Raw genomic sequence first — 267,320 nt, forward strand, 5'->3', positions numbered from 1 at the left:
ATGGTGTACCTTGATCTAAATTGGGTGTGATGAGAGAGAAATCATATCCTTAAAGAAGAGAGAAGTCTAAGAGGTAACAAGATCAGACAATAAGATATCTGTTTTTTTCTAAATTAAAGGGAATAGTCCTTGAAGTTTGTTCAAACTCCACAGCTCCTTATCTGGATACAGATGGCACTCTCCTTTGCAGACAGCCCAAAATTGTTCCCGATTACTTGCAAACATTTTTATCAAAATATGTATGTGCCTTGCTAACCTGTTTGCCCCTGGGGGTGGGGGGTGGGAAGGGAGACTGGAGGGAAACTCTGTAACTTAAAAATATACATGTGCACATGGATGAAAATAAATTTTAAAAAAGAGAAAAGGCAGGCTGTCTACAGTAACTAAAAGACAGGTATACTTAGTATATAAACTGTTTTCAATGTGATCCCAAGCTGTAAACATTTATTATGATTTTATTTTTTGGTCACCAAATCATGGGCAGTAAAATAGAGATTGAGGTGTCACCTGGAGCACTTCATCTGCTAGCTAGCCAGAATAAGGGATTCTTAGTCTTACACTTTCCCCTTTCATCTCAGGAGGATGGCAAAGATGTGCCAGGATCTGTTTCATGTAAGGGAAGAAAAGGTTCCTTCTATGACTATGCCACTCTTCAAAGCAAACTGCTAAGAGATATTTAATTTCTATAAGCTCAAGTTTTATTCAGACTGAGAGAAATCCCCTTTCCATTAAAACAAAAATCAACAATAGAGCCTAACTGGGTTTGTGTGTGTCTGATATTGTACCTGTTTAGAAATTGGAGTTCATATACCATCTTTGGCATGAGGTGGACAACCCAAGACAATTCACTTAACCCTTCAGCCTCAGTTTCCTCATCTGTAAGATACAAATATTAACACATACCACATCATCATCATATTAATATAAGACATTATCAAATAGCATTTCTAACATTTAAGTGTTGCAAATTTTGCTAATAATAAATAATACTTGACATCGTTTCATTTCAATTTTGTAATAAGCAGGGGAGTTGAGTCCCATTGTTATCTTTATTTTATAGGTGAAGAAACTCAGACAAAAGATTCCCGAATTGGCCAGGGTCACATAAACAGACTTAGTTGGATTCAGAACTCAATCCTTCCCTACACCAGGTCTAGTATTTTAGCCCTTGTATTACTTGACTGATTTGAAACACATGGATTTTATTTTATTCACTTAAACACGATTCGGAGATGAGGTGGATGAGTATCCCCAAACTGCTAAAGAATCAGTGACACATTAATGAAGGCCTCCTAGACCCATGACTTCAGGAGCAATATATCATAACCGATTCTCTATCTTGAACATTTCCAATTATCCCTTGGAAATTTCCAACAGCAAACCCATGTCCAAAAATGGAATTCACATGTTCCTTCCTCCCTAACCCTTCTCAGCTTCATCCCTTTTGTATTGAAAGAACCAGTAAGCTTCCTGTCATTCCAGTTCTTATACTCCAAGTTATTGTTAACCCCACTCTCATCATCTTCCCCAATCAACTCAGTTTTCAGGAATTAGGAGTTTTAACAGTATCTCTTCCCTGCTTCTTGGTTTCTATACTCCCAGAACCTCCACCATAATGTATTCAGTCTTTGTTTTTTTAAGTTTTTTTTTTTTGCAAGGCAAATGGAGTTGAGTGGCTTGCCCCAGGCCACACAGCTAGGTAATTATCAAGTGTCTGAGACCGGATTTGAACCCAGATACTCCTGACTCCAGGGCTGGTGCTTTATCCACTGCGCCACCTAGCCTCCCCCATAATGTGTGCATTCTTATGTCTCAACTGCACAATTTCAATAGTTATTTCAATAATCTCTTGATTGGACAAGAAACTTTAGTTCAGAAAACTAGTCTATCCTCCACATAGCAGTCAAATCATATTTCTAAACACCACTTTGATTATTTTCTTGGCCAAGAATGCCTCCTTAAGCCCTCTAAGGTTAAAAAAAAAAAGACTCTCCTATTTGATATTTAAAATTGTATATAATCTGAATCAAAGCTCTTTAGAGCATAGACTCATGCAGAAGTGGCAGATTGGGTCTCCAGAAGTCATAGGCTCTTTCTCCTCTCAGGTTCCTCAGGGAGGAGAGGGAAGCCAAGTATTTTCTAGAGCTAGGGTTTATTTACCTTTATCCTAGTGCCTCTCCTATGATTATCAGCCAATAGAAGCTATTCAACTAGAAGTAATTGTGGTCCAAAACACACATGCAAGTCTGAGATACTTTCTCCACAAGTATACACACATGTAGTCCAAAGGAAAGTAACCTCAAGTTTAGAGTGCATATGTAGAAGAGGGGATAACTACAGATCCTCCCAAATTCACTTTTCTGGAGTCCTCAAGGTGTTTCTCCTTGGTAAAGTGGGGCTTTCTTCTGACCTTCCCAGGGAGTCCTGAAGTTGTCTTTCTCTTACATATCGACATTACCTCGGCTTACGATGCTGTCACTAGTCTGATCCTGAGGATTCTGCTGGGTTGTCAGAGAGGTTTCAGTCATTGGAGCCTCTGGAGGTCATAAAGTATTCTCTATTGAGGAGCAGGAGATAGAGACTCCCTCCAGTCTACATCAACAGAGTTCTCTCTCAGGGGATTCTCTAGAACCAGTCTTGCTTCAATGCTGCCAATGGAATGAGGTTTCCAAACTGCCTTGCTCTTTTATATAAACCCATAGGTCAAGAACACTTTTTTTCCATCAGCCAATTACATCATTCTTCCTATTACACCCAGTTGATATTCCTTTTCCTGGGTAATTAAGTAAGGCCACCTGGGACTCATCCATCTTTAGGTCCCATTTGTGATCGGATTGAGTGACTAAATGGAGAAGTTCAGGTGACTAACTCTTATAGGTCATTTAAGGTTGATTTCACAATTCTTTTGTAAGCTCAATATGTGATCAAAATTTCAGATGAGACTTGAAGGAACTGAGGGATTTCAAATGTTGGAGGTGAAAAGGGGACAGTATTCAAGGCAAAGAGAGTTCAAATCCAGCCTCAGACACTTGACACTTATTAGCTGGGTGAGTCATTTAACTCTGATTGCCTCGCATCCAGGGCCATCTCCAATCATCCTGATTCATTTCTGGCCCCTGGACCCAGGTGATTCTAGAGGAGAAAGTGGGACTGGGGACTTAGTAGAGCAGCCCCTCACTCAATTCATGTACTTATTCACCTCCCTGATTTCATGGTGGTCTTCAAAACCAAAGGACAAATATCACAGATAGGTAAACTGAGGCAAATAGTTGTAACTGGCCCAGGGTAACACAGTAAGTGTCTGAGGTCACATTTGAACTCAGGGAAGTGAGTCTTCCTAAAACTAGGACCAGTACTCTGTCTACCCACTGTTGACACCTATCTGCCCTAACATACTATACAAAGGTTAGTTACCAATCCTCAAAGTTTAAATTTATCACAGACCTCAAAAAAAAAAAAAGATGAAAATGCTCAAGGAAAGTACCTTTGTTCTTTAGGTTTTCAGGGGCTATGGAATATTCCTTCAAATACAGAAGGACTTTCACATAAAAGCAGAACATTAAATCAAGGGTAGACACCAGAAGACAGAAAATTCAGCACCATCATCCAAGGACAGTGACAGGCTTAGCGTGTTCAGAATGTGGCAACAAAAGCTGGCCACAACAGAGTTGTTTATTTTGGTGTTTGATGTGCTTGTTTTATGACACTAATAACTGTGGGGAAAGGATACTCAAAGAAGAGAGAGTTAGCTGTCGTTTGGGATGAATGGGTCAATGTTTTGCTCTCAGCTCTCATTGACCCAGAAGTTAGGGGGTGCAGATGATAGAATGTTGGGACCTCAGACAGTTGCTAGCTGTGTGACTCTGAACAAGTCACTTTAACTCTGTCTCAGTTTCCTCAATTGTAAGATAAAGATAATAACAGTACCAACTTCCCAGGGATTTGTAAAGGTTAAAATGTAATATACTTAGCACTGTATCTGGAGAAGAGTAAGTTCTATACAAATTCTAACTATTATGAGAAATAAAACCAAACTTTTGAAACTCAATTTTCTCTTTTTCTCTTCCAAGTAGAGGGAAATTAGGACTTGAAGGAACTGAACAGAAAATACTATTAGAAAAGTCAATGAAAATGGTTGCCATTGGAAATTCAAGTCATCTGTATTAGATGAACTAATTCCTTGGGTCCTGAAAGTGCCAGCAAATGAGATTCCTGAGTCACAGTCAAGGTTATTTGAAACATGGACAATGGGAAAAGCACTATAATATAGGAGTTCTATAACTGAAGAAAATGATGTCTAAATCTTTTAAGCTGCAAATTTTTACTTGAGGGAAGGAAACTTTCCTAAAAATCAGTTTCCTAGGAGCCTTGGAGTCAAGAGTACCTGAGTTCAAATCCGGGCTCAGACACAATAATTACCTAGCTGTGTGGCTTTGGGCAAGCCACTTAACCCCATTTGCCTTGCAAAAACCTAAAAAAAAAAAAATCAGTTTCCTAAAGAGGAATGGTCTATCCTAGAAGCCAGTAGACTTTCCCCTCATTGAAGATCTTTGAATAGAATTTGGATGAGCACCTATCAGTTATATTGTAATGGAGGATATTTTTCATGTGTGCATTTGATAATATGGCCACTGGGTATTTTCTTCAGTCAAGAAGGATAGTAATTTATGTTACTAGAATGACAGACAAATTTTTTTTAAAGATTTCAAAAGACCTGAAGAAAAACATGATCTCTCATGGGATGTTGAAGGAGTGGGGGTGGGGATGTATCAAAAAGAATAGAAAAAGGGGTAGCTAGGTAGCACAGTGCATAGAGCACCAGCCCTGGAGTCAGGAGGACCTGAGTTCAAATCCAGACTCAGACACTTAATAATTACCTAGCTGTGTGGCCTTGGGCAAGGCACTTAACCCCATTTGCCTTGCAAAAAAAAAAATAGAAATAGGATAAGAAAACATGGACAAATTTTTAGAGTTATAAAACTTATCAGAGGCTCTTCTTGATTAACAGTAAGATAATATCCTTGAGCAGGAATTCAATTTAATAACATTTAAAAGTTTGCTATGTGTAAAATATTGAATGAAATGTTAGAGATAAACTTAAAATGAAACAAGGTTTCCCTCAAGAAGCTTATATTCAAATGACATATGAGGTAAGTAAATTTAAAATAAGTTTTAAATAGAAAGAAATGTGAAATAAATTTGAAAGGGAAAGAGTGTTAAGAACCGGGTGAGCTAGATATAGGTTACAGACAGATGTAGATCAATAGAGTTACAGATAGATCTATGTGGACAAATATAGCCATTTTAACAAATGTAAAAATTCAGCATATTTGAGGCTCATCATAATCCTAATTAAGTAAAAATATGGTGTAAACAAAAATTTAAAATCATTCCTTTACGACAATTGGGGAATGCTTGAATTTACTTCTAAAAAAAAGAGACAAAGGGAGCTCAAGATGAATGCTCCCGAATCTACATGTCTTTTAAAGAACTGAAGTATGTGCTAGCTTGTAAAAGTGATTTCCATGTGCTCTCAATTGATTTAAATTGATTATATTTCCTTAAGAAAAGGAAACAGCTGTTGGGATTTTATTATTTATTCCTAAATTTATAAATCCCTACATTTATGCTCCATTTTTTCCTTAGGTGTCAGTTGAGACTTCTCACTTGAACATGAACTTTGAAATAGAATGAGACCTATTTATAATTTTCTAGAACCTTGTTTCTCTCTCATTAAAAAAATAATCTTAAAATAAACAGGAACATTTCATTAAACAAATAATTTTTAAATAAGCCTGTATATAAGTTTAAATTCTGTTAAACAATTTTTTTCAGCAGCAGCAAAATAGAGATGATTTGGGGCACAAAGGTGGCATAATGGACAGAGTGCTAGATCTGATGTCCTTCTTGAGTTTAAATCTGACCCAAGAAGCTTCTAGCCATGTGATCCTGGGCAAGTCACTTAACCCTATTTGTATTAGTTTTCTCATCTATAAAGTAAGCTGAAGAGGGAAAGGCAAACCACTCCAGGACCTCTGTCACGATTCTGACATCATGGAGAATCAGACAAGACCGAAGAAAATGACTGACAAACAGCATTAGATGATCTATTATAGAAATGATGCTTTTAGTCAAACCAAAAAATCCATTCTAAATGACAGAAAGTTCCACACTACTACCCAGCAAATTGAACTGATTTTAGACAGGTGGACCTTGCATGAAAGCATTGAACATCACTTATCAGGAAGCATCCAAAAGGTGGTAAGTGTCATTTATCAGACAGTAGAGGTAAGAGGGTGGGAGACCTGGTAACCTACTGCATAAGTTCAGAGCCTACTGGATTCAGTTGATACTGGCATATGAAAAATGACTATTCCATATAAGAATATTTAAATCAGCAATCAGCCAACACTTCAGTTCATATTGATTTATTATCTTGTGAACTGTTTAGCCTTTAAAAAGTGATAGAGAAAATGTAAATAATAATAAAGTTAAACTTAAAGTGGGTCATGTATGTTTTTTTTATATTCTGGAGACTTAGTTGTTTAACATTTACCAGAATACACTTCTAAAGGATGCTATCTTTTACAGGTTTTATCTAGTTAGGAACAAAGACTTGCCATTTCATCGCTACTCATGGAGCTTCTGTCCTTAGGACAGTCAACAGTCTTGGACCTCTGCACCATCCTTCTCTTCTTGCGTTTCAGGTTAAAAATTCCTTTCTCGTTCCTCTGAGCTCTGATAGTGGAGGAGAAACTGACAAAATGACCAAAGAACTGGAATATAATTTTGACAATGGGTATTAAACTTAGCAATAATAGAGGAAAAGTATCATTTTGCATCCTTTGCTAATTTTTTATGTATTTTAATAGTTTTTGTATGTCCTTTCTTTTTCTTCCTTCTTTCCTCCCTCCCTTGCTTCAAAAAGACATCATTTACCATCAAACCTCGATGTAAGAATGATTAGGTTCTGACACTATATGACCCGAAGTGAGTCATCACATCTCAATACTAAATCCCCAGACTATCCCAGATAAGTAAATATCCAAGACCATCAACTTCCAAAGAGTTGTTCTCTGAGAGTCAATATGACAGAAAAGGAAAATGATAAGTGTTGGAGGGGATATGAGAAAGCTGGGACACCAAGGGACTGTTGGTAGAATTGTGAATTCCAACTATTAAGAAGGACAATTTGTAACTGAGCCCAAAGGGTCATCAAACTGTACCTATCTTTTAGTATGGTAATTTCACTACCAGGTCTGTATCCCAAAGAGATCATAAAAAAAAGGACAAGGATCCACATCTCCAAACCTATTTATGGCCAATTTTTTGTGGTGGAAAAGAAACTGAGGGAATGCCCCTCAATTGGGGCACATCTGTAATACTATTTTTCTTTGAGAAAGGATGAAAAGGCAAGTTTCAGAAAAATCTGAAGTAAATAGAACTAGGAGACTTCCTGTCAAGATGGCGGAGAGAAGACAGGCAGAGTTCTAAAGTCTCCTGATCTTTTCCCATCTATGATATGAAACAAACCTCTTAACAGAAATCCAATCCACAAAATCCAGAAAGAAAAGCCAGGAGAAAGAACATCTACCTCAGGATTTGTTTTCCGAGGTCCTAGGCTAAGGGAGAGGGCCTCAAATAAGGTCACAGACACTCCAGAGAAAGCACCCAGCATCCCTACTGGCCAGCTGGAGATGTTGCACTGTGAGTAAAACCTCTAGGGATCCCACACCAAACCTCTATGAACCAGCCCCTCCCCAACACAAGGTCCTAGCAAAATGAAGAAAGGTCAGCGGAAAGGTGGATCCATAGAAAAATTCTTGGAAGGAAAAGACCCTAACTCAGAGAAACCTAGAACCTCTGAGGAGAATATGATCTGGTCTCCAGCACAGAAAGACTTCCTTGAAGAAATAAGAAAGGAGTTTAAAAATCAACTGGAAAATTTGGGAGAGTCAATTAACACCTTGCAACAAGAAAAAAATCATTGGAAAATAGAATTGGACAACTACAAAATGAGAATAATTCTCACAGATCCTTGATTGGACAAATACAGATTCTCTGTCCAAATGGGTCTTTGCTAGATCCATCTGTAAATTAAAATATAATGAATACAGAAGCAGTATCAATAGTGAAATAAGTCATGAGAAACACAGTTCATGTTCCGTGGCCTAAGTGCCTGAGGTTTACCTAAATCTGGTATTTCTAAACCTTATTATTTTTTCATTCCTAAAATTCAAATATCAGCACTGAAGGATTTCAAGAGAGTGAAAATTATAATTAGGAAGGCATTTCAAATTATTCCAAAGTATCCTATGACTTACGAAATATCATTCTCAAGAGCATTTCTCTGAAATGGCACCACTTCCTATTCCAGTAGACTTAGTGGATTAAATCACCCTCAGGTTGCTGGGTTTTGTGTGTCGGTTTTTTGGAGCAGTAATCAAAAGATTGTTATTCAGTGAACAAAATAAAGGACCGCTCGGGTTTTTTTACCCTATAGCCAATTCTCATAAAAGTGCTGGGTTTTGGTGCTTGATTAAAAAAAAAACTCTACTTAGGATAAATTTGAAGCCTTCCAAATGAGATCTGCAGTGAATCAAGGTTGTCCATTATCTCCACGAGCATTCAGTGTTGTACCAGAAATGCTATCTGTAGTGATAAGACAGGGAAGATTCCAGGAACAAAAGTCAACAATGAGGATAGAGAACTATCACCCTTGCAGATGTTACAGGGCAGTGCAGTGGAGTTTGAATCCAGCCTCCAACACTTGACACTTCCTAGCCATGTGACCTTGGACAAGTCACTTAACCTTGATTGCCTCCCACCCAAGGCCATCTCCAGTCATGGAAGCCTAGCAATAGCAGACTTTAAACTATGATGATGATGTTTGTCCTTCATTCTTGAAGAAGACCATGACATCAGGGAGGTGATGTCATGATGAGCACAAGAATTGGATTTGAGTGAGGGAGCTGTGCTAAATCACCAGTCTCACTTTTTTGTTGTTTTTAGATAAATTATTGTGGGGGGGGTTGTCTTATTGGTATTTTTTTCCAATTAGATATTATAAAAGTTTTTCAACATTCATCCCCATGCATATTTTACATAATGTTTTCCCCCCTTCCTTCCCATCTCCCTCCCCCTAGCAGTGAACAGTCTGGTGAACACTGTACACGTCCATTTGTGTTTAACATGTTTTCATATGTCACTTTCTATATGAGAAATCAAGATTAAGGGGAAAGAAAGAAAACCATGGAATAAGAAGGAAAAGCATGAGAAGTTTTTTTTTTAAGTGAACACAGTTCATTCAGATTCAGTTGTTTTTATTTTGCTTTCTTCATCTGGATGTGGATAGCATAACAGGTCTCCCAGGGCTGTCTGAACTCTTGGTGCTTCTGAGAGGAGCAGCATTCTTCAAAGATGATCAGCTGAGTGTGGTTGTTAAAGAATAAAGCATCCTTCTCCCTTTGTTCAGCAGCAAGTCTGTAATTCTTTCCTTGCTTCTCTAGACCCTTCATGGTTTCTCATAGAACAATATAAAATTCATAGCTATAACTTGTTCAACTATTTCCCTAATTGATGAGTTCCATTTCCAATTCTTTATCACTAAAAAAAAACTATAAATATTGTGGAACATGTGGAACTTTCCCCATTTTTTATGATGTCTTCTGAATATTGGCCTGGTATTGATATTGCTGGATCAAAGGGTATGATCAGTTTTATTGCTCTTTGACAAAGTTCCATATTGCTCTCCAGAACAGATGAACTAGTTCACAACTCCACCAACAGTGCATTAATATCCCAAATCTCCCACAACCTAACATTGGTCATTTCCCCTGTTTGTCCTCTTAGCTCATCTGAGAGGTGTGAGATGGTACCTCATAGCTGTTTTCATTTGCACTTCTCTAATCAGCAATGGTTTGGAGCATTTTTTCATTTGATTATATATAGCTTTAATTTCTTCATCTGAAAACTGCCTGCTCATGTCTTTTGATCATTTATCAATTGGGGAATGTCTTATTGCCTCATAAAATTGATGCAATTCTCTGTATATTTTAGAAATGAGACCTTTATCAGAACCCCAGCTGCAAAAATTGTTTCCCAGCTTTCTGTTCTCCTTCTAATCTTAGGAGCATTGATTTTATAAGTCCAAATTCTTTTATATTTAATGTAGTCAAAATCATCCATTTTGCAATTTATAATGAACTCTATTTCTTGTTTGGTCATAAATTTACCCCTTCGAATAGACCTTACAGTGTATTTCTTGATCTGTTCATTGCTCTGGTGTCACCCTTTATGTCTAAATCCTGGACCCATTTTGAACTTATTTTGGTATAGGATGTGAGATGTGAGTCTATACCTAGTTTTGGTCACACCATTTTCTAGTTTTCCTGTCAATTTTTTGTTGAATAGAGAATTCTTAATCTAGAAGTCTTTGGGTTTGTCACACAATAGATTATTCTAAACATTTCCTGTTTCTTCTGGACGGATCCTAATCCACTGATCCTTTGCTCTATTTCTTAAACATTGCCAGGCAGTTTGGATGCCTGCAGCTTTATAGTATAGGTTTAGATCTGGCAGAGCTAGGCCACCTTCCTATACATTTTTTCCTTCAGTTCCCTGGATATCCTTGAACCTCTGTGGCTCCAAATGAATTTTGTTACTATTTTTTCTAACTTTGTAAAGTGATTATTTGGTAGTCTGAGTGGTGTGGCACATGATAAGTAATTCAGTTTGGGTAGAATTGTCATTTTTATTATAATAGCTTCACTTTAGCATGAGCAATTGATCTTTTTTTTTCTAGTTGTTGGATCTGACTTTATTTGTATGGAAAGTGTTTTGTGGGGGCAGCTAGGTGGTAAAATGGATAGAGCACCAGGAGTCAGGAGGACCTGAGTTCCAATGTGACCTCAGTCACTTAATTACCCAGCTGTGTGACCTTGGCCAAGTCACTTCACTCCATTGTCTTAATTTTTTAAAAAAAGTGTTTTGCAATTGTGTTCAGTTTCTGGGTTTGTCCTGGGATGTAGGTTCCCAAGAATTTCATGGTGTCTACAGTGACATGAAGTGGAATTTCTCTTTCTCTTGCCCTTGGACTTTGTTGTTCATATAGAAGTGCGATGATTTATGTGGATTTATTTTACATCCTGCTACTTTGCTGAATCTGTTATGTGTTTCAAGTAGTTTTTTAGATGATTTTCTGGTTTTCTAAACATGTCATCGGCGAAGAGTGCCAGCTCTGTCTCCTCGCCTCCGTCCCAGTCTACTTCCATCAACTCCTTGCTCTCCTCTGATTGCTACAGCTAGCGTTCCTAGGACCATACAGAACAGCCGTGGTGATCACGGGGGTCCCCGCTTCGCCCCTGGTCCAGCCTCTCCCCATTACATATAACATTTGTGGATGGTTTTACGCACATCCTCTTTGCTATTTTTTCCCGTTTTTGCAAGGCAAATGGGGTAAGTGGCTTGCCCAAGGGCACACGGCTAGGTAACTACGCAGCGTCCGAGCGGATTTGAACTCGGATCCTCCTGCCCGCAGGGCCGGGGCTCAGTGCCGGGGCGGCCTCACGGTCACGGTCGCCTCGGCCTCAGTCCCCCCCCCCCGCGGCCCTCGGGCCCTTGGCGCCGCCCCTCGGCGCAGGCGCAGACGGCCTCTTCTCCGTCCTCCCGCCCTCCCCTCCGCCGCGACGCCCCCGTTGACTTCGAGGTTCGTTGCCCGGTTCCGGGAGAGGCCGCCGGGGCCCCCGGCCCCTCCCAGGGCGCCCCCCCCCGCACCGCACATCAGGTGATCCATGGGCCGCCGCCCTCGGGCGCTGAGGCCTCTGGGAGATGGAGTCCGCGGTGACCCGTTCCAGGGACGCGAGCGCGCATGCTCGTAAGGAGCGGGGCGGGGCAGGTGGGCCGCGCCCCGCCCCCTCCAGCCAGGCCCCCCAGGGTGCAGGTTAGGGCTCTGGGGGGCTCTGCCCCGCCCCGGCCCCCCACTTCTGCGGGCCCCGGGAGGGCCCTGCTTGTGCCCCGGTCCCGGCCTCAGCCCAAGCCCCCCACTCGGGGACCCCTCCAGGGTCGGGGTGTCCGCAGAGCCCCAGGGGGCAGACACGAGGGCGAGGAGCCGGCTCGCCGAGGGCCTCCTCCGGGGTTAGGGGTGCGAGTCCTCCGGCCCGGGGGTGCAGGTGGCAGGGAGCGATGGAGCAGCTTTGGGGGGCACATGGGGCGATGGCCCTGGGGGTGGAGGGCGTCAGCTCCTTCACCCCCCTCTGCTCCCCCCACTGTGCTTGTAGGCTTCCCTGTAGGGGGATCTCAGCCTCCGCCATGCCCCCGCGGCTGCCCCCGTGGCTGCCCCTGCGGATGCCCCCCATGGCTGCCCCCCGCGGATGCCCCCGCGGATGCCCCCCATGGCTGCCCCCCCGCGGATGCCCCCGTGGCTGCCCCCCGCGGATGCCCCCGTGGCTGCCCCCGAGGATGCCCCCCCCCGTGGCTGCCCCCCGCGGCTGCCCCCATGACTGCCCCCATGACTGCCCCCGTGGCTGCCCCCGTGGCTGCCCCCGCGGATGCCCCTGCGGATGCCCCCCATGGCTGCCCCCCGCGGATGCCCCCGTGGCTGCCCCCGAGGATGCCCCCCCGTGGCTGCCCCCCGCGGCTGCCCCCATGACTGCCCCCATGGCTGCCCCCCGCGGCTATCCCCCGCGGCTGCCCCCGTGGCTGCCCCCATGACTGCCCCCATGACTGCCCCCGTGGCTGCCCCCGTGGCTGCCCCCGAGGATGCCCCCCCGTGGCTGCCCCCCGTGGCTGCCCCCCGCGGATGCCCCCGTGGCTGCCCCCGAGGATGCCCCCCCGTGGCTGCCCCCCGCGGCTGCCCCCGCGGCTGCCCCCATGACTGCCCCCCCGCGGATGCCCCCCATGGCTGCCCCCGCGGATGTCCCCCACGGCTGCCCCCCTCTTCCTCCCGGTTCTTCTGTGGGAAGATTGCCGTGCCCTCCCCCACGACGCAGGCTTCTCTTTTCTGTTTGATGCCCTGCGGCCCCTCCCTCCATGGGTTCGTCCTCAGTCCACGCTCTCTCGTGGAACACTCGGGGCTCCAGATGGGGTGATCTGACCAGGGCATGCCTAGCCAAGTGGCTCCCTCCCCTACCTGGGCACCACATGAATGCACCAGGGGCAGTATGGCCCAGCGGGGAACCTCCTTCCCCGGGGAAACAGGATCAGGCCTCTGGCTCCCTTCTGGAGCATCTCCTGGCTATATCCTTGGGCAGGCTTCTAGAACTTTCATTGAGATCTCAAGTCCAGAGAAAGGCCACATTTGTGAAACCCGCTTTTCCTTGAAAGGAAGCCAGGTCATATGCCTTTCTTCACTCTGTGACCCAGCCTCCCTCCCCCAGCTGAGGTCTTATTGTAGCTGCCACTGCCCTGACACTGCAATAGTAGTTTAAGGCTTGACATACCAGCAGCCAGGGCCACCGTTGCATAGAGCACTGGGTCTGCAATTAGTCGGACCTGAGTTCAAATTCAGTCATTTACTAGCTGGGTGCCTTCAGACACTTTGGCTCAGTCCATTCATTTACCTGCCCTGCTCTGTGTCTGTTATTTTATTGGTTCTTGGAGCCGTTCCCTGGATGTTCCAGTCCACTCAGTCTTTCTCCACTTGAGGATTGTGGGACCTGATGAGCGGACCCTGCTAGGAAGATGCTTTGGGGTTTCCTTGGGTCTTTGTGTGTCAGAGATGGACTGGTACCTGTGTCTACTAGACAAGTCTTCAAGCTTTGTGTGACACTGAGGAAAGTTACTATTATCCTCTCGAGTCTTCCCAGACGTGCTTCCTGCTGTTCCAGGCTGCCTCCCCAAAAGACGGTTTTAAGGGTGCAGAATGAAGCTTAGTGGGGATACGGAGCAGTCAAGGGAGAATAGCTTCTGATATGCCTCAGCTCTAACATCGAGGGCTTACCAGGACATCTGGGAGGAAGGAAGTTTCATGAACAGCTGAGGCCCTTTGTTTGAGTTTCCCTGCTGATGTGTGCCCAGATTTTTACAAATTTTAAATTATCACTGCCTTTTTTTAAAAGTTTAATTTTTTCACTAGATTGTTTGCCACTGAGGCAAGGGGTGGGGGGTGGGAAGAGAGGGTGGAAGAAAATCACGTATCTTATAAATATGCAAGTGGATGAATTTGAAAAACTTTCACAAAACATAACTGGGAAAATAAAATATCAATTAAAAAACTTAATTTTTAAACCTAGCAGCCCCTCCCTCCTTCCTTGCCCACCAGGCCCTGTCTCATAATACATTTTTAAAAGGGAAGAAATTAAGCCATTCTGTGGCTTAAGGGTGTCGGTAAATGTGTACAGGAGCCCACTTCTGCAGATGCTGAAGGCCCAAACTCTTAGCTCTCTCTTTCCCACTTGCACAAACCGCTATGGGGCTCAGCTTTCTCAGGGCTCATTTAATGGTCGACTTAGTTTCCATTGTAGGCACTCTGTCAATAGGGTTGCCTGCTTTGGCTCAATCCATTCATTTGTCTGCCTCGCTCTGTCTCTATTATTTTCTTGACTCTTGTAGCACAGTCCAGGCTATTCCCTGGATGTCCCAGACTTCCCCCACTTGAGGATTACCCGAATTGTTATGAGGATGAATGGACCCCGCTAGGAAGATCCTTTGGGGTTTCTTTGGGTCTTTGTGTGTTAGAGATTAACTGGTGTGTGTGTGTGTGTGTGTGTGTGTGTGTGTGTGTCTGTGTGTGTCTGTGTCTGTGTCTGTGTCTGTGTCTGTGTCTGTGTCTGTGTCTGTGTCTACTGGGGATCTAAGGAGGATGCGTTGTCAACATTGTTCACTTAGCCCAGCTAATTGGTCACCAAATAAAATGGAGCTGGACTGGACCCCAGAGAGCCCGACTCCATTACTAGGTCTTGGGTGGAGGAGGGAAAGGATGTTTCCAACTTCCCAATCACCTGTTTTGGGGGCCTTTCCTTCTTGGGGCTCCCTCTGCAGGCAGAGAGGCCTGCAGGGATATTGCTTTGTTTGCCCAAACTTAAGGAAGTCGCCAGACCCCTGTGGAAGCGGATGCGGGCAGCACCACGGAGAGCGCCCTTAGTGACAACGGGCAGCACCACGGAGAGCGCCCTTGGCTACAAGGAGCATTAAGCGCTTCTGGAGTGGGGGGCAGGGGGAACAGCCCACCCTAAGTAGACAGATGGGCAATGTATGTGTGTATGAATAGAGACCGGGCACTGACAGTCCAGGCCAGACACAGCCCCTTGGAACATAGCAGGCATGTGAATACTTGGTGGCTGTGATCCTAGAGGCTTGTAGGAGGGGTTTTCTGTCTCCCACCCTTATGGGTGCTTCCCAGGCTGCCTGCCTCACTCCTCTCTGCATGGGATGGGGGTATGATCCGATCCCTCCTAGCAATAGCCCTGGGGCAGGTCTATATAGAGCAGGGTTATGAGAATAGATGGTTCCGGGGTCTACTAGGTCGTGCCAAAGAATGGCGAGTGGTATTTACTTGACTCCAGGAGCTGTTATCTCCATTTTACAAAAAAGGAGACTGAGGCAACTCTGTGAAGAGCAGGATCTTGTCACCCAATGGGTGACCTAGCATTATTGCTTGTCCACAGAGTCCACTTTCCCAGTGTCCCACTGTCAGGTTTACTAATTCTACTCTTTTTTTATTTTTTGCAAGGTAAACAGGGTTAAGTGGCTTGCCCAAGGCCACACAGCTAGGTAATTATTAAGTGTCTGAGGCCGGATTTGAACTCAGGTCCTCCTGACTCCAGGGCTGGTGCTTTATCCACTGTGCCACCTAGCCACCCCTCCTAATTCTATTCTTGCCCAAATTAGAGGTCTCTTAAGATGGAAGAAGGATAATCCTGGACCAGGACTAGGCACCACCTCAGTCAGGAGGGTCTTCTCTGGAGTCATCTATACTTCTGTTTCACCGAAGCATTTGTGAAGCCCCTGCTGTGTGGCCAAGAGTTAGAAATACAAAGGCAAAAATGTGAGTCCCTGTTGTCAAAGGGCTATTTGTCTAACCTCCTTAAAAATTAGTCATATGGTATCATTTCTAAGGGCAGAGTACTAGTGGCTGAGAGATCCAGAAAGGCTTCCTGGAGTTAGAGGTTGATGCTTGAGCTGAGACCTGAAAGGAGGGGTGCTGGTAGTGGGAAACACTGCAGTTGGGGGTGGGGGAGAGATGGAGTAGTGAGTTGGAAGAGCAGCAAAAAGGCCCAAACTCTACCTTGCTGACATCAAAACAGTTGGCAAGAAGTCTCTTCAGAGTTCTTTGGGACCTTCTAGTGATAACAAGCAAATTTTTCCTCTTAAAAAGGAAGAAAGGAAGGCAGGCAGGCAGGAAGGAAGGAAGGAAGGAAGGAAGGAAGGAAGGAAGGAAGGAAGGAAGGAAGGAAGGAAGGAAGGAAGGAAGGAAGGGAGAGAGGCAGAAAAGGGTGAGGGAGAGAAATCCATGTCGTTTAAGGCAGATGCCTCTTTTCACCAGGCCTCCTATTCATGGGAAGGCAAAAAAGGGGGAGGAGGGAGATTTCCTCTTAGAAACCACTTTTTCAAATAATTTAATTTCTTGCTTCACATGATCTACTTTTTTATTCAACCTCTACCATGATATTCAGAGCCTTAAAAATCTCTCTTCGTGCAGTTGACATACTGATGTTTTCGATGGGGTGACAAGCTGTTGAAATCATGACCCCCAGGTCTTTGTAATCTCCATATAATTATTTTTGTCTGAAAGTTCTAGATGGTAACCCAGGTCAACCTCTGGCCCCAACACAATCCACCTTCCACCAGTTACTGAAAAAAATGAGCATTTCTCACTCTTTTGACCAGCACATGTCTCAGGTACTGCTCTTTGCTAAAGTCTCATAGCATGAGTCTTGTCCAGAAACACAACCAAAATGTATTTATTGCTTGGGGTGGGGATGGATTTCACAAAAGATGGCCATTATCAATTAATTTGACTTGATGCTGCAACCCAGATTTAGCAAAGAGCATCATAACTAGCACCATCAAGGATTCAAGGATTAAAGTGAACAGCTGAAGGCTCAAGGCATCTTTCTGTTTTCACATCTCAAATCTGTTTTGCAGTTTTTGCTGTTCAGTTTTCAGTCATGTCCACCTCTTCATGACTATTTCTTTTTCTTAGCAAAGATAATTGGGGTGTATTTCCATTTCCTTCTCAAGCTCATATTACAGATGAGGAAACCAAGACAAGCAGGTTTAAGTGACTTTCCCAGGGTCCCACAGGTAGGAATAATTAGTCCAAGGCTTAATTTGAATATGGATCTTTCTGACTCTAGACCTCCTGTGCCTCCTGGTATACTTTCATCAAAGAGTTTGAAATGGGGGCAGCTGGTGGTGCAGTGGATAGAGCACTGACACTGGAGTCAGGAGTACCTGTGTTCAAATCCGGTCTCAGACACTTAATAATGACCTAGCTGTGTGGCCTTGGGCAAGCCACTTAACCCCATTTGCCTTGCAAAAACTTAAAAAAAATCACAAAGACTGAGAAATTCCTTCTATGCTTGAATGGAGAGGTTGAGCTTCCAAGCCTCATATTCTGCAGCTCTGCCTTCTGAGTTCTCAGCTCTCCTCCAACCTCCTCCCCAGGTCTGTCTGTTCAGTCAATTGCTTGGTCTCCTCATTATCCCATACTAGTTCTTCTCCTGTACTAGTTCTACTTAAATCCTCATTTCTTTTTTACAGGAAATAGCTTTCCACTCCAAACTCATTGGTGCTGTTTTGTCTTTGTTGTACACATATTTTTCTCTCTGGATTAACTCACCCTGACTGGAAATATAGTGCCGGCTCTTGGACCTGGTCCTGTTACTGAATGGTACAGAACCTTTGACCTGCTCTGGTTCCATCCTGACTCAGTTTGGTCTTCTATCTTACTCCACTCCATGAATCCAACCCTACATTCCAGCCACCCTGGCCTCACCTAACCTTTCCAAGATCAAGACACTATCTCTGTTCTGAGAATATTCTGTGGCTGTTCCCCCAGGCCTGGAGTGCTCTCCCTCCTTATTCTGATCTTCTGGCTTCCTTCTAACCCCAGCTAAAATCTCTCCTTCTACAGGAGGCCTTTCTCAATCTCTGTTCATTCTAATTACTTTTATTTTCTGAAGATTATCCTTCAGGAATTTATTTTGTGCAGCTGCTTGTTATCTCCCAAATTAGACTATACATTCTTTATGGACAAGACTATTTTTTTGCTACTTTTTGCATCCCCAGAACTCGACAGATAAGTGATTAATAAAGATTTACTGAAAGACAGAAATCCCTAATAACAGAGGTTACAAGAGGGCACCATCATAACTGGTCAATTCTCTATTTAAAAAAACTATGTAGAGCTGTATATTTATCTCATAAGATTTCACCCAACAATCAAGACTGTCAGCCCTGGGGGAATCCTATTTCTAAGTTTTGTGTTACTGGAAATTTGACATACATTTTATCTACACCTTCATCCAAATCAATAACAAAAATATTGCCTCTAAGGGCAAAAGAGATAACCCTGAGGCACTACCATGAAGAGCTCCTTCTCTGCTGAAATGGAACCATTTATGGCTGCTCTTTGATTATTTCAATGAAATCCAGGTCCTCCCACCCACTACTGACAAGCAAGAAAAGAAGGTTCATTTGGCAGTGTACAACTTCTATCTGTCCTAGAAGTTTATATGTTACCACATAGAAGGGAGACACTCCCTGGGGGAGTGAGACTTCTAGAAACTGGATCAAGGCTACCAGGTCATGAATAAAAAATTCACACAGTGGAACTTTTACACTTTTAGTTATGTGACCATGATTTCCCAGTCTATTTTTAGGAAATCCTATTTTTTTAATTTTATTTAAGGCAATGGGGTTAAATGACTCACCCAAGGTCACACAGTTAGATAGTTATTAAGTGTCTCAGTTTAGATTTGAATTCAGGTCCTCCTGACTCCAGGACCAGTGGTAGATAAAAGATAGGTACAAAAGTAGATGATATAGGTAGATAGATGGAGGGAGTGTAGATAGAAAGATTATTTAAATGGGGCAGTTATGTGGTACAGTGGATAGAGCATGGGTCCTGGAGCCAGAAGGACTTGAGTCCAAATTTGGCCTCAGAGACTTAATACTCACTTAGTACCTTGGGCAAGTCACTTGACCCTATTGCCTTGCAAAAACTTTTTTAAAAGATTATTATATATAGAGGGGTGGCTAGGTGGCACAGTGGATAGAGCACTGACCCTGGAGTCAGGAGTCCCTGAGTTCAAATCCGGATTCAGACACTGAATAATTACCTGGCTATGTGGCCTTGGGCAAGCCACTTAACCCCACTGCCTTACAAAAAAACCTAAAAAAAAAAGATTATATATAGAGAGAAATAATGGAAAAGTATGCGGACAATTATAAATAGGTAGGTAGATGCTAATATTTATGGAACACCTACCATGTGCTAAGCACTTTAGCAATATTTTTTCAATTGATCTTCACAATTACCCTGGAAAATCAGCACTATTATTATCCCCATTTTACAGCCGAAGACCCTGAAGCCCAAAAAGGTTAGTTGGATGTTCATACAGCTCTTGAGTGTCTGAGATCAAATTTGAACTCAGTCTCCTGACTCTGATACCAGTACTCTACTGCTTCACCAAGCAGTTTGTAGTGTGTGTGTATCTGTCTACATGTGAAAGAGAGAGAGAGACAGAGAGACAGAGACAGAGACAGAGAGACAGAGAAATAAGAAAGGTTGATTATTTATTAAAACTGCTGTAAGTCAAAGTAAGATATTCCCTGCCTTCAAAGGCATCTTTTCCAGTGGAGATGGAGGATGGGAAAGATATTTGTCTATGACATCAGGGAGGTGATACCATGACTTTCAAATGAATAGGATGTGGTCCTGAGTTATGTCCCCAGCTTCACTTTCTTCTCTAGAGCCATCTGGTCCAATGGCCAGATATGGGTCAGGACAACTGGAGATGGACCTGGATGCAAGGCAATCAGGGTTAAATGAATTTCCCAAATCTGAATGTAGAGCAAAGCATACCGCATTCACTTTTTAAGACTTCTTTTATATTTTCCTTATTTTTTTTTAGTTCTGATTCTTCTTTCACAACATGACTCAAAAGCTTACAAAAAGATGAATGTTGAAAACTAGCTTTGCATGTAATTGAAAAAATAAAATAATCTAAAAAAAGAAAGTACTGGATTAATTCAGTTCCAGATGCAACAAAGTCCAAGGTTCTGGTGGGAGAGAGAGTGAATTCTGGGTCTGTCTTGCAAGAGATATTGTTAGCCAACCCAGAAGGAGGATGTGCAACAAGAAGACTTGACTGGATCAACCCCTCATGGACTGCCAGCCAAATATCAGAAAAAGGATCAGGAAATGATATCAATAGCCCCTATACCAATCAAATCTGGAAGATGGTTTCAGTACCATTTAAAGAACCAGCAGCAGAGATGGGGGGGGAGGTAAATTGCTCCCACCACCCCCACAAGACCTCCTTAGTGATAAATCTCTTTCTCCCCTAGTCTGTACAACTGTAAAACTGAGAAGTGGTTTGGCCCCTCTTTTCTCCTGTGATGTCCTGACTGGAATGTGGCCAGGAGAGGGTAGAATTTTCCTCTTCTTCTCCCCCTACCTGGAGTGGCTGCACCTTCTACCCTTCTACAGATAGGGATTCCACAGAAGAACTGGATTCAAATATGGTCTCGGACACTTCCTAACTGGGACCTCTGCAGAAGACAAATTATGAAATATCATATCACCTTTCTCTCGGGATTGTTGTGAGGATTAAATGAATTAATAAGTATTTGTAAAGTGCTTCAAAAAGTGTCAGACATATAGTAGGTGCTTCACACATGTTTCCTTTTCTCCCCTCTCTTTCCCCTTCACTCCTTCTCCCTCTCTCTCTCCTTTCTGAACAGAGGTTAGATTCTAGGGTTCCACACTAATTTGAAAGACCCTGAATTTAATCCAGTTGATAACTACCTAGAGCTAGCAGTTCTCTGACAAACAGTATGCTCTTAAGTGAAGGAAGAGGATTCCATGATGGAGCAAAAAGATCATGGGTTGAATCCTGCCTGCTTCCTGAATAGTAAAAATCAGAATGAGGAGGGTTAGACTCGATGGTCTCTTGAAGTCCCTTGATTGATCTGTCCAAGAGATTTTATAGAGATAATAAGATTGGCCTGTATTGAGCAACTACTGGTATATCTATTACTTGATTCTATTATTTTGGTAAAAAGTATCACCTATGATAAGCTTACTATGGTCCTGCAAGTCTGGGTAACCAAAGGTCCCATGGAATTATGTTTCCTGTTGCCAATGAATGAGATGACTCCACTAACTTATTCTTTTACCTCCCTGAGGAAAATGTGGGTGTCCTACTGCAATTTCTTTAGGCTACCAACATTATCTTGCTAGTGTGGTTTTGTTTCTCACCTGTATGATCAACGGACAGAGCTTCCACAAAGTATCAACCCTTAAATGTACATTTATGGAAATTAATTTAGATACCCTAAAAACCATTTGATTCTTAGCCTTTTACCATGCCTTTGCCACTATTCTGGAAAAGGGGGAAAGGAAGGGGTACATAAGACCAAAGGACCCTTAATATATTTTTATCTGGTTCACAGATCATCATGACCAAAAACTTCATCACTCAGGAGTCAACCTTCTGATGATGAAACTTGCCATTCTTGGGCAGGCAAGTTCTTAGATCACAACACAATCTAAATCCAGAACTAGACCTATAATCTCTCTTCCTCAGAAGAATCTGCCAAAATCATAATAAACCTCAAGATCCTAAGACCATTGCCATGACCCATAGTAGATATAGAAGGGAAATAAACATTAATTAAGCAATTATTCTGTGCCAGACACTGTGTTGGGGGTTTTACAAATTATATCTCATTTGATCCTCACAGCAACCTTGGGAAGGATGGAGGGCTATTATCCTCATTTTAGAGCTGAGGAAATTGAGGCAAATTTAAAAGGCTTGCTCAGGGTCACAGAGCTAGTAAATGTCTAAAGCAGAATTTGAACCCAGGATCTAGTACTCTATCCACTGAACCTTCTAGCTACTTCTTTTTTTCTTTTCTTTTTTTTTAAATTTGTCTTTTATTCTCATTTTGTACAAATGTTTTTCTTTACATTAATAAAATATACTTGTTTACAAGTAAACAAAATACCCCTCCCCCCATGAATATAGATAGACTTGCTTGGGCAAAAAAGTAAAGGGGGGAGAAAAAAATTATAATAAAAAAAATAATAGTAATAATTGTAGCTATGGCCAGGTGGTGCAATGGACGAAGCACCAGCCCAAGCACCTGAGTCCATATCCAGCCTCGTAAACCCAATAATCACCCAGCCATGTGACATGCAAGCCACCAGATCCCCACTACCCTGCAAAAACCAAAAAGAAGAAAAAAAAAGACCCAAAATAAAATAAAATAGTAATAATAGTAGGGGTGGCTGGGTGGCAGACAGAGCATTGGCCCTTGAGCCAGGAGCACCTGGGTCCAAATCCGGCCCTAGACACCCAATGATCACCCTGCTATGTGGCCCTAGGCAGGCCACCCAGCCCCACTTGCCCTGCACCCTCCCCAAAATAATAATAATAAAAAATGTGTTTCAGTCTTTGTTCCAACATCATCAACTCTGTCATGGGTGGATCACATTCTTTATGATAAGTCCATCACAAAAGTTACTTCCATATTTTTCCAACGTTGCCATTGCTGATCGCAACTCCCTCCTTTCTTATTTATCCACTACCATGTACTATATTTTCTCTCTCCTTTCACTGTGAGTCTGCTGTAGGGTCACTGAGTGGCACAGCAGACAGATCCCTGGTCCTGGGGCCAAGATGCCCTGAGCCCCCATACCACCCCTTAGGCCCAGAATCCACCTGGCCCTATGGTCCTGGGCAGGCTATCCAATCTCAGCCCCTTGCAAGAAGTAAAAAAAAAAAAAATGTGTTATATCTGACCACTGTCCCCCCATGGTCCAGCCTCTCCTCCTTTATTTACATCCCCACCCCTTCCCCCTGCTCCCCCCTCCTTCTTACTCCAGTTGTCAATACCCCATTGAGTATATTTGCTGTTTCCTCTCCTAGCCATCTCTGATGAGAGCAAATGTTCCCTCATTCCCCCTTGCCTCCTCCCTTCCATATCATTGCAATAGCTCATTGTAATAAAAAAAAATCTTATCATGTGAAATAGCTTGGACTATTCCCCCTCTCCTTTTTCTTTCTCCCATTCCATTTCCCTTTTTTTCTTATTGACTCCATTTTTACACCATATTTTATCTTCGAATTCAGCTTTCTCCTGTGCTTCAACTATAAAAGCTCCCTCTACCTGCTCTATTAACTGAGATGGTTCATATAAATATTATCAGTATCATTTTTCTATACATGCTGTTCATCCTCATTAAGTCCCTCATATTTCCCCCCTCTCTTCCAAACTCCATGCTTCACCTGAGTCCTGTATCTGAAGATCAAACCTTCTGTTCAGCTCTGGCCATTCCAAAAGGAAACTTTGAAATTCCCCTGGTTCATTGAAAGTCCATCTTTTTCCCTGGAAGAGGACATTCAGTCTTGCTGGGTAGTTCATTCTTGGCTGCATTCTAAGCTCTTTTGCCTTCCAGTATATTATATTCCAAGCCCTACGAGCTTCCAATGTAGTTGCTGCTAAGTCCTGTGTGATCCTGACTGCAGCTCCACGATATTTGAACTGTGTCCTTCTGGCTGCTTGTAATAGTTTCTCTTTGACTTGGGAGTTCTGGAACTTGGCTATAATATTCCTGGGGGTTGGTTTTTTGGGATCTCTTTCTCGGGGGGATCGGTGGACTCTCTCCATTTCTATTTTGCCCTCTGCTTCTAAAATATCAGGGCAATTTTCTTGTAGTAATTCTTTGAAAATGATGTCAAGGCTCTTTTCCTGATCATGACTTTCAGGTATTCCAATAATTTTCAAATTATCTTTCCTAAGTCTGTTTTCCATATCAGTTGTTTTTTCAATGAGATATTTCACATTTTCTTCTAATTTTTCATTTTTTTGGTTTTGAAATATTGATTCCTGATTTCTGGTAAATTCATCAATCTCCCTGAATTCTATTCTTTGTCTGAAGGATTTATTCTCCTCAGAGAGTTTTCTTATCTCTTTTTCCATCTGTCCAATTTTGCTTTTTAAAGCATTCTTCTCCTCAATCACTTTTTGAACTGTTTTATCCATTTGACCTAAGCTGGTTTTTAGCATGCTATTTTCTTCAGCATTTTTTGGATTTCCTTGACTAAGCTGCTGACTTCATTTTCATGTTTTTCCTGCATCTCTCTCCTTTCTTTTCCCAGTTTTTCTTGTAACTCCCTCATTTGATTTTCAAAGTCTTTTTTGAGCTCTATCATAGCCTGAGCCCAATTTCTGTTTTTCTTGGAGTCTTTAGATGCAGGAGCTTGTGCTTCCTCATCTTCAGACTGAGTATTTTGATCCTTCTTGGGCTCATTTGCAAAATATTTCTCAATGGTCTTCCTCTTGTTTCTTTGTTCATTTTCCCAGCCTAAGCCTGTTTTTGGGGGGTGCTTCCTGAGCTTTTGGGACACTCCCACAAGGGTCTCAGTGTGTGAGGCTCTGTCCTCCCTCCTGGTCTGTGAATGACCATAAGCGCCCCCCTCTGCCACGGGACTGAGGTGGGGGGGGGGCCCTGCTGTTCTATGGGGGGGCCTAGACTGCAATCAGGATCTGAATGTGGTCAGAGCCCCAGAGTCCTGTTCCAGGGGCAGAGGACAGAGCTCTGCAGTCTCTCTTCACTCCCCTCCCTCAGCTCAATGGGCTCATGCCCTGGGGGCTCCTGCTTACAGGCTCCACCTGCTTCTGTTTCCGGGTCTAGGCTGCCCAAAGACCAGGCTGCTGGCTGTGTGCCCTGAGGGCTGGGCTCCACGTGCTCACTCTGGCAGAGGTCCCCCGCTGTTCCCCCACTTTGTGCCTGGTGCCCCCCGGGGTGCAGCTCAGGAGATTCCACCGCTGCTGTGAGCTGTGGCTCCCAGAGCCCTGGGGCTGCCTCTGGGAGGCTGAAGTTCTTTGGCTCTGCTGGGCCACCCCTCTGGCGGGCCTCCCCTCTGACCCCCGGGAGCAGAGCCTTTTTGCTCTTTTCCAGGTTACCTTGAGTAGGAGAACTGCCTCACTGGGTCCCTTTGTGGGTTCTGTCTCTCGAAAGTTTAGTTAGAGTCCTTAGTTTATGAGTTTTTATCAGAGAGTGCCTAAGATTCGATCCCTTCATGTCGCCATCTTGGCTCCACCCCCGAGTGTCCCCTCTAGCTACTTCTAAGGAAGGATTTTCCTGGAGGATTATAGAGGAAGAATTGACAAAAAGTTGGCAACAACAATGGAATTCATCTTCCGCCCCCCCACCCAACACAGGGCCAAGGCTTGTGGGTGTCACTTGTCAATTTCTGCAGCACCCCCCAACATCTGCTGACTTCTCTCTCCGGTCCGTGGCCTCTCTGGGCCTTGGCCTCTCTCTCTCTCTCTCTCTCTGGTCCACGGCCTCTCTGGGCCTCAGCCTCTCTCTCTGGTCCATGGCCTCTCTGGGCCTTGGCCTCTCTCTCCGGTCAGAAGCCTCTCTGGTCCAGTTCTCCTCTGCAGCATTTCCAAAATACTCTCCCTTCTCTCCTCTGCCCCAAGGCCAGTGCAGACCATCACCACACCCGTTGATCATTGCAATAGGGTGGGTCTTCCTGCCTTAAATCTCTATTGCAATCCAAACTGCATTCAACCACCAAGGTAATTTTCTTAAAATGCTGGTCTCCATGCTTTCACCAACCCGTTGTTAATCAAGACAAAGTATTATAGGAGATGTCAAAATAAATCAGAGAAATAGTCCCCAAGGGCATTCTAGAGAAAGTAAGACTTGGAGAGCCAGGCCTGGGCTAATCTAATGATAAGCCTTTAAAGGTTGCCTAGGAATTGGAAGCCAAACATAATATGGCAACTTCTCTATGCTCCCTCCCTTCAGAACCTCAGGAATTCTTCTATGCCCAGAAAGGAGTTGAAACACAGACAGCACCTAGAGAGGGCTCAAGTCTTACACCTAAGACCTTACCTTTAGCTAGTTTGACTTTCCCAAATTACAGGTGGAACCCACTGATTGACCTAGAGAGAGAGTGCCCCAATTGGAAGGGGAAGGATAAGGGGCTAGAGAATCTGAATTCAGACTCCAGCTCTGCTTCTGACTGGCAATGTGAGCTTATTGCCCAGTGTAGAAACACTTCCCAACCATCGGAGCAAGTATTTTATGTGAAGGTGGGATGGGCTGCCCTTCCTGAGAGATCTCCAAAAAGAGACCTGTTCTTGTGGAATTTTCTTTATAGACTTGAACTGGACTAGGTTGCTGCTGAGGTCCTTTCCAATTCAAATTCTGTGTTTCTCTCTGCAGTTCAGTTTTTTCCTCCACCAAATAATAGAGTTTCACATTATGATGGCAAATGGTGCTTTTTTTCTGTTCACCTTGACCTCTGCCTGTCCCAGAGAGTGGGCAGGGAAGATAAGGGCCCACAAATGGGTTGTGAAGAGATTGGGAGATAGGGAAGAGCAGCAGGAGTGTGAGGATTCCTCCCCTGGGGTCAAAAGAAGGACTGACCGATAAATATCCAAGCATGACAGGGATCTGTGTCTGCCCTGAAAGAATTGGAGAGCAGAACCTATGAGGAACCGTAGTTAGCTTAGAAGAGAAACAGATTCCCTCAGTATCTTGCACCTCCTCATAAAACAAAATCCATATTGACTAGGCTTGTGTACTTGTTCCTCCACTTCCAAAGCCATGGTCATGATGGTGTTTGGGCCCTTACTCCAGCCTGCCAGAGGTTCCCTGTCATCTGCTGGAGGGTTAGCCACCCAGAACAATAGAGTGTACATGGAAGAAGTCAGTCATGGCACAGCTGCAAAAAGTCAGAGTAGCTGGGCAGAATTGTTGTCTCCATCCAGGTTCCTGTTCCATTATTCCTCAGTTGCTGGACTCTGGATCCACTTAGGGCATCTCTAACTTCACCTCCTTTCAAACTACCTAGGCAATAGTTGTGCCAGGACTAGACTTGTGGTCAAATCCAGCCTCAGACACTTCCTGGCCATGTGACCCCAGGCAATCACTCCCTCACTGCCTGCCTCAGTTTCCTCAGCTGTAAAATGGGGATCATAATATCTACCTTCTGCTTGTTGAGAGGACCACATGAAACAACAGAAGCAAATTGCTTAGTAAATCTCAAAACACTCTGTAAATTATTCTTAGCCTACCCTAGAGCTCCTTCACCCCATGCTGGCATCACCCACCCTGAATAAATCAGTTCAAATGAACAAAAGTAGTATTTTATTTGGAGGTCACTTGTTACAGCAGAATACATGAGGTGGCACTTGGAATTACAAAGGGTTCTAAAGCCCACCAGGGGCTTTTGGGCACACTGGCTGGCTCCTGGGCCCCTGGACAGAGATTTAGTCTCAGTTGCTTCAATGAGAGACTCCTTAGAGGGGGATATTCATCAGTGGACACTGATGGCCAGACCCTGAAGTGACTTCTGATGAACCTCCAGGAAGGGTTTCATTCTGAATGGAACTGAAAGAATCACACAGAGGACATGCTTAAGATAAGTCCCCCTCCACTATGGAGACCTGGGAAGAGTTTTACTGGAGTCCTGAAGTTGGGAATCCTCCTTGGACAGAAGCTTTCCCCAACACAGTCTGCACCTCATCCTCTTCAACCAGTCCTGCCCAGCTCACACACCCAATTTCTTGATGGCCCATTTACAGAGGCCTCCACACTGGGACACCCTCACGAATAGCTCTTCCAGGCTTTCCTCTTTCCAGCTGGCATCATTGGGTAGGAAGGAGGGGAGATGTCCCTGGCACTTCCCAGAATGAGGCTAGTTTGCTTTTCAGCTCTTTCTCTCAAAACCAGCCTGAAGGATGGAATGGGCCCAAAGACCCAGAAGATGCCCCACCCCACTGCCTTTGAGTGCCTGGTGGCCAGTGGTCTCAGCAACTGCCCACCCATAGGGTCCAAACAGCCTGTTAAAAGGATGAACTCCTAGGTCCCATCCTGAGCTTACAGCTCATGCTTCCTGTTGCCACAGCCCATGCAGAAGATGGACAGGGCATTTCCTCTTCCCCCAATGTGGGTGGCACCAAGGGAGGGCTTGGCCACTGCCCCAAGAACAGTTGCCTGTACTGGCTCCATTTATGTTTATCTGTCCCTGGTGAAGCAGTCATAAACTACTGCTTGGCATCTGAAGGGGCATCGTCTTTGCTGGCCACTGCTGAGAGGACCCGGATGGCAGGGGCAGTGAGTTGATGGGGACCCAGGATAGAGAATTCATCAGGTTCTCTGGCTGGGGGCAAGCATGGCTGGGCCACACATACACAAAGACACACACACACACACGGGCTTGGGAGAGTACTGAGGAGTGTGGACAACACTCAAGTTCCATGGGTCACAAAGACTGCTCAGCCCCCCAGTTCACTGTCCCCAAAATGTCTGAGGTCCTGGAACTGAACTATGAGGGTGGGTTGTAGGTACCATCCACCATGTCCCAAAGAAGGAAGGATGACAGGAAGTGACATGGGGACCTGGAGAGGAGGGCACCACCTTGGTTCAGAAAGACAGGGAAACCCAGGGAGGGATGACAGAGGCATGGAGGTCCTGGGAACTGCCTTCAATCAGGGGTGAAGAAGGCCTCAGAGCTGTGCATGGATGCAGCCATCAAGTTGCATGTGCCTCCCCTGGGTCCAGGGAAAGGGAGACTGGAGCTGAGGCCCACCTGTGTGGGAGGGGACCCGAGATGCTGTGCAGTAAGGCTGAGGCCTTACCCAGAGGGCTCAGGTCCTAGGCTCTCCCATGGGACGTCCTGAAAATAGTCATCTGGATGCCCCTATCCTCCAGGGAGAAGTCCATGGCCAGGTCTCCAAATGCCACAATGGCCTGAAATTCCAACAGATTGATGGAGATGGCAGGCGCAAGGCAGGCACAAAGCAGACAGAGTGGGTGGAAAGAAGGGAAAGAGAGAAGAGGAGGGAAGGAAGGGGGGGGGGTAAGGCTAAGCATCCAACGTGAAGGTGGCCATAGGCAGGGCTGGAAACAGAGGGGAGGAGCACATGCATGAGCATATGTACACATGAATACACACATGCAGATATAGGCACTGGTCCTGAGGTGGGTTTTCTCCTCTTCCTTTCCTTCTACTGGTCTGAGAGAGATTCAGAATTGACCAATTCCATTCTCCCCTTTCCTATCAAGGCAGGAAGAAAGACTGGAGGACTCTATGGGGAGGGGGGCCTCCCCCTCCTCCCTCCCCATAGAGCTTCAGGTAAACCTCTCAAGCAGACAGTCTGTCCTAAGGGGCCTCCCTCATGAAGCTGGAAGAGGAGAGGGTCCAGCAAAGTCTGTTCTCCAATTCAACTGGAAGGCCCCCCACCTGCCCAGGGCTGCTTGGGTCCAACTGTGCTACCATCCCCAGGAGCGCCTGGGGACAATGGATTTACGCAACAAAATCACATCTGAGAATGCAGCAAACTTTCAAAAAGCATGTATTTTTAAAAACCAACTGGTTGCTTGGATTAAAAAGTCTCCTCAGGAGAAGCTGCAGGATAAAACAACTGTGGTCAGTGTAGAAGGGACAGAAGCTCTGGGAGGGCAGGCCCCTAACTTGGAGCCTTGCTTCTTCTCCAGCTACATATCCCAGGAGCAGTTGATACAGCCATGGGCACCTCAGGACACCTTCAGACTGGGATCATTATCAATGAAGATCCAAAAGTCTTCCATCAAAATGGGAGAGCATTTGGCCAGATATTGGATCGTCAGCTGGCAAGGGATGGGATGCTCCTGCTGTATCAGCTCCTCATTGGGCAGTCAGCCCAATGGCTCTGGAGAGGCTGGGCCACATCAGTTTCTGTGATGTCTCTAAAGTCCAGTTGAGGTTCATCATGTCCTATGTCCAGGTTGACTCAATCCTCCCAGTGGCCTCAATGGCAGAGCCCCCTGGTCTCTGGAGACACCCTCAGGCCACAATTCCTTTCACCCAGAGCTCCTTCCAGGAAAGCATTTTGTATACTGTATTGAGGCTACTGTAGTTCTGCCAAAATTCCCAGATAGGGCTTTTGTCATCCTTGTTGGCTCTCTGCCGGAGCAGGTGGAAGATAGTCCATAGGTAGCGAGCCTTGAAGGTGCCGATCAGTCCTTGATTCATGGGCTGGATTGGATCACGGTGTTCTTGGGGAGATTCTCCACCCACACGTTGTCAGATAGGTCATCCAAATTTCCTGGGTGGCCTGGAGCCCTGTGCAGGATCATCAGAGCCTTGTCAGTAGGTGTTTTGGGTGCAGTATTTCTTGATGACCAGACAAAAAAAGTGAACAAATCATTCCTGGAAGAGGCTCATGGTCACCCAGCATTTCTTATGGGAGTACCAAATCCAGGTAGGTTGGATTTGGAGAAGCCCCTGAGGGCATGTGGATTCTCTGCATGGTAGGTCAGCAGCGGCATTGCCCCCCGGGAGGAGGGTCAGAAGGCCTCTGGATGTCAATTTCTCCTCCCCAGAAATTAAGGTTCTGACTGGCAGGTGCTTCCAGAAGAGCCCTGTCTCATCCACATTGAACACTCGCAGGAGCATGTAGCCACCCTCCTGAATGACCCACTTCAGTACCCCAGGATACGTGGCTGCAGCCTCCAGGTCTATGCTGACCATTTCACTGCTCATCCCCAGTTTGGGCAGGCTATGGTGGGCTTTGAACCCAGTAAACCATCCCCGGCTGGTCCCAAAGGCTGCAGCCTGGCACTCTGCCCTTGCTTCCTCTTTAGGTCCTCCAACAGGCTCTTCGCTTTCTCCTGGATTGTGAAGACATTAGTGGGTACACCACGCTGGTCCTGCTCATGTTCTCCATCACAAGCTTCCTACTCTGGATCAGCTTAGTGGCAACCTGGGGCCTAGCTGCCTGAGAGTTCACTCTGATCTTCTCCTTGTCTTGGACAGTGGCTACTGTTGAGGTGTAGAGCGCCAAGGCCTTGGCAATGTGGCTGAGCTTCTCACCAGCCACAAACCTGTGTAGCACTTCCAGTTTGATATGCAAGTTAATGGCTTGATGGTCCCTCCCGATGCTCCCACTCAGGGACCTCTTGGCTGAGATCTTTGGACCCAACACGGAAGACAAGGTGGCCTGTTCTAATGCCAACATTTCGGGGGGGCTCTACTGACGGAAGACAAGGTGGCCTGTTCTAATGCCAACATTTCGGGGGGCCTCTACTGAAAAGTTCTTTTCCCATCCTTTTCCCACAGCTGCCCCATCTCTGCTCCATTGTAAAATGAGGAGACAACCATTTACTGACCTCAAATTTTGAGGGGCTTATTAGAAAAGCCTTTAAATAGGTCTATTTCTCCAAATGACCTTAGATAAAAGTCCTATTTCAAAATAGAACAAACCTTTGGGAAAGTCATGCAACAAATGGGGGGTGGGGGACTGAGACTTTGCCTTCAAATCTGTGACACTCTGCCAATTCTCCTTCCTGGGTCCTAAGTCTAAAGTGGGAGAGCAGAAGACTGGACTCCCTAGGAGACCCTTTATGGGGCTAGGAGAAAACAAGGCAAACTGGATGAGTCCAAGTATGGTAAGGAATACAAAGTGGCTCAAAAAAGGATTGTTTAATCACCAAAAACAAATTAGATGATTTTGATTACATTAAATGAAAATGCTTTTGCAAAGATAAAACAACTGTAACCAAGATCAAAAGAAATGTAGTAAACTGGGAAACAATCTTTGTAACTAATGTTTCTGACAAAGGACTCACTTCTAAAATATACAGAGAACTGAGTCAAATTTAAAAAAAAAAAGCCATTCCCCAATTGACAAGTGGTCAGAGGCTATGCAAAGGCAATTTACAGATGAGGAGATCAAAGCAATCCATAGTCATATGAAAAATTGCTCTAAATCATTGCTTATTAGAGAAATGCAAATTAAAGCTTCTCTGAGGTACCACCTCACACCACTCAGACTGGTCAATATGACCAGAAAGGACAATGATCATTGTTGGAAGGGTTGTGGGAAATCTGGGACACTAATACATTGTTGGTGGAGCTGTGAACTCATCCAACCTTTCTGGAGAGAAAATTGGAACTGCACCCAAAGGGCAACAAAAATGTGCATACCCTTTGATCTAGCAATACCACTACTGGGTCTATACCCTGAAGAGATGATGAAAAAGGGTAAAAACATTGCTTGTACAAAAATATTCATAGCAGCCTTGTTTGTGATAGTGAAGAATTGGAAATCAAGTAAATGTCCTTCCATTGGGGAATGGCCTGGCAAACTGTGGTCTATATATGTCATGGAACACTATTGTTCTATTAGAAACCAGGAAGGATGGGATTTCAGGGAAGCCTGGAGCAATTTGCATGAACTGATGCTGAGAGAGATGAGCAGAACCAAGTCTTTAACCAAAATAGGGCAGATTTAGAGTCAGATCTGGGTGACCTTGGCCTGTTTTCTTACCTAGAAGATGAGGGGGAAATCAGGACCCCTTAGGTCCCTTCTGGTTCATTTCTACAGTCTTGTGATTGATGAATCAACGTTTCCTGAATGAATGAATGACTTTTGGGAGGCCCAGACCAAAAGGAACACCATTAGTTGGGCCTGGTTCCTAAGTGACTACAATTTCTAATCTCATGACTTTTAAACAATCCTTTTTTTTTTTTTTGCTAAGAATTTTATTTATTTGGAGTTTTACAACTTTTCCCCAATCTTACCTCCCTCCTCATCCCCCCACAGAAGGCAATTTGTTAGTCTTTCCATTGTTTCCATGGTATACATTGATCCAAATTGAGTGTGATGAGAGAGAAATCATATCCTTAAGGAAGAAACATAAAGCATAAGAGATAACAAGATCAGACAGTAAGATATCAGGGTTTTTTTCCTAAATTAAAGGTAATAAATGAATCCTTTGTAACAGCCCTGTTTGTGGTGGCAAAAAATTGGAAATCAAGTAAATGTCCTTCAATTGGGGAATGGCCTAGCAACCTGTGGTATATGTATTTCATGGGACACTATTGTTCTATTAGAAACCAGGAGGGATGGGAATTCAGGGAAGCCTGGAGGGATTGGCATGAACTGATGCTGAGATGAGCAGAACCAGAAGAACACTGTCCACCCTAACAGCAACATGGGGGTGATAATCAACCTTGATGGACTTGCTCATTCCATCAGTGCAACAATCAGGGACAATTTGGGGCTGTCTGTGATGGAGAATCCCATCTGTATCCAGAGAAATAACTGTGGAGTTTGACCAAAGACCAAGGACTATTACCTTTAATTTAGAAAAAAAACTGATCTTATTGTCTGATCTTGTTATCTCTTATACTTTATGTTTCTTCCTTAAGGATATGATTTCTCTCTCACCACACTCAATTTGGATCAATGTATACCATGGAAACAATGGAAAGACTAACAAATTGCCTTCTGTGGGGGGATGAGGAGGGAGGTAAGATTGGGGAAAAGTTGTAAAACTCCAAATAAATAAAATTCTTAGCAAAAAAAAAAAAAGGATTGTTTAAAAGTCATGAGATTAGAAATTGTAGTCACTTAGGAACCAGGACCAACTAATGGTGTTCCTTTTGGTCTGGGCCTCCCAAAAGTCATTCATTCATTCAGGAAATGTTGATTCATCAATCACAAGACCGTAGAAATGAGCCAGAAGGGACCTAAGGGGTCCTGATTTCCCCCTCATCTTCTAGGTAAGAAAACAGGCCAAGATCACCCAGATCTGACTCTAAATCTGCCCTGTTCTGGTTAAAGACTTGCTACACCTTAGGCCATGGGCATCACCAAATCTCAAAGCTGGGTGTACATGAGCATCTGTCTGGTCCAACCCATCTTAAGCCTCCCCGAAGTGACCAGTGAAGACATTTCCTATGGTCTCTTGACAGCCTTCCTCTTCCAACTCCTTGGGCACAGCTCTCATGTTCCTCAGCAGGTCCCTGCCCTGGAACGCTGGACCCACACACCTCCAGGGGAAGGTGAGCCTCCACAAGACACAACTGGTTACTGGTGGAGTATGAACAAGACGAGAGCAAACCTGCTCCACTTCTGTGGCCCAAGGTCCAGTTCCCTTTGGAGTAGCACAATTGAGATGGCTGATGGGGTCTCTTAGGGTACTGTCCTCTCTGAGAGGGAGGTGCCAATAGCAAGATTGTCTCTGAATCTGGGGGGGGGGGGGGCAAGGTCAAGCTCAAAGTCAAAGCAACAATGAGGAACAGAGTGTAGGTTCTAGTGACAACCCAAACTTCCAAGACCAGGGTTCTTTCCAGATTTCATAATGATCTCAGCTCTCTGGCATCCGGGAGAACGGGTGACAGGGCAGCAACAAGAGCAGGTACGTTTGGGTCTGATAAGGACTGGTGAGGACCCAGCCTGTGTCTGGCATAGACAGGCCCAGCTCCTGGCCTCCCTCAACCCAAGGCAGGATGGAGGCAGTTAGGACTCTCTGCAACAAGGGAAGGGATGTCTACAATCCACAGGCTGAAGAGCACCTACAGAGGGGGAGGCCTGGGAGAATGGCTCCATCCTTCTGGGGAGGTCAGGTAAGAGACCCAGATGTGGAGATGTGTGGGGCTACTGATCTTTGGCACTGCTCCCCAACAGGATCATCTGCCTTTTGAAAACTTCCAGCCTTGAGCAGAGCTTCCAGACCCAAACAAGCAACGCCATGATGCAGAAGGAACTCTCCGCAGGATCCCCTCAAGTGGCTACTGAGCTTCCTTAAAAGTTTCAGGAGACGGGGGAACTAGATTGTTATCAGTGACTTGAATGACCATTAGAGAGGGAGAGCTGACACACAGTGTGGCTGAGTCCCCAGAAATCTGTGCAGGTCAAGATGGGGCGAAGTCCAATGGGACTGACATCTGGCCATGTGAAGAGAGACTGGCCACCGAGGCCTCATATAAAACACCGGAAATTTGCACCTGACCATAATCAAGCAATCCAATTAAAAATCATGCTAAATGACTTCTTCCACTCCAAAACTGCACAAAAAAAAAAAAAAAAAACCAGCCAGAATCTCCCTCAAAGGCAGATCAAACAGTAGCCTTCCAAGGTAATCAGCCCCAGAGTGTTCTGAGGTCCCTCTGTCCTCAGATCCTCAGAAACCAGAGAGAGTCAACCTCAAAGATGGGGGGCTGGGAGGAAGTCCATCCTGGGAGAGGAGGAGGTTGGCATAGGAACACAGGAGAGACCCAGGTCATGACCAACCCTGAACTCCATAATCAAAAATGAAGTGAGGGAAGGAGCCTGAGCCTTGCACTCAGCCTAAAGAAGACATCATCAATTATAATCACTGTTAATGCCCCCAAAATACAGCAGAGGGGAAAAAAAAATAATTCCTGATAACTCTAAGGAGAGACTCAAAAAGATTTTTTTTTGCATAAGACCTTGATGAATATCTAGAAAGGAGCAAAAGATAAAGAAATGAAATAAAGCCTCTGGAGGAAAGAATGGGAAAGAAAAAAGCATTGTCCAAATATCATCCAAAAGCCAGATCAGAAAACAGGAGACAGCTTGGGAGTCTGCTCTCCAGAACAAAGAAAGGCGATTTAAGGGTCACATGATTTTTTTTAGCTATTTGAACCAGAAGAGGGCAAAGTAAAAAGAAAATTGCTGATCCCCTCCTAAAAGGACCCCCCCACACACACAGGAAGTCCTACAAAAAAGATCGTAGTCAGGTATGACTAGAAGCTTCTGTCACTGAGGACAAGAAATCTTGGAGAATGATCCTCCTTGCAGCCAAAAGTAGCTGGCTCTGCAGAGGAGACCAGGGTCCTATGGACAAAAAAGGGAGCCCTTATTGGAAGAGGGGGATTTTGAGCAGAGGACTCTAAAGTACCAGACAAACCCAAAAAGGTCCATTTAATCAGGGGTCTGAAAAGGTTTGCATGGTGAGGGAGTGATGACATCCTTACCCAAAGAAAAATCCGGTGTCCTAGAGAACATTTCTGGTCTTCAAATGAGTCACATAAGAAAAGAAGACTGGGGTAGACCTGGGAAAAAGAAGAGGAGATGGTGGGACTGACCAGTTGAGGGACTGACCCTCTCTGGGAAGGTCAGCACTCAGGAGGCTGGGGACTGGGAAGAAGCCATTGGCTTAGGCCCCAAGCTCTGGTCTCTGAGGGAGCAGCCTGGGTGGAGTGAGGTCAGAAGCTCCATGAGAAGGGGTTTAAGAGAGTGAGGGCACTGTCGGCCTTGGGCCACAAGGGGCAAGGACTGAGGGGCCAAGGTACTTTGAGAATGGGGAGACGTGGGCTATTGGAGGAATCAGTGGCTAGTGCATGATTAAAGAGGGGAGCAGATAGAGGGATGGCCCAGAAATTGAAGGGGTGGAGGAGACAGGCTCCCATCATCTATGGGGGAGCACAAACCAGGGTAGGGCTGGGGGTGGCTCAAGCCCAAGGGGGCCTCTGTCCAGCCTGAGGCCGATGGTCTCTCCTGCTTGGTTGTGGGGATACCCAGAACGCATGGGGAGAAAGGGGGGCGAAAGAGGCCCTGTGAAGTTCCTTATCCGAGGGGCGCTGCCAGAGAGCCCCCCCCAAGCCTTCCGAGGGAAGTCCCTCTGCTGGTCTAGAGCTGAGAAGGGGTCTAGGGCCGCATACAGTAGGCATCTACTAAGGATTCCTCCTCTTGCCAGGGACCCTATGTTGGGAAGCCCGGGCCCCTACCCACCGGCCTCCTGGTCTGGGGAGGGGGCAGAAGACTCCAGGCCTAGGAGCTCCACCAGCTGCAGCAGGATCCGAGATGGGGGACTGGAGGAGGGGACTCCCAGGCACCGGCCATCAGCAGGGTCTGGCACACCGTAGGTGGCTCATAAATGCTTCCTGGGAGCCCCCTGGGCACTGGGGACCCAATTGCCCAAACCAAGGCTCTTGGAGGGAGGGGCTTCTACCCACGAACAAGGGGGCATTTATTAAACGCCTCTGTTGTCCTTCTGGAAGAGTTGGACCGCAGGAATGACGTCACAAGGTGAGCAACTTTGGGGCACACGGGGTGGGCTCAGTGGGCACCAGGACGGAGGCTCACCCAGCTCGGCGCATCCTGGCGCCACCTGGCGGCCACGCGCGGGACGGGAGGCTGGGGGCGGGCCCTGCCGCCGGAGGGGGGCGGCCCTCGACCTCGCTCCTCCCCACCCCGCCCCTCGCCCTGGGCCCGCCCCTCGCCCTGGGCCCGAGTCATCACTTCCGGCCTTGACGTCACTTTCCGAGAGCTTGGACCTCCGCGCCCGGCTCCACGCACCGTCGCTAGGGCAACGTATCTCTAAAGTGAGGCGACGCTCGAGGGCCCGAGGCCTGACGGGAAATGTAGTTCGGGTGGCGAACGGCCTTCTCATTAGTGAAATGAAAGGTTCGGCCCAGGTGTCACACCCTCCACGAGGGCTCCCTGGCCTCACCTCGCCTAGTGCCCTTCCCTCGTGGATGCACCCTGATTTTCCTCCCATCAGACTGGGGGGGGGGGGCTCCCTCTACCTCCCCTGCTCCTTTAGGCAGGTGGTCATCCAACTATCCCAATTCCTTAAGAGCCAAAGATCTGAGCGCTTCTAGGGCTATTTCTCTGCTCTGGAGCCTACCAGGCAGATGGCCCGGGGGCCCAGCAAACACATGGGCCGAGTCTCAGAAGCCAGACTGGTCAACCAAACATGAGTTTATTGACTTAACAGCAAAGTCTGGAGTGGTTTATGGAACCGTCATCATGGCCCCTAGAGACACACCTTCAGACACCCTCCCCCCACCTTCCACTGGTCACCGTGGTTCCTTCCGCCCTTCCCACCTCTTCCATATGGGCCCTCCCCCTGATTTACCTGCTTTGTACACTGGCTTTCTCCTTTCATGCCCATGCCCCTACCATAAAAGAGACTCTAAGCTCTCTGAAGCTGTGCCCAGGAAACACAAGCCAGGCGGGTCCTCTCATACTGGGAGACCTCAGAGGATGGATAGAGGATATGTCTGAAGATCAAGCTCATCACCAAGATTGACTACAGAACTCCAAGGCCATCTACTAACTCATCAAGGGGTGAAGAAAGCATCTGCATAGCGATGGAGCCAAGGAAGGTGGAAGAACTAAGGAAGTGAGGGGGCTTGGAAAGTCCTCCTTTCTCTGTGATCCTTCTCTATTTTGCACTCCTTTTCTTCTCTTTATACAGCTCCCGATAGCAGCTGATCACACTGTTCACCACTCGACACACCTTTAGGCTCCTCTCCCGATTGGGATCGTTATCAATGAGGATTTGCAGCCCCCTGTCGAAATGTGAGAGTGCTTCTGCCAAGTGCTTTGTGGTCAGCCCCGGTGAGGTGGCCAGGGCTTTGTCCCGCCCTGCTGCCGGGGAGGGCATTTCCAAAAGTGTGTCTTCTTCCCTGTCCTGCTCCATCAGTCCCTCCCTCGATAGGTCTTCCCCATGAGACTGAAGCAAGTGGACAACATCATCTCCCACGACCTCTTCAAAGCCACTATGGTTGGCGAGCGTCACTATGTTCTGATGGATCTGTGGCAGGGCTTCGGCCTCAGAGGAAGCGTGCACACACTCCGGCCAGATCTTTTTCCAGACAGCATTCATTGTGGATGGCTTAAGCTCCTTCCAGGACTCAGCAATGTTGTCCACAGCAGTCATGATGTTGTAGCTTCGCCAGAATTCACGAATGGTGGGTTTCTCTTCCCCATCGGTCTCTTGAATGAGCTGACAGAGTGTCCTCTTCAGGTAAAAGGCCTTGAAGGTGGCAATCACTCCTTGGTTCATGGGCTGAATTAGGGCCGATGTGTTTTTGGGCAGAAACTCTACCCTCACGTTGGCAGAGAGGTCATCCAGGTACACTGGATGGCATGGGGCACTGTCCAGAATCAACAGGGCCTTATTGGGGAGATTGTTTTCAGCACAGTGCCTCTCCACAGCAGGGCAGAAAAAATTGGTAAACCACTCCTGGAAGATGCTCATGGTCACCCAGTCATTCCGATTAGATCTCCAGATCACTGGCAGGTTGGGCTTAGAGCAGCCCTTCAGAGCTCGGGGATTTTCAGAAGGGTAGACAAGCAAGGGCTTCAACTTACAATCCCCAGCAGCATTGCCTCCGAGGAGCAGGGTCAGATGGTCTTTGGATGCCTTGAACCCTGGCCCGGCTTTGTCCTCCAGAGACATAAACGTCCTCTCGGGTAAACGCTTCCAAAACAGCCCCGTCTCATCAATGTTGAAAACCTGCTGGGCCGTATAGCCACCATCCTCGATGATCTTTCTCAGCACAGCAGGGTATTTGCGGGCTGCCTCTGTGTCGGCCACAGCTGGTTCGTCAGTCAGGAGGACGTTGTGCCGTGCCTTGAATCGGGCAAACCAACCGTTGCTGGCTCCGAAGGTTTCTGTCTGGGCGCTCTCCCCATGCTCACGCTTCAAGGCCTCAAACAAGCTCTTGGCTTTCTCCTGGATGAGCATGGTGTTGATGGGCAGGTGCTGCTGCTTCTGGTCTTCGATCCACAGGCTCAACAGTCTCTCCATGTTGCCCATCACCACACCTCGGCACCGAGTCAGCTGGGTGGCACTGATGGGAGTGGCTGCCTGAGAATTAGCTTTGATCTTCTCTCTGTTGACTCGGATGGAGGCCACTGTGGAGGTAGCCAGCCCCAGGGTCTTAGCGATCTGTGTGAGCTTCTCACCTTCCTCAAAGCGCCTCAGGACTTCCAGCTTGACGTGAAGGGTGATCGACTTGCGGTCTCTTTTGGGGCCCCTGAGCGGTCTCTTCCCTGGCACCTTAGGGCCAGACCCTTTCTCCATTCCGCTGGCCCTGAGAGCCTCCAAGCTTTCCTTCCCCCGCTCCTTCCTGGTGCCTTGTTGGGTATCCTTCTCTGTGAAAAAGACATAGGGTCCTTGGCATGAGAGGAACCAGACCTCCCCTGGGTTCTCCCCACCCTCCAAACCAGCACAGCTGGCCAGTATGAACTCTCCTCTTGAGAAGTTCCTCCATGGGACATCTGTGCACCTCTCCCAACTCTGTCTGGGAAGTTTCTCAGACTGTTCCCTCATTGTTGGGATACTCTCCTTTCTCCTCTCTGCCTCCTGCAGGAAGCCTTTCCTGATACCCCTTAAAATGAGTGCCTTCCCTCTGGCAAGGATCTCCTAGTTACCCTGTAAATTGCTGCTCTCTCTCTACATAGTTGTTTGTAAGGGGTTTCCACCATTATAGATCTCCAGCTCTTAGCACTGGGCCTGGCAAACAGTAGGTGTTTAAACAATGCTTACTGATCCTGCTGCATGTTGGGACCTAGAATAGATACACAGACTAAGACTGTAACGATCTGTAACTCAACTTCAGGGTGATGGGGGCACCCTGGAATCAAGAGTTTTCCCATTCCCTGACTGCTGAGCCCTTCAAAAAAGGGTTACTGCAAGTATATTTTTTCTGACTTTTTGCAAGGTAGTGGAATGAAGTGACTTGCCCAAGGTCACAAAGCTAGGTAATTGTCTGAGGCTAGATTTGAATTCAGGTCCTTCTGACTACAGGGCCAGTGCTCTATGCCCTGCACCACCTAGCTGCCCCTGCAAGCACATTTTTTTAAATAATTATTTGAATAATCATGGTGTTTCCACATTCTTTTTGACCACTCTCCTCCTGGATATCCTCCTTTCTTAGGATTCTCCTCCTCCATGTCTGACCTCTGGGGTCTTGAGCGCCTTTTGGGTCTTGCCTCTTTATGGGGGACCCTCTCCCATTTTACACATTTACAACTGTAAAACACCTTAAAGACCCCTAAGCTGACAGAAGAGGAAACTGAAGCCAGCGATTATTTGGCCAAGGTGAGGCAGAGGCAGAATTGAGGACTGGGCAGGGCTCTTCCCACTGAGCCTGGTTTCCTTCTCTTGGGGTTCCCTCCTGCGTGCCCAGGATTCCGTTGTACCTTCTGTCCGGAGCTTCGGCCCCGGACTGCACCCTGGCTCCTGGACACTGCCCTCCAGTCGGACTGCCTCCCCGGCCGCTGCCCAGGACGGCCTCTGCCCCCGCTCCAAATGACCCAACTCGATACGATGGTGGGGCGCAAGAGCCTGCTGTGTGCCCCGGCAGGAGGGGGGCACCCGGCTGGTCTGCGCTGGGTTTGAACTCACGTCTCCCGTCAGCAGGCCCGATGCTCTGAGTTGGAAGACGTGGGTTCAAATCCCACTTTTGGGGCTGAGCCCCCTGGTTCCTCCATTATCAGACGAAGGAAGGGGCGGCGAATGAACACAAGTCCGGCATCCGCCCCGGCCCCGCCTCGGACACAGGAGAAGCTGCGGGGCGCGCTCCTGGGGGGTCCGCGGCGGAGGCGGCGCGGCAGGGCAGAGGCGTGGGGGGCCGGGGGGAGCCTTCGGCCGCACGTCGCGGGGCCCCGAGCTCCAGGGAGGGCAGTGGGGGGGCGCCCCGTGCTCAGGGCCCCGCCCCGCCCCGCAGGGTGCGCGCGCAGCGGCCGCCGCCTCCGCCCCGCCCCCCGTCCCTCGGGTCGGGCCCCTGGACCGGCTCCTCCGCCCCCGCCCCCCTCACCTGCCGGCTCCGGAGCGGGCCGCGGGGCCCGGGAGCGCACGCGCACGCGCACGCGCACGCGCAGCCGGAGCCCTCACGCCTCCATGGCGCAGCCCCCACCTGCGGCCGAGGGCGGCGCGTTGCCGTGGCGACGCCGGCGCGGGGCGGGGCTGCCGTTCCGGAACGCTCACGTCACTCTCCGTCGGAAAACGACGTCTCCCGGCGGAGCCGGGGGCCCCGAGAGGAGAGGGGCGAAGCGGAGGGGCCGGCCGAGGCGGGGAGCCGGCAGAGGAGCGCCATCGCGGCCGGCGAGGCGCGCAGCCGGGCCTTCCTCCGCCGCTCGCGGGCTGCTGGGAAATATAGGCTGAGCGCAGGCCCTCCGATCCCTCCGCGCGCCGTCTCCCAGAAAGCCTAGCGTCCGAGGGCCGGCCGCCTCCCGGCGCGCATGCGCTCAGCGCCGCTGGTGACGTCACGCTCGCCCCCCCCCCCGCCATTCCGCGGGTTTTGCGCCCCGGCGGCCTCCAGGCTCGGCGGCCAGGGCCGGCTGCGGGGAGCCACGTTGCGGAATGCCCCGTCCTCTGGCGAGCCAAGGCCGGGGACGCATAAAGCACAGCGCCCACCTTCCCGGGGGGGCCCCCAGCCTCAGGAAGGCGGCCCAGGGCCAGCGAGGGAACCAGATTGGGGGTGGCTGCCCCCCAGAGCCCCCAGGGCCGGGGCCAGAGGAGTCAGGACTGCGGGGCCGCACCGCCAGCAGCAGGCAAGGGGCCGAGGCAGGGCTCGGACTTGTCCGCCGCCCCAGGGCAGGAGCCCCGGCCCCCAGGTGGGGACTGAGCCTGGGCGGGGGCTCCGCGGCCCACCGAGGGGTCTCCTCAGCCCTCGGGGCCGCGGCCCAGGCCACGGTCAGGACCAGGGGCCCAGGCCGGGGCTGCGGATTCCGTCGGCTGCTGAGGCTCGTTCTCTAACCCAAAGCCAGGCAGGGAGCCTGAGGACGGGGGGAGGGGGCTGAGGGGGTGCAGGAGGGGAAGACTGGGGAGCCACCCAGGGTCCCCTAGCCAGCTAGGTGCGGAGGGCCTGCCTTTATGCTTTGGTCCTGGGCTGAAGGTGGCTCTGGGGATGGATGAGCAGACAAAGTAGAGCTGGGCCAGGCACAGGGGGCATCCTCCTGGGCTCAGAGTCGGGGGCCGCCTCTAGATACGAAAAGAATCTCTGAATCCCTATATCGTGTGATAGACACACGGGCCCGGGTCTCAGGACAGATGACGGTCATAGCACCTGCCTCTCAAGGGGATCAGAGGATGAGATACCCATGAAGCACATTGCAGATTCAAAGCATCCTATAAAATTCAAATGCCTGTAGGTGCCAGAACCCTGCTAAGCATTGGACATGCAAATAAGAAAAAATTTCAGCCCAAGGAGTTGCCCATCTAATGGGAAAAGAAGGCGGGACAGCTATTGGGGGGGGGGGGGAGTGCCAGAGCTGCAGCTGGAAAAGGGAAGAGTGTGGAGGCTGGCATCTCTCTGAGAGGAGGCAGGCAGCTGAGGGTGCCAGGGGAGGCAGCTGGGGAGAGAGCGTCTGGGAAGAATGGTTCAAAAAGGCACGGGAACGGTTGAGGAAGTGAGTGTGGCATCCTGAGAGCTGCAGGCCCTGCCACTCTGGGTTGCAGAGGTATGAGGACGGCAAGCTCGCTGCAGGAATGGGGAACTGGAGAAATGAAGCAAAGCTTCATGGCAGGGGTGGCCACCGTGGTCTGAAGGAAGCCCAGAGCTTCACCAGGCTGTGCTCACTGTACACTGAGCCAGGTTGTTGCCCTACTCTGGACTCATCTTCCCTTTTGCCCTGCCCTGGACCCACAAATCCCTTGCCCTGGACCTCTTGCCTCTCATCCTTTTCTAAAGCTCAAACCTACATTATTTCCCCATTTCCTTCTCGAGTTCCTATCCTTATGCTGAGAAATGGAGCTGAAGGAAATCATGAAGCTTTTCCATGGCACCCCTTGGCAATTTATGGTCTTTCCTGACTCCCACCCATCTTGTCAAAGTCTCCTCATTGTCTCTTCTCTGTTGTGCATGAAACTCCCATTCCTTCTTTCCACTAATATTTAGGACGCTCCAAGATTCAGGAGTTCCCTGGAGTGATGTAAACCACCTGCCTTTCCTGGCGGGGCCCTTGCCCTCTCTTGCCTTCCTCATCTGGATCTCACTATGTTCAGGAAGCCCTCGGGCTGGTCCACCCCCTCATACCTCAGACTCTGGTCTTCCTCCTGGCAAATATTTCCTTGATGAGGAGCTCTTCCTTCATCCTTGTCTGGATGAAGAGCTAGCAAGTCTTCTTGCCACAGCCGGGTGGTGCAGTGGAGAGAGCCTTGGGTCTGGAGTCAAGACCTGATTTCAAATCCAACCTTGGGTGCTTCCTAGCTATGTCACTTCCCCTCTTCCTCCACTTTAAAAGGGGGTTGATACTGTTCTCACTTCCCTCTGAGGGGTGTTGTGAGGCCAAGTGAAGATACTGGTTAAGTACTTAACCTAGTGACTGGCACGTGAATCTGCCAGTCCTTTCCTTTCTCCTCTGATGTGCATACATGATCTCATTTCCTACCGTCTCCTCCCTCTGATGACCACCTGGGTCCCTCCCAGTCTTTCACTGCTCTTCAGTCTCTCCCTCCCTACTGCCTAGAAACATGCTCAAGTCTCCTCCATCTTCAACAACCCCCTCACTTGATCCTGTGTCTCTTCTGCCCTTTGTGCCTAAAATCCTTGAAAAGGTCACCTGCACTGGTAGCTCCATTGACCCTGGTCAAGCTAACATTCCAACCACACAGCTCCCTTCAAAGTGACCCATGATCTTAGTGGCCAAACTCAATGGCCTCCTGTCAGTCCTCTCTGGAGCCTTGGTTCCCACAGATTCTCTTCGATCCTCTCTTAGGTTTTCAGGACAACCTTCTCCCCTATTCTCTTCCTATCTCTCTGCCTCTTCTGTGTCTCCTTGGCCCGATCTTGGGAGTCTAGGTTACTCTTTAAGACCAGGCTGCCTCGGAGGAAAGGTGCTAGCCTCTGCTGAGAGCTAGAGATCTTCATCAGAAGCTCTCTACATTGTAGTTTGGGTGGAAAATAAAGTATGCCCTATTTTTTCATTGGTGTGCCTATGAACTCCAAGTCTGGGGTCTGCCCAGATGCCCATGCATCACCAGCTTCTTTTTTTCACCTTCACCTCCTTTGTACCAACCTCAGGAAGCATCGGCCTTTCCTCCACTTGTGCCCTGGCCCCATTTCATCTGGGCTCTCTCCAGATGATGGGATCTTTGCCAATCCACTGCTATCAACCATACAGGCTTTGTCCATCTTTAAGCTTTGCTGTATATCTCCCCCACCTCTCTCCAAAAGATCACCATCCTTCTGGGCTCCTACATTGGCAAGCCTGAGGCCATCTCAGCTGCCACCCCTTTCTCACCCATGACATCCAACCGGGTGCCAGAGGCTGTCAACTCCACATCTTCAGCTTCTCTCAGATCAGCCCCCTCCCCCCCTCTCCTATAGCCCCCTCCTCTTTGATGATGAGTGCCTTTCATGCCAACAGCCTTGTTTGGGAATGGATCTGACCAGACAAATTTTATTGTTCTATTATACAGTACCAACTAGCAGTTTTAAGGTCTTTATAAATATTAAACAGAGGTTTAGTAACTTGCCTGAAGTCACCCAACTAGTAAGGATCAGAGAACAGATTTGAACTCAGTTCTTCATGACTCCAGGGCCCATGCTCTCTCCACTGTGTCACCAATTGCCTCCTTGCACTGTGGAAAACTGAGGCCAGAGGAGTTAAGGTCTTATGTCTTATGGTAATAAAGAGACTTTGAAAGCCATGAGGTGCTTGCAGGGTGGTGGAGGCAGGTAAAGAGAGCAGATGCCATTGGGGACAGGGAAGAACATGGGAGGAGGGGAAGCAGCAAGGTAAATGGTGAGGAAGATCCTGTCCACCCCAAGGTAAGCAGGGGACCAGGTGACACTTCCATATTCTTATTAGTCTTTCAGAATTGGAAGGTAGGGAGAATAAAACAAGAAATTTCTGAAAACAAATCCCATAATTTCCTGGATAGGTGCACCCAGAGTCCCAGAGTATCCTTAGGCTATGGATGCATCCAGGCAATACTTAGGAGGCATAGCCTCCTGGTCAGAAAAGGCCATGAACTGGGAAAAGGTTTGGGCCTCAACTTGCCTAAAAGTCTTCAGTCCCACAGGCTGCTGGGCCAGGTTTCAATCAGTCATACCTGACATGAAAAATCTGTGGGAGAAAAATGATGGAAGGAGTTGCTGTTAGCCACATCAGCAGCTCAGGAGGTTCTGCACCCACCCCAGAGTGTGTGGAAGAAGCTTCTACCAGGGAAGAGCCCCTAGTTGACACCAGGGACCCACACCCACACTGATCCAGTGCCTAGAATCTAGCAGGGGGGCACCCTCCTGTGTAAGGTGCACGGCCAGCAATTCCTAGAGGAGCCCCCAAGTCTGTGAGCACTGGGACACTTGGGCCTTGGCAGTGGAGCAAATGGCAGAACGCTTCCAGCTCTGCTCCAAGGGTGGCACACGCGTGCGCGCGCGTGCACGCACACACACACACACACACACACACACACACACACACACACACACCTGCAGTGTCGAGAGGACGAGGCCTGAGTCCCCCGTTCAAACTTGGAGGGTCCTATTCAGGAAGTAAGAGACCTAGGTAAAGGTTAGAAAACTAGGCTGAGGATTGGTCGAGGCCACAGATGTGGCCTTGGTGGGGATGGGGCTAGATGTGGGCAGTGGAATTGACAGTCAGGAACTCAGAGCCAGAATCATCCTGGGGAGAGCCATGCCTCTGAGCCACAGCCTGCCTCCCGAAGAATTGATTCAAGTAGTTTTCCATGATTGCACATGTATGACATGTCAGATTGCTTACCGTTCCAAAGAGTGGGAGAGAAAGGAGGAAAATAAAGTATTTTTAAAAGGATTCAAAGCCATTCTCCGATAAGTGATCAAATCGAAAGGTTCCCCACAAATAACAAAATACAAGCTACCAAAAGTCATAATGAAAAATGCCTCTATTGGCTAATAATTAAATGCCCATTAAAACCACCTCACACCCATCAGATTGGCAAAGATAAAAGAGGAAAGCAGAAAATCATTAAAAGTGGGGGCAGGATTGTGAAATGAAGGACACATATTAATGCATTGTTTATTGATAAGAGAATTCTGGAAAGCCATCTGGAACTGCCCACCATTATATATAGATAGCAGCATTTGTATCAAAGAACTGAGAAAGCACGTGCCCGTCAGTTGGGGAATGGCTGCATAAAGTGTAGGCAGCTGATGTTGGAGCTGTGAACTGACCTGACCATTTTGGAAAGCAATTTGAAACTATGGCCAGGGGACAGGAAAACTGCATTGTGGTGTGATCCAACAGTACCACGACTAGGTCTCTATCCCAGTGAGACCATAAAAAAGAATAAAAAGAGCCAGATGTACAAAAATAGGAAGAGCAGCTCTTTGTAGCGGCAAGGAACTGGAAATTAGGGGAACCCCATCCATTGGGGTATATGAAAGTGATGAGGTCCTATTGGTCTGTGGAGAAACTTGCATGAATGATGCTGAGTGAAGGGAGCAGAACCAGGAGAACATCGGACACAGACACAGCAATGCTGTGAGATGATCCGATCCCTGAGGATGGACACTGCTCCTCCCAGCTGTTCAGTGTTGAGGACAATCCTGAGAGACTTGTTAGGGACAAGCCACATCCAGAGGAAAAACTGATGTCTGAATGCAGAGCAGAGCATACTGGGTTCACTTTGTAAAACTTTTATGTTTATTTCTCATTGCTTTTTCCCCTTTAGTTCTAATTCTTTCTTCACAACATAACTAATAGGGAATGATTAGTATGCCTCCTATCCAGGGCCATCTCTAGTCATTCTGATCCATATCTGGCCACTGGACCCAGATGGCTCTGGAAGAGAAAGTGAGGGTGGGGACTTGGCACAGCTCCCCCCACCCCCTCCCTCCAATCCAATTCTCCTGCTTGTCATGGCATCACCTCCCTGAAGTCATGGTCTTCAAGAAGGGCGGGCACACAACAATATGGAAATATAGATTACCTGCTGGCATGGGGAGGGAAGAGGGAAGGGAAGATGTTAGAAAAATGTGGAACTCAAAAGCTTGCAAAAGGATGAATGTCGAAAGCTAATTGAAAAAAGAAAGGAAAGAAAAGAGGTAGAAATTGTAAGGAATGCAGGGCATTTGGTTTCCACAGAATAAGGGATTGTTTAAAAAAAAATACACATCATAAAGATTGGGGCCTGCCTGTGGCTATTGTGCTTACCTGCCACTTTGTGAGTGTAAGACAAAAGAAATGGCCCTGACCAATCATTGAGCTGAGTGCAGTCCCCATCAAGTTACCTCACTGGGGGGAGGGAGTGGGGAGGTGGTCAAAAACTAGGTCCAACTAGTCAAGAGTGGGCCTGACCTCTGCAAGAGCGCTTCTTTAAGGAATTCCATACATATTACTATTATTATATATTATATATATTACTATAAGAATATAATTTAAATTACTCTAATGATATACATGTATTACTATACACTCCTCTGGGCTCACCAGTACACTGACCAGGTGGGGAAAACATATTAGAGAGGTATGTGGTGGGCATATTGATTAGCTTGTCCCCTGATGATTCAAACCTGTGACTGGCTCCAAGGGGAGGAGAGAGCCTTTCAAACTGTGTAAGACTAAACAATGTCACAATTCAGGGCCCTTCACACTAGGGAAGATGGTTTTCTGCAGAAAAGCTAAGAAAAAGATATTTTAATCACTGGACTAAGTTTTTATAATTATGAGCCATTTATAAGAGGAAGGAAGGACAGAAGAAAGGGAAAGAAAGGAAAGAAAGAAAAAGAGGAAAAGTGTGCAGGAAAAAAGGGGAATATAAGTATAACAAGGGAGTATAATAAGTGAATAGACGATTCCAAGAAACATGACAAGGTGTTCTGGATTCAGAGGGAATGAAACAATCTGAAGAACCATGGATGAGATGACAACAGAAATACTCCTTGAAATTATCTGACTGGGAATGGGGCTCCTCCTTCCCCCAAAAAGGAGCTGGAAAAAGTGGTGGAAAAACTGATATGTGGGTCTCTCAGGAGGTCCTCAAAAGAGAATGAGAGGTACACCTTTAAGAATAAAACCTCCAATTAGGAAATCAAAGAGTAAGGAATGGGGGGATGCTGCCTGAAGGAGACAGGGAGGAATCACTTTTCATGAAAATAGATGTTACAAAGTTATCATGGACATTAAGAGGAAAGTTGGGGGCCAAAGACAGGATTTGAAATGACATTCTTACTTGAATTAGGATAAGGAAAGATCAATTAGGAAAATGGTAAAAAGGAAATTCAAAGAATTTGAGATTAGGCAAAGTGGGGGACTATGGGTAGGAAGAGACCAAGATTAGATTGGTTTTAGCAGAAGCAAACAGCAGCAACTACAACTTGATAGCTACAACCTAACCTTAAATGGGAATGGATTAAATCAACACATTTTTTTAAAATAGAATGGATTTTAAAAACAATTCCTAGAATAAAAGAGGCACAGTTAAACTATATGGATACTGATACCCCAAAGACATACAAAAAAAGGGAAATGACCCTATTTGTACCTATATTTATAGCAACTCTTTTACTGGTGGCCAAGAATCAGATCAAAGGGATGCCCATCACATGGGAAAGCGCTGAACAAATTATGGTATATGAATGTGTTGGAGTTCTCTTGAGCTGGATGATTTCAGAAAAACCTAGACTTCTATGAATTGATACATAGTAAAATGAGCAGAACCAAAAGAATATTGTACACAGTAACAATTTGATGAATTATGAATGACTTGTTATTCCAAAACAATCCCAAAGGACTGAAGACAAGGCATACTATCTGCTATATTTCATTTTATTTTTCTTTTATTCCTGTCTTCTTGAACAAAATAACTAATAAGGAAATGTTTTACTAATTGCACATGTTGATATTTTGTCCCTTTTCAAAAAAGACCATGATATCAGGGAAGTGTGTCAAAGTCTCAAAACTACATTCCAGGTTAAAAGATTGATTTTTTTAAGAGTACTCAGTCTTACCCTAACAGCAACATAGGGGTGATGTTCAACCTTGAAGGACTCACTCATTCCATCTGCAACAACTTGGGGCTGTCTGCAAAGGAGAGTGCCATCTGTATACAGATAAAGAGCCGTGGAGTTTGAACAAACTTCAAGGACTATTCCCTTTAATTTAGGAAAAAAAAGATAACTTATTGTGTGATCTTGTTTTGTCTCTTCCTTAAAGATATGATTTCTCTCTTATCACACTCAATTTGGATCAATGTACAGCATGGAAACAAAGACTGACAGATTGCTTTCCGTGGTGGGGGAGGGGGTGAAGGGAAGTAAGATTGGGGGGAGAATTGTAAAACTCAAATAAATCTTTAATAACAAAAAAAAAAGAGTACTCAGTCTTGACATATCAGTAAGAAATGAAGACTTCTGGGCATCTCCCCCAGGTTCATTCTAAACTCAGGAGGACAAGGCCTAGGATGGAGGGAGCTGAGTCCTGCTCCGGAGAAGACAAGAGACCAGAGAGCATCATCCAAGGGTGATGATGGTCTCTGACGAGCAGGGTGGGGAGCTCCCTACTGGGTAGCCTTCATGGTTGGCCACAGAAGAAAGTATTTTTCCTCATCTCTGTTTTTGCCCCCACTTTCTCAGTCTGAGCCTGGTCATTACCTTAATGTTTTCCACCTTAAGGGTTGATGGTACATCTCAGAGAATAAAACTTCATGTGTAATCGATACTTTCTGTCCATTTTTGTTTTAGTCCTATATTTTTAAGGGTTTCTTACAGTTTTAGGGTTCACACATGATATGCAAATGAATTGGATTGGAGTGCAGGGGGCTGGGTCCAGTGGCCCCAACACACACACACACACACACACTATATTCACAAACATGTCACAAAAGCACACAGACACATCCACACGCATATATCATACAAACACAGCCACACACAACACACATACATCATACACCTCCCCCAAAGACTCTGGATCTGCTCAGTCTCCATGAGGCACCGCTTTGTCATGCCCTTGACTTTGCCACTTCCCTCGCTTGTTGGTGAACTCTGAAATGGAGCAGAGCCCAGTCTTGGCCATTCCAGCCCCCCTCTTCCCTCTGAGCTCTGGTCCCGTGGTGGCCACAGGCCTCCCCCTCCCCTTGCCCCCCCACTCCAGTCTTGTCCCAGAGCCCAGGTTGCCAGGCCCAAGCCCAGGAGGGCTCCAGGCCTCCTCTCCTCAAACTTGACTCCTGGTCTTTAGCTAATCCTCAGCCTTCCCTTTCGAGTCCCCATCCATGGCCATCTCCCCCTATATTCATTACAAACTCAGAAGATGACTGATTAGAAAGCTGGGATACCTAGCCTGCCCTCAGGAAGCTCCAAGTCCAGGAAGAGCTAGTATTTCAGCAGAGGGTCTTGTAGAAGAGTGACTGGCCAACCCAATATTGTGCAGGTCACCAAGGAAGGGAATGATTTCCCCCCATTTTTGGTTTTTGGATAAAGGTTCCCCTCTCTTGGTTGGAGGACAGCCATCTTGGATAGATGGCCTCCACCTACATAGGTTTCATAGTAAATCAGAGATTCATGTTTGACTTATATTTGTTATTTTTTAACCCTAATATTTTAAGGTTTCCAGTTTTGGTGACATAACAATGGATTAGACAATTTCAGAAAGGTGGTGAACTCCCTTTTAACCATACTGCAAAGGAAGGGTGGGGAAAGTGCAAAATTCAAAACCTTACCCAAAAAAAGATAGGTAGAAACTACTATTGTATATAATTGGAAAACGAAATTTAAAATTTTTTTTTAAAACACTGCCTATGGGACCCCCCCCAAAAAAAAGCTAGAGTAGATTTTAAGCTAAGCCAAAGCTAGTAATGAAGTGTGTCTACCACTTTAATTCAGTGGCTCTATTTTCAAACTTTTCTTTTGTCCAAGTTAAATATTCTCTGGAATTTACCTCTGAGTTTAATGGGAATTCCAGCCTCTTTTGGGGGTAGGAATTTTGTTTGACCTCTGAGGACCAATGGCCTCTGGTGCCCTTCTGATACTTTTGGGTGTGCTCTGTGTATGTTTGTTGTTTTGGAATTTGTGCCTCTGACCCCCAATATGTGAGACTTGTGTGAGACTTTGTTGGGGTACCCTTTCTTTGTTCGCATGTGCTGGTATTTGAGTCTCTCTGTTGCTTTTCTTAATCCTGGCCTCCTCTCCTTCCCATCTCCCCGCCCAGAGGGGCAGTGAGCTCCTAGGAAGGCTCCTGGATCCTACCTTTTTTCTCTTGGAGCTATGGGGGGGGCTGGTGAATGGTGAGACAGTTAAAAGAAAAATTCTCTTTGCTCTCTGAAACATGTTTCTGCCTGGTTTGGGGGTTTTTTGTGTCTTGATTGGTAGTGTTAGGTCAGTTATCTGTTGTACTGATCTGTCCTGAGTAGCCAAATCCATTCCATATTTTTCCCTTTCCCTGCAAGAGAAGTAGCTTCCAGCTACCTGTCATTTCCTCTCCTGTGATTTTCCAGCTGGGCAAATGGGGGGAAAATTAGAATTCTTCTGTCAAAATTTGCAATTTAGGCACCATGGATCAGATTAATCCAGGAACTGCAATTTGGAAAGAGGAAAGCCTATTTTTCCTATTCCTAGCTCTAAGTTTGGGTCAAATCCTCATGGTCCATTCATTTCTTAAATTCTGCTATAACCTTGTTCACTTTGGAGCCTTTTCTCCTGGATCCCTTCCCTCTATTTCTCTATAAATCAAAAATAGAGCATGGGACAGTGCTATTTTGAAACTTCAAGTTTAAGAAAATGGGATGGGATATTATATCTTTTTTTTTAGGTTTTTTTTTTGCAAGGCAAACGGGGTTAAGTGGCTTGCCCAAGGCCACACAGCTAGGTAATTATTAAGTGTCTGAGACCTGATTTGAACCCAGGTACTCCTGACTCCAGGGCCGGTGCTTTATCCACTACGCTACCTAGCTACCCTGGGATATTATATCTTTAAATGCTAACATGAATAAAATAGAAAAAGAAGAAATCAATGAACTAAATATGTGACTAAAATATTAGAAAAAGAACAAATTAAAACCCCTCAAGTAAATATCAAATTAGAAATTCTAAAAATTAAAGGAGAAATTAATAAAATCAAAAGCAAGAAAACTATGGAACTAATAAATAAAACCAAGAGCTGGTTTGATGAAAAAAACAATAAAATAGATAAACCTCTGGTCAATTTGATTAAAAAAAAGAAGAAAAACCAAATTGCTAGTATCATAAATAAAAAAAGTGAACTCACCACCAAGGAAGAGGAAATTAAAGTAATAATTTGGAATTATTTTGCCCAACTCTATGCCAATAAATTTGACAATCTAAGTGAAATGGATGAATATTTACAAAAATATATGTTGCCCAGGTTAAATGAAGAGGAGATTAAAAACCTAAACAACCCTATCTCAGAAAAAGAAATTCAACAAGCCATTACTGAACTCCCTAAGAAAAAATTTCCAGGGCCAGATGGATTCACAAGTGAATTTCCTATCAAACATTTAAGGAACAATTGGTTCCAATTCTATATAAACTCTTTGGAAAAATAGGTGAAGATGGAATTCTGCCTAACTCTTTCTATGACACCAATATGGTGCTGATACCTAAATCAGGAAGAGTGAAAACAGAGAAAGAAACTTAATAGACCTATCTCCCTGATGAATATAGATGCAAAAAATTTTAAATCAAATATTAGCAAAACTATTACAAGAAGTTATCACTAGGATAATACATTATGATCAAGTAGGATTAATCCCAGGGATGCAGAGTTGGTTCAATAGTAGGAAAACTGTCAGTATAATTAATTATATCAATAACAAACCTATCAGAAATCATATGATCGGGGCAGCTGGGTGGAGTGATAGAGCACCGGCCCTGGAGTCAGAAGTACCTGGGTTTAAATCCGGCCTCAGACACTTAATAATTACCTAGCTGTGTGGCCTTGGGCAAGCCACTTAACCCCATTTCCCTTGCAAAATAAACAAAAACAAAAAACAAAAAAAACCCAAAAAATCATATGATCATATCAATAGATGCTGAAAAAGCTTTTGACAAAATACAGCACCCATTCCTAATAAAAACACTAGAGAGCATAAGAATAGATTGTTCCTTAGAATAATAAGCAGTATCTATCTGAAACCATGAACAAGCTTTATATGCAACAGGGATAGGCTTGAGGCATTTCCAATAAAATCAGGAGTGAAACAAGGATGCCCATTATCACCACTACTATTCAATATCGAAATAGAAATGTTAGCCTCAGCAATAAGAGAAGAAAAAGAAATGAAGGAATTAGAATTGGAAAGGAAGAGACAAAACTCTCACTCTGCAGAAGACATGATGGTCTACCTAGAGAATCCCAAACAATCATCTAAAAAACTACTAGAAATAATAAGTAACTTTAGCAAATTAGCAGGATACAAAATAAACCCTCATAAATCCTCAACATTTCTATATATAACTAGCAAGATACAGTAGAAAGAGCTAAAAAGAGAAATTCCATTCAAAGTAACCTCAGACAAAATAAAATACCTGGGAGTCTACCTGCCAAGGCAGACTCAAAACCTTTTTGAAAACAATTATAAAACTCTTCTCACACAAATAAAATCAGATTTAAATACCTGGGCCAACATCAACTGTTCATGGATAGGTTGAGCTAATATAATAAAAATGATAATTCTACCAAAACCAAATTACCTGTTTAGTGCCCTATCAACCAGAATTCCAAAAAATTACTTTAATGGGTTAGAAAAAGTTGTAAGTAAATTTATATGGAGAAATAAAAAGTCAAGAATTTCCAGGGATTCAATAAAAAAAGTGCAAAAGAAGGCAGCTTAGCCTTACCAGATCTAAAATTATATTATAAAGCATCAGTCATCAAAACTGTCTGGTATTGGCTAAGAAACAGGGTGGTGGATTAGTGGAACAGATTAGGTACAATAGTAGGAAATGATTATAATAATCTGCTATTTGATAAACCCAAAGGATCCAGCTATTGGGATAAAAACTGTTGGGAAAACTGGAAGTTAGTATGGAAACTTAGATTAGACCAACACCTCACACCCTATACCAAGGTAAGATCCAAAAGGATACAGAATTTAGACATAAAAAACATTATTATAAGTAAACTAGAAGATCAAGGAGTAGTTTACCAGTCAGATCTATGGAAAGGGGAGCAGTTTATGACCAAGGAAGAGATAGAGAACATCATTCAAAACAAACTAGATGATTTTGATTACATTAAATTAAAAAAGCTCTTGCACAGATAAAACCACTGTAACCAAGATCAAAAGAAATGTAGTAAATTGGGAAATAATTTTTGCAACTAGTATTTCTGACAAAGGACTCATTTCTAAAATATACAGAGAACCGAGTCAAATTTTCAAAAAAACAAGCTATTCCCCAATTGACAAATGGTCAAAGGATATGCAAAAGCAATTTTCAGTTGAGGAAATCAAAGCAATCCAGTCAAATGAAAAATTGTTCCAAATTATTGCTTATTAGTGAAATGCAAAATAAAGCATCTTTGAGACACCACCTCACACCTCTCAGACTAGCCAATATGACCAGAAAGGACAATGATCAATGTTGGAAGGGATGTGGGAAATCTGGAACACCAATACATTGTTGGTGGAGCTGTGAACTCATCCAACCTTTCTGGAGAGCAATTTGGGATTGTGCCCAAAGGGCAACAAAAATGTGCATACCCTTTGACCCAGCAATACCACTATTGGGTCTATACCCTGAAGAGATTATGAAAAAGGGTAAAAACATCACTTGTACAAAAATATTTATAACAGCCCCATTTGTGGTGGCAAAAAATTGGAAATTAAGTGAATTTCTTCAATTGGGGAATGGATTAACACACTGTGGTATATGTATGTCATGGAACACTATTGTTCTATTAGAAACCAGGAGGGATGGGAATTCAGGGAAATCTGTAAGGATTTGCATGAACTGATGCTGTATGAGATGAGCAGAACCAGAAAAACATCATATACCCTAACAGCAACATGATGATCAACCTTGATGGACTTAGGTCATCCCTTCAGTGCAACAACCAGGGCCAATTTTGGGTTATATGCAATGAAGAATACCATCTGTATCCAGAGAAAGAATTATGGACTTTGAACAAAGACCAAAGACTATTACCATCAAATTAGGAAAAAAAAGTTACATTATGTAATTTTACTATCTCATACTTGATTTTTCTTCTTTAAGGATATGATTTTTCTGCCATCACATTCAACTTAGATCAATGTATAACATGGGACCAATGTAAAGACTAACAGAATGTCTTCTGTGGGGGGGGGTAGGGTGAAGGAAGCAAGAATGGGGGGAAATTTGTAAAATTCAAAATAAATAAAATCTTTTTTTTAAAAAAGGGCAGCTAGGTGGAACAGTGGATAGAGTACTGGCCCTGGAGTCAGGAGTACCTGAGTTCAAATTTGGCCTCAGACACTTAATAATTGCCTAACTGTGTGATCTTGGGTAAGTCACTTAATCCCATTTGCCTTAAATAAATAAAATTAATAAGAAAATAAAGGGACCCAAAAACCCAGAAAAGTATTTTGGGTTTTCATTGGGTATTTTATAGGTTTTACAAGTTAAATTAATGCAAAATATACTGTTGAAGGACATTTTTCCAAAATTTTGAATTTTGTTGCAAATTATATATGAGACTTCTATCCATTTTAAAATTGTATCTTGGAAAATGTTTTGGTCCTCATCATACAAGACAAGAAGCAACTTGAAAATGTGTGGCTACTTCTGTGAATAATCTATCAGAAGCTGACTGCAATTTGAACAGATACTGGAAGTTTTTGCAATTTGATTCTTAAGGTATAAATAGAAAATATAGGTCTATATGGGTATGTATGCATGTTTATACACATAAATAAGCAAATACATCTAGATATCAAAATTAGAATGATAAATCAAAAGTTATGAAATCTTTCTATTTTTGAAATTTAGGAGAGTAGACTGAACCCTGGCATCATGAAGTTAAGCAAAGTACGGGTCTGAAAAGCTCCTGGGAATAATGGAGACTTTGGTTTCAGAATAAAGGAAGGAAGCTGAAAGTCCCATTCTGAGCCCTTGGTTGAATCTGGTTTCTCTATATGACATTTGGGAAAATAAGATCCATGGGCAACTGAGTTCAATTTTTAACCCCAGTTTACATAAATGAAAGTTCTAAAATATGGATTATTTCTTTTATTTGTTTGAGATTCTTTAAAACGACTAAATTTTATAAGCAATAATGATACTGTCCTTCCTTCTAGAAGAAGACCATGACATCAGAGAGGTGATGCCATGACAAGCACGTGAATTGGACCTGAGTAAAGAGGTGCTAGGCTAACTCCCCAGCCTCACTGCCTCCTCTGGAGCCATCTGGTTCCAGTGGCTAGATAGGAATCCGGACAACTGGAGATGGCCCTGGATGGGGAGGTTATCAAGGTGAGATGACTCGCCCAAAGTCACACAGCCAGTGAGTATCAAGTGTCTGCAGCTGGATTTGAACTCCTATCCTCCTGACTCCAAGGCCAGGGCTCTCTCCTGTGACTACCCGGCTGCCCTATTCAATAATAGAGCATCACTTAATTTAGGATGTCAGAGCCTAGCTCTAGGCTAGAGCATTTTAAAGGAAGATGCAATGATTTCATTTCTGTGAGAAATTGCAGAGATAATCTTTCCCTTTAGAAATCAGTTAGTAAATCAGGTTTGAAATAGGAAAAAGGTTAAAAAAATAAAAACTCTGCAGGAAGATTTTTGAAGCTAACCACACCTTGGCTTAGTAGAAAAACAATTTTCATTGGACCAAAAAGGGAGCTTGGGAACTATGGTTCACCATGTACACATAATGAAGAGAGGAAAATATTTATGAAAATTACGTTGTTTATAAGTCCAGGTTTATAAGACCAATTTTAGTGAAGAGAAAAGGAACAGGATCACCTAAATTAAGAAATTTATTAAAGCTTTATGATATTTTAATTAGATTAATTTTTAAATATGTATACGTACAATAGGTTGACTTTGTCATTTTAAAAATTATTAAATTAAGAAAGTTTTAAATTTTAAAATGCATAATTGTGATCATGGTATTTTTAATATCCTAAATGTTCTACTATTAAGAACTATTGGCAGGCGGCTAGGTGGCGTAGTGGATAAAGCACCACCCCTGGAGTCAGGAGTACCCGGGTTCAAATCCAGTCTCAGACACTTAATAATTACCTAGCTATGTGGCCTTGGGCAAGCCACTTAACCCCACTGCTTTGCAAAAAAACCTAAAAAAAAAGAACTATTGGTAAATAATTGTAACAGCTAGGATTATTAGTAAAGATGGCTTCTCTAATAAAATCTTTGGGAATTGAAAATTGTGCTGCTGACAACAAAAAGAAGGAATAAAGAAAATCTAAGTGAAATAAATCTCTGATGCAATTCCATCGATACTAACTGAATAAACTGAAAATTCTATGTGGTCCTAAGTTGTAATTAGTGACAAAACTGAATTATGTGTAATAATCATGTCCCAGTTTTCTTCTCAATCAGAGACACACGTCCATTTTCCCTACTAAAAGGAACAATCATTACCTGGTTTGAAAAAAAAGCTAATATTCTATCAATATTTCTTTACAAAAGGAAACTTATTTAAGGTTATTTTAACTGTAGTTTATAACAGTCTTAAGATCATTAACTGAAGTACAAAGAAAATCTTGTAATCCTAAAAAAGGGAGTTTTCAAAACCTGTAATTGTCTCATCAAAAATATTCTGTTGGAGTGGCTAGGTTGCAGAGTGGATAGAGCACCAACCCTGGAGTCAGGAATTACCTGAGTTCAAATCCAACCTCAGACACTGAATAATTACCTAACTGTGTGGCCTTGGGCAAGCCACTTAACCCCGTTTGCCTTGCAAAAAACCAAAAACTTAAAAAAAAAAGCATTCTGTGGAGGGGCAGCTAGGTGGTGCAGTGGATAGAGCACCGGCCCTGGAGTCAGGAGTACCTGGGTTCAAATCCGGTCTCAGACACTGAATAATTACCTAGCCGTGTGGTCTTGGGCAAGTCACTTAACCCCATTACCTTGAAAAATCTTAAAAAAAAAATTCTGTGTTAAACCTTCATACAAAATTAGGGTGTGCTGTATGCATGCACGCACACACACACACATACACACAACTGAAAAGCTTTCATATGTGGGTAAATTTGGGGAAAAGTGATTTAGAAAAAAAATAGATGGAGTCTTGTGATAAGGGTAATTTTTTTTTAAGGTTTTTATAAGGCAAACGGGGTTAAGTGGCTTGCCCAAGACCACACGGCTAGGTAATTATTCCGTGTCTGAGACCGGATTTGAACCCAGGTACTCCTGACTCCAGGGCTGGTGCTTTATCCACGCCACCTAGCCACCCTTAATTTAATTAATCTTAAGAAAACTTTACCCCTTTTAAAACTACCCTTTTTTAGAAACTTGTTGTTTCAAAGGACTTTTGAGGGTTTATGTATGGTACTTTATGAACGAGAAATTTTTCCAATGTAATTTAAGATAAATTCTGTATGCGACTTTAATTTCCAACCTGTAAGTTCAATAATCTGATATTGGCAACTACTTGTCCAACTTATTTAATGAATGAGTTCTTGAAGACCCTGATTTTTTGAAATTTCTTTGCTAGATTTTGCTATTTTGGTATAGATTTTTGTTCTGGAGATATATGTTTGGAGACCAAAGGATGAGACCTACCTCCATGTGAGTAGAGATCTTTTAGCATAACTGATGATAATGTTCTTCTCTTCTCAATGAATGTGACTCAAAAAATAGGGATCCCCTCTTACTCCAAACTACCAGAATGAAAAGTTTCTGTTGGAATTTTCCTAAGTTTTGTCCACCTGATCAGCTATGTCCCTGATAATAGCTCTCAGAAAATTTTCCTGTTTTCCAAGGTAGTAAAAATATGACAATTTACTATTTGTGAAACATTTTGTCATTAGGATAAAAACATCTAAACTACTGTCAGCAGAAAGGACTTTGCTGATTTTGATCAGAATTTGTTGCCATTTGCATGGCATAGGTAAGAATAAAGTTAATATGTTGAAGTCATCACAAGTATATCATTCAAATTCTTGAAGAATCACATTTCCTTTTTTTTAGGAAGATATGAATATATTTGGGTAGAAGTAAATAAACCTATCAAACAAAATATGTAAAGTCACTAATTATGTTTATAAGGTTAAAGTTCAGAAAAGCTCTATGTTGCCTTGCTGTTGTTCTAAAAAATTAGATTTTAGTAAGAAAATAATAAGCTTAGCGAAAAATAATATGCGTCACTCTATCTGGAAATCTGATTGTTCTTATGACAGTTTTGTTTCAGTTGGAATTAGAAATTCCTGTTGAAATTACTTTAAGGTCACCTGAGATGTTCTTATTGTTTAAAAGGATGTGGGCCTGTTTCCAATGGCAATATCAATAATCCTTGCCTAAATCCTTCCATGGATTAGCTCTCTCACAGCTGACTTCTATATATAATGATACTTCTAGAGATCCAAAGAATGGTACCCTAACCCAATGGGGGAGGATACCAGAATACAAAAAGACCCCAAGTCCTATTTCATTTTCCCTCATATTTTTAATTCCCTTTCCTCAGGCACAGGGAGTGTGATAAGATCTCTCCCTTATCCATTACCAGGATAGGAGTTATCACTGCTGTTATCCTACCTGGAGTCCAGGTAGGGTCAACATTTCCCCCAAAATGTTTCACCATCCTGGTGAATGAAATGGTATTTGGGGTCTTTTCCCCTTAAAGAGCAGAGGCAGAGACTCCTTGATCAAATTAAACAGGTTTGAAGGAACTTCTCTTCTTGCCCTTTGAGGAAGAATGAGGATTGTTACTTCCCTTTTTAGTTTTTTTCTCTCTTTGTAACATGCACCCCTCCAATCCATAAGGAAGATGATTAACGTAATTTGTAACACTGGTTTCTGAAAACATTTTTATATTAGTTTTTTTCTTTTTAAGCATAATCCAGTGTCTGGGATTTATGTAGTTTTTGATGAAATAATTTGTTTTTGTTTTGTTGCCACTGTAAAATTACAGACATCATGACATATCCTGATCCCCAAAGTTTAGAGCTGAATTCATTCTTGATCATAGGAATTTGCCATTAAAGACCTCATGAGACTATCTGAATCTGAGTCCAGGTATAAAAGAAATTTATGTTAGATTAAAGGTCCTATGAGGCTGGCAGTCCAAGGGAGTTAGACACAATGGAGGTGACAGGCTCACTGAGAAAGGCTGGGAAAAGGAGGTCTTTGGCTAGCTCTAAGGCTAGAATTTCCCAACTTGATTTCCCAAACATGAAATTTGGAAATGATTCACCAGGCCAATTTAAAATCTATTTCAAGGCATTTGGTCATCCTTACCCGTACCTGGTAAATATCATCTAAATAAAAAGAAAAGTTGTTCTTTCTTTTGTCCTTGGTCCCTGTGGTAAAAACCTGTAATCATGTCAGGTGATCAGTACAAAAAAAATAACAATAATAATATGAATTTATACCATTTTTGCTTATGGCTATCTAATTCTACCAGCCAGCTAGGCTAGTATGTAGCCTTGGCATCTACAGTCAGCTACATGCTACCATGAGAATTAAGATCCTTTAACTTTTTGAAATGCTAAGGGGATATTTAAGCAAGTATGATAAAGCTTTTGTGATACCAGGATATGATTCTCTTTCACCTAGCTGCCCCATCACTGTGCTCTTGATAGGAGTAGGAAAGTTTGAAAGGGGAAAGATAAAGACTTCTGTTCTGACCATGATTGAGATGATGTCCAATGGGTCAGCTGGGAGAGTAGGGAGGATCACTGAATCCAACTGAGTGAAGGTGGGCTCAGTGATGGGCCGAATTGGGAAGGGACTCAAGAGAAGGAGATACCTCTTCAAGGAAGGCAGGCACTGCCAGGGTAGGAAAAGATCCCACTACAGAGAGATCACTATTTTTTGCATGGGTTTTTGAGTCTGTAGTTTCTTTTACAATGTGACTGATTGCACAAGTGAATCTATAGCAAACTGCCGGCTATCTCAGGGACAGGGGATGAGGAAGGAGAGAAACCACATTTTTCAAAATTAATGTTAAAAATTGTTTTTACGGGGCAGCTAGGTGGTGCAGTGGGTAAAGCACCGGCCCTGGAGTCAGGAGCCCCTGAGTTCAAATCCCATCTCAGACACTTAATAATTACCTAGCTGTATGGCCTTGGGCAAGCCACTTAACCCCATTGCCTTGCAAAAACCTAAAAAAAAAAAAATTGTTACTTGTAATTGGGAAAAATAGAAAAATAAGAGTTGACTAAAGAAATAAATGCACAAAAAGTCTGAGAGATGAGGATCCATGGATAAAAAGCCACCTGGCCCCCAAGCATGGGGGCCAGGAATGGAGGGCCCACGAGCAACAAGTAGCTCACTCACCTGGAGGGCCCTGAATGTCAGAGCACAGGGTCAAGACTCTGAAGAAGCACTCTCTTTGAGGGGAAGGTCAACCTTGTCAGGACACAGACCTGGGAAGAAAAAGCCAGGTTACTTCCCTCTCGAACAGTCATTAGCCACACCACCCCTCTCTCTCTCCCCCTTTCTATGTCTGTCTGTCTCTGTCTCGCTCTCTCTGGGCAGCAGCATGCACACACATGCAGACCTGGCTCCCCATTCATTCCAGAACTCACTCTAAGGAGGAACAATCTCTGCCCTCCAGGGACCCCTCCCCTCCCCTCCACCTCTGGGTCTGGGAGACTCTAGGTGGAGATAGCTCAGGACCTCCAAGTCAGGAAGCCAAGCCCTTTGGGACAAGGGATGTCCCTTAGACCACAGGCATGGGCAGGCAGAGAAGCCTGAGAGTCCTGGGGTGGTAGCACCCCACCCCCAGACCCCTGTGGAAATGGGAAGAGCTGTCCAACGGCCAGGATCAGGAATCAGCAGCTGATGGCTGCCTTTGCCTCTGCCCCCAAGGACAGAGGGACCTTCCTTTTCAAGTGCCGTCTGTTCTCTTAGATGGCAAGCTCTGGACCCTTACTGAAGGAGGTTTAGGCCTGGCCCCACCTCCCTTTCCCCAAGCCTCAAATGTCAGCCCCAGGGGCCCAGAATCCTGTCTCAATCCATTGTCTACTCTGGGTGGCACTCCCCTGGCCCGGTGCCAAGAGTCCTCCTCATCCTGGTACCCTGCCAGGGCATTTGCTGCCAGGGAAGCTCCTGTGGTCAGGAGCCAGAACTGGCCCTTCCTAGCTGGTCCTGCTCCAACCTTCCGGAGTCCTGAAATCTGACCTTGGGGCACCCTGGCATCCATCCTGGCAGGAAGTGGGAGCTGGCCCACAGGCTGGCTCTGCTCCAATTCCCTCACCTCTCTAAAGTCCTCTACAAAAGCCAGAAACAACTACTCTGGATTAAGGAGGGTGGCACCTCTCAGGACTGTACCCCCAGCAAACCTCATGTGGACGTTTATGGAGGAGTGCCAGCCCTAGGGATGAGAACCCTGCCCTCACAGAAGGGACTTCCCATAGAGGTCAGGCCCTCAGACGGCAGCAAGGGGGCCCAAGGCACATCTCCTAGTGGGATTGCAGGGGGTCCAACGGTTGAAGGGGTGGGCTTGGGGGGCTTTCAATCATAGAAAAGGTAGATGTGCTAGACCTTGGGAGAAACCTGAATAGGGAGAGGGGGCTACACCATTTTCTCTAGAGCACTTGCTAACTGACCCAAATTGACCATGTACTATGGCATAAAACCCTTACAATCAGATGCAGAAATAATAAATGTATGCTTTTCAGATCCTAATGCTATAAAAATTACATGCTATAAAGGAAAGATAAAACAAAAATTGGAAACTAAATAACCTAATTTAAAGAACGAAGGGGGGCGGCTAGATGGCACAGTGGATAAAGCACCGACCCTGGAGTCAGGAGTACCTGGGTTCAAATCTGGTCTCAGACACTTAATCATTACCTAGCTGTGTGGCCTTGGGCAAGCCACTTAACCCCGTTTGCCTTGCAAAAACCTTAAAAAAAAAAAAAAGGAAGGGCAGCAAGGAGGTGCAGTGGATAGAGCACCAGCCCTGGAGTCAGGAGGACCTGAATTCAAATCCAGCCTCAGACAATAATTACCTAGCTGTGTGGCCTTGGGCACACTTAACCTCATTGCCTTGCAAAAAAACCACTTTTTTTTAATGGATCAAACAACAAATCATAGAAATAATCAACAATTTCAACCAAGAAAATGAAATACATCAAAATTTATGTGATGTCAAAAGCAGTTTTTAGGGGAAATTTTCTATCTCTAAATTCTGATGTGAATAAAGAGATCAGTAAACTGGACGTGCAGCTAAAAAAGTTAGAAAAGGAACAAATTAAAAAGCCCCAATGAAATTATCAGAAATTCTGCAAATCAAAGGAGAAATAAAATTGAAAGCAATAAAATGAAGAGTTGGTTTTATGAAAGAATCAAATAGATAAACCTTTGGTTGATCTGATTTAAAAAAAAAAAAGGTTTTCCAAGCCCAAGAGACATTTTGCCCTTGTTCCTGGAGGTACTGGGTACCATGGGGCAGTCTACACCCAGTCTCCTCACTTCCCTGGCCTGGCCCTCAGGTGCCCAGCCTTAGATTGTGCCCACCCTACTCCTCCTCCTGCGCCATCAAAGGAATTGGGACAAAACCAAAAAAACCACACTGCCCGCATCCACTCCAGATGGGCCACCCCTTCCCACCACTCTCGCCAGGGGCTCCCCCTGAGCTCGGCCACCCTCTCAGATTGGACAGCAGAAGCCATGTCCAGGGAGTCTCATCTCCCATCCCTCCTGTACCTCCTGCCCCGTCTCCTTTCCCACTGCTGGCTTCGGTGGCCCCTGTGGTCTTTCCTGCCCTCAGGCTCCCTCTCCTGGGTCTCCTCCTACCTGAATCCTTGGCTGGACCCCTCAAGGTTCCCTCCCTTCTCCATGTTACACTAAATGAAAGTTTGGTGACCTCATCCCCTTCCATGGCTTTAATCATCAACTCTAAGCAGATGACTCTGAGCCACCTTCTCAGCTGACCGCCAATCTCACATCTCTGTTGGATATCTCATACCAGATATCCAGTAGACATCTTAAACCCCCAAAATGAACTCATTCTCTTTCTCCCCAAACATCCCTACTGATCCCTCAAGCCTGAGCTCAGAAACATCTTGGAGAGCTTCCCCAAAGGGGAACAGGCTGCCAAGGAGGTCTTCAAGAAAAGCCCAGATTAGGGGCGGCTAGGTGGCACAGTGGACAGAGCACCAGCCCTGAAGTCAGGAGTACCTGAGTTCAAATCCAGCCTCAGACACTTAATAATTGCCTAGCTGTGTGGCCTTGGGCAAGTCACTTAACCCCACTGCCTTGCAAAAACCTGAAGAAAAAAAAAAGACCAGATGAACATACATTTATTTTGGGCTTTCTCCTGGCGAACTCATGCCCTTCCTGAGAGTGTCCCCTCGCCCCTTTCCCTGAAAAGCCTTGGGCCAGCTAAGCACTGGCCCTGCCTCCCATCGTCCAGGGTGCATCATCAGCTCTTGATGGAGAGTTGTGTCCAGACTAGGCCACCTGATCTCTCCCAGGATACTTGCTCCTCCTCATTATTCCTTTTTTGCAGTCTAGCAGCCACCTGCCAAACATCACTACCACCCCCCAGCTCTCTAGCTTGAGGGTCAATGGTAGAGAGGAAAAGACTCCAACCAAATTTTCCCATGGTTGGGAACATGCTTTCTTAGTGTCATTAAAAACAACCAAAAGGGAGCCGTTTCCTCTCATGTTCTTGGTGCGTTCTTTTTACTGGCCAATAACTAGGCGCCCCCTAAACAGCCAACAATGGCGAGCCTGCTGGATCCACTGGGGTCTGTTCACCAGTCAAGGACAGACACAGATTCCATGCTAAGAGCATGAGCAAGTGGAGAGGACCCCGACCACTCAGCTGGAAGCCTAGAGCAAGGGCTGGAAAATAAGTTTCTCCCAAGGTCCCTTCTTGAAACAAATTTTGGGAGCTGAAAGAACACCGATAGTGCCAATGACCAGCCCTGATCCCAAGGCTATGTGAGAAGCAGAGTCCTGATGGCCACTAGTTTGGCTTGACTGGTATTTTTCACAAGTTGGGTTGTTTTCTTCCTCCAGTAGGAGGAGGGAATTAGTGGGAAAGAAAAGTTTTGTTTACTTACAAAAACAAATTTTAAGAATTTTTTTAGAAGCTCCTTCTCCATGGGGCAGCCTCACCCCCTGGCACATGCTAGCAGCAGACCTGCCACCTTCTCCCATTGGGGAGCTCCTCTGGAGGTGGCTGCCTCCCAGCTGTCCCAATGCCAGCTCACCTTCATCCTTTGCCCTCCCTCTGGGGTCTTGCCTTCCAGCTTGGCATAGGAAGCATTTGCCTACCAGTTCCCAAGTGTCATAAATCTTACTAACATTCCATGTTCTGTTTCTTCATTTTTTTAAAAAGTCACATCCAGATGTTCCCCAGGGCTGTGTGTGGGAAGGACCGAAGATGGAGTCAGCTGCCCCTCTCCAGGGGAAGCAGCTGCTCCACCCCAACCTGCCGGGCACCCCTGGCACTGAGCCATGGCATCCCTCATAACACGACCGGGGGAGGGGGGAGCAGAGGGCTCTGTCTTCTGAAGAGCTGGGGTTCTCCTGCAGCCAGCACCATGTGCCCACCCATGAAGAGCCAGTGTCCCTCCAGGATCTGGCTGGGCAGAAGGGCAGCAGCTATTAGCCCACATGCTGGCTGGAGTCAGGAGGCATATTTCCCGCTCAGGCGGATGGGCACAGGGAGACTGAACAGGGATATTCTATCAGCTCTGCTCTTTAGGCTGTCTAGAACTTGACTTCTAAAGGGTCTCAACTGTCTCAGGCCCTGGTTTCCTTCTGTGTAGAATAAGGAGTTGTCCCTGGTTGCCCAATTACACTTACATGGAGTGTCCCTCACTGGAGCCCCATGAGAGACAAGGGCCATCGACCCTGAGGTAGAGAGGATAAACTGAGGTGCCCAGTCACCCAGCTCTACCTATCTGTGGTAGAATTTGAACTGTCCTCCAGATTCTAAGCTCAGCATCCCATCCAACGGTCCAGTGGGTCTTCTACTGTTGGGAGGGGCCAGAACCCTTTGCCCTTGCCAGGGCCCCTCCTGCACCTGCCCTGGCAGGAGCTCTCTGAGTCACTGGAAGAAGCCTATACCTACTGGAACTCAGGCCTGAGACCTGAGGACAGTGGCCCCCAGGGCTCCGTCAGCCCCTGCAGACCCCTCTCTGTTGACCTCCACAAAGGGCAGGCACATGTGAGGGAGCCTGGAAACTTGTGCCCACCATGGAATCTCCCATGAGACAGCTCACTGACTTAGGGACCCTGGGAGCCTCCCTTCCCCCCCCCCTTCTATAGAGGCTCCTCCGAGGATGGGGGAAGGCTGACCCCTGTTCTTCTCTACCACCTACAAGCCTAACCCAGCCTGGGGGGCCTTTTCTGAACCCTCCTCCTTCCAGACTTCTCCTGGCCCCCCGAGGTGGTCATCCTAACTGTACGATGCTCTGAGGCTCTAGGGATCCTTCTTGGGCCAACCCAGGCAGAAGCCTTTGGGGTCTCTGCTGATGCTCCTACCCAGGGCATCACCCTGGCACCCCACACAGAGAACCTGCTACCAGAGCTCATAATCTCACCCTCAGGGGCAGGTTCTGGCTGACCTCCTGCCCAGGCCCCTGGTTCCCTCAAAGAGGAACCCCAACCCTTGACCCCTTCCTTCCCCTCCCACCAACCAGCCAGAATGCCCTGGGATCCAAAACCTTTCGGATCCTAGCTCTGCCAGGACCCTGCAATGAACCAGAAGCGAGTCCTAGTTTCCCACACCCCCCACTTTACTGAGGCTTGAATAGTGTGTGGAGGGGGGAACGGCCAAAGCTCTGCTTGGGGAGGAGAACCCACCCGGGGCACCCAGGTGGACAAGGTGACTGGAGCAGAGGCTGAGGATGGCCTTGGCATGAAGAAGGCAGGCCTGAGCAGAGAAGAGCAGGGATTGGTGGGCTTCTCATCCCACGCAGCCCAGGCCCTGAGTGCCAAGGAGGTGGGGGGCACCAGGACCTCACCCAGAGACACCATCCTTCAGAACGTGGCTGCAGAGCGACCATTTCTGAGTCTCAACTGTAACCGCATTCCCCTGCAAAGCGACTTGGGGCTCTCCAGGTTCCCCGCTTAGCCCAGGCAAGTCCAGGACCCAGAGTGGGCAGCCTAGGGGAGTCCGGGCCAGGCTGGAGGGAGCAGGGAATGGGAGGGTGGGGCAAGGTCCCCTGCCCGGAGAGTCCAGACAAGGCAAAGAGGGCGATGCCCAGCAGAGAAGAGAGGTGGGCCCCCCGGGAAGGGCAGCTCCCTGGCAGGGCAGACTAGGGACAGAAGACAGGGCAGGTTGCGGGGGGGGGGGGGGGGGGGGGGAGTGTTTCTTCCAAGCCGATTTGGGGCTGGAAGCTAGGCCCGGGGGAAGTCAGCAGAGTGCCCAGGGCCCCTTGCAGGGGGCAGGATCTGGGTGGCAGGGCGCTGGCCCTGGAGGGGAGGGGGTGCAACCTCCTCCAGCGGCGGGGTGCAGGGGGGCCCTTGCGGCTGAAGGGAAGTGGGCGCAATGCAGAGGGAGCAGGGCTTGGTCTGGGGGTGCTCAGGGCACAGGGAAGGGGCGCCTGCTTCTGGGGGTGGCTCCGGGGCCGGGGGCGGCCCAGCACCCTGGCCCGGAACGGCGGGGAGACGAGAACTGCGGCTGGGGGGACCCCAGGACTCCCGGGGGCCGGGCCCGGATCCTTCTGGGGGGGCAAGAGCTGGCGGGGTCCCCTCCCGGAAGGGGGGGCCGGGGGCCAGAGCTCACCTCTGGGGTACAGAGGAGGGCGGGGGCCTCCGTCCCGGGGTGCAGGCGGGCACAAGGCAGCCCCCCCCTGTGATGCAGCTCCTCGGGGGCGGGGCCAGAGCCGGCCAATGACGCTCCGGCCCCTCCCCCAAAGGGCAAAGAGGGCGAGCACGGGGCGGGGCCCCGGAGCGCCCCAGGGCCCGGCCCCGCCCCCTGCCGCGCCCCTCCGGGCTCGCGGCCCGCTCACCTTCAGTCGCGGGCCCGGGCCTAACCGCTGCCGGGCGGCCCGGGGCGGGCGCGTTGCCATGGTGAGGCGGGGAGGCCGCGGCGCCGCCGCTGTCCGCACCGCCCCTCGGGCCGCGGTCGTCATGGGGACGGGCAGGCCGGAAGCTGCCGCCAGGATTCCGGCACGCCCGCCTACTCCGCATTTCCGAGCGCTCAGTGGGAGGCTGGCGTCCGGGCCCCGCCCCCGGAGCCGAATGCCGGGCCGCTATTGGCCGGCCGGGCCGCTTCTCTGGGCCTTTTCCAATGAGCAGGCGCGGCCTTTCGCGAGCGGCTCCCACGTTGGCGGGGCCGGCCTAAACTGACAGCCGAGAGCCCGGTCCCTCTCAGCGCTTCTCCTCTGCCCCCCCCCCCCCGCCCCGCGGCGTGTGCCCTCGGGGTTCCTGGGAGAATCGTAACTGCCTTTTCCCTCTTCCCGAGGGGGCGGGCGGTCCCCGAGCCACTCTCCCTCCCCCCCCCCACCAAGTCCGACACCAGCTTCCCTTCGTACCCCTCCCCCCCCCCGCCGCCGCCGGCCGATCTGCTCCGGAAGCGCCCGAAACCCCCGCCCGGAAATGGCCGAGTGCGGCCCCGGGCTGCGCGCCGCGTCTGCGCATGCGCGCCGCGGGCCGACAGCGGCCAGAGCCGAATCGGGGGAGGCGGCGGCGGAAATCACCGAAGCGGCGGGGCGCCCCGAGACCGTCGTCAAGGCCTCCGCGACCGTCCGGGCTGCGGCCCCGGTCCAGCCCGAGGCCGGCAGGTAGCCTGTGAGCGAGAGAGAAAGCCGGGGAGGCGGAGAGCGAGAAGAGAGAGCGAGAGGGGGCGGTCAGGAGCGCGATCTGGGGCAGGCCAGGCGGGGGAGGGGGCGGGGCCGGCAGCGGCCGCCGGGCGGGGGCGGGGCGCAGCCGCACTCACCTTCCGAAAGCTCCCGAGCCCAGCCGAAGCCTTCCGGAGGGAGCCGAGCGCTGCCGAGGCGAGCCGAGCCAGCTACGGGAGCCGAGACGGGCCGCGCGGCGCGGCGCTGAGCGGAGCAGCCGGGGCCGGAGCGCGGAGCAGCCGGGCCGGAGCCGGAGCCGGGCCGGGGCCGGAGCCGGGGCTGGGGCGGGCAGGCGGCGGACAGCGGGCGGGGGCGGCCGGCCGGCCAGGGCCCCGAGGAGGCGGCGGCGGCGGCAGGATGATCAAGCTGTTCTCGCTGAAGCAGCAGAAGAAGGAGGAGGAGTCGGCGGGCGGCACCAAGGGCAGCAGCAAGAAGGCCTCCGCCGCGCAGCTCCGCATCCAGAAAGGTGGGGGGCCCCCCGCGCCGGGGCCCGGCGGCGCCGCCCCTCCCCCCCGGCCCGCGGCGCCGCCCCTCCCCCCGGGCCCCCGCCCCCCCGCAGCCCCTCCATTCCCCCGGGGGCCGTGGTCTCGGGGTGTCGCGATGGCGCCCCGCGAACTCCCCGCGCTCTCCTGCAGACATTAACGAGCTCAACCTGCCCAAGACGTGCGAGATCGACTTCTCGGACCAGGACGACCTCCTCAACTTCAAGCTGGTCATCTGCCCCGATGAGGTGAGCACCCCGCCGGGGGCGGCCGCCGGGCGCGGGGCCGCTGGGCCACTGAGCAATCCGCCCCCCTTCTTTTCCAGGGCTTCTACAAGGCCGGCAAGTTCGTGTTTAGTTTTAAGGTAAGTCGGAGGGGGAGGGCCGGAAGGGAGGCCCTGCGAGGGCAGGGGCCTGCCCTGGAGGGGGCTGACTGTGCCTCCCCGCCCCAGGTTGGCCAGGGCTACCCCCACGACCCCCCCAAGGTGAAGTGTGAGACCATGGTTTATCACCCCAACATCGACCTCGAGGGCAATGTCTGCCTTAACATCCTCAGGTGAGGTGCCGGGCTGGGCTGGCCCCAGGAGCCCGGCGGGGAGCGGGCGCGGGGTGGGGTGGGGTGGGGGGTCATCGCCGGGGGAGGCTGAGAGGCCCCTCGGGTCGGGGCCAGCCCTCAGCCCCCCCCCCCCCGGCCTCGTGCCCCCGCAGAGAGGACTGGAAGCCAGTGCTCACGATCAACTCCATCATCTACGGGCTGCAGTATCTCTTCTTGGTGAGAGGCCGAGGAAGGGCGGGCGGGGGGCGGGGGGCGCGGCGGGGGCGCGGCCTGACCGGCCCCGCCCCCGCAGGAGCCCAACCCCGAGGACCCCCTGAACAAGGAGGCGGCCGAGGTCCTGCAGAACAACCGGCGCCTCTTCGAGCAGAACGTGCAGCGCTCCATGCGCGGCGGCTACATCGGCTCCACGTACTTCGAGCGCTGCCTCAAGTAGAAGGGGGCGGCGGACCCCCGGCGGCCCCCGGGCCGCGTATTTATTGGGGGCCGGGCCCGGCGGGGAGGGGGGGCTCCCGGCCCGCCCCCCGGTCTCTGGGCTGGGGTTGGGGGGCCCCGCGTGCCCCCGGGCGCCGCCCGCCCCCGCCCCCGCCGTCCGGATCAGAGAAGGGAAATGAATTGGCTCGCCCCCGGCCCCCGCCCCCCCTCCCACTCGAGTTTGTGTCAGGTTATTAAAGGGGAATGTTGATGCAGTGCTCCCGCCTCCTGCCTTGTGTGCGTGCGTGCGTGCGGGACCGGGGCGGCGGGGCGCGGGGCGCGGGGCTGGGCCGAGCCGGTCGCCCCGGCGCGGGGGAGCGGGGCCCGGCTGGCTCGGCGCAGGCGCAGTGTGTCCGAGCCCCGGGCGCTTGCGCACGACGTCGCTCGGCGTCCGGCCGGGCGCGCGGCAGTGACGTCAGGGCGCCCGAATCCGGAAGCAGCGGCGAGTTCTGGGAGAAAGCAGGCGGCGAGGAGACCCCGGGCGGCGGCGGCGCGGGCTGCGGGGTGTGGGGGCCGGCGGCGGGCGGGGCCAGCGCGACCCGGGGTGGGGGGCCTTCCCGGACACGGCGGTTGTGTGGCCTCCCTCGGGGCCGGGTGAGTCAAGGCGCCGCCCCCGCCCCCTTCCCAGGGGAGGACCCGGACCCCACCCCCGGCCACCCCCCTCCCCGCCTTGGAACGCGACTCCCCCAGGAGCCCGGGCCCAGCCCGCAGCGGCGGCGGACGGGGGCCGCGCTAGTCGAACCCACATCTTGCTGCTTGGGGGGGGGGGGGGGCCGGGCCGCGAAGGAAGGGGCAGCCTCTAGATTCTGCCCTCTGACCCCGCGTCCCCCCTTTCCTCCTCCCTCTGACCCCCGGGTGCCCATCCTTCCAGGCCCTTCCTCAGCTGCCCCGGGAAGGCTCTCTACGCCCGCCCTGCAGGGCCAGGCCCACGCTGGCCTGGGGCCCCGCCGTGGGCAGAGACCCCAGCCTCCACCTCCCACGGGCTCAGGCCGGGCTCCGGGGCTCAGGTTGGTCCCCTGGGCTCAGGCCGGGCTCCGGGGCTCAGGTTGGTCCCCTGGGCTCAGGCCGGGCTCCGGGGCTCAGGTTGGTCCCCTGGGCTCAGGCCGGGCTCCGGGGCTCAGGCTGGTCCCCTGGGCTCAGGCCGGGCCCTGGGGCTCAGGCCGGGCTCCGGGGCTCAGGCCGGGCTCCGGGGCTCAGGCTAGGCTCGGCTCCCTGCAGCTCCACCATGGACCTGCTGTTCGGGCGCAGGAAGACCCCGGAGGAGCTGCTGCGGCAGAACCAGCGGGCCCTGACCCGGGCCATGCGCGAGCTGGACAGGGAGCGCCAGAAACTGGAGACCCAGGAGAAGAAGATCATCGCCGACATCAAGAAGATGGCCAAGCAGGGCCAGATGGTGACCCGCCTGGCGTGGGGCTCCCCAAGGGTGGGCTCCCCGGGGCTGGGCCAGCCTCCCACCCGCCCTAACCCTATGCCCTCTTCCCCCCTCCCCAGGACGCTGTGAAAATCATGGCCAAAGACCTGGTGCGCACACGCCGCTACGTCAGTAAATTCGTGATGATGCGAGCCAACATCCAGGCCGTGTCCCTCAAGATCCAGACGCTCAAGTCCAACAACTCCATGGCACAGGCCATGAAGGGCGTCACCAAGGCCATGGGCACCATGAACAGGCAGGTGAGCACTTGGCCGGGCTCGACCTGGGAGGGAGGCCTCTGGGGGCCTGAAAGGAGAGGCCAGGCCTGGGGCAGGTGGCCTCCCACACCGAAGCCCAGCTGGGTGGGTCCCCCTTCTCCTCCCCCAGCTGAAGCTACCCCAGATTCAGAAGATCATGATGGAATTTGAGCGCCAGGCCGAGATCATGGACATGAAGGAAGAGATGATGAACGATGCCATCGACGACGCCATGGGGGACGAGGAGGATGAGGAGGAGAGGTGCTAGGGCTGCTGGGAGGGGCCCTGTGGGGGGGTCCGGTCTCCATCCCTCCCTCATCTCTTGTCCTCTGGCCTTTCAGTGATGCAGTCGTGTCCCAGGTGCTGGACGAGCTGGGCCTGAGCCTGACCGATGAACTCTCCAGTAAGTACCCTGACCTTACCTCTCCCAATTGGGGTGCAGCCCCTTGCCCTCCCCAGTGCACCCAACAATCTTTCTCTCCAACAGATCTCCCCTCCACCGGCGGCTCCCTCTCTGTGGCTGCGGGGGGCAAGAAGGCCGAGCCCTCCACCGCCCTGGCAGATGCCGATGCAGACTTGGAAGAGCGCCTCAAGAACCTGAGGAGGGACTGAGCCAGCAGGGAGGTGCAGGGGACTCCCCCCCCCATCCCAAAATAAAAGTTTTTAAGACACCCACCAGGCTTGGTTGTGATGGGGGAAGGGAGGGTGGCGGGGAGGATGGGAGCACCCTGGACCCCCACCCCCATCAATAACAAAACTTGAGAATAGAGGCAGGGAGAGGCATGGCTGGCAAGTTTATTGGATGGGTGTTTCAGTGATCTCCAAGCTCAGGACAAGAAGCAGATGACAAAGACAAAATCAAGGCAGCCTAGGGCTCCTCTGGAGGGGGGATGTCTCCCCCCCAAAGGCCCTTCCAACCCCCAACTTCTCCAGGGAGCGATTGTCAGGAAAAACTAACCCTACTTCCCAGAAGGAAGTGGGTGCTTGGACCCTAAGAGGGAAGACTGTCTAGTCTAAAGGGGAGGGGGTCCCAGCAGCCTCTGGGGCTTGGGGGGGCACTTTTCCCCTCCCAGGGCTGCAAGCCATGGAGGGCCCTGCCTACATCCAAGGGAAGCCTCACTAAAGGGGGAAGGGGTCTGAGGGTGGCCCAGCAAGCAGCCATGCCCAGCAACCAGCCCCATGCCAGGGGCTCCCAGGATGCCCTGCTGGCTTGGGGGGTCTACCATGACTTGGGAGGGCCCTCAGCTCCTGGGGTATGTTTTTATTAAATCAAGAAGTAAAAACCGCATCTGGGGGGAGGGGAAATACAGAAGGACCAGGGGGTGAAGGAGAGATGAGTGAGGGGGGAATGGAGCCATGGGGGGGAACAAGGCCAGGGCTCAGTTAGCGTCGCTGGGACCCCCCACCAGCTCAGGAGGGGCCAGGCCCGGGCCTGGGAGTGGGGCAGGGAGGGGCTCCACCAAAATTGCAGAGAACTTGGTATCTCCAAAAGCCTCGTTCATGCGAGTCTCAAAGAAGCGTTGAAGGCCGATGATGGACTGGACGTCAGCTTTGTCCTGGGGGGAGTGGAGGTGGGGGGGGGGGTTGAACAAGATGTCCGGTACCCCCAGGCCCCCCCAAACTCCCCAGTCCCCCCTCCACCTCCTCACCTCCGTGAGTTTGTTGAACTGCTTGAACATGCGGCCCACATCCTGGGCAAACTCCTGGGGAGAGCTGTAAGGAGGCGACAGCTTCTCCTGGAGGCGGGCCCGGATCAGGGTGAGATCCAGGGTGCCAGGCTGCTCGGCTGAAGGCGTGGGGTCCGTGGCCAGTCGGTGCAGAGGGCGGCACGGCTCATGGCAGAGCAGGGCCAGCAGGACACGCTCGCATTTCTAAGGGGGGGGAGCCAGAGTTGGGCTGCTGCCTCAGCCAATGCCTGGGGTACCTCACCCTGACCAGGCAGCTGACCTCCCCACCCCACCAGGCTCCCCGGGGCTGCCCAATACCTGCTGGTTAATGGGTGACAGCTTGGCAGGGCAGGCATCTCCATCGGGGTTCAAGGCCCCACTCTCAGGGCCAGGCAGAGGGACCTCGTCTTTGCAGTCCACCAGCTCCTGACACAGGGAGCAGCTCCACTCCTCCCTGGAAGGGGGAAGAAAGGGAGCTGTGCTCAAGAGAGGCCCTTGGGGTACACCCCAACAGACAGATGGCCCACCCAAGGGAGGGAGCCCCTTCTTTCTCTGCCCACATACCCAGGCACCTCCTGCAGGGTTGGCAGATGACATTCCAGATGGAAACAGAATTCGCACTGGCTGCACATCACCAGGTCCCCGGGCTTCTGACAGACACGGCAGATGGTGGCGCTGTCATCCACAGGTCCGGTGGCGGCAGTGGCTGCCCCGGCCCCGTCCGGGCCTCCCAGGACCTCCAGGCCAGAGCCGGTGCTGCCACTGGGGGAGGCCAGGTGGGGGCCCTCAGCCCCCGAGGCCTCCAGGGGAGGCAGGAGCAGTGGTTTTGTCTCCAGCCCCTCCACTCCTGGGGGTGCTCCGATAGCCGCCTCTGTCTCTTCCTCCTGTGGGTGGGGGGGGGGATTGATGAGACTTGGGTCCTGCCTTGCCACAGCTCCTGCTGGCCCAGGCCAGGCTTCCCTCCCCCTGCCTCACCTTGACCATGGCCATGGGGGGCATGGGAGGACCCCCAGGGGCCCCGGGCTGGCCACCCCTCTCAATGACGATGAGGTTGTAGTCCTCATTGGTGGTCCCCGGGAAGACCTTGAAGACGGGGGGCTGGCTGTCTGCCGTCAGGTCCAAATCAAGACGTTCCAGGCTCACCCTAGGCACCTTCCGCATGAGACCGCTCACCTCCCCCTCGCCGGATCTGGACCTGAGGAAGGAGAGCGGCCAGGGATGATCGGGCCTTGCCAGGCCACCCCCACCCCCCCACCCCTGACAAAGGATACTCTTCAGTCTCAGCCACTTACCTTTTCATCCCGGATACATTGGGCTCAGCACTGTAGGGGTCATCTGGGAAGCAGAAAGATATGGTCAAGATGGTGTCACCATGGGTGTCCCCCCCCCCCCCTTTCCTTCTCACTAAACCACTCACCTGGACCATAACTCCCATAGCCTTCCTGCAGGTCCATGGCCTGGAAAACAGAACATCATTGATCAGTAACCTGAACACTGTCCCACCAAGAACACCTCCCCCTACCACCCAGGAGAGGGCCTTACCTGATTCCCTCCAGGCTTGCCAGGAGGGCGGGGAGGGGCCATGGAGCCAGGCCCACTCCTTTCTGAAACAATCTTGCCTGTGGAAGAAGAAAAGTGGCTCAGCCCCTGGCTATACCCCCATCTCCCCTTTCGCCAAGACAGGCTACTCAGGCCCAGCCGGGCAAGCACCCACCAAAGGCCTCGGCGCTTTTGGTCCAAGCGTTTAGGTCCCACTGGAACTTCATGTCCCCCTGGGGCTCCACGGGGTCCACGATCATCTTGAGAGCACGGTGCAGCTGGAAGTAAATCTGGGGAAACGGAGCTGGGTGAGGCCGTGGGGCCCAGCCGCCCCACACCTGGCCAGCCCTCCCTCTGCCCCCCTTGCCTGGCGTCTCACCAGCTTCTTGGACAGCAGCAGGGCCGTGTTGTTGTCGCTCTCCAGGGCCCAGGAGGCAAAGCGAAGAATGTGCTCCTGGTGCCGCTGGATCTTGGTCATAGTCCAGTGCTGGCGTTCCAAGCGTTCCTGCTGCCCCTCCGTCACCTTCTGGGCATCGTTGACTAGTACGCGGCCCCGCTTGTTCAGTTCCTTCATGATCTGTAGGATGGCCATCTTCACGTCCACCTGCACCCTCTTCTGCACGTCGGTCACCTGGCGTATCCTGGGGGGGGGAGGATGTTTTAGAAGCAGCCACGGACCAGCCCGCCTCCTGCCCTCCCCACTGCCTCAGACTCACGAGGTGCGCACTTCCTTGGTGTTCTTCTGCAGGGTGGCGTGCTTGTCACCCAAACGCTTGACCAAGGAGGCCAAGAGTTTCCTCTGGTTTCTCACGGCATCCTCCAGGAACTGGTACCTGCCCCAAGGTAGCCCCGTCAGCCTCCTCAAAGGCCTCGCCCCCCCCCCCCAGGCTGGCAGCCCGAGCCCCGGATCCCCTGGGGCCTACTCACTGATGGTCCTTGTGGGCATTGAGCTGGCAGTCCCTGCAGGTGAGGGTGTCGCAGCTCTCGCAGAACAGCACCAGCGGCTCGTGCTTGTGGACCGAGCAGTACACCGTGCGCTCCCCGTCGCGGGACTTGGCGGGGCCTGCAGGCGTGCCAGCCACAGGCGGACAGGGAGACGCTGAGGGGACCTCCCGCGGGGGCGCCCGCCCCGCTCCCCACCCGGGCGCCCGCCCCCCCTGCCCGCCCCGCCCCGGAGCTGGGTCCCACCGGTGGAGCGGACGGTGTGGTCCTTGGTGTACTTGACCCGCTGGTGCGCCTCCACGCACGTCTCGCACAGCGGCTCCGAGCACTCCACGCAGTAGCTGGTGGCCGGGGCGTTGTCCTCGCAGCTGGTGCAGCACTGGGCAGGGGCAGAGGGCCGCGGGGCTGGAGGCTGCCCGCCAGGCCCGAGGCCCCGCCCCCCGCCCGCACGCGGGCCGCGCCTCACCTGGTTGGCGTCCTTGGGGTCCGGGGCCGCCTTGGCGCCGCTGTCCCGCATGAAGTAGTTCTCCACGATGTCCTTGGCGAAGCACTGCTGCTTGCACACCGGGCAGTCCACCACTGCGGGGGGCGGGCAGAGGGCGAGGCTGGGGGGCGCCGGCCCGCGCCTCCCCGCCCCCTCCCGCCGCCCGAACAAAGGGCCCGCGCCGCCCCTCCCCCGCCCGGGCCCCTCACCGGCCGAGTCGCCCCCGTTGTTGGCGGGGCCGGCGCCGGGCGCCGCGGCCGGCCCGAGCAGCAGGCACTGGCCGCACACCGAGTGCAGGCAGGGCAGCAGGCGCGGCTCGCGCTCGGGCCGCAGGCGCTCGCGGCACACGCCGCAGTGCTCCAGCAGCTCGGCCGCCTCGCTGGGCCCGCCGCCCGCCGCCGCGCCGCCCGGGGCCGGGCCCGAGGAGGCCGCGGCGGCCGGCCCCGGGGCGGCCCCGGCCGAGGACGAGGCCGCCGCCGCCGCCGCCGCCGAGGCCGAGCCGGCCGCGGCCGGGGCCGAGGAGGCCGCGGCGGCGGGGCCGGGCGCCGAGGGCCCGCCGGCGGCGGCCGAGGCCGAGGCGGCGGCCGGGCCGCCGGGGCCGCCGGGGCCGCGCTTGTCGGCGCCCGCGGGCCCGTCCCCGGAGCCGGGGCTGCCAGCGCCCGCGCCCGCCGCCACCGACGCCGCCATGTCGCGCCGCTCCCGGGCCTCACGCGGCCGCTCCGCTCGCGCTCCCGCCGAAGGCCGGGCCCAAGGGGACGCGGGCTGGGGCGCGGGCGCGGGCGCGCTCACGGGGCCCTGCGCGTGCGCGGCGGGCCGCGCGCGCCGCCGGGGGGGAGGGGAGGGGCCGCCGCCGCCTCGCGCAGGCGCAGCACGGAGCGCGCCGCCGCAGCCGCCGCCGCCGCCGCCGCTCGGCTCCGCTCGGCTCCGCTCGGCTCTCGCCAACGGCCCAGGCCCCGCGCCACGAGCCGCCTCGAGGGCCCGCGGACGCCCGGGCCGGGAGATGAGGGTGGCCGGGCCGGGGGGAGGGGGAGGGGGCGGTGCCGCGGCGGCTCCCGACGCAGGCGAGGGGACCGCGGTCGGGCCGCGCGGCGAGGCGAGCGGGAGCAGGAGCACGAGTGGGAGCGGGAGGAGCGAGAGGAGCCGACGCTAGAGCAGGAGCAGGAGGCGGAGGAGGGGCAGAAAGGAACGCACGCCGAGGGGGCGGGGCTAAATAACGCGCGTCACCGCGCTGCCCTCCAACCGCCTCGCTGCGGGCCCCCCCGCGCGCTGCGACGCCCTGACGTCACCGCGTTCCGCACGGGGGCGGGCCCCGGGGGGGGGTCTGGCCGCCAGAAGAAAGGCGCCCGAGGGGGCGGGGAGGGCGGGGGCGCGTGCGCACTGGCCTGGGCGGCCTGGGACGCGGCAGGCCCGTGGGGGCGGGGGGCTCCGGGGCGGGAACGGAGACGGAGAGGGAGGGAGAGCGAGCGACGCCAGAAGCGACGCAGCGGCGCCCCTCCCCCGCTCTCCGCGCTTGCGCACGAGCCAGGCCACGTGGGCGGGGCGAGGGGGGGCGGGGCCGAAAGCCTTCTGGACTCCTGGGCCCCGGGGAGGGGGCGGGGCGGCGCGCGTGCGGCCGCTGCGCGTGTACGTGGGTGGGTGTGTCCCGGCTCTGTGTCTGCGTGGGTGGGTGTGTCTGGGCCGGGGGTGCGTGCGCGCGCGCCCGCGGCCTGTCTGTGCGCCCTGCGGGGCTCCTGTGCCCCCTCCGCGCCCCGCTCCGCTCCCCTCTTTGTCCCCAGCGGGCGGTGGTCCCTCTGGCTCTTGCCCCCCACGGGCAGCCCGGAGCCCGCCCTGGGGAAGCCAGCCTGAAGGAACGCCTCGCCCCGAGGGCAGGGCACGGCACTGGGCACAGCCCCCCCTTGTCGGGCCTGGGCCCTCCGCTGCCCCGGGCCTCTGCCAAAGGAAGGAATGATGATTACCCTTCCCTCAAGTCATCACACGCCGAGGAAGCCGAGGCACGTTCCTGCGGCCGGCTGCCAGCGCTGTGCCACGCAGGCTGGGCAGAGCAGAATGAGTGCAGAAAGAGGGGGGCGAGGGAGAAGCCAAGACCCGCCCCCCGCCGTGGCCGAATGGCACTGCCAGCCCTAAGCTTAGGCACACAGACACCTGGGTGGGCCACCCGCTGCCCGCCCTCGCGCCGGAGGCCCGGCTACAATTTGACAAAACCAGTAAAGACAGAGCCTGCACTTTGCAGGCCAGGCTCACCACCCTGTCCCCCAGAGCCTCCAAAGCAAGGGGGGCTGCAAGGTCAGGGGCCCACACTTGCCCAGCGTCTTGACCCTCTCTCTGCCGCTGTGCTTTGGGTCAAAGGCTTCCTGTTTCTTCTGTCTCCCATAAGGATGTCTGCGGTGCCTCTGACCAAGGGACCCCAAGCAGTGGGATCACCCACTGACACTTGTAAAATCTTCTCAACCCATGGGTGAGAGTGAGGGGTCTTGGGGAAAGGCTCTGGGGTCCATGCAGGAGCAAGGCAGAATCTATCCAGAGGAGTCCCCTAAATCCAGAGAATAACTAGGTCATCAGAGGGATCGTACTGAAACGCTTTTGGGGTGGGGACCTCCTCCTTTGGGTTTGATGTTTCTATCAGGTTCCATAAAGCCCAGACTCTTTAGCTTGAGACTTTGCTAGAATTGCCCTTTTTTTTTTTTGTTTTGTTAAATGTGATCAAATCTTTGTTTCCAGGATGAAGACAAATCTGGGAGTGTGATCTGAGAGCTTTCCACATGAGACTGGAGCTGTGGGGTCAGGGATGAAATGTGTGATAAATGTCTTCAATAAAGAGAAGCCATGGCACAGGCTTGTGAGCAGGATCAATTACTGATCGATGGGGTCACCGAGCAGCTTATAGACTATTGGTCTCTAGCAGAGAAGGAGAATGGCAGTTTTTTATTTTGCAAAACTAGGGACTTACAGAATCCACAGCTTGGAGCTTCCAGTAAGCAAGGTTCCATTAGTCTCTCTGCTCCCCACCTCCCTGGGGTCTCACGCAGCCCCCTCCCACACCACCTTCTTCTTCTCCCCTCTTTTTTTGCCCCCTTGTGCCGAGGTAGCCCCTGGCTCTTTGTGAGCACCAGTGCCTCCCCCCCCCCCCCCCCCCCCCCCCCGGCAACTCCTGGGATTCTCTCTAGCCTCGTGGAGCCCTAAGGCCCATAGAATAAAAAGGCACCAGTGCAGAACACTGCTCAACAAACCCAAAACATCTTGAAGCCCCTCCTGGGATCCACAGTCACCCCTAGGAGCATCCACTGGGATTCTGGCCCCCCAAAAGGACTGGAGCCTGGCTTTAGGGAGACATGTTGGGATGTGGCCCTGGAGCCTGTCTTTGTTAAGGCAGTTGGGGTGAAGTGACTTAGCCAGGGTCACACAGTGAGGAAATAGCTGAAGCCACAATTAAACTTAGAGGTCCATCCACTGAGTCACCTAGAAGTCCCTAGTCTCTTCTTGGTGTTTTCCTTTGGATCTTTTAGCACCAAGCACATGGATGGGGGGGGGAAGACTCCAGGTCTCCCTACACAAGACATCATTGCCCCCTTTGATCCGCCTCCTGTCAGTAGTTCTGCCTCTCAAACTCACACTGTCCAGCACCATCCCAAAATCTGGGTTCAAGTGCTACCTGGCTCCATGTGGCCAGGTGACTTCCGATAACATTCCAAGAACTGGACTTTGTCTAGTCTCACCCCTCCCTGGTTTGCTCCAGAGAGCTGTCTGCTCCAGTCCATAAGACCACATGATTTTGAGGATGGTCACTTATGCACAGTACCATCATCACCTGGGGTCTGGATGTGGCTGCACAGTCTCTGCCTCCTCCATCCTTCTTTCCAAATGAATTTTTAAAAATTATTTTAGCATGCTCTATAGTGCGTTCCCGTGCTAATTTGATCAGTCTTGCATTAAAAGTGCAAATTAATAATACTGTTGTTTTTCTTCTATTGGTGTGACCCAGTCCTGAGCACTGACTTTTCCACCAACTATTTAAGGGTTCTTTGTAGATTTGCTTTCAGAGCATTTTGTAATTGAACCTAGAGAAGTCTTTTGTGCCTTTAGGAGGTTGTTCCCTAGATATTTCAATTTGTCATTGTTGGAATGGAATTTTTTTTTTCTTTCATTATTGTTTCTTACGTTTTCTTATCATTTTATAGGAATATTATTGATTTTAAGGGATTTGTTTTGTCACTTACAACTTTGCTCATGCTTGTAATTGTTTTAATCAGTACCTACTGATCTCTTAGGACTTTCCAAGTAAACCATCATAGCCTCAACATGGAGGGATAGTTTTATTTCCTCTTTAGCTATGTGTACTCCAGTCATTTCTTCCTCTTGTCTCATTCCTGCTGTTACCATTTACAAAATCAGATCAAAGAATTAACTGGAAGAATGGGCATCCTTGCTGCACTCCTGTATTTCTCTTAGTTTATTTTAGTCTGTTTTTTTTTTTTTTGTAAAGCAAATGGGGTTAAGTGGCTTGCCCAAGGCCACACAGCTAGGTAATTATTAAGTGTCTGAGACTGGATTTGAACCCAGGTGCTCCTGACTCCAGGGCCGGTGCTTTATCCACTATGCCACCTAGATGCCCCAAGAGGCCATATTTCTTTTAAAAGGTTTTTGAGAATCCCCATTGTGTTTTTTTGCTTACTTTTAATTTAAATCGATGCTTTTTATGAAATTAAAGAATGTCCTTCCATACCCAGACTTTAGGGTTTTGGGCATAAGTGGAACATCATCAAAGGCCTTTATTTTACATCTATTGAGAAACTCATGTGGTTTAGGATAGTGATTCTTATTAATATGATTGATAATGTTGATTATTTTCTTCATTTTGAACCATCCATGTTTCCATGGTATAAAGCCTATTTGGTCATAATGAATAATTTCTTGTTTCTTGATGAATTGCTGTAGTATGTTAAAATTTTGAGCCAATATTCCCTGATGATGTGGGCTTATAGTTTTCTTTTTTGTGTTTATCCTCTCCTGGTTTAAGTATTAAGACTATATTTGTCTCAAAAGAATCTGGTTGGATTCTTTGTTTCCCAATTGTGGAGAATTTTCATCAGGACCAGGTGGTTTTCTCCCCGCTTTGATATTTCCTTTACACCTCCATTTGTTTCCTTTTTTTGAAATTGAGCTATTTAAGTTCTTTATCTGGTCTTTTGTTGGTTTTGAAAATGGTGAAGCTCCATGCCATATTTTTAATTTTCCTATTTCTCAGTTTTGTTAGCATAGAACTGTGCATAATGTTTTGATTATTTTTATTCTCATTTTGCTGTGATTGATTTGATTTTCTGTGGTCTTCTTTCCCATCAGATTAGCTAAGAACTTAGCAGAGAAATCTTTTTTTTGTTTTATTCATCATTTCTATGTTTTTTTATTTCCAAATTATTTATTTCCCGTCAATTTTTAATATCTCCTCTTTTGTGATTATTTTACACTAAATCCTTTGTTGGCTTTCTAATTTTAAAATTTGCATATTCAGGTCATTTATCTTCTCTTTTTCTTATTTGGCAATATATGTTGGAAGGGCTATGATTTTTCCTGAAATTTTGCTATTTTTCATCATTATTATTTTTCTTATATATACTTATTAATAACTTCTATGCTTTGTTTATTTACCCATTCATTATTTAGGATGCCATTGTTAAGTCTCCATTTAAGTTTCCATATTCTCTTTGTAGTCCTTAAATGAATTATTCTTTTTATTCCATTGTGGTCCTTAATGATTTCTGCTGTTCCCCCTGTTGCTGTGATTGTCCTTGGTTCCTGCATTTTAGGGTTGTCTGGAGTGTTCATGGAGCAATTGATTCCTTTAGGGATGTTCTATTTTGTTTTTTCCATAAAAGCTTTCAAACTCTTCTTTGTAATTAAAGATTTATCTTTTGTCATTTCTGGTTAAGCACAGATTTGCAGGGGAGGTCATCCTGGGCTGCATCCTGATCTCCCTTGCTCTTCAGAACATATTATTCCATTTCTTCCTGTGTGTTCTGTAGATACAGAATTGCATTGTATTATTCAAATCTCTTTTCGTTTGTATTTGAAGGTCTTTTGCTGTCTTATTTCTGAATTGAATGGTTAAATTTATCCACTGGTCTCTTGGCATTTGCAGCCTTGGCTTTTTTTTTTCTTTTTATGGAGAGAATCTGTTTGTTTTTTCAATTAGTATTTTATTTTCTGTGTTCAGAGTGTGGGGTGGTTATCTTGTATTATTTTCTTCCATGATATTTTCCAGGCTTTTTTGTCTTAGCATGGTCTTCTGGGTGACCTTTGATCCTTAGGTTCCTTAGGTTGTCTATGCATCCTGACTTGGAAATCAATCATTTTGCTAACTATTGAGCATATTTTCTTTTAATTATTGATTTTTCCTTCTCTTGTTCTGAATTGTCTTTCACTTCTGTGTATTTGTATACCCAATCTATTTTTTTTTCTCTTTTATTTCTTTGGTGAAATTTACCTTCATAGATTCAAGTTTTTCTATTCTGTTCATTAATTTTATTGTGCAGGCTATAAATTCTGCTGTCCTCATTCTCATTTCTTTTTTTGTTTGTTTGTTTGTTTTTTAGTTTTTGCAAGGCAAATGGGGTTAAGTGGCTTGCCCAAGGCCACACAGCTAGGTAATTATTAAGTGTCTGAGACCAGATTTGAACCCAAGTACTCCTGACTCCAGGGCCCGTGCTTTATTCACTGCGCCACCTAGCTGCCCCTTCTCATTTCTTTTTAATTCCTTTTATGAACAGCCTACAAAATGTGGATCTGTGTTCTCTCTAAATTCCATAGAGTCCTCTGTCTCATCTCGTGTCAGATGCTCTCCTTCAGTGCATCATCTGTTCATTATTGCCATATTTCCTTCTGCTGATAATGTTTTGTTTTCACTGTTAATTTATCTGGTTATGTTCAAGGTCTTTAAATTTTCTTCTTCCTGAAATCCTTAGTCATTCCCCTTTATTTCCCTCCTATTGCTCACTTTCTGACTCCTTCCTTTCTTGGAGTTTCCTTTGGGATTGAATCTCAAAGTTCTCAACCTCCTCCTACTCTGGGCAATTAAAGACACCCCAGACTAGATCTCCGGCCCATGCGGGGGTCAGATCTGGCCCCGACCTGCCCTAGCGCTCTTCCTTGGTTTGTTGGAGTACCAATACTGCCCCTTCCCACCCCTCCCCTGACCCCAGGATCCTGTCCTGGGGGGCTATCCCATTCTCTCTGCTCCCCGCCTCTCTGGCTAGAGAACTGCTAGGCTGTGCCAGGGGCTGCTTGCTTCATGTTGGTTGTCTATCCTAGCCCCCAGTTGGCCTAAAGAGAGGCCACAGCTTTCCACTACAGGCTGAACAAACTTAGTCCTCTTGAATCTAGGATCTCCATGGCATTGGGCAGAGGGAGGGGAACCATTTCTGGTTCTCACAAGCCTTGGGCTAATAGGGTCAATCTTGCTGCCCATGCCATGGGTGGGATGGGGGATCAATTTATCAGGTTTTTAATTTAACCAACTGAAGTTCCTTTTCCTTTGGTGTACAATATCCATTCTAGAGAGATTTTAGTGGTCATGAGAAATCTGCTGCTCTTCAACTTGATCATTTTTTAATTATCTCCTTTCAGCTTGTTTTCAGGGTCCATTTTTTGTGATTGATTTTAAGTGATTTGCCCAAGGTCACACAGCTAGGCAAGTGTCGGTCTGAGACAGGATTTGAACCCAGGTCCTCCTGACTCCAGGGCCGGTGCTCTATCTACTGTACCACCTAGCCACCCCAGGGTTCCATTTTTTAAAAAGATACTTTATATTTTCTTCTATTTTTCAATCTTTTGACTTTTTTCCCCTAATATTTCTTATTTCTTGTTAGAATGATTAAATTCTGTTTGTTTCATTCTATTTTGGGGGACCCCAAAATTTGAACTAGGTTTCCCATCTTCCTTAGAAGTTACTTATTCTCGGGGCAGCTAGGTGGCGCAGTGGATAGAGCACCTGCTCTGGAGTCAGGGGTACCTGGGTTCAAATCTGGTCTCAGACACTTAATAATTACCTAGCTGTGTGGCCTTGGGCAAGCCACTTAACCCCATTTGCCTTGCAAAAAACTAAAAAAAAAATTTACTTATTCTCTTTGATCTCTTTGATCTACTGGGTCTATACCCTGGAGAGATGATGAAAAAGAGTAAAAACATCCCTTATACAAAAATACTCCTAGCAGCCCTGTTTGTGGTGGCAAAGAATTGGAAATTAAGTGAATGTCCTTCAACTGGGGAATGGCTTAGCAAACTGTGGTATATGTATGTCACGGAACACTATTGTTCTATTAGAAACCAGGAGGGATGGGATTTCAGGGAAGCCTGGAGGGATTTGCATGACCTGATGCTGAGTGAGATGAGCAGAACCAGAAGAACATTGTACACCCTAACAGCAACATGACATGGGGGTGATGATCAACCTTGATGGACTCACTCATTCCATCAGTGCAACAACCAGGGAAAATTCTGGGCTGTCTGCGATAGAGAATGCCATCTGTATCCAGAGAAAGGTATTACCTTTAATTTAGGGAAAAAAAATGTTATCTTATTCTGTAATTTTGCTATCTCTTGTACTTTATTTTTCTTCCTTAAGGATATGATTTCTCTCTCATCATATTCAACTTAGATCAATGTATACCATAGAAACAATGGAAAGACTAACAGACTGACTTCTGTGGGGGGGGTTGGGGGGAAGGAAGCAAGAATGGAGGGAAAATTGTAAAACTCAAAATCTTTCTAAGAAAAAAATAATAAAAAATGGGGAAAAAAAAGTTACTTATTCTCCTTGCTCTGCTTCCAGCTCAAGCTCAGTCATTATTCAAGGGAGTAACCTATGTGGAAGAAGCTTGCCAGTCCTCTTCTCCAAACAAGAGCAGCCCTTTAAAGCAGACCCCCAGCCTGGCTTTTATGTCCCCTGCAGCATATTTCAGGGAAGCATCTTGGGGAGAAGTGGGCTAGTTCCAGCAGCATCTTCTCTTCCCCCACAAGGTCCCAGCCCTATCCAAGGGTCCAATTCAGCAACAAGTCTATGTTTGTGAACAGGACTAATACCAAAGAAGAGCTGTCTTCATCTGTCTGACTAGTGTGAGACTGAGCCCCTGGAGTGAGACCACCTAGCACAAAGTGGGCACTTTCATTGGGTTGTGGACCAGCTGTCTGACTGTGCCATGGGAAGCACTGGGAACAGGCCTGGCTTTTGCCTCTCTTGGTCTCCCCCGGCTCAACCCAGGGTTGAACATTTTTATTCATTCCTCATTTCATTTCTGTCTCTCACTACATTTCTTGCATCCACTCTCATGGTCCTGGTAGCCATGCCATTTCCCCCTGAAGTTGTGGCACCTGTCTCATGTAGTAGATTTCCACTGAGGGCTTCTCTTAACCATTGTGTCTTTTTTTTTTGACATGGAAACGATTTTATTAATAAAGTTGTTGAAATGTGTGCATACTAATTTAAGAACAAAGCACTTTTAACCTTAGTAATCATTACACTAAAACAGCAGATTTGACATTTTATTCACAACTACAACAATAGTTTACAAAGCTTTTAATTAATATTTCCTCCGTTTAGTCCTCCTCTGCCTCCCATTGCATGGGATATACCTTTGTCTATTAAACTGACGACCCCGACTCCCGTTCTCAAAGTCTGATGCTGCAGCCTAACTTGTCTAACTTGTCTAAAAGGCTTAGGTTAACAACTGCTAGTGTCTGCAGAGGAGCTTGACGGAGGATCTTAGCTGGTAGAAGGAAGATCGGACTCATCAGATGCCTGAATAGGTTCTTCCTCCTGCTGGCTATCGATTTCTAATCCAGCTTCTGAACTAATTCCTTCAGGTTCTGTCTCCACAAATACTTCATCTCCATCATCACCTGTCACTTGTTTCTGCGGTTGTGGATAAGTTGCCAGTGGGGGTTGTCACCATTGGAACAGACTGAGATGTATGCTCAGAAGCATCGGTGTTAACTTAATTGTGCCAGGAGGCATCTTTTGCTCTATATTCACCCTCAGCTTTTGGTTTGGTCTGTGCCCCTCCCCAATCTTGGATGAGCTGGGTAGACCTGGTTAGGGACTGTCTTTCCTGCACAGGGTGGGGAGCAGCTGGGTGGCACAGTGGAGAGACCACCAGTCCTGGAGTCAGAAAGACTTGAGTTCAAATCTAGATGACATTTGCTGTATGCATTTGGACATGTTAATGAACACCAAAGGCTTCCAAAAAAAAGGAAGAGGAGAAGAGGAGGAGGAAAAAGATTAGGAGGAAGAGAATGAGAAAGAAGAAGAAGAGCAGCAGGAGGAGGAAGGAGAGGAGGAAGAGGAAGAGGCATAATCAAACAGTTTACATAGGAATGAAGGATTATGCTGGGCTCTTTTTAGGATTGAGGGTCCTATCTCCTGTCACCAGGGGATTGGGTCTCCTGCCTTCGTGTCCAAGTGTAGCTCTTCGAGAAAAACCCAATGGAGCCTTTCCTTTTGGGGTCAGGTTCCCAGTTTTTGGAGCTGGGGATATTTGTCAGGGTTAGCACTGGCTTTTCTGATACTTCCACCCATGTTCAGGTGGTGCAGTGGATAGAGAGAGCACTGGAATCAGCAGGGCAGGAGTTCGACCAGCCTTAGGCACTTGACTCTTACTAGCTGGGTGACCTTGGGCAAGTCACTTCATCTCCAATCTCCTGATCCATATCTGGCCACTGGACCCAGATGCCCTGGAGGAGAAAGTGAGGCTGGTGACCTAGCATAGTTCCCCTCACTCAAATTCTGTTCATGTGCTTGTCATGGTGTCACCTCCCTGACTTCAGGATCTTCTTCATTGATGAAGGAAAAACATTAGTCCTTTTCCTCATCTCTCTGTCCTTCTATCTGTGCAGCATTCTCACCGCTCTACCTGAGGCTGCTTTCAGAGGTTTCCATCTCTAGCCTTTCCAGAATCCTCCCGGATTCATTTTGAGGAAGGCCAGGCTGCTCTCTTCCTCCAGGAAAAACTGGAGAAAGTGAGGGATCTATCGCAATGGAGGCCAGGCCTTCTGACGAACTGAAGAGTTTAAAATGAATGTTTATCCATAGCAGGTGATAGAGAGATGCATGGCAGACATGGATGGGACATGTCAGAGAGGGGTGACAGAGAGCTTCTGGGGGTCAGGAGAGAGGTGTCCTCTCAAGCCAGGAAGGTTCTGGTGGTTCTGCTTGGGAGGAGGGCTAACTTCCAATTTGATAAGATCACAGAGCCAGGGGCTCATCTAAATATCTAAATAAAGTGACTAAAAGGTCCTTCCTAGGGAGGGTCACAAAGTACAAACTAGGAACTTGCATGATAATGTTATCCTTTGTTCTCAAAGAGGTGATGCCCAGACAAGCACTGGAATTGGATTGGAGTGAGAGGCTTTTTTCCTATGGCCAGATATGAATCAGAATGACCAGAGATGACCCTGGATGCCAAGCAACCAGGGAGAAGTGACTGGCCCAAGGTTACACAGCTAGACAATGTCTGAGGCTGGATTTGAACTCTCTCCTCCTGACTCCAAGGCCAGTGTCATCTCTCAGAAATTAAGAACAAAGACAACTATTTTCTCCACCACAAAAGAAATACTTAAAGTCCACAAGCATTTATTATGCATCTACTGAGTACCCCAACCTGGAAGAGTAAGGTAAAAAACAATCCTTGCCCTCAGGGAGTCAATGAGTTAGTCAAAGACTCATTCCAGTAAAGTTTTTTTTTAATTTTTTTATTATTTTTATTTTATTTTTTTAAAGAAAGATTTGAGTTTTACAATTTTCCGCCATTCTTGTTTCCCACCCCACCCCACACAGAAGGTATTCTGTTAGTGTTTACATTGGTTCCATCCAGTAAAGTTTTGAAAAGGAGATGAGAAGCTTTAGATTGGAATTTCTAAAAGCTGTTTAAAAAAAGTGAGGTGCTTACTTTGCCTTTGTCTTTGTAAGCTGACAAAACTTGGAATTCTAAGGGCCCTTCATTTTCATTTTTTATTTTCAAATTTTAAATCTTAAATTTTATTTAATTTTTTTTGTCCTGTTTTGTTCAGAGGGCTTGATAGCATCGTGCTGCATTTATTGATATGGTGAATTTCTTTAAAAGTCTGAATGCCACTGAAAGGGTAATTACTTGCCAAATGGGGATCCGTGAAAAAAACAATTGATACTGGTTTTCTGATTTTCTAATGATGACTATTCATTTTCCTTTTATTTAATTTGAATTGTGCTGTTTCTCCTGAAGATCTGGCTGCCTCCTGAAATCTGTTTCCTGTTAATATTAACCTCCACTGGCACCACAACCAACAACAAAGCTGAGTTATGGAATGTGGCTCTAAAGGGAAGACTAGACATTCCTGAGATAAGTAACCCAAGGAGAGGGAGACTTTGTGGACTCATTTCCTTGCCTTGACAACTCTGGCTCCTCTCCATGATATGGAAGACCCTTCCTCTCAATTAACCCATTGTGACTTCTTTAAAAAGTGTGGGATTTAATCTGAAAACTAACTGGGTTGGTTTCCTTGGGGGGTGTAGGAGATAATGATTTCATTCCAACTTAACTTTGTTCTTCCTTAATTGAAGGAAGGAAGGAAGGAAGCAGGAGATGATGAATCCATTTGACTAAGCCTTTATGGATATCATTATATATTTTAAAAAAACAAAATAAAACTATTTTTCTGTCACTGATAAGATTTTTCTCTAGAAAGACCTTGTACAAACTCCTGTTAAACCCTAATTTTCTGGGGCTAAAAATGAGATACAAAAAGTTAGCTTTATCCATGAAGCTTTATTCTCTGGGATCTTACCAAACCCATGGGTCCTTGGAGGGTCTCATTAAAAATGCCAATCCTGATGGAAAATGTTGGGAGGGTTTTATACAGAAAGGACAAAGAATCATAAAACTGAGTTAGGCAGCCAATCAGATTTCATGTAGATGACATAGTTCTACATTATGATCCTCTCGTAAGTTATCTTATTTGCTTCAAATTCCTATTGATATGGGGCAGCTAGGTGGCATGGTGGATAGATCACTGGCCCTGGAGTCAAGAAGGACCTGAGTTCAAATAGGACCTCAGACACTTAATTAACCTTAGCTGTGTAACCTTGGGCAAACCACTTAACCCCATTGCCTTGCAAAAAAAAAAACCCTAAAAAAATTCCTACTGATATGTTTACAAACATGGATTTCTCTCCTCCTCTGAGATGTGGGCTCAGGTGAAGGACTTTATTGGTACTATTACAAAGATGCCCTAGAAAGGATCAACACAGGCCAAGTCAACATTCAGATGGAGGAGACAGACCTTGACAGGGCAGATTGACATTTTTACTCAGATTTATAATTTTTAGTTGGAGGCCGAGAAACCAATTTTTGATTAGAAATATAGAATAAGAGAGGTTCCCTAGCTTGGCTAAGGATTGTTTTGTTTTGTTTTGAATTCTGATTCCGAGTTTAAGCATAAGAAAATCTGGGTTTTTATTTCCATAATTTCCACAATGAGGTGGATTAATTTTGGCAGCAATAACCTCACAAAAACCAAAGAGGAGGCATTCCCCCCTTTCCACAGATGCACAATCTCTAGAAAAGAGGAGAGCTGAGATACCTGAGGGGACTAGGTCCCCTCGGGAGGAGATCCCAGCTCCAGGAACAGGACACTTGTGGAAAAAAGGGAAAGGATTGGAAATGTGTACAATCAACCCCACTGAGATTGTCTGATTCTGGAGATAATACCTGAGCAATGAGAAGTCATTCAGACTCCCAAAGACCCCTAAGCCTCAGGCACTCTTGGAGGAAGCAGGGGCCTTACCCCTGTGCTGTTTGCTTACTCAGTAGTGGACAGGGGTCCTGTCCTCCAGAGGAACAGCCCTGGGAGACTTGGTTTGGAAAATGAGTGTGCCTGGGACACTGGGAGACCACACCAAGCAGACAAAGGGAGCCCAAGGTCTCCGGCTGCCAAGGATGTGATTGCCTTCTTAGAGGTAAGGCCAGTAGATACCAGGCAGGAGGCTTGCACTCAGATGTTTGGGGGGGGGTGGTGGATCAGAAGACCCCTACACTAATTTTTTCTCTAACACTGTACAGAATGAAGGTGAGAAGCCTCCCGAGTTCCTCCTCAAGATCACTGCTACAGACAAGGGCTGAGGACCCCAAGGATGCTGAAACACTGCACTGCAGAGCCTGTTCTTAGGGGAGGGGCATGACCCTCAGGTGGCCAATGACATCCAAGGGATGCAGACACAATGCCAACCCAAAGGGAGGAGGTAGCATAACTCCAGGCAACCTCACCACCAGGGCTGAGATGAGCCCCAGGGAGGATGTGGAACCATCCTGAACACCCCCATTCTCTTGGCCAGGGAATGGACACCAGAGGAACAGCCTCCTCTTGTACACTGTGGATTAGATGAACCTCCTGATGTCCATGTACTGGCAAAGAGAGGGCAGCCTTGGTCATGAAGGTCAATCTTCATCCAGCTTTGGGTCACCAGAACATGGCCAAGGGAGGTGGTCACCCTGGGACCACAGGAGGACCCCATGACTTCATGGTAAGAGAGCCTGGGCAGTAGTGCAAACTCATTACCATTACTTTCCAGTCTTTTGTTTTATTTAAGGCAGTGGGGTTGAGTGACTTGCCCAAGGTCACACAGCTAGACAATTATTGTCTGAGGTTGAATTTGAATTCAGGCCCTCCTGCCCCCAGGGCCCATGCTCTATACACTGGTGCTCCAGTCTTTTTTATGACAAGTATTTGGGTAAAATACCTTTAAAGTCAATGAAAGGGCTTGCACTTGGTGATTTGAGTGACAAAGACAATGCACACCTGGGCTACCTTAGGAATCTTGTCAGTGGTAAGTGGACACTGGCTCTAGTATATCCTGTAAACCTTAAAATAAAATGACAGGGTGTGTGGGGGGGGACCAAGATTAGGGGAACAATTGTAAAATTCAAAATAAATAACATTTTTTTTTTTAGGTTTTTGCAAGGCAAATGGGGTTAAGTGGCTTGCCCAAGGCCACACAGCTAGGTAATTATTAAGTGTCTGAGACCTAATTTGAACCCAGGTCCTCTTGACTCCAGGGCTGGTGCTTTATCCACTATGACACCTAGCTGCCCCTTAAATAACATCTTTTAAAAAATAAAATAAAATGACAGAAAAGAGGTAAGATATGAAGTTTTATTCTCTAGGATTCACCAGGAGACTTAGGAGTGGGAGCCATCCATTTATCCATAAATAAATCTCTAACCTCCTTGGCCTAATGATGATGATGATGATTGATGATGATGATGATGTCTGTCCAGCCTTCTGGAAGATGATCAGAGAGGTGATGCCACAAGGAGCTGAGCCCTGGATTGGATCTGTATGAGGGACTGTGCGATGGCACCTGCCTCAGAGTCTCCTCCAGAGCTACCTGGGTCCAGGGGCCAGATAGGAATGGAGACCAGATGGGCCTGGCGGTGAGGCAGACAGGTGAAATGACGTGCCCAGCTAGATAGTGGCTGCATTTAAACTCAGGTGGTCCTGACTCTGGGCCCTGCTCTCTCACCACCATACCAGCCTACTGCCTTAGGCACCCTGGAGAAGGGGGCACCATGTGGGATGCTCCTTCTCCAACACCATCTGATAAGTTATCTCTTCCTGGACAAGTTTTCTTGCTCTTCTTATCTTTGGCTTCCAGTAGTGAACTCAGGAAATAACATTCTATTTCTTACAACAGAAAGAAATCAGTCTTTAACCAGGAATCTAGTTTGAATCTAGTTCTTAAACTTTCTCAGTCCAGACCCTTCAATGCTGGCAAGTATTGGTACTGTGGGAACAAGTTCTGGTCTTTCCCTGATTCTGGCAGGGCATTTGCCACAGTGACAGGTTGGGCCCTGCTTCTGTCCCCTGGGACCCTCCAAGAAGTCTGTGCAGAGGCCCACAAGAGCTTCAGGGGCCTCTGGGTGGACCCTGAGGGGTTGGACTGGGAGGAGGGCAGCCCCCCCAGAGGGGAATGAAAGGCCAGTGGTCTTCTCCTGCCATGGTCACCTTCTCCAGCTATGCCTGTGGCATGCACTTGAGGCCCAGGATTCAGAGAAAGAGCTGGGAGATGGAGAATCTCTGGCATCTGTCACCACTGGCCAGTAAATTCAACACTTCCCTCAGTGAAGAACAAAGGAGAGTGAGCTGATGGCCAGACTCTGACCGCAAGGACTCATGTGGGCGGGTTCATGGTGCCAGGGTGTGAAGCCCCTACTACCATAGGCCCATGACCTCCCATTGAGCTAACTGATTTATCCAAGGGCTCCAGGGGACACAGTGGGACCTGGACTCGGAAAGACCTGGGTTCAGATCCAACCATTAGGTCACTTCATCTAACTCATTTTTTTTTTGTTTAATCTGTAAAATGGGATAATTGTGGCTCTGAGCTGGCAGGGATGTTGTAAGGATCCAATGACACTGCTGATGACTATTTGTTTTGTTTACCTGGGATGTCAAGATCATTTTTGTTGTTTCAAAGGGATAAACCCCCTATCTTTGCAAGGGACAGCAGAGTTTCAGCTCAGGAGAGGAACATGCCTGCTGTTGGATGCCCATTGGCACTGCCTGCCCTCACAGGGCTGGCAGGAGTCAGTTCCCTGGTACAGTTCCAAACCTTCCTAGAGCTCAGGTACATCTGACTTCTGGCACCAGAGGGATGATGGGGGAGGCCAGCCTCCCTCCCGGCCCTGCCCCATCCAGCTGCTCTGGGGTCTTTGGGGAGTCTCCCCTTGGGGAAACCCAGCCCCTCTGCAGGTAGCCAAGTTATCCCCTCCCAGTGGGAGAGCTCCTTCATTCCACCCTGTCTGGTAGAGATCCTGCCAGGAAACTTCTCCAATCCCTTGGGTCTTCTCTCAATGGGTCCAGTGTGGTCTTTGGTGGGGAAAGGGTCAGACTTGGAGAGAAAGCCAGGGTCTCCTTTCCCCACCCCTGAAATGACAAGGCGATGGTAAGTTAAAAGGAGCATCCCCCATTTTAAGGGAGTGGCCTGGAATCCCCCCCTCTAGGAGGAGAGTACAGCAGCCTCCTGCTCCCCTCATGGCAGGAGGGCAGATCTCCCTGGGAGGGGCAAGGAGGTGTTGGAGAGGTCACCCCAGCATACCTGGACCTCTATCTGGGTGGGGTACACTTCCTCCCCCCCAAAGGAGGAGGCTGGGAAGCTTCTAGGCTGTTTCCATGGCTTAATGAAGCATGAAGTTGCAGAATGAAGGGCAGATGGAGTGTACCAAGGGCAGGTGTGGGGCACTTGGCAGGTGGCAGGTTTGACCATTTCCCAAAAGGCATCCTGGCCACAGGGTGACAGAGTCTATAGAGTGCCAGGCCTGGAGTTTGGAAGACTCCAGCCTCAGATCCTGAGTGGCTGGAAGACCCTGGGCAAGTCGTTTTACCTTGTTTGCCTCAGTTTCCTCATCTGTCAGAAGAGCTGGAGAAGGAACCAGCAACCCACTCCAATATCCTTACGAAGAAAACCCCAACATAAGAAGGGGCAAGAGCCAGAAGAAGACTTGGCTGCCTTGGGAGTTGGGATGACGCAGTCTTCGGGCAGTGCCTCCTGAGCAGTAAAGAGAGACAGACAGCAGTGTCTGCCTGGGAGGCTGAAGACTTCCCCAGAACTCTGGAGGCGCACTCCACACTTTTGGGGGTGGCATGCATAAGAAAGCTTCCTTCCTAGAGTACTGAGAAGTAGCCAACTGCCCTCTGGCATGAGTCTGGGGGCAGCGCTCCCTCCCTTCCAGCCTTCCCTTCTTCCGGCTACCTGGAGCAACCTTGGGGTGCTTGACCATTTTGGGGGCGTTTGGGGATATTCTGCAGCTCCCTCGTGTTCTTTTCCTAGTGGGCCAAGGAGGAACGGATCTGCCTCCCTCCTCCATGCCCTTATCTTCTTTCTCTCCCGCCGGTTACTTTTATCTCCGTCCTCCCTTCTCAGGGCCCAGACCTGGGGGAGGACACGGACCCCCCTCTACAGGCCCTGCTGATCCTGGGAACGTTTTAGAGCCGATGGGTAAAGGTCCAAATGGTGGACATTGATCCAGCCAGGGAACCGGAGCCTCGGTCACCCTGAGGAGGGGGCCTCCTGGGAGGCTGTGGGGGATCGGGCCCAGCTGGACAGTTGGGCCGGACGGGTCCTGGGTTCGGGAAGTGGGGTGCCCTGGACCCCAAGCTGTCAGCCTCTACCGCTCGTTCCACTGGCCTTTCAAACTGGGGGGCCGCCAGACCCTTGTCCCCCACGTGGCCCAAGCCCCGTCCCCTCCTCCAAGGGCCGGAGTCACCCCACAACGTCTCTTCCTCCCCCCATCCCAGAGGGTCCCCGGCCCTGGGGCTGCCAACACAGCCCCCTCCCCTCGGGCGGACCCTCCTCCCAGGGCCTCCAGCATCCGACCCGGGCCCCCAGCCCCTTGTGGGGGGCCCTCTGGCTGGCTTCTGTACTCGGGTGGGCCGGGGTCTCCCCGGGGCGGGGGCCCGGTGACAGGAGGTGGGGGAGCGAAGGGCGGGGCCCCCTGTAGGGTCGGCACTTGGGGGGAACCCCGAGGGCTTCCCGCCATTTCGGGGCGCCTCGCCCCGCCCCGCCGCCCCGCCGCCCCGCCCCGCCCCGCCGCCCCGCCCCGCCCCGCCCCGCCGCCCCGCCCCGCCGCCCCGCCCCGCCCCGCCCCGCCGCCCGCGCTCCTCCGGGAGGAGAGAAAGGCCGCGTCTCTATGGTCCTTCCGGCTTCAGGGCCCTCGTAGCCCCTCATCTCTATGGTCAGGGCGGGGCGGTGCCGCCGGCTCGGGGCCCTGCCGGTGACGTCACTTCCGGCAGACCGCCCTCTCAGGCCGGAAGTGAGGGCCAGAGCGGAGAAGGCCGCGCTCGGCGAGCTTGCGGGACCGGGGCGGCGGCCACCCGGCCACAGGGGGCGCTGCGGGGCCGGGGGACCTGACGGGTGAGTCGCAAGGGCCCCTGGGAGAGGGCAGGGCCAGAGGGGGCGCCGCGGGCCCGGGGGACCTGCAGGGCGGGATGCGGGGGCCCCTGGGAGAGGGCAGGGCCAGAGGGGGCGCCGCGGGCCCGGGCCATAGAACCCCTACCCAGGGAATGTTGTGTGCACACAGGGTTGCCTGTGGGGTGACGTGGGGGTCGCCATGGGGCAGTTGTGGTCATGGGGTGACATGGGGGTCGCCATGGGGCAGTTGTGCTCATGGGGTGACATGGAAGTCGCCATGGGGCAGTTGTGGTCATGGGGTGACGTGAGGGTCGCCAAGGGGCAGTTGTGGTCATGGGGTGACATGGGGGTCTCCATGGGGCAGTTGTGGTCATGGGGTGACATGGGGGTCTCCATGGGGCAGTTGTGCTCATGGGGTGACATGGGGGTCGCCATGGGGCAGTTGTGCTCATGGGGTGACATGGAAGTCGCCATGGGGCAGTTGTGGTCATGGGGTGATGTGAGGGTCGCCAAGGGGCAGTTGTGGTCATGGGGTGACATGGGGGTCTCCATGGGGCAGTTGTGGTCATGGGGTGACATGGGGGTCGCCATGGGGCAGTTGTGGTCATGGGGTGACGTGAGGGTCGCCATGGGGCAGTTGTGGTCGTGAGGGTCGCCATGGGGTGGTTGTGGTCATGGGGTGACGTGGGGCAGCTGATGGTATGGGTAACATGGGGATCACCATGGGCAGTTGTGGATGACATGTGGATCCCCATGGGGCAGTCAAGCATGTGGCAGTTACGTGGGGCAGTCAAGGATGTAGGGATGACATGGGGATGCCCGTGGGGCAGTCAGGGTGGCATGGGGATGCCCCCGGGGCCGTCGGGGCGGCACGGGATGCCCGCGGGGCCGTCGGGGCGGCACGGGATGCCCGCGGGGCCGTCGGGGCTATGGGGGCCGCACGGGATGCCCGCGGGGCCGTCGGGGCTATGGGGGCCGCACGGGATGCCCGCGGGCCGTCGGGGCGGCACGGGATGCCTGCGGGCCGTCGGGGCTATGGGGGCAGCACGGGATGCCCGCGGGCCGTCGGGGCGGCACGGGATGCCGTCGGGGCGGCACGGGATGCCCGCGGGCCGTCGGGGCGGCACGGGATGCCTGCGGGCCGTCGGGGCTATGGGGGCAGCACGGGATGCCCGCGGGGCCGTCGGGCTGCATGGGATGCCCCCGGGGCCGTCGGGGCGGCACGGGATGCCCGCGGGCCGTCGGGGCACGGGATGCACAGGCCCTTCCCGCCCCCTGACGCTCTCCCCGGCCGGCAGGCCATGGCGGGCTCCACGGCGGCGGCGGCGGCGGCCTCGGCCTCCTCGGCGGCGGCGGCAGAGGCGGTCCACTACATCCACCTGCAGAACTTCTCCCGCTCGCTGCTGGAGACCCTCAACGGGCAGCGGCTGGGCGGCCACTTCTGCGACGTGACGGTGCGCATCCGCGAGGCCTCGCTGCGTGCCCACCGCTGCGTGCTGGCGGCCGGCTCGCCCTTCTTCCAGGACAAGCTGCTGCTGGGCCACTCGGAGATCCTGGTGCCGCCCGTGGTGCCCGCGCAGACGGTGCGCCAGCTGGTGGAGTTCCTCTACAGCGGCTCGCTGGTGGTGGCGCAGAGCGAGGCGCTGCAGGTGCTCACGGCCGCCTCCATCCTGCAGATCAAGACGGTCATCGACGAGTGCACGCAGATCATCTCGCAGGCGCGGGGCGCCGGGCCCAGGGGCGCCGACGAGGGGGGCCCCGGGCCGGCCGCCGCGGCCGAGCTGTGCGCGCCGGGCGCGGGCCCCGGGCCGGCCTCCGAGGTCCGCTACAAGCTCCGGGACCTGCTTTCCGCCCAGCAGCAGCAGCAGCAGCAGCAGCAGCGGCCGGGCGCGGCGGGGGCCCCGGGGGCCACCCCCGACGGGGGTCCCCACGGCTGCCACAGCCGCAAGCAGAGGCAGCCGGTGCGCCTGCAGCTGCTGGAGCCGCTGCCCGTGGTGGTCAAGGACGAGGAGGGCGAGGCGTCGCCCGCCGCCGCCGGGCCCGCCGGGCCGGGCTCAGCCGCCGCGGCCGAAGGGGCCCCGGGGGACGGGGCGGCCGAGGAGGACGAGGACGAGGACGAGGACGAGGAGGAGGAGGCGGCGGAGGAGGAGGAGGCGGCCGGCGGCTTCGCGCCGTGTGTGGGGGGCTTCTACGAGGGCCTGAAGGAGGGTCGGAAGGAGCCCCCCGCCGCCCTGCCCGACCTGGCCCCCGCCGAAGCCGCCGCCGGGAGAGACTATTTCGGCGGGGCCTCGGAAGAGGTGTTCCCCGACGGCTTCATCTCCGTGTGGCCCGGCGAGGAGGTGGCGGAGGGGGGACCCCGGGAGGCGGCCCCCTCGGCTCTGGACGGCCCCCCGCCGGCCCCCGCTCGGCCGGACTGCAGCCTGGGGCCGCCCGCCAGCACCGGGTTCGGACCTCGGCCCCCGGAGCCCCGGGCCCTGGGCTTCGCGGGCCCCCCGAGCGCGGGGGTGAAGGGCGCGGGGGCCGCCGGCCTCTTCCCTTTCCACCTGGGGGCCCCTCCCCCGGGGCCCCCCCAGCCCCCGCCCTTCTTCAGCCCCCTCCAGGCCGAGGGCTCCGCGGGGGGAGGGGCCGGGGGCCCCGCGGCCTCGGCCTCTGCCGCCGCGGGCCTGGGGGGGTTGGGCCCCATCCAGATGCAGCACGGGGAGGGCCCGGGGCCGCCGGCGCCCCCCGGCCCGGGCCCCCGGCCCCCCGAGCTGCCCTCCTACGAGTGCAGCCACTGCCAGAAGACCTTCAGCTCTCGCAAGAACTACACGAAGCACATGTTCATCCACTCGGGTGAGGGTCCCGGGCCCGGCGGGGAGGGGGGGATCGCCGGGGTGGGGGTGGAGAGGGGGGCCCCGGGCCTGGGGGCCCCCTCCGACCCCCTCCCTGTGTGCCGCCCCCAGGGGAGAAGCCCCACCAGTGCTCCGTGTGCTGGCGCTCCTTCTCGCTCCGCGACTACCTCCTGAAGCACATGGTCACGCACACGGGTGTCCGCGCCTTCCAGTGCTCCGTGTGCTGCAAGCGCTTCACGCAGAAGAGCTCGCTGAACGTGCACATGCGCACCCACCGGCCCGAGCGCGTGCCCTGCCCGCTCTGTGCCAAGGTCTTCTCTCACCGCACGCTGCTGGAGCGCCACCTCAGCGCCCACCCGGCCCCCTGACCCCCTCGGGCCTTCTGGAGCCTTGCTGCGCGGGGCTGGGACCCTTCCTAAGATGGACACGGACTGACGGGGAGGGGGCCCCGCCGGGCGAAGCTCTGGAGAAGTGGGGGAGCACGGGGCCTCAGCTGCCAAGTGTGACTGGGCGGAGAAAGGGCGCCCCCCCAAGTGACCTCATCCCGCCCCGGGCCTTGAGCCCCCATGATGCGGTCTGGTCCCGGGTCAGGCCTGAGCTTGCTCCGTTTGCATCTGTATCCTCAGTACCCAGGAGGAAACTAATAAATGCTTGTTGACCCTCCCACCCCGACCTGCTGCTGCTCCAGACCCCCGCCAGGGGAGGGGGACACCCCCGTCACTGGTGCCACTTCAGGTTGAGGGGTGCCACCACCACCCTGGGGATCATCCTTGGCCTTCGGAGGTCGCCTCCTCCTAGCCCCTCGAAGAGGGGGGAGGTGCCCACCATAGATTCCTCAAAAAAGGGCAGAGGGTGGGAGGGGACAGGTGGGGGTGCCCGAGCCTTGGGGTGTGTAGGTGGCTCAGTTCATCAACAGAACTGGCAGGAAGCCTGGAATTGGGGCTGGGGGGGCAAGGTGGGCACAGTGCTTAGAAATCACTGAAAGCGGGCAGAGATCCTCCCTGCACCCCAATGCTCTCCCTGAAACAGGTGACCAACAGAGCAAGGGGCTGGGATGGACAGACAGCAAGGAGGGGAGCAGTGGGCCTCAGTTCCCTCATCTGTAAAATGGCCTCCTTAAAGGCTCTCCTCTAAGCAGACAGCCATGGGAGAGCCCCTAGTCCAGGGAGGGCAGGGGAGCCCCTTCCTCTACCCCCCAATTCCCAGCCTTGGGCCCATTTTACTGAGGAGACCAGGGAGTCCGCGTCACCATGGGTGGGTGGGTGGGAGTCACTTCCTGAGGGAGTCACTGAGGCTCCAACCTCTGACCCCTGGGCATGCCCCCCGGCTCCCTTCTCCCCAGCTCCCTCTCCTGTGTCCATCTGCGCCCCCATTGGCCCCCAGGTGGCTGTACCTGCCCTTCCAGCCCCGCCTCAGCCTCCCCTCCTCCCCTCTTCCTCCTCTCTCCTCCTACTCTCATCTGCCCTTTTTTCCCTCCTCCCCTAGCTCTTTTCTCATTGCTCTTCTTTCCTCTCCTCCCTTCCCTCTTCCTCCTCTCTTTGTTCCTCTTCCTCCTCTCTCCTCCTACTCTTCTCATCTGCCCTTTTTCCCTCCTCCCCTCCCTTCCTCCCCTCCCTCCTCTCTCATTGCTCCTCCTCTCTCATTCCTCCTGTCTCCTCTCTCCCTCTCTCTTCTCTCCTCCCCTTTGCCCTTTCCTCTTCCTGGTGGACCCCTCCCCAGTTGCCCTAGCCCCTTGGCCTCTGATCCCTAGAGCCCTTCAGGGAAGGGGGATTTTCCTGGGGCCTGAATGACCCCTGCCTCCCACCCTGGGCCTTTTCCCTTCTTGCTTCCTCATAGTCCTCCAGGCCCTCTTGCCCACCCCTGTGCTGCCAGCTGCTGTTTGTGGCCAGAGGATTTTAGGCAAAGATGATCCTTGACTGCTGTGGACCATGGGGGATGGCCTTGGAGACCCATGGGATCTGGGCTTCCTTCCCCCAGGAAGGGGACACCCTCCCTACCTTGCTGGCTTGAGAAGGAGCTGGGGTGCAGGCTCAGAGGAGGGAGGTCTGGGGGGAAGGACTTCTTCCCAGACCCCACGGAGCTGCCCTGTTCATTTCAGTTTCAAATATTTGGATTTGTAGCTTGTGAACCCAAGGGCCCGCATAAAATCTCCCCGCGGGTCCCAGTTTGGACCACCCTGTTTTAGACCAAACGGGGGCATTGCCTGGACTGGTCATCTGGATAAAGCATTTGATGTCTCAAGGATCAGTGACCTTCAGGAACATGGTGGTGACTTTTGGCCATTGGGAGTGGGGGTCACCTCGACCCTTCCACCCTTGGAGGGAGTGGAGGGGTTTGACTGTGGGCTCGACTGAGGACTCAACCTGGCAGCCCCTTCCTGAAGGTGGGTCCCATCTCTCCCTTATGGGGCCTGGGCAGCTCCTAGAAGACGGGACAGGAGTCAGGGTGCTGCCCTTGGGCCCACCTGCCGTGCCCCAGTGCTCAGGGTCAGGGTTGGACAAACTATAGCTTGCCGTCCCCACTACTTAACCTTTTTCCATCACCAGGACTTGCCCTGTCCCAGTCCAATGTGGCGGACCAGTTGGAGCCAGGGGAAGCCCCCTTGGACTCCAGGGAATGGGGCAAGTCTGCAGGTGAGTATGAGAGAGAGAGCTTGTGGGCAGGTGGGGGCACCTGATCATCCTGGGGTGGACAAGGAGCTGTCCTGGCCCTCCAAGCAGGATCTCCTCTCCCTGATCCAGGGCTGGCATCAGGTCCCTCAGCAGGTGTGAGTGAGTAAACCACAGGTACAGTTTTTACTGGTAGGGGTGGGGTGGGGGGTTGGTAGGGGGTCTTTGGCTGGCTCAGCCCAAAGGAGGGTAGGTCCTGCTGCCCTGCTTTCCCCAAGGAGCCCCTCAGAACTTGTGTCTGTTCTCTTTCCCTTGGGGATGGAGTTGAGGCACCTTCCCGTCAGTGGGGAAGGCTTTCGGTAGGAATTTCATTGCCTTATTTTTTCTTTTATTTTTTATTCCTTCAAATGAATTCACATCTGGTTTCAGAAACTCAGTCTGCTGGGGGACCCTAGGCAAGTCACATCCTCCTGTCTATCTCAGTTCCCCCCACATAAAATGGGGGTTGGGGGTTGTAATGGCCCCTCCCTCCAGGATGTTTGTGAGAATCCAGGGTGATAGAGTTGCCTTTTTTTTTTTACTTTTTGCAAGGCAATGGGGTTAAGTGACTTGCCCAGGGTCACACAGCTAGGGGATTATTAAGTGTCTGAGGTCACATTTGAACTCAGGTCCTCCTGACTCCAGTGCCACCTAGCTGCCCCCAGGAGATATAGATGTACAGCACTTTACAAATAGGGCAGCTTCAGCCAGGAGCTGATGGAAAGAGCCCTCCAGGGCTAGACCCCAAGATCTGTACAGGCCCTGGACCAGATGAAGCCAGAGGTGGAGGTGGGAGGTCACTGAGATGGGCAGAAACAAAGGGATTCAGCGGGGTCAAGCTCAGGGGAGAGCCGAGCAAGGGCAGAATCCCGCTGAGCTCTGCCCTCCTCAGGGCTCCTCTGAGGAATGGTCAGTTCTGGAGGCCGCAGGTCAGCTGCAGTGTGTCCTGGGAAGCAATGTGTCAGGAAACAATCTTCCTGTTTTCCCTGCTTCGTTCTGGTTTCTGGTCACATCTATTGATTTCTAACTTAAACAGTTATCTCTTATTTGGCACCTGCCACATGGAGGGAAGCGGGTCAGTGATGTAGACATGGAGATGAGCATGGGCTGAGTGGGGAGAAGAGAAGACTGGGGGGTGAGAGGTGGGGAGGGGCTTTGTTCAGATGAGTCAGGAAGACCTGAGTTCAAATCTTACTTCAGACACTTAGGATCTCTGTGATCCAGAGCAAGTCATTTCGCCTCTGCTTGCCTTAATTTCTTTCCTTATAAAAAGGGCAGCCTCTCCCTCCTGGGGTGGTTGTCAAGGCCTCTGGCAATGCAACTCCCGAGGGGCCTTTGGAAGTCCCATGGCAGGAAAATAGGGGCTGCCTCTGGTGGTACTAGAGACAAGTAGAGGCAGAATCAGAGATAGTGACTGAGGCAGCTGCTTCCCCCAGCTTAGTGTTGTGGGCAGGAAGCATGCCTTTGTTCAGGTCATCGATAATAAGGTCCAAGGATGCAGGGCCAACCACATGTCCCTGGGGCCTTTCACTTTGGACCTCCTTCCACCTTGGCCTTGAAGGACTCACATTAACCTTAAGGGGCCATCTGCCACAGAAGGGGGCCCTCTCTGTTCTCCCGTCCTGAAGCACCTCTTCCTCTTTTCTGTGTCCTCCTTAGATTTCCCTGAAGGTGGGGAAACGCACCCTCCTCCTTTGCTCTCTTCCTAGGTAGATGTTCCAGCAGAGAAAATAAAGCAAAGGATCCCAATGTGAGGTGCCCCTCCCCCCAATTGTGAGTTATTATGGTTAGGGTCCTCACCTGGGGAGGAAGTGAGCCTGGAGGATTGAATCAAGGATAGAGAGCTTGGCTCTTGAGGGCTTGTGGTCAGCTGGCTGGGTTACGGGACCTTTCTCTGAGACTTCAGCCAGGTGACGGGGTGGAGGTCCCCCAACTTGGAGGATGGCAAAATGAGAGTAGTGATAGACTGTCCTGGAGGTAAAGAAGGCAGCAGGTAGGTGGCACAGTGAATAGAGCACTGGCCTTGGAGTCAGGAAGATGGGAGTTCTAATCCCACCTCAGCACTTGACATTTAGTAGCTGTGTGACTCTGGGCAAGTCACTTCACTCTGACTGCCTTCCATCCAGGACCATCCCCTGGTTGATGTCTGGCCACTGAACCCAGATGGCTCTGGAGGAGAAAGTGAGACTGGGGACTTAGTACAGCATCCCCCACTCAAATTCAATTCACGCACTTGTCACAGCATCACCTCTCTGATGTCACAGTCTTCTTTAAGAATGAGGGACAAACATCCAAACATCTATTATTATTAGTGTTATTGTTATTATCAACTTCCTCCCCTCCCCTTTGGCTCTCTAGAGGAGACCCTTGTCTTTGCCAACTTCAAACCTACACATGTACTCAGTCCACTCTCATATTCTTCAGCAGATTGTGTCCTTAATCATCCCACCCCTGCCCCATTCTGTAGGCTCTCCCTTTCAAATGGGTCCCTCCCAGAGGGGACTGAGGCCTGGAGTCAGGAAGACCTGAGTTCCAATGTGGCCTCACTTAGCAGCTGTGTGACCCTGGGCAAGTCACTTCACCTCTGAGTCTCTTCAGTTATGAAGTAGAGATCAAAACAGCACATTCCTCCTATGGTCGTTACTTAGACCCAACAAGATGGTTTTGATAATAGTCCCTAGTGGATCCCACTGTCTTCCACTGCTACCCCCATGTCCTCTGAGCTTCAAGAAACAAGACCAATCTTGTAGATACCCCTGGATCTTTCCTTCCTTCCTTCCTCCCCTCCTCCCCTCTGCGTCTCCTTCCACCATGGCTAGACAGAGCCTGGCAGTCCTTTCCTTTGGGACTCAGTATCCCTGGCCACCACTTCCTGCGAACAGTAGATAGCAGATAGCAGAGAATCATGGCTTGTTCTGTCGAAGATACCAGTAATCTCCCAATTCTCCAATCCACACCTTTTCTCAATCCTTAGCCTTCTGGCCCTCTCTGAAGCCTTGGACACAGCTCCTCACCCTCTCTGACTGACTTATTAATTTCATTTATTTATCTATTAGTTTTATAATACATATTGTTTATAATGATGCAAATAAGCTCCATGAGCTTATTATTTTATCTCCTAAAGCTCCTCCTTTAGCTCCCCCTGGCTGCACCTCTACATTTTGGGTACCACCTTTCTTCCAGGCCCTCAAGCTCACAGTGTAAGAGCATCCTCAACTCCTCTTTCTTATTCTACAGTACCTTTAGATTTCACCTTTGCATCATCTCAAAGCTTTCACTTCCCCAACATCTCACATCTCTTTCACCTTTGCATCAGCTTTCAAATTTCAACTTCTCTCCTTACAATGTATATGTATTTTGAGTTCCAAATTCTACCTCTCTCTCCTTCCCTCCCCTCTTTCCTCTCTGAGATAATAAACAATCACATACACCAACCACATTTCCCCATGTATAAGATGCTTCTTAATTTTTGTACCTGAAATTTGGAAAAAAATGTATTCCATAAAGTTATTGAGCTCAAGTTTTATTCATCATAAAATTCCTACAACAAAACTCCCACCTATCAGCCCGCCCTCTTCTGTGTTTGATGATAAATCATTGTCCTAGGAGAGACTCTGACTGCTTTCCTGTCTGTGCTATGATCTGTGGTTGACCACAAGCTCTCCCTTGGCAAGTCTGGTTCTGTGGATGCATGCTTAGTCCACTCCATTTCATGAACTTGAAGCACCATTTGTGTCCTCCTTTGAAATCAGTCACTTCTTTTTCATCAGCAATTCTTTGGCCTCCTGCTGAATCATCTTGGTGGAGAATTGGGAGATCACAGGCCCTTCGCTCTTCTGTCCATCTCTTCAATTCCCTCTAGAACTCGGCCATTTGGCTGCCTTGCCTCTCATGGCCTTCTTCTGCCGTGGCATTTTCAGGAAGGTTTCTTCTTCCGGTAGCCAGTTGGATTGTTTTCTCAGCTGGAGGAGGACCAAACAGACTTTCAGCAGCAGGATTTCCATTGACTTTTGCAACTTTGAACTTGAATTTGAATCACTTTGAACTTGAATTCAGCACTGGATGAAAATCTTTTCTGATCCATTTCTGGGCAGGGTGTGATAAAACATCACTTAATATACCAGTAACAAATATACCAGCACAAAGATCACAAACACGAAAAAGTGGGAAATGCAAGACAAAAAATCTACAACCACTATATAAGATGCTCCCAGTTTTTAGATCCCAAATTTAAAAAAAAAAGGTGTGTCTTATACATGGGGAAATATGACAAGTTTTCCATGTATAATCATGTAAAACATTTCCATATCAGTTATTTTGTACAAAAAGCCTCAAAAGAAAAAAGGGAAATATACCATGCTTCAGTCTATAGTCAAGCTAGCTGTTCTTTCTCTGGAAGGAGGTGGTCTACTTCATCATGAGTTCTTTTGGATTGTCTTAGATTCTTGTATTCCTGAGAAGAGCTAAATTATTCACCATTCTTCATCCAACAATATTTCTGTACAATGTTTTCTTGGATTTGTTTGCTTCATTTCGCATCAGTTTTGTAAATCCAGCCTGAAATCAGCCTGCTGGTTATTTCCACCAGCCATATACCATATCTTTTTTAGCCATTCCCCATTCCCCAATTGATGCTTATTCCTTGGATGTCCAATTCTTTGCCATCACAAAAAGAATGACATGAAATTTTTATACAGATGGGTCCTTCCCCATGCCCCCCCCCCCTTTTTAATGTCTTTCTCTCTCCTCACTTTAACCTTTGCATCATCTCTCTTGGATTTCCCATTCATAACATTTCTCCAATATGTTGTCAGTCTCTCTTTGGACACTGCAGCTCTCCTGGTGCAGGTTTCTACTTGCTCTCCATCTTATTACTGCTCTTCCAATGGCTCCTTGTTACCTTTAGGATCGTGTATCAATTCTGTTGCTTGGTGTTTTAGATCCTTCACCACTTGGCCCCATCCTGTGTTTCAGTTTTCTTATATGTTTGTGCATTTCAAGATCCAGTCAAATTGACCTTCTGATTGTTGGGTGGCATTTCCCATTTCCATACTTTTGCATTATCGACCTGTCATGCTTAGAATGTATTCCCTTCTTAACTCTGCTGCTTAGTTTTTTCCTTCAGATTTTAGCTCAAGCACAATCCCCTCCTGCATGAGCCATCCCTGATTGTTTCCCAGGCTTGAGTGCTCCCCCCCACCACTATAAACATCCATATGCTTAAATGTGAATGTGGTATATCTCCTCACCCCCCAAAATGAAGGTTGTCTCCTTGAGGGGAGGGACTTCTCCTGTCTTACCCAGAGTGCATTTGAATGGAGGTCTTTCTGACTCCACATCAAGCATCCAGTTGTAGTATAGGTGCTGTGCTTCCTGTGTCTTAGACTCCTGGGAGCAGACAGAAAAAGAGTATGTGGGGGGGAAGTGGAGAAGACGGAACTCCCCAAACCCATTCTACTGTCCTTGTTCTCTGAGGAACAACTTAGCCCAAATGCTCATTCTACATAGACACACTCTGACCTGGCCCAAAAGCTCACTCTGTGTAGACACAGTCCGGGCTGGTCCAAGTGCTTATTGTGTAGACAGTCTAGCCTGATCTTGATCCTCTAAGATGGTCACTAAAGGTTGCTGAGAGGAGAGATAAAAAGGCAGGTTCTAGCCTTCTACTTTTTGGATGCATGTCCTTGGATAAGTTATTGCATCACCCTGAGCCTCTGTTTCCTTATCTGGGAAGTGGAATTGATATGGGGAGAAAGTGTAAGTTATTAGGCAACTCCAGGTGGAATGTGACTTTTCTTTCCTTCTCCCACTCTGTTCAAGCTGCCTCCATGTATTTCCCTCCCTCACTGCATTGTTGGCTTTTTGAGGTCAGCAGCTTTTAAGTTAAATCACCAAGTATATATATTAAGTACCAGCTCTGGGCCAGAACTGTATCCCCCAGCTGGCAAGACAAAGAAAGGCAAAAGACAGTCCCTGCTCTTAAGGACCTCACAGCCTCCTGGAGGAAACAATCTAGACAACATGGTGTCCATGCACAGATAAAATTAACTGGAGAATCAACAGAGGAGAGGAAGTAGAATTAAGAGGTGTTGGGGAGCACTTGCTGTAGAAGGTGATATTTTAACAGGGACTTGAAGGAAACCAAGGAGGTTGGGATGCAACATGGAGGAAGAACATTCCAGGTGTGCTGAACAGTCAGAATTCCTGGAGTCAGGAGATGGACCATTGTTTTAGAACAACCTGGAGGCCAGTGTCCCTGGATCAAAGAGGACTTGGAGGCAGGTGTGATGTATTAGAAGTCTGGAAAGGTTGAGGGGCTATAGGTTCTGAAGGGATTTTATTGTCAAATGAAGGGTTTTAGATTTGGTTCTGGAGTGATAAGGAGGTACTGGAGTTTATTGAGATGGCGATTGCAATAGTCCAGATATGAGGAGATGAAGGCCTGCATCCAGGTGGCAGCAATGTCAGAGAAGAGAAGGGGGCATAGATGTGAATTGCTTCCAAGGGAGAAAAAGTAGAAATTATTGAACATAGAAGATGAGAAAATGAGTCAAGGATGACACCTAGATGACTGGGAGGATGATGGTATCCTCTAGAGTAACAGGGAGGTTAGGAACAAGGTAGGATCTAGAAGGAAAGAAAACAAGTTCAATTTTGGACATGGTGAGTTTAAAATGTCTACAAGGCATCTGGTTTGAGATGTCTAGCAGATAAGAAATGAGGTCAAAGAGGTTAGGGCTAGACAAATAGATCCGAGAATCATCTTCATGGAGATGATAATTGAATTCATGAGAACCGACAAAATTATCAAGTGGAACGATATTGGTGGGGGGGAAGCACCCTAGACAGTGTGATCTAGATGAAGATCTTGCATTGGAGACTGAGGAATAGTTCATTAGTTCAGAGAAGAAACAGAGACTAATGTTCCAAAAACCTAGAGAAAAGATATTATCAAGGAGTAGAAGGTGATCCAGCATGCCCAAGACTGGGGTGGCTAGGTGGTGCAGTGGATAAAGCACCAGCCCTGGAGTCAGGAGTACCTGGGTTCAAATCCGGTCTCAGACACTTAATAATTACCTAGCTGTGTGGCCTTGGGCAAGCCACTTAACCCCATTTGCCTTGCAAAATAAAACCCATAAAAAAATAAATGAATAGCAGAGTGGATTAAAAACCAGAATCTGCTTACAGAATGTCCAAGACTGCAAAGAGGTCAAGAAAGATGAGTAAAATTTTTCTAAATCATTACTTATTAGAGAAATGCAAATTAAAGCTTCTCTGATGTACCACCTCACACCTCTCTGGCCAATATGACCAGCAAGGACAATGATCATTGTTGGAAGGGTTGTGGGAAATCTGGGACACTATTACATTGTTGGTGGATCCGTGAACTCATCCAACCTTTCTGAATAGCAGTTTGAAATTACGTCCAAAGGGCAACAAAAATGTGTATCCCCTTTGATCCAGCAATACCACTACTTGGTCTATACCCTGAAGAGATGATGAAATAGGGTAAAAACATCACTTGTACAAAAAAATATTCATAGCAGCCCTGTTTGTGGTGGCAAAAAATTGGAAATCAAACAAACTGTGGTATATGTGTGTCATGGAACACTATTGTTCTATTAGAAACCAGGAAGGATGGGAATTCAGGGAAGCCTGAAGGGATTTGCATAAACGGATGCTGAGTGAGATGAGCAGAATCAGAAAAACACTGTTCACCCTAACAGCAACATGGGGGTGATGATCAACCTTGATGGACTTGGTGATTCCATCAGTGCAACAATCAGGGACAATTTGGGGCTGTCTGCAATGGAAAATACCATCTGTGGAGTTTGAACAAAGACTATTACCTTTAATTTAGGGGGAAAAAACCTGATATCTTGTTTGATCTTGCTATCTCTTAGACTTTATGTTTCTTCCTTAAGGATATGATTTCTCTCTTATCACATTCAATTTGGATCAATGTACAACATAGAAACAATGTAAAGACAGGCAAATTGCCTTCTGTGGGGGGGGGGAGGAAAGCAAGAATAGGGGAAAAATTGTAAAACTCAAATGAAATAAAATTTTTTTTTTTAGATTTTTCAAGGCAATGGGGTTAAGTGGCTTGCCCAAGACCACACAGCTAGGTAATTATTAAGTGTCTGAGGTTGGATTTGAACCCAGGTACTCCTGACTCCAAGGCCAGTGCTCTATCCACTGTGCAACCTAGCTGCCCCCTGAAATAAAATCTTTAAAAAAAATAAAGATGAGGAGTGAGAAAAGGCCAAGTGTATTTGGCAACCCAGAGATCGTTAGTAACTTTGGAGAGAGCAGTTTCAAGTGGAATGATGAGTCTAGAAGTCAGATTTGAGAAAGTTTAGAGGAAGGGAATCTCCATTGTAACCTTCTCAAGGAGTTTAGTAATTGAAGGGAAGAGAGATAAAGGATGAAAACATGAATAGTATGATAGCATGAATCAAGCAAGGCTTTTTGAAAATGTGTATGAATTTGTATCTCCAGTGTTTCTCTCTCTCTCTCTCCACTGTAGCCCTGCTGATCTAGGACCTATCTTCTTTCCACAGCAGAGACTATGTACCATGCAGAGAAAGAGCTTCACTTTGAATTCTGAACCCAAAGAAAATTGTTTCTCAATTTAATGAATGTAGGAAAAGCACAACCATTATTCTCCCTCAGGTAGTTCACACTGGAGCCACACCTCAGATATACAATGAATGTAAGAAGACCTTTACCCAGAATATGTAACTTACTAAACATCTGGGAACCCATCTTGGAGAGAAATTATATGAACAAAATAACTGTGGGAAGGCCTGCAATTATGGTTCATTCCTTATGTCCTGTTAACAGGATTCACACTAGCACAAAGTTATATGAATGCAATGATTGTGGGAAGGCCTTCACCACAGTTCATCCCATCATAGGATCCATACTGGAGAGAAAGAATTTGAATGTGGTGACTGTGGGAAGGTATTTTATCCAAACAAACAGCTTATGTGCCATCAGATAATTCACACTGGAGAGGAGAAGGCTTATGAATGTAATGTATGTGGGATGACCTTTTTCCAGAGTAGAACTTTCTCAACATTGGAGCATTCACACTGGAGAAATCATATATTATTTATATATAATAAATGTGGAAAGGCCTTCACTCAAAGCTCATCCCTTATTTCCCATCAGACATTATACTGGAGAGAAACTTCATGAGGGTCATGAATGTGGAAAGGCTTTTGGCTTGAGAAAGCAGCTTACTGGACTTCAGATAATTCATACTGGAAAGCTTATGAATGTATTGAATGTGGGAAGGCTTTCCATCTGAGCAGCTTACTCGACATTGTAATATTCATACTGGAGAGAAACCCTATGAATGTCATGAATGTGGGAAGGCCTTCTGCTGGTACAAACAGCTTACCTGACATTGGAGTATTCATACCAGAGAGAAACTTTATGAATATCATGAATTCAAGAAAAGTATCTGCCAGAGGACAGGACTTGGATCTCATCAGAGTAGTTTTGATGGAGAGAAGGCTTATTATGAATGTGATGCATATGGGAAGATCTTTAGTCGATGCTCATCCCTCAGTTCTCATCATAGGATACATAATGGAGAGAAACCGTATAAATGGCAAGGCCTTTTGCCAAAGTAAACCATTGACTGCATATCAGAGAACTCACACTGGAGTAAAACCCTATGTATGCAGTGAATGTAGGAAGGCCTTCTTCACATGTAACTCTTCTCTTATTTCCCATCATAGGATCCATACTGGAGAGAAACCTTATGGATGTAATGAATGTGGCAGGGCCTTTAGTCAGAAAGCAGAACTAATGTATCATCAGGGAATTCACACTGGAGAAAAGCCTCATGAATGTTTTGAATGTGGGAAAGTTCACCCCACACCAGAGTATTCATAGTGTAGAGAAACCCTATGAGTGACATGAAGGTGGGAAGACCTTCCATTGGTGCAAACAACTCACTCCACATAGGAGTATTCACACTGGAGAGAAAACGAGGAGTGTAATGAGTGTGAGAAAGCCTTCTACCAGAGGGCAGAGCTTATTCAACATCAGAATATTCTTACAGGAGAGAAACCTTTTGAATTGCAGATCTTCCCTTATTTCTCATCACAGAATTCACACTGGAGAAAAATGATTTGAATGTAATGTGTATGGGAAGACCTTTACCCTGAGCTTGTCTCTTCCCATTATAGGATTCATACTGAGAAGAGCCATTCGAATGTAATGACTGGGGAGAATCCTCTCTCCAGAGTACACAGCTTACTTGATGTCAGACAACTTACACTGAAGGAAAACACTAGTTAAATTTTCCTATATTTTATGGATGTGAGGATATTGAATGAGAGAATTCAAACAAAAGACAAACCTCAGGAAGAAACAAAGGCCCTCTTCCTACTTCACCACCTAATGATTTCTAAAAACTCAGTTCTGTCTTCAGTTCCTTCATTTCCTATTGAACTTCCCCTACTCCTACCTATATATTCAGTAATGGCTGAGACCCCTAATTCTTGGTAGAAATTGAAATTTGACAGAAACTTGTTCTCTCAGCTCTCTGAAGTTCTCTAGCATCATTACTTACCTTTCCTCTATCAGGCTAAACCCTCCTACTTCCTCCAATCTCCTTCAGACCTCATTTCTTTTCCTATGGATTCTTTACAAAAAAAAAAGCTTCACCACCCCCTTGGCTCTACCTACCATCTGTTACCAGCCCATCTCCTCCTTTGGGAAGAAAAAAAAACTGGTTGCACTCACTTTCTCCAGCACCTCAATTCACCTTGTTCTTAACACTGAAGCAGAGGAGTCCAATGGAAAGAGCACTGACTGGTTGGAATCCAATCTTTTTTTTTTTTTTGCAAGGCAATGGGGTTAAGTGACTTGCCAAGGTCACACAGCTAGCTAATTATTAAGTGTCTGGGGCTGGATTTGAACTCAGGTCCTCCTGACTCCAGAGCCTGTGCTCTGTCCACTGTGTCACCCTGCTGCTCTAGAATTCAATCTTTGATGATGACTATCAATCTGATCTTGACCAAGCCACTTATTCTGGACCTCACTTTCTTCATCTGTAAAATAATGGCTTGGAGAAAAGGGCATTTGAAGTGTCTTTCCAGCCCAACATCTATAATTCTGTCCCACCCATTCTTTTGCATGCTTTGAGGCAGATGGGTGGAGTTGTAGATAAAATGCTGGATCTTTAATCTGGAGAACCAGAGTTCTTTGTAATCCAGGTGGTGCAGTGGACAGAGTCCTGGTCAGGGAGTCAGGAGGATGGGAGTTCCAATTTGCCATCGGACACACTTGACACTGCCGTGTGACCTTGGGTGGGTGGTCTGACCCCGACTACCTCGCATCCAGGGTCCTTTCTGGTCCTCCTGATCCCGCTCTGGCTTCTGGACCAGTGTGATTCTGCAGAAAGTGAGGCCGGGGCCTTAGCACAGCTCCCCTCACTCAGATCCCCTGTTGTCACGGGCTTCTCGGAGAGGGAAGGACACCCGGCATGATCTCCATCAGCTCTTGTGGGCCCGTCCTCTAAGCTCTCTCAGTCTCCGTTTGCTCATATATGACACGTGAACACTCTCAGTCTTTGGCCTCTTGTCCCCGGGGCCTCCTAGGCTACTTTAACCACTGCCACCGCCTTCTCAGAAGTCCCTGAGGGCCATGCCTACAGGGAGGCTGCCCCAGCCGGCCACTGAACTACATTTCCCGGCATGGCCTGGGGATGGGAGAAGGGGCGGGGCCGGCTGACGCCACTTCCGCTCTCCTGCCTCCCGCCCGCTGCTGCTTCCTCTCACTTCCGGGGCCTCCCTGCCGCCCGAGCCGGCCAGGTCAGGCCCGCCGGGGCCCCTCCCCCGCCCGCACCCCCTTCCTTCCTCCCCTCTCCCTCCATCTGTCCCCCTTCCTCCCCTTTTCCTCTCTCCTTTCTTTCGTTTTCTGCCCCCTCCGCTGGTTTTCCTTTCTCCTCCCTTCTTTCCTCTTCCTTTTCCCCTTTCCCTTCCTCCTCCTTCCTTTCTCTTTCTCTCCTTCCTTCCTCTCCTCCCGCTTTGCCCTCCTTGCACCCCAGTGACCAGTGGCCCGCTCTGACCCCAGGGAATGGCAGATTCGGTGGGCTCCTCCTGTGTGGGGGGTGGGCAGCCCAAGGGGCCCTGCCTTGAGAGCCCCCCAGGACCTTTGCCGCTCCCAGAGGGTCCCCTCCCGCGTTCTCCGGCCCTTGCGCAGAAGGCGCGACGCGCGGCGACCCTTGGAGGAGAGACCCCCGGGGTGAGTGGGTGCGAGGGAATCGGGGTCCCGCGGCAGACTGGAACTCCCATCCTCCTGACTCCCGGACCAGGACTCTGCCCACTGCGCCGCCTGGGTTACACAGCTCTGGATCCAGCACTGTGCCTGCAACCCCGCCGGTCCGCAGGAGTGGGGGTCGCCTCTGGTCCAGGCCTCCATCGCGCATGCATGGCCCCTCACTCTCCGCTCGGGCTCCCCAGGTCTGAGCTCCCTCTTCTCCACTGCCATTCCCAGGAGCGGCAAGCCTGTAAGGAGCAGGCATGGCTCTGGGACCCCCCGCGGCCGGTTCTCCCCAGGTGAGTGGGAGACTCCTGGGGGCTTCTCCTTCCCCTATGAGGGCACATGTTTCTATCCTCTAGGTCACCCAAGTTATGCCGCTGAACCCCCCTTCCTTTTCTCACCTTCCTTTGCCTTCAGGCATTTCCCAGGTGTTCGGTGCTAAATGGATACTGTTAAGTGGCATCAGGTGTGAATGGGGATGTGCTTGACCCAGGATGAAGGGGCAATAAATATGGGAGGCTGGACCTTGAAAGACTTCACAGATGACCATACCAATCGGTCTCTCCTCAGGCTTGAGGGAAGAAAATAGATCTAGGTGGGGGTTCACAAGATGCCCGGGTTAGGGGACATCAGGGGACCCCGGGTGTGGGTGAGTTGATAGCTCCATGACAGCCCCTGGGTTCTGGATTCCGCGACTGCCACCTTCTGTTGCAGGGATAGACACATGGGAGGCAGTATAGCCACCTGGGGTGGGGGGTGGGGGGCAGTTGGTTCTGTTCCAAGGCCACCTTCTAAGAAGGACTTGGTTCATCTGGTGTTAGTGACTGACTAGGAATTCTTCTCAGGAGGAGAGCCATTGCCCCAAGGAGGGAGCTCTTACATTTGGGCTGACATGGTTGGGCAGCAGGCACTTGTGAAATATGTCCTAGGTGTGTAGTAAGCCCCTGGGACTTCGGGCTCAGACCTCCTGAAGGGGAGCTGGGTGGCCATTCAGCAGGAAGACCTGGACCTTGTGGAAGAACATACAGTGATTTTTTTTTTTTTAAGAGAGGAGACAAAGAAATAAGGGTTTGTCTTCCTCCACCTGGGGGCTGGTATCCCCTCAGCAGGGACATGATCCTGCCCTTTTCCACAATGCCACCCAGAGGCTGTGCTGAGTTGGTGTTGGTAGGTTGTTGATGGTCTGTCTCCAGTGTTTGCATTCTTCACAAGCAGCGTGCTTCTCCAAGGGCTCACTTCCTCGCTGGCTCCTGTCCCCGATCATGCTGGTAGGTCGCAGACCTCGCCAAGCCCCACTGGGATTTTCACAGCTGAAAATCTCACCTTGAGAGGGGGCCATTGGCAGAGTGCTCTTGGTCATCCTCTCCCTGGCCTTTTCTCCATCTTTGTCATCCTTGGCCTGGGCAGCTTCTGTCCACTGCCCTCCTCAGTCTCTCCTGTTGGCTGTTCTTATAGGTCATGCCTGTGACTTCCCTCCTTGGTCCTCTGCTTTGAGCATTCCCAGATCTGCACATATAGCACTGACCTTTCTCCTAACTTCATCTGTTTTATCTATTAAAATAGGTAGCCCTAGAGGACATAAGAATAATCAGCAAACATCTGTTTAGCACCTGCTCTGGGTCAAAGGACATAAGTGTGTTCCTGCTCTCGAGGACCTTACAAGTTAGTGGGGAGATACAGCATGTCAACAGATTCAGGATCCCCAGATGGAAGGCACTAGAATTAAGAGGGATTAGGGAAGAGTGAAGGAGGAAAGCACTCCAGGCAGAAGATGGGTCTTATTCCTGGGACATCCAGGAGGCCAGTACTAAATTGAAGAGGACATGGAGGAGGGTGAGGTGTAAGAAGCTTGGACAGGTAGGAGGGGGCCAGTTTATGGAGAACATATTCATCCTTGTGTATTAGTGATTGAGTGGATTGGAGTGGAACTAGAGGCATGAGGCAGGCAGTGCCCAACAGCTGTTGCAATAGGCTCAGCATGAGGTAATGAGGACTTGCACCAGGAACTCTGTTTAGACATGTTGAAATTCAAATGGCTACTGGACAGCCAGTTGGAGATGCAAGATTGGAGCTCAGCAGGGTGGTTGATTAGGTCCCTGAATGAAATATTTTAGAAGAAGAAAAGAGAATAGGGCTCAGGACAGAGTCTGAGGGACACTTAGGGTTAAAAGTGTGATCTGGAAGAGGATCCAGCAAAGGAGACCGAGAAGGTGTGGTTAGAGAGAGGGGGAAGGAGAATCAGAAGAGAGAGTGTCAAGGAGTGACCCAACAATGTCTAAGACTGCAGAAAGGTCAGAGACTGAAAACTGAAAAAAAGACCATTGGATTTGACCACTAAGAAACTGCTAGATACTTTGGAGAGAGTAGTTTTGATGGAATGGTGAAGTCAAATACTAGGTTGTAAGGGGTTAATAAGAGAGTGAGAGGAGAAGTAGTGGATGCCTTGATTGTAGGTGGCCTTTGTGAGGACACAGATAGCCTAAGAGTACTAGAATAATAGCAGGGATAGAAGGATCAAGAGAGGGTTTTTAATAGCATGGAGGAGACATAGGCATATTGAGGGAATGTCTTGGAGGAGACAAGATGGGAAGGGGCCATTTCACTATGGAGAAGGTTCAGCCTTGGTCAGGAGTCAGGTCCCCTCATCACAGGAGACAGGGGAGAAGGAGGAGAGTGGCAGAAGGGTACCTGAGTGATGAAAGGGGAGGAAGAAGGGAGGAGAGGGAACTCATAGTGAATGGCCTCCATTTTTTCTGTAAAAAGGTGACAGAGTCTCAGCTGAGAGAACGGGAGGTTGGGAGAGAGCTGATGAGGGAGGTAGAGCAGGATTGCTGAACAGCAGTGAGGATCCGTGGAGTGTGCAGCAAAAACTTGTAGTGGTCCCAGTCAGAACATGATTTTCTCCACTTTCATTCACCTTCATGTGAAGGAGATGAATAGTGATAATGATCCAAGGTGAGAGACAGGCTTGAGTGGCATGATATAATAAGAAGTCGAGGAATTCATAAGAGGAGCTCTGTGTGGAGGTGTGTTGCTTTACCAAGGGGTCCAGATGGGAGAAGAGGAGGGAGTGACTAGTACAGGGGAGACGGCCTGGGGGAGGACTGAAGGGGCTTAAAGGATTGGTGAGAGGTAAAGGTTCATGGTGATGATATGTAAAGGGAGAGGGAAGAAGTTAGTGAGGTAAGAGGACTTCAGAATTCTAGATCATGGAGGTGAGTAACTATGGAGGGGCTACATTTGTGGGTAATGGCAAGGTCCAATGTGGCTGAAGTGTGTGGAACAAAGGTTGAAGAACTGAGAAGTTTGGTTGTCTGAAGGAGAGTCAATGTGTATTTTGAAGTCCCCTTGTGTGAGGGCAGAATTTGGGGAGTAAATGTTGTATGTTGGTAGGAGCTTTCTGAGGGAGGAGGGGCTGTGTCCAGGGTCTGTAGCTTCTTATTGGGTAGCAGATATGAACAGGTTGAACTGCAAAGGAGGTGGTGGAGGAAAGGGGGTACTTGAACGTGACAACAGGGAGCAAGGAAGATGCCAACTTCTCTCCACCTCCACTGACCAATGCACTGAGGAAAGTGAGTGAAGGGATAGCTAATGTTGGACATGGCAACTAGGGATATTGTGTCTTTAGGGAGGGTCGTTTCATTAAAAACTAGTTGATGGGGCAGCTGGGGGTACAGTGGCTAGAACACTGGTCCTGGAATCGGGAGGACCAGAATTCAAATCCAGCATCAGATCACTTTACTAGCTATGTGATTCTGGGCAAGTCACTTAAGCCTGATTGCGTCAAAAAAAAGAGTTGGTAGATGGAGGGGAAAAGATTTAAGATGAAGCAAAAGTTTTTGAACAAACAAATAGACTTTCCAAAGGTCACAGCAGACAGGCTCAGTTGGAGTTAGGAGGAATCTCTGGGACGGGAGAGTTGAGGATGAGGAACCTCGTGATAGACATATGGAGTAGATGACGATCTATAGGAATTTGGAGTTACTGGAATGTAAAAGAACCTGGTGTAAGAATGGTTTTCATTGAATGGAAGGCACATTCTTCCAGTGGAGTTTAGGGATAATAATTTCTATCATTTAAGGTTTGCAGAGATGTGTCCATAGATGATTTTATCTGATCCTTACTATACCCTGTATGATAGATTGGCATATATAACCCAACACATAATGAAAATAACAACAAATATACAGTTTTTAGGTCTGCAAAGCATTTTATAATTATAATCTCATTTTACAACGAGGCAGTGGTAAAGTAATTTGCCCAGGATTACAGTGAGTATCTGAGATGGCATTTGAACTGATTCTGGGCCCACATTGTAGACACTGGCGCCTGTAGTCAGACACACTACAGTACAGAACTTGCTCTTTTTCCTTTAAACTCTCCCGTCTTCTTAACTTTATCACTACACAGGAGGGTATCCCCCATTCTAGTAGGGTGCCAAGGTCATTTCACCTTTGCCCTGTCTCTGATCAGTTTCACCTCTGCACCATATTTTGTCCTTTTCACCTTTGCCACATCTCGCCAACATGCCCCCCTTTTCTTTTCTGACTCTTCCCCCTTGGTATAGGCCCTCATCACCTCACTCCTGGATTATTACATAGCTTCTGGGGGGCAGGGGAAGGGTCTGCTTGCCTCAGTACTCTCCTTTCTAGTCCATCCTCTGCCACTAAAATGAAATTCCTAAAGCATAGGAATGACCACATCACCACTTCTGCTTCCCCAGCATGCTCCAGTGATTATTGTCCCTTACAGTATTGAATATAAAATGCTCTGTTTGGTATTCAAAGCCCTTCATAGGCAGCCCCCTCCCACCTTCCTATCCTTCTTATGTGTTATTCCCTTATCTGTACTCTGTGGTCCAGTGACACTGTTTACCTTCTTCCTTACACATCCCATTTCTTCCTTACACATCCCATTTCATCTCCCATCTCCACACCTTTGGAGTGAGTGTCCCCCTTCCTCCTGGAATTCCTGGTTTTTGTTTCAGTTCTTTCAGTGTTCCATCTCCTTCCCTGCTGAGCACTTTTCTGCTCCTGCTGGCACCCTACTTACCTTCCCAAAGTTCTATATATATTTTTTGTGTCTGCCTATAGATTTCTATGTTCTCTACCCTCTTGGAGTATAAGCTACTCAGGGCAGGGATTTTCACTAATATCTTTGTGTTTGGGAGTCTAGTGCTCAGTGACTCCTTGTTGCTTGATTGATGAGCTTCATCTGAGACAACTAGTCTGTGGAAACAACCAAAGTCAATATTTTCAGAAGTAGAGCTGCGGCCCCCCCCTCCCAAAACCTGCCTCAATTCTTCCCCTTCTTCCTTTATTCTCTCCCCCAGCCCCCTTCATTTATAAAAATAACTAGAAAATGAGTTTAAATTCCTCAGGAAAATCCTTGAATTTGCTTTCTCCAGGCTAAACTTAGCCAGTTAAGACCTGGAAGCAGCTTAATAGCCAATTAGACAGACTTCTCCTCAAGAGAGTACCAGTGGCCCTTTAACCCATGCCACTTTAACATTGTGCTATCTGCAAGAAATTTTCCTAACCATCTAGCCTACATTTGCCTCATTATCAAATATATTTAACATTTCTTCCCTAAAATGGTTCCTCAAAGATTTGAAGGCATCTCATATGTCCCCCTGAATCTTCTCTTCTCCAGGCTAAACATCCTTCAACCTGTCTGCATGATCATGAATTTGGGGGCCTTCCTGTTCTGGCTGCTCTCCATCTTATCAACACCTTTCTCCAAACTGAACATAAGGGTATCTCCTCTAATGAATAAGGGAGTACAGAGATGAGGTAAAGATTTGTTGTTCAGTTGTGTCCAATTCTATAGCTCCATTTGGTTTGGGGTTTACTTAGCAGAGATACTGGAAGGATTTGCCATTTTCTTCTCTGAGATAAAGATGGATGAAGCATTTAAGAATTTATTGTGTTCCAAGTACACTGCTAAGTGGTGGAAATAAGAAGAAAGACAATTCTAACCCCTAAAGAAATTTATATTCTAATGGGGATGGGTAGGGGGGAGAGACCACAAAGAAGAGGACTGTATGTGGTTGTGGGGGTGGGGGTGGATCCATGATCATGACCCAGAGAGTATAATGGAAGAGAATGTTTCTAATAAACGATTTTGGAGTAAGATCAAGTAGGGTACTTGTGGGGGGCCCCTCCCTGCCTGAGGTAATTGCTTTCCTTCTGTCTCCAAGAGGAGCAAAATATCATCACTTTATTAGAGTCCAATTACAGTGTGTCTGACTGTGGCTGATCAGATCAATAAGAGCTTGGAAGGCTCTACTACAGGTCAGGCACAAATAGGCTATGTGAATATTTGATGTGAATTTTCTAAATTTGTGCATCGTGTTTCTTCTGAGCTACTCCAATTTGCTTTGCTCATAGAGCACAGCACCTTTTCTGATGAAGGCAGGCCATGCCAGTGGCTCTGTTACCAGTGGCTCCTAATGTCTCTGTTATTACTTGGTATCTAGTTGTTAACAATACTTGGAATAGACTTTCCACCATGATTCTGCAGATTTCACAGGACTTTCTAAGACATTTTCATATGATGAAAGCAATTGAAATATTATGGTTTTTATATTATGAACATCAAGGCTATAGTAAGAAGTCAAATTAAGCTATTTGAAGAATTTCAGTTTTTCACATACCATTTGTTCTTTCTGTCTTTGCTTGATCCTTAAATTTTGCATAAGAATTATCTGTAAGCTAGAGAAAGCTTCTTAAAAATTTAACTTGAGAATTTAACTTTAAAATAAATCCTTCTCTTGATGTTATCAGAAACCTCAAACAAAAAAAATAAAAGTTTCTTTATAACTACTTAAAGCAATTCTATATATGAGAGCCCCATGTATTGAGACTTGAGACCATATAGACAATCATAGACAATTATTAGACTATATTTAAACAGTAAAAAAACCAAGATATTTAAAAATATAGGCCTAAAGCAAAACTTATTACCAGACAAATGACACTACTGTTTTTCATTTTAGACAAATCCGTAATTTGATTAGAAGTATTTCATTAACATACAAGGATTCTGCTTGGAGAGAGCTTTGTTTCTACTTCTTCCTTCTCTTCTCCCTATTTATTATTTATAGCATTCTTTTCTTTTATATTTGAGTTCCAGATTCTCTCCTTCCTTTCTACCTTTCCCTTACCCCTACTGAGAAGGCAAGCAATATATCAGTTATACTTGTAAAATCATGCAAAACATCTCCATATTTTAAAAAATAAAAACAAAAATCTCTAAGAAAAATATGCTTCAATGTGTGCAATGTTTATTAGTTCTCCTTCTGGATGTGGATAGCATTTTTCCTCACAAGTCCTTTGGAAGTGTCTTGGATCATTCATTATATTGATCATAATGGTCAAGCAAATGATAGTAATTTCTCAAGTAAAGTTCACCAATTTCCAGGAGTGGGAATCTTCCTATTCTCTTCTTATCTAAGTAGAGCTAAAGCTTCCTTAAATTTCTCTGTGCTATTCTACCCAAACCTAGGCATTTTCCTTGACATGTACTTACCAACTTGGGTGAAAACCAATAGCTCTCCCAGCTGTTTTGGGAATTCAGAGTACTTGCTTCATTTGTAATTATTTAATCATTTCAGTTATATCTGACTCTCCATGATCCTATTTTTTTTTGTTGTTGTTTTTTTGGTAAAGATACTAGAGTGGTTTGCCATTTTCTTCTACAGCTCATTTTACAAATGAGAAACTAAGGCAAAAAAGGGTTAAGTGACTTGCCCAGGGTCATTCAACTAGTAAGTGTCTGAGACCAGATTTGAACTCAAGAAAATGAGTCTTCCTGACTCCATATTTGACACTCTCTCCATTGTGCCACATAGCAGCCTCTTTACTTCATGTTATCTTCTAACTGAGCTTTAGCCCTGCTCTCATAGTCTAATGGAAGAGCTCACAGCTTTGAAATTTTCAAAAGAAATATTCTTTTTTTTTTGCCCGATTTTAAAGCAAATCTGAACTAAAGTTTGATCAGAGAGGGTCAAGAGAAGTCCCTTCTTTATTGGGAAGGTGAGCGTAGCATCAGAATTCGCTTCATTTTACTCTTTAGAAGTTGTAAAAGGTACCACTTAGTAGTCATGATTGTTGGCCATGTAGACTGATAGAACACAAATCCCTCCCTGAGATTTTTTTCCATTTTGCCATTAGAAGATCAAGAAGACTTTGTTTCTGAACATACTGATTCGATCCCATGATGACTGCTTCCGTATCAGATTTTAGCATCACTACTCAAGTCATAATTGGGGTTGCTATCAGATTTATATCATTAGTGATAAGAATTCTGCTTACCACTTGGATTTTTGTATTTGCCTAGAAGCCAAACAGAACAGTTCTACAGGAAGACTGCTTAAGATCATGCAGTAATCACAAATAAAAGTCTTGCCCATCAGGCAGCTCTCAGGTACTAGAGAAAAAACTGATGATATAGAACCACAAAGCAGAACATTTTTTTTTCCTGTAGTTTTCTCATGGGGAGTTCAAAATTTCAACTTGCTCAATTTTTCTTCTCACCAAATTGGTAAGCCCTCACCCCCCCCCTCCATCCACCCTTCATGTGCATGCTGCAAGATCTTGAAAATGGGACCCTGAGAGTCCAAGCTAACAGTCCCACCTGGGTTGCTTAAACCTGTGAGAACTGTCAGGGTCCTTGTTAAGTCTGCATGAATAAAGCCAGCACAAGATAAAGACAGACAGGTGTGTGTACTTTTCTTTTGAGCTAAGGGACTCAGGAGTGAGAACTGGTGAGGAGTCTCTTACAAAGCACATTTGAGTCAGATTTGGTAGCCTAGCTAGGCAGGAAAAGGTAATTATTAGGAGGCTTCCTTTAACTTGACCATTTACACCAGACCAAAGAAAGCAGTAGCTTATTTAGGCGTCGTTAACTAATCTGTTAAGCTCCTATTATGACTATTGAATAGGAGGAAAAAGATTGCAGGCTTTGGAAGTTCCAAAGGAGAACTGAATCAGAGAGGGATCCGAAAGGGGAAGAAATATAATATCAACTGTAGGACATCACCTTCAGCATTCTCTTCTGTGTATTGCTAACACTCCATCCTCCCTTTTATCTCCTCCTTCAAGTCTCTTTCCCTTGCAGTTTCCTCAGCAGTGATCATCTTGTTATCTGGTTCAGCTTTCCTGCTAGCTCCACCTTTCCTCTGGGGCCAGCAGGTCAGTCAGTCTGGACCAATGTGTTTGGTGTTTCAGGGTTTGGTGACCTTGAGGGATGTGGCTGTGACCTTCACCATGGAGGAGTGGGGGTATCTGGATCCTTCCCAGAAGGGCCTCTACCGGGAGGTGATGCTGGAGAACTACAGGAACATGGTCGGCTTGGGTGAGGACCCCAGAGGCTGCCCTTGGAGAGGGAGGGTGGGGACCTGGGCTTTGAACTGCCATTGAACTTTACAATTCTTCTCTCAGTTGAACCTTTTATCACCCTGACCCTAAATGCAGATGAAGAAACAGGTTAAGTGACTAGTCTCAGCTAGGAAGAATCTGAGAACAGATTTGAATTCAGGTTTTGTGGACTCTAGGCTCTTTCTCTCTCTTGTGGCACCACTAGATGCAGCTAGGGCTTAGCTGCTAGTTATCGGGGTATTCAGGACCCACAGCAGCTAGGTCTCTGACAGTCCAAAGATAGAAATTTTTTGCTGCTGTTTCCAGGTAGGGTGCTTTTCAGTGATTGATCAGTATTAATATATACTTTCTGGTGACATGATAATGAGCAGCCTTGGGCGGTCCTTGGTGCCACTCTCTGGACCTCTTGGCCTGCCTGCCTTGTCCCAGGATGAGGTCCCAGGGTTGGATCACTGTCCCCACTACTCTCTCATTTCCCATCACTAGGACTTGCCATTTTCCAGCCTGATATGATGGCCCAGTTGGAACGAGGGGAAGCCCCTTGGACTCCAGAGGGAGAAGGGGCCCGAGGCAGTTCTGCAGGTGAGTTGAAAGTGAATCGCCAAACACCCAACAAAAAAGCTGGTGACCACCCCCTAGGAGAGCCTTCTTGGAGTCTGGACTTTGTCTCCACAAATTTATATCTGTGTTCTTCCAGCCTCAGCCAAAGAAGAGGCACAGATCCTAGACTGGTTTTACAGATGAGAGAGGAAACAAGTCCAGAGAAGAGTGACTTATTCCCAGGTCATTTCAGTAGGGAGGAGCCTCCTGGAGCCCTAACCTTGACAACAAGAGTGCTTCTTATTGTGGTCCAGAGTTCTGTCTGTCCATTCTCAGGGACACCCTTTCATCACTCCTTTGTAGTAGACTGGGATCTAAAAATGAGTTTTTACTTCTGACATTTTTTCTGAGTACATTTTGCTTTGGAACAAGGATCCTGTTGGTGATTCAGCAGCCTTGAGCTGGACGGTAACTTCCCTCCAGATGTTGTGAGCCTTAACTGAAGCTGTTTCTGTAGTGCCATTGTTGGGCATTGGAAGTGTGGCTTCTTCCTGTGTTTGAAGCCTTCTAAGTTTCTGTGGTGATCACACCTTGATCCAGTAACATTGATTTCTGGTCATAAATCTCCCTCCCTCCTTCCTCCCCTCCTTCCATTCTCCTTCCTCTCCTCCTTTTCTATTCTTCCCTCCCTCTCTTCTGTCCTTTTTTCTTCCTTCTTTCCTTCCACCTACTCCTCTACCAAACTCTGGCCATAAAAATTCAAATTGGAAAAGAGCTATTTTACAGGACGTAGGGTAGTGAGGTTCAACATCTCTAATACAAATTTATATCAAGTTAAATAACACATGCAAAATTGAAACAAAATCATTTCTGAGGGAACTCACTTTCTCTTGGAGACATAAGGATAAACTTGAGATTGGTAGGAGGTTTTTGAGGTGAGTTTGGATAAAACCAGGGATTTGTGAGGCAGCAGTTAAGGACAGAGTATTTCAGAGATGGAGCACAGCTGGGGCAAGAGCTCAGAGAAGGGATGTGGATAGTTGTCTACTAGTGTGGCCTGGCCTTATGTAGAAGGGAATGCATATAAGATGGGCAGGTGGGGTGTAGTCAGGTTAGGAGCAGCTTGTTTTTCTGTATGACTTCTGCATCATCAAAAGGAGCCAAATTCCACGTCGGGGGTATCCAGAAATAGGGGTCTCCTTCTGCATCTTGTGTCTATCTCCTTGATCAGGAATTGGGGAATTTGCATCCTCTGCCATGATCACAGTTGGTAAACTTTCTAAATTGTTAGTCCTTTCAGTGTTGCTGTCATTGTAGAAATTGTTCTCCTGGGTCTTCTCTCATCACTTTGCATCATTTCCTACAGAAACTTCTCAAGTTTCTCCAAAACCATCCCTCCATCATCTTTAGAGCACAAGAGAATTCCATTACTGTGCTCCGTCACTCCTTACTTGATGAGCATTCCCTCAGCTTCCATTTCTTTGCCACCATGAAAAGAATTATTTTAAGTATTTTTGTACTTATTTTCTCCTTCTTTGATCACTTTGAGGAATAGCCCTAAGTTAGTAGCCTGAGTCAAAAGGTAGGTAGCATCTTTTGGGGATATTGTTCCAAGTGGCTGCATCTATTCATAGCTACATCAGTAAGGCCTTGTGCCGGTTTTCTTGTTTTGATTTTTGAATTTTTTTTTTTTCATTGTTCAAATCTCAGGTTTAAAAACAAATAAGCCTATTTCTCCCACTATTATGTCTTCTCATTCTCATTGAGCAAATTAAAGCAAAAAACAAAGCCCTTAGAACATACCAACATAGTCCCACAACAGTGTGAGGTGGAACCTCAGAGTTGCATTTATTTGCATTTCTCTTTTTAGAGCAATTTTATTTCACATGACTATTGATAGCTTGGATTTCTTCTTTTGAAAACTGCCTGTTGATATCCTTTGACTATAGAGAACAGTTTCTGTTCTTACATATATGGATTGGCTAGATGATTCAGTGGATAGAGCACTGGATTTGGAATCGGGAAGACCTGAATTCAGATCCAGTCTCAGATACTTGCTAGTTGGGTGACTCTTGGTAAGACTTCGCCTCTGCCTGCCTCAGTTTCCTTAGCTTAAAACTGAAACTATAAAATGGGGATAATAATGACACTCATTTCCCTCGATTGATATCAGCTCCTAGTACAGTGCTTGGCACCTAGAATCTGCTTCATCAGTGGATATTTCCTTCTCTCCTATATTGGATAGTTTTCCAAAAAAGTTGGTTTCAAAGATTTTTTTCTCCAAGTAACTGTCTCTTCTAATTCTAATTTCATTCATTTTGTTTGTACAATATTGTTCACTTGATCAACTGTGACCCTCTCTTTGCCTTCTTTGATCATGAGTGGTTGCCCTTTCCTCAGATCTGAAAGGGATTTTTGCCCTTGTTCCCCTAATGACCTCTATCTTGCTTGACTTGTGGGGTGAAGTATTGGTCTACATCTGATTCCTACCAGACTGTTTTCCCAGGAGCTGGGTTGGGAACTTTGAATGTTGAACACTAGGCTTTTGTATTTTATTTACTTCTGTATGTTATGTTTCTATTTTGATAGATACTTCTTTGTAAGTATAGTTGGAGAGCTGATGAGTGAGGTTCACTCCCACCTTACTCAATTCCATTAATTTTCTTAGTTTCATTTGTTGAGATTTTTGGCTGTTGTAATTGTTATTATGACCTAGTCATCAATAATTAAAGTTCCTCCATTTATTAATTTTCATCTTTATTTCTACAAAGCATTTTATAGTTGTGTTGATAAAATTCCTTTGTGTGTGTTTGGATGTTAGTAGACATCCAAATATTTTATACATTCTATGGTTATTTTTAATTTTTTTGAAAGTTATTTATTTTACTTTTTCAATTTTATGCAAGGGTAATTTTCAACATTCATCTTTTAGCTTTTGAATTTTTTCCTCCCTTCCTCCCTTCCCCCTCCCTCCCCATGACAGTGAGGATTCGGATATAGTTTCTACATAAATAATCAATTGTTTTTAACATATTTTCATATTAGTCATGTTGTGAACAAAGAAGTAGAACTAATGGGGAAAAAACTGTGTTCAATGTTCTCCTGGTTCTACTTACTTTACTTAGTATCAGTTCATAACAAATCTTTACAGGTTTTTCTGAAATCTTCTGCTTATGATTTCTTACAGAACACTAGTATTCCATAATATTCATATATCACAACTTGTTCAACCACTCCCCATTTGATGGGCAGCCCTTCTATTTCCAATTCTTTACTACATAAAAAGGGCTGCTATAAATATTTTTGTTCATGTGGGTCTTTCCCCCCATTTAGTGATCTCTTTGGGATGTAGATCCAGTAGTGGTATTGACTGAATTGAAGACTATGCACAGGTTTTCCGATGCTGATGATTTGTTTTCTAAGAAGATCATGACAAAAGGGAGGTGATGCCATGACAAGCATGTGAATTGGATTGCAGTGAGAGGGTGCTGTACTAAGTCCCCAGCCTCACTTTCTCCTCTGGAGCCATCTGAGTCCAGTGGCTGGATATGAATCAGGGCTACTGGAGATGGCTCTGGATGTGAGGCAATCAGGGTTCAGTGACTTTCCCAAAATTATACAGTGAATAAGTGCCAAATGTCTGAATTTGAACTCAGGTCCTCCTCACGCTAGGGTCAGTGCTCTATACACTGTGTCATCTATGATTATTTAAAATGAAGTTTTAATTTACTTTTGTTACTGCTGGATTTTGATGGTAATATTCAGAAATGCTAATGTTTTAGGAAGATTTATATTCTGCAACTTTGATGAAGTTGTTAAACTTGATGCTCTTATTGTTGATTCTAGGATTTACTAAGTAAACCATCATATCATTTGAAAAAAGTGTTTCCTTTTTTTTATCCATGTTATTCCCTTCAGGTCTTTTTTCCTTGTTCTATTGATTTATCGAGTATCTAGCACTATAGCCAATTAGAGTAGTGATAAAAGAATCCTGGCTTTTACTCCTGATACAAATAATGGTGACTTTTGGTTGTAGATAGATAACTACTTAGGATCTTAGGGAAAGGTCCATTTATTCCTGTTTTCTAGTGTTGTGGTTGTGTTTGGTTTTTTTTTTAATTAGAATGGGTTGTGCATGCCAAAAACTTTCTGTATCAGTTGATCGGATCATATAATTTTTTAGTTATTAGTATTGATGTGATCATTTTTCTAATGCTGATCCCACTCTGCCAGCCTAGACATAAAGAAAATATTAGCGAAGATTGTATTTAAAAATTTTTGAGTCAATATTCATTAGGTATATTGGTCTATTGTTTTCTTTGTTTTGAATCTCCCTGATTTAGGTATTTAGACCTCATTTATGTCATGGAAGGAATTTGGTGACCCCTTCTTTTTCTGTTTTTCTTGCAGTTTTTGATTGGCATTATTCAGTCTTTGAATGATCCTAGAGTTTACTTGTAAATCCATCTGGTACCAGTTTTTTACCTTGTGAGCTCATTTATGACTCATTCGTTTTTTTTTTCCTCCTGAGATTGGGTCTTGTTTCATGTTATTTTAAGCTAGGCATATTACATTAATTTCTTTTGTATTGGTGGTCTTATTGGCATATAATGGGGAAAACTAGTCTCTGGCAATTATATTTGTATTCTCTTTTATTCATTTTTTTCTTCTGGTAACTTGCTTTTCATCTTTCTCAAAAAAATTAGCTAATGATTTATTCACTCAAAAATTTGCAGTAATCTATAGTCTGAAGGTGAGTTTTCAAGTCTTGTAACTGGGTCAGGAGGTGGGCTTTGTCCCCTCTGACCTGGTCTACAATGTGGCAGAAACAGCCTTCCTGCTATGTAAAAGGCACTTGGTTTGATTTATCCTTGGTTTTTCAGAATTTCTATTTTCCTGTTTAATTGATTTTTAAAAATTATTTTTCTAATTTTTTAAATTGCATCTCCAGATCCTTTTATGGATGGGGAGACCAAGCTAAACAGGTTGAAATGACTTGCTGAGGGTCAATCCTCAAGTAAGGGTCTGGGGATGAGTCTTCCAGACCTCAGGCCCAGTGCTCTGTGAACTGTGGTGACCCCTAGTTGTTCTAGGAATAAGGATACCCCTTTCTTTCCTCATTCAGGAATTGCCAGAGATCATTTATCAAGAACTTTTCTAAAATTCTCTTCAGGTCCTTAGCTTTTTTATTGTTTATTTTATCCACTTCTTTATTTTGGTTAGGTTTGTCAGTTCCTGAAGGAGTTCAGTGGAGGTCCTCTGTTGTTGCAGAGAGAGGAGAGAGAGAGAGAGAGAGAGAGAGAGAGAGAGAGAGAGAGAGAGAGAGTGAGTGTGAGTGCTCTGTGTGTGTGTCCATGTCTTTGTCCATCCTACTTCTTGTAACTCTGCCTTTTCTTTCATTTTCTGGGGGATGACATTTGGTCCACAGCGTAATTCATGGTAATTCTTTGTCCCACATTGTGCAATTCCCACTGCGGATCTCTTTTTGCTATTACTCTACTGGAAATCATGATGGTTCCCCCCGAACTATTTAAAATCATTTACTTCTCATGGAGCCTTTAATCTCTCTTTCGGTTGACTTGACTTTTCCAGGAGCCAGTTCATTGGGTGAGGTTTTGTAGACCTTGTGCCCTTATGGATTCCACTTCTTTCCTTGAAGTCTCTCATTTCTCTTCCAGTCTTTTTTTCCAGAAGACATTCTCATTTGATTTAATAAAATGGAATTTTTGAAACTCTTTTTTTCAGGAATCCTTGCTTCATTTATTCCAAGAATTCTAGTTGTACTAATATCTGAATTGAATTTTCTGATGTTTTGGAGTTGTTCTCTTCCAAGTTTGGGTCTTGAGCACAACTAATGCTTTTTATCTTTTCTGTTGCAACTCTGGGGGAAGTGTAGGGGCTCATTTGTATTCTTTGTAGTCTTGCCTGTTCTCTCTCTGTGTCTGATGCCATGTTCTTCAGGGTCTGATCTGGATCTAAGTACTCTTCTGGTCTCAGCTTTATAAGCTTCTGTCAGATAACTGGAAGACTCTGCAGTTCCCTGCCCTGATCACTCAGCTGTATCCCTCAGTCCAGGGTTGGAGTCACCTGACTGTTGTTTGTCCAGGAGTCAGCTACAGCTCTCTGTCTTGATGAATCAGCCAGGCCAGGCCTTCCTGGATCTGCGATGGCTCCTTGCTCTGGAACATAAATCCAGATCAGTCCTGTCTCACATGAGCCTGGGGTCAATCAGAACCCTCCTTCCTCTGCCCCTTGGATTGAATCAACCTAGTATCCTTCCTAATTGGCCCACCATTCCTCTTCTACCATCTTGTTCTGCTTTGAGGGGTGGGGATGTGGTGCTCTGCAGCCTAGGAAGATCACTTTGTTTGGATATGCTGGAGTGGGAAGAGGCCAAAAAGGTTGAGAGGATGGGGACAGTGACCCTGGTGGTGGCCTTGTGAATGGAGAGGATCAGTTATGTGCTAGAGAACCGGACACTTCATTGGCTGGAAGGGTGATAGCGGTAGTGTCTTCAGCAATGAGGAACATCCAGGGTAGAGTAGGGATCAAGGTCAGATTTAGGAGACATCAACAAAAGGAGCTTGGAGCCTCAGTGGACACTGGCAGGTGAGAGACGAACTGACTGAGAAAACAAAGGTTTAAACTTCTAAGCCTATTGATTTATTAAACGACCTTTGCTATTTGCCCAACAAATCAGGAATGGACCTCTGAATATATTAAAAAACAATTCAGACCAATTAATTCAAAGATTAACCAAGAGAGTAATCTGACTTCTAGTCAGAGAAAAGATTCTGGATGTCCCAATTTGGGAGGGGGGGAGCAATTCCCTAAATCAGGAAGATTGCTCCCCCCAAGCAAAGAAACATGGAAACAGCAGCAGAGTAACCAGTGTGGGACCAGTTTTAGATAAGACACATGGGTTTCTTATGGGCACTTGGGAGATAACTTGTACCAATGTTTGAATCTGACAGAGTTTCTGCTGAGGTTCTTAATTAGGGTCTCCAAGCAGGTGGTCCAGTTTCCCAGCCACTCAGGGTTAGTTACAAATAATGCAATAAGGCATTTTTATGATTTTCATACTTGAATAAAGTTTTCTCATGAGCTAGGTCCATAATTGAGACTAGCTCCAGAATTGAATTACAAGTGGACATCAGTGGGGTTTCCTCCATTCCCAAAGTTAACCACCTGCTATCCCACTCCCCTCATGACTGTGCATAAAGATCCAGCAAAGGAGCCTGAGAAGTAAGGGACAGGTAGGAGAAGGTACTTGGAGAGATCAGTGACCTGGATCCAAGTGAGGAGAGGATAGTAGCTAGGAAGATTGGGAAGAAGCTCTTAGATTTGGTGATCAAACTGAGTGATGAAGAGGGACAGCAGATGAGAGCTAGGAGCATGGCAGTGGTAAGGTCTTGGGGAGGGTCTTGAGTGTGAGAAGGCATTAGAAGAAGTCAGGGGTGAGGGAGAGGGAGAGGAAGGATGATAGTGGGGGCAGTGCTAGAGAAAAGGAGAGGAGACAGGTCCAAGGGTTCACATAGAGGTGCCATCTTTGGTGAGGAGCCTCAGATGCTTACTTCCCTGGGCAAGTCACTTAACCTCTGCATGCCTCAGCTTATTCATCTGCAAAGTGAACATCAGCATACTGCCCCCTTTCCATGGTTAATAAAGATGAAATGGGATATTTGTAAAATTCTTGGCCAACTTAAAGTGCTCTTCTTTTCCTTTTTTTCCCCTTTCCCTCTTCCTTTCTCCCCTTCTCCCCTTCTCTATCTTTTCTTCTTCCTTCTTTTCCTTCCTCTCCTCTTTCTCCTCCATCTTCATCATTGCCAGATGGAACAAGAGGGACTTCTTGAGGGATAACCTAGATTTTTTTTTTTTGATAAAATAGGAGCCTGCAACCTCAGCTGAGAAGGGGGATGTTAGAGTGCAGAGAAGCCATTGAAGGCTTGAGAAGAAGTTAAAACAACTACTGTGGCAAATAGGAAAGAGAGTAGTTCGGGAGAGGGCCCAGGTAATATTGGTCATTCATTGATTCTGGGAGGAAGCAGATAAGGGAGTAATACAGTTAGTGGGGTTTGATGAAGCATGAATGGGGAATGTGAAGGAAAGAAAGAGGAACTGTCACATGAGGCCTCATTGAGGTTAAAGGATGGCACTGTGCAGATGGTCTGAGATCATGGTGCCCTTGTGTCCAACGGGAGCTGAATAGAGTCATGGGAAGGGAAGGTGTTGGTCTATGGAGGGAGAAGGTGATGGTGAGCTGGCACTGAACTCATTGAAAAAGAAGGAAGAGTATCTTTTGGATCAATAAGAAAGAACTTTTGGGACCTGCATGACATGATTGGTTTGGTGGAGAGGCCACTGAGGGATGGTAGGAGAGAGAGAGCCTGAGGAATGAGTGCAGTTTGATAACCCAATAAAGCAGCCAGTGCTGGGAGGGGAGGCCAGGAAAGATGGGAGATGGGAGGAGGGGGAGGGAGTTCAGGAAGCCCTGGGAGAAGCTGTGGGTCATTATGTGATGGATGGGGATAAGAGAGGAGGTTGGGGTTGGGGAGAGAGTCTCTGGTACTCTGGGATAGAGAAGGAAATGGGGACAGTTTGTTGATCATTGATCAGTGTAGTTGGAGGAATTCAGGGGATCTTCTCACTCCCCGCAGAAGTCACCTGGTGGTGTGGGCCCAGCATGGGAAGAAATGCATCTCTCTGGAGCAGGCATGGCAGCAGGCAGCAGCAGCGTTGGTCTAGGCTGGTGATCTCCTCCCTGCCCTTGAGTCTCCTTTCAAGACCATTCTGTTTGGTGGTCTGATGTCAAAATGGTGACTTTCCTCCTCAGCCAACTCCACTGGCTCCTTGTTGCTCCTGGGATTTCAATTTTAAAGCCTCAGCTGAACCTTCCAGTCTTTCTCCTTCCTGTGCTTACCCTTCCAGCCAAACTGAGTATCCCTCAGGCCTGGAATGGAGCCCCTGTTGCCTCCTGGCTCCCTGCAAGACTCAGATCCCCTCTTTTCCAGGAGGCTTTTGCTGGTCCCATCCCTGCTTGCCATGGCTGGAGCCTCCCCTTTCACATGGCCTTCCTCATCTCCCCTATTATTAGACTGTGAGCTCCTTGAGGGCAGGACCCTGCTGACTGCCTTTCTTTGATTAGTGCTCTGATGGTCTCTGAGACTCTTTTGATGGTGACCTTGTGTCTTACTGTAATGGATGCTGATGGCTTTCCTTTGTCTTCATCCTGTTGGATTGATTGTTCTCGTTTTGAATCTTCTGCTGCTGGGCTCCTCCCCAATTCCACCCTCAGCTGATTCAGGTGTGATTCCTACATCCATCAAGAATTCAAGAAAAAACCACAGTCTTGTCTGCAAGGTCTTCTCTCGGAGCATCTTGAAAGTCAAGGACATTTCCATGGTGGTCCTAGGTCTCTGAGCTCTTTCCATTCTCATCCGTATTTTCCTTTCTTTCATCATCCTTCTGTTTTCACTGCCTTGGTGGGTCAGACTATGCTGACAGCCTTTGCAGAGTCCTTCTGGGCCTTGGTCATTTTTCCTCTTTTTCTGTCCCTTTTGAATAGAGTTGTGTCATCCTCAGTTACAAGAAGCTACTCCTGCTCCTGCAGGTCTTTGGATACTGGACTCCTCTCTGTCTCTAACCAGGCTTGGCTTCCTTTTCTCACTCTCTTTAGTTCCTTGATCCCCTATCCCAGCACAAGGGTTCAGACATGGGCACCAAACAAGCCAATCCATCTTGGGTGGACTGGATAGTCTTTGAGTATTTTTTCTTGACTTCATGACTAGACTTGGGCTGGTCCCAGGGTTGGTATTCCTGCCATTCCTTTCCTCCCGTGGCTGCCTTGGACTTGATTTGATGAGAAAGTGTCCTGGTTATTTCCTTACTGCACAGCCACTTTGTTAGCCAGCACTCCTTTCCCCCATTAGCTCTTATTCAGTGCTTTATTTCTCTATCTCTCTTTTCAGATCTGACCTCTGAGAGGCTCTCTGGGCCTCTCCATAGTTGCCTCCAAGCCTGGACATGTCCATCTCAGAATATTCATTCGCCTCAGATCAGGAGAAAATAAAAGGGGCAGTCTTGAGTCAGGCTGCCCATGTATGTTAGATACCTTGTATTCTCAGCCTCATGGAAGCCAGGTGGGAAATGGGGCAATTGCCCTTCTTTCTCCAAACAGCCCTGCCTCAGTTGACAACTGGAAAAGAATACAATAGTGGAGGTGCAGCCAGGTCCTCTGTCTCAACAGTTGGATCCATCAACATCTTCAAGGGGGAGCCCTGGTGTCCCAAGTCATGAGGTCGAGGGCCACTCACATGGAGTGGTGCCTAGAGACTAGTCCTTTACGCTGAGCCTTTTCAAGACATCCCCTGAGGTCTTTTGATCCACACGTGGGCCCATTCTGAGGCCAGGAGAGGGAGCAAGGAGAATGGCAAAAGAGTCAGAATGTGAATGGTGAGTGTCTAGAGTCATAGAATCTCAGATTCTGAGGCCATACCATGGTTGGGGCAGCAGAAAGGCCAGGAGGAGCTGACTTAGAGTATTTGATTGGCTAACCCTAACTCCCCAATTCCTTCTCTCCCCTCTTCCTCATCTCCCATCACTCTTTTGCCACTGACTCAGCTTTCCAAAACTGATCCCCTTCTATCCCACCTCCTCCAGTAGACTGTCTCCTATATCTACTGTTCATCCTGTCTGCTAATATGCCATGTCTTCCCCATTCCCCAAATCCCTTCACTGTAGCTTTTGTCTATTGATGTTTCTTTTCTTATTCTCTTTTGAAGCCCTTACAAGCCTCCTCATTCTCCTGAACCACTATCTCCAAATTCACCAATGGTTTCTTAAGAGTCCAAATCCAACAACTTTTTCTCAGTCCTTATTGTATTGGTCACTCTCTTCTCTGGGTTTTCAGGCTCTTCCTCCTGTCTTTGTCTTTTCTTCTCTTGATTTTTTTCCAGATCATGCATGTTAACTCTGGATGTGCCCCATGGCTCTGTTCTGACCCTCCTCCTCACTTCCCTCTTCATTATTCCACTTGGCAATATCATCAGGTGGGGAGTATCTACCCCAAGTATGTGAAGTCTTCCACTGGTAGAATGGGAAGATGAGAATTCTTCATTTCAGTGGCCATGAAGGCAGCTGAAGCAGGTGCTGCAGAGCAATTAGAGCTATTAGAGCTCAGTTAGACATTGAAGATGCCAAGATCATCCACTGTATCTAGAGCCACCCCCAGTTTTCTTGACTTTGTCTTGTCATGCTGGATCATGTTGACTTTGGAAGAGAGAGTGAGGTGGATGACATCATGCAACTCTACCCCATTTAAATCTAATTTACACCTGCATCAAAAGACATTGCCTTTCCTCAAAGTCCTATAGTGACAGGCAAGTGATGAAGCAGCAGGTGCAGATACACAACCCTGCACTCAGGAGACCCAGGCCATATCGTTGTTTCCTCTCACCCCTCCCCATTCCCTGTGAAGGGCATTCCCATCCCTCTAGACCCTCAGACTCCTCCCTCTTTCACCCTGAGATCCTGCCACTTCTCTGACAGCAGTATCTCTGACTCTGCCCTGCAGGCCCTATTTGCTGTTTGGGGTGGAGGGAGGGGCGGCTTCCTGCCTCAAACCTCTTCCTCAAGCTGTTGCTGGACTATCAACCCCCTACAAGGTCAACTCCAGTGACTTGTTCTCTATCTCCCTTCCTAGGTTTCTTGCTCTTCCCACTGCAGTCTAGGGGCCATGGCCTCCTGAGATCCTGCATTTCCTTTTCATTGGCTGTTTGAATTCTCTCCCTCCTCACTTCTCCATTACTTCTGGAAGAAGCCCATCCCAGTCCCCCTTGAGGCCAGTGCCGACCCTCTGTGAGGCCTCCTCAGCTTCTCCTATCTGTGTTTGTACATGGACATTTGCATGTTGTCTCCCTTTTGAGGCTCTGAGCACCAGGCCTCATCCTTAGAAGGAACTTCATAAATGCATGTTGACTAACTTAACTACTTACTACCAATTAATTGGGTGACATTAGGCCAATCACTAAGCTCAATATGATGCTCTTTTAACTTCCTCACAACTTTCTCATGAAGTTCAGTATGATGGTTTTGACAAATTATGAATGATTGTAAAATAAAAAAGGTAGTAATATTGTTATTTGGTCTGCCCTTTCAAACTGGACAGGCCTATTTGTGGGAGAGTTTATTCAACATCAGAGCTGTCATACTGGAGGCTATAGGAGGTATTTACATTTTTTATTTCTTTCAGATGGAGAGATTAGAACTGAAACAAAAGAGTCAGCTTCAAAGCTGGGTACTCCCATGGAAACATTTCTCAAGAGGTTCCCAAGGTATGATTTCTGTGTCTTTAGCTTGAAAAGTCTGAGAATCTTATGCTATGGAAGAGAGGCATCAGAGCAATTGGGAAAAACAGTTTCAGCATGATAAAATGATCTAAATGAAAATTCCCAATAATGTGAAAGGAGAGGACTATAGAAAATAAATCAGGCTATTCAGGCTTGTACCAATCCCTTCTCCATAAGTGTGAAAAAATAGGAATTTTCATCTCCAATTAAACCTAAGTAAATGCAGTAGTATCTACTGAAAGAAGGAATTTTTTAAGCATAATGAATGTGGGAAATCTATCAGTTGAATAATAGATTCTATTGAGTATAAATTAGTCAACAAACATTTATAAGATGCCTATTTTGCATCAGAGAATTCCTCCTGAAGAGAAAACTCATGAGCTAGATATGGGATAAGTCATTTACACCTAAATCCTCATCCCTTACTTCCCTTCGCAGGATTCACATTGGCCAGAAATCTTATGAATGTAATAAATGCGGGAAGACCTTTCACTGGATGGGAGAACTTAGTCGACATCAGAGGAATCATATTAGAGAGAAGCCTTATAAATGTAATAAGTGTGGGAAGACCTTCCTCTGGGTGGGAGAGCTTCTTCGACATCAGAGAAATCATATTGGAGAGAAGCCTTATGAATGTAATAAATGTGCAAAAACCTTCTACTGGATGGGTGAGCTTATTCGACATCAGAGAAGTCATACCAGAGAGAAGCCTTATAAATGTAACGAATGTGGGAAGACTTTCCGCTGGATGAGTGAGCTTATTCGACATCAGAGAAGTCATACCAGAGAGAAGCCTTATAAATGTAACGAATGTGGGAAGACCTTCCTCTGGATGAGTGAGCTTATTCAACATCAGAGAAGACATGCTGACCAGAAACCTTATGAATGTAATATTTGTGGAAAAACCTTCCACTGGGTGGGAGAGTTTATTCAACATCAGAGATGCCATACTGGAGAGAAACTTTTGGAATGTAATAAATGTGGGAACATTTACCCACTTAGGTCAGACTGTACTCAACAACAAAGAATTCATACTGGAGAGAAATCCTATGAATGTAATGAATGTGAGAAGGCCTTCTGCCTGAGAGAATACCTAACTGAATATCAGACAATTCATACTAGAGAGAAATCTTGGGAATGTAATGATTGTGGGCAGGTCTTCTACCAGAGTGCAGAACTCATTTATCATCAGAAAGCTGATGCTGGAGAGAAAGTTTATGAATGTAATGAATGTGAGAAAAGTATCTCTTGTAGGTTAGACTGTATTAAACATCAGAGAATTGATAGTGGAGAAAAACCTTGTGAATGCAATCAATGTGATAAGGCCTTCTACCTGAAGGGACAACTTACTTGACATCGGAGAACTGATGCTGAAGCAAACCCTTATGAATGTAGTAAATGAGGGAGGACTTTCTGGCAGAATGGAGATTTTAGTTGACATCAGAGAATTTATATTTGAGGGAATCCTTAGAAATATAGGCATTGACCGTCTGAGTGACTTCATCAGCTCCCATGGCGTTAATGATCAACTTGGTGATTCCAGATATATACTCCTGTCCTTAGTCTCTTGAGCTCCCCCACTGTATTACCAACTATCTGTTTAGGATATTTTTAACTGGATCTCCCATCAACCTTTCCAAAACAGAATTTTTCCCTTGTTTTCCTCTAAGATCACTGCTCTTAACCCCTGAATTTCTGTTGAAGGCATCACTGTCCTTGGAGTCAGACTTGAATCCTGACTTGCTTTTATCCATCATTCGCAAACTGAGTGACCAGGTCTTGTTCTAATTCCACAACTTCTTGCACGTGTTTCTCCTTTTTTCTGCTCACATAACCACCAACCATTTCATGCCCCCATCCCCCTCTCATCTGGATTATTGCCATTGCCTCATCAATGTTCTCTCTGCCTCTAGTCCATCCTCCACACAGCTGCCAAAGTGATTTTTATAATGAATACAGCACTCCTGTATTTGCTGCATTCCACTGGCTCCCTATTACTACTAGAATCTGATAGCAGTTTCCCACATGGCTCTAACCTGCTTTTCCAAGGTTCTTTGATGTTCCTCCTCTTCTGGTTCCTGGCAGATGGGACTCCGTGTCTTAGCTCTGTCCTGGCTTTCCAGGGATGTCATGGATAGCTCTGGACCTGGAATCAGGAAGACCCAAGTTCATCTCTAGCTGTGCCACACTTTGTTGTCACATCACCCACCCACCTACCTGCCTCCTTGCCTTTACTGTAAATTGGGGGAAATGAGCATTGACCTCCCAGGGTGACTGTGATGATAAAGTGAGATGATGCCTTTGAAGTGCTTCGTAAATACTGATGATTGTTCTTATCATGATGATTATTTTGATGCATGCCGTCTTCATCATCAGCTAGGCTTCTATGCTCTCTAATGGTAAAGTCACACCCTGTAAACTTGGGGGGGGGAAGCAATGTGATAAGAGTTTTTCAGACCCAGAGTTGTCAGTCTTGGCAGTTGTTCCCATTGATTGTCATCTTATTAGATTGTTTTGGGAGACTGACTGTCCTCCAGCATGTGAGCGATCCCTCTCTAATTTGTCTTGTCTGAAAAAATGATGAATTTGCTTTTTGTCTTCTAACCCAGGTGTCTAATAGCCCAGGATAAAGCCAAGCTGACATTAAATCATTGATAACTTCACTTGAAGTTCAGCCACTTCTGAATTTAACTAAATTAAACCAATTCTGAATCTTATCTAGTTGTACTGCATGAAAGAAAAGGCATTTATTAAGCACTAACAACATGCAAAACCCCGTGCTAAGTCCCAGGACACAAGCAGACCCTCCCTGCTCTCCAGGAGATGATGAATAGAAGAGCTGTGAGTCCAATGGAATGACAAAGCCAGATGGTCAAGCCTCCCCTTTGCTATTATTTCTTCTCTTAAACCTACAGAGATAGAGGTCTACTGTCAGACCATTTGTCAAGCCTTGGTGTTGAGTGTTCTCTCTGGGTTTTCTGGTACTGTGCTTGCTGAGGAGGTAGGGCTGCATTGTCCACCAAAGCAGGTCAGGCTGCATCTCCATTACCTTCTCCACATCTTTCCATATTCACTGTAAAAATCGCTTAAAAGACTTTTTCAAAAGTTTTGCTAAGATGTAGGGAAGCTCTATCTATAGTCTTCCAACAGTCCCCTTCCACCCTTAGGCATGGGGGCCACTGGCACAGGAAACTCCTGAATTTTGTAAAATAAATACACTGCCAGGGGCAGCTAGGTAGCACAGTGGATAGAGCACTGACCCTGGAGTCAGGAGTACTTGAGTTCAAATCTGGCCTCACTTAATAATTAACCTAGCTGTGTGACCTTGGGCAAGTCACTTGACCCCATTACCTTGCAAAAAAAATAAAAGTAATAATAATAATAAAAATAAATGAATACACTGCCACATAGATCCTGTTTCTGTGTGGATTCTTGTGTGTAGGGAAGTGGCCCCTGTTTGCATTTGAGTTTGGCATGACTATCCCAGAGCACATGCAACCGGTGGGTCCCCAATCTTTGAGGCCCTCTAGTGAAACTGAATCATTGTCTCTCCCTTTAATAACTGCTATAATAATAATTAGGAATAGATTGATCAGCATTTAAAAATGACTTTACAAACCTCTCATTTGATCCTTATGACAACCTTGAGAGGCAAATGCTACCATTGCTCTCATTTTACAGATGAGAAAAGTGACACAAACAGAGGTTGTGACTTGTCTAAGATTTGTGTCTGTGGCCAGATTTGTCCTCAGGAATTGTTATCTCCAGGTCCAGTGCACCTTCTGCTGTGCTAACAGCTACCTCTAGTTGAATAAACCTGTCAGAAAAGGAAATGATTAACCCATCACCCCAGCCATTCATACTCTCCTGTAAGCTGTCCTGTAAACTCCCATAGCTCTTTCCAGCCAATGCCAGACCAGACTACACACTTTCAGTCCTATCTAGCTGTTCATTCTTGCTAGTCTCCTGTTGTAGGGTCTGACCTGTCCTGGCTTATAGTAGGTCATGGACTTGACATCATGGACAAGGCACCTCTTGAACCCTACTTTGCTTTGTGGATTCTTCTGTAGAGAGCCACTTCTGATATGCCTCATCATTTATCACACTTGACAAGTCACTATGCCTGGGAGTGCTCAGAACACTCATCTTGTGTATGTTGTCTCCCCCCAGTTAGGATGTGGGAGGGTAGGGGTAGTCTCCACTGTCTCGCCTTGGGCTTGACACCCAGTGCTTTAACTTGATTCATTAGAATGTCATCGACATCTCTTGTGTGAATGAAAAGAACAATAAGTCAAACCCCAATTCTGCTGAGGAATCATACCAAGTCTTGTCTCAGGAAGGCAGACTTTGGGTACAGGAAACTGCCTGTGCTGTTTGAGTCCTTCAACAAAGCGGATGATTTTAGGAGTGGAATCTCTATTGGGTAGGGCAAGAAGAATGGGACATTGGTCCAGAAATGCCTGCAGTATAGAAATGAGATGTGAAGACTTTAAGAATCAGACCCAGGCAAGCAACAGAATGTTTCTCTTAACCTACTACAACTTAATGACCTTGCCAGAAAAGGACTTGTGATAAGTTAGAGAAGATGGCTCCTTAATCTGGGGTCTCTGTTCTGTGTTGTTCATATATTGGTCACCCTGTGTATTTTATGCCTTAAAAAAAGCATTGTTTGATAAAGAGGTCTATGGGCATCTCCAGGCAGCCAGAGGGGTCTGGGACCTCAGCTTTTAAGGGCCTGACTTGGTTTTTCTGTGGTTACTGTTTCCTTTACATTCCCCATCTCTTTCATAATAAATTTGGAATGTTTGCCCCCAGCTTAAAGCTCCTTGGCCTCTAGTTAGCTTCCCTTTTTGAAAATCGGGACATTGACCCTGCTTCACCCTGTGGCAACTTCCTGACCAAATGAGAGCTATCCATAAGCATCTGCCTCTTAAGGCAGTCTGGTTGGTGCTCACTGGGTCCACTGTCCTGGGATTCCTCCTTTTTTAGTTAACCGCTGAAATGATCTAGTTGGACAGATTTTCCTTTCTCCATCTTTTCAGTCAAAGTTTTGGAAGTATTTTATGCAGATGTGTATGAGCTAAGATCTCCATAAACTACCAAAAAGCAGCTTTTGATCTTCCAATGGATTGATGAGCTCAAAGATTCAGATGTTCCCTTCAATGGTAGATTGCAAGTCATCTATGCTAGGTGAGAGTGACCCAGTCCTAATTCAGAGGGGCCTGTACCTCTGGGACATTAATCCTGGGCATCTAGCCCAGCTTTTGCATGTGTTCTTTGCAAAGGGGACTGCACCCAACTAGCTGGAAACTAGTGGATAGATCCCTGGGACAAAAATTGGGAAGATCTGAGTTCAAGTCTGGCCTCAGATACTGAATAGTTTTAGGATCCTGGCTAGTCTCTTTACCTCAGTTTGCCCCTGTTTCCTCATCTGGAAAATGAAAATGGTAATGGCACCTACCTCTCAAAAGAGATATTTGTAAAGCCTTTAGCATCATGCTAGCTCCAAGCAGGCATCATATAAACATTAACTCATCTATTGCTTTTCTTCCTGTTCTTTGGAGTTGCTCAGTGCTTGTGAACAGGTTGACCTGTCATCTTGAGGGATGCCCAGGATACTTCTACATGTTTTAGCTACAGGATGTTGGAGCAGGAACGGACCTGGAGGTGACCATTTCAATCCCTTATTTTACTGATGAAGACACTGAGATTCCAAGATGGGGAGATACATCTTGTAAATGGTACAAAAGCAGTGAACTCTACATCCTTTGCAATGAGGGATGAGGGCCTGAAGCAAGGTGGTGGTTGTGTGATTGCAAAGGGGTGAATAGTGCATTTGAGGCTTTTGAAAATAGGAACCACAAGACATGGCAAATGATGATGTTACAGATAGTGTTGTAACCCTAAGGAGGATCAACAGTACCTTGAACCAATTAATAGGGAAGTTTGAAAAGGTAATGAGTTGAAGATGCCTATGGGACATCCAATAGCCAATACATAAGTTTTCTGCAGACTTCTAATGTAAAATGATTTTTACAAAATGAATTTGACCTTGCAGGCGGGGGAGGGAGGAAAGGAGGAAAAAAAGGGGACCAGGTACCCGTGGACTAGCATGTGGTTTAAAGAAATGTTGGGACAATGTGTCTGTGTGTAAAGAAGTGAGAGCAGCAGGAGGAACTGACCAGGATAGACGCATACTCTGGTACCAGAAGGAAAATAGAAAGGACTCAACATGCTGATGGATACACAGAAAAGAGCAAAAGTCTCTTCTTTGTGCCAGAGGTCTCAAGCCAACCAGGTAGTAGTGGTCTTTCTGCTCATCCATTCTTTCACTGGGTTTAGTTATTTTTGTTTCTTTGTTTTTTTTGTTTGGTGGGGGGGGGTATGTGTAAGGGTAGATCAGTGAGCTGAGGGAAAGGAAAGGAGAGAGCATAGTACTGTACACAGGTTTTTTGGGAAGGTGGATTTTTTTCAGAATTCTTAAGATGAAGTCAAATTTGTGTAAAGCAAGAATTGTAGATGATGAAGTACTGGAGCCTATCAGGAAGTGAGGTTATGGGTTAGATTTATTGGTCAGGGAATTAAGTCTAGAACCTTAAGGGATATTCATTTGTGGGCATGTCATGGATAGAGAGCCAGTGAAGGACATAGAGGTTAGCTGAATAGAAAGAAGACCAAGAGGGCACAATGCCTAGAGGGCATCTAGGAGGAGGTGAGCAACCTATCAAGATGAGGTTGTATCTCTAGATTTGAGTTCAGGGTCATTATTGCACCACATCCAATATTGGGAAGACCCTGGGGAAACAGCATTTATGCAAAAGGAGAACCAGGGTTTTTAGTGGGTGACCAGATTGTCAGCAGAGAGACACAGACACCAATGAAGAAGTGACCCAGCTCTTCTTTGGAAGCACATTTCTGTGAGTTCCAAGTTTGAGTCTTTTTAGTTTGGGAAAGCCTGCTCCAGTTTCACAGGGTGACAACAGAAGCTGCCTAGAGAGGTGGGAGCTCGATGAAGGTGGGGTCCTGTGGCTCAGGGGCTAAGCAATGGGTCTTTGAAGACTGATCACAGCCAGGTCCAAAGCATTCTGTCTGAAGGCAGTCAATCTCCCCAGGTTCACACAATTTTCTGTAGTTTCTTCAGATTTGGCATGCCTAGTCTACCCTGTCCTTTGCAGTCCAATCTCAATGTCTTGGCTATTGAAGCCTCAGTTTCTCTAATGCAGGAGTCAAACTCTTGAGTACCAAATAGAGGGTCCACATCATCTTGGAGGTGCTCTCAGAATTCATCCTTTCATTGATTTCTCTTCAAGGAACTTTTGAGTTCCCTCCATTAAAGGTACTATGCCCAGGCTGGTTTTAGTCCCCAATTAAATCTCTGAAGGCTAAACTATAAACCACATCAATTAGTTACTAAAAGCTGAAACAGCCTAGATTGTAGCATTCCATGTTTTTTCCTGTGGAGATAAGTGGGTGGAGTAAAAGAAGGGAGGTGTTTTGATGCCTTAGAAAGGGTTAGTTCTGAGTCACTCATTTCTAAGTCTCCTACTGTGTCTGCCCTGGGCCTTTGCATGATATAGGTATAGCCAGCTGGCCTTCAGGCTTGACAGGGTGGGGATCCCCTGCTTCCTGTTAAAAAAAGGGGGGAGCTTGAAAGAAAAGTAGGACATTTATCGAGTTGATCTTGGGTCCCTGTGTAGCGGAGGGAGGGGTGGGGGGTGTCCGGGGAGACTAGCACCTTGTGCCTTCGGTGCCGCCTGATCCCCCGGAAGCTGTGGCACGCCTGGCATCCATCCATACGGCAGGAGAGTGGTTTTGTGCGGAGTGGGAGGGAGTCTCGAGCCCACGGGTGACCTGAGGAAGGGGTGGGCGCCCACCCCAGGCATGGCTCCGGTGGCCCCGAAGGGCACAGCAGAGTGTGCGGATCATCCAGCCTTGGGCCCTCTGGCTCTTCCCCTGCGTTGTGATGGCTTGGGCCCACGACTGTGAAACTCGGCCTCGCTTAAAATCCATTTTTCACATAAATCAAAAGACAGCGTACCATGCCCAAGATCCCCTCCTCAGAACCCTAACCCTTGCATCCTCCAGAGGCGTCTCCTCTCTCCTGGGGGCCGTTCCTTAGACTTCTCTGCATCAGTTCGGGAGACCCTCCAGCGGTGACATTTGAGGGCCCCCTCGAAGGGCAGGTGGATTTTATTTTTTTGTTTTTTTTTGCAAGGCAATGGGGTAAGTGGCTTGCCCAAGGCCACGGCCAGGTCATGATGCAGTGCCTGACATCGGATTCGAACCCGGGTCCTCCCCGACTCCAAGGCCGGTGCTCTGTGCACTGCGCCACCTAGCGCCCGGGCAGGGCGAGTGAGGTGGGGGGGGTCTTGGGGCTGAAGCTGGGGAAGGGACTTGTTTCTCCTCGCGGAGGGTCCCTGCGTTCCAGGGCTGGAGGTGGGACGCCCCTCCCCCTGCACTTGCGCCCTGGGGGAGGCGCGGGGTGGGGGCGGGGTCCCACGGCGCAGGCGCGGTGGCGCTCTCCTGGTGGCTCCCGAGACGACGCTTCCGTACTACACTTCCCAGAATGCCCTGCTCTCGCTGCCGTCCCTGGGATCGATTTCCTGTTCGTTTCCCCTAGACTCTTCCTGCATGCAGGTCAAAGGTCAGAGGTTGTGGGGGGGCTCGTTCCCACTCCTCCGCCCGTGCCCCTTGACGGAGGGGGAAACTGAGGCATCGCCACCCGCCATGGCTTCTGGGCAGGTGAGCAAGGAGCCCGGGTGGGGCTCGGGACGAAGGCGCCCCTTCCCGGGCCCTGGGCCCCGACCGCGCCGGGGGTGTCCGCGGGGGCCGTGCAGCGCCGGACCCCCAGGGTGGGGAGGGTCACCCGGGGGAAGGGACCCCGGGTAGGACAGAGGGACGCCCCCGCCCCGCGGCGCCGCTCGGGCTTTTCTCGGCCATGCCCTTGTCCAGCTCGCCTCACAGATGACCGGGGTGCAGGGACTCGCCCAGGGTGCCGGAGCAAGGCAGCGGCCGAGCCCGAGCTGCGAGCTCGGGGCCTTCTCATCTGAAAGCTTGCTTGGGATCCGAGCTTGGAGGCCCGGAGGCGCGGAGGCCCGGAGGCGCGGAGGCCCGGAGGCGCGGAGGCGCGGAGGCGCGGAGGCCCGGAGGCCCGGAGGCCCGGAGGCGCGGAGGCGCGGAGGCCCGGAGGCCCGGAGGCCCGGAGGCGCGGAGGCCCGCAGGCCCGGAGGCCCGGAGGCGCGGAGGCCCGGAGGCGCGGAGGCCCGGAGGCGCGGAGGCCCGGAGGCCCGGAGGCGCGGAGGCCCGGAGGCCCGGAGGCCCGGAGGCGCGGAGGCCCGGAGGCCCGCAGGCCCGGAGGCCCGGAGGCGCGGAGGCCCGGAGGCCCGGAGGCCCGCAGGCGCGGAGGCCCGGAGGCCCGGAGGCGCGGAGGCCCGGAGGCCCGGAGGCGCGGAGGCGCGGAGGCCCGGAGGCCCGGAGGCGCGGAGGCGCGGAGGCCCGGAGGCCCGGAGGCGCGGAGGCCCGGAGGCCCGCAGGCCCGGAGGCCCGGAGGCGCGGAGGCCCGGAGGCCCGGAGGCCCGCAGGCGCGGAGGCCCGGAGGCCCGGAGGCGCGGAGGCCCGGAGGCGCGGAGGCCCGGAGGCCCGGAGGCCCGGAGGCGCGGAGGCCCGGAGGCCCGCAGGCCCGGAGGCGCGGAGGCCCGCAGGCCCGGAGGCGCGGAGGCCCGGAGGCGCGGAGGCCCGGAGGCCCGCAGGCCCGGAGGCGCGGAGGCCCGGAGGCGCGGAGGCCCGGAGGCGCGGAGGCCCGGAGGCCCGCAGGCCCGCAGGCCCGGAGGCCCGGAGGCCCGGAGGCCCGGAGGCCCGCAGGCGCGGAGGCGCGGAGGCCCGCAGGCCCGGAGGCGCGGAGGCCCGGAGGCCCGCAGGCCCGGAGGCCCGGAGGTCCGGAGGTTCTGGTGCCCCAGGACCCCGGGCGCAGCGCTAGGGCTGGACTGGGGCCCGCTTTGTCTCCGACCTGGCCTTGGGCCCTTTGGAGTCCAGCCTGGTCCAGCCGAACAACGCCTGGCGGTGCTGCAGGCAAGGGGCCAGAACTCTGACACTTCCCCTCACCATCTTCCCCCGCCTCCCTTTCCTCCTAGGACCTTGGACTGGTAACTTGGTTTGGACAAAAGCATTTGGTGTTTCAGGGATCGGTGACCTTCGGGGATGTGGCAGTGACCTTCAGCCGTGAAGAGTGGGTACACCTTGACCCTTCCCAGAAATCTCTCTACCGCGAGGTGATGCTGGAGAATTATAGGAACGTGGTCTGCCTGGGTGAGGACCCTAGGCTGCCCTTGGAGGGCTGGTAGGGGCCTCAGCTGAGGACTCCTCATGGGGGGGGCTTCCCAAGTATAGGTCCAAGGCTCTCCCTGATAGTCCCTGGGCAAACCCTTGACGATGTATCAGAAGCTAGGGCACTGCTCTTGAGCTCCCTGGGCCAGCCTGCTCTGTCTCTGCACGAGGTGCCAAGGCTGGACTCGAGGTGGCTCGCCATTCCTACTACTCTCCCATTTTCCATCACCAGGACTCACTGTTTCTCAGCCCAGTGTGATGGACCAGTTGGAGCGAGGTGAAGCCCCTTGGACTCCAGAGAAAGAAGGCTCTTGGGCCAACTCTGCAGGTGAGTGTGAGAAAGAATGTGTGGGCAGATGAAGGTGACTATTCATCCCGGGCTGGACAAGGAGCCATCCTGGCGTTTTGAGTGGGATCTCCTTTCCCTGATCCTGTGACTGGCTGGAAGCGGACCCCTTGGGCAGGCCAGCAGTGCCCTGGTCTCTCTGTCCTAGAGGGAAGCCCTGGACTGGAACCCATATCCCTCTTTCCCTTTGTTTCCAGCTCTTCCTTCCAGACCTTTCCTTCATCTTTCTCCTGTCACACAGCTAGATGTCCTGACCTGTGTTGGATGAGGCCTTTTCCCTGGCACTATCCTTTGTTTCCAATCTTGTCCTAGGTCTTGTGGTCTGGTCCTTTCTTCACTGTTTGTCACCTCTTCTTTGTCCCCAAGGGTTCATCTTTCTTCTCAAGAAATTGGGATTTCTCCATTAAAGGTGGAAAGGTCTGATGGAAGGGGCAGTAAGAGAGCACAGTGAATACAATGCATGCGTGGAGTAAGGAAGATCTGAGTTCAAATCTTGCCTCAGATTTGTACCCGGTGAGTGACCTGGGTAGATCTACTTCACTTTTGTCTGCCTCTGTCTCCTCACCTATAATATGAACTGGAGAAGAAAATGGCAGACCACTTCAGTATTCCCACCAAAACCCCCAAAAGAGAGTTAAACACGACTGAAACAACCACCACAAGTTAAATAATGCTTGTTGCCTGGCCCTCCTGAGTTGACTATAGACTCCACCATTCTAAGCCATCATAACCCAGCCCAGGTTTTCCTGTTGTGAGGAAAAAAACCAAACCAGTTTATGACAGTTTAGGATATGTGAGAGGAGAACTTGGGGTACATGCCAAGGGAGGGAAAAGCATTCTTTGGGACAAAGAAAAGGGTGTGCACCATTTTCCACAGAGATTCCTAATGGCTCTTCCAGCTTTCTTGTTAGTCTCAGGGCTTTCAGATGGGGTAGACTTTCTCTTTAGTCACCCTTGCACCTGTTCTGGCTCTAATGGAATCTTCAAGCAATTCACCAGTGGTTAAGCAGTTCCTGTTGTGTGCTGGACCCTGTGTAGGTTCAGAGGATAAAAATACAAAGGAAGCTTACATCTGAAGGAACGGGGATTGGCAGGACCTGGAAAACTGTGCACAGGATGAATAAAAAGTGAAGAAATTGCGCATATCATTATTAATATTATCAAGTACACAAAGTATTGAGAGAAAGGTAATGGGCCAGTAGAGACGACTGGTCAAGTGGTAGGGGGACTCAATGAACAGTCAATTTGGCTGCTCCCAGAGGGCACAAGTGTCAGTAATGTCCAGTCTGGAAAGATGGACTGGGCCAGCTTGGAGAAGACTTTCCCGAGGAGTCTGGGTCAAAACTAGGTATGGGAGCCATGGAGGAGGTTGGAGGCAGAGAGGCCAGTCTGGGATGGCGCCTAGTAGGTAGTGAGCTCCACCTGGCAAAGGCAGGACAGAGGAGGGATAAGAAAATGGGGTGACTAACATTGTCCCCATCCCCTTCAGCTTCCTCTTGGACATCTCTGATGGGGGAAGCAAATAAACCTTTACTTCAATAGAATCTCCTTGAATCTTCACAAATACCTTGTGATCCCTGTTATACAGATGAGAACCCTGAGCCGACCCAACTTGGTCCGGAGTCGCTCAGCTAGCAGGAGTCTGAAGTTCCCTTAATACACAGAGCTTGTGGGGTAGGATGACTTCATTGGATCCTTACAACAGCCCTTTGAGTAAGGGCTGTCTTATTACCCCCATCTTACAGTTGGGTAAACTGAGGCCGGCAGAAGCAACATAGCTGGTCATTGCCTGAGGCTGGGCCTGAAGGCAGACGGGATGGCTTGACTTTGTCCCTCTGGGACTCTGAGGGTCCTTGTCTGGGACTCAGAGGAACAGTAACAAATCTGAAGCTACATTTGCTTAGATTCTTGCACTCTGTAACAACATCTACTTTTTCATTCTAAATATCAGCAAACCACTACAAATATTCAGAAGGGGATTTGACATTAGAAAAGTCAGTCTGGTGTCACTTCCCAGAAGCCAGAGGAAGAGTGGGCACTCCCTGAGGGCAGGGACTGTCTTTGCTTTCTTTGTTTCCCTGCATGGGCCCACACAGTAGGAGTTTAATTATTGCTTTTCAATCCTCAAGATCCCTTCCAGCTGTCATCCAGCTTCTTTGATTTCCCTTTTGAGATTGTTTTATTTTTGTCCCAAATTTGGCTGTTTCAGGTTAGAGTGAGGTTTGTCGGATGCCCGACCCTCCCCATCCTTCTTCATTTTGGTCTCCTCTGCCTTCCCACCCCATTCCAGCATCCCTGGTTTATTTGCTTTTTAATTGATCTTCCTCATTACCCTTGAAGATATTAAATCCCAATGGGACCTTAGTCCCCTACCTCTGTTAGAATGTTGACCCTGCATCATGTAGGCCTTCTGCTTGTTCAAATTTATGTACCTTATTAGGTTTCTCTGGGTTCGTGTGTCTTTATTTCAGAGTTCCTACTCTGCCCTGGTCTATTCATCAGAAATGTATGGAAACCCTTTATTCTATGAAAGGTCATGTTGGGGTAAGTGATTCTTGGTTTCTAGCCCCATAGCTTTTGCCTGTTGGAATTTTGCATTCCAGGATCTCCTCTCAGTCTTGGTGGTAACTGCCAGGTCTTGTATGATCCAGGCTATGGCTTTACTTACTGGTTTTTGGTGTGGGTGTGCTTCCTTTTGAGGACTTGAGGGGTCTAGAAACAGGGAATGCAAGCTCCCCAGATTATGTCTCCTTGACTCATTTTCCAGGTTGGTTGCCCTGTTTGTGGTTCTCCATGATTGTGGAACTTTCTCCGGGGGGCCCATGGCTTGTTCTGCCTCCAGAGATAGAGCCATGTTCTAGGCTGGCTTGACCACCTGTTCTGGGATTAGCTTTGCTGCTGCCTCTTTTCCTATTCTGGAGTGGAAGAAGTCACTTGGAGTAGTTTCTTCTTGTTTCTCTTCATCATTATTTATTTGACTTTTGCCCAATGGGGCCTTCCTGAGGAGTACCCTCTCCAAGAATCCTTCCAGGAAGTTTGAACTGATGGCTGTCTAACTCTATAGGTCCTACCCCCTTTAGATATGTTCTCATCTTGGAATTAGGATGATAATTAGAATCGAATTATGAAGAAAAGATGTAGACACAAGTCTGCCTCTGTCTGAGTGGTAAGGGTGGTCAGCAATTGAAGTCTATAGAAGAAGCATGGCTGTGAGCATATCCCTGCAGGTGGGAGTTAGAGGGATCTGATAACCTGGAAGTGAAGATGTTTGTAGGAAGGATGGGGTATTATAGATATTGTATACTTTTACTTCTATGATTTCAATGACTTCAATCCTCCTTGAAGGATTCCTATAAATGACTTATCCAAGATCACTGAGTAGGTCTGTCTCTGTTGTTGACACCTGACTGTCTGTGTGTGTACAAGATAGGTACAGAATAAGTAGATTTTCCTGAATGATGAACAAGACTCCTTTAATCATCTCTGACTAAGATCCATTGTCTGTTTAGCTATTACAGCTACATGGACTAGACCTGAGTTTAGACCTCACCTCTGTCACTGCTAGATATACTGGAGAGTCTCAGTCTCCTCCTCTGGAAATCTCCTTATAGAAGTTGTTATGAAAATGAGTTTGAAAGCATTTGATACCCCATGAATCCCTATGCCCATAAGACAATCTTTGTTCTCCATTTTAAATGTGACTTTCATTTTTCTGGACAAAAGGAGAGAGTGGGATTGGGGAGACTGATGTTTGTTTTTTTTCTTTCAGCTTGGGAGACTAGCCTGGAAGCTGAGGCATGTGATCCAAAGCTGGGCATTTCTACAGAACCGTCGTCCCAAGAGAGGCTCCCACGGAATGATCCCTGTCTGCTCCTCTTGAGAGAAGCCTGGGAGTCCAGTGATGCTGCCCTAGAGAGGGAGCAGAGAGAGGAGGAGGTCAAGGGTAACAGCCGAAGCTTCAGACTGGGGCAAGGACCTATGAGAGAGAGTGTCTGCCATTTTGAGGCTCATACAAGGAGCTTCAGGCAGAATTCAGATCTAAAGAAATGGAACAGAATCTGTTCCAAAAAGATATTTTTCAGTTATCATGAAGGTAGGATCAGTTTCAACTGCAACTCATCTTTTGCATCTCATCAGTCTCTTCACGCTGCAGAGAAACATAAGTGTAGTGAATGTGGGAAGACGTTCAACCGTAGCTCGTCCCTAACTTCCCATTATAGAATTCACACTGGAGAGAAGCCGTATGAATGCCAAGACTGTGGGAAAGCCTTCTCGCATAGGTCCCAGCTTACCTCCCACTACAGAGCTCATACTGGGGAGAAGCCTTTTGAATGTAAAGAATGTGGGAAGGCTTTTCTCCAGAGGACACGACTTAACCGACACCAGAGTGTCCACACTGGTGAGAAACCCTATCAGTGTAATGAGTGCGGCAAGGCCTTTACCCGAAGTTCCTCCCTTAGTTCCCATCACAGGATTCATACTGGAGAGAAACCTTATGAGTGCAACGAGTGTGGCAAGGCCTTCAACCGGAGCTCCTCTCTCATTTCTCATCACAGGCTTCACACTGGAGAGAAACCCTATAAGTGCAGCGAATGTGGGAAGGACTTTCGCCTGAGGGCGGAACTTGCCCGCCACCACACGGTTCACACTGGAGAGAAGCCCTATGAGTGCAGTGAGTGTAGAAAGACCTTCTGCCTCCGGGCAGAACTCACCCGGCACCAGGCGATCCACACCGGAGAGAAGCGCTATGAATGTACCGAGTGTGGCAAGGCCTTCACGCGCAATCCTTCCCTGATCTCCCACTATAGAATTCATACTGGAGAGAAACCATTCGAATGTAAAGACTGTGGGAAGGCATTTGGCAGGAGAACAGGACTCATTTACCATCAGAGGATTCATACTGGAGAAAAACCTTATGAGTGTAGTGAATGTGAGAAGTCTTTCTCCCATAAGTCAGAACTTACTTCTCATTTTTGGATTCATCTTGGGGGAAAACCTTACAAATGTAATGAATGTGAGAAGGCCTTTGGTCAGAGGACACAATTAATTTGTCATCAGAGAATTCATACTGGGGAGAAACCCTTTGAATGTAAGGACTGTGGGAAGACTTTTACCCGCAGCTCATCCCTTACTTCCCATTACAGGATTCATACTGGAGAGAAACCATATAAATGTGCTGAATGTGGGAAGGCTTTTGGCCGAAGAACTGAATTAGTTTATCATCAGAGAATACATTCTGGGGAGAAACCCTATGAATGTAAAGAGTGTGGGAAGACCTTCTCTCATAGGTCAGAGCTTACCTCCCACCAGAGGATTCACACTGGGGGGAGACCCTATGAATGTAAGGAGTGTGGGAAGGCCTTCCGCCTGAGTTCACACTTTGCTAGACATCAAAGAATTCATACTGGGGGGAGACCTTATGAATGTAGTAAATTTGGGAAGGCCTTCAATCATAGCTCATCCCTTGCTTCCCATCACAGGATTCATCCTGGAGAGAAAGCTCCTGACTGTGGGGAAGCCTCCCTTCTGAGGACTGAACTTAGAGGACATCAGACACTTGATACTGGAGAGAAATCTTAAGCAATTCAAGCCTGAGGAGTAGAATTAATGTGAGCAGTCCTCCCTGGACTGGAATCAGGGATTCACATGGAGGATGTCCCGCAGGGAAGCAGGTGCCTGCTTCGTTCCCATGGTAACCACTCACCCACCTTCAGATCCTCTCCCTCCTGGAAGCCAGCTAGTTCAGTGAGACATTGTGATGTGGAGGGAATGGTCTCCTCTTGCATTATCCAGACTCCTTGCTTCCTTAGGTCTACTCTTTTCCCTGTACCCTTGAAGTCTTCTGTTCCAGGTTCTGAGTGCAGACCTTGTTGCCTCATACATTTTTTCCTTGAGAAAAACTCATTATTTTCCCTTCACTCGCCCCCTCACTGTCCCATAGCACTCATCCTTGTGAGAAGGCCAGCAGAAGCAGGGCTTGGTCCATTGACCCACAGCACCTGGGGGTGTTGTGCCCCATTCTGGGGCCCCCCCAATCTGGCCGAATCCATTTTTCTCTTGAGTGTTGCTTCCTTTTCTCTGTGAGTCTCTTCCAGTTCTCTGAACTCTTCCCCCATGTTGTAATCCACAAGCCACCAGCACAAAGCTGACTTGGAAAGCATCCTACAGGGAGAAGGGTCTTTATCCCCGAGTTAAAGCTGTTATGATTAGTTGCCCTAATTTCAGCTGAGTTCCAACTTTTTCTCCCCAGGTTTGTGTAACCAATTTCTCCAGTGGCTCCTTCCCAAGGGGCCGCAGAGGTCTGTTCATTACCACTGTCTCCCTTCCTACCCTCCACTTCTGGACTTCTCCAGCTCCTCCCCTCTTATCTTGTCTTCAACATGGCTTTTCCCACTCACTCGATGAAATCATTGAAAAGCCAGCTGGGTTCTGCTAATCAACCAGAGACTTTATCTCACTGAGGGCACTGGAGGGCCACCAAGGGGATAGCAGAGCTCAGACCCTAGCATCCTGCTTCCTTACTCTCTGTGAAGTCTTTGACACTGTTGACTAATCCCTCCTTCCTTCGGACTTGCTCCTTTGCTCTGTTCCCATTCCTGGTTGCCTTTCCTAGCTTCGTCCTTACCCTCACTGCTTAAGGGGGTGTTGAAAGGACTGAAAGTGCCCCTGGGAGTGCCCCTTTCCATTCTAGGCAGGCTTGTTCCATTATGATCATCACAGTTCATTTATTGAATGAACTGATGGGTCAATTTGTTGTCTCTGAAGATTACTGCCCAGTGGTTGTATCCGCTCCCCTCTCTTGAGGTGGCAGCCCCAGCTCCCATATTTCTAGATAGTTTGATTTTCCCCTTTCATTCTCCATCTGAGTATCTGGACTGCTTGCCTGCCCCCTCCCATCTCCTCCCTTCAGCTCCATTCTGGGTTCAGTAATGACAGATCTTTCAGGATGCCTCTCCTAGTCCTCCGTTTTCTCCCAATATTTGGTATTTCAGCTGTGTCCAATGCTTTGTGACCTCATTTGAGGTTTTCTTGGCAGAGTTGGTGGAGAACTTTGCCATTTCCTTTTCCAGCTCCTTTGACAGATGAGGAAACTGAGACAAATGGCCAGGATCGGGTAGCTAGGAAGTGTCTGAGGCCAGATTTGAATCCTGAGACCCCGACGAGTCTTCCTGGCACCTCTGCTTTCCCTGTGTGCATGTTGTTTTTCCCAAGAGAATGGAAGCTTTTCACTTTGTAACCCTCATGTCCAGCACAGTGGCTGACACATTGCAGCCAATCAATAAATGCATCTCTCCTCTCTCACCAGGACTGCTGGTGATTCCTCCTCTCCAAGCTCCCCTACCTAGAGCCAGAGATAGTGACTGCTCCAGTGAGAGACCCCTGCATATCCCGTATCTCATCACAGATTAGAGGAGGGTCTATGATCAGGGAACCCAAGAGGTCCAGCTGCTGTTGGAGGAAGAGGCTCATTCCTGGGGCTCAGGCATTATCTAGTGCTTAAGGAGAGTCCAGACCTGTGCTAAGCCCTGGGAATATAAAAACAAGCAAAAAAGCTAAGTTCCTGCCCTCATGGGGCTTCCATTCTAATGGAGGAAGCTAAACCAGAAAAGGGGAGCTGAAGGGGAAGAGTAGAAAGTCCTTGGGTGGAGGCAGAACATGTCCTCATAAAAAATCTGGAGTGTGGAGAGGCATTGCTCCATGTTCCTTCTCCATCTAGGGAGGGAGGGCAGACTGAACTTAGAACTGGCTAGTGATAATGACCCCAGAGTTGTAAAAGCTTTAGACTTTAGTCCACAGGCCTGCAAAGTTCAAATGTATTATAACCCACAAAGAGATTTAATTCTTCTTGAGGACAGAGAAGAAAAGCTTAGATCAATATAGTGGCCCTGGACACATGGAGAAGGGGCCATATGGTTCCAGTGGCATAAATAGGCCAGAGCATTGGTCCTAGCTTAGAGAAAAGCAAGAGTCCAGAGAAGGAAAAGATACCTTTCCCCTCTCCCTACCCCCACCTCATCTTAAATGCATTTACATGGTGGGTGGGACAAGGGTAGTGCTTGGGGAATGGTTTAGCATCTGACAAAAGGGATTCTCCAATATGTATGCCACAGGGGTGACCCCCCCCCCAGGAGTGGCTGAGACAGTACTTAATAGAGTAGGGTGGTGGTCTACATACTTAACCCTAAGGGGGTGACCTTCATTTCCCTGGGCCCTGCTTCAGGAGCAATCCTAAGAACAGCACCCTCTGGGGTTACTTCCACATCCCCTCTTAGCGGGGTTCTCCTTTCCCCAGATTTCAGTCTTGCTCTTGGGGTTTGCAAGTGAGGATGCAACATTTTCATTGGGCCCTGCCCTTTTCTCCGAGCACTGGACTAATTTGGAGATTTGTTCTAACAAGATGTGAACAGACGGTTGGTCTGGGATGGACTTGCTTAGCATTCACAAGAACTTTGCTGTCCCAATCATCCTCTGGAGTTTTTGTTTTGGTGTTATTGTTATTTGGTTCTTGTCATTTCTAACATCTGATTCTTTTCTGAAATCCTTTTCTCAGAATTGAACAGAATAGTTCTGTGAACCCCTTATTCTGGATTCAGACTTTGCAGTAGATCGATTGTCAGGATCCCCACTTGGTCACACCAACTTGAATTGAAGTTAATAAGTATCAAAAAGGCTGGTTTCATTTGGGGAGGCCTTATCCTGTCCTGTAGATCCTTATGCTCAGAAGCAGGGGTATGGACACAGAAGTTGCCGTTCTTTTCCTGGCTAATTTTCTTCTTTGTAAATGTTTGCATAAACTCTATTAAGCACTTAGGTGCAAAGCACCATGTAAACCTCAGGATGCAGACAGAACTATTGAGTCTCCAGGAACTCAAGTTGTAAAGGGGGAGGCAACCCACAGGGAAAGGTGCCATGGTCCTTGGGGAGAGGCAAAGCAGATGGTCACACCTCACACTGATGAGCTCCTGTTGGCTTCTCATGTTGAACCCTTTGGCAGCTAGGCTGAGGACTTTGGTTAAAAGGATTCTGGGTGTTTAGTCCCCAGGTTATGTGTTGTCCCAAGGTCCTGGACTGGGAGGGGTGCTGTGGCTTATCTGACTGTTAGTGGCAATTGGTCGACAGCTTTGGAGATTCTGTCCACAACAATTTCTCCCTTCAACGATGGCAGCCAGGACTACTAGAAGCAGATATGGTGTGAAGATTCTTGGGTTCAGGATCCTGGACTGAGGGGAGAAAGTGGTCAAGGGCATGGGGATGCTCTGATTGAGCTGGCACATGCTGCCTCCTGTTTTTCCCTCAGGGTGTCCTGATGCTCCACTTGACTTGTCTATGCTTTGGGGGGCAGCTGAGGCGGGGATGACTGGTCCTTTTGCCTCAGGAGTTACTTCCTTGAATGAAGGTTGTGAGCACTTATAACTCAGATTTTATATTACCTATCATTAGCCCTACACTGGGTGATGAGCACACATCTTGTGGAATAATATTTTTCATTGTCTTTGGACACACACCAATACCCTGATTCTACCAGTTTTTTTATTTCCCTTTTCAAGAAGCCATGATCCATCCTATTTAAACTACAGATTCCTTCTGGTTTCGTTCCTTTAGTCATTCATGGCTACAAACCAGTGCCTCCAGTGACATACCAACAATGATCTCTTGAGAAGAACAAGAGACTGATCCAGGTTTAGCCCCAGTGTGGCCCCTGCCCAAGCAAAGGCTCCTCAGCTCTTGTGACTGATGTCCATTTTGTCTTGGTCTTTGCTTTCAACCCAATTGACCTGCCTACCATTGATGAGCTATCCTGTGCATAGTTGGGCTGAGTCTTGGTAAGCCGATGACCCATTGATCTGTTGTCCAGACTTTCCTTTCAACCTTGCCATTGGGTAGCCTTTAGGAGCCCAAGATACCCATTTTTTTTTTCTTTTTTAGGTTTTTTTTTTTTGCAAGGCAAATGGGGTTAAGTGGCTTGCCCAAGGCCAGACAGCTAGGTAATTATTAAGTGACTGAGACTGAATTTGAACCCAGGTAGTCCTGACTCCAAGGCTGGTGCTTTATCCACTGTGCCACCTAGCCGCCCCGGTATCCATTTTCTTTTGACTTCCAAATTTCATTGACAGTATCTCAGTCCCATCTGCCGAGTCTTTCAGGATCCATTTAGGTTAGGGGACATCAATGGCAGGGAAGACTTCTCTGACTTTCAAATCTGTTTTTGTAGTCTATTTGTACAATTGACTATTTTTTTTAAAATTTATTTTGAATTTTACATTTTTTTCCTTTAATCTTACTTCCCTCCCCCACCCCCTACATAAGGCAATTTGTCAGTCTACATTATTTCCATGTTGTATATTGATCTAAGTTGAATGTGATGAGAGAGAAATCATATCCTTAAGGAAGAAAAATAAAGTATAAGAGATAACAAGATCAGACAATAAGATAACAGTTTTTTTTCCCCTAAATTAAAGGAAATAGGCCTTGGACTTTGTTCAAACTCCATAGTTCTTTCTCTGGATACAGATGCTATTCTCCATTGCAGACAGCCCCAAATTGTCCCTGATTGTCACACTGATGGAATGAGCGAGTCCATCAAGGTTGATCATCACCCCCATGTTGCTGTTAGGGTGTGCAGTGTTCTTCTGGTTCTGCTCATCTCGCTCAGCATTGTTCATGCACATCCCTCTAGGCTTCCCTGAATTCCCATCCCTTCTGGTTTCTAATAGAACAATAGTGTTCCATGACATACATATACCACAGTTTGCTAAGCCATTCCCCAATTGAAGGACATTTACTTGATTTCCAATTTTTTGCCACCAGAAACAGGGCTGCTATAAATATTTTTGTACAAGTGATATTTTTACCCTTTTTAATCATCTCTTCAGGGTATGGACCCAGTAGCAGTATTGCTGGATCAAAGGGTATGCACATTTTTGTTGCCCTTTGGGCGTAGTTCCAAATTTCTCTCCAGGAAAGGTTGGTTGAGTTCACAGCTCCACCAACAATGTCATAGTGTCCCAGATTTCCCACAACTCTTCCAACATTGATCATTGTCCTTTCTGGTCATATTGGCCAGTCTGAGAGGTGTGAGGTGGTACTTCAGAGAAGCTTTAATTTGCATTTCTCTAATAAGCAATGATTTAGACTAATTTTTCATATGACTATGAATTGCTTTGATCTCATCTGTAAATTGCCTTTACATATCCTTTGACCATTTGTCAATTGGGGAATGGATTTTTTTTTAATTTGACTCAGTTCTCTGTATATTTTAGAAATGGGTCCTTTGTCAGAAATACTAGTTGTAAAAATTGTTTCCCAGTTTACTACATTTCTTTTGATCTTGGTTACAGTGGTTTTATCTGTGCAAAAGCTTTTTAATTTAATGTAATCGAAATCATCTAGTTGTTTTTAGTGATGTTCTCCATCTCTTCCTTAGTCATAAACCGTTTCCCTTTCCATAGATCTGACAGGTAAATTAGTCCTTGATCTTCTAGTTTCCTTATATTGTTTTTTATGTCTAATTCCTGTATCCATTTGGATCTTATCTTGGTAAAGGGTGTGAGGTGTTGGTCTAATCTAAGTTTCTTCCATACTAAACTTCCAATTTTCCCAACAGTTTTTATTGCAGAGAGAGTTTTTATCCCAATAGCTGGACTCTTTGGGTTTATCAAACAGCAGATTACTATAATTGTTTCCTGCTGTTGCACCAAGTCTATTCCACTGGTCACCACCCTATTTCTTAGCCAATAGCAGACAGTTTTGATGACTGATGCTTTATAATATCATTTTAGATCAGGTAGGGCTAAGCCCCCTTCTTTTGCACTTTTTTTCATTGAATCCCTGGAAATTCTCGACTTTTTATTTCTTCATATGTATTTACTTACCACTTTTTCTAACTCATTAAAGTAATTGTTTGGAATTTTGATCATTAGGACACTAAGCAGGTAGTTTAGTTTTGGTAGCATTGTTGTTTTTTATTATATTAGCTTGGTCTAACCGTGAGCACTTGATGTTTGCCCAGTTATTTAAATCTGATTTTATTTGTGTGACAAGTGTTTTATAAGGGTTTTTTGATGACTCTTTCTTTTGTGTTGTGGAGGGTGAAAAAAAATGAAATGATTGAGGAAACAAAGTTTTGATCTTTGGAGCATATTAATTTATTCAGCCAATTGCTCAATGAACCAGACCCAGACCCCTTACTCAGCTTAGGCCTGAACCCTGAGTACAGGGGGAGGCAGACTTTTATATATTAGAACCAATCCCAAGACCAATTAAAAAGAAACAATACAACTTTAGGTAATCTGATTTCTAACTGGATGAAAGATTAGGGACTTTCCATATTGGGAGGGGGAAAGTGAACATATTTAGAAAAAGAGGTAGCCCCCACCCCCAAATCAAAGGAACAAGGAAACAGTAATTGATCAACATAGGGCCAGTTTTCAGATAAAATATGGATTTCTTGAGATGTTCAAGTGTAAGAATACTTCTGGCAACAGTCTTTAGATCTGACTGGGCTTTTGGTCAGCATAGCCTCACTTTTTAGTTAAGAGTCTCTAAACAGCAAGGGAGAGGTGGTCCATTTTCCAGTCACACAGAGCTAAATTCAAACATGCAATAAGATTTTTTTCTAATTCCCACAAGACAGAAGTTGGGTTAAGCCCAGGATTGAACAGAAAGGGACCTGAGCTAGCTGCAGGATGGAGTCAACGGGGTTCCCTTGATTCCTGCAATACATGTCTTGTCTCAATCCCCTTAATTTCCTCAATGTGACACTTCCATTTTCCATCATCCCAACGAGAGCCATCTCCCCTTCATATCAAATCCCTTTTTGTCCCTTTGAAACCTTGTTTCTATTTCCTGTAGAAACACTTCATTCTCTCTTACAACCTGGATGAGGAGAACTGTGTTTGGAGGTCCTTTGCCTTCAGAAGACAGAAGCCTACATTCCACCCATAGATATTAGTCCCTAAGCTATGGCAGAACTGCAAACATTGCATATGTAAGCAATTTCTTACAATTACTATATTCCTCAAGGTTGAAATGATCAATCTCATATAATCAATTTGTTAGTGTTTACATTTCAATCCTAAGCACCCAGATAAAACATAGATTTTCACTATTCAGTAACTTGACCATCTCACCCAAATTTCTTACTTTGATCTCAACAAGTCTGCAGTCAAAATGACTCCCCCTTCAGGCTTACACCCTTCAACCTGGTTTGTTTCTTTCCATATTTCCATCAGGGGCTCTCCTTGGTTTCAGCTCCCAGGGAACAGCATATTTGCTCCTGGCACTCTGTTGATCTCCCAGTCCCTTTCAAGTTCCTTTTGTGCATGATCTTCCCCAGTTATGATCTATCTGCTCCTGGAGGGTGGGGATTGCCTTTATTTCCTGTGGTTGTATCTCCAATGGGAAGAACAGTTCCTGGGATGTAGTAGGTACTTAATGTTTATTTAGCTGAATTTTGCCTGTTTGCCTATTTTGACTTCTGGAGGCAGTGAATTAGCAGAGTGGATAGAGTATTGGATTCGCCTTTGTTACTCTTCATAGGCTACTGAAGAAAACTGGAGAAAAGTGCTGGAATTGTGGTGTGTCCTTGCGTTCATCAGTTACTCAGTCTTTCAGAGTTGTCTTTGTAATATTATTGTTACTATGGGGATGGACAGCTAGGTAGCAAAATGGGCCTGGAATCAGGAAGACACTCAGAAAGAGTGTGGCATCAGACATTTATTAGCAGTGTGACCCTGGTTGAGTCACTTAACCCTATTTGCTTCAGTTTCCTTATCTATAAAATGACCTGGAGAAGGAAATGGCAAATCACTCCAGTATCTTTACCAGGAAAACCCTAAATAGGGTCATGAAGAGTTGGACACAACTGAAATGACAACAATATAGCTAGTTCTCCTAGTTCTATTCTCTTTGCATCAGTTCATATAAGTCTTCCCACATTTTTCTGAAATCTGACCCTTCATCATTTCCTAGAGCACAGTAATATTCCATCACCTTCATATGTCATCACTTGTTCAGCCATTCCTCAAGTGATAGACATCTCTTCAATTTCCAATTTTTGCCATCACAAAAAAATCTGCTATAGATGTTTGTAACTTTGGGTGCTGTTTCTTTTCCTTTGATTTCCTTGGTGTAGAGTGCTAGCAGCAGTTTTGCCAGGTCGAAGGGTTCTGTACAGGGTCTACCCTGTGAACAAAAGACCGCCCAGGTCCATACAGGGACCTGAAATGAAACAGTCTGATCACAGATTACAATGTGTCCATTGTCTGAGAAAAGCTTGTAGGGAATAGAAGATCCTGTAAGGGAGTAGAGATGGAGAAGGGGTTCTCAGCTGCTCAAAGGGAGTGGAAAAAGGGTGGATAGAGAATAGGAGTGGGGGGGAGAGGTAAGGAAGAAGACTTCTGTTGTCATAATAGGCCAGACAGCAGGAGTAAGATCTCAAGTCTGCAACTTCTGGTCAAGGTTGCCCTTGAACTGGTCAAGGTTGATTTTGGGGTTCTGGTAGCTACAGGCATCTCCAAATTAAGCCAGAGTTCACTCACAAAGGATCACTGGTATGTCTTCTGAGTCCCGAACTTCAGAAATCCTAATTGCCTGGCCATTGTGTAAGTCCATTGTTACTATGGAGTTAACATTTAGTATAGTTGTGACAGAGTTCATGTTAACAACTCCAACCTTGTGACGACTACTGTTAGGTTCCTCTCATGGGGCAGAGCATCTGTGCTGACACTATTCCAGTTAGGATTTGGGGGGGGGGGTCCACTGCTCATAAAAAAGCTGACTGAAATTTTCCAGGTTATATGGCGAGAAAGGATGCCTCTATCATCCATCTCCATAAAAAAGGGAAGTAGGTTGTCCTATGACAATCAAGTGTGTGTGTGTGTGTGTGTGTGTGTGTGTGTGTATGTGTGTATGTGGGGGATCTCTTAGTCATTTCTGGCAAAGTTCTTGCCAGGGTTGTCCTTGACAGGCTAATCCTTCCCCTGGAAGATAGTCATCTACCAGAGAGACAGTGTGGTTTCAGAAAAGGCTGAGGGATGATCAATATGGTGTTGACTGCTCCACTACACCAGGAGCAGAGCAGAGGTCTGTACACAATGTTTGTCATATGAGCTTGTAGAAAATTATGGCAAAATTTGACTGTCTGGAGAAGTTCATCAGTACTGTGCCACAGTGGCATGTTTGCATGGGTTCTGAATAATAAACAATGGAATCAAAATTTCTCTGTTACCAATGAAGTGAATCAGGTTTGTAAACTTGCTCCCATGCTTTTTAGCATGATATTTTCAGCATGATTTTATAGTTTGTCACATGCCTTCAATGAAGAGGAAAATGGCATCAAGGTCAGCTACTATACTGCTGGTAAATTATTTAACTTGAAAAGGCTAGAAGCCAAGACTAAAGTGGAAGGAGAGTTGGGATGTGATTTTTTTTTAATAATAGGTGATTGAGCGCTTCTGAAGCTCTGAAGCACCACTGATGCAACAAAGTAGGATCGATTGTCTGCTGCTTGCGCTCATTTTGGTCTAACAATGAACTCCAAGAAAATCCAGGTGTTCTACAAGCCAGTACCACATCATTCAGATGTGGAGCCACTGATTACAGTAAATGGAAAAATTGTGAGTCCTGTGGACAGGTTCACCTACCTTGGCAGTATCCTTTTCAGGTTTGTACATTGAGATGCACACATCGCCAGAGTAGCTCAGTGTTTGGGAGGCTCTGAAAGAAAGTGTGAGAGAGAAGAGGTAATAGACTTACTATCAAACTGAAGGTCTACAGAGCCGCTGTGCTGACCTCATTGCTATTTGCCTGTGAAAGATGGACAGTCTACCAGCACCATGCCAGGAAACTGAATTTAAATTTCAGTCAGCTTTTTTATGAGTAGTGGAGCCCCCTTAAATCTTTTTTTAGGTTGTTTTTTTTTTTTGCAAGGCAAATGGGGATAAGTGGCTTGCCCAAAGCCACACAGCTAGGTAATTATTAAGTGTCTAAGACCAGATTTGAACCCAGGTACTCCTGACTCCAAGGCCGGTGCTTTGTCCATTATGCCAAATCGCTGTCCCGAGCCCCCTTAAATCTTAACTGGAATAGAGTCAGCATCAGATGCTTTGCCCCATGAGAGATCTGAAGATCATCTGGCAGGAGAAGACACCAGACCCTGAGGTCCTTTCTTGAGTTAAACTACCTAGTATTTCAACATTACTATAGAGTGCAGCTACAATGTGCTAGACACATTGTTAGAATGCCAGATGTGAGTGTGCCAAAAAAGATGATTTTGCTGAGAAACGAAAAAGGAGGTCAGAAGAAGCAATGCAGGGACACTCTCAAGGTCTCTCGGAACTTTGGAATTCATTGGGAGACAAAGGTGTAGGACTGCTCAGCATGGTGGTCCTACATCAAAGAAGCAGCAAGCTTTTAAAAGCATCAAAGAAGGTGCTTTACGCTATGAGCAAAGCAAAATTGCAGGAGCTAAAAAGAAATGGGAGATGTGCAAATTCAGAGACATCTCCATCCCAAATGTGCCTGCTTTGTGGTAGAGCCTCACCAGTTCATATAGGCTTGATCAGTCTTAGCTGGATGCATAGTATTTTGGGCCCAAGATAATGATGTCATTTTAGTTCTCTTCAAGACTAAAGGACAACTACAAGTCAACTAACTGAGAGTCAGAAGAGATAGTAATATGGAATATTCTTTGAAAACTTAAGATGATATATAAGTGGTGGGTATTACTCTCTAGTGTTCCCTGGTTTTTTTAAATTGCTTTTATTGTTGTATGTCTGTTATCCTAATTCTGTTTCTTCTAAGCTGGAAGATGCATCTAGACCAAAATCAGCTCCTGGAGACATTCTTTCTCCTAATTTCCCTCAATTTCTACCAAATTTATCCTCCCCAAATTTGTCTTTGGGTCTTCTTTAGGAGTCCAAATACTTCCAAGTTGTACCAATTAACCTCTCTATTTGCTTCAGCCTCTCTTCTCCCATTCCCTGATGCACAATCTTCTTTTACAGAAACCTGAAATAGACTTCATAGGTACAAAGGGACATTCTGAGGTCCACTCCCTCACTTGTGTTGGGATTCACCAAATCTATTTAACAAATGGGGAAAAAAAAAGGTCTTTTAGTGAGGTCAGGAACCATGGAAGAAACAGGAAAATGTGTCTCACAGACATATTAAGCATCCTCTTCAGGTGTCTAGACAGGGGAACTGGAAGGAGGAGAGAGATTTGTGACAGGATATACAACGAAACTCTTTAAGTAAGGGGAATGAATGTATATGACCACACAAAATGGGAAAGACCAAGTGATTCTTTTTTTGTTGTTGTTACTTTATGCTTATTTTTTCTAATTATATTTTCTTCTATTTTTCCAATTAAATGTTATGAAAGTTTTTCAACATTCATCTATGGCATATGGATTTTTTAAGTTTTATAATTTCCTCCCCCCACCCCTTCCCACACTCCTCCCCTCCTCGGCGAACAGTCTTGTGAATATTGCGCATCCACATTTGTGTATAACATTCCTCATTTTCTGTATGAGAATTAGGATTAAGGAAAAGGAAAGAAAACCATGAAATAGGAAAGAAAAACAAGAAATTTTAAAAAAGTGAATGGTGTTCATTCAGATTCTGTAGATTTTTTTTGTTTTGTGTTTTTTCTTCTTCCTCTGGATGTGGATAGTATTGCCCATAGCAGGTCCCCCAAGGTTGTCCTAGCTCTCTGAACTGCTGAGGGCCTGCTTCCATCAAGGTTAATCAACTCACAATGTTTTTTGTTTTTTTGTTGGGGTTTTTTTTTTGCAAGGCAATGGGGTTAAATAACTTGCCCAAGGTCACACAGCTAGGCAATTATTAAGTGTCTGAGGCTGTATTTGAACTCAGGTCCTCCTGACTCCAGGGCCGGTGCTCTATCCACTGTGCCACCTAGCCACCCCACACAATGTTGTTGTTAATATGTACAATTTCTCTTGGTTCTGGTCCCTTCACTTAGCATCAGATCCTGTAATTTTTTCTGTGCTTCTCTAGAGTCTGACCATTTATGGTTTCTTCCTTTTTTTTTTTAAATTTAAGGCAACAGGGTTAAGTGGCTTGCCCAAGGTCACACAGCTAGGCAATTATTAAGTTTCCGAGGCTAGATTTGAATTCAGGGACTCCTGACTCCAGGGCTGTGCTCTATCCACTGTGCCACCTAGCTGCTCCCATTCATGGTTGAAAACAATAATACTCCATAATATTCATATACCATAATTGTTCAGTCATTCCCCAATTGATGGGCACCCCCTCAATTTCCAAATCTTTGCCATTACAAAAGAGATGCTATAAATATTTGTGTGCCTATGGAGGTGAAGAAGGGGGCTTGAAGAACATACCAGTGGGAGTTCATGAACAAGGGTTATTTAAAAAAAAAATTTTATTTAAGGCAATGAGGTTGGGCATGTTGTATTTGAACTCAGGTCCTCCTGACTCCAGGGCCAGTGCTTTATTCACTGTGCCACCTAAGCAAAGGTTTTGACTGGGTGATGACCCCCAGAATGCTAATGTCTTGTAACTTTTCATAACCTTACTCAGGGAAGAGAGCAGAAAGTGTTGCATTGAGAGAAGAGTGAGGAGGATGCTTTTCTAGAAACGTTCTTTTGAAGGAAAAACATGTTTGATGTGTCTTACTTTCATATCACTTTCATTTGTAAGCATATACTTACCCTCTGTTCCACTGAGACCTATCCTTATTGGTAAACACTTTCAAAAAAGAGAAAACTCAATCAGTTCAGTACAATTCCCTCAAACATCAATCATTGCCATCACCACCATCATCTGTGATCATTTGTTAAGCACAGTGCTTGGCTCTCAAGAACCTCACAGCCCAATGAGGAAAACCCACATGTATGTGATTCTATGGTCCTGGATGCATGTGCTGTCCACTGGAGATGGTGTTGGCAGGCAGGGGATCAAGGAGGCTTGGGGCAAAGCCAAGCAAGGATACAAGAGTCATTGGTTTGTTTGTTTGGTTTTTGTAAGGCAATGGGGTTAAATGACTTGCCTAAGGTCACAAAGCCAGCCTCAGACCCTTAATAATTACCTAGCTGACTCCAGGGCCAGTTCTGTCCACTGTGCCACCTAGCTTCCTCCCATCAGTGTCATTGGAATAGGGAAGCCCAGAAAGGTAGGGGAAGTTGTGAAAAGCTTTAAAAGCTAAAGAGAGGCACAACCAGATGGTGCAATGGATAGAACACCAACCCTGAAGGATGAACTGGAGTGAGTAGGAAGACTAGCCAGCCATGAGATGATGAGCCTAGACTATGGTGGTGGCAGTGTTAGAGAAGTTAAGTGAGATGTTCTGGAGAAAAATCAAGAAGGCTTGGCAGTAGGTTGGATATGGGGGGAAGTGAAGGAGAGTGGGGAGTTGAGGATGAGTAAGGATGGGGAATGCTCTAAGCTTCCTCAACAGGGAATTGAGGAAGAAGGGGAGAGCTTTGGACATGTTGAATTTGAAATGTCTAAAATAATCCAATTTGAGATGTTTTAATCGGTGGTTGGTTCTCAAGTCTGGAGGTTGGAAAAGAGATTAGGACTGGATAAATGACTTTGAGAGTCATTTGTATAGAGATGATCTTCAAATGAAATAGAGGGGGAGAAAGGAGGGCTCAAAATGGCTTTTTGTAGGAGGGCACACCCAGAGTTAGTGGGCCGACCCTGAATGACACTCCAGCATAGGAGACCAGGACGGAGCATCCAGACAAGGGGAAACCTAGAGAGAGAGCAGAGAGTCCCCAGAAGTGGGTGATGGACAGCAACAAAGAGTCCAAATCAAGAAAGAAGAGAATTTAGAAACATGCCTGAACCTGTAGACACTGTCATGATTTAAAGGTGCAGTGACTTGAATGGTGATCTTGAACTTGGAAGTTTTGTCTTATTAGCTGTATGAGCCCAGGTGAGTTTCCTCATCTCTAAACTGCTAATAGTAGCACCCATTGTGAAGATCAAATGAAATATTTGTCAAACTCTGTAATCTTGAATTGCCGTATAAATGCAACTGTCATCATAATTGTGTGCCTCCTTTAGCATTGTAGGAATCTGTGGAAATTTGTAAAAAATATGTTTTTTTCTTTCTTAGACTGTGACTGAACAGCAACATTTACTGGGTGAGAAGGGTTGTTTATCTGTCCTTCAACTGCTGTGTGCATCTAAGCAGCATGGAAGCGTTTAAATGGTTAAGATCCCATTTTGACTAGATATTAGTTTCTATCGAGGAAGGACTGCAAACCCTGGAACACACCAGGAGCCTTGATTTTGTTGACAATGGATATCTGGTATATGCGTGTGAGGTCAAACGATGGTATAGTTAAGTGCAGAATGACTACAGGGGGAACACCCCATTGCAGAGGTTGCTGGCTGGAGAAGAGTGGAGAGAGGGCATTTTGAGCCCATCAAGAAAGGGCTAGGCCCTTAGAAAGGTGGGAGAATCAGGTCAGATTCAGGTTCTACTTCTTCAATACATAGAATCCTCTTCTTCTTTTTTTTTTAAGGTTTTTGCAAGGCAATGGGGTTAAGTGGCTTGCCCAAGGCCACACAGCTAGGTAATTGTTAAGTGTCTGAAGCCGCATTTGAACTCAGGTACTCCTGACTCCAGGGTCGGTTCTCTATCCACTGCGCCACCTAGCCACCCCTATAGAATCCTCTTTCCCAGGCAACAGGAGACTTCTGAGCTTGCTAGGAGAATAAGGATGCCACTCTGACTGGGACTACCCACTCAGTGGCACTTGCCATCACAAAAAATCCCCACCTACCATGTTGGGTCTTCTCTGTCCTCATCTTGACATGAGGCCAAATCACTTCTCTCCAGGCCTGTTTCCTCCATCAATTGAGGGGATTGGATTCTATGACAATTCTGGGCTCCTTTTCTATAGCTAGATGCCTATGGTCCTATTTAGGGCTTGGGAAGAGTGAAGCATGCTTGTTTTCAAGGGGAGTTTTTCTGGGGCTTTTCACCATGCTGAAATATTTTCACAGAGCATAGCTTTAATCAATGGCTTTATCCAATATGACCCCTGTCATCTAAAAATGAATGGGAAGAATAATTTTAGCAAAGTAGCAGAATAGAAAATAAACTCACATGAATGATCAGTATTGCTATGCATCACCAAGAAAATCCTGCAAGAAGAGAGATTCCATTTAAAATAACTATAGGCCATATAAAAATATCTGAGAGTATAATTGCCAATACAGACACAGAAACTACATGAACCTAATTATAAAACACCTTTTATACAAATAAAATCAAATTTAAATAATTGGAGAAATATTCATTTTCATGGGTATATCTCAACTAATCTATTTTATTCAATGCTATTCCAGTTAATTTATCCAAAATTATATTATTAATCTAGAAAAAAATAATGAAATTCATCTGGAAAAACAAAAGGTCAAGAATATCAAAGAAATTAATGAAAAAATGTAAAGGAAGGAGGTTTAGCAGTAACAGATCTTAAACTATACTATAAGACACTACCAAAACTACCTGATACCAGTTAAGGAATAGAAAGTTTAGTTGCTTGTTATCCTTGGTAATCAAATAAAAACAAAACGATATCACTACGTTCATATCAAAGTACAGTGTGGCCAACTGTGGCTGGTCAGGTTGGTCACAAATTGTCCCTACGAACATTTGGGATGGAGATAGCTCTAAACTTGTGCATCTCATGTTTCTTTTGAACTACTGTAATTCTGCTTTGCTCACAAATTTAAGGTACAATTTCCAGCCCCTTTCTTCTATGGGGGTGAACAGTGCCAATCTTTGAAAAAAGTGACTGAGACACACAGGGGACTGTCGAATTCCATTTTGCTTCAGTCAAATGAGATGACCCTATGGCCTGGGCCATTTCTATGCAGGATTGTGACCTCAGCTTCCAGGGTATCTCCACCAGCTGTTTGACCACTCATCTGTTAACACAGGGCTTTTAGGGAGGTAAAATGGTAGGAATCATGTCTTGGTTTGTGCAGAAATTGAATTTAGGTGAGGCAGAGGGAAGTCATCAGCATCACTGGCAAGACAAAAGTGAAGAGGACTGGTCATAGCCTAGGTTGCTGTGGATGACCTTGGCATTTTTGATGCCTAACCAAGTTGTAGGCCTTCACAGCACCTTCTTCAGCTGCTTTCATGACCGTTGGAACAAATTTCTATCCATTCCACCAGGGGAAATCTTCACATTATTAGAGTAGATACCCCCCTCCCCCCACCTCACTGGGGTTTGAGGTCCCCTCTGTTATCTTCAATCTGTTAACTTAAAGATTTTATTTATTGAATTTTACAATTTCCCCCTAATCTTGCTACCCTCCCCCTACCCCCGCCATAGAAGGCAATTTACCAATCTATGCATTGTTTCCATGGTATACATTGATCCAAATGGAATGTGATGAGAGAGAAATCATATCCTTAAGGAAGAAACATAAAGTATAAGAGAGAGCAAGATCAGACAATAAGATAGCAGATTTTTTTTCTAAATTAAAGTTAATAGTCTTTGGTCTTTGTTCCAACTCCACAGTTCTTTCTCTGGATACAGACCCTCAATCTGTTTTAACCCATCTGTTTTTTCCTGAGGTGTGTCTGCTGTGCATGCTACAAATCCTTGGAGCCACAGGTGAGAGTTAGGTGTCTCAGTGGACATCGAAGGTGGAAAGCAGCCCTCACACCATCCTACAGGGCAGCAGAAAGGTAGACCAGTGGAAAAGAGTGGACACACAACACAGTGGCAAATGATTACAGTAATCTTGTGTTTGATAAATGTAAAGATTTAAACTCTTGGCATTAGAATTTGTTCTTTTGATAAAAAATTGTTGGAGGCTAGAAAGCTGTTTGGCAGAAACTGGGCATAGATCATTATCTTACAAAATAGGATCAAAATGGAAAGGGAGATATAAGAAATTAGAAGAATATAGAACATATTACCCATCAGATTTATGGGTAGGAGAACATTTTATGAATAAACAAGGGATAGAGAGCGTTGTGAGGTATAAAACAGATCATTTTAACTATATTAAATTAAAAGTTTTATGTATATAAAACCTATGAATCCAAGATTAGAAAAACAGAAAACTGACTGAAAATTTTTATAAAGTTTCACAGATAAAAGTGTCCTATCTTAAATATATAAAGAACTTTGCCAAATCTGTAAGAATACCAGCCATTCCCCAATTGATAGATGGTCAAAGGATATGAATAGTCAGTTTTTCCAATGAAGAAGTCAAAACTATAGTTATATGACAAAATCGGCTACATCACTACTGATTAGAGAAATAAAAATTAAAATAATTTTGAGATATCATACCTAACAGAATGATCAAAAAGATAGAAGGAGAAAGTAATATGTGTTGGAGGAGATGTGGAAAAACTGGGAAACTAATTCAAAGTCCTGTGGCAACAGGCAAATGATGAAGCAACAGGTGCAGAGACACTGGGAGCCGTGGCCACAACCCTGCACTTGAGTGGCCCGGGCCAGAGGGTCATTTCCCCACTGAAAGCAGCAGTGAGATTCAGCAGCCCTCAGGGTGACTGAGCAGCACTTATTAAAGATCACACTGCTCACCTCCTGATGTGAGGAAGGAGCTAGAAAAGGTGCCCGAAATTGTCTGCTTAGCCAACCCTGGTTGGATTGTTGCAACTGGTGAGGACCCCACCCTGCAATCAAGACAAACAAATCTACAAAAACTTCTTCAAAGAAGGTTCCATTCATCTCTGGTGCATAGACAACCCAAGATCCAATAGACCTGAAAGACAAACAGGTCTTATGAGAGACCTCAGAAGGTATCCTGAGTGAAATAAAGTTGGCAGATGAAGGCCAGCTTACTGAAGTCAGAGTTGGATTCACATTTTTCTGGCCTGACTCCAGTGAAGGAGAAAGCTGTGAAGCTGGGGCAAGTTTTGCAATCAAGACTTAATTTAGGGGCGGCTAGGTGGCGTAGTGGAGTACCCAGGAATACCTGGGTTCAAATCCGGTCTCAGACACTTAATAATTACCTAGCTGTGTGGCCTTGGGCAAGCCACTTAACCCCATTTGCCTTGCAAAAACCTAAAAAAAAAAAAAAAAAAGACTTAATTTAGTCAACCTTCTTGAATGCCCACCAAAAGGAGTGAATGAGAGACTCATGACAATGAGATTTCCACTTGCAGGAAAACATCACACATCAGTGCCTCTACTCCCACCATGATGAACACTGATGAGGTCAAAGAAAAATTTTATGAAGACCCAGTGACACTTATCCTCAATGCACCAAAAGAGAACTTCCTTATAATTCTGGGTAACTTTAATGCTAGAGTAGGCTCAGACTACCAGACATGGTAGGGAGTCCTTGGGAGGAACAGAGTTGGAAATAGCAATGGTTACCTACTACTGAAGACTTTTGCATCTCGTGCATCACAAGCACTGTCTTCAATTTACCTAAATAGAATCAAACTTCTTGAATTTTCCCTCATGGCAAACACTGGCAACTAATGGACTATGCAATAGTAAGGAGAAGAGACAGGATGTGAGAGTGACAAAGGCAATGTGTGGTGCAGAGTGCAGGACTGATCACAGACTCAACCTCTAGAAGCTGAATATTCACATTCAACCAAAGCGGTGGCCCCAAGGCCAAGAGATTGATGCCAAGAGATTAGAGTGTCTCTCTGAATGGGAACAGTTTGTTATTAACTTGGAGGGAAAACAGCCAATACACAACTGGCAATGGTGGAGCAGAAAAAGAGTAAGCAGGTTTCAGAGATGTGGTGTACAGCACTGCATTTAGTCATATGGGTGAGGACACTTGCAAACATCAAGACTGGTTTGCTGAAAATGATGGGGAAACCAAAGATGCTAAATGAAAAGTGAGAACTCCACAACAGGATAGTTCATCCATTTCTTCTATTTTTTTAATTTTTAATTTTTAAATTTAAGTCAATGGGGTTAAGTGACTTGCCCAAGGTCACATGGCTAGGTAATTATGAAGTGTCTGAGGTCGGATTTGAACTCAGGTCCTCCTGACTCCAGGGCCACTGCTCTATCCACTGCACCACCTAGCTGCCCTAGTTCAGCCATTTCTAAGATGGCAACATTTAATTCATCAAAAGTAAAAGTCCTAGAAAAGCTTAGAGAGATGCAGGAATGTTGGTTGAGTAAGAAGGCAGATGAAATTCAGTTTTATGCAGATAGTAACAAACCAAAATGCCTTTAGGATGCCTTGAAGGCTATTTATGGGCCAAAGATCTGTGGTGTATGTCAACTACTCAGTGCTGATGGAACCATGTTGATTAATGATAGTGACATGATCCTAGAGAGATGGGCTGAACACTTCCATAGTGTTCTTAACAGATAGTCATCAATCAATGCAGAAGACATTGACCGTTCAATCTCAACGGTCTGTTGAATCTGTTGATTCAAGTTGAATCTGTCCCTAGCTGAAGTTCCAACTGAAAAAGAGATTTTAAATACTATTAGGCTTCTTTCAAGTGGGAAAGCACCTGGTATTGCTTGTCTTCCAGCTGAGATCTACAAGGTGGGGGGGGGGTGGTCCATTGTCCATGAAAAAACTGAAATTTTCCAGGTTGTATGGCATGAAGGATTATCCCTCAAGAATTCAAGGATGCCTCCATTGACCATCTCTATAAAGGTAAAGGGAACAGGCTGCCCTCTGACAATCACAGGGGTATTTCTCTTTTAGTTATTGCTGACAAATTTCTTGCCAGATTCCTTCTCAATAGGTTGATCCTTCAAGTGCAAGATGGTGACCTCCCTGAGAGTCAGTGTGAGGAATAGTTGATATGCTGTTTTTTGGCCAACAACTCCAGGAAAAATACCAGGAACAGAACAAAGGTCTGTATATAACATTTGTAGATTTGACCAAAGTTTTTGATCCCATCAGTCATGAGGCTGATTATGCCAAAATGTAGTTGGTGGAGAAATTCAACAGTAGTGTCCTTCGTTCTCATGATAGTGTACTTGCCCAGGTTCTGGATAGTGGACGATGCTCTTGAGATTTCCCAGTCACCAAGAGTGAAACAAGGATGTGTTCATATTCCCGGGCTCTTTAACCATATAACCAAATGTCTTCACTGAGGATGAACCCCATATCAAGATCAGCTACTGCACTGATGGTAAATCCTTCAACTTGAAAAGTCTATGAACCATGAGCAAAGTGGAGGGCATGTTGGTGTATGATCTTCTGTTTGCAGATGATTGTGCACTCAATGCAGCCTCTGAAACTGAGATGCAACAAAGTGTGAATCGAATTTCTGCTGCTTGTGCTAATTTTGGTCTGACAGATACCAAGAAAACACAGATGTTCCATCAACCAGCACCACATTATCCATATGTGGAGCTATTGATTACATCAAATGGAGAAGTTTTGAGTCCTGTGGACAAGTTCACTTCCCTTGGCAGTGTCCTTTCTTTCTTTTTTTTTTTAGGTTTTTTTTGCAAGGCAATGGGGTTAAGTGGCTTGCCCAAGGCCACATGGCTAGGTAATTATAAAGTGTCTGAGACCGGATTTGAACCCAGGTACTCCTGACTCCAGGGCTGGTGCTTTATCCACTGCACCACCTAGCCGCCCCGGCAGTGTCCTTTCCAAGGAGGTACACATGGACAATGAGATTGATATATGCATTGCCAGAGCTAGCTCAGAATTTGGGAGACTACAAAAGAAAGTATGGAGAGAAGAGGTATTAATTAGACTGACTACCAGACTGAAGGTCTCAGAGCTGTTGTACTGACCTCATTGCTTTATGCTTGTGAAACCTGGACAGTCTACCAGCGCCATGTCAGGAAACTGAATCATTTCCATTTAAATTGTCTTAAAAGATTTTGAAGATCACCTGGCAGGAGAAGACACCAGACCCTGAGGTCCTTTCTTGAGCTAAACTGCAGAGCATTCCAACATTACTATAGAGTGCAATTATGATGGGCTGGACACATTGTTAGAAGGCTAGACATCCTTGCCAAAAAGACTATATGGAGAACTCACACAGGGCAAGCACTCACAAGGGGATCAGAAGAAGTGATATCTGGACACTATGAAGGTCTCTCCTAAGAACTTGAGAATTGATTGTACAGGATGGCAGACCCTGGCATAGGACCGCCCAGCTTGGCATGCCCTCATCAGAGAGGGGGCTGCCCTCTATGAGGAAGGCAGAATTGAAGCTGCTCAAAGGAAACATGACACATGTAAGTTTAGAGGAAGTGTTTTTTCACAATTTGTGCCTGACCTTTAGTAGAGCATTCTGAGCTCTTATTGATCTGATCAGCCATAGTGGGTCACACTGATAGTGAAGTCATTTTGGCCTTCTTCGATAACGAAGGACAAGAACTAGATAGAAAGATTAAGAATGAAAATTTTGTAACCTACTGCTAAAATCAATATAGGAAACCATAGAAATTTAATAAACAGCATGTTCCCAAGTGTGATAGTTTAAATCTCTTACACTATCATTTTAAAACTCTGACTACGAATTAGTCAGTGAAGACCTACGTGAGTTTGGTCTTAAAAATATTATATTAAATATGTGTTAACCTCCAGAGTTTGTCCTAATTAGGGACAAATTTTAACCTCCATGTTTTGGTCTCAAGAAAGAACAAAACAGAATTAGATTAACATACACATTTATTGCTATTTCTCTAAGTTCCCTGATTATCCAAAATGGAGTCTTGAAAAGGTTTTTTTTTTTGGGGGGTGCAATTTCACTATTGGAAGACAGCATCTAAAAATTACCTCTGACTTTATCTGACTTTGTTTATCAAGGGAATGTTCCTCAACTCCAGTGGACCTGGATATCAGACACATCTTGGGAGGATGTCTTAGAAGTTTGCCAGCAAGGATGGCTCCTCCAAAATTCAGAATTTTTGTGCCTTATCACTTGGTGAATACCTCCACAAAATGTGTGACTCATGCTCTCTCCAGGATGTAGGCCCACACAGTTATCCTTGATACAATGGGATTTGTTACTATGATTCAACCCTGGAAATAATGATTCTATGATACAAAATGCCTGGAATAAATAGCCCCTAAGTAACATATAACACTAATTTAAATTAGAAATTGAGATTCTATATGATAGCATTTGGAAAGTAGGTCTAGGTGTAATTAAATTTATTTTGCTCTCAGGCACAGTTGGACACGCTATCATTTGTCTCAAACAGTGTTGTCATTTTGGTCTTCTTTGATTATGAAGGACAAGAACCAACCAGCTCTCATATTATTATACTATATGGTTGGGAAGTTTGTTAGCTGTGTGATTTCAAGCTGAGATGTTCCAATTATGTGAGGCGTCAAAGAACGGTGATTAACATTAATTTTGATAATTTATTGTATTGAAAACATTAGAAAAGTTTGTTCTTTTTTCATTCTTTTGGGAATATATGGATTTGTTAAAAAATGGAAGTAAAAAACCCAGCAAACAGTAGCACTGTATGCTTGCTACTGTGGCAGAGTGGTTTAGAGGGACAATATTTTAAGATTTCAGGAACTAGTTCAATACTTAGGTCAAAGGGCAGTAATTTGATTTCAATTAAGAACAAGACATTATAAAGGAAAATATTTTTGGAAATCAGTATTTAACAAACTTTGGTCTACAAAGACAAAGATCTGACTGTGTCCGCCCACTTTTCAGGAGAATCTGTAGGAGGCCCTTATTAAATCTAACATTATTGAACAATGGAATAGGGCAAAACCCTGTGATTATTATATAGTATCTTGAATGTTTCCTTGAACATTCTTAGATGTTCAAATTGAGAATTATTTAACTCCCTTTGTGAAAGCTCTCTGTGGCTTTTCTGTTTGGGAAAACTGAAAACTAATTAGCAAAACCTCTTAGAATTATCTACTTGAGAAAAGAAATCAGTCATCCAGAATCTTAAAGAGTAAGAAATCCAAAAGCTGTAATTTAGAACACGGACCCCAGCATGCTTTAAGCTAACCTAATGATAACTGATGTGAATTAAAACTTTATATATGTATTTCCCAGTATATGAAACATGAAATTCCAGGGAAAATGGGGAGAGCTGAATACTTAGGGAAGCCTCAAATATAAGGAAAGGAGGCAGAGGATTGAGAAGTGATCCAGCTCTTTGAGAAAATAGAGGAAAAGGTTATAGGAATTGTAAACTGTCTTTTAGGAAAATATATATTTTATATATAGTAAATCTTAAAGGATTAAAATAACAGGAAAGAAAATATAGATTAGACATGAAGATTTATTTTCTAAGATTAACTGTTATAGATAGAGGTTATTTGTCCAAGATGATCACCCAGAACTGAGAGAGAGAGGGGAATATTTATCCAAAGACAAAGGAAAGGGAAATCATTAACCTCCTTGGTGGCCTGATCAGGTTGCCCAATATTAAGGTCCAATTGCTCCTCAGAGACTATAATCCTTACAACAATAATATCTGATGAATTGTTCTCTCTTCCTGGTCTTTCAACATCCTGATCATTGTCCTCCTGAGTTTGCTATCCACATAGAGGGAGATCTCCAAGGATCTTAATGTCTCATCTGTTGGCAAAAGTGACTGTAAAGTGAAGGCTGAATCCTTTCTAAAGAAATCAACATTTTGTAAATCAGAAATCACTTTAGTGATTATAAATCTGGATTTGATTTGATACAAAATCTGCCCTGAAAGAAATCATAATGTGGTCTGAGTATGATCTATCAGGATAATTGTTTTTGCAAGGCAATTGGGTTAAGTGACTTGCCCAAGGTCACACAGCTAGGTATTTATTAAGTGTCAGAGGCATGATTTGGAGTCAGGAGGACTGATTTGAATTCAGGTGCTCCTGACTTCAGGGTTGATATTCTATCCATTGCACCACTTAGCTGTCCCCCCAAAAGATAATTATGATAAATCAGAACCTAATATAAACTGTTTTTGCTAGTTTGCATTAAGAAATTTATTAGCTGTATGATCTCAAGCAAGTTACATTATATAAACATATGTATATGTAAAATACATAATTTTATACACACACAGACACACACACATATACACTCATAATAGTACCCACTTCCCAGTGTGGGGAATTATGATTGTGAAGTGTGTAACACAGTGCTTGGCTTAGAGCAAGTGCTAGATGAATGTTAACTGTTATTATCATTTCTTTAAAGAGATAGAATTGCTGGGGCAATTCTTTTATAGCCAATTTCTAAAATGATATTAGGTGACCAGTATAGACTAAGTTTAAACTACTAAGTAGATTAAACTCAAAAGATTAATATTGGAGAACATCTGAGTTACTATAATAAGATGCAGGTATAACATTTGAGCTATTTGTTCTAGAATTTTAGTTCTTTCTATATTCCAAACAACTGTCATCTATTGTTTCAGTTTTAAGCTAAAAATCCTTTAATTTCTCACAATAGTGAGAGGACAGTTAGAGAATGATGGAGAGATCTGTGAAACCAGGATATAATTTTGTTGTTTAGTGAGGTTAAAATCATAACTAGTCTAATTGTGTTAATGGAAAGGATTTCAGTACAATTAATCATTTTAAAACAATAGCTTGTGACCTATCTTATAAATGCCTTAAAGAGAAATTCACTTAAAACTCCACTTTTATTAAGGATTATTCTTTTGAATAAGGCTAGAAATGGAAAATGTTTTATTATGAACAATTTATTTAATAAATTCTGTTCTCAAATTATATATTTTAAGTATTCCATCCCAACTTCTTTTACTACATCTGTTATTATTACAACAATCATTAAGAGAATACATTTATTAGAAGTCATCCTCCTACAAGAAAGTGTTGTTATTAGCAGAATCTCATCCTCCTAATGGGGGAAATGAACAATGTATAAAAATTAGTTTGGTTTTTGAAATTTTTTTGGTTTCCGAGTTTCTGAGATTTACCAACATTGACAAATGACTAAACTAAAAATGTAACTTCTGGCATCTAAAATGTTCCAAATTTGATTTTTTAGTAATAGAGACATAAAATTTGAGCTTTCATTGTCTGACCTGGTTATTGACAAAGTAAACTTAAAATTGTGTTAAGACCAATGTTTTTAGAGATTAAAATTTTTTATCAATGAATACTCTTTATTCCATTTTTTAACCATGCCACAGAGGAAAAAAAAATTGACTTGTCAATTTTTCAGTGGCAACAACTCCAAACCACAGAGTAGTCATGGTCCTCAATGAACAGCTGGAGTTTTTTCCTGCCTTCCAAATGTTTATCAAATTCTAGGTTTCTGGCAGATTCTTGGAATATGTGAAAAAGGAAAAAGAAATTATTTTAATATCATTTATAAGCAAAAGATATAGTCCTTTGGGATAAAACTGCTACTGTTTAAAAAAAAGAAAAAAGAAGTAAAAAATCTGGTCTGTATAATGGAGGGGAGCAGGGAAATGGTTTTTTTCTTCTTTCAAAATGGACTGTTCCTAAAATATTGTTCCACAAATAACTAGAATTGGGGAAAAAGACTTAGAGGGGCAGTGAGAAATGAAAATAGCACACACAAAAAAAGGCCTGAAATTGTATCCTATATAATCTATATAAAACATTCTAAGATTTCAAGATTGAAATTCACAATGCTGCAGGAGCAAAGGCCAATGTTAAGCGAAGGTCCATGTGCCAAATTTATTGGTGTTGATCAATCCCTCCTTCCAGTTCCAAATTCTGGTTTTCTGAAACATTCTTCCATAAGGAGGCCCTCTTATTCCACCACCTATCCCACTGTGTGGATCTCTTGGTTCCTGTGGTCTGTTATCTCAATGATCACCTTCTCTGGCAGATAAGGTCTTCTGTTCAACATTCAAATGCACCTCACCTCTGAACATGATGGACTTGTTGCCAAGGAACTTCTGAACTGGCTCTGGATCACTGAACATCACAAAGCCAAAACTGGTTGCTTCCCACCACCATTAATTCAAAGTTCCACAACATTCCTCTAATTTTTGAACAAAACTCAGAAACTTCGGAGGAAATCTTTTAGTTCTTTGGTCACATCATGTGGAACAACAAAAAGCTGGTGATTGTCTGGATATCTCTGGATATCCATTTCACCCTGCTCACCACCTTCATGAATTGGTCCAAGTCCCAGGGAAATATTAGATCATTGCTCTCTCTTTGGTCCCTCTAGAGCCTCTGTGGGTCTTGAGATTTCAGTTTTGATCTGGGCAAACCTGTGAAGCTGATACTTTAATAATATGAGGGTCCGGACGCTGGTCACAGATGCCCAGGAAAATGCTTTCAAATTCTCCTGAACTGAAGGAGCAAATCCATGGGCACAGGAGGTAAACTTGAGTCTCCTCAGAAATGGGCTCTTCCAAAGCTGATTCAGACTTTTCTTCATGAATTTCAGGTTCAGCTTCTTGCTCAGGCTCTGGTTCCAGCTTTACAACAGGCTCCCCCTAGGTGCTCCTTCAGGTCATTGCTGAGAAATCTGGTCATAAAAATTTCCAGAGTCATCAGGAACTACCTCAGAAGTCTGCTGTCCTTTCCTTGGTTCTTCTACTTCTTCCTTAGCTTCTTGGGATTCAATGACAAAACCACCAAAAACCTAACTTTAATATCAAGTTACCATCATGAACCTAGAATTTGTTTATAACAGAACCCTCTGATGCAAGTTCAAGTATCTGCATGAATTTCCAAAATGCTTGGTTAGTATTAGATAGCAATCCCATTAGCTGGATCATAACATCTTAGTGTGACAATTTGTAAAGTTTTGGAACATCGCTTTCTGATGGATTTTTGTCCACAGACAGCATCAACTGGTTTTCCACTGGAATTCAAAACTCTATGGACATAAGATGAGTTCTTTCAATAAAATCTATGCAACATGTCTGGTGCCTGGTTCAACATGAGACTTGGCTTCTACATAATCATCTTTTTAGTCAACTGCAATCTGCAAGGCTGAATGGGAGAGGTAGTCTTTACTCTGAAGCAGGCCAGGTAGATATTAAGCAGAGATCTATCTCTACAAGTGACCTGAACCTAAGAAGCCAATCAGCTGAAAACTACTCTGAGACCAAGCCCAAAGGAGGGGGCTACATTAGATGGTGTCCCAAGAATCAAACTTTATGAAGTGGAACTTTTGGGCCTTAAGTGGACACTTAAAAACTTTCTGCTTTTTACTTATGCACTTTTATCTGTAAAGTTTACTTATTGAAGCAAACTGTTCCCTTTAATCTTGCCAAAATACCTATCAGTCTTTCACCCCCCCAATATTGTTTCCCCTTTGATGAAATATTTACCATAGAGACTTGTTTCAATAGAATCAAATGGGGGAATGATTATTAAATAGCCAATATTTATATTGTTGAGATCTAGGCTTTTCTCTCTGTCCAAATTCCATGTTCAAAGTCCAGTCTTTGAAGGACATTACTGATTTCTGCCAAAAATCTGCCCCACCTAAACTATCTTATCTGGGTGAATTTCTGCCTACTGTGTTCCATTTGAGCAAATCTGGGTATAAGTAGATCCTAGGGTGTAAGCAGATCCTAGATTGCCAAAGGCTGGGAGTGGTCTGGTGTAGAGAAAGACTCTTTGACCAAGAATACCATAATACCACTCTCTGAACTTCTCCCTGGAGTGAGTCTACCCCTTTTTGTAAAGTCTACTTCTCTTTAGTTGTTAAGGGTTGATTGCCCCTCTTCCAAGGACATATAAACTGTGAACTTGGCACCTGATTCCTCTTTGGTCTAAGAGAGAAGACCAAGTAACCATTCTCTTATAAACAATTTGTTACCATTACTAGTAAAATGATTAATTACCCAGAAGCTGTCTTTCAGATTCCTTATAAGATATAGGAATTAGCAGTTCAGTCCCTCTGAACCTAGAGAATCTCCTAGTAAGATAACAGAGGAATCCAATAGCAATCTACTGAAACTCCATCATACACTATCCAAGAGACTCAAATTTGAGTCAGGGACTTGCAGAACTTTGACCTCACCCTTTATCACATCACTTTGAAAACACTGACAAACTGTGATGTCCCCAGACTGAGCTATGAAAACAGCAGAAGGATATGAAAAGTCTCTGACATCATAGCACCATCCTCCTTGCTGAATGACAAATTTTTAGTTACTTTACAATGGCATACACTTCTGCCAACTGAGAAAAAGTTTTCTTTCCTTCTTGTATGTCTCTTGTCTGCCTACTCAACTGGACCAGAGTTAGAAAAACAAAGAGCTTTGTCTTTTTGAGTGATTTGGAAGTTTTACAGAAGTTTTAATTTTCACCTTATTTCCTCATTTTGTTAGAAACAAAATTTAACTCCTCACCAGTGATCTCCATTTTCCAGAGAAAGCCATCCCTATGGAGCACATTCATAAGGCTTCTGCCTAGAATGAATCCTCTGATGTAAAATAAGTGATAATCTCTGGTTGAAGGTGTCCTCACATTAAGTCCACAGATGCTTTGTAACCAGAATGAACTTTATGCTTTCTAAGCACCTCTGCACCCCATTTCACTGCCTGTCCTTATTCAAGTTATGATAAGAACCCTATCTCCTATGAATTCTCTGATGGGAAATAAGGGTTGACTTTCTCCTGAAAGCTTTATCACATTGATTACATTCATAAAGTTTCTCTCCAGTGTGAATTTTCTCATGTTCAGTAATGCTCTTTCTACATTTAAAAGTCTTTCCACATTGATGACATTCAAATATCTTCTTCTGATGTACAATAAGACTGGATCTCCATGGAAAAGCCTTTCCACACTGATTACATTCATAAGGTTTCTCTCCAGTGTGGATTCTTTGATGTTCAGTAAGTTTCTCTTTCCGTAGGAAAGTTTTTCCACATTGATTACATTCATAAGGTCTCTCTCCAGTGTGGATTCTCTGATGTACCATAAGAATGGCCCTCTGTGTAAAAGCCTTTCCACATTGACTACATTCAAAAAGTTTCTCTCTGGTGTGAATTCTTTGATGGAGAGCAAGATATGTCCTAGAACTGAAAGTTTTTCCACACTGATTACATTCATGAGGTTTGTCTTCAGTGTGGATTCTTTGATGTTGTACAATATACTTCTTAGCGCTGAAAGTTTTTCCACATTGATTACATTTATAAGGTTTCTCTCCTGTGTGTATTTTCTGATGTTCAGCAATACTCTTTCTACATTTGAAAGTCTTTCCACATTGATTACATTCATAAGTTTTCCTCTGATGTACAATAAGATTGGTCCTCCACGGAAAAGTCTTTCCACATTGATCACATTCATAAGGTTTCTCTCCAGTATGAATTCTCTGATGTCTAATAAGATAGGTCTTCTGTGTAAAAGCCTTTCCACATTGGTTACATTCGTAAGGTTTCTCTCCAGTGTGGATTCTTTGATGTACATTAAGATATGTCTTAGAACTGAAAGTTTTCCCACATTGATTACATTGTTCATAAGGTTTCTCTCCTGTGTGGATTTTCTGATGTTTAACAATACTCTTTTTCCATTTAAAATTCTTTCCACACTGATTACATTCATAAGTTTTCTCCCCAGAGTGAATTCTCTGATGTTTGATAAGGGATGAGTGTTTCCTAAAAGCTTTGCCACATTTATGACACTTGTGTGGTTTTCCTCCAGATTGACTTTTTTGATGGTAACTAAGAGATGATTCTTGACTGAAGGCTTTCCCACAATGATTAGATTCACAAGGTTTCTCTCTTGTGTGTATTCTGTGCAATACAACACTAATCTGTCTCCCAGTGAAGCGACCAGGACCATCACTTATGAATCTTTGCTTTTGAGTTACTTCCACAGAAATGCTTCGCTCTGCAGGAGTCTCTTTCGTTTCAGGTCTGATCTTTCCTTCTGAAAGACACAAACAATATAAAACATATGTACACACACACACACACACACAATTATGTCCCCTTCCCCATTGGCAAAAGGTAAACTGATTTACATTCTATTTCCCCAAAAAGAGAAAAGAGAAGTCTTCAATGGGCAGAATCAGTAATTTGAAAATGTCATTAGCTCACATGCAAAGGACGACAATCTACGAAGACCTTCACATACAATCCTATTGTATTCTTACTATACACCCAGACAGGCCTAATATTCCCATTACATTCACAAGTCAGACCTTGACCTTAATGGCTGAGTGACCAGACCAAGTTCTCTGCAGCTGAGACTACTCAAACCTTGTGACTGGGCAGGCTGTGTTCACAATACCAGACAGATTGTTTCTACTTTCAATCTTTTATTTTCGTTTTCATTTGCATTGTCTGCACTATCAATCCTTTCTTCATAGGTGTATTAAATATTTATAGTATTTCACCATAATATCTGTAAGCCTAATGTATTCTCTGATAACTGCTTTTAATCTTATTTTTCTGTTGCAGTATCTGAGATTACATGATGAATGCCAACACTATTTTTTTGTACTTACCTGAGGCATAAGATATATTGTTCTGGCCCATTTTTCTTTGTAATAGCCATTACATAATTAAGAAAAATTATCTTTAAATACCTCTGTTCCTTATAATAAACAGAATTAAAAAAAATACATAGCATTTCCCTTTTCTGAAAATATGAGTCCACCCTTTTGTAAGAAAGTGGACAGCATGCTTCACTATTAGTCCTCTTGTATTTCTCATTTAGTGGTTCACAATCTTCTTAGTCATCTAAGACAATAGTCTAAGGGATCTGAGCTAAATATTTGTTAGTGACACCATAAACAATAATTATCCAATTTTGTTACAAAGATATTTCCCTCTGAGACAACAAACATGTGCAAGTTCCAACCAAAATAGATTTTCATTCTGCAGTGATTCCAAACCATCCTGGTCAGTCATATGTTTCTGGAATTCATGCAGTGATTCCATTAAATGCTCTCCCCCAGTTTTTGTAAGGCAATGGAGTTAAGTGACTTGTCCAAGGTCAGTTATGTGTCTGAGAATGGATCTGAACTCAGATCTTCCTGACTCCAGGGCTGGTACTCTATCCACTGCACCATCTAGCTGTCCTGATTATATTAAACTCGATTGCCTTTGACTAAATTCACCATATTCTTTCAGTTTTTTAACTTGGTTTCAAATTGTTCTCTCATTCCTGGGTTATTTCATCATTATTATTACTTCTCATTAAAGCTGTAATCACCAGATGAAGATGTCATATAGGTTTGCATCTTGGAAAACTACGGTCTTTATAGTAGAGTCCATAATGAAGCCATCCTCGACCTCCACAGACATTCTACAAAACCAGACCTTAAGTTGCCACCCTCTGTAATGCTCAGGTTGTTTTCCAACTTGAACTTATCCTAGGCTTATATTACAATCTGTCTATCTGGCAGCTTTTCAAAGGCATTGGTTGGCAATAAGGGTAAGTCATTCAGCAGAGTTTTAGTGAGAGGGTAATTGGTTTGTCATGATAGAAAAAAGGTTATAGATAAAGAAATTCTATCCTTACAAATTTATTTTATAAATATTTTTAAAAAATATTAAATATTTAATGATTAAAATAATATTAAAAAACCCAAAAGCAATATGCACAACTGACCTTCCAGTATATTTATCGTTTGATAACATTATTTGTTATGAGTCAATAGAAATGTAAATCTTTTATATAGAAACCAGAAATTCATTTTTTTGACTGGTTTGGGAACTAAAAACAAAAGAAGGAGTCTCCATTTCTCAGCAGGAGAGCTTATATAATTCTTCCATTTTCTACCTCATATACATGTAAGTATTCTGTTTAAAAATCAGAATACAGGGGGCATCTAGGTGGTACAGCTAGAGCACTGGCCTGGAGTCAGGAGGACCTGAATTTAAATCCCACCTTAGACACTTAATAATTGTCTGTGTGACCTTGGGCAAGTCACTTAACCCCAATGCCTTAAATAAAAAAAAATCAGAATATAGCTGGTGGTACAGTGGATAGAACACTGGTCCTTGAGTCTGGAGGACCTGAGTTGTGATCCCACCTCTGAATCTTGCTAGTATTTTGTCCCTGGGCAAACCACAGGACCTCTGTTTGCTTCAAAACAGTTACTTCATCTATAAAAATGGGTATAAGAAAAGCACCTGGATCTTGAGGGTCTTTATGAATCTTCAATGAGATCATATTTACAAAGTGGGTAGCCCATCCTAGGTGTTATGTAAAGGCTAGCTATTATACTTATGATTATTATTTTGACTATCTTCTCCCTGATTCTGCTTTCCATCTTAAATTATCATCCTCACTCTTGTATTTCCTTCCATTCTAAAACACTCTTTCTGAGTAGATCAGCTAAGAGTTCTGGATTTGTTGTTTCTTCTAAAACCACCTCCATGTTTGTATAGTAGACTATGGGCTTTTGTCTCCCTTTGGATGCTCAGGGCCAGGACGTGGCTAGATCATCGATGGTGCTTAATCAATGTTTATTGATTAATGAACAGACTGGTCCCAGGCTCTGACTCAATCTCTGCATTCTGTTCTCTCCTCTAGTTGTCAAAGGCAAGTTCTGGCCCCAGTCATAGTTCTGTCTTCTTCTTAGACCTAATCACCTTTGTCTGCTTCTAACCCAGAAAGAACCTGATTGGATCCCAGAGGGTTCTGTCTAGGCTCCTGAAGGTTCTTCTACATGGGACATGAAAGAATCTCTACCTCCCAGCTCCCTAAACTGAGGTGTCAGTCGCCCACATGAACCTGGTCAATGATTCTCCAAGAAGGGGATAGAATGGAGCAGAGATCAGGAAAGGGACTCAGACTGATGAATGATGTAAAGTTTAGTCCTGAATAGCTTCCAATTAAGGCAGCAGCCTTCATTCCTACTTCTTTGTTGCTGAACGAGAAAAGCCACCTGGGTCCATTGCAAATTTAGGTACTTCATTTCAGCTGGGCCCTCTTGTAGCCAGGAAATGCTTTGACATCTCCCTATGCCATTCACTACAGCAGCTTTTCCTGATCTTTCCAATCCTTCCCAACCCTTTACTATGTCTGCTTCCATCCCCTTCCCCACTTTTGCACCTGAGAACCTGTGCTACTCTTATTACTGAAAAAAAAATTGGACATTTGTCAAGTTATCTTTACCTCATCATCTTTCATGGTCCCAGTCTCAGATGAAAAGACCATCCTTCTACATGATAAAGAAACCCCTGTAACTGGGCAAAGAATCCCATTCCATCGCTTCATCCGCCTCAGTAAATTCCCTCCTCCATTTCCCACTAATTTTCAGTCTCACCCCCACTGATGATTTTCTTCCTATTGCCCCATAGTGATTGTCCAATATCATTCTTCCATTCCATGGCTATAGCTAGAGGTGGCCCTTTATAACTGATGTCCAACTCCTTGCCCTTGCTTTCTTGGAAACTGCAGTCTAGCTCCCAATTTCATTTTCAATGGAAGGTTCTTTCTCTAGAATTATCAAGAATTCCCAAAGTGCTCAGTTCAATGGTCATTTTTTTTTAGAGTTTTTGCAAGGCAAATAGGGTTAAGTGGCTTGCCCAAGGCCACACAACTAAGTAATTATTAAGTGTCTGAGGCTGGATTGAACTCAGGTACTCTTGATTCCAGGGTCAGTGCTCTATCCACTGTGCCACCTAGCTGCCCCTAATGGTCATTTCTTCATCCTCATCCTTCTGGGATTCTCCAAAGGTTCTGACACTGTCAATCTCCTTTCCTTGTTCTGTCCTCTCTGGGTTTTAGTGACTTACTATACTCTGGTTTTTCTACTATGTCCAAAACAAAACACATTCTCTTTCCCCCAACCTTTCCTTCTTCTTATCTTCCTAATGCTTTCTGAAGCAATCTTCCACTAGTCCAGGTTCATAAATGAATTGTCACCTTTCTAAGTCCTGTTGATTCCTCCGGAGGAATAACTCTCCCATACACCCCTTCTTTCTCAACATTGTCATATTCATTGTGCAGGTCCCTGGCATTTCACACCAGGGAGGATTTAAGAGACTGTTGGTTGGTCTGGCTGCCCAAGTCTCCCTTCAGTCCTGATATTTCTTCCCCTAGATGTCAAATTCTTCTTCCTAAAGCTTTCCCCTGACCATGTCATCACCAACTCAACAATCTCCAGGGGCTCCCCAGCATAAGGATATATAATAATCTTTAACAACCTCTCTCCTTCCCTTCTAGGCTTCTTTCACCTTATTTCCCCCTCCACATTTATTATAATCCAGTTGTCAGGGCCTCCTTTCTGGTCCATGATCTGGACACTCCACCTCCTGACTGTGAAACTTTTCCTCCCTCTCCTGTTCCCAGAATGCTTGCCCTGGCTTATTTTAGTCTAACCTATCCCTAATGGAAAGCCTCAGTGGAAGAGTTTGTGGATTTAGGGAGATGAGAATGGGGAAGGACAGGCTTTATGTCTGCTTCCCCAGAGACCTTTTATATGCAAAGGTAGTGTGGTTTGAAAGTATAGTTTTTGTAATGTTTTTGCTGTATCAACTTTGTAAAAGCTCATTGAGTATTTTGACAGGTAATGCCAAATCTCTATAAACAGTTCCGGCAGCTTTTCCTGGAAGCCCCTTCCTCTTTGGGATGAATCTAGTATTGAGAATATTCTTCCTTTGAATAAGCATGTTGTTTAGAAGTCTTAGTTGTGGCCAGTACAGCAGGACTGACTCTAATCTTCCCTTTCCTAGCTATGCCAAATGCTTACTTTAACTATATATATATATATATATATATATATATAGTTAAAGTATATATATTAAAAAAATATATATATATTAAGTTTTTGCAAGGCAAATGGGGTTAAGTGGCTTGCCCAAGGCCACACAGCTAGGTCATTATTAAACGTCTGAAACCGGATTTGAACCCAGGTACTCCTGACTCCAGGGCTGGTGCTTTATCCACTGTGCCACCTAGCCGCCCCCAAGTGCTTACTTTACAATGATATGTCACCTCATCGTCCAAATGATTTTCCAGGTTAGGGGATATTATCTCCATTTGACAGTTGAGGAAACTGAGGCAAACAGAAATTAAGTGACTTTACTTTCCACAATTAGCCCTTTTTTAAAGGCCTCCTTAACTTTGGGGCCCTTCCCTCTCTTGACCAACTCCAATTTATCCTATCCCTAGTGGGTTTGTACAGAGATGCTTGTGTGTTGTCTGCCCCAACAGATTAAAAGCTCCATGAAGAGCAGGGGAGGCCCTTGCCTCTCCTTATGCCCATAGGGATTAGGGCCTGGCAAGGTGCAAATTTCATAAATGTTTCTTGACTTGAAGGTCTAGACAAGAGTCATTTTGGGTAGCCTAATACCTTTTACATTTTCAGGAGAATTCTATGACCCCAAACAATGACTTCTTATAGTATTACAGATTGATCACTGGAAGGATGTTGCAAGTCCATGGAGTCTGACCCCCTCATTTTACAGTTGGAGAAACTCACTTTCAGGAACCTCCCCAGGAAGCTAAGAGATAAGTAAAAAGAGTCCCAAGGTAGGTCTTCTTGTCCCCAAACCCAGAACTTGCTTCCCCACAGCACATACAAAACCCTTGTCATCCCAGCTCACCTGAACCTGCTTTCACTTCACTCACCTGGATGGCCACTCCTCAAGTCTCCTTCTTTTGGCATCCATGGTATATCCTTCTGCTCAAAATAAAAGATCACATCTTCTCTGGGAACTGGAAGCCCTGGGCAAGAGGAATTAGTGAGGGATGAGTTTGGAAAGAAATTTGGAATTTAGCTCTTTAGGCAAGGACTCCACAGAGCTGCTCCTTTGAGAATCATTCTGATATGTTCACACACGAGTCTGGACTCACCCAGAGAGTGAGCTGCATCATCCTGCTGTGCCATCTGTGCTGATGAATGGCTAAACCCCTTGTCCCCCATCTTGTCATGGTCCCTTCCAGTAGAAACTCCTAACCCAAGACTAGATAAAGGGGCTATTAAGTCCCAGCTCTGCCCTGCCTGAAGCGCATGTAAAGCTTGTGGATGGTTCCTTTGGGGAGTATTTGCTCCTTTGGGACCACCTAAAATGGGTCCAAATTCTGATTGTCAGTCAGTCATTGCCAACAGCACGGGCATCATGCAAGCAGGGAACATAGGAACATTCTCGGGACTCTGTAGCATTTATTTTGGGGAGCTCTGGGGGGATGCTGGGGGAGAAGATCATGGAACCATCTATAATCACAACATTTGGTAGTGGTGCAGCCTCTTCATAGAAGCATGGAATCACACCTAGTTTCTACTCTTAGAAATCAGAGGCAGCTGATGGTGTGGTGAAGGGAGCCCTGGGCCTGGACTCAGGAAAGCAGGGCAAGCCTGGTGAATTGAAATCTGCCCTGAGACACTGGACAAGTCATTTAATGTTTGCCTCAGTTTCCTCAACTGGCAAATGGAGATACTATCACCTAATCTGGAAAATCGTTTGGAGGATGAGGTGACATATTGTAAAGTAAGCACTTGGCACAGTATCTGGCAAAAAGCAGGTAAACAGGGGTAGCTAGATGGTATTGTGGAAAGAGCACTGACCCTGGAGTCAGGAGGCCTGAGACACTTATCACCTAGCTGTGTAACCTTGGGGCAAGTCACTTAACCCCATAAACAAACAAAAAAAGCAGCAGGTAAACAGAAATGTCTCTTCCCCTTCCTTTCTTCCCCACCATCTGTACTGGAACCGCAGGGCAATGGGAAGATTAAAGTCAATCCTGCTGCACTGGCCAAAACTTAAGACCTCTGAGCAACAAATTGATGCTTGTCCAAGAGGAAGGGGCTACCAGGAAAAAATGCCTGAACCATTTACAGAGATTTGGTAGCAAAATTCACGTCCAGAGACAGGTTAGACTAAACAACCTAAGATTTGTTCCACATTCTTCAATACTGATCTGATCGTTGATCTGAAGCTCCAACAAAGGAAACCTTTGAGAGCCTATCACAAAATGCAAAGACTTTTTATAGGAACATCAGACAGAAGAACATTTCTCTTTCTAATAACTGATAAATGCTCTGAAGACTGCACTTTCCAGAATAAAGATATTCCCTTTGAATGGGAAGGGAGCTTACCCACGGAGAGCAGGTTTCGGGCATTCTCCAGCATGACCTTCTCATACAGTTCCTTCTGAGACTGGTCCAAGCGGCCCCACTCCTTCCTGGTGAAGCGCACAGCCACATCCTTGAACGTCACCAGGTCCTGAACCATCAAGTCACAAGATGTTGAGTTGAGACCCTTCAGGTTTAAATGGTCCAACTCTCAACCATTGACAGGAGGAAATGGAAGCCTGAGAAGGGACTGGCTCAAAGGTCACCCCCCTTCACTGTCATTTTTAGATATTTGGGAACATTCTCCATCCTATGCAGTAAATTGCCATTTCATTTTTTTATCTCTGGGATTTCTTCTTTCAAATGTCTGATTTATGGATTATTTGTAATCCCTCTTTCACCTCTCGTTTCCTTATTTTATTTCTAAATAACTGAGGAATTTATTGCTAGTTTATACTTTTTGAGATTGCCTAGAATTTCTAAATCTTTCCTTTCCTCTAGGTCTCTGGAGTCACTCTGCTTTACTGTTTAGGATATAGAGATTTAACTAAAGAAAGATGGTCCTTTTATTGCTGCTTCCCGATTCATATCCAAAAGAAGTCCTTCCAAAGCACCCTCATTCTCGGTACCTCTCAGTCCATCCTTTACCACCATGAGATGAGGTCATGAACACCAAACCTCCTTTTTGGGAGAATTCACCCCAGGTAGCTCATTTCTTCGCTGGCCCTGGTTCTTAGAGACTTTTCTGACTTCTCCATTACACCTGAGTAAGGATCCTCTTTTCACCCCAACCCCCTTCTTTTTTTTTGTGTGGTCTTTTTCTGTTAAACTGTCAGGATACGGAGGCTAAGAGAATAGCAAACTTTGGATCTCTTGTGTAAGATGAGAGAACAATGGTTTAAGAATGCAAATGCACAAAAATGAAGGACAACCCAGAAGAGGAAAAACAAAGAGAAGAATCTTAAAAGAAAACCTACTACTGAAGAAAACAGTGTCCTGGAAGAGGATGTGCACAAACAACCTAAGGCTCATGGGCATCCCAGGAGAACCCTATTGGGGGGCCCAAAAACACAAACTCTATATTGAAGGAGACAATCAGAGGGAATTGGCCAGAACTTCTGAACAGAAAAAAGGAAATTCCAATTGAAAGAATTCACAGATCTCCTCTGGAAGAAACTCAAGGTCACAAACTCAGAGAGTGAGATAATGGTTACGTTTAACAGTTCAATTCAGAAACAAAACTTCCTACCCATCATCAGAAAGAAGAGTTTTGAATATGATGGAAAGGACACTGGGATGATGTAGGGCTCTTCTGAAGCTACTAGAAACGAGGGGGAATGGGAGAAGGGACTCTGGAGGAGCCCAGGATTCAGGCCAGGGCCGCCCGTCTGTGATCCTCAGATTGATCTGTCTCTTCATTATTGACCCTAGTAACAATGAATTGCTTTGGTCCTGTGCCATGCTAGTTCTTTCTCTTCTCTGCCTGATTCAGAATTCTGCTGGTCCACATTGGATAAGAAGCCAGTCACTGCTCTCTCCTGCCCTTGGGGGCATCCATGTGAACGCAATGGAGATGAAGCCAGCCTCCTCCACCGCCAGGATGGCACTCTTCAAGGAGGTCTGTGCCACAACCTTGCATACCTTCTCTGACTCGGGGGGAGGAGGCGCTATCCAACTTTCAACCTATCAATAAACTTGCCTCAAGTCCTATCATGTCATCAAACCTGTCAGTTCTTGGTTCTGGGCCACAAAACCCTTATGGATGTCTTATCCTTATGGACCACGGTGGCAAGCCAGCCCCTGCTGAAGAATGTTATCTTGCATGGAAACGTGCCTCAGTTTACCTCCAAAAGTGAGGTTCAAAATATGGGGAAAAAAGATGTTCAATGAGAAAGAAGAGTTTGAAATATTTTTGAAAGAAAGCCAGAACTGAAGAGAGGAGTCACTTCTTGGATCCGTCAAACAGGAGAGATGCAACAAAAGACCTGGGGGGAGGGGATGAAGAGGAAAGAGGAGGAGGGGGCTGGTGGCCAGGCTGGGCTACAGACACCCCAAAGTGAGAAGGGCAAGGGGCCAAGGGGCCAGGGCCAGGCCGGGCCCGGCCCCCCGGGGGGCTTGCAGTCTCCTGCAAACACATGAAGGCAAGCTCAGGCAAGAGGAGAGGGAGGAGAGGGAGGAGGGGAGGAGAGGGTGGAGAGTGTGGAGAGGGAGGAGAGGGAGGAGGAGGGAGGAGGGGAGGAGGGGAGGGAGGAGGGGGAGGAGGGGGGGGAGGAGGGGGAGGAGGGGGAGGGAAGGGAGGAGGGGGAGGAGGGGGAGGAGGGGGAAGAGGGGGAGGGAGAGGGAGGAGGGGGAGAGGAGGGGAGGGGAGGAGGGGAGGAGAGGGAGGAGGGGAGGAGGGAGGAGGGAGAGGAGGGGAGGGGAGGGAGGAGAGGGAGGGGAGGGAGGAGGGGAGGAGGGGGAGGAGGAGAGGAGGAGGAGGAGCAGGGGAGGAGGGGGAGGAGGGGGAGCAGGGGAGGAGGAGGAGGAGGGGGAGGAGGGGAGGAGGAGGAGGGGAGGAGGGGAGGAGGGGAGGAGGAGGGGGAGGGGGAGGAGGGGGAGGAGGGGGTCAGGGAAGGCTTCTGGGACTTCTGGGGGGAGGCGAGGCTGGCGGCATCCTGGAGGGAATCCTGGGGAGGGGGGTGGCGTGGGGCGGCCTTGGGGGGCGTACAAGGGCTGCGGCAGCGTCCGGGGCTGGACTCGAACTCTGGTCCTCTCGACCCGCGGCCCCCCGGCCCGAAGGGGTCCCGGTGCCGGAGCCTGGCAGCCCGGCGGGCGCAGTGGGGGCCCCGGGGCCCGAGCAGAGGAAGAGAAGCCGCTCCGGGGTCCGCGCCTGAGGCCTGGGGGGCGGGGGGCACTCACCTGGGCCGGGGGCGCGCCGGGGGAGGGGGCAGGGGCGCGCGGGGCCGGGGGTCTCCGCCTCGTCTTCCCGGGCGGGCGGGGGGCCTGTGGGGGGAGCAGAGGGGCGGGCGGGGGGTCAGAGGAGGGGCCGGGGGGGCCCCTGCCGCTCCCTCACGCGGGGGTCCGCGGGGCGCCCCCCGCCCCCCGCCCCTCGGTCCGGGGCCCCTCCTCACTTGGTCCCGCGGCCCCCGCCTCCGGGCCTCCATGCTGGACCGCGCGACTCGGGACTTCCTCTTTCCCAGAGGGCTGCGGGGGCGCCGGGCCCCGCCCACCGGGCCCCGCCCACTCCCCGCCCCTCCAGGCCCCGCTCACCGGGCCCCGCCCACTCCCGGCCCCACCAGGCCCCGACCACTCCCGGCACCGCCCCCCCACTCCCCGCCTGGCGGAGAACAGACTGGGGGCGGGGCGGGGCGGGGGGCGGGGCCCGCGGCCCGCCCTCCTCCTTCTAGTCCGCCCCCGCCCCGCCCCCAGCCACGTGCCCCGGACGGACCCTCACCCGGGGGGGCCCCGGCCCGGGTCCTCCTGGAGCTGGAGCGGGCGGCGAGGGGGCGCGGAGCCCCCGGCCTGGGGCACCGTGGGGTCCCGAGGGCGGACCCGGAGGCACACGGGGGGCGCTGGAGGAGGAGAGGCCGGGGCGGGGCGTTCCAGAAGGATCCGACTTTTGGGGGCCCCGAAGGCTCTGGAGGGCCACGGGCCGTTGGGCCCCAGGCGTCCCGAGTCTCCTCCAAGGCCGTCCCCAAGCGCCCCGCTTCTGGCCCCCCCCGGGGGCCTCCCGGGCCCACCTTCCCCAGGCTCCCTGCCTGGGCCCCCTCGCATTTTGGGGGCGCTGGGGGTGAAGTCACGGCTCTGCCCGGGGAGGAGCCGGGGCCCATCTAAGAAGGGGCGGGCGCGGCCCCCCGGGTCCCAGGCGCCCCGGCCTCCGTCTCTATGGGGCAGCCCCAGGCTCAGGCCCCGGCAGGGCCCCCCAGACGGGGCTCCGCAGCCCCGGGCCGGGCCGGAGAGCCCCTCTCCTGCGGGTCTGAGCCGCCCCGCGCCCCCCGCCGTGCGTGTCAGAGTGAACTTCTGGGGGACAAGACGCGCTGCGGGGCGGCGGCCGCGGAGGCCCCGGGACAGGCCGCAGCGCTCGAGGAAACTGGGTGCACTCGGGGTGCCGCCTCCAGAGCCGTGACACATGACCCTGCTCGTGCCCCCCACCCCCCGCGTGAAGCCCCTGCGGGATCTGGCCGCCCCCGGACGTGGGGACCCCACTGTCCGGACGCACTCTTCACTCCGGTGCGGTTTTGTTTTTAACATTCCATTGGAGGCTCGGCCAAGGTCACCCAGCCCTTCTGTGTCTTTGTGGGACTTGAACTCGGTCCTCCTGCCTCCAGGGCCCTGCTCTATGCCAGATCCCCCCCTCTCAGACCCGGCCTCTCTCCAGGACATAACGGACTTGCAGTTTCCTGCCCAGTACGGAAAGGCAGGTTTTAGTGCAAAAGTTTAAAACTAAATAGCTCGATGGAGGAAGAATTGGGGCCGCACGAATTACCTCACTTTGTTCAGAGTCTAAAGCTCTCATTTTCATCATTCTGAGAAGTTAGAGGACTGAAGCATTAGAATAAGATGGGGGGGCTCTATGGCCACACGAAAGCATGCCTTCATGCAGGACTGTATCAAGCAAATCACATCCTCTAAAGAAAGCAAGGGGCTTCCTGGGCCCCCCATGTCTGGGCTGCAGCTGCTTAGCAGCAGTGACGAGGAGGATGTCAGGTTTGGGGGGCTTCAGTGCCAGAACGGTAGGTCCTCTCTACCTTGTGCTGGGGGCCGGCATCCTCATACCCACCCTGTCACCAGCTCCCCCCCGGCCACCGCAGGGGAGGGGACAGAGACTAATTAGTCAACATTTGGTAAGCACCTAGGATGAACCAAGCCCGGATACCAAAGAGCCAAAAGGCAGTCCCTGCCCTGGAGGGGGGCAAAGGTCTATCCAATAAACTCTCCACAAGATCATTGCTAGCTTTCCCAAACTGGCCTTGGAGTGGGCAGGACCTGAATTCCAATCTAACCTAAAGACACTTGATACTCACTAGCTGTGTGACCTTGGGTAAGTCACTTCACCCAGATTGCCTCCCATCCAGGGCCACCTGTAGTGGTCCAGATTCCTATTTGGCTACTGGACCCAGATGGCTCTGGAGGAGAAAGGGAAGTTGATGACTTGACACCCCCCCCCCCCCACTCCAATCCAATTCATGTGCTTGTCATGGCATGACCTTCCTGATGTCATGGTGGACTTCAAGAAAGGACAAACAGCCTCCTCCTCCTCATCTTTTAAATATATAATAGAATTATCAGGTACATTTCCCCTTTTTTTCTTCCCTCCCCTCATTAATATTTCAAATATTTGTCACATTAGGCATCTATTATCATTCTTAATTACATATGTGAGTCAATGGAGGATTTTAAACTGAGCTGTGTTTATTTGTACTCAAAGATTTTATTTGTTTTGACTTTCCCAATTTTCCCCCGATCTTACTTCCCTCCCCATCCCCCACAGAAGGCAATTTGCCAGTCTTTCCATTGTTTCCATGGTCTACATTGATCCAAATTGAATGTGAGAAGAGAGAAATCATATCCTTAAGGAAGAAACATAAAGTATAAGAGAGAGAGCAAGATCAGACCAGAACATATCAGGGTTTTTTCCCCTAAATTAAAGGTAGTAGTCCTTGCTCTTTGTTCAAACTCCACAATTCTTTCCCTGGAAACAGATGATATTCTCCATCACAGAGAACCCCAAAATGTCCCTGATTGTTGCACTGATGGAATGAGTGGGTCCATCAAGGTTGGATCATTGCCCCCATGTTGCTGTTAGGGTGTACAGTGTTTTTCTCGTTCTGCTCCTCTCTCTCAGCATCAGTTCATGCAAATCCTTCCAGGCTTCCCTGAATTCTCATCCCTCCTGGTTTCTAATACAAAATAGTGTTCCATGACATACATATACCACAGTTTGCTAAGCCATTCCCCAATTGAAGGACATTCACTTAATTTCCAATTCTTTGCCACCACAAACAGGGCTGTTATGAATATTTTTGTACAAATGATGTTTTTACCCTTTTTCTTCATCTCTTCAGGGTATAGACCCAGTAATGGTATTGCTGCATCAAAGGCTATGCACATTTTTGTTGCCCTTTGGGCATAGTTCCAAATTGCTCTCCAGAAAGGTTGGATGAGTTCACGGCTCCACCAACAATGTAATAATGTCCCAGATTTCCCACAACCCTTCCAACATTGATCATTGTCCTTTCTGGTCATGTTGGCCAGTCTGAGAGGTATAAGGTGGTATGAAGTGTGTTTATTTAAACCAAGAGAAGATGTTCAAAAGAGGATCAGAAAATCAGGGCCCTCATAAAGTTTCATAATGGTGGCCAAATGGTCAGGTCAACAGCCCTTATCCCAGGAATCCAGCTTGCTCCTTCAAGGTTTACTCATCTGGTTCCAGGCGGGATTCCCCCCCCCCCCCCTTGTAGGTCTCTTCCTACTTCCAGTCCTCCTGTTGTCACCATGGTGAGTTTCTGAACAACCGCGGCTGTTCAGTAAGCTATCTTCTCCAGGGGTGGGCTGTCAAGCCACCCAATGTTTCTGATCACTAAATCACAAAGCAAGGTCTCCACTTCCTCCCCTCATGAGGTATGGAAAAGGCTGGCAAGTCACAAAAAAACAAACACATGAGGGAATGCAGGTGGAGCATGGTCCTCCTGAAAGTTCTGAATAGGAAGTGACAAAGGTGAAGGCAGTCTTCTGCCTTCTTATTTTTTTGGTGAGGCAAAGATTAGAAAAGCCAGGGGAAAAAGCTGCCTCAGTTCTGAGATGTCACTGATTGGCCAAATCCAATGGGGCAGACCAAAACTCTGCCATTTTGGATGACTCTTGTCCATGCTGGGGACCTTTCAAATGCACCAAGAATGCCTGATGACTCTGAACTGGGCTGTGATCCAAATCAGAGGAATGAGGGTTCAGATCCTTTTGTAGTTACATTGGTATGTAGGATGATTTAATAGAAACTGAATTTGGGGGTCTGCTCTGACATGTGTGTGACTACTTATGTGAAATCCTGGGAAAATGCCTTTACCTGCCTGGCTCTGTCTCCTCATTTATAGCATAAGGAGGTTGGGTTAGTGACCTCTCAGGTCCTTTACAAGCTTTCTTTTTTTCTTTTTTTAAAATTTATTTTCATTGGGGGCAGCAAGGTGGCACAGTGGATAGAACACCAGCCCTAGAGTCAGGAGGAACTGGGTTCAAATGTGATCTCAGACACAATAATTACCTAGTGTGTGACCTTGGGCAAGTCGTTTAACCCCACTGCCTTATTAAAAAAACTAAAAAAATTAATTTTCATCCATATGCATGTGCATATTTTTAAGGTACAAAATTTCCTTCTACCCCCTTCCCTCAGGTTAGCATTGTACATATATATTTTGATAAATAAATTTGAAGATTAGTTAATTTTCAGTATGAGGAATTAGGATTTAGGGAAAGAGATACCTAAAAGCGAATTTTTATAAAATGTTCATCACATTCGGAAGGGTTGGTTTTTGTGTGTTTTGTTTTATTTTTCTTCTTTTGGATGGGGATCACATGGTCCACAGCCAGTCCAATAAGTTCGTTGTCCTAGCTCTCTGGACTGCTGAGAGGAGCTGCTCCTTGATAAGCTTTCAACCTGTAATTCTGTATTTTTCACTGTTTTTTATGCAATTCCTTCTTCATCTTGTGTAGTTTCTGACTATGTCATTAAGAGAAAGAGTGACTCAAAATGTTGACTCTGGAGGATACAGTGGACCAGGAGATGCACCTGGCTATCAACATGAAAAGACTACTGACCTGAAGAAAGGCGTATCAGAATGCAAATGAACATCATAACCAAGTTTGCTGATGAAGGACCCACAAGGGGATATGTTTCCTTTCTCTTAGGACAGAATGTTGCATACTATGTTAGACTGTTAATCACCAGGACTGTTTGAAATCATGGGAAAAGACCATGGGGTCAAAAAACCAAAATCAATAACTGTTCTCTTTATCCAAGACATAATATTCTAGGAGTTGTGCATATCGTATCATGATCTGGACAGTCAGTAGTCTTCATTCGCTTCATTTTCTGTTGTGGATAAGAGTTTAAGCACTTGAGCAACAAACATGGGAACAGAAATGGAGAGTTAGAAGGTTCTAAATGGCCATCCGGTCCAACCTCATACATGAAGATGTTCCTACTGTCCACTAAACATGATCATCCACCTTTGCTGAAGTCTCTTCTACCATCCTTAACTCTAAACTGACCTCTGTAAATTCCAACCATTGCTCCTAATTCTTCTATCTATACTGTGGGACCAAAGAGTAGGGAAACAAAGAATAACTCTCTATGAAATTGGGGCACAGTGGATAGAACACTGACCCTGGAGTGAGGAGGATCTGATTTCAAATCTGGTCTCAAGAACAAGTGACTTAGCCCCATTGCCTTGCAACACCCCCACCCCCCCACCAAACCCAAAAAACCCAAACCCAATAGAACTCAATTATTTAGGAATTACTTAGGAAGTTACTTAGGAAAAAACTCCATCTATGATATCAAAATTCTGCAGGGAGAACTGTGAAACAGTCTTACAGAAGCTAGAGACCAGATTCTTATCCCATCTTTCATAGGACATAGAAATGGATACATGACCCTAATATTAAAGATATTATAAAAATTTAGAAGAGAAGCTAATAGTGTATCTGTAACAGCTGTGGTTGGGAGATTGATTCTGAAGAAACCAAGGATAAAGGCAATGAAGGGGAAAAAACTTCTGCACAAACAAGATTAATGCTCCAAAGTCCCAGAGGAAAAATGGGAATGGGAAATGGTTGAAAAGGGGAAAACATTTGTGTATCAAATTTCCTGAAAAGAGTTTGCTATCTAAGAGAGAGAGAAGCAAAAAAACCCATTATGTGTGTGTATCTCACTCAGTGCCATCCTCCAGTAGTTTAGTGGCCAAAGCATATGAACAATTTTCAAAAGATTATTCTTATGCTATTCAGAGCCATACTGAAGAATAATGTTATCTTGGCTGATTTGTTAAATGAAAATTAGAACTGTGGGTTTAGTATATTGACAGTCCTGAACAAGAAAAGCAACCAGAGTAGATAGGTATCCAGGGTTGCCCCCTGACACCATGAGAGTGTATTGCAATTATCCATCTGGGCAAACATCATGAGTCTAGTCTTTCCCACTGTTCCACCACACTCTTTCTTAGCCAGTACCCGACAATTTTGATGATTGTTGCTTTATAATTTGAGATTTTTCTTTTGCAATTTTTTGCATCAAATTCCTTGATATTCTTGACTTTGTTTTTCCATATGAATTTATTTACAATTGAAGTAATTATTTGGAAGTTTGAGTGGTACAGCACTAAATAAATAGTTTGATTTAGGGAGAATTGTCATTTCTATTATATTAGCTCAGCCTATCATGAGCTGTTGATATTTAATCAGTTATTTAAATCTGGTTTTATTTGTGTGAAAAGTGTCATAGTTTTCACAGAGTTTCTGATTCTGCCTTGGCAGATAGACTGCCAAGTATTTATATTGTCTGAAGTTATTTTAAATGGGATTTCTCTTTCTAGCTCTTTTTGCTGCACCTTGCTAGTCATGTATATAGAAATGCTGAGGATTTATGAAGCTTTGTTTTATATCCTGTGACTTTGCTAAAGTTGCTAATTGTTTCTAGTAGTTTTTAGATGATTTTTGGGATTCTCTAGGTATCCCATCACGTCATCTGCAGAGAGTAAGAGTTTTTTTTTTGTCTTTTCCTTCCCAATTCTAGTTCCTTCAACTTCTTTTTTCTTTTCTTATTGCTGAAGCTAACATTTCTAACACAATATTGAGTAGTAGCAGTGTCTTTGTTTCACCTCTGATCTTATTGGGAATGCCTCTAGCCTATCCCCATTGCATATAATGCTTCTGGATGATTTTAGATAGATACTGCTTATCATTCCAAGAAGCAATCCATTTATTACTGCACTCTCTAGTGTTTTTAGTAGGAATGGATGCTTTAATTTGGTCAAAGGCTTTTTCAGCATCTATTGAGATAATCACATGATTTCTGATAAGTTTGTTATTGATATGGTTAATTAAACTAACAGTTTTCCTAATATTGAACCAACCTTGCATTCCTGGAATAAATCCTGCTTGGTTATAATGTATTATCCTAGTGATAATTTGCTGTAATCACTTTGCTAAGGTTTTATTTAAGATTTTTGCATCCATATTCATTAGAGAAATTGGTCTATAAATTTCTTTCTCTGTGTTGACTCTTCCTGGTTTAGGTATCAGCACCATATTGGTGTCATAGAAGTAATTAGGCAAAGTTCTGTCTTCAGTTATTTTTCCAAAGAGTTTATATGGAATTGAAACCAATTGTTCCTGAAATGTTTGGTATAATTCACTTGTGAATCCATCTGGTACTGGAGATTTTTTCCTTAGGGAGTTCAATAATGTCTTGTTGAATTTCTTTTTTCTGAGATAGGGTTATTTAGGTTTTTAATTTCCTTTTCATTTAACCTGAGCAACTTTCACTTAGGTTATCAAATTTATTGCATACAGTTGCGTAAAATAGTTCCAAATTATTATTTTTAATTTCCTTCTCATTGGCAGTGTTTACCTTTTACATTTGTGATACTAATAATTTGGTTTTCTTCTTTTTTTAATCAAATTAACCAAAGACTTAACTATTTTATTGTTTTTTTTCATAAAACTAATTCTTGATTTTATTTATTAGTTCAATAGTTTTCTTACTTTTGATTTTATTAATTTCTCCTTTAACTTTTAGAATTTCTAATTTGGTATTGGAGGTTTTTTAATGTATTCTTTAATTTGTATAGTTGCATGCCTAATTCATTGATTTTTCTCTTTCTCTATTTTATTCATGAAAGCATTTAGAGATGTCCCCTACTAACTGCTTTGGCTATATCCCATAAGCTTGGTATGTTTTGTCTCATTATTGTCATTGTCTAGGATGAAACGATTGATTCTATCTATAATTTGTTGTTTGATCCACGCATTCTTTAAAATGAGGTTATTTAGTTTAGTTTTAGATCTATCTCTCCATGGCCCATCATTGCATATGATTTTTATTGCATTATGGTCTGAGAAGGAAGTATTCACTATTTCTGCTTTTCTGCACATGATTGAGGTTTTTATGTACTACATGGTCAGTTTTTGTGTAGGTGAATGTTCTATTGATGTGTGCAATGTTCTGCTTTTGCAGTCCACGGAAGTCTTTCTGAAAACCCTCTGCTCAGGATTTCTTACAGAACAATAGCATCCATCACATTCATATGCCACAACTTTTCAGCCATTCCCCAAATGATGAGCATCCTCTCAGTTTCTAATTCTTTCTTACCAATAAAAGAGCTGCTATAAATATTTTTGTACACATGGGTCCTTTCCCCTTTTTAATGGTCTCTTTGGGATAGAGATCTAACAGGGGTATTGCCAGATCAAAAGATATACATATATATAGGTTTATTGCCCTTTGGCCATAGTTCCAAATTGCTTTCCAGACACAATGCATTAGTGTTCCAGTTTTCCCACATCCCTTCCAACATTTATCTTTTCCTGTTTCTGACATATTAACCAATGTGATAGGTCTGCAGTGGTAGCCCCAGAATTATTTAAATTTGCATTTTTCTAATCAAAAGTGATTTAGAACATTTTTTCATGACTATAGATAGCTTTAATTTCTTCATCTGAAAACTTCTTTTGAACATTTGTCAATTGGAGAAAACAATGTCATGTATTCTTATAAATTTGACTCAATTGTCTATGTTTTAGAAATGAGGCCTTTATCAGAAACATTGCTGTAAAAACTGTTTACCAGCTTTCTACTTTCATTCATTCATTTTTTTTTTTAGGTTTTTGCAAGGCAAATGGGGTTAAGTGGCTTGCCCAAGGCCACACAGCTAGGTAATTATTAAGTGTCTGAGACCGGATTTGAACCCAGGTACTCCATACTCCTGACTCCAAGGCTGGTGCTTTATCCACTGCGCCACCTAGCTGCCCCAGCTTTCTACTTTCCTTCTAATCTTGGCTGCATTGGTTTTCTTTGTGAAAATCTTTTTTAATTTAATGTAATCAAAATGATTCATTTTGCATTTTATAATGTTCTCTATGCCTTGTTTGGTCATAAATTCTTTGCTTTGCCTTAAATCTGACAGATTAACTATTCCATGTTCTCCTAATCGTTTTATGTTATCACTCATTTTATCTAAATCATTTACCCATTTGGTTATTATCTTAGTATAGGGTATGAGATGTTGGTATAGGTTCAGTTTCTGCCATACCTCCAGTTTTCCCAGAAATTTTTCAAATACAGAGTTTTTATTCTCAAACCTACAGTCTTTGGTTTTAACAAACAGTAGATAACTATAGTCATTAACTATTTCTTTTGTACCTTATTTAGTCAACTGATCCACCTCTCTGTTTGTTAGCCACGTTATAATATAGTTTTAGATCTGCTATGGCTAGGCTACCTTCCTTTGCATTTTTTTCATTAATTCTCTTGATATTCTTTATCTTTTGTTCCTTCAGAGATATTTTGTTACTTTCTTTTCTAACTCTGTTAAATGATTTTTTTAGTAGTCTGGTATGGCACTGAATAAGCAATTTAATTTACACAGAATTGTCACTTTTATTATATTAACTTGGCCTACACAGGAGAAACTGACATTTTCCCAATTGCATAGATCTGATTTTATTTGTGTGAAAAATGTTTTGTAATTTGGTTCATACAGGTTCTGGGTTTGTCTCAGCAGATAGAGACCCAAGTATTTTATGTTGTTTACAATTACTTTAAATGGACTTTCTCTTCCAATCTCTGGATGCTGGGCTTTATTGGTAATATCTAGAATGCTGATGATTTAAGTTGGTTTATTTTTTATCTTGCTAAAGTTTTTAATTGTTTCAAGTAGTATTTTAGTTGATTTTCTAGAATTCTTTAAGTATAATGCTATATTATCTGCAAAGAGCGAGAGTTTTGTCTCTTCCTTCCCAATTCGAATTCCTTCACTTTCTTTTTCTTCTCTTATTGCTGAAGCTAACATTTCTAATATGATATTGAATAGTAATGGTGATAATGGAGACTTGTTTCATCTCTAGTTGGTTGGTTCTTGTCCTTTACTGAAGAAGATCAAAATGACATCACTATGTTTGAGACAAATGACAGTGTGTCCGACTGGGGCTGATCAGACCAATAGGAGCTCGGAATGCTCTACCACAGGTCGGGCACAAATAGTCCAAGAGAATACCTGGGCTGGGTCCTCTAAACTTACATATCTCATGTTTTCTTTACCTTTCTCATAGAGCATAGTACCCTCACTGAGGAGGGCACACCATGCTGGGTGGTCTGAGGCCAGTGTCTCCCATGCTGTATAATCAATTCTAAAGTTCTAATGAGAAATCTGCAGGGTGACCTCAGAATGCTTTTTCTGACCCCTTCATCAGTGCTTGCCCTGGGTGAGTTCTCCATGAAATCATCATTTTGGCAAGTGGATATCTGACATTCTAACATTATGCTCAGCCCATCATGTTTGAAAGCTTGTGCTTCTGATCTTATTGGGAATGTTTCAAGTTTATTTCCCATTACATATAATGGCTGCTGATGGTTTTAGATAGATGTCATCTATCCATTTTAAGGAAAAATTCATTTATTCCTATGTTCTCTAGTCTTTTTGTTTTTTTGCAAGGCAGTGGGGTTAAGTGGCTTGCCAAAGGCCACACAGCTAGGTAATTATTAAGTGTCTGAGGTCGGATTTGAACTCAGGTACTACTGACTCCTGGACCGGTGCTCTATCCACTGTGCCACCTAGCTGCCCCTATGCCACCTAACTGCCCCCTCTCTAGTCTTTTTAATGGAAATGAGTGCAGTATTTTGTCAAAAGTTTTTCAGCATCTATTGAGATAATCATGATTTCTGTTGATACGATTACCATGCTGGTTATTTTCCTAATATTGAACCATCTCTGCATTCTTGTTATAAACCCTACCTGGTTATAGTGTATTATCCTGATGAAAAATTACTGTAATCTCTTTGCTAACGTTTTATTTAAAATTTTTACGTCAATATTCATGAAGAAAACTTCTCTTTAGTTTTCTTTATCTGTTTTGATTCTTCCTGGTTTACATATCAGCACTATATCATCATCATAAAAGGAATTTGGCAAGACCCCTTTGCCTATTTTCCATATTTTTAAAGAGAATTGGAATTAATTATTCTTTAAATGTTTCATAAAATTCACTTGTAAATCCATCTGGCCCTGGAGAGATTTTTTTCTTGGGGAGTTCATTAATGACTTGTCAATTTTTTTTCTTAAATGGGACTATTTAAGTATTTTATTAACTCTTCTGTTAATCTGGGCAATTTATATTTTTGTAAATATTCATGCATTTCACTTAGATTGTTAAATTTATTGGCAAAGAGTTGGGCAAAATGGTTCTGAATTACTACTTTAATTTTCTTTTCTGTGAGCATTGGGTCAAAAGTAATACTGAATACCACAGAATCAATGCTTTTGAATCATGGTGGAGGAGAAGACTTTGAAAGTCCCTTGAATGGTAAGGAGATCAAATAAGTCAATATTTAAGTAAATTAATTTAGGCTATTTATTGGAAGGTCAAATACTGAAACTGAAATACTTTGACCACATAATGAAAAGGAAGAATTCATCGACAAAGGGATGATGTTGGAAAGTATTGAAAAGAAGAGGAAGAGGGAATGACAGAGAATGAGAAGGATAGCTGTATCATGGAAACAAGGAACATGAACATGGACAGACTTTTGAGAGATAGTGGAGGATAGAAGAGCCTGGCATGCTGTGATTATTGGGGTCTTGAAAAATCAGACATAACTGAATGACTGAACAGCAACAAGTATTTTATTAGGTGGAACTAATTCATGAGAAAGATATTGCCAATGTTTGTTGAAAAATCAAGAAAAGCAAAGGGACAAGGTTCTGCAGCATGATCAGTTCATTAGTTAGGATATCCATAATCAAGAAATCGGTTCAATGCCTTCTCTCAATGACCAAAGATTTTGAGGTGGGGCTTATTAGCCTTTATATAGTTTGGGGAAGTACAAAAGAACAAAGAACTGAAATGAGTTGGTGGGGAAAATAATTTAATTGGTTACAGGGTCGACAGTATCATGACGGTGGGTATATTATGATTAGTTATGTCAAGGAAAGTGGACTAGCAACCAAACGGGTAGTAACCACCCACCTATGTCATTAAGGGATGCTTGATTGATTTATCTTCATCTTGGTGAAGCAGGGATAGCAGATTCTTCAGCTCCCCCCTGGGAACTTAGGTTGGTCGATAAGACTTTCCTTTTGTACAAGGAAAGCAAGAATGGGCAATATGCCTTGTGGAAATATATCAAATATGCTTTAAAGATAACAAACAAATTTCTTGGAATTTTAAACTAACTCAGAAGGAAAACAATTTTTGAACTCAACTCAAGGACATAGAAAGGGCATGCGAGCAATATAGAATCAAGTCTAAAATGAAATCAACACAATGTAGAATCAATAAAAAAATAGAATGAATTTGAATTTCTCACCAGGTTCTTTATGAGAAATGAGAAACTAAATGATCCATCCATACCCCTAGCACTCTAGAACATAGATATTCAATCTTTTAGCTCTTCTGGGCCAAATTGACCAGTGAAGACTTGTCAAGGGCTGCACATAATTGTCTGTGATGTTATAGTGCTGTACTCACCCATTCCTTCATTTTCCAGTGCCTTGCCACAGGCAACATGAATGGACTTTGAGGGTCACAAGCAGACTGTAGGTTACAGGTTAGACACACTTGCTCTAGAACATTGTAGAACAAGAGCCAAGAGAATGAGTTAAGAGGTCAGATGATGGAAGACGTGAGAGAGGAGAACTTGGCCAGAAATGAAATTATCTTGATTCTTGGGAGGGGCATCTATTTTTCCAACCTGCTACATGCAGAACCTGTGTCAAGCCAAAGCACTTGGTATGTGATGCCCTTCTAGTTACTTTTTTCCAGTTCTCTTATAGTAACATGATTCATCTTTTCTGAACTTCTGTTATTTGGGAGAAATTCTCCATCATATAGATAAAGTTGTCTCTACTTTTCCATCATTTTGATTTCTAACACCTGGCTCACACTGTACTTGGAAGCCCTATTTCATCTTTGACCTTTATTTTTGTTCATTGTTTTCTGAATAGTCAATGACTTCATTTTTTTCTTTTTGAGATTTACATATATTTAGAGATCTTTCCTTTACACTAGAGTCTCTAGACTTAATATTCTTTATTGTGTAAGATTTATTCTATGTGGACTCTCACTATAGGAGGACAGTCAGTCCTTTTATTGATTAATAATTGATCCCAAATTGGTTCTCTAATAAATGCTCCCAAGAGTGATGTTCAACCTTGAAGGACTTGCTCATTCCATCAGTGCAACAATCGGGAATAATTTTGGGCTGTCTGCAAAGGAGAGTGCCATCTGTATCCAGATAAGGAGGTGTGGAGTTTGAACAAAGTACAAGGACTATTCCCTTTAATTTGGGAAAAAAAACAAACAGATATCTTATTGTCTGATCTGGTTACCTCTGAGAATTCTGTTCTCTTTAAGGATATGATTTCTCTCTCATCACACCCGATTTGGATCAAGGTACAACATGGAAACAAAGTAAAGACTGACGGAGTGCTATCTGTGGGGTGGGGGTGGGGGAGGGAAGCAAGATTGGGGAAAATTGTAAAACTGAAATAATATCTTTAATAAAAATAAATAAATAAACAAATAAATAAATAAATAAATGCTCACAAGAGAAGCTATTCCAAATCTCTTTTCTCCCTACTCTTTCTATATATTTTATTCAGCACTCCGAGGCAGGGTCTGAACTCCATACTTCCACTTGAGGACAAAGCTCATCTCAGACACCTCCTCATCTCTGAACTGACTCATCTACTTTGGGACTTTATCAGATGAACCTCTCTATCCTGCTCCCAAATTTGAGACCCTCTCCTATCCCCTGTTTTATCTTCATTTTGTGTGTTGTCTTTCTCCATTAGGACTGTCAGTTCCTTGAGGTTAAGAACTGTATGGTTTTTCATATTTGTGTCTCTAGCTCTTAATGTAGTCTTGGACTCATAGTATATTGACAACTATTTATTGGTTAGTGATGATTTTTTGAATATGTTTTATTTTTCCAATTACATGAAGATAGTTTTCAACATTCATTTTTTTGGGGGGGGAGTTGCAAGGCAGTAGGGTTAAATGACTTGCCTAAGGTCATACAGCTAGGTAAGTGTTATGTGTCTGAGGCCGAATTTGATTTCAGGTCCTCCTGACTGGGTCAGTCCTCTATCCACTATGCCACCTAGCTGCCCTGAACACTCATCTTTTTTTAAGCATTTGAGTTCCATATTTTCTACTTCCCTCCCTCCTCTTTCCACTCTCTCCATGACAACAAGTAATCTGATAGAGGCTGCACATTTACAGACAGGTTTAACATTGGCTATTAATAGTTGCACCTGATCACTCATCTGAGTATCTTCTTTCTTATTATATAACAGAGTACCTTTTCCTCCCCAAAACCTTTTAGACATCTCAAACTAGATTGAGATATTTCAAACTAGATTCATAATTTGAGATGTTTTATAGTGGCCCTGTGTGAAATGAAACTCATTTTCTTTGTCCTTATCTTCCCTCTTCCTATCATGTCCCTAGACCCTCGTAAAAGCTCTTGAGCTGGAGGATCTGGGTCTTCTCCACTCCTGGCTGAGCCTCTGTAAAGGCTAGAGGAGGAGGCCTGTGGTTGGAGGACTGGCTCAGGGTCCCCAGGGCCCCTCCATCACGAGAGGCCTCAGCAGTCTTTTCCCCATTTCCTTCCAACCACCCTACTGTTGGGCTTCTCTGGACTCTCCATTGGGCCTCCTTCCCCAGGACTCTTATCATTCTCCTGCAAGACTGCATCAGCTGGGGCAGCTAGGTGGTGCAGTGGATAAAGCACCAGCCTTGGAGTCAGGAGTACCTGGGTTCAAATCCAGTCTCAGACACTTAATAATTACCTAGCTGTGTGGCCTTGGGCAAGCCACTTAACCCCATTTGCCTTGCAAAAACCTAAAATAATAATAAAAAAAAAAGACTGAATCAGCCCCCATCCTCCCATCTTCTCTGGACTCTGTGTCCCCCTGATTGGACCCTCCAACTGCAGAGTGAGGTCATAGGCTCCAGGGCCTCTGGCAGCTACCTCAGTCCATCTTCTCCCCATTAACCACCAGCCCTCCTGCTTTTGGATCTTTCCATCCTGCCCTCCCTGGGAGCCTCCTCCTCTACCCCTCCCTTCCACCTGCACCTCCCCATTCAGCCCCCTTTTTTGTGTTATCTTCCCCTACTATAATCACTTGAGGGCAGAAGCTGTCTGTTTTTATCTGTATTTCTTTTCTCTGTATTTAACATAGTCCCTGGCCCATAGTAGGTGCTTTAGAAATGTCTGTTGATTGACTTCCTGAAATCAGTCCCTGGGTCTCTAGGGACACTGAAGGAAACAGCCTGTGGAGATGCCTCTCCTTCCTAGGACCACCCCCTCCCCACACTTATTAGGGTAGGAAGGATTCCATGGAGGGTGGGCTCCCCTTCCCATCTTAGTTGCTACCCAGGCCCTTGACTACACCCTGCCCAGGGTCAGGCCTCAATACTACGAGGGAGAGATGGAAATTCATAGTCTAGTCTGTACATGGGCACATGGGGGGGGGTCCAAGGGCACAAGTGTGGTCAGGGCAATGTTGGTTGGGTTCTCTACAAGGTAGTTTGGGCTAGTTTTCTCCCTAAAAAAAGAAAAAATTTTTGCCAGCTTTTGATTGGTCCTGACAAATTGAGCTATTGACGTGGTTTCCCAGTTTGTTCCCAGGCTGTTGTCCTGGAAACCAAGAGATGTAGATGAGAAGGTAGAGGAGGGGAAGTGGAGGGTTTCCTCTGAGAAACACAAGGAGGTCAAAGTCTCTAGATCTGAGGTGGCATGGTGAGGGTGGTACAAGTGAGATAAAGTGCAGGAATAAGATAATGAGGAGGGGTTATCAAGGGTTGGAATTTAAAGACTAGAGGAGTGATGGCTCAAACCTGACTTAGGGACAGCTGAAGGAGGTTGGCCCAGAGTGTGTGGGATCAGAACTAGGTGTTATAGCACTGGTTCTCCTTAAACAGAATAATCAGAAGAACTGCACCAGAGAATGAGAAGGAGTTTATTTGCTCTTCAAGAAGAGAGCTGCAGCCCCAGGAGAGTGCAAAGTGGCAGGTGTACAAGCCCTTTTAACCTAGTCCCTTATGCAGTCCCAACCCCCGGCCAGATTTCTACTGGCTAGATCGCGGGGCTCACAAGCTTTCCAAGCATCTAGCCAATCAGAACAAAGCATTTTGAAGCCCTATTTGCATAATTGTTCAGATTCAGTTTTATCCTATCAAAGAGAGATAATTTCTTTTACCTTTGCAGAGAGATAATTCTGTTTCCTTCCATATATGGGGTCAGTCAGTCCAGTGCTGACCTTGGGGAAGTGGAAACTTTGCTGTTCTTGTTGGTGTGACTTTGGGAAAAAGGAAGATTCATTGAAACCATGAGGGAGGCTTCATTCAGTTATAGCCCCACTCACGAGTGAGGAGAGATCTTGGCAGGCAAAGCCCTGACAGGCTAATGCATCTCTTAGGAATGGTGACACGAACCAGAGTATCAGAAGGGAAAATGGCAGAACATGTGAGAGATCTGAAAGAGGTGAAATCAAGAGTCCTTGGGAATAGACTGGATATGAGAGGTGAGGAAGGGGAAAAGTCCACGTTGATATATAGGTTTGGAGCCTAGAGGATTGAGGATGGCAGTGCCTTGGACAGTGATGAAGAAGCCTGGAAGGGCTAAGTGTTTGGGGATAAAGCTAATGAATTCAGTTGTAGTTTAATTGTTGAGTTTAAGAAGTCTACAAGATTTGAAGGACGTGAGAGTTAGGACTGGACAGATTTGAGAATCATCAGGATGGAGATGATCCAATGAGATTGCCAAGTGAAATAATAGAGGGAGAAGAGATGAAGGCCCAGGATAGCCAGTTATTGAATCTGACCTGGATAAAAATCCAGCAGAGGAGACTAAAAAGCAGTTGGATAGGTGGGAAGAGAAATAAGAGACAAGTAATGTCACGGATGCTTACCACGGACACTTAAAGAGAAGATTATCAAGGACAGAAGGGTAATCAAGAGTGTCAAAGACTGGACAGAAATCAAGAAGGATGAAGATTGTGAAAAAAACATTAGATATGGCAATTAAAAGCAATTAAATTTTTATTTTATTTCAGTTCTAAATTATCTCTCTTGTGTCTCTCTACCTCTTTCTCTTCTCTTTTGTCTCTCTCTCTCTCTCTCTCTCTCTCATGTTCTCACTCCACTGAACACTGAAAAAGCTAAAACCTTTTACAAATATGTATGGCCATAGAAAACAAATTTCTTCATTAGCTAGTTCTAAAAAATAGTACTAAAAAGAAGAAAATAATGCTTCAAACTTCACCCTGAATCCATTAGTTCCCAATGTGAAGGTGGACAGCATGTTACATCATGAATGCTCTGGAATTGCTGATCCTTGTGCTAGACAGAGCTCCTGGCTTTCAAAATAGTTTAATGCAATCTTCTGTATCTATCAAAGAATTACTTTATAGACTTTAAAAATACTAACAAAGTCATCTGAAGGAACAAAAAAAGTCAAGAACAGCAAAGGAATACATTGAAGAAAGGGGAGAGAAACAGGAGGTCGAGCAATGGGAGCTATCCAATTATACAATGAAACTATAATTGTCAAAATAATTCGGTAGTGGGTAAGAAGCAGAGTTTGGTCAGAAGAAGAGATTCAGTAAACTTTCTACAGAACTGAGTGAGCAGAGTGAGCTAGTGTTTGATAAGCCTAAAGATCCCGGCTATTGATTGACAAAAGCCTTTGGGAACATTTGTAAGGAGTCTGGCAAAAACTCAGCCTAGAACAGCATCTCGTACCATATACCAGAATGAGCTCAAATTAGATACATGAGTTAGACCTAAAGGGTAATAACTTAAAGAAATTACTGGAGCTTTATGAAGAAATTATGTAGGGAGCAGCTAGGTGGTGCAATAGACAGAGCACCCGCACAGGGTCAGCAGGACCTGAGTTCAAATTCGACCTCAAACACTTAATAATTAATCTAGCTGTGCGACCTTGGGCATGTCACTTAACCCCATTGTCTTAAATAAATTTTTAAAAGAGAAATTATGTGTCAGATATATGGAGGGGAAACAGTTTGAGTTTTTGTACCAGAAATGAGAGCGGTTCTAAAGAGATTAAATGGATAATTCTGATTACAAAAAAAGTTTAAAAAGATTTTTTTTCACCTATGCAGTTAAAATTAAAAGCAGGAAACCTGAGGAAAAAAATCTTTGCAGCAACTTTTTCTGTTAAAGATCTCTTTTCTAAAATATATGGAGGACTGAGTCAAATTCACAAGAACAGAAGAAATTCCTCTAGTGATAAATGATAAAGGACATGAATAGGCTTTTTTTTCAGAGACAAATCAAAACTATCAATATTCATAAGAAAAAATCTCTAAATCATTAGTAATTAGAAAATTGCTGTGAAAATAATTCTGAAATTCCACCCCACCTCCCATAAACTTGGCTAAGATGACTGCAAAGGAAAATGGCAAATGTTGGAGGAAATGTGGGAAAATAGATGCTCTCATGAAGGATTGATGGAGCTGGGAACCCTCAAATTCCACAAAATGTATTCAATTGTGCATATTCTTTGATCTACAAAAAATGTTCCTAAGGTTGGGCCCCCAAAGAGATCAAACAAAGAATAAAAGGCCCCATGTGTCAAAATACTTTTTTTGTTTTTGCAAGGCAAATGACTTTCCCAAGGCCACACAGCTAGGTAATTATTAAGTATCTGAGGCAAGATTTGAGCTTAGGTATTCCTGACTCCAGGACTGGTGCTCTATCCACTGTGCCACCCTGCTGCTCCTGTGAAAATACTTCTAGCAGCTCTTTTGGGGGTGGCAAGTATTAGAAACTGAGCAGAATCCAATCAGTAGGAGAATGAGGGAACAAATTATGGTATAAGAATGCAATGGGGTATCATTGCATTTAAAAAAATGGCCTAAGAGGTGGGGCAGCTAGGTGGCATAGTGGATAGTAGAGCACTGACCCTGAAGTCAGGAGGGTCTGAGTTCAAATTTCACCCCAGAAACTTAATATTTACTTAGCTGTGTCACCTTGGGCAAGTCTCTTAATCCATTGACGTTCAAAGAACAAAAACATTGAAAAAATGATTAAGGGGATGTTTTCAGAAAAACCTGAGAAGACTTGCATGAACTGCTGGAGCAGGAAATGAGGAGCACCAGCAGAATAATGTATTAAGTAAAAAAATTTGTCAAGGAAATCTATTTTGAAAGACAGGAGCTCTGTCTAACGCAATGAGCACCAACAATTCCAGAGGATTCATGATGAAACACGCTGTCCATCTCCAGATTGGGAATTAATGGAAGTCTGAAGCATATCTTCTTTCTTTTTATTACTTTCTTTGGACCTAGTTAATGAAGAAATTTGTTTTACAGAGTTATATATGTTTGCAAGAGATTTGATTTTGTTTTTCTCAGTTTTCAGTAGAGGGGGACAGAGAGAGAGAGAGAGAGAGAGAGAGAGAGAGAGAGAGAGAGAGAGAGAGAGAGAGAGAGAGAGAGAATTTGAAAACCTACTGCCCATCTCTTAATTGCCAAATCTAATGGTTTTTTCACAGTCTTCATCATTTCTTTGCAGTCTTTAAAATTGTTAATTTCTCTCATGTCCTTGATAATCTCTTCTCTCTAAGTGTCCATGATATTACAAATCTCTCATTTCTCTTCTCACCTATCCAACTGCTTCTTTTCAGTCTCCTCTGCTGGATTTTCCTCCAGGTCAGATCCCATGACTGTGGGGTCTATCCTGGGCCTTATCTTCTCCTTCTCTTTTGTTCCTTGGGGATCTCATCAACTCCTGTGGATTCAATGATGATCTCAATGCTGATGATTCTCTAACCTGTCCAACCCCCAACCTCTCTCTCTCTCCCTCTCTCTCTGCTTACTCTGCTACTAGCCTATTTTAAACATCTAGAAATAAATGTTTTGTAGACTTCTAAAACTCAATATGTCTACAACTGAAGTCATTAGCTTTATCCCCAAACACTTAGCCCTTTGAGGATTCTTCATCACTGTCCAAGGCACTACCATCCTCGATCCTCTAGGCTCCAAACCTACATATCAATGCTGGGCTTTTCCCCCTTCCTTACCTCCCCTATCCAATCTATTCCCAATGACACTTGATTTCACCTCTGTTAAATCTCTCACATGTTCTGCCATTTTCTCTTCTGATACTCTGGTTTGTGTCCAAGCTCCCCTCAGCTTTAATCCACGTTTGAGCAGTCACTCAGCATCACCTCCAGAATCAAAGAGAAAATAATCTGGTTTTCAACCCTTGATAATCCCTCCTCATTATCTTATTCCTGCACTTTATCTCACTTGTACCACCCTCACCATGCCACCTCAGATCTAGAGACTTTGACCTCCTTGTGTTTCTCAGAGGAAACCCTCCACTTCCCCTCCTCTACCTTCTCATCTACATCTCTTGGTTTCCAGGACAACAGCCTGGGAACAAACTGGGAAACCACGTCAATAGCTCAATTTGTCAGGACCAATCAAAAGCTGGCAAAAATTTTTTCTTTTTTTAGGGAGAAAACTAGCCCAAACTACCTTGTAGAGAACCCAACCAACATTGCCCTGACCACACTTGTGCCCTTGGACCCCCCCCATGTGCCCATGTACAGACTAGACTATGAATTTCCATCTCTCCCTCGTAGTATTGAGGCCTGACCCTGGGCAGGGTGTAGTCAAGGGCCTGGGTAGCAACTAAGATGGGAAGGGGAGCCCACCCTCCATGGAATCCTTCCTACCCTAATAAGTGTGGGGAGGGGGTGGTCCTAGGAAGGAGAGGCATCTCCACAGGCTGTTTCCTTCAGTGTCCCTAGAGACCCAGGGACTGATTTCAGGAAGTCAATCAACAGACATTTCTAAAGCACCTACTATGGGCCAGGGACTATGTTAAATACAGAGAAAAGAAATACAGATAAAAACAGACGGCTTCTGCCCTCAAGTGATTATAGTAGGGGAAGATAACACAAAAAAGGGGGCTGAATGGGGAGGTGCAGGTGGAAGGGAGGGGTAGAGGAGGAGGCTCCCAGGGAGGGCAGGATGGAAAGATCCAAAAGCAGGAGGGCTGGTGGTTAATGGGGAGAAGATGGACTGAGGTAGCTGCCAGAGGCCCTGGAGCCTATGACCTCACTCTGCAGTTGGAGGGTCCAGTCAGGGGGACACAGAGTCCAGAGAAGATGGGAGGATGGGGGCTGATTCAGTCTTTTTTTTTTATTATTATTTTAGGTTTTTGCAAGGCAAATGGGGTTAAGTGGCTTGCCCAAGGCCACACAGCTAGGTAATTATTAAGTGTCTGAGACCGGATTTGAACCCAGGTACTCCTGACTCCAAGGCTGGTGCTTTATCCACTGCACCACCTAGCTGCCCCAGCTGATTCAGTCTTGCAGGAGAATGATAAGAGTCCTGGGGAAGGAGGCCCAATGGAGAGTCCAGAGAAGCCCAACAGTAGGGTGGTTGGAAGGAAATGGGGAAAAGACTGCTGAGGCCTCTCGTGATGGAGGGGCCCTGGGGACCCTGAGCCAGTCCTCCAACCACAGGCCTCCTCCTCTAGCCTTTACAGAGGCTCAGCCAGGAGTGGAGAAGACCCAGATCCTCCAGCTCAAGAGCTTTTATGAGGGTCTAGGGACTTGTTTCAACATGTATTCTGATTGACTTCATCTTCAGTAGACCAAAATTAGTTCTAATGGAATGAACTATTCAAATACAAGTGGTGGGTCCAGACTGCCAGAGTCAGTGTCCAGCAGCCTGCTGACCATAACAAGATCTTTAAGAAGCTCACTCCAACATTTGTCTATGAATCCAAGTCACAGCCATTCAGGAATAATAAAGACATTCTCCTCAGATGTCTCTGATAGGGTAAAACGATTTCTCTCTCTTTGATAGGTATGCTGATTGGGGCATGTTGGGAACTGCCAGGAATTGCCCATTTTTTCACCTAGGAGTCTAAATTGCATGTGAAGAAAGGTCCTAACTTTGAGGAGGCCGCAGACTCATGGAAGAGTCAGACAGACAGACAGATACACACACACACACACACACCCCTGTGCCCATACCTGCCCAGGTTTAGAGCATATGAGGAGGCCCTCATAGTGCCTTCTCTTGGGTGGGAGGAGCCTTTGGAATAGGAGCTGGTAGTGTTAGCCTTGCCAGCTTCTCACCCACAAACCTGCAGCTGCCCACCACCCTCCATGGCACTAAGATGACACTCTCTAGATTTGGTCTCTCTGAAGGCAAAACCCTATTTATCCTATTCTGGTTCTGCCTCTGGTTGAGTATCTTCCAGAAAAGATACCTTCTCCAGGCAGTGAGGGTAAAGAAGGTGGATCGACCCCCCCAAAGTTCAGTGGAGAGAGGATCTAGGGGACCCCAGGAAGGGAGCCCAGAGTTCACTCAGGGTAGTAGTCCATGGCTTGGCACCTGCATCAGAAATGAAGCCCCTGTGGCCTCAGGCTCCTCCTGTACAGGGGAGCATTTAGTTCCCTCTGCACACTGACATCTCCAAGTTCTGATGAATTGGAGGTAAATGACTCTGGGCTGTGAGAAGAGGTATGAGTCCGTTTATCAACCTAGGGATTTAAAGGCCAGTAGGCTGGATGCTGGGTGCTTTAGCTTGGATTGGAGCTTGGTGGGGCTCCCTTCTCTTGGGGGTTAGAGGCAGGAGAAGCTGCTGCTACCCAGAGAAGATGCCCAGAAGCCACCTGCCCCCATGGGGTGAGACTGGAGGGGTGGCTCCAGGGAGAGCAAGTAATGGAGAGACAGCAAGACAGGACTCCCCAAGGGGCTCCCAGCAGGGTCACAGAGTGATAGGAAACCCAAAGGAAGAGTATTATTCTTCATCCTTGCAGGACTTGTGACAGCTCATGGTTACATGGAACACAGGTGTTGATTGACTGACAGCGGAAGATGATGCCAGCGAGATGCTAGGACATTTCCCCAGGAGAATTTTACCCTTGACCTGAAGGGCTGGACCTTGTCTGAAGGGCACCCCACCCCTGGAAAGGCTTCCCAGGTATCTGTAAAGAACCAGATAGAGGAGAGAGGGTGGGAGGAGAAGAAAACAAGACCGAGTAGAGCCAGGGGGGCTGCTGTCCACCTGGACATCTGATCAGATGCTCATTGTCTTGTCCTTTTCGTTTTCATAAAAATGTATTCAATTTATAAATGAGATAATTTGGGGTCAAAATAAGGAGACAAGGGGCGGCTAGGTGGCATAGTGGATAAAGCACCGACCTTGGAGTCAGGAGTACCTGAGTTCAAATCCGGTCTCAGACACTTAATAATGACCTAGCTGTGTGGCCTTGGGCAAGCCGCTTAACCCCATTTGCCTTGCAAAAAACCTAAAAAAACAAATGAGACAAAAGCGGTCTGGGAGCCAGGAGAGATGGGGACAATGAGCTCCCAAGACACAAAGTATTGAAGAAAACCTGAAAAAGTATATTGGAGCCAACTAGGGAGTTCTGCAGTCCAGGAGCAGCTGTCAGGGGGCTGGGGGGGACCAAGGCCATTAGTGGTGGGACTGATAGGTGGTCTCTGGTTGTGGCCTAGCTCGACACCTTGTGGCCATGCCGGACAGAGCCGACTGAGGAATTATTCCTCACCCTGCCCACTGCCAACCCCCAACCTTGGCAGGTGCCCCCGAAGCCTCACTGCCTCTGTGTGTATCACAAGTAGAAGGGTCCTGAGGGATCCCCCCGTTTAATCCCCCCGTTTTACAGATAACGATCCAAAAGCAGAGGATTTATCAGTGACGTCCCCAAGGTCACACAGGTAAATACCATCAGATTTCTCTCCCAGGTGCTTCAACTGTCAACAAGCCATTATCCGGGGTCCGGGGCTAAGGAAGGCACAGCAGCCCCGGCCTCGGATGGAGCCACGGGAGGGAGGGCCGGGGCGGGGAAGGTCCGCGGGGAGAGGTGGACAGTCCACAGTCCGGGGCCCCCCAGGGCCGGGCCGGCGCCACTCCGGGAGGATCCGCGAGGCCCCCGCGGGTTCGAGTCCGCTGCCCGGGGGGCCCTGGCCGGCCTTCCTCCGCCCAGAGGCCCGGGGGGCACCGGGGGTCCGGGGCCCCGCGGGGGCATGTGGGTGGGCGCAGCCGGGGAGCGCGGCCCGTCCTGGGGGCCCGGGGCTCTCCCGCGCCGCTCGCGGGGGGGCGGCTTCTTTCCTGACCCCCCCCCCCCCCCCCGTCTCCTGGTCACAACCTCGGGAAGGGGGCGGCCCCGGGGGGCAGCGAGGCCTGGGGGGGGCGACTCCGCCCCCCAGCAGCCGCGCCGCCCCGGACCCGGGAGCCCCTCCCCCACGGAAGGCCGCCAGGGCGCAGGCGCGGCGGCTCCGGGGGGCGGGGCCAGGGGGCCTCGGGCGGCTTCCTGCCGCCCCGGCGCAGCCTGTGATTGGAGAGAGCGGCCTCGGGGCGGGGCTGCAGAGCGAGGCCCCGCCCAGGCTGGGCCGCTTCGGAGCGGGAACTCTGGGAGGGGAGCGCGCCCCGTCCCCCCGCGCCCCGCCCCGCCCCCCCCCGCCCCGCCCCGCCCCGCCCCGCCCCCCCGCGCCCCGCCCCGAGCCCCGCCCCGGGGCCAGTGACCTGCAGGCGCCCCCCCGCAGAGCCAGCCTGGCCGAGGTCACACTGGGGGGCTGGGACCCCGGCTGGGACCCCTCCCCTTGGCCCTTCCCTGCAGCTGAGGCCTCCCCGGGAGCCTGCGCCAGGCCCCCCCAGCCCGCAGCCCCCCGGACCCTCGGGCTCCTCTTCCCCCTCTGCCCTCATGGACCCGCCCCCCCATCGCCAGACCCCCCAGTCACTTCCCCCCCATTCCGCCGTGGCTCCAGCTCTCCCATCTTGCCCATCAGCCCCCCAACCAGCCCTCAGACGGGGCCCCGGGGGGGTCCCCGAGTTCTGCTCTCCTCCCCCTGACCCCCACACTCCAATCCTCTTTTGGGGTTCCAAGCCTCAATCTACCAAGGGTCCCCAGAGTCCTCCCAGCTCCTCGCTCCTCCTGCTTCCCAGACTCAGTGTCCCCCAGGGCCCTCCCGGCCCTGGCCAGGGTCCTGGACCTCCCCCCCAGGAGCTGGGCTACAGCCCCTCCCTCTGCACCCCTTCTCTGGGGCCTCCCCAGGCTTTATCCCAGGCCCCAGCACCCGGTCATTCCCTGGAGACTCCCTCCCAGACCCTCCCCTGCCCGGCTTCCCTCCTCCAGGAGCCGCTGGGTGTGTTGGGGGGGCAGAGGCCACGGGCAGGGGCACTCTGACCCAGGCTGGGCCCCCTTTGCGCCTCTGAAGAGAGGGGGAGGGGTCTTCCCATTCAAACAAACTTTATCTCCAAGCCCCACCCTCCCTGGGGAGGGGATCTCTGTCCGAGGACCGAACCTGGGCCTTTCTAACCCCACCCCCCACGTCCCCCCTCTGTTTACCCTCTCAGGCCAGTCCCCTGCCCAGGAGGAGGAGGGACAGATCTCAGTCCCTCTGGGATCCTCCTCCTGCCCAGGCCCAGCCTGCAGAGGACCCAGGCCTGGCCCCAGCCCAGGTGAGTGCCCTCCCTCCATACCAGCCCCCCATCAGCCATGGAGACCATGGCCCCAGACATGGATGCTACTCTAGGGAGCTGGCAGCACCCCCTGGACTGGCCCTGGCCTTCTCAAAAGAGGCATCCAGGACAGCTAGGTGGTGCAGTGGATAGAGCACTGGCCCTAGGCTCAGGAGGACCGGAGTTCAAGTCCAGCCTCCTCACTTTAATAATTATCTGGCCATGCGACCCTGGGCAAGTCACTTAACCTCATTGACTTGCTAAAAAAAAGGTATCAGAAGGAAGCCAGTAGGAACCCTGCCTGCCCTACTCTTTGTTTCTGGGGGGTCATACTGGGCACCGGCACCCACAGTCTCCCCTCTCCCCACAAATTGCTGCCCCCTATTTCTTTTTAAGTTTTCTCGTATTGCAGCCCCCCCCCCCCCCCAAAGCAGCCACTTCCCTCCTTGATGATGTTTGTCCTTCATTGTAGAAGACCATGATATCGGGGAGGGGAGGCCATGATAAGCACGTGAATTGGTTTCCAGCCCCCCACCCCCACTGTGCCCCCAGCCTCACTTTCTCCTCCAGAGCCATCTGAGTCCAGGGGCCAGATAGGAATCAGGAGACTGGAGATGGCCCTGGATAGGAGGCAGTCAGGGACAAGTGACTTGTCCAAGGTCACACAGCTAGTTAGTGTCCAGTGTCTGAGGCTGCATTTGAACTCTCATCCTCCAGTGCTCTAGCCACTAAGGTATCCAAAGGCTTCCCAGCTCCCTCCCTCCCTCCCCCCTCCTTCCCTTACTTGTTTGTGGTCTACCAAAGGGTCTGGAAAGGTTTCTTGGGGATCCCACTCTGGTTCTCGATTGGCCAACAGTGGGGCTCAGGCCAAGCCCAGCTAATCACAGGTTGGGCCCTGATTGGTTCAGAGGGAAGAGAAAAAGCAACTGTTCCGGTTTCCACCAGAAACTCTGAGGGTCTTCCCGCCCAGACTGATCTTTATTTTACTTTACAGAAGAGGCTCTTCTAGGCTTCCCTTCTGTCTTTGCGCCCTTCATCCCTGAGACCTTCACCTGCGCCCTTCATCTCTCTGAGACCTGGGAACGACCTTGGCTCCCACAAGGCCAAGGATTCCCACTGCCTCCAGGGCCACCTGCAGTCACCCTGATGCATCTCTGGCTCCTGGGGACTTTGCACAGAACCGGCTCCCCCCTTCCCCACTTAAATCTTCTTCACTTGCTGGTCATGGCATCTCCTTCCTGAGGTCATGGTCTTCTCGGAGAAGGAAGAACAAACGTCAGCTGAGACTAGGAAAGAGATTCTTTAAGTCAGACTAGGAGGATTCCCAAGTTCTGCTTCCTCTCTGGTGTGCCTCAGTTTACTCACTGAGCCCCTTGGATCTCTATGACAGCCCCAGCTCCCGTACATCATGCTGTTGGTCTAGTGGGCAGGTGGCTGGGCCAGGAGCTAGAGCCTGAAGGAGAAGGAGAGACAGTCATCTGGGGATGTTCATGAAGGTGATGCTGGGGAGAAAGATGCAGGGTTCAAGGGACTTGGAAAGAATTCACACAGCTTTTGAGCCAGAGGTTGTCAGGGACAGGAAAGAGTTTCCCCCTTACTTAACAAGGAAATGAAGCAGGAATGGGGCAGATTTCTCAGGGAAATTTAGCAAAGATAAAAAGAATTTATTCTGGGAGGAGGTAGGGTGCTGCCCATCCTCTCTGTGTTCCTGGGTCTTCCATCCCCCTGGCTGGGATAACTTTTGGAGGTGCCAGTGGGATGGGAGCCCAACTTCGCCCTTTACTAAGAAATCTTTGAAATGTCAATAGGCGCCCCCCAGCACCAAGTATCCTGCCCAGGTGGCTTCTGTCTAGACAGCAATGGGCCAGACTGGAGGACAGAGATGAACTGTTGGACCTGCCCAGCCAGGGGGATACGACCATTTATTCGGTGGAACACCATTTTTTCCTGCTTAATGTTTCTTCTGCTACAACATCTTGGACTGAGGATGAAAGTCGAACATTTATCACTGGGAAACACGTTTGCATCTGGATATTTGCAGTTTTTTTAAGAGTGTCCAGTGCTGGATTCAAGCTCAAGGATGAAGAGGCAATTAAATAACAGACAGAAAAGATGCAAGGGCTGTGTGACTATAGACAAGTCACGGTCCTTTTGGGGCTCAGTTCCCTTAGCTCCTCCCCTCCTCATCCCACTGTCTAAGCTATGAGACAGGTCACTGAACTTCTAGTAAAGGATCTTGCCCCCCCCAGCATGGGCTCCCCATAAATCCCTGCCTCTATGAGCAAAACAAAGTGTCTCAGCTTTAGCCTGAGAGGATTAAGCCTTTGACCCACCACCTCCAATCTACATTTCTCTAATTACCTCATCTTCTTGCCCCTTTATAAGCAAGTTCACTCTTCGGTTGGGGGGCTCACCTTCCTTCAGGAGGGCACCTTCTCTAGGGAGGGTGATCACCCAAATTTCCCTCTCACCCCATTTCCCCTCCCTTACTGGTTCTACCCTGGTGAGGTGTCTTCAGGTGAAGGGAGCTGGCTCCTTAGGTAACCACTCCTGCTCATTCTGTCTGCACGACTTATGTCCATGCTGCTGCTGCTGCTGCTGCCGAGGCTCATCCCCTTAGAGCATCAACGGCTTCCTGCCTTCAGTCTTTCTTTCCCTTAGCTTCTGCTCTACTCCAGAGCTACAGCAATTTGGAAATAACCCTTTTTGTCTCTAACATCTCTCCTGAGTCAGTCAATCTTTAAAATGGAATCTTTCACCTTTCTGGAACCCCAGGAACCTTTAGCCCAACATGTTTTTCCTGCATCAATTTCAGTCACAGGGGCTGCTAGATGGTGCAATGGATAAAGCACCAGCCCTGGAGTCTGGAGGACCTGAGTTCAAATGTGACCTCAGATACTTAATTGTGCAAGTCACTTAACTCCACTACTTTGCAAAAAAAAAAAATTCAGTCATGTCACAGTCTTTGGGACCCTATTTTGGGTTTTCTGGGCAGAGATCCTGGAGGACTTGGCCATCTGCTTCTCTGGGTCATTTTACAAATGACAAGTTGAGGCAAACAGCACTCAGTGACTGATCCAGTCTCAGAGCCAGGAAGTGTCTGAGTCCAGATTTGAACTCATACTCATGGGGTCTCAGTTAATGAGCCCCTCTCCTGGGTCCTTGTTAAAACCAGGCATTCTGGTTCTTGTCCTTCATTGTCAAAGGAGACCAAAACAACATCACAGTGTTGGAGACAAATGACAGTGTGTCTGACTGATCAGAGCAATACAACTGGGAAAGCTCTCCTGCAGATTGGGCACTAATAGTCCAGGTGAGCATCTGGGTGGGTACTCTAGACTTACAGATGTCATGTTTCCTCTGAGCTGCTTCCATTCTGCCTTCCTCATAGAACACAGCCCCCTTACTGATGGGGGCATGCCATGCTGGGTGGTCCTGTGCCAGGGTCTCCCATTCTGTACAGTCATTTCTCAAGTCCTTCAGTGAGACCCTCAGGGTGTCTTGGTATCTCTTTTTCTGACATCCTCATGAGAGCTTCCCCTGTGGAGTTCTCCATAGAACGATCTTCTTGGCAAGCATACATCTGGCATTCTAACAATGTGTCCAGCCCATCATATTCACATTCTTTATAATAATGTTGGAATGCCAGGCAGTTTTACTTGACAAAGGCCCTCAATGTCTGGTATCTACTCCTGCCAGGTGATCTTCAGACTTTTCCTAAGACAATTTAAATGGAAGCGATTCAGTTTCCTGACATGGCACTGGCAAGACTGTCCAGGTTTCATAGGTTTATAGCAATGAACAGCCTTATGGATGGGTAAAAGGATCATAAAATAATCAGTGACTCTTTCATGTGCTAATGGTTGACTGTGTAAACTTTAAAATAAAATGACAGAAAACATAGGTTAACCTGTAAGTTTTCTTCTCTAGGATATACCTTAAACTATAGGTGGAGGCCAACTGTCCAAGGTGCTCGCCCCAAACGGGGAGAGAGACAGAGAGAGACAGAGACAGAGACAGAGACGGATGGGGGAAGAGAGAGAGAGACAGACAGACAGACAGAGGGGAGAGAGAGAGACAGAGAGAGAGACAGACGGGGAGAGAGAGAGAGAGAATGTAGGGAAGTAGGGGGTACCTGCAAAGTGAAAAGGATTATATCAGGGTATTGAGGGGTTCCAGGCTCATTTTAGGAGACAGAGCCTGTCTATTTCCCTGTTATTGTGGAATTCTGTTGGGGTATAGGGGTCCTCTGTTTGGCAGAGACAGCTTAACTCGACTATTGTCAATTCAAGGTCTGGTGTAAGGAAGGACTTTCTCAGAGAAAACTGCAAAGAATGTTACAAAATTCATATTCTCAGAATAAAAAGTCAGTGTAGCCCATGTTGTACTCTACTATAGAAAGGCCCAGTATTCAATTATTTGCTTTCTGCCTAACTCTAAAGTAACTCTCTTATTACCAGTGCCACATGGTTTGGGAACTTAGAATGGAGTTTGAGGTCTGCAGGTGCTGCTCCCCACCCCTATATCCTTCCTCCTTTTCATCATTTCCCTTGATATTGTGGATCTTTACTTTTGCCTAATGAATTTTGTTAGGATTTTATTTACCCCCCCGAACATCTCCTTCATAATTTGATTAGTGAGGAAATTAATTCTTGATCCTGTATTTTATATTTTATGTTACTCTAATTTCATTCAGGATTTATATTCTGTAATCCCTGTGAGAAGGCAAAATATCTCTGAGAGAAGAAGCTCATGTAGGAAGAAATTCAATCTTTTTCTCCCTCTTTTAGGGTTCAGAATTGCCCAGTCTACAATAAAAGAAACTGAGGCAAAGTTTCAAGCCAATAGCTCTTTATGAAAGGGTCCATGGTTCCTGTAATAAAATGAACCTCAGATCTTCCTCATTCCTGGGTGGTGGAAGATGGCTGAGAGAGGCACTTGAGGCAAAAAAAAAGAGGTTTGGAGCAGCTTTGGATGAGTGTGAGTGAGTGAAGCAATTAGAGTTTAGTTAAACTTCAATAAAAGGACTGCCTTCCTTTAATGAGAACCTACACCACGAATATTCTGCAATGAAGAAGAGGAACTCAAAAAGGAGGTATTTAAACGTTTTCTGGAATCTCAAAAGGTGGACCTCAGCAAGAAAGTTCTCATTTGTTCAGAAGTAAAATAATAGAATAAAGGAAATGGATAACCTTACAGATTATAGAATATAAATAGACCATAAATTAGATGATAAAATATATTTTAATTTTTCCCAATTTTATTAAAAGCCTTTTTAACATTATTTTTAATTTTTAATTCCAAATTCTGCCCTTCTTTCCTACCATTTCCCCCTCCCTGAGAAAGTGAAAAATCAGATTTAGATTTTACATGTGCAATCCTGTAAGACATTTCCATTTTAGTCATTTTGTCCAGGAAGGTTCAAATGAAAGAAAAGGAAAAATAGCACGCTGCAGTCTGCTCAAATAATAATCGTTCTTTCTCTAGAGACAACCTATATTTCTTCAAACCTTTGAATTAGATTTGGATCATTGTATTGCTGAGAACAATTAAGCCATTTGCAGTTCCTACAATTGCTCTTACTGTGTACCATGTTAGCCTGGTTCTGTTCCCTTTATTAAGTGTTAGTTCATATATGTCATTCCCGGTTTTTCAATCAGATTTTTTTTAACAAAGAAATCATTGATGAATAAAATGATGTTAATTTTTCTTATGGAATGGAGAATGGTACACAAACATCAGAATCTCTGTAAAGTGAATCTTATCCTTATGATGGAAATGGAAGAATATCAATTCTAAGCCTATTGGCAAAGTTCCCATTGGACATGTAGTAGGTGCGAAATATGGATGATCCCTCCCAAGTGTCAGGATGTTTTAGATCTGGTCAACCTTTTTTGTCTATGATCCATCAGAAGGTCTCTTAACTCATTCTCTTGACTCTTGTTCTCCCAAGGTTCTAGAGGTCTAGGGGCATATTTAAAATGTCACAAAGAAAGTGGCAACATTTTTTGATGAATGTCCTCAAACAAAACCCAGGGTAATTAAATATTCCTTTTTTAATTAGTGAAGCAACCCTCCCTCCTCCATCATTGGAACTCTTGTTTCTTTGTAACATTCTATCTCTTTATGCTTTCATCGAGATACGATTTCCTTTCTGCCCTTCTGGAAGCCAGTTAGGTCTTTAAGTGATCTCTTTTCTTTGGCTTTTTTTTTTTATTAAGGTTTTTGCAAGGCAAATGAAGTTAAGTGGCTTGCCCAAGGCCACACAGGTCTCTATTAAGTGTCTGAGGTCCGATTTGAATTCAGATATTTCTGACTCCAGGGCCAGTGCTCTCTCCACTGCGCCACCTAGCTGCCCCTCTTTTGTTCTCTTTTAAGTGATCAAACTCTCCTTCCCACCATCCCCACCCAGAATAATCCATTCTTGTTCCACTTCTCACAAAATCTTCACAGAATTTTTTTTAGAACATAACATATCCCATCTGAGGGGGAAAGAAATTGCACATCATTTCCTTCCTTTCACCTCCACAGATCCACCTACTTCACAGATATCTTCTCCCTGATTCTGTTAGGAGACATTTCTCAAGTTTTTTCCAACTGACCATTAGGTTTTTCCTGACGATGGTTTCAAGTGTTGACTCCAACACTCACATAGGGTGCTGCCTTTGGTCACATCTCTCCTCTGGGCTTCAGTTGCCTTCTGAAAATTGATGGTTAGACTGGGAGAATTCCAAAGTCTCCTTCAGCTTGATGTCCTATGCTTTTGAAAATTTAGGAGTTGGTGATATTCAAGGATGTGGCTGTGGACTTCACCCAGGAGGAATGGGGCCTCTTGGGCCATCCTCAGAAGGAGCTGTTCAGAGAGGTCATGTTGGAGAATGGCCAGAACCTGCTTTCCCTGGGTAAGGGCCCTTCCCTGGCAAATCTGAGTCTCCATTCCCTAGTGTGAAGGATTTGGAGCATTAATCAATTATTTGAAGGAGATGAATGCTGGTCTCCTGTCTAAGTAATACGACCCTCCTAATGTCCAGTTTTCCTGTCATAGAGCTTTTTGTTTCCTTATGTGATAGGAACCTGAGGGTTTCCTTTGTTGCTTCTGAAGCTCTAGGAACCTTCAGGTCAAAGATGAAATCAGTGTGAAAGCTTCTCAGATGGGGAACCAATCATAGAGGTTGATTAGTCTGACCTCTACTTGACTTGGATTATCAGCACTGATGGGGAAAACTGATAAATACATTAGAATATGATGGAATGATTCTCAAAATGCAGCAGCTCTGGATCCGTAGTCCTTGTGCTAAAGAGAACTCAATTCCAAGTTTCTCTCCAAGCTCATCCCTAACTGATTCCTCCTGTCCAAGGCTTCCAGTTCCCAGAGGAGATATGATCTTTTATTTTGAGCAAAAGGGAACACCCTGGATGCTGGAGCAAGAAGACCCAAGGAGTTGTCATCCAGGTGAGTGAGGTGAGAGCAGGTGGATGAGAGATGTATTTAATAGTGGTGTGGTGTTGTGATAACACAAGTGCCATCTTTGAGGTGGGCAGTAAAACCTGCCTTGGAATTCATTAAGTGCCTGCTCCTTGCCGGGCCCTAAGAATTGGGGACATAAGGAGAGGTCAGGGTCTTCCTTGCTCTCATGGAGCTCCCAGTCTGGAGGAGCAGATAACACATAAATATCTCTGCAAAAAACCTCTATGGATAGGATAAATTGGAGCTGATCAAGAAAGGGAAGGCCCCAAAGTTAAAGAGGCCTGGAAAAGGCTGGTTGTAGATAGGGGGCTCTAGTTGGGGCTTCAAGAAAGCCAGAGTAAGCCTTCTGGGGCAACAGGGAGAGGGAGGCAGAGTGTCCTGATCATGGATCAGAAAGGAGACCCCAACCACCAGAGAAAGTACTTGAAGGAAGATGGATGAGTAGGAGAGGAATGGGTGATAAAATGTTGTAACAGTTCCAGAGAGGATTGTATATTTGATTCTTTGGGGAGCCACTGGAAGTTGTTGAGTGACATGGTCAAGTGAGAACTTTAGGTTGGTGAGCTTTGACAAGTCAGTGGAGAAATGACCATGAGGCAGCTGGAACTGCCAGAAAGTCATCAATAGCTCAGCCAGGTGTTGATGATTGGCTGAAATTTGAAAAGGGGGTGGATGTGAGAGTTGTGACCCAGGAGGAATCACAGGACTTTGGAATAGATTGGACACCAAGGTAGGGAGGGTGAATGGGGAAGTCAAGGAATGTATGACTCTTCATTTCTGAGACTGGACTATTGGCAGGATGCCTCAGATAGCATTTTTAAAAAGAGGAAGAAAGCTAGTTGGGAGAAAGAAAATGAATTTCCTTTTGGACAAAGTAAAAGGAGAACCAGGAGGTAGATGACAGGATAGAAAGGGATTATTTGCACTTATAAAGGGACTTTCTTTAGCAAGCAGGATGATCCTCTCTTCTGATATTGAGGTCAAAGAGGAAAACATGGCCTCTGACACATGTGAGATGAAGAAAAGCTAATACTTGATGAATATTCTGTGTTTCAGTGAATTAGGAGACCAGGTTTCCAGACAACAAGGTGTGGACAGAAGAATAGGGGAGCAAGTTAGCCAGAAGGGAGAATGGGAGAGGATGAAAAGATCATGAAAATTTGCTGTGGAGAGTGGCAGAGGGAGTCACTCAGGGAGATGTCAAAAGATTGCCTTGCCACAAGGAAGGTCCAGTTGAGATAATGTAGCCTCGATTTGTAGTGGACCCAGGGAGCAGAGTTTCATGATTTTCTCTGAGTGAAGGGAGCTGCCATATTTGGATGCCATCCAAGGCTTAGTTTTGTTCAAATTGTCAGCTCTAGTCCTTTCCTGATCTCTGTGATTCCATCTCTGTCCCTTTCTTGGAGAATCATTGACCAGGTTCATATAGGTGACCAACACCTTGAATCAGGCAGGTAGAGATTCCCAGGTTATCTATCACAGGAGACCCTTCAAGAGCCTACACAGAAGCTCCTGTGATCTTCAGCGCTGGATCTGGTCTTTTTCTATCTGGGTTAGAAGCTGACAGAGGTGATTAGGTCTAAGGAGACAGGAATATTCCTGAGGTTGGATCTTGCCTTTGAGAATTAGCAGAGGGAATAGAACAGAGTCTGAGCAAGAGCCTGGGACCTGGTGTCAACCCTGGGTCCAGTCAGTCCATTGATCAATAAACATTGATTAAGCACCTTCAATCTTCTATAGAACACTGTGCTGGCCCTGACCATACAAAGGAAGGCAAAAGTCAGTCTCTGTTGTCCCTAAGCTTACAGTCTCCCAAACAAAGATAAAAGATAGGATGAGAAGAAACATAAATGTTACCCTTAGCTGATCCAGATGTAAATACATTTTATTCAGCAGGGACATGAAGAAACAGGAATGAGTGTTCCAACAGTTTAAGAAGAGCAGAAGGAGAGGAAAGAATAGAAATCAAAATATCGATAATAGTAACAGCACATATCTTTTTTTTGTTGTTCAGTTATTTTCCCTTTGCTCCTCTTTTGTGGCCTCTTTTGTGGATTCCTTGGCAAAGATACTGGAGTTGTTTGCTATTTCCTTTCCAACTCATTTTATAGATCAGTTTACTGAAGGTTTGCCCAGCATTGCACAGCTGGTTGAGGTTCTGAGGTCATATTTGAAGTAAGGAAGAGAAGTCTTTCAAACTTCAGGTCTGGTGCTCTATTCACTGTTACCAGCTAGCCAGCATTTACATATTTAGGGAGGTAGTGTATTATGCACTTTATAAATATGATCTCACTGAATTCTCCTTAATGAAATTAGAAGTTCTATTCAAATATTATGCCCATTTGATAGGTGAAGAAACTGAGGCATCAGAAGTCTTTGAACAAGATCAAGAGACTAGCAAGTGGAAAGACTGGAATTTTCCCAAATAGGCCTGCATGCTATTCATTGTACCACCAGTGGTATTCTGATCTTTAAACTAGACTTTGAAGAGATTCACACATGCATCAGCTAAAAAATGTAAGAAGAACTTGGCAAGCTCTCTTTCTGAGAAGCAGAACTGCAGTTTTCTTTTTTGATTTTGTTTTTAGCTCCCTAACCAGTCAATACAATGAAATTGCTGGTGACTTTATTAAATGTTTAATTTTCTCTTGACTCATGACAAGTGTTGTATTGATGATAATGGGTGGATTGGAAGTTCAATTGCACATATTTGTTATTTTTTCAAACTATTTATTTTTCAAATTACCTTTGTTAGGACAGAATTTCTTCAGGCTTCAGTTTCTTTTTCCTATTGCTGGCAAACCAGTTCCACTCTTACTGAACCTCTGCAGAATGGCTAATCTGTATTGCCAAACAATTCCTTGGAGAGACTGCCAGGGAGACAAATAGTCACAAAAAGTAGAAGTTAGCTTCTGGTAAGGAATGTCTGTATATCTCGGTGACAATGTGCATGTGGAATTTGGAAAGCTTGGAAACAACTCGATGTTAAGTTGAAAGATTATGTTGTGGGGGTGGCTAGGTGGCACAGTGGATAAAGCACCGGCCCTGGAGTCAGGAGTACCTGGGTTCAAATCTCATCTCAGACACTTAATAATTACCTAGCTGTGTGGCCTTGGGCAAGCCACTTAACCCCATTTGCCTTGCAAAAAAAAAAAAAGATCATGTTGTACTTGGTCTGAAGTAGATAAGATGTCATCCCTGGATGATCCCCAAAAGTATTATAGGACTGACAGTGTTCTATAGAACAGTGAAGGTGACTGGACCCAGAAACCTTATGTGAAACTAGTCTTGTTTTCAGAAAGGAAAATTGGGCCTTTATTTCCTGTTTAAGGTGACACTAATACATTTTTAGCACAAACTCCTTGGACTGCTGTCTAGAACCTCCAATGACTTTGTAAATGGGAAGTGCTGCAATGAGATAGGGAATCATATTGTCCACTTCCTTATAAAACAGGGAATCATGTTGTCTACTTCCTTATAAAAGGATGATGGACTAAAGTTCTACTATGAGACGCATCCTTTCAGAAATGGGAAATGCAATTCATTTTTTACAGTTGTTTATTAGAAGGAATTTTTTTAATGAGCAGGGACATTTATAGATAATTTTTATAAAGAAATTATAAATGACTAGGACAAAGAATGTAATGAACCAGAACAAAATTACTTTTACTTCAGGTAAAAAAAATGCTGACATTCATCATGTGATCTTAGGTATTGATGCAAAATTAATAAAATTGAAATTGCTAACCAAGGAAATTTCATTATGTTACAGATAAGCTAGAATATGAAATCATAGGTATGCTTTGTATTTGTGCACCAAATGGCATCATGTTTAAGAAGAAGAGATTGAAAGTGAAAACAAAGCAGCAAGATTCACAGTGGAGAGAAGCCATCATTCCCCTGATACGACTCCAGTATAGTCAGCTCCAGGATAGTGAAGGAGAGAGAGTCGTATTACAGATCGAGTGGGTGGAATGAGACCAGTCCCTTGTTGTCCACAGCCTGTGGACAAAGCATTCTCAGTCACAAGGTTTGAGGCCCAGTCATAAGGTTTGAGGTCCCATCTCAGCTGCTGGCATTTGGGTCAAGTCACTAAATCATTCTGAGCTGATGCCCCAAGTTGTGAATATAATGAGATATAATGCCTATTTGACAAGTTTGATGTCATATATCAATGTGATTATATATGAATCTCTTTGTAAATGAAATCATCCTGCACATGATCTAATGTGAGCTTATGACATTTCTAAATGATTGATTTTGCCCATTTAAGTTTGAAGAGTTTTCTCTTTCCCTGGGGAAACAAAATGAAAATGAATTTATATTCAGCCAGTGGAAGATAGTGGATAGTATTATACAGCTGTGCATATGTGAGTTTGTATGTATCTTTAATATTTGTTTCCTTTAGATGGAGAGATAAGACTTGACATTAAAAAAATTCCTTTAGTGGTTAGCCTTTCAGAGGAAAAAAAATTCATGAATGATGGTCCTTATAATCACACTAGGAGAGAAATCTGTGCTGTTTATCACAGAAGTCACATTGCAGAAAAACCATACATATATAATCAATGTGGAAAAACTTTTGAAGAGAAAGATAAATTAGTTAAACACCAGAAAATCCACAATAGAGGCAAATCTTATGAATATAATACAAGTGGAAAGACTTTTACAAAAAGAGACAGTCTTATTGTATATCAGGGAATCCATACTGGAGAGAAACCTTATGAATGTAATCAGTGTGGAAAGACTTTCATTCATAGCTCCAGTCTGGCTGTCCATCAGAGAACCCACACTGGGGAGAAACCCTATGAATATAATCAATGTGGAAAGACTTTCATTCATAACTCCAATCGTGTTTGACATCAGAGAATACACACTGGAGAGAAACTTTATGAGTGTAATCATTGTGGAAAGACTTTCACACAGAGCTCCACTCTTGCTGAACATCAGAGAATCCACACTAGGGTGAAAACTTATAAGTGTAATCTGTGTGGAAATACTTTCATTCAGAGGGCCAGTCTTGCTGAACATCAGAGAAACCACACTGGTGGTAATCAATGTGGAAAGACTTTTGAAAGGAAAGATAAAGTAGCTAACCATCAGAAAATCCACAATAGAAGCAAAACTTATGGATGTAATGCATGTGGAAAGACTTTCATTCATAGCTCCAAGCTTGCCATATATCCGAGATTCCACACTGGGGAAAAACCTTATGAATGTGATCATTGTGATAAAACTTTCATTCATAGCTCCATTCTTGCTGATCATCAGAGAATCCACACTGGAGAGAAACCTTATGAATGGAGTCAATGTGGAAAGACTTTCATTCATAGCTACAGTCTTGCTAGACATCAGAGAACCCACACTGGGGAGAAACCTTATGAATGTAATCAGTGTGGAAAGGCTTTCATTCAGAGGGCCAGTCTTGCTGAACATCAGAGAATCCACACTGGAGAGAAATCTTATGAATGTAATCAATGTGGAAAGACTTTCATTCATAGCTACAGTCTTGCTAGACATCAGAGAATCCACAATGGGGAGAAATCTTTTGAATGTGATCAATGTGGAAAGACTTTCATTCATAGCTACAGTCTTGCTAGACATCAGGGAATCCACAATGAGGAGAAATCTTTTGAATGTGATCAATGTGGAAAGACTTTCATTGAGAGGTCCAATTTTGTTCGACATCAGAGAATCCACACTGGAGAGAAACCTTATGAGTGTAATCAGTGTGGAAAGACTTTTATTCAAAGCTCCACTCTTGCTGATCACCAAAGGATTCACACTAGGGAGAAACTTTATGAACGTAATCAGTGTGGAAAGACTTTCCAACACAGGTCCAGTCTTGGTGGACATCAGAAAATCTACCCTGGGGAGAAATCTTATAAATGTAATCAGTGTGGAAAGATTTTTGAAAGGAAAGATAAACTAGCTAGACATCAGAAAATCCACAATAGAGGCACATCTTATGACAGTCATGCATATGGAAAGATTTTTACAAGAAGAGTCAGTGTTATTGTATGTCAGAGAATCCACAGTGGAGAGAAACCTTATGAATGTAATCAGTGAGGAAAGACTTTCATTCAGAGGGTTCGGTCAGTCTTGCTATACATCAGTTAACCAAACACTGAAGAGAAATCTTATGAATATAATTCGTATGGAAACTAATAATCAATTTGCTAAACCTGAAGGTTAAAATCAGCCCCTTTTCCCCTTCAGAGAGAATTTATACTAGATAGAAGTCTAATCACTGTATGAATGAAAAAAGTCATTCAAAGGGGAGGCCAGAGTTTCTTGAGTGGTAGATAATTACCGAGTACCAACCATATCATGAACTCAATGTGGGAAGGCCTTCAGTCAGAGATCATCTCTGATTTTACACCAGAGTATTCTTACTGGACAGAAACCTAATGAATGTGCTCAATGGGAACATGTCTTTCTTTGGAGGTCACTGGTAAAGAGTAAATTTTTTCTTGCTAGGATGGGAGCATAAGAATAAAAAGGAAAAATAACAAACATTACATGATAACTTTATTGTATTTAAAAGGACCAGGAAGTTGTATCTAATATTTTTCCAGTTTCATGTGCAATCATCTTACTACTCTATGATATGAACAAGTTTGATTTTTCTTAAGTTCATAATAAAAGAACTTAATTTAAAGTAAAGTAAATGCTATCATTTAAGGAGCTTCCTCCTTCCACTAGAAGCCATGGCCATGCCAGTGTAAGAGGGGTGGGGAAGGTCTGGCAGGTGGTCCTGGGAGTGACCCAGGTCAGCATCTGGTAACTGGTGCTGAAGGCCAGGAACATTGTGATGGAGTCCAGTATAAAGGTAGCATCAGCCTCTAAGCAGGGCAAAGGAGACATCCTGAGTCCCTTATTGTCCACTATCTAGGGGTAGGGGTACATGACCAGAAGCCATCATTCCCCTGATACGACTCCAGTATAGTCAGCTCCAGGATAGTGAAGGAGAGAGAGTCGTATTACAGATCGAGTGGGTGGAATGAGACCAGTCCCTTGTTGTCCACAGCCTGTGGTGTGGCAATCCATGTCCAAGAGCCATAGACTCTGGAGTAGTTTTCTGACTTCAAGACCAACACACTAATGTTGTCCTTAAGGCTACCATGAAACCCAATGTCTCCAAGGGTAGAATGCAGCAGCTATGGAGCATTCCTATGGCTCTGGTTGGTGAGTGCTGTGGCAGGTGAAAGATGAAATGACTGGCGAAAATTCTAATTTTACAGTGGAACTGTTGAGAAGCAGGCTTTTATCTGGTGTTTCTTCATTTAGGCCCGGTTTCTTTGTAAGGTCAACCTCTTCTTGAGGATGACCCTTATCCCCATGTTAATAAACAATCAAATGAACATGGAAATAGTAAATGATTGATGGATATGAGCCCAGTTTTCAGATAAGACAATGTTGCTGTTTGAAATGTACAGTGGTGAGAAAGTCCTTACCTTGGTCTTTGTATCTATCTTTCAGCTCAGACTAACTGAGATCCAGAGAGAAGGTTCTCTTAAGTTACAGCTACAGGTGGCTCCATATCCCAGCCATGCTGGGTGAGGTTCCAAGAAGGCCTTGAAGTTTGCTCATAGCTCCCACAACTGAATCAGGTTCTTTCCCAAAACAGACATTGGACTAGACCCATAACTGAATGGAAAGGGAACTGTGCTAGATGTAGCTAGATGTGTTAGAAGTCACAAGATGGCACCTGTATACTTCACCAAATTCCACAATTAACACTTGCTTTCCTATTCCCTTCCATTCCTTTACTGCTGTGGTGGCAGTACAACAGGCCTCTTCGACCATCCTGTGAAGTTAGCAGTCCCCATATATACATAGCATTCATATGACCATTTCCCAACATGGTGTGTCCTATGCAGTCATGGGGCCATCTGGGATGTTGGTCCTGGGAATTTTATCAACCACCTGGCTGAGGTCTGATTCCTCCAAAACCCTTCCTGTGGCAGGGTAAGTTTATGGGGCTACAGAGGACAATGCCTCTGATAGATCAGTTTTAAATCTGCCAATCATCATCATGGATTCACTGACCAAGACCAGACAGCAGGTCCATTGACAACTGCCCAGGAGTCAGGTTGGAGTGGAGGGAACCTCTTTTTTCTATGAGTCCCTCATGGTTGGGTGAATGGACTTCAACTCTGTTCACATCTTATACATGCCTCTGCCAGCAGTCTTCAAAGAGCTAACATTGGTAGGGTGAAAGGCTACAACTATCCAGTAGGGACACTGGAACTGAAAGCATTTCCATTTGTAAAATAAGCCCGATTCCTTTTACTTGCCAGCTGATGTAGCTGTGGGCCCTGCCGGGTTTTTATTTACAACGCCGGCTTCTTTATGCTAGTCCGTCCTCTTACTCACCAGTCCAACGCGTGGTGAGTCTTCGGGGTACCTCCGGCCCCCACTCTTTGATGGGGGAAGAACCAGACAGAGCGCCTGAGGTGGGTCATGAGTCTTTATTCTTCTGTGATCACATTCCCGCTCTCTCCCCACCTCTCAGCAGACACTTTTATCCCCCCTGTCCTCCCTCCCATGAACTCTTAAACAATGAGGGGCCGAGTTCTGTAACATTCCTTTATAATGGGATTATTTTATCCCTTCTGTCCTCCCTCCCATGAACTCTTAAACAATGAGGGGCCGAGTTCTGTAACATTCCTTTATAAGGGGATTATGTTTCCCCCGCTAAGTGACCACCAAGCCTCTTCCCCCCGCCCCCAACATCTCCCCCTTTCTGTTTTACAAGGTTATCACTTGGTGTGACCTTAAGCGGTGCTGAGGTTAGCCTTAAGCGGTGTCATTTCTACTGGCCTCTGATAGCCGGGGGCGAGGAACCCTGTCTTAGGTCATCTCCTTCAACCCAGGACCTTGCCCGTCCTAGGCGCCCGACACCCTCAGGGCCTGTCTTAGGTGGCTGGGTGAGGAGAAGTTGCCCGTCTTGGGGTTTACCTCGTCTTACCCCTAGGTGTCACATGTCATGCATGGCGGCTAGCCAGACTTGGGGATCCTCCCCCGTCTCCATGGCCATGAAGGCTTTCTGAGTAAGAAGCATATAGCCCCTCTGTCGCCTAGCTAGGCGGCAGAAACAGACAACAAGTAGGGTGATTCCCAGAATCAGCGTCCTTGTTCACCCTCAAGGGGGTATCCTCCCGCCATCTGGCAATCCCTCCATGGTATGGGATCCTCGATGTTTTCCCCTGTGGCCACACATGAGGGGCCCCACCGAGGCAGAAGGGAGCCCCATCGATGTATTGGTCACTAGCAGGCGAGGGTAGATCGGGGAGTTCCGTGCTACCGGAAGGGGAGAGGGAATAACTCGGAGTATTCCCCATGTCGGATTTCTTTCAGATGGAGCACCTCCAAGGATCCCTACGATGATCAGAAGGCCTGAAAAAGAAAGAAATTCCTCTCACCCCGTAGGGTTGGGCATTAATCAAGGTCTCTTTAACCTCGTTCACAAATGAGAGGGGTGTCTGATCTGCTCTCTGCTTCAGCCCAACCAACTTCTGTGTGGCTCTCCCCCCTTTCATGGCTCCAATCTTATCCCAAGCTGTAACATGTGTTTCTTTAACAGTCTCTAGCTCAAACTGGCCATACTGGGCCTGAACAGCGGGGTCAGTATAGGCTCCAGTTCCACACAGGAGGTCAATGGCTAAATCCAGGGGAGTATAACCCCGGGATTTTGCCAGCTTAGAGGCCTCTCTGCGGGCCTGAGCCTTAAAAGCTAAATATGAGGAGGCATCCAGGCACGCGGCTGCAATTTCGTCAAAGTCAGCAGGGGTCCAAGGGTGCGTAGCAAAGAGGTTTTGCATCAGTCTTTTTACATAAGGGGAGCTTGGGCCGTATTTAGTCACGGCCTCCTTAAGTTCCTCAAGCATCTTAAAAGGGACAGGGCGGTAGTCTCGGGCTCCGGTAAGGGGGTCCGTAAATACCGGGTAGAGGCCCCAGTCATCCCAGTCCACCTCCTCCCCTTTCTCTATTGCTATGGAGGCACTGGTGGCAAGTAGGCCGGATGGGCGGAGCCCTTGAGGGGATCTCTGAAGGGCGGACAAGGAACACGGGGGATTTTTTGCCTCTGTTTCCTGGCTGGGCCGCCAAGCCTGGGGCGCGGCAGCTGTCCAATCAGCGCGGACTCCTCCCTCCTCGTCAGCAGCCTCCCGGTCCCACCTACTCACGCTCCTCTTCCTGCCACCCCTGAGGACTGTTTGCACCCCTCCCTTCCCGCGCTCGAAAACTTCCGGCCCTGAATCTCTAAGTGCGCCACATTCATCGCCCTCCCCCTTTTCTTTCTGTCTCGGTAAGGAGGGGCATGCGGCATTTTCTTCTCCCTGGGGGCCCCTTGTTCCCCCATTGTTTCTTCTAAGTTCCTCCCACGGATACAGGGGAGGGAGTGGCCTTCCCTCTTCCTCTGAGCCCTCTGAATCCGATCCCGCCACCGAGCTACCCACCTGAGTGCTGATTGTTCGTGCCAAAGTCACCTTCTGGGGATGCAGGGCTGCATCCACTATCTTATACACTGTAAAATCCTTGGGGGTCAGTTTTCCCGGGCAGGTGTCATCATAGGAGGCCATCTGCTGCCCTACCACCTTCCATTTATCTGGTTGGATCCCACTATGTTGCACCCAAGGGCAGATGTTCCAGATATTCTCAACAAAAGCACGGCACGTCTTGATAGGTAATTTACAGCCATGCTTAGCACAGAGTTTATAAAGCTGCCCTGCAACGGCCTCTTTTTCCTCCGGCTCAAAGGCGGGAATACTATTCCGGCCCCCCATGCTGTCTACTAGCCGAGGCTGCAATCCTAACAGGTGGCAGAACTGCAAAGTTCCCGTTCGGCAAAAGAGAAGGAGGAAGCAGGGCACAATCAGACAGGCCAGCACGGCAAGGAGCGTGATTAGAGCAGAAGGAGAAAGGGGAGAGAAAGGAAGCATAGTCAACACAATAGGGATATGTCCCTCAGGCAATATCTGAGAGTAAACGCCCTCTCCTTCCTCCCGGTCAGAAACGACCGAGGCTGTCTGGAGAATCCGACCAGCGGATTCAGACGTTCCCTAGCAAAATCAGGTCCCGGGTTTCGGCACCACTTGCCGGGTTTTTATTTACAACGCCGGCTTCTTTATGCTAGTCCGTCCTCTTACTCACCAGTCCAACGCGTGGTGAGTCTTCGGGGTACCTCCGGCCCCCACTCTTTGATGGGGGAAGAACCAGACAGAGCGCCTGAGGTGGGTCATGAGTCTTTATTCTTCTGTGATCACATTCCCGCTCTCTCCCCACCTCTCAGCAGACACTTTTATCCCCCCTGTCCTCCCTCCCATGAACTCTTAAACAATGAGGGGCCGAGTTCTGTAACATTCCTTTATAATGGGATTATTTTATCCCTTCTGTCCTCCCTCCCATGAACTCTTAAACAATGAGGGGCCGAGTTCTGTAACATTCCTTTATAAGGGGATTATGTTTCCCCCGCTAAGTGACCACCAAGCCTCTTCCCCCCGCCCCCAACAGGGCCCCACTTAGTTAATGGGTCAGGGAGGGAGACGGACTGACTCCCTGGGTGCTGAAAAGATTTCCATTTTAAGAGGATGGCATCAGTGGTTGACCCATCTCCTAAAGGTGTTTTCACCAACCCAGAACAGTATGGGTAATTTAGATTTTAACAGTGACAGTACCTATGTCAAGGGTTCTGTGGCCCTCAGAGCACTCTATGGTAGCCTGGACCAGGGAAAAAAACCTAGCAGTAATGTCTGGGAGCTTCTTGCTCCAGAACCACCTGGTAGTGGTTCACTTTGATGAGCCCCTATTTTCTGGGAAGCCTTGTTGGTTATGGTTGAGGCCTCTTGATGTCATCATGCAAGAGTAGTGCTAGACTGTCTGCTAGCTTGACGACTATCACAGTGTTCTGTTGCTCTGGACCCCATGAGAAGGTGGAGGCCATTCTATGTGATGGTTCCAATGGGGAAAAGTAGGACTGTGAGGTAGGGAACAGACAGTCTCCAAAATCCAACCTGTCCCCAAGATGCTCCGCTACCTTTGCATCTTGAGAGTATCTCACCTAGACTAGAGCAGAGATGTCTTTGGTTTGAATCTGTATCCTAAGAATTTCACAAGGGACAATCTCCAGTTGTCCTGATCCATGTCCGGACACTGGACCCAGATTGCTCTAGAGGAGACCTTTGCAGTCTTGAATCCAATTCAGTGGCAAGTCATGGCACACCTGCATGATGTTACATTTATTTTCAAGAATGAAGAACAGCAAGAATTTCACACACTGCGGGAGTTTGTAATTTATGGGGGCCTATTGCCCAACTGCCATGGGTCAGATGCCTACCTGTAACTGTGGGGCAGGATTGAACAGGTAGGGGTGGGGGTAGAGCTTCCAATCATTTTGCCATCCCTGTGGTCCCACCTGGGGAGTCCCTCTGGTACTTGGCCTCCAAGTGCTGGTAACAGAGACCATGGGCATATCTCATGGGTAGCCTGGGAAACGTATATTGTGACCCCTCAAATACATAACCCAACTGGGACTGGGAGTCTGAGGATGTGGACTCAAAAGATATTAATTAAACCAAGTAAACTTAGAGCAGCCAGAAGATCACATGCTCTCTGCCACATGATTATATTGAGTGGTGGGGCTTCAGTTGGAATAACCCTGTTCAGAGGCATGGAGCCCACAGATCCATTCAGCCTTTGCTATCTGCCCAGGCCAGATTGGGGGACTAAATGGGGAGATTTTGGGGATCTGACCCCTTCAGCAGGGAAATCCTTTCTAATGGGATAGATGCAGGCATTCTGTCCCTGGTCTTCAATTATACTGTGGGGTCTCAGCAGTTCTCATGGGGAGGGTTAAGGACATTGGTGCCCACATAATCTTGTGTTTGGTGCAGGTCACCAGTTGATATAGTAGGCTGTCCCTGCCAAGTATGGGAAGGGGAAGACATGCTTAGGCAGCATAACTATTGGGACTTGAGGGTACTGATTGCTCCTCCAGTGGGGTCCTTCCAGAATGTTCTTGCTGCCTCCTACATCTCCTACTCCATGTCTGGGGTTGGTGGGACTGTAGCCTGAGGCGACTCAGTGAGGGATGCCCAGGTTCCTTGCTCTCCAATCCAGGGGACCTGGAGCTGAGTGACCCTGAGCTCTCTGTGACAAGTAGAGGCTGGATGATGCTGCCCCATTTCTCATGTACCTTCAATTCAATTCAATACCTTCTCTAGGGCTGTGGATGATGACATTTGTCCTTCATTCTCAAAGAAGACATCAAAGTGACATCAGGGAGATGTCATGACAAGCATGTGATTTGGATTTGAATGAGGGAGGTGCTTTGCTAAGTCTCCAACCTCACTTGTTTCTCCAGAGCCATCAGGAGGACTGGAAATGGCCCTGGATACAAGACAAGCAGGGTGAAGTGACTTGCCCAAGGTCACACAGCTAGTAAGAATCAAGTGTGAATCTGGATTTGAATTCTTGTCCTGATTCCAAGGTTGGTGCTCACTCCATTACACCACCTAGCTAGAGAGTTAAAGAGACAGAGGGGCAGGGGTGCCAGGGCACTAAACCTCCCTTTCTCCTACAACAGTCTTGGCTAGGCCTGGCTAGTGACAAAGCCCAGTCCTGTGGTGTAGCCTCCCCTGCCATGGCCAGATGGGAGCAATGAGCTGGGGTCTCTATCTTGGGAGGGCCCCAGGGCCTCCTTCAGACCCTCAGCTCTGCACAGTCTTCTGTTCTGTCTCAGAGAAGTGACCCTTTGACCAAAGTGACCCATGTCATGAGGTGAGGGACCCTCATGAAACCAGGCTTCCTGCTCCATAGACTTCTCAGGGTCCCTAGCATGCCACCCCCTGGCCTGAGACCTCTTTTGGTATCTAGGTACTTGCTTCCTTAATCCTTTCTTTTTCTTTAATCTCTCTCCTGTTGCCCGGTGTCCTGCCCCACAGCCATTTTGGGAACTTGTCACTCTTTCTAGCTCCCAATATTTTTTTTTTTTAGGTTTTTGCAAGGTAAAGGGGGTTAAGTGACTTGCTCAAGGCCACAGTAGGTCATTATTTAGTGTCTGAGGGTCACATTTGAACTCAGGTCCTCCAGACTCCAGGGCCGGTGCTCTATCCACTGCACCATCTAGCCGCCCTTAGCTCCCAATACTTTAAAAAGAACCTGGTATTTAATTTTCCCTTTTAATGAAGTTGAAACAGAGCCAGGAATGACCTGCTCCTCATTCTCCTATCTAGGTTTGCTACATCCCTCCAACCTTCATGTAGCCAGAGTCCCAGTGTCCCTGGGCCCATGGGGCTGTGGTCAGGGATCTGAGCAATCCTGCCTGGCCTTCTAGGGGTCACTCCCCAGGATGCCACTCAATGCTTCCACTGTCATGGGCCTGGCTGGACTGGGCGCTGCTCACCCTGAGGACACTGGTGTTTCTAGACTGGCACAGATGGAGGGGCTGCCAGGTCAGAACCTGGAGACCCTGCCTGAGCAACAGATGGAGGTCAAATGGAGTCACTGAGGTGTGTGCTCTTTGTCAGCACAGGATGTGGCTTGGGTGGACACGACCCGCAGAGGGTCTCCAGTCTAGTCAGATAAGTTCAGCACTGCACCAGCAGTGCATGAATGTCCCAGTTTTCCCAAATCTTCTCCAACATTATTTTCCTTTGTTGTCATAAGGAAACAATAGAAGACTAATTACACAGTGCTGATAAACAGCTTGCTTATGATATATGAAAATGTTATCAGTGCTTAGGAAGAATTAATACAGAAGAACAAGTGGGCTGGAGGTCTGGTAATACTGGAACCTTATATACTCTTCTGGGTGGAAGAGGAACTAAAGCATCCATGTCAACTTCTAGAGAGGTGAGAGAAGGGGTGGCTAGGTGGTGCAGTGGATAGAGCACCGGCCCTGGGGTCAGGAGTACCTGGGTTCAAATCCGGCCTCAGACACTAAATAATGACCTACTGTGGCCTTGGGCATGCCACTTAACCCCATTTCCTTGCAAAAACAAAAAAATAAATAAAATAGAGAGGTGAGAGATAGGGGTCAGGGGTAGACTTTTAAAAGGATATAGAATAAGATGAAGAGAGAGGCAAGAGAAAAGAAGCAAAGGGGAATTTGAGAGGGTTGGGTCTACTAAGACACAAGAAGCTAATAGGTAGGGTTGTAAAAGAGGGGCTGAGAGGAAAAGCTGAGTAAAAAGATGGAAAGTCACAAATAGTAACGAGCACTTTGAATGTCAAGGAGATGCGCTCACTCATAAAACGGGAATGGAGAGCAGAATGTTTATAAGAAAGATGTTTAAAAATAAGAGAGGCAGAGTTAAAATAGGAGGTCAGAGGAGAGTGTATTAGGTGCCAGCTGCTGCCCAAAGGCAGGGATAGCAATTATGACTAAAACAACTGAACTAAAGAGACATGTGATCGTGTTTGCCAGCAGGTGCCACAGATAATGGAACAATTTCAAAACTGAACCAAGACTCGCTGTCTCATCAGGTGTAAGAACAGTTAGCGGCTGGAGAGGGGCTGAAGGAGCCAGGCGGAGCCTTTCATGTTCCCTTCTGAGAATCAGAGAAATCTGGCCCACAAGTAAATAGGAGGGAAGTCGGGGGAGCGCAGGGTAGCCGAGCTCAATGTTTTAGGTGTCCAAAGGGAACCGGACGGGAGAGCGCCGGGCGCACGGGCCCCGCGGGCCGAGTCGGGCACCAGGCCTGGGCGCTGCTGGGCGCACTGTCCGACCGGGGCCAGGCGGCCCTCACCTCACTGGCTGGACCCTGGGCTGCGGCCCCCGCGGCCTGGCTGAGGTCCGGGGCTGGGCGCGAGGCTCGGCGGAGGCCGCCGGGGACCCCAAGAATGGGGCCGGGGGCCCCAAGAATGGAGCCGGGGGCCCCAAGAATGGGCCGGGGGCCCCAAGAATGGAGCCGGGGGCCCCAAGAATGGGGCCGGGGGCCCCAAGAATGGGCCGGGGGCGCGCGAGGCCCGGCGGGGCCGGCTCCGGGGAGGCCCGAGCGGGGACTGGCTCAGCCCCGCCCCGCGCTGGTTCCACCGGGGGCGGGGCCTTGGGGGCGCGGCTTCCGGCAGGGGGCGTGTCCAGGCCGCCCCGAGACGGAGGCAGCCGGAGGGCCACGCGGTTCCGGTCGCCTGCCGGCAAGCCCCGCCCCCTGCCTCCCGCTGACCCCCGACCCCTCGGGACCGCGGGCCCTCCGGGAGCCCCGAGGGCCCTCAGGGCGCAGGCGCGGCGGCTCCGGGAGGCGGGGCCCACGTGACGTCCGGCGGGCTTTCTGCGCGGGACGGGGTGAGGGGGAAGGGGCGGGGCCGAGGGCCGGGCCCAGCCTGTGATTGGAGGAAACGGCGCCGGGGGCGGGGCTGAGACCTTTCTCGGCAGTTTACGCCCCGCCCCCCAGCCCCCCCAGCCCCCCTCCGCCTCGGCTCCCCCCTCCCGGTGAGTGTCCCGCGGGCCCCGCCCCTCCCCCGCCGGGGCGCCCCCCGGCTCCCGCCCCCGCGGGGGTCCCCGAGTTCTGCTCTCGCCCCCAGAATGCTCTGCGGATGCACCCCCTACGCCAGGCTCCCTTTCGGGGTTCCAAGCCTTAGCTCTCCCAGGGGCCCCCCAGCCCTCTGTCCCAGTCTTGGTCCCTGAGCACCCCCAGGGGTTGCCCCCCCGCCCCCGGGCCCCCCAGTGTCCCCCCAGACCCCCGTGCCTGTCCGGTCCCGACCCCCCCGGGGGCTGCCCCTCCCCGGCCCCCCCTCCCGCTGGGTCCAATAACGTGGGGGGTTTGGGGGGGCTCTGGCCTAGGCTGGGACCCCAAAGCCCCCTCTGCCCCTGGGCGGGGGTCTTCCTGCTCCGACAGACTTTATAAGCCTGGCCCTCCCTGGGGGGGCTCTGCCCCCTCACACGGCCTGGGCCTTGCTACCCCCCACCTCCCCTCTGTTCAGCCCCCCAGGCCGGCCCCCACGGCCCCCTGGGCCCCTCCCCCACCCCCCAGCCTGCAGAGAACCCAGGCCTGGCCCCTGGAGGGAAGGGCCCCCGGGAGCCCCAGCCCCCCAGCCCAGCCGAGTGCCCTCCCTCAGGACCAGACCCCCACCAGCCATGGAGGCCGTGGCCCCAGACCCAGAGGATGCTCTGGGGAGCTGGCAGCGCCCCCCGCCCCCCGGGCCGTGTCCTTTCAAAAGAGGGATCAGAGGACAGCCAATAGGCACCAGGGGTCTCTGGCACTGAGCTTGTCCCTCATTTCCCAAGGATGACCACTCCCTGCTTAGACTCTGCCCTCTTTGTACCTCCCTAGCCCCCTCCCCATGCACACAACTCCACCCCCCCATGGCCAAGCTCTCCATTTTGCCAACTGAGAGTTCAGGAAACCCCTCCCCCTAAGCCTTGTGGGGAGAGCCCTGCAGGCCCCCCATCCTCCTGTCTCAGCATTCCCAGGCCCCTCTGAACCCCCTCCTTTACCAGGTCTCAGGTCCAGTCAGTCAGGATTCAGAAAGACCCTACTGTGTGCCAGGCCCCAGAGGAAAAGGCCTGCCGCCAGGGAGCATCCAGTCCACTGGGAAACCACCTGGCATCAGCTGGATCCCAACCAGCCCGACTCTGGGGAGGGGGCAGGTTCTAGCCCCCCCCTCACCAGGGACCTTCTCCATTGTCTCCACGTGCTCCTGCTCCAGTTCTGTCCGGGTCCTTGTAGAGGCAGCTCTGGGGCTGGCAGGCTGCTGAGCCACCATGTTGAGTCCACTCAGGACTGACCGCACCATCTGGAGGAGATGGACCCAAGTGACCCTCTGGGCCTCATCCAGGTGGAGATGGAGATTGTCTCCCCCCTGAGGAGAGTTTGGGGGAAAGCAGGAAGGGCTGAGGGTGAAAATTAGGCTGAAAAGGTGAATGAAGGAGAAACGGAGGCTGCTGGGAGGGGTCTCAGGCTGAGGAACCTCTTTTCTGAGGCTGTTATTTAATGAGCATATGTTAAGCTCTTAATGTGGGGTTGGGAATCCAGTGGACTGAAGGGAGGGCTCTGGAAGAGTACAAGGGGCTGAGAGGACTGGACTAAGAGCTTCTGGCCTGGAGGAGCTTCTGAAGGGGGGGGGTGGGTCCTGAGGCCTGACTTTACATCTGATTGGAAGGAAGGGGTAATCCTGGGGGACTCCTGGGCTGGACAAGGGGGTTGGGGACTGATCCCCAATGAGATGCATCTGTGGAAACTAGGAGTCCTGGGTCCCTGGTCAGAGAGGAGGTGAAGGGAGTGAAGGCTGGACCCTAGAAGGAAGAGGGCTCCCCAGCTCCTCTTGTCTCCCCCAGGCTCCCACCCCACTTCCCTCTTCATTGGGCCTCATTCCCTCCACCCCATGAGTGTCCTCAGAGGCTCTCAGGAATAGTTTTCCCTCCTAGGCCCGGCTCCTCTTGGCTTCCCTTTCCCTGAACCTCAACCAGAATCCCAGGTACATCCAAGGTTCCAGGGCTGCCAGGGGCCAAGAAGCCCCATAAGATAAAAAGAGCAAACAAATTGCAGACATACCAGGAGCCAAGAAGCCCCATGTCAGATAAGATAAAACGAGCAAACAAAATTCCAGGCATACCAAGGGCCAAGATAAAGGAAAGAGGCCTCACCCTCCCGTTATCAAGAACAAACTGACCACAGACTATCCCTTCTCTCAGGCCAAGGCATACCAACTCCACCCCTAAGCTAACCCCCTTGTTTCTTCTCTACAGTATATAAGCATGTACTTTTTTCAAATAAACTCAGACCTTATCCACCATCCTTGGGTCTCACTCTCCTTATTTTCACCCATTCCTTTTCAGGCTGGGTCCTCCTCGACACCCCACTTTGCTGTCCCGCGGGTTGGGGCACGTGGCACCCAACGTGCGGCTCGAGGCACGGACTCTCGCCAGGCAGACCCCGTGAAGAAGAATCGTCGCGACCCCCTCTGATCGCTCCAGAGAGCCCCACGAACAGGTAAGTGACGTCTGCCTCATTCTTTTCTCATGGGTTCCAAGCTGTCTAAAGAACAGGTCTTTATACGGGACCTCAAACTGGCACTTAAAGACAGGGGAGTTAAAGTAAAGAAAAAGGATCTTGTTAGATTCTTCCTTTTTATAGATGAAGTATGCCCGTGGTTTCTGGTAACAGGACCTGAGATCCACCCAGGCAAATGGCAGAAAGTAGGAAGAGATCTTAATCAGAAATTGACCTGATGCCGTCCCTGTTTCAGCCCTTTCTTACTGGGGTCTTATAAGAGACATAGTGGAAAGCGCCACCGGGGACCCCACAAAACAACAGCTTCTTTCAGTTGTGGAGTCCTGCCTTCGCCCTCTTTCGCGTACAGCCTCTATAAAGTCTTTGAAAGAAGAGGAAGCGAAACCCCCTAAAACTCCAGCTAGATCTCCCTCAGCAGCTATTGAAAGCAAATCCCTCTATCCTCCTCTCCCTTCTGAGATAACACCAGCAGAGGAGCCCATAACCTGCCCAGTGTTTACAAGAAATAAGAATCTCCAGTCCAGTCCAGAAACGGACCCAGATTCAGAGCCTCTAGACCCAGACGATGAGGCAGAACTTGAGGAAGAGGCCGCTAGATATAATAACCCAGACTTGCCCCTAGCCTCCGCTCCCCCTCCATACCTAACCATCCCTGCCTTCCTGCCCCTGGGGCCTAATATGACCACACTCAATAAGGCACCGGAGCAACTATCCGCGCAAGTAAAAGAACTCCGTGAGGTTTTAGATCTCTAAACGCAGCTCTCCGGTGAGTTGTCTGCCCTACAGGATTCATTACAAAGGTCCCCTAAAATCCCCCTCTTAAAAAACCAGTTTAATTCAAAAACCAGAAGTGAAAGCAAAACAAAACAGAGACACTCTAAGGCAGGAGCTGCCATGAATTATAAAAAACAGATGGTGTTCCCTGTCATGACAAGATCCTGCCAAGATGATAGTGACCCCGATGCAGGAGAGGCTGAGCCCCCCGAGTCTTCCCATAGCGAAGGAGAAGAGGAAGAGGAGAATAGGAACAGGGAAGATGAAAGGGAAGTGGCAGATAGTCTAGGGGAACAAAAATCACTAAATTATAGAAAAATCCACTTCAAAAGTTTGAAAGACTTACATACAGCTGTTAAGACCTATGGGCCTAATGCCCCCTTTACTCTCTCCACACTAGAAGCCATCTCCCGTGGGGGATATCTTCTCCCCTCCCAGTGGCTCAGGGTTGTCCAGGCAGTACTTACACGAGGACAGTTCCTCACCTGGAAGGCTGATTTTTTTGATCGTTGTCAAACCATTGCTTCAACTACCTATAAAACTTCTAAGGGAGCTTATGAAAAACTCACAGGGCAGGGCAAGTACGCTAGTGAAACCCGGCAGTCCCATCTCCCGATTGGATTGCTTGCTCAGGCAGCTAGTGCTGCCATTTCTGCCTGGCGGGCCCTTCCCAACACTGGCTCCCCTTTTGCACCCCTCAATAAAATCGTCCAAGGAAACCAGGAGGAATTCTCAGAATATGTAAGCAGGCTCCTGGAAGCCACAGAGAGGACCCTAGGGCAGGAAGCGGCTGATGACCAGCTTGTTAGACGCTTAGCCTACGAGAATGCCAATGCCACTTGCTGCTCCATTTTACGGGGAAAATGGAGAGACAAAACCTTAGATGAAATGATAAGGCTCTGTAGAGACATAGACCCCCTTACGCAGGCAGTTCATTTAGCTGTTGGGGCAGCCCTTCAGCACTCTGACCAATCTAAGACCTGTTTTAGGTGTGGCCAGGAAGGCCACTTTGCCCGCCAATGCCCAATTACCAACACCAACACAGGAGGTTTTTACCAAAGACCTAATCAACCACAGACCCTCTGCCCCAGATGTAGGAAAGGAAAGCACTGGGCCAACACCTGTCGATCCACCACCAACGCTGAAGGCCAACCCATTGTCCCGTTTCCGGGAAACGGCAAGAGGGGCCAGCCCCGGGCCCCTCAAACAACCCCCAACCTGCAAGCCTCGGGGAACAGCTTGCCCACCTACCATTACGCAGAGCCACCACAGGGAGCGCAGGGGTGGACTTGTGTTCCTCCTCCTGTACAATATTAAACCCTGAGGATGGTCCCAGTATGATCCCCACTGGCGTCTATGGCCCCCCCCCCCCCTCCCCGGGATTCCTTTTTCTTATAATTGGCCACGCCTCCTCCACCTTGGGTGACCTTATTGTCCACTCCTCTCTTGTAGACAATGATTATATGGGAGAAATTAGAATAATGGTGTCCACTCTTAATAACTCCATCACTATTCAGAAAGGACAACGCCTTGCCCAAGCACTCCCGCTCCCCCTGCAAATCCAATATTCAACAGTAACACAAAGGAGGGGAGCTTCCAACCCAGGGTCTTCAGATGTTTTTTGGGCTCAAACCATTTCACCCGAATGCCCTACACTTAAATTGGCCATTCAGGGCCGGATCTTTTCCGGCATACTAGATTCTGGGGCGGACTCCACAGTCCTCTCCAAAGAAAGTTGGCCGCCCTCCTGGCCTCTTCAGCCCTCTATGACCCACTTACAAGGAATAGGACAATCTCAAAATGCCCTACAAAGTTCTCAATGGCTCCCCTGGAAAGATGAGGAAGGAAATGTAGGTACTGTTCGACCCTATGTAGTCCCTGGCCTCCCTGTTAACCTCTGGGGAAGAGACATTCTCTCCCAAATGGGAGTCATTATGTTCAGCCCTAATTTTACAGTAACCAGCCAGATGCTTGCTCAAGGATTTCTCCCTGGACAAGGCCTTGGAAAAGAAAAGCAAGGCCAACCGCTCCCTTTGCAAATTACAGGAAAAACAGGGCGCTCGGGATTAGGGTTTGAAAACCATTTTTTATAAGGGCCACTGGTCCCCCTGCACTACAGGCGGAAAAAATATCATGGAAAGATGACCATCCCGTCTGGATTGACCAGTGGCCCCTTCCTAAGGCTAAATTGGATGCAGCCTTTAGATTAGTACAGGAACAATTAGATGCAGGACACATCGAACCTTCTGTGTCCCCCTGGAACACTCCCATTTTTGTCATCCGAAAACGCTCAGGTAAATGGCGACTTTTACATGACCTCAGAGCGGTTAATAAAACAATGATCCCCATGGGGGCAATGCAACCTGGTCTTCCCTCGCCTGTAGTCATCCCTGAAGGTTTTACCAAGGTAGTTATTGACCTCAAAGATTGTTTTTTCTCAATCCCTCTCCATCCCGCTGACTGCAAACACTTTGCCTTTAGCCTACCCATCACCAATTGCCGTGGCCCATTCCCACGCTTTCAATGGAAAGTCTTACCCCAGGGCATGACCAATAGCCCTACACTCTGCCAAAAGTACGTAGCCCAGACTATTGACCCCTTTAGGATGCAATATCCCTCACTCTATATCATCCATTATATGGACGATATCCTCCTTGCGGGACCTACGGAAAAAGAATTGGTAACTATCTCTCAGAAACTTATAGAGGCACTAGAAAAAAGAGGACTCCGGATCTCCCCGGAAAAAGTTCAGACCCGACCCCCCCAGTTATTTCTTGGATTTGAACTTTTCACTAACAAAATCTTGACCCAGAAAGCCCATATTCGTATTGATCATTTGAATTCCCTCAATGATTTTCAGAAATTACTAGGAGACATCAATTGGCTCCGACCCTATTTAAAACTAACAACAGGGGAATTAAAGCCATTATTTGACATCTTAAAGGGAGACCCAGAGCCCACCTCCCCATGCTCCTTGACACCAGAAGCCTGCTCAGCCCTGATGCTAGTCGAGCAAGCCATAAAAAACCAACACATAGGATATTACAGCCCTGAAAAGCCTCTCTGGCTTTTGCTCTTTCCCACAAATCTCTCTCCCACTGGCCTGCTTTGGCAAAATCATCCGCTTTTCTGGATACACATGCCAGCCACCCCCACCAAAATTCTCCCATCATACCCACACCTCACCGCTGACCTCCTTAAAGGAGGAAGAGAAGCTGCAGTAAGACTCTTTGGCAAAGAACCTGATCGCATCATTTGCCCATACACAGCATCACAAATAAATTGGCTCCTATTAAACGATGATGACTGGGCTGTGAGCTGTATCTCATTCCCGGGGGTCATAGACAATCACTACCCCCCTGACAAATTTATTCAGTTCCTGCAAATAACACCTGTAGTCTTCCCCAAAATAACTAAAAGGACACCCCTCAAGGAGGCCCATCTCATCTTCACCGATGGCTCAGCATCTGGGAAAGCCGCAGTGAGCGTAAATGGGAAGATCACCTCCCTCACCTTCCCATACACCTCAGCACAGCTTGTAGAGCTTGCTGCGATCATCTGGGCTTTTGAGGCAGTCCCTGATCCTTTAAATCTGTACACAGATAGTGCCTACGTTGCCCACTCGGTACCCCTTTTAGAAACTGTCCCTTATATACGACCATCTACCAATGCCTCCCCTCTCTTTGCCAAGTGACAGTCGCTCATACTTCCCAGAAGTCAACCCTTTTTCATTGGTCATATTCGTGCCCATTCTGACCTCCTAGGCCCCCTGACAGAAGGGAACGCACAAGTGGACCGGACAACTCAAGACCCATTTTTAGGAAAAGGAACAGGTTTCTGTGGGGTAGCTTATGAGCCTGCGTTGCTGTGTCCCCTAGAGGCTGCCACGCGGGCCCACAAGCTGCACCACCTAAACTCACAGACACTCAGGCTTAAATTTGGTATAACCAGGGAACAAGCAAGACAAATTGTCAAACAGTGCCCAGGGTGTCTTGTCCTGCTCCCAGAGCCACACCTCGGCGTCAATCCCCGGGGGTTGGTTCCTGGTGAAGTCTGGCAGATGGATGTCACCCACTATGCACCTTTTGGAAAGCTTAAGTACATCCATGTTTCTATCGACACCTTCAGTGGGTTTATTTTTGCCACCCCCCAGAGCGGTGAAGCTACCCGCCATGTTATTAACCATGTTCTGGCCGCCTTGGCTACACTCCCCAACCCTAAGATCATTAAAACAGACAATGGCCCCGGATATGCAAGCGCCTCCTTCCGTAACTTCTGTCAGAGTTTAGGTATCAAACATATTACAGGAATTCCTTATAACCCTCAAGGACAGGGCATTGTAGAAAGAGCCCACCAAACGCTCAAAACCATGATTACTAAATTACAGAAAGGGTCAGAGACACTCTACCCCAAGATTAACAATGCTAAAACTATTCTTAACCATGCCCTCTTTGTCCTCAGTTTCCTCTCCCTTGATGCTAATGCCAAATCTGCAGCAGATTGCCTTTGGCATCCCACTACTGAACACAACTATGCACAGGCTATGTGGAGAGATCCCATCTCCAACAAATGGCAAGGACCTGACCCAGTCCTTATCTGGGGTAAAGGACATGCCTGTATTTATGATTCATCAGCTCAAAATGCTAGATGGCTGCCCGAGCGTCTAGTAAAACTACATAATCCACCCAGGGAACCCCCTGAGAAATCTCCCTCTGTGCTCTCTTGTAGATAAGGGATCCATCATGAAGGCCCTCGTCTTATGCCTGCTCTTACCACTATCCTGCTCATACAGACTACTTAACTATACCTGGTCCGTTGAAGACTCCCAAGGCTCCCGTGTTTGGAGCACATCTAAAGTAGATTCAACCGCCCCATGGCCCCCTCTATACCCCGACCTTTGTCAACTCTCGCAATACGATTCAGGATGGAGTGTGATGTGGGGCCCATATGCGGGACCCACTGGATGCCTCACTAAAGACCGAAGAGGAAAGCTTGCCAGCCTATCCCTTCTATGTATGCCCCGGATATGCACGGACCCACCCACGTTGTGGCCGACTGGCAGATTATTTCTGCAAACAGTGGGGTTGTGAAACAACAGGTACTGGGTACTGGATAAAACACTCAGAAACAGACTTTATAACAGTCGCCGCCAACTATAGCCTCACTCAGAATTCTTGCCAGACTAACAACCAATGGTGCAACCCCCTGGAAATTCAGTTTACTGAGAAAGGGAAAGAGGCGCGCGGATGGGAAAGGGGATATACCTGGGGACTCCGATTATATAAGTCTAAATATGACCCTGGAACTATATTCACCATCAAACTCATCCAAACCATCCCCACACCCCTCCCAACCAGTGGCCATTGGGCCTAATGCTAACATCTAACATCTATAATACCAGACCCTTGGACCAACCTACTCCCAGCACCCCCGTCTCCCTAGACACCGTCCCTTATAGACCCACCCTCCCTGCTAGCGATCCCTCTACTGCCCATATCATACTTACTCTCATTAATGCCTCTGTGCAAGCTTTGAGCCAGATACAGAATTCTTCATTGGAAGAATGCTGGATCTGCTATTCCTCTTCCCCGCCCTTCTATGAAGGTATTACTCAATTCGGGAACATCACACACTCCAACGGAACAGATGATCTCAGATGGGGCACTGGGGAATCCCAAGGCCTCACTCTTGCAAAAATCACCAGTCAGGGAAATTGTCTCCTTGGCCCGCAAATGCTCCCCCCCCTCTTCAGCTAGACACAGTATGTAACCAAAGTACCCTTATTAATACTTCCTATAGATATGCTGTAGCCCCTCCTAATACCTATCTTGCCTGCTCGTCAGGACTAACCACCTTTGTGGACACCAAACAATTCCTTGAGAAAAATGACTATTGTGTCCTTGTCTCCCTTTTTCCTCACCTAACTGTCCACTAACCGGAGGAATTCCTCCAATTTTGGGAACATGGAAGGGGTACCCTTATCAGAGACAAAAGAGAACCCCTGACAGCAGTTACACTCGCGGTCCTGATTGGACTTGGGTTTGTTGGCTCTGGTACAGGTATTGCCTCCTTAGTTTCCTCCAATGCACAGTACACCCAGCTTAGCGCCGCTATTGATAAGGATCTCTCAGAACTTCAAGCAGGGTTAGAACACCTAAAAGATTCTGTTGCCTCCCTAGCTGAAGTAGCATTACAAAATAGACGCGGTCTTGATTTGTTATTTTTACAACAGGGGGGACTCTGCGCGGCACTAAAGGAAGAATGCTGTTTTTTTAAGGATAAACTTGGCCTGGTAGAAGACAGTCTGCAAAGGGTTAAGGATAGCCTGGAAAAAAGAAAAAGGGAGAGAGAGAAAGGTGAGGCATGGTATAAAAATTGGTTTTCCACATCCCCCTGGCTCTCTACTCTGCTCCCAAGCCTTCTAGGCCTGTTAATTGGCTTCCTAATTCTAATTTCTTTTGGACCATGGGCCTTCAGGAGACTGACCAACTTTATCAAATCCCAAATTGACTCAGCCCTTGGAAAACCAGTTTCGGTCTTATACCACCAATTGAAAAGCCAAGGGTCCTGTGAGGACCTCCAAATGGAACCCTTGAGGTTCGCTGCTCTTACACCTCGCCCACCTTGGTATGCGTGCATCTGCTCAAGGAAAGGCACCCCCTAAGGGCTGCAGTGATACCCAATGACGGGATTTAGTGCGACTCCATGACTTGGGAACATTAGATCCTACAGGAGATAACAAGGACCTTGCTAAGGTCCCCTCCTGGTCATGGATACCAAGTATGAAAAACAAGTTGCACAGCCTAAGACAGGGATCCTGCCCATAAATTTAAAACAAAAAAGGGGGACATGCCAGGGGCCAAGAAGCCCCATAAGATAAAAAGAGCAAACAAATTCCAGACATAACCAGGAGCCAAGAAGCCCCATGTCAGATAAGATAAAACGAGCAAACAAAATTCCAGGCATACCAAGGGCCAAGATAAAGGAAAGAGGCCTCATTCTCTGTTATCAAGAACAAACTGACCACAGACTATCCCTTCTCTCAGGCCAAGGCATACCAACTCCACCCCTAAGCTAACCCCCTTGTTTCTTCTCTACAGTATATAAGCATGTACTTTTTTCAAATAAACTCAGACCTTATCCACCATCCTTGGGTCTCACTCTCCTTATTTTCACCCATTCCTTTTCAGGCTGGGTCCTCCTCGACACCCCACTTTGCTGTCCTGCGGGTCGGGGCACAGGGCAACCCCCCCACCTTCACCCTCTAAGGGACCTTCGTGTCCTGCCCCATCCCAGGCCCCAGTGAATGTATTCTCAAAGCAATGGGGGCAAGGATGCTGGGGCTTTGAGGGTTCAATGGGAAAGACTTCATCATGAAGCAGGATAGCAATAAGGAAAGGGGGGGAGAGGATACAGAAGCAGAGTGGGGGAGGCTGCTGGCCCAGGAAGGGGGTGCTGAAGGGCAGCAGAATGGGGAGGGGGAAAGCAGAGTTCCCCCAGTTAACCATGAAATAGAGATGGGATTATTGGGAGGTATGGACCCCAAAGAGGATTAAGGGGGCTGGGGGAGGGAAGGGGGACAGACCAACTCTTCTCTTGGGCCCTGGAGACTTCTCCCCAAAGGGCCTTTGGATATTCTGCAGGTCCCACATCCTGGGACTAGAACCTTTTGAATCTGGGTCTTCTAGAGATCTCTACTAGTCTGCACAGATCCCTAGGATGTGAATTGTATTTACTCTGGGATGTAAAGTTGGTCAGATAAGATGAACTGGGCTCCTTTGGGCTTTGGGCTGGTGTGGAGATGACTTCTGGGTTCCCCTTTGCCATCTGATTTCCTAAAAAAGGGACTTTCAGGGGGAGGGGATGGCCAGGTGCAATTCCCTGAAACCAGAAAAAGAGGGGACCCCTTCTTTCCCCCAACAGTCATGTTGCAGAGATATTCTGGATCTGTGTTTCTCAGCATCCCCAAGGTCCTTAGCTAAGGGTTTCTAAGCAGTAGGGAGGGGAGGTCCACCCTGAACCCAGGCTGGGTGCAAACAGGACAGTAAAAGTTGTCTCTGTTCCTCTTACTCTAAGTAAGGGAGGTGATGCCATGACAAAGATGTGAATTGGATTTGGAGGGTGGGGCATGGGGGACTGTGCTGAGTTCCCAGCCCCAATTTCTCCTCCAGAGCCATCTGGGTCCAGCGGCCAGATAGGAATCAAGAGAATGGAGATGGCCCTGGATGGGAGGCAGTCAGGGATAAGTGACTTGCCAAGGTCACACAGCTAGTTAGTGTCCAGTATCTGAGGCTGGATTCGAACTCCCAACCCCCTGATTCCAAGCCAGTGCTCTAGCTACTAAAGGTATCCAAAGGCTTCCCAGCTTCCTCCTTTTACTTTCCCTCCCTCATTCCCATACCTGTGGTGGTCTGCCACAAGGTCTGGAAAGATCTCTTGGAGATCCAGACCCAAATCACTCTGGTTCTTTTCTCCATTGGCCAACAATGGGGCCCAGAGGGAAGATAACAAGCAATTGTTCCTATTTCCACCAGAAACTCTGAGGGTCTTCCTGCCGAGACTGATTTTTGTTTTACTTTACAGAAGAGGTTCTTCTCGCCTTCCCTTCATTCTTTGCTCCCTTCATTCCTGAGAGACCCTGAGGGTCTTCTCCACCCAGTTTTATCTCTGTTTTTTCCGGCTAGGTAAACAGTGGTCACTGTGGGCCTCTGTCTGATCTCTTTGAGACCTGGGAACGACCTTGGCGACCTTGGCTATGACAAGGCTAAGGATTCCCACTGCCTCCAGGGTCAGCTGCTGTCACCCTGATGCATCTCTGGCTCTTGGGGCCTGATGTCACTGGAGGAGAAAGTGAGGCTGGGGACTTTGAACAGCCCCCCCCCCCCACCTCCCCACTTAAATCCTCTTCACTTTCAGGTCATGGCATCTGCTTCCTGAGGTCATGGTCTTCTTGGAGAATCCCTCTGGACTAAGAATTTATACTGAGGAGCCCTTGATAACACTGTGATGTTCTCTACTATCTAAAGTCCCAGAATTCTTCTATTTGCTTTCTACCTAACATTCACAGTACCACAGGGCCAGATGGTTTGGGGGAATTGTGGCTTTAGAATCTAGTTGGAGGTCTGCAGGTGCTGCTCCCCATATGCCCTCCCTGCTTTTTCCAAATGAATTTTGTTAGGAATTTATTTAACTCTCTAAAAAAATCTCCTTTGTAACTTGATTAGTGGGGGAATTCTTGATCCTGTATTTTATGTTTCATTTTACTCAGTAATTTTATTCAGGAATCATATCCTCTAATCTCTGAGAAACCAAAAGGCTTCCTCTTTGTCTCTGAGAGAAGACGCTCAGGGGGAAAAAGGTCGGACTTTTGCTCTCAAAGTTGCAAAATCTACAAAAAAAACCCCGAACCGGGACAGAGTTTCAATCAACGGCACTTGAGTATAAAATGGACCTCAGATCTTCCTCATTCCCGGGTGGTGGAGGATGGCTGAGAGAAACACTTGAGGAGAAAAAGAGGTTTGGAGGAGCTTCAGATGGGTGTGAGTGAGTGACTCAGAGTTCTGTTAACCTTCAGTGAGAGGACTGCCTTCCATTAATGGGAACCCACACTATGACTATGAAGACGAGTAACTCAACAGGGAGCTATTGAAAAACCTTCCAAGTCTCAAAATGACCAGAGCAGCAAATCCCTCATTTGCTCAGAAGTAAAATAATAGAAAAAAGGAAATGAATTGTATTATGGATTATAAATCATAAATCTGATTATTTTATAAGTTTAATTTATTTTAATTTTTCCCAATTATATTAAAACCCGCTAACTTTTTTTACTTTTGAGTTCCAAATTCTATCCTTCCTTCCCTACCATTCCTCCTTCCTGAGACAGTGAGCTATATTTTACATGTGCAAACTTGTAAGACATTTCCATTTTAGTCATTTTGTACAAGAAGATTCAAATAAAAGGAAAGAAAAGGAGAAATGGCATGCAGCTGTCTCTTCAAACAATATTAGTACTTTCTCTGGAGACACTTTGAATTAGTCTTGGAGCACTGTATTGCTGAGAATAGTTAAGCCATTCACAATTTGTACAATTGCTCTGTGTATCACCTCTTGGTTCTGTTCATTGTACCTTTCATCAGTTCATATTAGTCTTTCCTGATTTCTCAATCAGACTTTTAAAGAAGAAATTACTCTGATGAATAAAACAATGGTAATTATTCCTATGGAATGGAGAGTGGTTCACAAACATCAGAATCTTTGTAAAGTGAATTCTAGCCTTACAATGGAAATGGAAGAAAGTGAAAAGGAAGAGCATCAATTCTAAGCACATTGGCAAAGCTCCTGCTGTCTCAGGATATTTTAATCTGATCAGCATTTCCTGTATATGATCCATCAGTAGGCTTCTCACCTCAGTGTCTTGACTCTAGTTATCCCAAGGTTCGAGAGTTCTAGGGGCTTATTTAATTCGTAAATTTTTCACAAAGAAAATGGCAGCATTTTTCTGATAAATGTCCTCAGACAAAAGCCCGGATAACTAAATATTTCTTTTTCTTAAATTAATGAAGCCACACTGTCCTCTATCTTTGAAACTCTTGGTTTTTTGTAACAATATATCTCTTCACTTCCCCATCCTGTTTGTATCTGGATAAGATCCCATTTCTGCCATTCAGGAAGAAAGCTAGATCTTTTCTTTAACTTTGTTCTCTTTTAAGTGATCACACCCTTCTTCCCCTCCTCCCTACCAGAATTCTCTGTACTTGGCCAGCTTCTCATAAACTCTTCACAGAATATTTTTTAGGATATATCACTGATGGGGCCAATGAAGTGGCACAGTGGATAGAGCATAAGCCTCCGAGTCAGGAGGACCTGACTTAAACACTTAATAATTGCCTAGCTGAGTGAACTTGAGCAAGTCACTTAACCCCATTACTTTAAATAAAAGAAAAGGAATAAATCATTTATATCATATTGCACATCACTTTCTCCCTTACAGTTCTACCTACTTCCATTGGGAAACATTTCTCAAGTTTTTTCTTTCTAATCTTAGTCTCTTCTTGATGATGGTTTCAAGTGTTGACTCCCGACTCTTATACAGGATGCTGCCTTTGGACACATCTCTCCTTTGTGCTTTAGTTGCTTCCTTTGAATTGATGATGGTTAGACTTGGAGAATTCTGATGTCCTTCAACTCTTATATGTCTTATACTTTTGATAATTTAGGAATTGGTGACATTCAAGGATGTGGCTGTGAACTTTACCCAGGAGGAATGGGGCATCTTGCTTGATCCTCAGAAAGAGTTGTACAGAGAGGTCATGCTCCAGAATGCCCAGAACCTGCTCTCCCTGGGTAAGGACCCCTTTCCTGATAAATCTGAGTCTCCATTCCCTAGTGTAAAGGGTTTAGAGCATTAATCAGTTATTGGAGGAGATGAATGCTGGTGGTCCTTCTATCCAGTTTTTCTGTCAAAGATCTTTGTCTCCTGGTGTGATAGGAACCTGAAGTTTTCCTTTGTTGCTTCTGAAGCTCTAGGAATGTTCAGGTCAAAGATGGAATCAGTGTGGTAGCATCTCAGATGTGGAATCAATCATAGTGGTTGATTAGTCTGACCTCTACTTGACTTGGATTATCAGCACTGTTGGGGAAAGCTGATAAATACATTAGAACATGATGGAATGATTCTTAAAATGCAGCAGCTCTGGATCCATAGTCCTTGTGCTAAAGAGAACTCAATTCCAAGTTACTCTCCAAGCTCATCCCTAACTGATTCCTTCTGTCCAGGGCTTCCAGTTCCCAGAGGAGATGTGATCTCATATTTTGATCAAAGGGGAGTGCCCTGGATACTGGAGCAAGAAGACCTGAGGAGTCCCTGTCCAGGTGAGTGAGGTGAAAGGAGGTGGATGAGAGATGTGTTTACTAGTGGCTTCTCTGTGTTGTGGTGACACAAGTGCTAGTGGGGGAAGGAAAACCTGCCTTGGAATTCATTAAGTGCCTGCTCCTTGCCAGGCCTAAGCACTGGGGCCATAAGGAGAGGTCAGGGACTTCCCTGCTGTCATGGAGCACCTAGTCTGGAGGGGCAGGCAACACATTAACATCTATGTAAAAATCCTCAATCGACAGGATAAATTGGAACTGGTCAAGAAAGGGAAGGCCCCAAAGTTAAAGAGGCCTGGAAAAGGCTGATTGTAGAAAGGGGACTCTAGCTGGGGCTTCAGGGAAGCCAAGATAAGCATTCTGGGAAACTGGGTTGGGAGGAAAAGTCTCAGAGTCAGGAGGAAGAGTGTCGTGATCATGGAAGAGAAAAGAGACCCCAACCACTGGAGAAAGTGGATGAAGGATAAATGGAAGAGTAGGAGAGGGGTGGGTGATAAAGTGTTGTAATAATTCTAGATTGGGTTATATCTTTGATCCTCTGGGGAGCCACTGAAAGGTGTGGAGTGACATGGTCGGGTGAGAACTTTAGGGCCATAAGCTTGACAATTCAGAGAAATGTCCATTTGGACACAGTGAAAGGAGAACCAGGATGTAGATGACAGGATAGAAAGAATTTATTTGTACACAAAAAAGGATTTTTTTTTAAATTTTTATTTAATGCAAGGGGGTTAAGTGACTTGTCCAAGGTCACATAACTAGGTAATTTCTAAGTGTTTCAGGCTGGATTTGAATTCAAATCCTCTTGACTCCAGGAGCAGCTCTATCTATTGCACCACCTAGCTTCACAATATAAAGGGATTTTCTTGAGCAGGCAGAAGGATAATCTTCTCATCTGATACTGAGGTCAAACAGGAAAACAAGGCATTTGACTGATGTGAGATGAAGAGAAGATGATACTTGACAAATGTCCAATTTTTCAGTGAATTGTGAGACCAGGTTTTCAGGTGATGATGTGTGTATCTAGGAAGGGTAGGGCAAGTTAGCCATAAGGGACACTGGGAAAGGAAAGAAAAGATCATGAAAGCTGCCATGAGGAGTGGCATAGGGAGTCACTCAGGGAGATGACAGAAGATTTCCTCGTCACAAAGAAAGTCCAGTTGAGATGATGCAATCTAAATCCCTGCAGCTCAGTTTCATGATTATCTCTGACTGAAGGGAGCTGCTATACTTGGATGTCATCCAAGGCTAAGTTTTGTATAAATTGTCAGCTCAAGTGCCTCTCTGTGGTTCTTTCTCTGTCCCCTTCTAGGAGAATCATTGGTGTGATTGACACCTTGGTTCAGGCAGGTAGAGATTCCCAGGTTATCCATCATAGAAGACTCTTTGGGAGCCTGTGATCTTCAGGGCTGGCTCTGGTCTTATTCTATCTGGGTTAGAAGCTGACAGAGGTGATTAGGTCTAAGGAAGAAATAGAAATATGACTGAGGCCACAATTTGCCTTTGAGAATTATTGGAGGGAATAGAACACAGAGAGTGAGCAAGAGCCCACTGCCTGGTGTTACTCAGTCCACTGATGAATAGACATTGATTAAGCAACATCAGTCTTCTAGCCACTGTGCTGGTCCTGAGCATATAACAGAAGGCAAAAATCAGTCCCGGTTGTTACTGAGTTCAATCTCTTAAGTAAAGATAGAGGTAGGAGGAGAAGGAAGAAGAGATCATGAACTTCAATCTCAGCCAGGCCAGATGTAAATATATTTAGTTCAACAGGGACATAAGGAAACAGGAGTGAATATACCAAAAGAAGGGTACAATTGGGGAGGGAAGAGTTGGAATCAAAATAATGATAATAGTAACAGAACACATATTTTGTTGTTGTTCAGTCATTTTCCAGTCATTTCTCTATGTGATCTCATTTGGAGTTTTCTTGGCAAAGATTCTGGAGTTATTTGCCATTTCCTTTCCAACTCATTTTATGATGAATTTACAGAAAAGGTTGCCCAGGATCACACAGCTAGTTAGGTTCTGAGGCCATATTTGAAGTAAGGAAGATAAAACTTTCTAACTTCAGGCCTACTGCTCTATTCCTTGTATCAACTGACTTGCTTTTACATATTTAGGAAGATAGTGTGCTATGGCCCTTATAAATATGATCTTATTGGATCCTCATGAATAAAATTAGGGGTTGGGGGCGGCTGGGTGGCACAGTGGATAAAGCACCGGCCCTGGAGTCAGGAGTACCTGGGTTCAAATCCAGTCTCAGACACTTAATAATTACCTAGCTGTGTGGTCTTGGGCAAGCCACTTAACCCCATTAGCCTTGCAAAAAAACCTAAAAAAATAATAAACACTGATGAAAGTGAAGATAAATTTTGTGAAGCTCTAGAGACACTGATCATCAATGGACCAAAAGAGGACAATCTCATAATTCTGGGTGACTTTAATGTTATAATAGGCTCAGATTACCAGCCATGGCATAGAGTCTTTGGGAGGAATGGAGTTGGAAACAACAACAGCACTTACTTACTACTGAAAACGTGCACTTTATGACCCATCAACCTTTTCTTCGATTTACTTAAATGCAATAAAATTTCCTAGATGCACCCTCATAGCAAACATTGGCATCTATTAGGCTATGTGGTAGTATGGTGAAGAGACAAGATGAGAGAATGACAAAGGCAATGTGTGGTGAAGAGTGCAGGACTGATCACAGACTCATCCTCTCTTAAGTTAAATATTCACATTTAACCAAAGCAGCAGCCCCAAGTCAAAAGGACTACTGGAAGAATTAATGCCAAGAAATAGAGCCTCTCTAGTAGGAAGAGGAGTAGGAACAGTTGGTTGCTGACTTGGAGGAAAAACTTAACCAAGTTGCTAACACACAGTTGGCAAAAGTGGAGCAGAAAAAGAGTGGGCAGCTTACAGAGTTCTGGTATACAGCACTGCATTTTCTCATCTGTCAGAATGTTCATAAACACCAAAAGTGATTTATGAAATTGATGTGGAAATACAGAAGCTTCTAAAGGAAATACGAGAACTCCACGGGGTTTACCAGAAGGATAGTTCATCTATTTCTAAGAAGGATGCATTTATTTCCAACAAATAGAGCACCAGCTCTGGAGTCAGGAGGAACTGAGTTCAATTCTGGACTCAGACACTTAATGATTGACTAGCTGTTTGACCTTGGGCAAGTCTCTTAACCACATTAATATAAAATAACATAAAAAAAAGTAAAGTACAAGCAAAGCTTAGAGAGATGCAGGACTCTTGGCTCAGTAACAAGGCAGATGAAAGTCAATTTTATGCAGGCAGTAACAGACCAAAATGCTTTTATGATTCCCTGAAGGACATTTATGGGCCAATGACATATGGTGCAGCTCAACTACTCAGTACTGAGGGATACTCATTGACTTCTGATAGAGACATGATCCTAGAGGGGGGCTGAACACTTTAATCAATCAATGCATAAGTCATTGACTATTTACCATAAGTTGAAGTCAATTAGTCCCTGATATTTCAACTGACAAAGAGGTTTTGAATGCCATGAAGTTCCTTTTGAATGGCACAACACTTGGTGCTGATTCTATTCCATCTGAGATCTACAAGGTAGGGGGGCATTACTCATCCAAAAACTGACTGAAATTTTCCATATTATATGGCATGAAGGAGGTTATCCCCAATAATTCAAAGATGCCTCCATTGACCATCTTTATAAAGGTAAAGGGAATAGATTTTCTTGTGACAATCACAGGGGTATTTCTCTTTTATTCCTTACTGGTAAGATTCTTTTTTTTTTAATTTATTTTTATTAAAGATGTTATTTGAGTTTTACAGTTTTCCCCCCAATCTTACTTCCCTTGCCCCCCCCCCATGGAAAAGCACTCTGTCAGTCTTTACTTTGTTTCCATGGTGTACCTTGATCCAAATTGGGTGTGATGAGAGAGAAATCATATCCTTAAAGAAGAGACAAGAAGTCTAAGAGGTAACAAGATCAGACAATAAGATATCTGTTTTTTTCTAAATTAAAGGGAATAGTCCTTGAAGTTTGTTCAAACTCCACAGCTCCTTATCTGGATACAGATGGCACTCTCCTTTGCAGACAGCCCAAAATTGTTCCCGATTGTTGCACTGATGGAATGGGTGAGGCTGGTAAGATTCTTGCCAGAGTCCTCCTCAATAAGCTGATCTTTGACCTGGAAAATAATCATTTCCCTGAGAGCCAGTGGAGTTCTAGAAAGGGTAGAGGAATAGTGAATATGGTGTTTTCTGCCTGACAACTCCAGGAAAAATGCCAGGAACACAACAGAGATCTGTGTACAACTTTTGTAGATCTGACCAAGGCCTTCGATACTGTCAGTCATGAGGTCTTTTTTTTTTTTTTTTTTTAGTTTTTTTGGCAAGGCAAACGGGGTTAAGTGGCTTGCCCAAGGCCACACAGCTAGGTAATTATTAAGTGTCTGAGACAGGATTTGAACCCAGCTACTCCTGACTCCAGGGCCGGCACTTTATCCACTGCGCCACCTAGCCGCCCCTCAGTCATGAGGTCTTATGGAAATTTATGTCAAAATTTGGTGGTCCAGAGATGTTCATCAGGATTGTATGTCAGTTTCAAGACAGCATGCATACTTGGGTTCTGGATCATGGATGATGGTCTTGAGATTTCCCAGTCACCAGTGGAGTGAAGCACAAATGTGATCTTGCTCCCATATGTTTTAGCATGATGTTTTCAGTCATTTTATCAAATGCCTTCACTGAGTATTAATATAGCCTCAAGGTCAGCCATCACACTGATGGCAAATTCTTCCACTTGAAAAGGCTATAAGTCAAGACCAAAGTTAAGGGAGTTTTGGTGCAGTATCTTCTGTTTCAAATGATTATATACTCAATGCAGTCCGTGAAGATGAGACACAACAAAATATGGATCAATTCTCTGCTCCTTTGTACTAACAATTGACACCAAGAAAACCCTGGTGCTCCATCAGTCAGCACCCCACCATCCATATGTTAAATCATCAATTACAGCAAATGGAGAAGTTTTCAGTCCTGTGGACAAGTTCACCTACCTTGACAGTGTCCTTTCCAAGGAGGTACACATTGATGATGAGGTTGACCCTCACATTTCCAGAGCTAGCTCAGTATTTGGGAGACTTCAAAAGAAAGTGAGGGTGAGAAGAGGTATTAGACTGCTTACCAAACTTAAGTTCTACAGAGTTTTGTGCTGACCTCATTGCTATATGCCTGTGAAACCTGGACTGTCAGGAACCAGTGCCATGTCAGGAAACTGAATCACTTCCATTTAAATTGTCTTAGGAAGATTCTGAAGCTCCCCTGGCAGGCGAAGACACCAGACCCTGAGGTCCTTTCTTGAGCTAAACTCCCTAGCATTCCAACATTACTGCAGTGAGTGCAACTACGATGGGCTGTATACATTGTTATTAAGCCAGATGTATGCTTGTCAAAAAAAAACTATTTTATGGAGAATTCACACAAGGCAAGCATTTACAAGGCAGTTAGAAGAAGCAATACCATGACACCCTGAAGGGCTCTCTTAACTTCAGAATTGATTATGCAGCATGGAAGACACTGACACAAGTCCACCTCAGATGACCTGCCCTCATCTGTGAGGGTGCTGCTGTCTATGAGGAAGGCAGAATGGAAACAGCTCAAAGGAAATGTGGCATTTGTAAATTAAAAGTAAACATCCCAGGTACTCCATGAAGTATTTGTGCTTATTCTGAGATAATATTAGTCTCATAAACCACAGGTGGAGACACTGGCATTATCTCTTACATAGGAATATCATTTTGGTAGGCTTTGATAAGGAAGGACAGGAACCAACCGTTTCCCTTGGAGCATCCTGCTCACAGTACTAGTGAATAAATAATTAGTTGATGAAATGATGGAATGGAGCAGGAGTGCCTGGTTCTTCAGTTCTGCACCATGAAAGACTACAACTGGCAGTGGGAAACAAAGGGCTAAGAGATAATCTACAAAATGAGAAGTGGTCAGAAGAAGAGGATGTGACCCAAAGGCATAGAATGGTGAAGGGAAAGAATGGGAATAAGAGGAAGAGAGCAATATTCCATTCCCAGCAGGTAGAGCTAGGGGCTCCAGACAGTGTGGAACCCATGGGGGTAAGAGGAAGAAGGGAAGAACCATATTTCATCTTTGACCTCCTTTATTTCTCTTTATTGTTTTCCAAATACTGAATTTATTGATCTTTTCCTTTTTTGAGATTTACCTGTATTACAGACCTTTTCTTCCAACTTGGATCTCTATGCTTGATGTTCTTTGTTGCATCGAATTTATACTATAGGCCTTCTTACTACAGGAAGGCAGTCAGTCCTTTTATTGATTAGTAATTGATCCCAAATTGGTTCTCCAATAAATGCTCCCAAGAGAAGCTATTCCATACCTCTTTCTTTCCTAATCTTTCTATATATTTCATTCACCACTCTGAGGCAGTTTGAATTCCATTTAAGGAAAAAGCTCATCTCAGACACCTCTTCATCCCTGACTTTATTTGACTTTACTTATGCATCACCCCCCTCCTTTCAGATGAAGGCCTACTGGCCTCTATTTCTGCCATAGAGGATTCCTCCTGTTCTGCTGTTGTGTACCACTTGACCCCATCTCATCCCTTAAGACCCAGAACATGCACTATCTTCTTATTGACACCCTACCTACTATCCCCATCTGTAAGGGTCTCCCTCCTAAGCGACCCTATCAATGGTGTCTTCGCATGATTTTCATTCATTCATTCATATTTATGTGGTTTCTATTTCCATCTGTATTTATTTCCTCCCCAATTAGTATGAATTTAAATAGTTTGAATAAAGATTACTTCAGTTGTGGGAGCCTTGCCCCTCTTACCTATTAGAAGGTCCATAGAAGGGCCTTCAAAAATATTCATTAATTGATTGGGTCTTTTCCCTATATCCTTTCCTCATTTTTCATTTGTTATTTTTCTCACATGTTGAGAATATCTTTTGGGCCTAGATTTATATGTAATAATTTCCCCTTTTTCTCCTTTTGATGCTTCCTTTTGTTATTAGTAATGGGGTATCAGAACTTGCCCTGATTTTTTCTATCCACTATCTTTTCCCAGAAATTTGGCTTTGTTGATATCTAACCATGTTAGGGCAAGGGAGATGAAATAGGATCTCTACAACATACAATTCTAAGGTAGAGTCATCTTCAAGAGGACGATGGAACACAGTGGCGAGTTAGAAAATGTTTAACAATGGGCTTTCTGAAAAAATAATTTGAACACAAACCATGTGAGCATTTTCAGTTTATCAAAAACATCAATTTCTTATGTCTGAACAATCAATAAAACCTTCAAACCTTGACTTGGAGCTTTTGCTAATTTCCTTGAATTAGATGTTTGAAAGAACCACTTAACAAGCGGCCCTCCCCAGATGGTTCAGTTTGACTCCAGCACATCCCTTGAAGGGTTGAAAGCAGTTTCTTGTAAAACAGAACTGACTCCATTTAGTTGATATGGATGAACCATAGGACCCAAAACTGTTCACTTCAGTAACTATTCTCTTCTAATTGGTTAAAAAAAATAAAAAAAATCTTTAACAGTCTTTGGAATGTCCTTCCTCCTTTATCTAACATGACTAGTGGGTCCCTTGAATTTAGGGACAGTGGATAGAGTGCCAGACTTAAGGTTAGGAAAACTCATCTTCTGGAGTTCAAATCCAGTCTCAGAACCCAAGGTAAGTTATTTGAGTTTGCCTCAGTTTCTTCATCTGTAAAACAAGCTGGAGAAGGAAATGGCAAGCCATTCCAGTATCTTTGCCAGGAAAATCCCCAAAGAAGTCATGAAAACTTGGACACAACTAAACATCAAAATTGTAAAAGGGAACCTGGGAGTCACTTGTCTCAAAGGTCAAAAGAGCCTGATTTGCACATTATATCCTCTATTAATCAAACTTCAAAGCCTAGAAATGTTCCAGGTACTGCTTGTCCAGGTTCTGGACGTCTCTAGAACTAATATAGACCTGCCCAACTCTATAGCAACAGGACAATAAGAGGGGCTCATCACTTGATGTACCCATGAGCTGCCCTCCAAGTGGCAAAGAGTTGTTCTCCCCATAACAAACATAAACTATAGACCTCAAACTTTCACTCTTTATAGGTGATATGATGGTATACCTAGAGAAGTCAAGAAAATCATCTAAAAAACTACTTGAAACAATTAACAAATTCAGCAAAGTAGCAGGATGTAAAATAAACCCACATAAAATTATCAGTATTTCTATATATGAATAACAAAGCCCAAGAGCAAGACATAGGAAGAGAAATTCTATTTAAAATAACTGTAAACAACATTAAATACTTGGGAATCTACCTCCCAGGACAAACTGAGAAATGTCTGAACACAATTATAAAGCTCTCCTCACCCAAATAAAGTCAGATCTAAATAACTGGAAAAATGTCAATGCTCATGGTTAGGTCAAGCTAATATAATAAAAATGACTATTCTATCCAAATTAAATTACTTATTCAGTGCCATACCAAGCAAACTGCCAAATAACTACTTTACTGAGCTAGGAAAAAATGTAACAAAATTCATCTGGAGCAACCAAAGGGCAATAATAGCAAGGGAACTGATTAAAAAAAAGGTAAAGGAAGGTAGCCTAGCTCTACCTCTTCTAAAACTATAATATAAAGCAGCAGTCATCAATACCATCCAACCTGCCTGGTACTGGTTAAGAAATGGAGTAATGGATCAATGGTTTAGGATAGGTTTAAAAGAAACTTCAGTCAATGACTACAGCAATCCTCTATTTGACAGACCTAAACTCAGCCTCTAGGATGAGAATTCCGTATTTGGGGGCGGTTAGGTGGTGCGGTGGATAGAGCACTGGCCCTGGAATCAGGAGTACCTGAGTTCAAATCTGGCCTCAGACACTTAGTAATTACCTAGCTGTGTGGCCTTGGGCAAGCCACTTAACCCCATTGCCTTGCAAAAAATATTAAAAAAATCACAAGACATTCCCCAATTGATAAATGGTCAGACAGTTTTCAAATGAAGGTAAAACTATATATAATCATATGAAAAAAATTTTCCAAATCACTAATGATTAGAGAAATACAAATTAAAACAACAATGAGGTATGATCTCACAACTATCAGATTGACCAAGATGAGAAAAAGGGAAGATGATCAATGCTGGAGAGATTGTGGGAGGATTGGGATGTCGGTACATTGTTGGTAGAGTTGTGAAGGGATCCAACCTTTCTGGAGAGCAATATGGAACTCTGCCCAAAGAGCAATAAAATTGTTATACCCTTTGACTCAGCAATTCCATTTCAAAGTCTATATCCAGAAGAAATTATAAAAAAAATGGGAAGAGTCCTACATTTTCCAAAACATTCATAGCAGCTCTTTTTGTAATGGCAAAGAATTGGAAATTGAGGGGATGCCCATTAATTGGAGAATGGCTAAACAAGTTACACTACATGGATACTATGGAATACTATTGTTCTATAAGGAATCATAAATGTCCTAATTCTAGAGAAGCCTGGAATGACTTATGGGATCTGGTGCTGAGTGAAGGGAATAGAGCCAAGAGAACAATGTCCACATCAACAACATTATGAGATGAACAACCTTGATGGAAGCAGCTCC

The 267,320-nt window shown here is 46.6% G+C and overlaps 9 protein-coding genes, 2 long non-coding RNA genes and 1 pseudogene across 22 annotated transcripts in view; 8 read left to right on the forward strand and 4 right to left on the reverse strand.

The window, feature by feature from the left end:
- The first annotated feature begins 69,121 nt into the window (after positions 1–69,121).
- On the forward strand, positions 69,122–71,312 carry UBE2M (ubiquitin conjugating enzyme E2 M). 2 transcript variants are annotated; one of them, XM_074220220.1, is made up of 7 exons: positions 69,122–69,529; positions 69,695–70,052; positions 70,222–70,316; positions 70,394–70,432; positions 70,520–70,623; positions 70,776–70,839; positions 70,916–71,312. In XM_074220220.1, exons 2-7 carry the CDS (start codon positions 69,944–69,946, stop codon positions 71,054–71,056), a joined length of 552 nt encoding a protein of 183 aa, XP_074076321.1. In that variant the 5' UTR covers positions 69,122–69,529; positions 69,695–69,943; the 3' UTR covers positions 71,057–71,312. The 2 variants fall into 2 exon arrangements, with proteins under 2 accessions (XP_074076321.1, XP_074076319.1); XM_074220218.1 differs by having other exon boundaries at positions 69,122–70,052.
- A 269-nt stretch (positions 71,313–71,581) lies between these two features.
- Positions 71,582–73,437, forward strand: CHMP2A (charged multivesicular body protein 2A). 2 transcript variants are annotated; one of them, XM_074220224.1, is made up of 6 exons: positions 71,582–71,688; positions 72,313–72,487; positions 72,586–72,765; positions 72,893–73,023; positions 73,104–73,165; positions 73,250–73,437. In XM_074220224.1, the coding sequence occupies exons 2-6, from the start codon at positions 72,320–72,322 to the stop codon at positions 73,372–73,374; spliced, it is 666 nt and encodes a 221-aa protein (XP_074076325.1). In that variant the 5' UTR covers positions 71,582–71,688; positions 72,313–72,319; the 3' UTR covers positions 73,375–73,437. The 2 variants fall into 2 exon arrangements, with proteins under 2 accessions (XP_074076325.1, XP_074076326.1); XM_074220225.1 differs by lacking the exon at positions 71,582–71,688 and adding an exon at positions 71,768–72,082.
- A 102-nt stretch (positions 73,438–73,539) lies between these two features.
- Positions 73,540–78,118, reverse strand: TRIM28 (tripartite motif containing 28). The gene is made up of 15 exons (XM_074220159.1): positions 77,604–78,118; positions 77,377–77,489; positions 77,157–77,289; positions 76,896–77,031; positions 76,685–76,801; positions 76,348–76,609; positions 76,144–76,258; positions 75,972–76,048; positions 75,847–75,886; positions 75,722–75,764; positions 75,405–75,624; positions 74,994–75,313; positions 74,748–74,883; positions 74,412–74,633; positions 73,540–74,318 (listed from the first exon to the last, which is right to left on the reverse strand). Exons 1-15 carry the CDS (start codon positions 78,079–78,081, stop codon positions 74,142–74,144), a joined length of 2,589 nt encoding a protein of 862 aa, XP_074076260.1. The 5' UTR covers positions 78,082–78,118; the 3' UTR covers positions 73,540–74,141.
- Positions 78,119–78,991: 873 nt separating this feature from the next.
- LOC141510195 (uncharacterized) lies at positions 78,992–80,227 on the forward strand. The gene is made up of 2 exons (XR_012474789.1): positions 78,992–79,385; positions 80,113–80,227. It is a non-coding gene; the product is annotated as an uncharacterized LOC141510195 (long non-coding RNA).
- Positions 80,228–92,577: 12,350 nt separating this feature from the next.
- On the reverse strand, positions 92,578–95,979 carry LOC141510197 (uncharacterized). The gene is made up of 3 exons (XR_012474791.1): positions 95,165–95,979; positions 94,797–94,960; positions 92,578–94,338 (listed from the first exon to the last, which is right to left on the reverse strand). It is a non-coding gene; the product is annotated as an uncharacterized LOC141510197 (long non-coding RNA).
- Positions 95,980–96,213: 234 nt separating this feature from the next.
- On the forward strand, positions 96,214–99,605 carry ZBTB45 (zinc finger and BTB domain containing 45). Of its 2 annotated transcripts, XM_074220182.1 has the most exons (3): positions 96,214–96,325; positions 97,621–99,154; positions 99,265–99,605. In XM_074220182.1, the coding sequence occupies exons 2-3, from the start codon at positions 97,624–97,626 to the stop codon at positions 99,519–99,521; spliced, it is 1,788 nt and encodes a 595-aa protein (XP_074076283.1). In that variant the 5' UTR covers positions 96,214–96,325; positions 97,621–97,623; the 3' UTR covers positions 99,522–99,605. The 2 variants fall into 2 exon arrangements, with proteins under 2 accessions (XP_074076283.1, XP_074076281.1); XM_074220180.1 differs by lacking the exon at positions 96,214–96,325 and having other exon boundaries at positions 97,494–99,154.
- Positions 99,606–113,642: 14,037 nt separating this feature from the next.
- On the forward strand, positions 113,643–143,963 carry LOC141510170 (uncharacterized). Of its 3 annotated transcripts, none has more exons than XM_074220205.1 (5): positions 113,643–114,382; positions 119,739–123,443; positions 123,953–124,048; positions 136,257–136,338; positions 136,792–143,963. In XM_074220205.1, the coding sequence occupies exons 2-5, from the start codon at positions 123,299–123,301 to the stop codon at positions 137,705–137,707; spliced, it is 1,239 nt and encodes a 412-aa protein (XP_074076306.1). In that variant the 5' UTR covers positions 113,643–114,382; positions 119,739–123,298; the 3' UTR covers positions 137,708–143,963. The 3 variants fall into 3 exon arrangements, with proteins under 3 accessions (XP_074076306.1, XP_074076305.1, XP_074076307.1); XM_074220204.1 differs by having other exon boundaries at positions 123,317–123,443; XM_074220206.1 differs by lacking the exon at positions 113,643–114,382 and having other exon boundaries at positions 114,392–119,878; positions 123,317–123,443.
- Positions 143,964–144,917: 954 nt separating this feature from the next.
- Positions 144,918–164,417, forward strand: LOC141510151 (uncharacterized). Of its 7 annotated transcripts, none has more exons than XR_012474786.1 (5): positions 144,918–145,095; positions 146,484–146,658; positions 146,909–147,004; positions 150,792–152,694; positions 154,093–164,417. XR_012474786.1 is itself a non-coding variant. In XM_074220162.1 (5 exons), exons 1-5 carry the CDS (start codon positions 144,985–144,987, stop codon positions 152,600–152,602), a joined length of 2,001 nt encoding a protein of 666 aa, XP_074076263.1. In that variant the 5' UTR covers positions 144,918–144,984; the 3' UTR covers positions 152,603–164,417. The 7 variants fall into 7 exon arrangements, 6 of the variants coding, with proteins under 6 accessions (XP_074076263.1, XP_074076261.1, XP_074076266.1 ...); XM_074220162.1 differs by having other exon boundaries at positions 150,792–152,310; positions 152,503–164,417; XM_074220165.1 differs by lacking the exon at positions 154,093–164,417 and having other exon boundaries at positions 144,919–145,095; positions 150,792–152,111; positions 152,503–152,591.
- A 14,711-nt stretch (positions 164,418–179,128) lies between these two features.
- LOC141510164 (uncharacterized) lies at positions 179,129–193,059 on the reverse strand. Its single transcript, XM_074220191.1, has 5 exons — positions 192,995–193,059; positions 192,783–192,866; positions 189,909–190,035; positions 188,441–188,536; positions 179,129–182,779 (listed from the first exon to the last, which is right to left on the reverse strand). The coding sequence occupies exons 1-5, from the start codon at positions 193,025–193,027 to the stop codon at positions 181,479–181,481; spliced, it is 1,641 nt and encodes a 546-aa protein (XP_074076292.1). The 5' UTR covers positions 193,028–193,059; the 3' UTR covers positions 179,129–181,478.
- Positions 179,137–179,836, reverse strand: LOC141510183 (ras GTPase-activating protein-binding protein 1 pseudogene; annotated as a pseudogene).
- Positions 193,060–216,965: 23,906 nt separating the features above from the next.
- On the forward strand, positions 216,966–232,689 carry LOC141510795 (uncharacterized). The gene is made up of 6 exons (XM_074220274.1): positions 216,966–217,553; positions 217,771–218,296; positions 218,508–218,612; positions 219,969–220,042; positions 225,388–225,531; positions 230,947–232,689. Exons 1-6 carry the CDS (start codon positions 216,966–216,968, stop codon positions 232,147–232,149), a joined length of 2,640 nt encoding a protein of 879 aa, XP_074076375.1. The 3' UTR covers positions 232,150–232,689.
- A 12,239-nt stretch (positions 232,690–244,928) lies between these two features.
- Positions 244,929–267,320, forward strand: part of LOC141510189 (zinc finger protein 74-like) — a 22,596-nt gene continuing 204 nt past the window's right edge. Inside the window, exons 1-5 of the mRNA XM_074220226.1 lie at positions 244,929–245,015; positions 250,539–250,908; positions 257,027–257,153; positions 257,586–257,681; positions 267,208–267,320. The exon at positions 267,208–267,320 is cut by the window's right edge and continues 204 nt beyond it. Of these exons, the coding sequence (XP_074076327.1) occupies positions 250,822–250,908; positions 257,027–257,153; positions 257,586–257,681; positions 267,208–267,242 (345 nt within the window). The 5' untranslated portion in view covers positions 244,929–245,015; positions 250,539–250,821 and the 3' untranslated portion in view covers positions 267,243–267,320. The remainder of the gene's footprint in view (positions 245,016–250,538; positions 250,909–257,026; positions 257,154–257,585; positions 257,682–267,207) is intronic.

Source organism: Macrotis lagotis, chromosome 1 (genome assembly GCF_037893015.1).
Source record: "Macrotis lagotis isolate mMagLag1 chromosome 1, bilby.v1.9.chrom.fasta, whole genome shotgun sequence".
Taxonomy (NCBI): Eukaryota; Metazoa; Chordata; class Mammalia; order Peramelemorphia; family Peramelidae; genus Macrotis; species Macrotis lagotis.

What these genes read in the sequence shown, in the direction of transcription:
- LOC141510164 (XM_074220191.1), bottom strand. Translation starts at nt 193,027, where the DNA reads ATGGAGGCCCGGAGGCGGGGGCCGCGGGACCAA. An exon ending in CCGGCGCGCCCCCGGCCCAG is followed by an intron (nt 190,036 to 192,782) that starts GTGAGTGCCCCC and finishes TTGATGGTTCAG; the next exon opens with GACCTGGTGACGTTCAAGGA. An exon ending in CCGAAACCTGCTCTCCGTGG is followed by an intron (nt 188,537 to 189,908) that starts GTAAGCTCCCTT and finishes CCTCTTGCCCAG; the next exon opens with GGCTTCCAGTTCCCAGAGAA.
- UBE2M (XM_074220218.1), top strand. Translation starts at nt 69,944, where the DNA reads ATGATCAAGCTGTTCTCGCTGAAGCAGCAGAAGAAGGAGGAGGAGTCG. An exon ending in GCAGCTCCGCATCCAGAAAG is followed by an intron (nt 70,053 to 70,221) that starts GTGGGGGGCCCC and finishes GCTCTCCTGCAG; the next exon opens with ACATTAACGAGCTCAACCTG. An exon ending in GTCTGCCTTAACATCCTCAG is followed by an intron (nt 70,624 to 70,775) that starts GTGAGGTGCCGG and finishes GTGCCCCCGCAG; the next exon opens with AGAGGACTGGAAGCCAGTGC.
- ZBTB45 (XM_074220180.1), top strand. Translation starts at nt 97,576, where the DNA reads ATGCACAGGCCCTTCCCGCCCCCTGACGCTCTCCCCGGCCGGCAGGCC. An exon ending in GCACATGTTCATCCACTCGG is followed by an intron (nt 99,155 to 99,264) that starts GTGAGGGTCCCG and finishes TGCCGCCCCCAG; the next exon opens with GGGAGAAGCCCCACCAGTGC.
- TRIM28 (XM_074220159.1), bottom strand. Translation starts at nt 78,081, where the DNA reads ATGGCGGCGTCGGTGGCGGCGGGCGCGGGCGCTGGCAGCCCCGGCTCC. An exon ending in ACCAAGGAAGTGCGCACCTC is followed by an intron (nt 76,610 to 76,684) that starts GTGAGTCTGAGG and finishes TCCCCCCCCCAG; the next exon opens with GATACGCCAGGTGACCGACG. An exon ending in ACCCTGCAGGAGGTGCCTGG is followed by an intron (nt 74,884 to 74,993) that starts GTATGTGGGCAG and finishes TCCCCCTTCCAG; the next exon opens with GGAGGAGTGGAGCTGCTCCC.
- LOC141510170 (XM_074220204.1), top strand. Translation starts at nt 114,347, where the DNA reads ATGGCTCTGGGACCCCCCGCGGCCGGTTCTCCCCAG. An exon ending in CCGCGGCCGGTTCTCCCCAG is followed by an intron (nt 114,383 to 123,316) that starts GTGAGTGGGAGA and finishes TTGGTGTTTCAG; the next exon opens with GGTTTGGTGACCTTGAGGGA. An exon ending in CAGGAACATGGTCGGCTTGG is followed by an intron (nt 123,444 to 123,952) that starts GTGAGGACCCCA and finishes TCCCATCACTAG; the next exon opens with GACTTGCCATTTTCCAGCCT.
- LOC141510151 (XM_074220160.1), top strand. Translation starts at nt 144,985, where the DNA reads ATGCAGGTCAAAGGTCAGAGGTTGTGGGGGGGCTCGTTCCCACTCCTC. An exon ending in CCGCCATGGCTTCTGGGCAG is followed by an intron (nt 145,096 to 146,483) that starts GTGAGCAAGGAG and finishes CTTTCCTCCTAG; the next exon opens with GACCTTGGACTGGTAACTTG. An exon ending in TAGGAACGTGGTCTGCCTGG is followed by an intron (nt 146,659 to 146,908) that starts GTGAGGACCCTA and finishes TTCCATCACCAG; the next exon opens with GACTCACTGTTTCTCAGCCC.
- LOC141510795 (XM_074220274.1), top strand. Translation starts at nt 216,966, where the DNA reads ATGGAGCCACGGGAGGGAGGGCCGGGGCGGGGAAGGTCCGCGGGGAGA. An exon ending in CCTCCTCCAGGAGCCGCTGG is followed by an intron (nt 218,297 to 218,507) that starts GTGTGTTGGGGG and finishes TTACCCTCTCAG; the next exon opens with GCCAGTCCCCTGCCCAGGAG. An exon ending in CAGGCCTGGCCCCAGCCCAG is followed by an intron (nt 218,613 to 219,968) that starts GTGAGTGCCCTC and finishes GGTGTGCCTCAG; the next exon opens with TTTACTCACTGAGCCCCTTG.
- CHMP2A (XM_074220224.1), top strand. Translation starts at nt 72,320, where the DNA reads ATGGACCTGCTGTTCGGGCGCAGGAAGACCCCGGAGGAGCTGCTGCGG. An exon ending in TGGCCAAGCAGGGCCAGATG is followed by an intron (nt 72,488 to 72,585) that starts GTGACCCGCCTG and finishes CCCCCTCCCCAG; the next exon opens with GACGCTGTGAAAATCATGGC. An exon ending in GAGGAGGATGAGGAGGAGAG is followed by an intron (nt 73,024 to 73,103) that starts GTGCTAGGGCTG and finishes CTGGCCTTTCAG; the next exon opens with TGATGCAGTCGTGTCCCAGG.